General features: G+C 35.9%; 7 protein-coding genes across 10 annotated transcripts; 4 read left to right on the forward strand and 3 right to left on the reverse strand.

The window, feature by feature from the left end:
• Nucleotides 1–15,236: 15,236 nt before the first annotated feature.
• Nucleotides 15,237–160,121, forward strand: LOC121379797. Its single transcript, XM_041508449.1, has 106 exons — nucleotides 15,237–15,358; nucleotides 24,867–24,960; nucleotides 26,385–26,511; nucleotides 28,255–28,397; nucleotides 29,317–29,447; nucleotides 30,575–30,772; nucleotides 32,415–32,629; nucleotides 33,531–33,827; nucleotides 35,302–35,435; nucleotides 36,109–36,242; nucleotides 37,405–37,584; nucleotides 38,407–38,651; nucleotides 39,246–39,376; nucleotides 40,042–40,151; nucleotides 41,439–41,627; nucleotides 43,503–43,732; nucleotides 45,298–45,443; nucleotides 45,917–46,044; nucleotides 47,787–47,978; nucleotides 48,619–48,833; nucleotides 49,895–50,064; nucleotides 51,748–51,884; nucleotides 53,184–53,390; nucleotides 53,461–53,553; nucleotides 54,193–54,425; nucleotides 54,853–54,989; nucleotides 55,381–55,499; nucleotides 57,984–58,175; nucleotides 59,466–59,665; nucleotides 60,407–60,543; nucleotides 60,961–61,079; nucleotides 61,760–61,969; nucleotides 62,735–62,928; nucleotides 64,390–64,992; nucleotides 65,301–65,437; nucleotides 66,080–66,198; nucleotides 67,465–67,671; nucleotides 68,924–69,117; nucleotides 69,718–70,582; nucleotides 71,759–71,959; nucleotides 72,793–73,013; nucleotides 74,001–74,119; nucleotides 74,509–74,630; nucleotides 75,489–75,683; nucleotides 77,701–77,921; nucleotides 78,550–78,680; nucleotides 79,411–79,538; nucleotides 80,607–80,798; nucleotides 82,048–82,241; nucleotides 83,202–83,335; nucleotides 84,007–84,128; nucleotides 86,361–86,555; nucleotides 87,870–88,144; nucleotides 89,725–89,861; nucleotides 90,742–90,869; nucleotides 92,243–92,437; nucleotides 94,332–94,528; nucleotides 95,069–95,199; nucleotides 96,653–96,750; nucleotides 97,418–97,596; nucleotides 98,616–98,746; nucleotides 99,252–99,382; nucleotides 99,824–100,021; nucleotides 100,721–100,926; nucleotides 101,713–101,846; nucleotides 104,137–104,255; nucleotides 104,740–104,934; nucleotides 106,322–106,523; nucleotides 107,134–107,310; nucleotides 110,247–110,386; nucleotides 111,697–111,813; nucleotides 112,157–112,415; nucleotides 112,890–113,022; nucleotides 113,523–113,699; nucleotides 115,990–116,107; nucleotides 116,893–117,098; nucleotides 117,402–117,540; nucleotides 118,684–118,888; nucleotides 119,084–119,206; nucleotides 119,987–120,155; nucleotides 121,082–121,201; nucleotides 122,467–122,550; nucleotides 123,458–123,654; nucleotides 127,640–127,809; nucleotides 128,725–128,755; nucleotides 129,744–129,955; nucleotides 133,937–134,078; nucleotides 135,425–135,689; nucleotides 136,818–136,919; nucleotides 138,328–138,558; nucleotides 140,343–140,512; nucleotides 141,453–141,513; nucleotides 141,932–142,109; nucleotides 142,825–142,940; nucleotides 143,837–143,990; nucleotides 145,812–146,065; nucleotides 146,359–146,476; nucleotides 147,378–147,446; nucleotides 148,789–148,895; nucleotides 149,313–149,454; nucleotides 150,209–150,343; nucleotides 151,218–151,321; nucleotides 152,240–152,332; nucleotides 154,003–154,132; nucleotides 155,996–156,133; nucleotides 156,941–160,121. Exons 1-106 carry the CDS (start codon nucleotides 15,293–15,295, stop codon nucleotides 157,205–157,207), a joined length of 18,162 nt encoding a protein of 6,053 aa, XP_041364383.1. The 5' UTR covers nucleotides 15,237–15,292; the 3' UTR covers nucleotides 157,208–160,121.
• A 5,165-nt stretch (nucleotides 160,122–165,286) lies between these two features.
• LOC121379028 (tRNA wybutosine-synthesizing protein 3 homolog) lies at nucleotides 165,287–170,725 on the reverse strand. Of its 2 annotated transcripts, XM_041507469.1 has the most exons (7): nucleotides 170,492–170,725; nucleotides 168,651–168,728; nucleotides 167,959–168,057; nucleotides 167,328–167,399; nucleotides 166,786–166,854; nucleotides 166,236–166,300; nucleotides 165,287–165,743 (listed from the first exon to the last, which is right to left on the reverse strand). In XM_041507469.1, exons 1-7 carry the CDS (start codon nucleotides 170,669–170,671, stop codon nucleotides 165,407–165,409), a joined length of 900 nt encoding a protein of 299 aa, XP_041363403.1. In that variant the 5' UTR covers nucleotides 170,672–170,725; the 3' UTR covers nucleotides 165,287–165,406. The 2 variants fall into 2 exon arrangements, with proteins under 2 accessions (XP_041363403.1, XP_041363404.1); XM_041507470.1 differs by lacking the exon at nucleotides 167,328–167,399.
• A 66-nt stretch (nucleotides 170,726–170,791) lies between these two features.
• LOC121379346 (palmitoyltransferase ZDHHC6-like) lies at nucleotides 170,792–185,002 on the forward strand. The gene is made up of 9 exons (XM_041507918.1): nucleotides 170,792–171,269; nucleotides 171,696–171,787; nucleotides 172,618–172,774; nucleotides 174,269–174,400; nucleotides 175,647–175,700; nucleotides 177,186–177,347; nucleotides 180,596–180,783; nucleotides 182,991–183,046; nucleotides 184,489–185,002. The coding sequence occupies exons 1-9, from the start codon at nucleotides 171,033–171,035 to the stop codon at nucleotides 184,572–184,574; spliced, it is 1,164 nt and encodes a 387-aa protein (XP_041363852.1). The 5' UTR covers nucleotides 170,792–171,032; the 3' UTR covers nucleotides 184,575–185,002.
• Nucleotides 185,003–192,734: 7,732 nt separating this feature from the next.
• LOC121378291 (40-kDa huntingtin-associated protein-like) lies at nucleotides 192,735–201,199 on the forward strand. The gene is made up of 11 exons (XM_041506393.1): nucleotides 192,735–192,843; nucleotides 193,515–193,561; nucleotides 194,151–194,223; nucleotides 195,803–195,962; nucleotides 196,836–196,904; nucleotides 197,340–197,460; nucleotides 198,422–198,484; nucleotides 199,030–199,121; nucleotides 199,615–199,696; nucleotides 200,076–200,122; nucleotides 200,311–201,199. Exons 1-11 carry the CDS (start codon nucleotides 192,785–192,787, stop codon nucleotides 200,446–200,448), a joined length of 951 nt encoding a protein of 316 aa, XP_041362327.1. The 5' UTR covers nucleotides 192,735–192,784; the 3' UTR covers nucleotides 200,449–201,199.
• LOC121378290 (lysophospholipid acyltransferase 7-like) lies at nucleotides 201,151–214,704 on the reverse strand. Its single transcript, XM_041506392.1, has 7 exons — nucleotides 214,490–214,704; nucleotides 210,491–210,617; nucleotides 209,902–210,064; nucleotides 209,306–209,457; nucleotides 206,644–206,852; nucleotides 205,450–205,632; nucleotides 201,151–204,924 (listed from the first exon to the last, which is right to left on the reverse strand). The coding sequence occupies exons 1-7, from the start codon at nucleotides 214,702–214,704 to the stop codon at nucleotides 204,570–204,572; spliced, it is 1,404 nt and encodes a 467-aa protein (XP_041362326.1). The 3' UTR covers nucleotides 201,151–204,569.
• A 204-nt stretch (nucleotides 214,705–214,908) lies between these two features.
• Nucleotides 214,909–234,809, forward strand: LOC121379087. 2 transcript variants are annotated; one of them, XM_041507549.1, is made up of 11 exons: nucleotides 214,909–215,077; nucleotides 216,696–216,790; nucleotides 219,363–219,472; nucleotides 221,407–221,529; nucleotides 222,321–222,612; nucleotides 224,855–225,008; nucleotides 226,563–226,750; nucleotides 228,421–228,606; nucleotides 229,906–229,984; nucleotides 230,298–230,347; nucleotides 233,339–234,809. In XM_041507549.1, the coding sequence occupies exons 1-11, from the start codon at nucleotides 215,029–215,031 to the stop codon at nucleotides 233,441–233,443; spliced, it is 1,431 nt and encodes a 476-aa protein (XP_041363483.1). In that variant the 5' UTR covers nucleotides 214,909–215,028; the 3' UTR covers nucleotides 233,444–234,809. The 2 variants fall into 2 exon arrangements, with proteins under 2 accessions (XP_041363483.1, XP_041363485.1); XM_041507551.1 differs by having other exon boundaries at nucleotides 214,974–215,077; nucleotides 216,700–216,790.
• A 7,788-nt stretch (nucleotides 234,810–242,597) lies between these two features.
• On the reverse strand, nucleotides 242,598–278,846 carry LOC121379451 (ras-related protein Rab-37-like). Of its 2 annotated transcripts, none has more exons than XM_041508095.1 (8): nucleotides 278,513–278,846; nucleotides 275,817–275,927; nucleotides 257,594–257,635; nucleotides 253,100–253,166; nucleotides 249,560–249,612; nucleotides 247,925–248,044; nucleotides 246,172–246,248; nucleotides 242,598–243,459 (listed from the first exon to the last, which is right to left on the reverse strand). In XM_041508095.1, exons 1-8 carry the CDS (start codon nucleotides 278,639–278,641, stop codon nucleotides 243,360–243,362), a joined length of 699 nt encoding a protein of 232 aa, XP_041364029.1. In that variant the 5' UTR covers nucleotides 278,642–278,846; the 3' UTR covers nucleotides 242,598–243,359. The 2 variants fall into 2 exon arrangements, with proteins under 2 accessions (XP_041364029.1, XP_041364030.1); XM_041508096.1 differs by lacking the exon at nucleotides 253,100–253,166 and adding an exon at nucleotides 253,263–253,329.
• Nucleotides 278,847–288,358: the final 9,512 nt, after the last annotated feature.

Consider the following 288,358-nt stretch of genomic DNA (forward strand, 5'->3'; position numbering starts at 1 on the left):
TAGGAATCCACTTACAATACAAAATTTAAAATAATTAAATGCAGCACTACAATAGGAATTGCAACTTTTTCTACAACGAAAGGTTTAATACATACATGCACGGACGCGCGCGCACGCACACACACACACACACACACACACACACACACACACACACACACACACACACACAGAGCGAGAGAGAGCGAGAGAGAGAGAGAGAGAGAGAGAAACTGCTACTACTACTACTACTAATAATAATAATCAGGGCTCACGCGACCAGGCGAAGTGAGCCCAAACTTCGCCTTGATCTCGCCGACCTCGCCCTGACTGTGTGTCTGGAGCGATATCAAAGTCGCCTTGTCAAAACAGAGGCTACATGCTTGGCAACATGCGTTCACGGGTGACTGACCAGGAATTTGGAGAAGGCGACATGCATAAACATCTATATATATATATATATATATATATATATATATATTTTTTTTTTTTTTTTTTTTTTTTTTTTTTTTTTTTTTTTTTTGGTGTGCATTATTTAATGTATTAAGACAGCGTTTAGAAATGTGGTACTATTGCACTGTACTTTAAAATATAAGTTGTTTTTATAATACTAAATGCATATGATATTAATGTCGATTTTAAACATAAATGTTTAACGTGGTACATTGCTTTCTTGTTGTTTATTACTGTAAAAAATTTAAATAAATTCAAGTCTCCCTCTGGTTAAAAACTTCTCCCTCTCAAGGTCTGGAGGGAGAAGTCACTTCTCCCTAAAATTTAGACCTAGCTTGAGCCCTGAATAATAATAATAATAATAATAATAATAATAATAATAAAGTTCACAGCAGTCCTATGGACAAGCATCTTTGCAAGCCAAGTTACTATTCTGTATAACTCCTGTATTTCGTAGTACATGTACGTTATACGGAATGGTACACTGGCTTGTAAAGATCAGGGCCAAGTTCATGGTAGAAAGTTAAAGTTCTGTTCTGTTCTGTTTTGTTTTGTTTTGTTTTATTAATCATCGGCTATTGGATGTCAAACATTTGGTATTTCTGACATATAGTCTTAGAGAGGAAATCCGCTTGGTCTCTGACTGTAATAAGAGCGTATTTATGTCCAAGTGTCCGTCTAGCTCTCTTACAGTCGGAGTACTCGGGCTACAACACCTCTTGTAAAACTATGCGAGTGTATTTAATCATGTAAGAAAAGCTTATAGGTTTTGGTAAACACAAAAACAAATGGTGGGCCAGTTGACCTTCGTTAATATAGCACAGCATTTTCGACATAACTTTTGTATCATGCACCACTTTAAAAATAAATTGTGCATGGCCACCAATAGATATTATTATAACCGGAATTGTGCAAAATTTCGTTGCAAACTTCAACCTGCTATTTAACTTTATAAAAATTGGCAGGTTTTTAATTATTATTAAACACGCGATATAAGATAACATTTTAAAATGCTAGGCTATACGAAAATAAAAGTTTTTGAGACTTGATAAATTGTAAAGTCCTTGAACCTTGCCCTAGCCGTCTCCTGGTGGTCCCTGTGAATACCCGTGAAGACGATCTTAAATTAAAAAGTCTTAAAAACGCATATTTACTTGTTAGCAAGATGGAAAAGAAAATTGAACCCAGACGGTAAAACACACTGTACTTAGATGGTAAAGTGTACTGTACCTGGATGGTAAAGCACACTGTACCTAAACGGTAAAGCACATTATGTGTAGATGGTGAAGCACACTGTACCCAGATGGTAAAGCACACTGTACATAGACGGTAAAACACACTACCTGCTTGGTAAAGCACACTGTACATAGACGGTAAAACACACTACCTGCTTGGTAAAGCACACTGTACATAGACGGTAAAACACTACCTGCTTGTTAAAGCACACTGCACATAGACGGTAAAACACACTACCTGCTTGGTAAAGCACATTATACATAGACGGTAAAACACATTACCTGCTTGGTAAAGCATATTGAACATAGACGGTAAAATGCACTACATGCTTGGTAAAGCACATTATACATAGACTGTAAAAAACACATTACCTGCTTGGTAAAGCACACTGTACATAGACGGAAAAAAACACACTACCTGCTTGGTAAAAACACACTGTACATAGACTGTAAAACACACTACCTGCTTGGGTAAAGCACACTGCCCATAGACGGTAAAACACACTACCTGCTTGGTAAAGCACACTGTACATAGACGGTAAAAACACACTACCTGCTTGGTAAAGCACACTGCACATAGACGGTAAAACACACTACCTGCTTGGTAAAGCACATTATACATAGACGGTAAAACAAATTACCTGTTTGGTAAAGCACATTGTACAAAATGTAACATAATGCACATTAGCCGATAATTAAAAACACTTTGTACCTAGAAGGTAATGCACATTGTACTTAGACGGTAAAGCACAATGTACCCATTTTAGATTGGAGAGGGACAACCCACTATTTAGGGGGGTGGGGGCAAACCACACACTATGTATGTATGTATGATTTTATAAATTTTAATACAGTAACAAACAAAAAATGATTGGGGGGGCATGACCCCTTGCCCCCCCCCCCCCCACAACCACACACACTACGGCACTGATTGTACCTAGATAGTAAAGCATCCATATTATTAATAATTTGGCTTGTTATCCAGACGATAGACGGCCGTTCTGAACTGCAAAGTGTTGTGCAATAAGCTACCTATTTTAATTTTGCAACATTCAGTTAGAAACGTGTTCAAGGCCATCAGAATACTGCGTTTGTTTGTTTGTGCCAAATCTGTGCCAAATCTGTACCAACGTCTTACTGAACCACAAGGCAACCGTGTCAAACGATACGCAAAGCTATGCGACATAGTTTAGTTTTGTAACATACCGTAGAATATAACACTCCCTACATCCGACAAACTACCAGCTCTATAAGTGCGCCGCCTTCTTGGCAAACAAGCTAATCCAAAGGCATTCGTGTTGACTGCTGCCCAGCTTGTTGATTCAAGAGTTAGGCGAAACAAACTCTTCATCCTACATCGAATGAATGGTCGCATCCGTACAGATTTTTGGTGCATTTTGGCTCTAATTTGATTAATTAATGGGGAAAAAAAAAAAAAAAACATTGGCTGACTGCGGTAAAAGTGTTTTCTTTAATGTCCGTGGGGTTTTTTAACGCTTTTATTCAGTGTTTTGTAAAAGGTTTAAGAGATGTAGTGTAGGCCATTTTTACGCTTCTGGATGAAAATAGAGAAAATGTTTGAAAATGCTAGGGCAGTTATGATGCGGTGTCATCGTTGTATTCAAACAAACCGGATAAAAACATTCTTGTCGTTGGGGAATGCAAAAATAATTCGTGTTCGGCTATCACAGCATTTCTTTAAATTTTCCAATAAGCATACGAGACGAGAGGGCTAACAAACACCTCACCCCCACCCCCGCAATGCTTTCAAGAGCAAATCTTCGCATTCGGGCGAAAACGATGGAGACCTTTAGACAAAATGAGCTGATCTGAAAACTTAATGATTCGTTTGGAAACCTATATAGCTGTTTGGTAATATATAATGAAATATGACTAAATGTTATTATCCAGATTCGTGCATTTTCGTTTAATTTGGGCAAAAATCAGAACGCCTTCTTACGAAAATGGGATCCCGTACGCCTATGGCAAAGCAAATGGCACATTTAGTTAACGGGGTTTTTTTTACGCAACACTAGAGCTCACTCTGTCACTGATTATTACGTTACACGCTACATTTTGTCACTACAAGCAAGGGATCTGTTATCTATATTCACTTTCCCACAGCACATACTACGGTCTTGGATATACCAACCGGCAACCGTAGTGTACTGGTAGAAACAGGGGGGTGGGGGGGGGGGTCAATCAGAGAATGTGTCCACTGAGGTGATTCGATCATTCGACGTAAGCATCTCTTGCGTGCATCTCAATTGCTTGCACCCCAGTTGATAGACAGGGCAGGTCAGGTCATAGGGCTTAACTTGCACATTCAGAGCAAGCTGTTGTAGCGCACGCCTGCCATGGGCACAGGTGCCGGCCGAGCGTACAGAACAGGAAAGGTATTTGGGGTCGGTGGGAGAAGCGACCCTCTGCACTGGCAGGTACAAGAGAGCACCAGCAACCCGACCGGGGTCGGCAACAAGCGGGGGGTTGGTTTTGGTGCTATGGAATTTGGAATGTCCCGTAGGATTAATGTCCAATGGATAAAGGTGCACAATTTGAATAAAGGAAATTTGGCACACTAGTTGATGGACAATGATGTCTAATTATATATAGCTAGTGCCACCTACTCCGAAATGTTCTTGTTTTTATACAAATACTTTTAACACGCTTATTGCAATTGGAGTGTGTCGAATCGTTCAGTGCACTTCCCCGCCCCATATAGCCATACAGGTTACAGACCCTTACACCCGAATGACCGCTTTGGATGGGTGTATTGCAAAACCTGGACAATTCTGCTCTGAATAAGTTAATTACACTATAGACAACACTACAGTTTTTAAGATAGAAAGTCGCCATCTTGTTTGCAAAACACGTGTGTCAAGGTTATAAAATACACATGGCCTTCATAGTTTAACGTCATACGTGAATTGCTCGTTTGTTCGCTTGTCTCCGTCTACTTTTCTATATTTTTTATATATTGTACCAGTAACCTCATTGGGACAAAAATTGTGCTTTTATTTAAATTTGTTTAGAGTCGATTCAAATGTCGCGCCGTAGAATGACAGGTATACCCGTAGAGATTGCATGGGGTTGGTGACGCGAGATCACCGGACCAGATTAAAAATGTGTTATTGAAACCAGTAAGTATAGAAAAGAGCTGAAGACGTGGAGACTAGAAAAATTAAGAATTTTTTTGCATAGCTATAACATGTAGTGTTACAGCGCTTACGTTTGACTTTCACGACGATTTGGCCATTTTTCACAGAGTTATGGCCCTTGAACTTAAGAGATATGAAAAACTGTTTTCGGGATGAAATATTGTATATTGCTTTATCATGTACTGTTACAGATCACGTTTAACTTGTTTAGCGATTTCATCACTTTTCAATAAATTATGGCTCTTGAAAAGTTGTTGGGCCGGTAGTGGACATATATTGCTTTAGCAGTACTCTCAGAATGTTGGGCCGGTAGTGGACATATATTGCTTTAGCAGTACTCTCAGAATGTTGGGCCGGTAGTGGACATATATTGCTTTAGCAGTACTCTCAGAATGTTGGGGCGGTAGTGGACATATATTGCTTTAGCAGTACTCTCAGAATGTTGGGCCGGTAGTGGACATATATTGCTTTAGCAGTACTCTCAGAATGTTGGGCCGGTAGTGGACATATATTGCTTTAGCAGTACTCTCAGAATGTTGGGGCGGTAGTGGACATATATTGCTTTAGCAGTACTCTCAGAATGTTCAGCGCTCGCTCGCTATGCGGTCGGTCTGGGATCGATCCCCGTCGGTGGGCCCATTGGGTTATCTCTCGTTCCAGCCAGTGCATCACGACTGGTATATCAAAGGCCGTGATATGTACTAACCTGTCTGTGGGATGGTGCATATAAAAGATCCCTTGCTGCTAATCGAAAAGAGTAGCCCATGAAGTGGCGACAGCGGGTTTCCTCTCTCATTATCTGTGTGGTCCTTAATCATATGTTTGACGCCATATAACCGTAAATAAAATGTGTTGAGTGCGTCGTTAAATAAAACATTTCTTTCTTTCTCAGAATGTTTGTTTGTTGATTTATTTGTGTTTGTTGTTGTTGTTTTTTTGTATCGCTAGATGTGGGTTATTTGCTGTTATATAAGTAGCTAATAATTTGGACCTTATGTGGAAAGCAATGCACACTGAAAATATATTGAAGAAAAACCCTTCTCCCATCTTCAATTAAGAGTCATCCCTATAATACATAACTGATTTAGTTAATCTGTAGTGTTAGACTCGTTACAACCAGTGCACCACAACTGGTCAAAGGCCGTGGTATGTGCTTTCCCGTCTATGTGAAAGTGCATATAAAAGATCCAAGCACACATTTTGACCTGGAAACGAGAAAAACATTAATGTATTCAAAATGGCAAAGGTGGAACTCAGCCCAGTGGTAAAGCGCGCGCTTGATGCACGGTCGGTCTGGGGTCGATCTCCGTCGTTGCGCTCATTAGGCTATTTCTCGTTCAGCCAGTACTCCACAACTGGTGTAGTAATGGCTGTGGTATGTACTATCTTGTTTGTGGGTTGGTACATATTAACGACCTCTTGCTGCTAATAGAAAAGAGTAGCCCATGATGCTACGGCAGCGGGTTTCCTTTGGGGCGGGACGTAGCCTAATGGTAAAGCGTTCGCTTGATCCGCGGTCTGTTTGGGATCGATTTCCGTTGGTGGGCCCATTGGGCCATTTCTCGTTCCAGCCAGTGCACCACGACTGGTATATTAAAGGCCATGGCATATTCTATTCTGTCTGTGGGATGATGGGGAAAATGTCAAAATTATTAAATGTTTGACATCCAATAGTCGATGATTAATAATTCAATGTGCTCTAGTAGTGTCGTTAAACAAAACAAACTTTATCTTTATCTGCGTGGTCCTTAACCATATATCTGACGCCATATAACAATAGTTAAAATGTGCTGAGTGCCTCGTTAAATAAAACATACCTTTCCATACCTTTTTGCAAAATTGCATGTCTGTACAATGTAGACTAAATGATATTTTGCAAAGGTCACGACTTTTAACATGCTTTGTTTAAGGGGACTGCCACTCCACAGGACTACACATTTGCCTTTAGGAGGACTGCCATAGCAACAATAAATAACAGGACAACTAAATTTGAGGAAAAATGGAATATTTGGACAAAATTAATTGTATAAAATATATATTATTGTATATGTTTTTAGTTTATAACTAATTACAAGTTGATCATCGGTATATACCTTTTTTCTTTTCCACAGGAAATATATTGATATATACTAGTATATATAAATGGGAGACCATTATTATAACATGTTTGTTTTTTTGTTTGTTTTTTTGTTTTTATTATTTATGTATGCTTCTCTTATATGTATGTTTATTATTTTCTTTATGTATGCTGTATATTTGGTAGTGAAATAAAAATATAATTTTTTTTTTTTTTTTTAATAATGTTAATAGCATTACAGTACTGTTAAATAAGGGACATAAACAAGCACACCATCGATGGTTAACATTTTGACATGGAAACGAGTCCAATTAATACAGGTTTCTGTGTAGGACAACCTACTACATGTACAAACATGCCTTTAATTTACCCACTACGAAATTATGTCGTGTTTGCGTGCGTTTATGTATACATGCGTTTATGTATGTATGCTCCAAGTGAAGTTACTTTTTTGAAATACATTTTTGAGGAAGCTTGACCCGACCCCCCTTTAAACTTAGCTCGACACATTTTTTGCACACGTGTGTGTGTGTGTGTGTGTATGTATGTGTTTGTGTGTGTGTGTGTGTGCCTTTGTGTTTGTGTGTGTCTGTCTGTATGTGTGTGTGTGTGTGTCTGTCTGTCTGTCTGTGTGTGTGTGTGTGTGTCTGTTTGTGTGTGTGTGTGTGTGTGTGTGTGTCTGTCTGTCTGTGTGTGTGTGTGTGTGTGTGTGTCTGTCTGTCTGTCTGTTTGTGTGTGTGTGTGTGTGCGCGCGCGCACGTCCACGTTTGAATACTGCAGAATATTTTTAGCTAACAAGTGGGCTTTATTATTTTTTCTTGGGGCGGGATTTAGCTCAGTCGGTTCAGTGCGTGCTTAAGGTGCTTGCGTCGCAGGATCGAACCACAGTGGATCCATACCATTGATTGTTTGGTTTTCTCATTCCAACCAGTGCACCACAATTGGTCAAAGGCCGTGGAATGTGCTATCCTGTCTGTGGGAAAGCACATATAAAATATCCCTGGCTGCTAATGGAAAAATGTAGCTCGTTTTTTCTGATGACTGCGACTCATAATTACCAAATGTTTGACATCCACTAGCCGATGATTAATTAATCAATGTACTCTAGTGGTGTCGTTAAACAAAAACAAACTTTAAAAACAAACTGATATGTAAATATGTTCGTGTGTGTGTTGCGAGTATTTATGTGTGTATGTGTGTAGTGTGTATATGTGTGTGTGTGTATATGTGGTGTGTGTGGTATGTGTGTGTGTGTGTGTGTGTGTGTGTGTGTGTGTGTGTATGAGCGCCTGCATGCGTCATACTTTGAATACTGCAGACTATGTTTTTGCTAACAAGTGCGATTTATTATGGTTCTAATCAACAAGCATGTTAGTCTACAATCGACGTGTTCTGTTATCATATGATTAATAAGCAGGCCCTGTCGTCTGTTGGTACATTGGTACATGATTGCGAAATACCCGCTACAGATACCCGCCATACAGCCCAGCGAGTAACCTGGATGCCTCGGTGTGTATGGCATTGGCCCACACTTACTCAGAAACATGTGATAGAGCTTTTCTAGATACGTATTGACTGTAGGCTGGGTCAACACGGTTCCCGTAAACATTATAGTTTACAACAAGGAGGTGGGGGTGGGGGTGGGGGTGAGACTACAGGGGGTGGAGGAAGAACTAGTTTTTCCAATATCTACCATTCATAAACTATAATTGCAATAATTTTCAATTTTTAAAAATTAAAAATTAAAAAATTCCGGGTTAAAGGGACAGTCCTGAGTTTGCTGCAATTTTTAAGATGTTATCGACCAAAAGAGCCTTTTCAACGATTGTAATTGCGTATCAAATATATTTGTAAAGTTTGTTTTATTTAACGACGCCGCTAGAGCACATTGATTTTTTATCTTATCATCGGCTATTGGACGTCAAACATATGGTCATTCTGACACTGTTTTTAGAGGAAACCCGCTGTCGCCACATAGGCTACTCTTTTTACGACAGGCAGCAAGGGATCTTTTATTTGCGCTTCCCACATGCAGGATAGCACAAACCATGGCCTTTGTTGAACCAGTTATGGATCACTGGTTGGTGCAAGTGGTTTACACCTACCCATTGAGCCTTGCGGAGCACTCACTCAGGGTTTGGAGTCGGTATCTCGATTAAAAATCCCATGCCTCGACTGGGATCCGAACCCAGTACCTACCAGCCTGTAGACCGATGGCCTGCCACGACGCCACCGAGGCCGGTCAAAATATATTTGTATGCATAAAATATTAGTAGCTGTATATTAAACAATGTTCTGTACTAGGTTAAATTTCATTTTACTTCCTAAAATATGTTTTTTCGTACGTACGAAATTATTTGAAGACAAACCTGTTTGGACTTATTACAAATATTAAGACGACAATAAACACATTGAATATACAGACACTGGTATTCTAAACCAGAAAATATATTTAATGTGTATTTGTAAAGGTTAAAAGATTTTATTAGTCGGAAACATCTTACAATGCAGGAAACTCAGGAATGTCCCTTTAAATTTTGCTGGGTTTTTTTGTTTACAGCCAGCCAGTACCCCCCCCCCCCCCCATCTCTTTCTGTCTGTATGTCTGTCTCTCTCTGTCTCTCTCTCTCTGTCTCTCTGTCTCTGTCTCTCTGTCTCTCTCTGTCTCTCTCTCTCTCTCTCTCTCTCTCTCTCTCTCTCTCTCTCTCTCTCTCTCTCTCTCTCTCTCTCTCCGACGCCATATAACAACAGCAACAATACAATGAATGAATGAATGAATGTTTAACGACACCCCAGCACGAAAAATACATCGGCTATTGGGTGTCAAACTATGTTAATGCAAACAAATAAAGTGATGATCAACATCAATATAAAAATTCAAGATTTAAATAAAAACAGTGTGAAAAAACCTGTGCAAAATACAAATATCACAGATAGATACTGACCTTTACTCAAAATTTCAATTGTATCTCGAAGGGGTGTGACGGAACACGCTCTTAATTTTGTTTTCGCCTGTGGCGATATTAATTGTTTTAATATGCACTTAAGCCCAGGTGGGACTTTGTTACGTAATAAAATTTAGTGGGAGGGGCGTGCTCTGGGGCCCCCTTAATTCCGCCACTGTATTCATGTCCCATGATAGTGATAACACGTTTTGTTCAGCCTGTTGCTCAATGTACTGTCGTGAAACTGTATAGTTATCTGAAATATTGCGAAATAACCACTAGACCAAACAGATCAAGGCCGGTTGTGTAATAAACAACCCATTGTATATTAATGTACTCATTTCGCAACAAATTTTGTTATAAAAATAGGTGGCCATTCTGTAATAAAATCGGACACATTTTGTAACTAAAACAATAGGTGCCCACTTTGTAATAATTAGAATCCCATTCCGTAATAAATACCTAAAACATTACACTATGACAAAGTTGTTAAATATAAATTACTAATTTAAATAATATGTTTAAATACGGGATTTAGGTTAAATTCTTCGTTTAGTCATTTATTAAGGTTTTATATAAAAGTTAATTTAATAATGGTTGAAATAGCTTGTACTATCACATATATAATAATATTAGGAATAGGTCAAAAATAATTACTTCGATATCCGCTTGCGTCTTTCAATAAACTTTAAAAATCATCCACTTTCCATAATTCGTAATACTGACATGGTTAAATGGAAAGTTTGAGTTAGCTGTGTTGTAACTAAGGATGACTTGTAATTTTTAGTTAGTACCTTATAATCACAATTTATTACTTGGAAAATATGCTGCCATGTATGATTATAATGTAACACATTTATTCAAAGTATTTTTCCATTAGTAGCAAGGGATTTTTTGTATGCACCATCCCACTGACAGGATAGCACGTATCACGATCTTTGATATACCAGTCATGGTGCACTGGCTGGAACGAGAAATAGTTCAATGGGCCCACCGACGGGGATCGATCCAAGATAGACTGCGCATCGGTGCATCAGGCGTGCGCTTTACCACTTGGCTATGCCCCCCCCCCCCCCCACACACACACACACACACTCGTATACTGGAGTTGAGAAAATTCTTTATCGGGGTTTTTGTACTTTTCAGTTTATCTGTTTTGTAATAGTGACAAACATATGATGTCAGAAAAGATTTTTTTTTAAATCTTGTTTTTTACAAAAAATACTTCATTTATTTAATTATTGGCTATTGTCTTTCAAAGATCGATCAATGTGTCCGTTATGGCATATTAATTGGTATGAAGCAGCGGAGCGGAACTCTTTTAACATGTTCAAATACCACTAAGGTTTCGAGCATGTCCGTTCCGGGTCCCGTCCCTGGATAGCCAGGGGCCTGATTCGGGTCAAATCAGGTGTGAAGCAAACACGTTTTGAACGACAGGCAAGAATAATCCAATCCAAATACGAGTATATCAACTGTCAGTTAACATCTGGTAATGATTCCTGGGAGTAATGACGATCTTTTTAACACATCATTTAGAAATATTATTTTGAAATTTTCGCAGCTATAAAGAAAGAAATGTTTTATTTAACGACGCACTAAACACATTTTATTTACGGTTATATGGCGTCAGACATATGGTTAAGGACCACACAGATTTTGAGAGGAAACCCGCTGTCGCCACTACATGGGCTACTCTTCCGATTAGCAGCAAGGGATCTTTTATTTGCGCTTCCCACAGGCAGGATAGCACAAACCATGGCCTTTGTTGAACCAGTTATGGATCACTGGTCGGTGCAAGTGGTTTACACGGGGCACTCACTCAGGGTTTGGAGTCGGTATCTGGATTAAAAATCCCATGCTTCGACTGGGATCCGAACCCAGTACCTACCAGCCTGTAGACCGATGGCCTGCCACGACGCCACCGAGGTCGGTCGCAGCTATAATTACTGGTTGCTTTGGCAAGTCGTCTGTCACCCGGGTAACGTTCATCTCGCTACGTTATAAACTCTTGCAAAATCGATGATTCGTCACTATATTTTATTATGCATCCTCCTCCCACACACACAAAGTAGACTAGTAAAACACATACATACACGCGCGCGCGCGTGCGCGCACACACACACACACACACACACACACACACACACACACAAGAACAAAAAAGGCCCCCCCCCCCAAAAAAAAAAAAAAAAAAAAAAAAATCCAACAACACAAAAGCAAAAACAAAAATAAAACCCCCCACAAATTGCATCAAACTACAGTTATATTACTAATACTTACATTATTGTAGTTATGTGCATATTTCATGCTTCACTAACAATTTCGCTGACAATAAAACCAGAATACTAATATAGCGATGTATTATTTTCATGTCCCGTGATAGTGACAACAGGTTTGGCTCACCCTTTTTGGAGGGCTCAGTATTTGTATACTATCGTAAAACCGTACTTCATAAAAAAAACGTAACATTGCGAAATACACTGAACCGATCAAGGGGCGGCTCCGCTTTGTAAATAAAGCTAGTCTTGTCAGCTGTACCTGTAATCTGTTTTCGGCTGTGATCCAGGTAAGGCGCTACCAACGCTCAACATTAATTACATCTTAGCACATCACGATATCGTTTCATTAGCGTACATCATGTTGATATTCATATGTGTATACCGTTATATAACTAGCGCTAGCCTGGTTTGCATTTATTATGTGTATGTAATTAAAATTAATATCTTATTTCATACTTAAATCATTTTTCTAATGATGTTTGTGTTTTACAACCTTCTTTATTATTATTATAAATTGTTAGGTTTAGACAGGATCACACTTACAGTGGTTTTCAAAACATAATAATTTTATACTTATAGAAGCAACTTCTTCTTCTTCTTCTTCTTTCCAGCCTCGCTATGACTTTCGTCAACGTAGCTTTTCTAATACTGATTTGTCCGGCGTCCGTCCGTCTGTCAAATTTTCTTCGACTAGAGTTTTGATTGGATAGTTCTGAAACTTGGTACTATGAGTTCCTGGGGAAGTCTTCACAAACATATAGAGAAATGTTCAGGAAATTTGAAATTTCTAAATTTTTATTCCATGTTTAAATTTTTTTTTTTTAAATTGAAAGTCTAAACTTCGCCCAGAGTTTTGATGGATAGTTATGAAATTTGGTACTATGATTTTCTGGGACAGCCTTCACAAACATTTAGAGATATATTTTGGAAATATAAATTTAACATTGAAACTTTAAAAGTCTGTCTTCTAGAGTTTTGATTGGATGTTGTGAAAGTTAGTATAAGTTTCCCAGGGGTAGTCTTCATAAATTAATAGCGATATATTCCGAAAAAAATTCAATTTTAAAATTTTAATTTTAATTTTAAAAACATATCTTCTTCTAGAATTTTAAGCAAATAGTTCTGAAACTTTGTACTTTGTATACATGCACACACGCTCGCGCGCACACACACACACACGCATGCACGTACGCACGCACGCACGCATACACACGCACACACACTCAGACCAACTGACACCTTTTTTTAAAAAGATATTGCTGTATTTGTTGTGCCAGTCAACTTATTTTTTTTTAATTATATATATATCTAGATATATATATATATATATATATATAAATATAAATATATCTAGATATATCTAGATATATATATATATATATATATATATATATATATATATATATATATATATATATATATATATATATATATATTATATATAAATTGAATAAATGTTTTTAAAATTCTCCATTGTTGTTATGTTCCTAAAAAAAGCATCAAAAATAATTATTAGCGTTGTTCTTTTGTTTTATGCTAATGGCATATGTCAAAAGATTTTTTCTCATACTGATTTATCGAAGACATAACTTTTTCTAGAATTTTGATTGGATAATTTTCAAACTCGGTACAAACATTCAGTACAGTACTGTCTATAAATGTACACATTTCTAAATGCATGAATTTCCCTTTAATTAAATAAAACTTTAAAATTAAACCCTAACGTTATTTTTATTATTATTTTTTTTTTTTATTCGATATTAATTTTCTGAAATGTAGAACAGTTACTCTGAGGCGGTTTCCACCAACTAATGAAATTTCTTTAAAACATGTATATAATTTTTCTTTCTTTCGCAAGCTACACCAATAGTTAAGTCTGTAAAATGAAATGAACCGTCTTTTCCAGTTCTCCCCTGTCACCACAGAGTGTATATATATTATATAAGTGAATAAAACTGTAGCTTAACACTGACATTTTCTCTTTTCTAGACTTTTCATTCATTCGTTCTGAAAGAAAGAAAGAAATGTTTTATTTAATGACCCACTCAACACATTTTCGTTCTGAAAGAAGTTATCGCCATCGGTTATCAATCTCCAAAAACTAAGATAGCTAATTTCATAAAATTTATTATAGTAAAAAGTTATTTTGCAAATCTCAAAATATGTTTCATACTGTTTTAATTCGATAATTCTTAAACTTAAAGCTGGTCTTTACAATTTAATGAATTATCTGTCAGGACATACGACGGCCTTTGATATACCAGCTGTAGGACAAGGATTGTGTTTGGAACCGGAACCCCCCCCCCCCCCCCCCCCCCCCCCCCCCCCCCGATTTTTAGTTTGTTTTGTTTAACAACACCACTAGAGCATATTAAGAAATATCAGAACATAATTTCAGAAATATCGCATTCATTTGATTATACCACACTGTATAAATTGATGTTAAAGTTTGTTTTGTTTATTGACACCACTAGAGCACATTGCTTTATTAATCATCAGCTATTGGATGTCAAACATTTGGTAATTGTGACGTACAGTCTTAGAGAGAAAACCGCTGCATTTGTTTCATTATTAGCAAGGGATCTTTTATATGCATCATCCCAGACAGGATATCACATACCACGGCATTTGATATACCAGTCGTGGTGAGTTACAGGATAAGTCCACTGAGACGGTTCGATCTTCCGACACCAAGTACCTCAGCCAAGCACTCTACCGACTGACCTAGATCCAGCCTACACAAACATTAGAATGCCGAGAAACACCAAGCGCATGTCCAGGATTTTATGCAGGGGGTGGGTGTGGGGTGGTTTTAGTTTCTAAGAGGTAGGGTCGAAACATACTGCCCCGGAAAATACATTTAAAAAAGAGAGAGAAATTTTGTGAGTTATAATTTTATTATATATTAATTTTAATTTGTTTTACGATCCCTCTCCAAACCTCCCCCAAATTGCCCTTGGCATTCCGCCTCATGTCATTGGGGCCCCCCTAAATGGATTTTCTGGATCCGGCACTGATAGCCGATGTATTTTTCGTGCTGGGGTGTCGTTAACCATTCATTCATTCATTCATTCATTCTTTTAAATTAATACTTATTTTTATATTTCAGGTGAAGCGAGTAACCCGTTAAGGAAATACAGTTCGGGTGAGGAGCAGCTAAAAAATGGGGTTGCTAGGGCAACTCGGTTTGCTGTTTAAGAAAAACTTTATACTCAGGAAACGACACCCGGTGAGTATATTCAGTACATGTACCCACTAATATATAAACTGATGACAACTACAATATTATACGTGCATAGACAAAATAAAATAAAACAACCCAAAAGAACAACACACACCCCAAAAAACAAACAAAAAACCCACCAAAACACCCCACCCAACCTAGAAGTAAAGAGTTAAAGTTTGTTCTGTTTAAAACCACAAAAGCACAATAGTCATCGGCTATAGGATGTCAAACATTTGGTAATTTCGATATATAGTCATAGAGAAGAAACCCGCTACATTTTATAATTACTAGAAAGGGATATTTTTTGTGCACCATCCCACAGACAGCACAGCACATGCCACGTACTTTGATATGCCAGTCGTGGTGCACTGGCTGGAAAGAGAAATAGACCAATGGGCCCACCGACGGGGATCGATCCCAAACCGACCGCGCATCGATCCCAAACCGACCGCGCATCAAGCGAGCGCTGTACCACTGGGCTACGAAATCTATTGTATAAGTGGCGGGACGTAGCCCCGTGGTAAATCGTTCGCTTGATGCGCGGTCGGTCTGGGATCGATCCGTCGGTGGGCCCATTAGACTATTTCTCGCTCCAGCCAGTGCACCACGACTGGCATATCAAAGGCCGTGGTATGTGTTATCCTGTCTGTGGGATGGTGCATATAAAAGATCCCTTGCTGCTAATCGAAAAGAGTAGCCCTTGAAGTGACGACAGCGGGTTTCCTCTCTCAATATCTGTGTTGTCCTTAACCATATATCTGACGCCATATAACCGTAAATAAAATGTGTTGAGTGCGTCTTTAAATAAAACATTTCCTTCCATCCTATTGTATAATTAGCATTTATTGTTTTAAAATTGACATCCAACAGCCGATTATTAATTAATCAATGCGCTCTAGTGGTGTCGTTAAACAAAACAAACTTTACCTCGTTTTCTTACACACCCGTTGGTGAGAACACCACGCGTTATTTTTGATAACACATGGTTGTTTACACATCTACGTGTGTTAACAGTTTCAAGACATACGACTTGCTGATCCTAGTTGATGACCAAGTCACCACTGCCATACATCCAATGAAAAACTACACGATGGAAATCAATTACATTGTGACATATAGTTAACCTGACAATCATGGGTCTGTGACGCGTATGTTAGCTACAAGTGCAACGGCTGTAAATAACTTTTAGTCGAAAAAGATGTTAAAATTTGCTTAAAACCTGGTTTTTGAGGATATGTAAGAAATAGAATAATACATTCGTGTCCGTTAGATACCATTTATCTCACATCTCGTTGTTTGAAAACGTATAAAACTCGCTTTCGCTCGTAACATACCTTTTAAAACAACTCGTTGTGACATAAATGGTATCTAATGGCCACTCATGTATTATTATCTATATACACAACTCGTTGTGAGATAAATGGTATCTAACGGCCATTCATGTAGTATTTTCTATATAAACAACTCGTTGTGAGATAAATGGTAACTAACGGCCACTCGTGTAGTATTCGCTATATAAACAACTCGTGAGATAAATGGTAACTAATGGCCACTCGTGTATTATTCGCTATATAAACAACTCGTTGTGAAAGAAATGGTATCTAACGGTCACTCGTGTATTATTCGCTATATAAACAACTCGTTGTGAGATAAATGGTATCTAACGGCCACTCGTGTATTATTCTCTATATAAACTCGTTGTGAGATCAATGGTATCTAACGGCCACTCGTGTATTATTCTCTATATAAACAACTCGTTGTGAGATCAATGGTATCTAACGGCCACTCGTGTATTATTCTCTATATAAACAACTCGTTGTGAGATCAATGGTATCTAACGGCCACTCGTGTATTATTCTCTATATAAACAACTCGTTGTGAGATAAATGGTATCTAACGGCCACTCGTGTATTATTCTCTATATAAACAGATTAAAAGAATCCTTCATATGTGTCCTACATGGATACATAATGGAGGATTATTTTTCTCCAATCCAGTAGATGAAAAACAAGCATTTTGGGAAAAAGTGAAAAACCTACATGTTGTATTGTTTATCTTACAATAAAATAATCATAACCATTGAAAGGACCGTACCCAGAAATGGTTTGTACTAAAAGTATAAACCGAAAATGATAATATAATTTCATTATGACAGCAGCTTTCCTTGTTTTTAAGAAATATAAAAAAAGCATTTCTCGCGTTATTTTGCCGTCACCCAAGATGGGAGAAAAATGGTATCTAACGGCCACTCCTGTATTATTCTCTATTTAAAGACTGGGCTTTTTTTTGTAGTTACCGTCTTGCTCATTCTTCCGCATTACGACAAATAAAAACTGATGTTGTGCAACACCGACCATTCTAGAATCTAACTGACGCGTTTGTTTGTGTCGGAGTTACGGAGTGCGAATCACAAAATACAAAACAAATGTACCATAAATAGAGGCGGATCTAGGGGGTGGGGCAGGGGCCCGCCCACCTAACTTTTGCGACAGTTATAATTTTATTATATATTAATTTTCATCCCCCACCAAATCTCCCCCAAAGTTCCCATGGCATTCCGCCTCATGTCATTGGGTTCCCACTCCTAAACGGATTGTCTGGATCCGCCACTGATAAACTGCCGTGAGAAACAATAATTCGCCAACTCTCGGCTTTGTCATATTCACCGTACCTAAAATAAACACGTGGCGGAGGGGGGGGGGGGGGGGGGGGGGTAGGTATGGGGCCCACCGAAGGTGATCGATCCCAGACCGACCGCGCATCAAGCAAGCGCTTTACTACTGGGCTAAATCCCAGTCCTGTCGTGCAACAACAGCTGTAGATGTAATGTAGGTTTCATTCCTTCGCATACCACAAATAAGTAAGATTGTGCAATACTGAGCATCCTGGTTTAAAAATAAAATATCAGGTTAATGACGTAAGTTAACGGCTTAATCCTGTTAAATACGATAGAAAAAAAAGAAAAGAAATAATGTAAAAACAAATGTTTATTTTACGACGTACTTTCACATTTTAATTAATTTTAATTTTAATGACATCGGGCATAGGGGGGTTAAGGACCACAAAGATAATCAGAGAGGAAACCCGTTGCCGCCACTCCATGAGCTACACTTCTGGGTCAGCAGCAAAGGATATTTTATATGCACCGTCTCACAGGCAAGATAGTACATACCACCGCCTTTGATATACCAGCTGTAAAGCACTGGCTGAAACGAGAAATATCCCAATGGGCCCACCGATGGGGATCGATCCTACGTTCTACTATGCTACGTTCTGCCGTGTCAAAGACGAATGAGGAATTCCGCGAGGCTTGTCCCCATTCTTTTATATTATTACTTTCACAGGATAACCAAGCCGATAGCCTACGTCTTATATATTTGTAAACCTGTTATTCTTTATTTATCCTGCAGTCTGTTTACGCAAAATAACTGTACTCTATAAACTCTGCGGTAAGATAAACAAAGCGCTTACTCGAGTATCCATTATGTTTATCTGTTTACGGCGATTCATATCACAATCAGACAGAATAATTCTTTGATACACCTGTTTACGTTTACTACGAGATACTCTATATTTGCCTTGTGAAAACTTAAAGGCATACAGTCAATCTCTTTTGCTATTTAGATGCAAATGTTGTGTACATACTTCATTTAGAAATCGTTAGTTGAAATATGAAAGGATTAAACCTAGAATTACGCTCAAATGAGCCTTATTATAAGGGGCGTGGCTCAGTGGTAAAGCGCTTGCCTGATCTAGGATCGATCCCCGTCAGTGGGCCAGTTGGGGTTTTTTTTTGTTCCAGCCAGTGCACCACTACTGGTATATCAAAGGTCAAAGGCCATGGTATGTGCTGTCTTGTCTGTGGGATCCCTTGCTACTAATGGAAACATGTAGCGGGTTTCCTCTCTAAAATTAGTCACTATATATGTCAGGATTACCAAATGTTTGACATCGAATAGCCAGTGATTTATAAGTCAGTGTGTTCTAGTGATGTCGTTAAACAAAACAAACTTTAACTCTGAAATAAAACTTGGTTTGCACTGAACGGTCAATAATTTCATGTCAGAGTATCTGTTACTTTTGTTTACAAATATATATATATATATATATATATATATAAAATATGTTTTATATATATATATATATATATATATATATATATATATATATATATATATATATATGTTTTACCTGAAAATAACTAGTGAAATAATTATTTATATATAGCTAGCTGACTGCATGTATTTATGTAAGTCACTCTCCACTATTGTTCCGCACTATTGTCTATTAATGTTGCCATAATCGTTATAATGCTGATAAGCTGCATTTCAAAATCATTTAGGGGCGAGGCGTAGCCCAGTGGTACAGTTGATGCGCGGTCGGTTTGGGATCGATTCCCGTCAGTGAGCCCATTGCGCTATTTCTCGCTCCAGCCAGTGCACCACGACTGGTACATCAAAGGCCGTGGTATGTGCTATATAAAAGATCCCTTGCTGCTAATCGAAAAGAGTAGCCCATGAAGTGGCGACAGCGGGTTTCTTCTCTCAATATATGTGTGGTCCTTAACCATATGTCTGACGCCATATAACCGTAAATAAAATGTGTTGAGTGCGTCGTTAAATAAAACATTTCCTTCCTTCCTTTAAAACCATTTGTTCAAACATATTTCAAGCAGAGATCAAAATAGAGATCAAAGGTGAACGTTTGTTTTTGTTTAACGACATCATTAGAGTTCATTGACTAATTAAAACAGCGCCTGCCTCTCTATCTCACTGTCTCTGTCTCTGTCTGTCTGTCTGTCTGTCTGTCTCTCTCTCTCTCTCTCTCTCTCTCTCTCTCTCTCTCTCTCTCTCTCTCTCTCTCTCTCTCTCTCTCTCTCTCTCTCTCTCTCTCTCTCTCTCTCTCTCTCTCTCTCTCTCTCTCTCTCTCTCTCTCTCTCTCTCTCTCTGGCACACACATGCACGAGCGCACGCACACAAAGACACAAGCACGCGCACACATATACACAGAGATAAAAGTAAATCCTTAAAGTGAAATACAAAAGTTAATTGATCCTTTCTCACAGAGAATTTGAACCGGCAATGAGACATGAGGTCAAGGGATTCATCCCCCCCACCCCACCCCCCCCCCCCCCCCCCCCCATAAATTAATGTCTTCACCGGATGATAGAAGTTTAGCTCATTCAGAAGCCGTCTTCAAAATGAACTAAATGCCACCAGGAGAGGACATTATGTTGACCTATATTTTGGTAAAGAATACAAAGGTAAGGTCTACGTAATGTCCTCGCTGGACGATGACGCTATGCAGCTCATTCTGAAGCCGGTATATATTACAAATATCTTTTTTAAATGCAGTTTATTATGTAGAAAAAACTAACAAGAATGGCTTTAGTTTATGCAAGGTCATGCAATATTCTCAGTATTATGATAAAAAAGAACAAGATTTTAATAAAAAGATTCTACCCACACGACATGTCACGTAGTAAGCGATTGGGAACACGAGTAATTGAATCACGTGGAATGGCGTTTACAGTTACTCTTAGAAATGTCAACACAGCCAACTTGAGAATAAGTCGATCCTTTCATAAATGTTTACTCTGGATCGTGAGATAGTAAGTTTTACATAAAATACGGTTCACGCACACCTATATAAGAAACGTACGTATATATAGAGGTGAGAGCGAAGAAGTGACATTTACATAGACATGAATGACATAGATAGCTGTACAGACAGACAGAAAGGAGACACCAGGCCCATAGGAACATGGTGAGGACGAGGGGGCACACTATCTAGTGGAGGAGGACACATTCTGTAGTGGGATGCATAAGCCAAATTTTAACATTTATTATATAGAGTAAGACAAGAAACGTACATGGCCTAACCACGACGCCACCGAGGCCGGTCACACTAGATTTAGAGTAGATAACAGGGGGAACATTTCAAATGGTGATACTTGCAGAAAACTTTGCACTGATCAATAATCTTACTGTGTCATTCGGGGCGGGATTTAGCTCAGTCGGTTGATCGCTCGCTTGAGGTGCTTGCATCACATGATCGAACCACCTCCGTCGATCCATTCAACTGATTGGGTTTTTTTCTCGTTCCAACCAGTGCACCACAACTGATCAAAGGCTGTGATGTGTGCTTTCCTGTCTGTGGGAAAGTGCATATAAAAGATCCCTTGCTGCATTAAGAAAATGTAGTTCCTAGGGGCCTGATTATAAATAATGTAAATTGATTGAAGTCCCACGGGGTTTCCTCTATTGACTATTTGTCAGAATTACCAAATGTTTGACATCCAATAGCCGATGATTAATATATCAATGTGCTCTAGTGGTGTCGTTAAACAAAACAAATTTTACTGGGTCGTTCTTCAAATCTAATCAACGAGCCATTTGAAATTCCAATATCTCGGCTAGTTTTCGAAATGGCCTCCATAGTGTGTCCCTCATATCTAGTGACATGAAAATTAATAGAATTATCTGATGTAAGTTATATTTAAGAACATGCTGAACCTAATTCTGATATAATTTTAAAGTACTATCAGAATTCATCTTTTTCAAAATGGCCGTCATGTTTTCAACTGAACAATTACCAGCTGGCAGAACTGTGAAGATAAAGGAAAGGAAAGAAGGAAGAAAATGTTTTGGGTTTTTTAACGACATACTCAACACATTTTATTTACGGTTATATGACATCAGACATATAGTTAAGGATCACACAGATATTGAGAGAGGAAACCTGCTGTCACCACTTCATGGGCTATCTCTTTTCGATTAGCAGCAAGCGATCTTTTATATGCATCATCCCACAGACAGGGTAGTACATACCACTGGGCTATGTCCTGCCCCCTTTGTGAAGATAAAGAGTAGGTGTAAGCAAATTACTCTTCCTTATCACAGACATCAATAAAGAGGGAGTCCTGCATATTATTATATTGTCGTTTCAAACGAAAAATTCACTTGAGCGTCGACCCCCGAACCCTTACCTGCTGTACAAGTATTTAATTTGAATGTATTTATTGACAAATAAAACACCTTAACGACCACCCCGGTTCTAAGACCAGGGCCAGGATTTTTTTTTGGGGGGGGGGGGGGGGCAACTGAGTAGTTAATAGTCTAAAAAAACCTTAAACGGTTAAGTAGAGGAGGAACGGGTTAGTTGAGCCAATGTTTACTCTAACAACTCCTGTGCTAAAAGATGTCTAGAAAATTAAACTTAGCCTTAATAGTTAAAAATAACTCCAATGTCAGAAAATTAAAAATTAGCCTAATAGTTAAAAAAACTTATAAGACACATACTGTTGGTGGTGGGTTTTTGGGTTTTTTTTGTGTTTTGGTTTTTTTTTTTTTTTGTAACCTAAAAGCCAGTAACGTTTGTTTTCTATATTTGGAAATATGGATTTTTCTTTTCTTCTTTTCTCTCTGTCTATCTGTTTAATTTCTCTTTTATTATATATTTAGTCTGTCATTAATTTGTGCTCCAAATTTGACTGTTTCAATTAACTAGTAATTTTATTGCATGCACTTTATATTTATGTATCTATTGTAAGATAATGATTTCAGGGCCCCAACCCTGACATTATCAATATATAAATATCTGGGGCAATAAATATATTAAAAAAACACACACAAAAAAACTAACAAAAAACACACAACAACAACAACAACAACAACAACTCCTGTGCTTGAATTAAGATATGCTAGGTGATGGTTTATAGTCTAATGTTTGCAGTATACAGGTGTGCACACATTCTAGTCAAGTTATCTTAAGTTAGTCGTGTCCCTGCATAACAGTGGCTTATCAAACATTTTATAAAAAATGGCTCAAATAACCCACCTTCTGGGGTAAGATGTGCCAGGTTACGGGGCAAGTTGATCAATATACTGTACTTTACTTGAAGATTGTTTTATTCGAATGCAAACAAATTAAAACATAATAAACATCGTAATTTGAAACTCCTAACATATTAAGCACATAGGAATGTCTGATAAACATATTGTAAGACTGAAAACATTCATTTTGAATATGTCTCTCTATAATAGCCTACTACGAGAGATTTCTCGAGAACATATCTCACAAATAATAATATACTTTCATGACTATATAACATACCATCAATCACATTAAATCATAGAATAAAGTCAATAAGAACGCATTAACATTTGAGAACTAACTTCAAATCCCGTCTCAAACACGAATTACTTGAAAGTTCTATCTTGACACGTTATTCAGTATCTCAAGATCACACATGAAGATTGTTTTATTCTAACGCAAACAAATTCAAACATAATAAACATCGTAATTTTAAAATCCAAACATATTAAGCATATAGGAATGTCTGATAAACATATTGTAAGACTGAAAACATTCATTTTGAATATGGAAAAATCATACTGGAAAAAAAGACAATAGGGGTAAGTTGATCATGTTTAGAAAACACAATGGGGTAAGTTGTTCCATGGATCAACATACCCCAATCAGACTGGCACAACTTGGCCCCTACTGGCTATTTTAATATTTTAATCCATGCTGTTAAAATGGTTGCACAAAGATAACCCAGACTGTTCATGGAAATACACAGTAAAACAATGTTTTAATCACAAGTTAGGGAACATGCAAAATATTTATGATTCTTCTGATATAAATCAATATATCTTGAGTGATGAATCTTACTTTCTCCTGTGTTAAAATGTGTTTTTCAAGGCAAAATGTACACAAGTGTGCCTGATGCCTGACCATTACATCTTGGAGGCACAGGGTCATGACCTCTCCAAATATGGTGCCAAATGCCACATGTCTCTATTCAGAAACCAATGGGAAGGGGTGGGTCAACTAACCCAGTGGCTCAACTAACCTATCCCTCCCCTAAGAAGAGAATTTTTTTTTAAGTTTCTATAATGCTTTCCTTGTAAATAACTTTTAGTCAGAAAAGATGTTAAAATTTGCTTAAAACCTGGGTTTTGAGGATATGTAAGAAATAGAATAATACATTCGTGTCCATTAGATACCATTTATCTCACAACTCGTTGTTTAAAAACGTATCAAACTTGCTTTCCCTCGTTAGATACATTTTGTAAAATAAATGGTATCTAACAGCCATTCATGTATTATTCTCTATATCCAAATGTTATGGTCAGAGTACATGGGCTGTGTTGCATTCTAAAAGACCTTGATCTTGCCAAGGTAATCACATATTCATAACTGGGGTTAGACCGAAGTTACATTTCATAATATTTTATTCTTTGTGATTTTTCCTGTATAAACCAGTGCTCCACGACTTATATATTAAAGGTACTTGTATGTGCTGTCCTGTCTTTGGGGAAGTGCTGCTAATGGAAAAAAAAAATTTCCTCAGAATTTCCAAATGTTTGACATTCAGTAGCCGATGATAATTAAATAAATGTGCTCTAGTGGTGTCATTAAAACAAACTTTTTAACTTTAAGTTTCAAATATTTTCTGAGATGTATTTATTCTATGTTTATTTTTATATACTATCTTTATTTTCAGGGAGTGATTGTTCTAGAAGTACTTTGGCCTGTATTGGTGGTAGCTTTGATAGCCATTGTACGTTTGGGGATTCTACCATCACTATACACCACATGTGAGTACACAATTGAAATGACTACATTTCATTTCAACTTATTTTCGTGCTTAGGTTCAAGCACACTGTCCTGGGCACACACTTCAGCTATCTGGGCTGTCTGTCCAGGACAGTGCATGGTTAGTAGTGGTTAGTGGTTAGTGAGAGAGAAGAGGGTGTAGTGGCCTTACACCTACCTACTGAGCCCTTAAGAACTCGCTCTGGGTTGGAGCTGGCTGTGGAGCCTGTAGTCTGATGGTTTAACCACTGAGCCACTGAGGCCAGTAATGACCACACATCAAAGAGAAAAGTATGTATAGCTGTGCCAGTATATGCCATCCAACCTGTTAAGCAGCCATCAAAGGGAGCTGCTGGGCATCAAAAGAAGTCATGTTAAGATAGATCGATGTCTGCTTAAAGAAACAGTCCTGAGTTTACAACCATTGTAAAATGTTTCCAACCAATAGAGCCTTTTCGATGATGTAACATACAAATTAAATACATTTTCTTATTTAAAATATCAGTGCCTGTATTTACAAGGTGTTTGTTGTTTGTTGCTTGTAGTAGCCCAAACCGAATTTTACATCCCAATAATTTTGTAGTACAGAAAAATAAATATCACAAATTAAAGTAAAAACTGACTGCTACATACATTAGTGTATGACTGCAAACACATTCGATATGCAGACACTGGTATTCTAAACAAGAAAATGTATTTAGTATGAAATGGTAGTCGCCAACAAGGCTCTGTTATCGCAAACATCTTACAATGGCTGCAAACTCAAGACAGTCCCTTTAATACAGGTTACAGGTTTACAGGATGGAACAGCCACCTGTAGAAAACAAACAGTTTTACCTTGTACTGCATTATCAATTACTGCTATAGCAATGCAGCTACAGTTGTTTTAGCATTTTGTCTTCACCCCGTATTTTAAAAATGAGATTAATCTATAATTTCATGGCAATTTGTTAAGAAAACCTTTTTACTTATATAGACATTTTTAGTAAAAAAAAATTTTTGTCTTGGTATGGGTTTAAAACTCAGTAGTATATGTTTTAATATAAGATTTATCATTATTAATTATATAGTTAATAATAATAATAAAAAAAAAAAAAAAAAAAAATAATAATAATAATAATAATAATAATAAAATTTGTTATTTTCAGAGGGTAAACACATTCAGTACAAGGTGACTGGTCTCCCATGAAGCCCTCTCTAATCTATACATGATATTATACATACATACATACATACATACATACATACATTCATACGAACAACATCGACATACATGTAATGCTATGCAATCGACTATCCTTTTACGAGGCACTTGTATCATGTAAAGTACCTTTTAGTCTGCTGGATGATTTAAGAAAAAGTTAACTGCACTCTCTGCCTAGAAAAATCCAGTGTCCACCCCTGCAAATACTGTTTGTTATTGCAGGTCACTACCAGGCCCGTGCTATGCCCAGCGCTGGCATTACACCATTTCTTCAGACATTCGTGTGTAACATGGACAACGAATGTCATGACGAGGAGTCTCTCAAACTAGCCCAGGAAACTACGTACAGGTCAGTGTAGTGAGCTGTTTCACTGTCTATAATCAGTGTTTCTGGGAAAATGTATAATCAATGTTTGTGTGGAAAATGTATAATCAGTGTTTCTGGGAAAATGTATAATCAGTGTTTCTGGGAAAATGTATAATCAGTGTTTCTGGGGGAAATGTATAATCAGTGTTTCTGGGAAAATGTATAATCAGTTTTTCTGGGAAAATGTATAATCAGTGTTTCTGGGAAAATGTATAATCAGTGTTTCTGAAAAATGTATAATCAGTGTTTCTGGGAAAATGTATAATCAATGTTTCTGGAAAAATGTATAATCAGTGTTTCTGGGAAAAAATATCTGTTTCTATAATCATGTTTCGGGAAATTTTTGTAATCAGTGTTTCTATAATCAGTGTTTCTGGGAAAATGTAACATCAGTGTTTCTATGATCAGTGCTTCTGGAAAAATGTATTACAAGTTTTTCTGGAAAAAAATTAGTGCTTCTGGAAAATTGTATAATGAGTGTTTCTGTAAACATTGTTTTTGGAAAAAATTATAATCAATGTTTCAATAATCTGTGTTTCTGGAAAACATTATAATTATATTTTTGTATTTTTAAAACCCGCCTGCATATGAATCCAGATACAGACTCAGTGGTTGTGAAAGCCAACATTATTTTGATGATGACCAATTTCCAAAAGTTGTATTTTTTTCTTTTCTCTTTTTTAAAAAGATTATTTTCTTGTCATCTACAGAAGCTCTATTTACATTTTTAAAATGTTGCAGTCACATGGAGGAATGGACAGTGTACTTACAAATCAATTATAAATGAAAGCCATTAATTAATTCACAGCTTTTTTTCTGCATTTTAGAGAATTTGTATGTGTGATTTTATGAGATCAAATGCCCAATAAATATTACATTGATGAAAACAAGAAAGTGCTCTAATACACTTAAGGTCAAACACACCAATCTTAACACACACCCCAGATATGTGGATTGTCTGTTTAAAACATGGGTTAGTTGTTTGTGGGTAGAGAGAGAGGGAGGGAGGGAGGGAGGGAGGGAGAGAGGGAGAGAGGGAGAGAGAGAGAGAGAGAGAGAGAGAGAGAGAGAGAGAGAGAGAGAGAGAGAGAGAGAGAGAGCTTGGTAATGGGATCTAAGGGCTGTTTTCCATATGTGGGTTTTTTTTCTTAGTATGGGTGCGGTTATTAAAACCCCACTGTGCATATTTAAACGTTGCTATTGATAATTATAGAATCCATACTTTAATGTGTTTATTGCTTTCCACACCATGCCTGTAGTCAGTTTTCTCTAAAACTAAATGTCAGAATTACCCAAAGTTTGACATGTAGTAACATGTGCTCATGAACCACCCCCACCCCCCACCCACCCAAAACAACTTTAACTCCAGTGACATGTGTTCTAGTGGTTTCATGAAAACACCTTTAACTCCAGTGACATGTGTTCTAGTCCAGTTTCATGAAAAGTGGTTTCATGAAAACACCTTTAACTCCAGTGACATGTGCTCTAGTGGTTTCATGAAAACACCTTTAACTCCAGTGACATGTGCTCTAGTGGTTTCATGAAAACACCTTTAACTCCAGTGACATGTGCTCTAGTGGTTTCATGAAAACACCTTTAACTCCAGTGACATGTGCTCTAGTGGTTTCATGAAACACCTTTAACTCCAGTGACATGTGCTCTAGTGGTTTCATGAAAACACCTTTAACTTTAGAAAAGACTGATTATGTTTGTTTTCTATTTCAGTGTATCGGCACTGGTTCAGGACCTATCCCCACATCTAGGAGCACCAGCTACAGTAGAAGCTCTCAAAGTCATGAGCACAGGGGTCAAAATCATGGACAAACTGAAAGAAATAGCAGATGATGAAGAACTTGTAACTGGTTTAGGTAAAAACTATTTTTTTTAAATTAGCAAATCTATGCCTTAGGTGAGCTGTTAAATATGCTATCATACTTTTTTTAAAGTTTTTATTACTTGAAATTCAAACTTAGATTTTTTGAAGTAGCATGGAATGTTTTAAAAACTAAAGAAAACTAATATCCCTATCTCTGCATATACATTCTCTGTGACCAGTGGGTTTCCACAATGATAGAGAACCTCAAACCACTAAATTTAATCATTTTTATTTTGTTGTGACGTGTTTGGATTTACCAGTTTGACACCCATGAATAGCCGAGGTGTTAGGGTGTCCAGGGATTCTAGAATTTTTATAAAATCCATTAGCCATGGATCAGTGGTTTTTAAAATTTACTAGCCACAATCAAAAATTCACTAGCCCTACTTTACTTTAAGTTAATACAATTTTACTAAATATTAGTAATAATATGATATGTCACCTAAAGAGGGAGATAGAGCTTAAACACACTAACATTGGGGAGTGGGGTGGGGGCAGGATATTCAAATTTACAAAATGGAGTTAACTGCAACATTTCACCAAAACATTTCACTAGCCGTCAAGCATGGCAATAGTAATTATTTACTAGCCCAACACTCAATATCACTAGCCATGGGATTGGGGCTACCATAATCTAGAAGCCCTGGTGTCATTAAACATCTATTCTATTTTGTTGCAATTTTTGTTGTTGTCTTCACTTCAGAAATGCATAGTCATTTGCTTTCTGCAAAAACTTAAATATTTTAATTTTAATTTTAATTTTTATATAAACTGTTTTGAAATACATTTAAATCAAAACATTAATTTTGTGCACAGATTGCATTTTTTACTGATTATATATAATTAATTTACTGATTTTCTGAAAATCTATTGTAAACAGAAATTATTATGTAGTAACCTTTTGTTTTCAGGTGATGCCTTGAAAGTGCGAACATTCTTCCATGATCCTAAGTTTGTGAAAAAAGTTTTAACTGAAGAGTTTAAATTGATGACAAGCGAACAAGCTGATGCATTTTTAGATGCGACATTCAACATTACATATGTAAGTTTATTTTAAATATAACTGTTAGTATATTTTGAAAATATCTCACATATTTTGTATCCTTTAATAAACATAAAATCCTCATGTGGCAACTCATCATATTGCAATGCGTAATTATATATTACAAGCATGGATTTAGTGTAGTCCATACAACACTGCCTGATGTACCAGATACGGATCCAGGATGTTTTAATAGAGGGGGCCCAAAAGCCGTTCTTGTTTTTGCAAATAGAATTTAAAGGTCCTTGACAAATGGTCAGGATAAGTTTGCATTTTTGGTTTATTCTGTAATATATATTGTTTGACCAAAAATAGGGGGGCCATGGACCCTTGGGCCCCACCTGAATCTGTGCCTGTGGGCTTGGGTCATAGGATCAAAACTCGTCTAACAAGTGTAGCATTATTGGTAAATCAAAGGCTGTGGTATGTGGTGTCCTATCTATGGGAAATGCATATAAAAGATCTGTTGTTACTAATGGTTTTCTCTGATGATAGTGTGTTAGAATTACCAAATGTTTGACATCCAATAGTGAAACAAAACAAATTTTAACTTTAATTTTGTCTAAGAATTGTTTCTCTTTTTTTTAAGTTAAATTTATTTATGTATAACAGTCACAAATTGTATAAACATGCATAGTATAGTGCATAGTATAGTAAAAATATTTTATACTAAATTTGTGATTGTGTAACCAGGGTATATAAATAAATTCAATTTGTTTTGAAACAATTCTTATAATTCTTATAATTACAAACAACACAACTTATTTAATTAAAAATACACATAAATCAGTTTCTATGTAATGATGTCCCATTTGTTATAATAACATAATTTTTATTTTATTTTAGGTTTATTGAATGTTAACTTAAAACATTTTGGTGATATTATCCAATCAGAATAGAATAAATTGTACCACAACAAAATATTTATAATTATATTGTGTTATATTTTGAAACAAGCTGTTTGCAAAGTAAGTCCTAATATTTATAAAGACAAAAACATATATGAATAGTGTTTTTATGACATTTTGTTTTATTTAAATCTTAGTCATCATATGAAAATCTTTGATTATTTGGAGTCACATTGGCAACCCTGACTTAATCAAATCTACTCATTATATTTGTTTTAGGTGTTCGACTTGATGAAGTATCCAAACTTCAAAGAGGTTGTTTGTGACCCCCAAAAGCTTGGTTCATTTCTGCTGTTTCCGGAGAATGTCAACATTACAGCAATTTCAGAAAATCTTTGCAACATTCATCCTGACACGATCCCACCGCTGACAACATTTCTGCAAAAACAGATCGACATTGCAGAGATCATTCGAATCGTAAGTGTCTTCTTTCACCGTGTTGGGTTTGGTGGACTGATCATCACAATATTAGGGATGGCTTCGATATTAGTGCTTTAAAAAGTTGCCAGAAAATTAAAAACTAAGTTTTGGTTAATCTACAAATGTGTAACATATTTGGATAAAGTTGCAGTAGAGTGAAACCAGTGCTTCTAGATTATGGTAGCCCCACTCCCATGGCTAGTGATATTTAATGTTGGGCTATAACTACAATTGTCATGCCCAATGACTAGTGAAACTTTTTTAATCTAATGTTGTAGTTAAGTCTATTTTGTAAATATGAATATACTGACCCCACTCCAACCCCCAATGTTAGTGTTTTTAAGCTCTGTCTCCCTCTTTAGGTGATATATTTGATTATTACTATTATTTAGTAAAATTGTATTAATTTAAAGTAAAGTAGGGCTAGTGAATTTTTAATCGTGGCTAGTACATTTTAAAAATTACTGATCTCGTGGCTAGTGGATTTAAAAATTTTTCTAGATGCCCTGGTGAAACAAGAGTCTATGACACTGAAACAGGGAAATACTCTTAAAAATAGACTACATCTCGTCTCCATAGCCACTACTTCTCAGAGGTATATGCATGTTTTAAAAAAAAAATGAAAAATGCATTTTGTGGTATTGGAAGCACCAGGATGACCAAAAGCCTGTCAGCTGTATGGAACTGGATAATCTGAACAATACAATCTAAGTAATGTCTGATTCCAATTATCAAACAAACAGCTCTAGTAGTCAAAAACAGCTCTAGTAGTCAAAAACAGCTCTAGTAGTCAAAAATAAGCAATAGTGTTTAAAAAGTAGGGCTTGTAACTGTAGAGAAGGCCAGTGCACCACAACTGGTATATCAAAGGTCGTGGTATGTGCTATCCTGTCTATGGGATGGTGCATATAAAAGATCCCTTGCTACTAATGGAAAAATGTAGTGGGTTTCCTTTCTTAGACTATATGTCAAAATTAACAAAATATTTGACATCCAATAGCAGATGATTAATACATCAGTATGCTCTACTGGTATCATTAAACAAAACAAACTTGGCCTTACTGTAACAGGGTATCTGTGAATAAAAAACAAAAAAACTAAAACATTTACTCTAAAGAAGCTCAACGACTGCTAGATGGTAAGTCAGACAACTGTTGAAATTTGTAGTGGAAGCCAGAAATATCGTTAAAAAAAAGATTTAGCAAATTTTATTTGCAATGACATTTTAATCATCACCTGGTAGTTACATTGAAATAACTTGCCATATTTATCATCTTACCTGATATCTGTAGATTAAACCAGTTGTTACAGTAGTATTAACTAATCATTATTTTCCTTGATGGTTTTTTTTTCCGTAAAACGATAAAGCATTAAACATATTCAGTCGAACCTGTAAATAATGGCCACCCAAAGGACCTGTCAAAAATGGCCATTATGAACAGGTGGCTGTTATGTACAGGTGCCCATTAGACCAGTCCTGACTGTAATTATATTTACCTTTTTTGTGGAATGTGTTAACTTCCAATTAATGTGGCTTCCTTTTTTCTGGATGTCCCAGTGGCTGAACAGTTGATGTCCTGGACTGTGAAATGCCATGCCAACTGACACTTCGTGTTTTTAAATTTTCTGCTAATTCCAGATTGGCACATTTGAAAAATTGAAATCCCGTGGAAAAGATTACTCCCTGTCCCGTGGGCTCATGGATACAGCCGATATGTTAGACCTGATCTTCAAACAGCCGAGCATCTTGGAGGCCATCAACGGATTTTCAGAAATCAAAACACTCCCAGACTTTATCAGAAGAATTCCAGAGATGATTAAGACATTCAATTCTTCTTCATTTGATGTTGGATCGTATGTATTCTTAATATTCGACTATTATATATTCTTAATATTAGACTTATGTATTCTTAATATTCAACTCTTATGTAATGTATTCTTAATATTCAACTCTTATGTAATGTATTCTTAATATTCAACTCTTATGTAATGTATTCTTAATATTCAACTCTTATGTATTCTTAATATTCAACTCTTATGTATTCTTAATATTCAACTTTATGTAATGTATTCTTAATATTCAACTCTTATGTAATGTATTCTTAATATTCAACTCTTATGTATTCTTAATATTCAACTCTTATGTATTCTTAATATTCAACTCTTATGTATTCTTGACATTGGATCATATGTATTGTTACTATTGGACCGAATCTACTCATTCAATTTAATGTATTCTTGATATTGGACAGTATGTATTCTTATTTTGGACCGTATGTATTGATATTGTATTGTATGTATCTGTTGTATTGTACTCTACAATGTATACATTATTGATATTGTACTACATTATTTCTTTATATTGGACAATTTATTTGTATTTTTAATATTGAACCACATGTATTCTTAATATTAGACCATAAAATGATATTCTTGATAATGGAGCATATCTTCTTTTTTGTTGCTAAACAAATATTCCTTTCCTTTCTTTAATACAGTGATACTCCTCAAACCAGGTAAAAAGTCAGGTTTTAAGAGGTATCCAGTTTACAGAGGTTCTTTTCTGCACAGATATTTAGAAAGAGACCATGAAAAACGTCCGGTTTTGAGGGAATTCCGGTTTTGAGAGGTTTCATCGTATTTACTTTTATGTTGTTGCCAAAGTCTGACTCAGATGTAGAAAAAATTGGTGAGTCGGCCTGGGACTAGCTGTTGCCGCTGTTTGATTTACATCGAATCCTATCACTATTTTCAGCATAATAGAACTGATGAACTTCCTCGACCCGATCATTGAACAGGCCAAACCAAACGATACTCTGTGGTCAAGTATTAAGCTCGGCATCACCATCACGGGCGACTTGTCTGACATGCTCAGCGGGAAGTGGAACGGGAGTCTGAGTGAAATGCTGGACAAGGTGCAGGACTTCCTGTTTAATGTCGACCAGTCTCTGGGCAGCGTCACGGGTGACATGAAGCTCATCATAGAGGCACTCACTAATCTCGACTGGACAAGTCTATTCGGGCAGGCTGTGAACAAGACAATCAATGAAGAGTAGGTTATATACTTTTTAGTTTAATGACACCACGGAGCACATTGATTTTAGTCCATGGACCAGGCTATGAAATTTAATGAATTGGTAACACCTAGGCAGGCAAAGTCTTGTGGTGGGTTTTTTTAATAGCCCTATGCCTGTAGTTAATAAATTAGTATGATAGACTTTTGTAAGGAGTAGCTTTTTGGTGGATATCACCCCATAAACATAGTGAGGCGAGGACAAATTCTTGTACAGTGTTTTGGGGTAGAGATAACAAAATGTATCATAACTTTGCAACCAATGAACATACAATGTAGCCACACAAATTAGCACTCTGGACCATGGACTATTTGTGTTAATCATCGGTTATGGGATTGTTAAACATTTGGTAATTTTGACATATAGTCTTAGAGAGGAAACCCGCTACATTTTTCCATCAGTAGCAAGGGATCTTGTATTTGCACCATCCCACAGACAGGATAGCACATACCACAGCCTTTGACGTGGAGCACTGGCTAGAACAAGACTGTTTTGTCAATGTAGACCTTGCCGTTTAAAGGGAGCTATCACTCTAGCTCCTCACGAAGAATGATTTTTAGCTCCCAGAAGCATGGGAATTTATACCGGCCTCAGTGGCACAGTGGTTAAGCCATCGGACTACAGGCTGGTAGGTACAGGGTTCGCATCCCAGTACCGGCTCCAACCAAGAGTGAATTTTTAAGAGCTCAATGGGTAGGTGTAAGACCACTAAACCCTCTTTTCTTCCACTAATGACTAACCCACTAACAAGTAACTGAGGTGTGTGCCCAGGACAGTGTGCTTGAACTTTAATTGGATATAAGCACGGAAATAAGTTGAAATGAAATTAATGTGAATTTATGTAGTATCAGGATGGTAATATCTTAAATGGGTCCCCATAATCTGGTTCGGGGAGCAAATTAATCACTCTTAATTTTATTGATGGCAGGGTCTTGTTTATGTAGAAGATAAAAGCTAACTCCACTGAAGGGATTCGAACCAGGGACTCTCTTTCAAAGTCTGGTGCTGTGCCAACTGAGTTAATAGGGAATATGATTCTCTTGGTCAAGGCCGTAGCCAGGATGTTTTATTTGGGGGGGGGGGGGGGGGGGGGGGGGGGGGGGCAACTGAGTAGTTAATAGTCTAAAATTCTTAAACAGTTAAGAAGAGAATTTTCTTTTAATTTCTATGCTTTCCAGATTTTTCTGTTTACAAACTAAATATACAAGTCATTATATTCTGTAATGGATAACGGTGCTCTGTCATAGCATACATTTAGCATTTTGTTTTATTGAAGAAAAAAAAATTTTTTTTTTTTTTTAATTCAGTGTGTTCATATTTTAGCATAATTAAACAGAAATTATTGCTTTATCAAAAAAGGTTTGTATTGTTTAAAAACACCACTAGAACTCTTGCTTTATCAAAGACACTGTATTGTTATATAGCTACAGCTATACATTTACTGATTTTCAGAGTTACACTATCGAGTCTGAACAGTCTGCAGGTAACGCTAGAGAAACTCAGCTTTTGGAACATGACTGCCAGTGTGACGAGCGTCATTAACAAATTCCTGCAAATAGGAATCATAATGTTGGAGGAAACAGAAGGTTTGTCTTTTATTTATTTATTCATCCAATAGTGGAAGGAAATACATTTTTGGAACTCAACAAAATCTTTTCTTACTGGAGTTTTTTAAATGGCGAAGGACATCCAAATAAAAAGACTGTTCATGCCACAGTTAGCCAGTATTTATGAAGTTTTGGCTTTCTTGATATTGATATTCCTGAGGAAGAATGTATTTTTGTCTTATGATTTTTTATGATGAATGAATGAACGAACAGATGAACAAATTGATGAATGAATGAACCAATCAAAAAAATTATTATATTAATAAATGAATGAATGAAAGATTCGTAGTATGAAATTATTTTTATATTGGTGGAGATCAAATATCTGTAATTCTTTTATGTTTTTTTCTCTATGAATATGGGTAGATGAAATACATGATTTGTTATTGTTTGTTCTGTACATTTTATCCTTCTTATAAATACCAAATGCAGATGCAGATCTAGGGGTGAGCAAGGGCATAGGCCTCCTAAATTTTGCAACAGTTATAATTTTATTATATATTAATTTTCTTCTTTTTTTACGATCCCCCTCCAAACCTCCCCCAAAGTTCCCTTGGCATTCCGCCTCATTTCATTGGGGCCCCTCCTAAATGGATTTTCTGGATCCATCACTGACATGTCTAACATATTCTGGTGTGTGTTTGTTTTTCAGATCTCGAACGAGGGCTGACTGTTCTTGTCGGTGACCGTGATGAGTTGAGGAAGAGTCTGACCAAGTTGTTTGAAAGAGGACCAGACATCACCCTGGCTGTCCTCCGAGAATTCACAGACCCTCAGACAATCTCAGTATGTGAATTGACTCATTTTAATTTATTTATGTAGCAACACAATGATATGAGGCAGGTTTTATAGATTTTCTGGACTATGATGTCCTCAAGGGTACTTATATCCATATCAGAAGTATTTCATCTGGTACTCTGTCATATTTAAGCATTTTACCAATTATTTGTATGTTTTAAATGATTTTTTTTTCCAGTTGATGCCAATTGTTAATATCTGTTTTAAAAAAACAACACTTCATGCAGTTTACTATAACCATTTTACACCCACAAGTATTTTTGGGTTTGCATTTTTGTTACTGTGAAAACGATGTGTCTGCTTTATCATTTATAGTTTAGAGTTTATGTATTACTATCATCAAGTGCACAATGTATAAAAGTTGGTTTTCCTGTTTATCAAATGCCTAATTTATGAGAAGCCTTTGTTTCCCCTACTTAACCTGACCTCTAACCAATGGTATTTTCCCAATTACATTAGACTGTGATTTTAACATGTCACAACCTTGTCACAGAGATAGAATTATAAAATTCCAGATTACTTGAAAACTATTGCTAGGCTTGTGCTTATAAAACTTTAGAGTAGCCACAAATCTTTAATGATGTCATTCACATGCAATTTGTATGGCATTGCCATGACATTAAATAGCGTCTTGAGTCGAGACTCTAAATGTTTTATAAGCATGGGGCCAGACCTTATTCTTTGATGAAAAGCTCACAGTAAGGCACTAATTTCTTTTCTCCTTAACCTGACCTTTAACCAATGGCATTTTCCCCTATGTCAATAGATTGGTCCAGACATCCCAACACAGGCTCATAGGAATGACTTTGGGAGTGGGGGTGGGGGCACTGACGGATCGGGTACAAATTCTATATCAGATTTTGGTTACAATGGCAAACATTAACATGTAAAAAAAAAAAAGGCTCACAAGGGGTGGGGGGGCACGTGCCCCCTACTCCTGCCCCACCCCCCACCCACCCAGTTCCTACGGGCCTGCCACAGCCAGTGAAATAGCTTAAAAATGCCAATGAGTCCTCCACTTCCTGTTCTGGTCACAGAATAGCATTGACCTTCTGAGCAGAAGGTTTGGATTCTTTTTGTTAGTTATTTTCATCTCTTCTCTTCTTTGTTAGTGGTTTCGTCATACAAAAGTTTTGTTTTCTCTTTTCAGAAACTGTTCCAGTCATCATTTACTTTCCAGACTTTCTGTTTTGATGTTCTCGACAAACTGAACGCTACCATCTCGCAGACTGAGCTGACCAATCTCAAGAAGAACTTGTGTCATGGAAATGTTTCCACCATCATGCACAACTTTTTGCAGGGACTACGCGTAGAAAATGTCACAACCTTGGTATGTCTGAGGTTTCTGTGGATGTCCATTTTGTCGGAAACTAAACCAAGAATTGGATGGATGGATGGGTGGGTGGGTAGATGGATCGGTGGGTAGATGGATGGATGGATGCATGGTTGGGTGGATGGATGGATGGATTGGGTGGGTGGGTGGATGGATGGAGGGAGGGAGGGAGGGAGGGAGGGAGGGAGGGAGGGAGGGATGGAGGGAGGGATGGGTGGGTGGGTGGGTTGGGTTCGGGTGGATGGATGAATGGATGGGTGGGTTTGGGTGGGTTGGTGGATGGATGAATGGATAGATGGATGAATGGATGGGTGGGTTTGGGTGGGTTGGTGGATGGATGGATGGATAGATTGATGAATGGATGGGTGGGTTTGGGTGGGTTGGTGGATGGATGGATGGATGGATGGATGGATGGATGGATGGATGGATGGATGGATGGAGGGATGGAGGGAGGGAGGGAGGGATAAATAGAAGGAAACAAGAAAGGGATGGATGGAAGGAAGGAAGGAATGGAAAGAAAGAAGGAAAATAGATTATTAGTAGAATACTCTCGTATAATTAATCTCCCTAGGTAGACATGTTTGGTTTTTATCCCATCTCCATATCTAGTTCATCAAAGACCTTGGTATGTGTGTTCCTGTTTATGGGAAATTATATATATAAAAAACCATTGATGTCATTTAATAGTAGTAGCTTACGTGGAAACAGTGGATTTACTCTTTTACTATCTAAAGCCAACAGAAAATAACCAGAGAGCAAATAGCTATAGTTTAAAATGTACTGAGGTGTCCTTAACCAAATTCTTCTTTCCTCTGTTAGATGAATGAAACCGTTCAACACATCCATGAACTGCTGACTGGCAACTTCCAGTCTTCTGAAGCCAACATCACTCTCCTGTACATGCGGTCCACAGAGTTCCAGAACAAACTCAAGTCCTTCATGAACATCACTGGCGCCACCTGGAAGAATCTCTTCACCAACTTGAACCTGAAGAACATTGACCTACACGAGAGGCAGTGGGAGCCAGTTCTAAAGATGCTGGACCAGAATTACGTGGCAGCTGGGTATGTTATTATTACAGTATTGTTACATCATCTATGTTAGTCAAAAAAAAAAAAATGTTGGTCTCTGATCAGACAAAAGTTCCAGGATTGATGCAGCTTTTTTTTCTAATTTTATTTTTTTAAAGCATGGATTTCACAAAAAAGGTGGGTATATTTGATAGCAAAATAAGGGGCATATTTAAATTGAAATTAGAATGCACGTCCTAGATCATACATGATGGAATTTAGGCTCCAAATGCCGTTTTACATCATAGCAAGTATAGCCCGGCAATTGTCGTTATACCGCGGCAAATAAACAAAATTGACGCACACGCTGACCAGAGACCAGAAATTTATTTTGTTTGGCCTTATAGCAGGGTGTGTTACTAAGCAGTAAAATTGCATCATATTTTAGTATCTATCTATAAATAAATAGCCCTGGGACCCATTTCTTAAAGTGATCTTAGTGCCAAGATCACTTTAAGTACATAACTACCTTATGCACGTAAGGTGATCTTAGCGCCAAGACCACTTCGTGGAACTGGGACCAGGTCATGGCTGTCTTTATATGGGTGTATTCATGTATTACATTATCTAAATTTTGATTATTTTCAGTTTCCTTGGCATAATGCGAGGTTGGGGATATGCCATGCAAAGCAGCAGTCTTCCATATCCCATCCCAATGTACGTGCATGTTGCTAAAACTGCCATCAAGTTCTCCTACGAATACCTCAAGGTGTTGACAGGTATGTTATCAAAACACACTGGGCTAAAATTACGAAAACTATTTTTCTTAAACGCAGGTTTGTAAGTATTGTAAATGTATGTAGACATAAACAGGCTTTGTAAATTCGGCCCATTAATATATTAATTAATTTTTAACCAACTCTTAATGCTGGATTTAATACTAACATTAAAATATTTACCCAGTCGTTGATAGTTATTTTTCATCTTTAAAACTCCCAAACAAACAATAATTGTTCTAGACCACACTGTAATTTTGTGATTGTTTTAGACTGTAGTGTCATAATATTATGAACATAGATAATGTCTGTGTTTACAGTTATTTTATGACCATGTCCTTGCTTTGTCAATGTTGCCTTTGAACACCATTGTATAGAGTTTTGATTTTGAATACAGTAATAATACTATTTCAGTTTAAACAAAAATATTTATTCATGTCATATTTTAGCAGTTTTTGGATTGGCCAGCAGGCCTCTTCTTACATTTTACAGAAACCTTTTTATAACCAATATGACAGAATATAATAAGTTAAACATTTTCTGATTACTGTTATTTTAATTCAATATATTGATCTCCGACGCCATATTATAAAATGTGTTGAGTGTGTCGTTAAGTAAAAAATGTCCTTTCTTTCCTTTGATATATTGATTGTTTCTTCCTTGTACAGATGTGTATTCCCCATCCTCGGTGCTGGGCCAGCTACTACACTACTGGTCAACATACGCACCTCAACTAGTGGAAGGATCCATACGCATTCTCACCAACCATACAGATATGGTAAGTATGTCAGTGTTAAACCAGCTCAATGGGTTTTCCCAGTTTATTTTGTTTAATGACACCACTAGAGCACATTGATTTATAAATCATTGTCTATTGGATGTCAAACATTTGGTAATTGTGGCAAGTAATCTTCAGAGAAAACCCGCTACATTTTTCTATTAGTAAAAAAAGATCTGTTATTTTGTTTCGTTAGCAGACAGGACAGCACATACCACAACATTTTACACCCCTGTCATGGAACACTGATTGGGATGGGAAAAACCCAATCAGAGAATTTGGTTTACCAAAGGTTTCAATCCTTAGTGACAATCAAAGACCTCAGGTCACTAAAAGTTACAAACCATTGTTAGCTAGGTCCCTAGGGGTGTTGGATCAGACACTCTGGCGAAGTCTGGGGTTATGTCTTCAACAGACGTCTTTGAACAATTGTCTATTTGTATTCTCCACTAGCCATACAATTGATTATTCAATCATGTATATTGTTTGTACCAATAAGCAAATGCTTACGGTAATAAAGAATTGAATTGAATTGAACAATTATTTGATAGAAGCATGCAAAAATTTAGGTAATTCTAATATTTCAACAACAATATAAGTTGAGACTTTCATTGCTTTTTAATATTTTAGATTGAATTTAAATGGGGTTTTTTTTTTTTTTAAAAGGGTTTGATTTATATGTTGTGAATTGTATTATTTTAAATCGGTAATACTTAAGAGTGAATCAAGCATTGCAGAACTCTTGGTCTGTACATACATGTAGAGGATATTTCATGTTTTTTTAAGTCAAATATGATTTATATCTCATCGAGTGAAGTTTGCAATCATATCTCACGACGAGTTTGATATGATTTATATCTCATCGAGTGAAGTTTGCAATCATATCTCACGACGAGTTTGATATGATTTATATCTCATCGAGTGAAGTTTGCAATCATATCTCACGACGAGTTTGATATGATTTATATCTCATCGAGTGAAGTTTGTAATCATATCTCACGACGAGTTTGATATGATTGCAAACTTCACGAAATGAGATATAAATCATTTTTGACAAAAAACATGAAATTTTCTATTTATTATATAACTTTTGTCAATTTACCTTATTTTTAAAATGCCAGCAGAAATAGTTCCTGCTTTCTTACAGTGAAGATAACACTTTCTACAGTGACAATAACACATTTTAGCATGAAATAGTGAAATGTTCACTCTAAAATGTGTTATCAGTCACTCAGTGATACTTTAAGATATTTCACAAAATGTTATATAATAAAATCTTTTATTTAGCTCAAAGCTGTGATTTTCTCAAAAGATCCGCTGCAGCAGATATGCCAGGACAGATGGTTTGATTTGATGCAGCTGCCTGCCTACGTGCCAGCGAACAAACTTGAATCCTTGCTGTGTGATACGAACTGGACGGCTGTGATTGCCGATGTCATCTCTACACAGACAGGATTCACCACACTGGTGGAAGATGTAAGTAGTTTTTAGTCACAAAACAGAGAATTATGTTGCCAAAGAAAAATGAACAACAGGCCTAACAGGGGCGTAGCGTGATCTGGACCTGGGGATGGGGGGTCGAATATGAACCAACTGGACCCTTTTTTTATTTTGTTTTTGCACCACCAGAAACTCCATATGTATAAACCTGTATGTTTTAGTTCTGAATGCAGACCATTTGCTTCATCAGGGGTTTGTCTCCCCCTCCCCAACCCCCCAGCCTACACCCCTGCCTAATTCGCTAAACTCTCGCAACTTTGTGATCTCGCAGTGCAATGCTAAAAGACTTGCAAAGAGTATGCTTTGTGAATTAGGCCCCAGGTCTTTTGGGTAAAAATAGAACTCTTGTCTGATTTTTATTATTTAGTTATTATAGTTGTAGAGTGTTTGTTTTGTTTAATCATACCATTAGAACACATTGATTTATTAATTATCAGCTTTTGGATGTCAAACATTTGATAATTCTGGCATTTATTCTTAGAAATGAAATCCTCTACATTTTCCCATTAAGTAGCAAGGGATCTTTTATATGCACCATCCCACAGACAGGATGGCACATAGCACAGTCATGGTGCACAAGCTGGAATGAGAAATAGTCCAATAAAATTGTTACCATGCAATCTGGTAAAACGATAAATTTATTTCATTCTTTAAAGTATCAACTTTAGTTTTAAGGTACATACCTTTTCCGTTTCACAAAATCTAACAACAGAATGCCCAAAAATCCATTGAATTTAGACCACATTATTTTAAACAAAGACTATGTAATGGTGTGTTATTTGTAATTCAATAGCAAAAAATGTGTAATAGCCAAAATTTTGATACACTTGCTAAAAGGGACAGATCCTAGTTTTTAAACACTACATCATATTTTTCACTATTAGAGCTGTTGAAGATCACTGAAGTCAAACAATACTTATATTGTATTCTTTAGATTATCCATTTCTATAGAACCAAAGTATTTCTGGTTATCATGGTGTTTCTAATACCAAACAATGCATTTTTCATATTTTTAAAAATGCACATTCATCTGTGAAGTCGCGGTTTATTAGTTCGAGTTAAGGATATTTCCCATTTTAACGTCACAGACTCTTCTTTTACTCTGTTGTAACTTTATTCAAATGAGTTACAGGTTTGTAAATTAACTAAACTTGGTGTCCATTTTTTTTATTGGTTAAAGCTAGTTTCTGCGGCTTTAAGTGTTATTAAGTCGAATGCAGAAGAAGCAAGTTGTAATTTGATAATGTATCTCAGGTAGAAATTGTAGTACATGTACAGTGAAACCTTCTCTAGCAGCCAGCTTTGTTAAAAGGCCACATTTTTATTCTCCTAAACCAACCTGTGTTAAAAGGCCACGTTTTTATTCTCCTAAATCAACCTGTGTTAAAAGGCCACGTTTTTATTCTTCTAAATCAACCTGTGTTAAAAGGCCACGTTTTTATTCTCCTAAATCAACCTGTGTTAAAAGGCCACATTTTTATTCTCATAAATCAACCTGTGTTAAAAGGCCACGTTTTTATTCTCCTAAATCAACCTGTGTTAAAAGGCCACGTTTTTATTCTCATAAATCAACCTGTGTTAAAAGGCCACGTTTTTATTCTTCTAAATCAACCTGTGTTAAAAGGCCACGTTTTTATTCTCATAAATCAACCTGTGTTAAAAGGCCACGTTTTTATTCTCATAAATTAACCTGTGTTAAAAGGCCACTGTTTGATACACCCTTTGGTGTCTGCTTAGCACAGAATTGACTGTATATTTGAATCACTGTTAGAGGCCAGATAAAAGAACCAACATCTTAGTTTAATTAAATTTCTATTTCAAACACTCTACATAAGCTTTATTTAATTTCAGATCCAAACTGCGATGAATGAAAACAGCACATATGACACTGAACTTGATTGGGCGGACATCTTGGATTACACTGAGCGATTGGTGGACATGGCGAAACAGCCTGGTCAGGCTGAGTCTCTGTTTGTCGGGCCATGGAATCTCTTCTCCCAGGTGAACTTCACTCAGATCACCAGAGCTGTTGAAAAAGCAACATCATCATTATCTAACTGGGCACTAAAGGATTTCACAAAGTAAGTTTTCAGTAATATAGTAATAATGTTGACATAGCAACGAGATCATTATCTAACTGGGTGCTAAAAGATTTCACAAAGTGAGTTTTCAGTGACATAATAATAATATTGACATAGCAACGAGATCATTATCCAACTGGGCGCTAAAGGATTTCACAAAGTGAGTTTTCAGTGATATAATAATAATGTTGACATAGCAACATCATCAGTATCTAACTGGGTGCTAAAGGATTTCACAAAGTGAGTTTTCAGTGACATAATAATAATGTTGACATAGCAACATCATCAATATCTAACTGGATGCTAAAGGATTTCACAAAGTGAGTTTTCAGTGACATAATAATAATGTTGACATAGCAACATCATCAATATCTAACTGGGTGCTAAAGGATTTCACAAAGTGAGTTTTCAGTGACATAATAATAATGTTGACATAGCAACATCATCAATATCTAACTGGGTGCTAAAGGATTTCACAAAGTGAGTTTTCAGTGACATAATAATAATGTTGACATAGCAACATCATCAATATCTAACTGGGTGCTAAAGGATTTCACAAAGTGAGTTTTTAATGGTACACATGTATAATAATAATTCTTAGATATCAGTACTTGATTTTCCTAAAATAATAATTATTTTGTGGTTTTCATAATCGTATTGCTAACTGTATTTAATATTAATATATTATTTGCTATGATAGGGTTATATGGTCACTGGGTGGTTTTGTTAAAAGATTTCTTGATTTTGAATATGAGACTGATTTTGTTTGACTAGCTATCCATGAGACTGAAAATAGAGGTTGGGCTAACTTTAAAATGGGTATTCAAACCCATGATTCATATGGCTCGAAGTAGTAGCCTGCAAAAGCAGTGCATTCTTTAGACCTAACATGACAAAATTCACCTGCTAAAACTTCCAAATATATCGCAAATCGCAAGTAATTTTTCAAGAGACAGAATTATGTACGATTATCCTATCTGCTTTTAACTCTTGATTGCCCTTTTCCATGGAGACTAAAAACCCATGTATCTGTAGCCCATAATGGGCTCACCCTGGATAAAAAATACTTGTAGCCAAAATATTAGCCAAATGGAATTGTTATTAGCCATATTGAAAATGCTTTAGCCAAAATTGTTTTGTGCAGTACTGTACAGAGTATTTACATATGAATATGAAAATGCATCTTTTTCAGCTAATTGTGTACAAACTGGAATAAATCTGAATAACAAAACTGTATTACCTCATTAAATGGGGCCCACTGGGAAAGCACTCGCTTGATGCACAGTTGGTCTATGATCCATCCCAGTCTGTGGGCCCATTGGGCTATTTCTCATTCCAGCCAGTGCACCATGACTGGTATATCAAAGGCTGTGGTATGTGCTATCCTGTCTGTGGGATGGTGCATGTAAAAGATCCCTTGCTGCTAATGGAAAAATGATGGGGCTTTCCACTCTAAGACTAAATGTCAAAATTACCAAATGTTTGACATTCAATAACCGATGTTTAATAAATCAATGTGCTCTAGTGGTGTCGTTAAACAAAACAAACTTTAACTTCAATTTCAGGATGTCCGAGGTCTCGATACAGGTGTTGGATGGCCTTGACACTCACCTCATCAATGTGACGTCTTGGAGAGCCTTGAAACACAGCTTCAAGGCTTTCAGTGCCTACATGAGATTCATGAATAGCTACTACAGAGTTATGCTCGCTAGTAAGTATCACTCAATGTTAAACTCTTGTTTTATACTTAATCTCGCTCTACTGCTCATAGCTGCTCATAGTTGCTCCAATCTTCACTTCAGTGGTGAATATGAGCAACCCATCTGTGACATGTTACATTATAGTCAGATTCTGGATAAAGATGCAATGCTTAAACATTTTCAGCTGAATTTGCCTCAGCATTGTTAATGGCAGTTATAGTAGTCAATAACTTTAGGGCCATTTGATAAAAGAATCTCCTTTTTGCCTCATCCGGAACACTGTTTATTTCAAATCAAACAACAATAATAATTCAAACCTGTGTACTTTAGCATTTAATCCTAGCTCCAGTACTGTATATATACAATCTTCAAACATTTCTTAAATTATTAGCAAAACACAGTGTTCTGGATGGGACAAAAAGGAAATCCTTATATGAAATGGCCTTTTACAGATGTTTGACATTCATCTGAACATATATTTCAGATTCATCCAGCATGATGGATTTGATAGATATGTACCCGAGTGACTTCAAGGATTATGTCATCAAGATGGCCAAGGTCACTCCAGACCTAATTGAAGCTCTGAAAAACACCATCATTAACCCAGACAAGGTAGGAACACTCGGTTTATTTAGATAGTTTATCTTTGTGAAGCTCATCTGTTAATAAGAGAATGGGTTACTGAATTTACTGCAGTTAGGTGATAGGTCAGGTTAATTGTTTCTGGAAAGCAAAAGTATTCAAAGTTTACAATGTTGTGCAAATTGTTTTAAATGGTCTGTCTTGCAATTATCTTTAATGGTAACCCAGATAAAGTTGACAGTTAAAAATTAGAATATGTCTAACTACTGTTTTGAAAGCAACAGTCAGGGCTCACACTGGATCAAAATACCTGTAGCCAAAAAATGAGCCAAATTGAATCTAAAAATGCATCTTTTTCATCTAATTATGTACAAACTGGAATAAATCTGAATGACAAAACCATATCCCCAGTTAATATATTATTTAAAAGTTGGAGGCCAGTGCCCCCTGCAATCACCCACCCCCACCTCTAAGGCATTAAATCAAGAAACAGACATATGGGGGTGGGTAGATATATATGGAGGGTTTTTTCTTTCCTTTCTTTTTTTTCAAATAATTGTTTTAGAGCTGATACATTTTTCATTATTTGTTTAAAATAGTATTCTTTATGTTAGTTTGAATTCAGATTTTTTAAAAGTAACCCATTAATTTCCTTCCCTCAACAATTTCGTAATTTTTGCCATGTTGATTTCAGCGTCATGTTAAATGCTTGTTGTTGATTTCAGCTATAGAGGCTATGACTGTTGTCTTCATGTTATTACAGCAATCCCATTTACATCAGTTGTTTTTGATAACACAATAATGGGAATTGATATTTACAATCTATTTAAAATCTAGCTAACTTTTATCTAACAAATGTCATCATCACTGTAAACTAATTTCATTCAGTGTACGTTTGACTGGAATTTGTATAATTACTGCATGTTCATTTCCCGCGATCACGATCTGTATGCATGCTTTCGACCATGGGTGCAAAATTATCAAAGACAAAAGAAATAAACGAAACTGCAGTTCAGTATTCATTTTTGCAAACAACTATTATTTTTTTTATAAATGTACATCAATATTTACTTGCATGTAATCATTTTGTTTAAAATCCACAACCATGTGTCTTGACACATGCAATCTCATCTGATTGTAGAATGTGACCTATTTTCGCACTGACAGCTTGGGATTGATTGCCCACTTGTCTTTCAACCCAGAACTAGCATGTGTATTGAAATTGACACACATTGTCAGTCTTTTATTTGGTTCAAAGACTTTATAAAGTTAGAATAACAAGCTACAGATCTTTGCTTTCATACATGCTGAATTAATAACAGTTATTATTAAACTGAGCAAACTTCATTATGCTGTATTCTGGATGACATCGTTTCTCATTATTGTTTGTTCACATCAGTAGATAGAAAATGACTTAGCCAAATTTTAACCACATGTAAATTTTATTATCCATTTTTGGGGTAAAAATTAGCCAATGGCTAATTTAGCTATTAACAGCACGAGCCCTGAAAAATTAAGTGATATATATTTTTTGGGGAAGACATTAAATCTTTTATTCCATTTCTCAGAAATAAAAACGAGGCAAAAGAAACATTTTCATACGTAATTAGTAGCTTTCTTTTAAATATTGGAACACCATAAAAGCATTAAGACCAGTGAAATGTTCTAAACATTAACCACTGTTCTAATGATTTATTTCCAAGCATTTGAGTGTTTCTACCCACTGAATACACTGTTTTTACCTCTGTTATAATGTTGATGTTTTATTCCAGCTTCTAGAAAAGCTTTTCACTAATGGTTTCAAGGTGGCACCTGACTGCTCTACAACCTGGCTAACAGATTTCTTGGTTGTATCTACACCTAACCTGAAGGAGTTCGAGAACTTAACCTGTTCCTTGAACTGGACCAAATTTGGGCTGGAAATGAGCAAGTTTAACCCAGACTTGGCCGAATACAATGATGAGGTTTGCTAACAGTTTTTGTTTTTGTTTTGTTTTTTAGTTTTATTAAATACTTTGATATATATCTATGTATAATATGTGCATAGATGGGTAGGTGTGTAAGATTTATACTGCATTATTCATAATTATGTATGTATTTTGAATTATACATACCGGTCTCGGTAATGTGGTAGTTAAGCCATTGGACATGGACATAAGGCAGGTAGGTACTGGGTTCGCAACCCGGTACCGGCTCCCACCCAGAGCGAGTTTTAACGACTCATTGGGTAGGTGTAAAGACCACTACACCGACTTCTCTCTCACTAACCACCAACAATGATCCACTAACCAACTGTACTGATCAGACAGCCCAGATAGCTGAGGTGTGTGCCCAGGACAGCGTGCTTGAACCTTAACTGGATATAAGTATGAATGAATGAATGAATGATACATGTATGTATGTATGTATGATTGTTCTGTAAACATCTTGTAAGAAATGAGATGGCAATACAAGAATCCTGACACACAAGCTCATATATTAATCTCTATGTAAGACACCAAAATAGCCTTAGTTTAAAATTGGCTGAGGTGTCGTTAAATAAATATTCCTGTTCTTTCTTTGTTTAAATAAACAAAATAAAATAACACCATTTTTTTTTTCCAGATTGCTTTGTTGATTGGAAACATGAAAAATCTGCCAGATGTGAAATTGAACTGGACTCGTGTTTTCGAGAGCATTGAAGAGTACAATAAGATCATGTCTAGATTATTTTACCCTCGTAGCTTTGACTTGTCTCCCTTTAATGTCACTGCCATTGACATGAAGTGGACTGACTTTGTAGCAGGAATGAAATCACTGGAGAAAATGGGAACAGATAAGTAAGTATTAAGAAAACTATAATGAATCTGTAGATAAAGATCATGTAAAATAAACATTGTTGCTAACTGATAGAAGTGGTCTTATGTTGGAAAAGTTTTATGGAACATGTCACCATCACTATGTGTTAGAAACCTATCAGCCACTGAATAAACAGTATACACTAGGATGCCATTACCCGTAAATGACTGTGAACCAGGTGAAAAAATGTATGCATATAAATTATGTGTTGTTTTACACCCAACCTCTCTGTCCTGGATGGAGGAGCTGGCCATGACTGGTGTGCACTACAACAGCTTGTTCTGAATGTGCACATGAACCTTATGACCTGACCTGACCTTCACCCAACATCATATTGCAAAATTTATACACATGAATTACTTTCCAGGTTAGGGGGTGCTTAAAATTCCAACAGTCATTTGTGAAACTTACATGTCACAAACATGCACTAAAGTGCATATGTATGCACACCCCCCACACACCCCCAACCCCCCACCCAATGATGCAATATTAATCCAGTTTATGAGCGAGATGCAGCTCCATGGTAGAGTGTTTGCTCTGACGTGTGATGGGTCATAGGATCGATCACTCTGGATGGACTCACCATTTTGTTCCACCTCAACTAGTGCCCAACTCTTGGTACATTAAACGCCATGGTATTGTACTGTCCTGTCTACAGGAATGTACATATAAAATGACCCTAATTATTCATTGCTGTCGCGAATTTTGAGGTGGTGTTATTAAACAGATAGCAGGGGTTCCAGATTTTGATTTTTTAATTCACTTGCAATGGGGCCATTGGATTTGAAAATCCCTTGCTACTAATTGTAAAATGTACCGTGTTTCCTCTCTAAGACTATATGTCAAAACTACCAAATGTTTGACATCCAATAGACAATGATTAATAAATCAATGTGCTCTAGTAGTGTTGTTAAACAAAACAAACTTTTTAAAACAGATATTACGATACTTTCCTGTTCCCTGCATAATCTCCTCATTTTTAACTACACTGTGCAAGTATCTGGATTGTCACAAACTACATTGCCAGACTATTGCTTTTCAGGTTACTGTCCTTGATGGATTCCATCCAAAAGAATATGGACAAACTCGACTGGGGTGCAATGTTTGGTACAAACACAAGCTCGGACCTCATCATTAAATCGGCATATGCAGGTTTATACATACAACACAAGTTCTACAAGTTCCTGATAACAGTATTGGAAGACTTCAATTGTAAGTTTACTAAACAGAGAATAACTAGTTAATGACATAGGATATCAGCTTTGTCCTGTGAAGGTTAGAATGAAAAATTCAACAAGGCTTGCCTAGCAGAATTTCTTGTTCGGCCTGAACAGGATAAAGCCAATATCCTACCTCATTAACTAGTTATTATCTTTATACTGCAGACCATAAAAATTAAGGGGGAAAGTAGCTACATTGTACCTAGAGGTCAAATGATCAATTTTGTAATGTAGTTATGCGTGTGACGTCATGAGTGACATCAAAAGTCATAATCTGCTAGTATACATTTATGACTTTGCTTTAATCGGTTATCATAATCGACCAGTAGAAACAGTAGTTGTAGGATAAAAGCACATAAATGTAACATATAACAAACTATATTGATATTGCATACAAACACAGTATAGAGACACATTGTTAAAGGGACAGAGCCTAGTTTTTAAACACTAAGGTATATTTCTCACTATTAGAGCCATTTATGATCACTGAAATCAAACATTACTTATATTTTATTGTTTAGATTATCCATTTCCGTACATCCGAAGAGTTTCTGGTCATCCTGGTGTTTCTAATACCACAAATGTATTTTTTATATTTTTAAACACGCATGTGTGTCTGAGAAGTGACTGTTATGGTGTCGCGTTTTAGTCTATTTTTAAGGGTATTTTAATGTCACAGACTCTTGTTTCACTCTGTTGTATCCAAATTTGTTACAGGTTTGTAAATTAACCAAACTCAGTGTCCATGTTTTCGGGTTGAAACTAGGCTCTAGGTGAAAAATATGCCTAGTGTTTAAAAACTAGGGTCTGTCCCTTTAAATAATAACAGTGAGTCCGACACCATATAACCGTAATTAAAATGTGTTGAGTGCGTTGTTAAATAAAACATTTCCTTCCATTTTTTATTAACAGTGAGATATATATTTGTTCATTCAGGTTATTTAATATTAATACAATTTCATTAAAAAAAAGTATTTACAGTATTTGTCAGAGTTTCTATTTGTTCATTATAAATATTAAATAAAGTTGATGATTAAAAACAAAACCCCACTTTCATCACGGCATAAAAGTTTATGTCCATTACGTTTCAATGTGTGTGCCAGTTACACAACTTCCAAATCATGAGAATAAACATTTGAGTATATGTTACCTTTGTTAAAAAACATGTACTCAAACTCTGTTTATGCTAGATTTTAAATTTCCACACCCTGTGGTACAAACCAGTAAAGCCAATTATACTACATGATAAACCAGTTATCTATAACTGTAGAGGGGGTGGGATGTAGCCCAGTGGTAAAACACTCACTTGATGCATGGTCATTTTAGGATTGATCCCCGTCGGTGGCCCCATTAGGCTATTTCTTGTTCCAGCCAGTGCTCCACAACTCGTGTAATGAAGGCCATGGTGTGTACTATCCTGTCTGTTTGATGGTGCATATAAAAGATCCCTTGCTGCTAATCAAAAAGAGTAGTCCATGAAGTGGTGACAGCGGGTTTCCTCTCTCAATATCTGTGTCGACCTTACTATATGTCTGACGCCTTTTAACCATAAATAAAATGCAATGAGTGTGTTGTTAAATAAAACATTTCCTTCCTTCTATAACTGTAGATGGTAGGTCTTGGACATCATAATTAAACATTCACCTATATACATATTGTGTAATGGTTTCTATAGCAACAACAGAAGTCAACATGTTGGACTACCTTGGATCTGATGAATTGCGAAGGGTTGTTCGTGCCATTGAGCTCATCCCAGAAGTCAACACAATGGGCCTGGACACTGTGATTCAGTTTATCATGGATCCGAACAAGGTATTTATTTCATTTTCATCAAACTATATTCTCTGTTTATATCTATGCCATTCATGCTTTTTGTTTTTGCCATGCATTATACCTGTTACTAGGGGTGGGACATAGCCCAGTGGTAAAGTGCCCACCTGATGCGCAGTCGGTCTAGGATCGATCCCCGTCGGTGGACCTATTGGGCTGTGTCTCGTTCCAGCCAGTGCACCACAACTGGTATATCAAAGGTCTGCTATATCTGCTATCCTGTCTGTGAGATGGTGCATGTAAAAGATCCCTTGCTACAAATGGAACTTTTTAAAAATAATAATGTTGCGGGTTTCCTCTCTAAGACTATATGTCAAAATTACCAAATATTTGACATCCAATACCAATGATTAACAAATCAATGTGCTCTAGAGGTGTCATTAAATAAAAAAACCTTTTTTATACCTGTTACTGTACATGTACAAGGTATTGTTTCATCTTTATCAAACTATATTCTGTTTACATTTATGCTATTCATGCTTTTTTGTTGTGCCAGCTGTGTGTGTGTTATTTGTTTTACTCTGCTGTGTCCTACATTTTGTAGACATCTAATGTGTTAGGTAGGTAGACATCTAATGTGTTGGGTAGACATCTAATGTGTTGGGTAGACATCTAATGTATTAGGTAGACATATAATGTGTTAGATAGACATCTAATGTGTTAGGTAGACATCTAATGTGTTAGATTGCCATGCCATACATTTTATTTGATACTCTCGGCTTGTGTTATTTTGAATTAGTCAAGTATTTTCACCAGCCAGTAAAGAAAATGTAGGATTAATTGTGGCAGCTATTAAAATGCAGCTAGATAGGAGATTTCATAAAAAGTACACGATGCATGGCCGTCATAAATTTGTTAGCTTTAAAAATAAATGTTGTGAAAGAATGGTTGTATTACATTTTGAGTCCCCTACTGGGAACTATAAATTTTGTATATATATCCATCTGTCTGTCTGTCTGTCTGTCTGTCTGTCTGTCTGTCCATCCATCAGTCCCATCTGTTCCATATACAATTTTCCAGACTTTTTTTTTTTATCACAATGGATTAATTCAAATTTTGTGCAATTGAACTGAAATGTTGTGTATAGCCTTATCATTTAGAGTTACAGATTAAATTTGACATTTATGGTGATTTGCCCATTTGTGACAGAGTTATGGCCCTTGATCTTAGAAGATATGAAAATTGATTGAACCAGGTACATGTAGCCAAGAGACATCAAGTGCTTTAGCAGTATTCTCTAGATTACTTGTTCAAATTATTGTTGTTGTATTTGTTTTTCAGGCAGCCGTTTTACTGAATTCAAGCCAACTATGCGGGGACCTGTCAGTGTTCAGGGATGTTTTTGACTTGGAGTTACTCACCACGTCTGGTAACAATGTCAGTGCTAAAGACCTGCAGACTGCAGTGTGTGGGCTGAACATCAATGTCACGGTGCTGCTACAGGAACTCAAGGACCACTGGAATGGATTTGAGGAATTTTTCATTGCTGTAAGTGGTGTCGTAAACTGATAGTGTTAGTTTCATTTTATTATTTTGTGGTGTAATGATATGAGACCAGAAAGCTGCAGTGTGTGGGCTGAACATCAATGTCACGGTGCTGCTACAGGAACTCAAGGACCACTGGAATGGATTTGAGGAATTTTTCATTGCTGTAAATTGATAATATTAGTTTCATGTTATTATTCTGTGGTGTGAGATCTAACCATGTTTTGGAAACGCTACACTTGTGTGCAATGATATGTGACCTGAAGTCAGTGTATAATAGGCACCAGCATTGTAAAGGCATTAAGTTGAATAAAACCTGACAACAGGTTGGACATGTTCATTACAGGTTGAACATTTGAAACCAAAACATCAGTGTTATATGTCGCTCAAATTAAACATGTTTGCTTGCCATGGCACTGATTACAAATGTGGGTTTTGTTTCTAATATCCAAACATTCATTGGCTGAAGGTTAACTAATTTATTCTTTCATTGTGATCATAAGTTTGTAATTATGATATTCAAGTTTTAGAAATATTTACTTCAAAAGTAGATTTTAAAAATCTCCATTTTCCTGGAAATAAGCCATAAATCTGTATGAGTCACCTAAACACTGCTTCTGTCTTTATTCCTTGATGAAATGCTCACACTAATCTCCTTATTTTTCAAGACCAACCAAAGATTCCTGGATTTATTGTTCCCTATAATTTTCAACTGTAGGCTCAGCCTTATTTATGCTTGGGGTTTGGTCTGCGAAGTGTGGTACAAATATATTAATTTTAAAGGATAACTTTGTATGTATTACAGATGGAGAACTTGTCCACAGACAAACTGACTGCTGATGAAGTGAAGGTGAATATTAGCACAATGGTGGATGATAACTCGAGATACCAAGCACTGCTTCAATCAATCATACAACATCCACCCACTGTTGTCATCTTCGCTGACATGAGTTGGATGAATCAAACTGTGTACGAAAAAGAATGGCAGCGGTTTGTCGACAAAATGAATACAACTTTGATGAAGTTTGAAGAACCGAGGTATTATTATATGTATGGATTCATATGGGTTGTAATTGGACAGTCAGAGAAATTGATAATTTATTTACATACATTAACCTGACCTTGCACCATGTACATTAATTAAAGCCATTTGATTGGCTGTTGGAATATTTGGACCAATCAGTCAGTATGAAGGTGAGTTGCACTTAATTGTGAGCGGCCAGGCTAAGTATTTATAAAAAGAGAAAATGATAAACATTTTCTTTAATTTGTCACACACTGACCTGTTTAAAAAATATTCTTTCCACTTAAAATATCAGTGGTTTTGTCTTATGTATTTGTCAGTCATTTCACTGAACATAAATAAATAATATGAGTAAATATTTTCGTTTGCATACATGTACTTTTCTCTGTGTTATTAAAATCAAACGTTATTAATTTTGAATTATTTTATTTTGTTTTACAGCTTCATGAGAAAATGGCAGATGGCCATGATTGACACCATGTTGGCATCGTTTGAGAAGATTCCAAACTTTGACATGATCCTGCAGTATCTTGATGCCATTCTGGATTTGGTCGAACAGAGGCTTAAACAGAGTCTTGGTAATAGCCTAGGCAATATACACAGAATTAAACAAAGATGCCTGTTTTATATTTTATATTTAAAAAATAGTTAAAAAATTCTTGGGTAATGATATACATGTAGTCATTATATAAATGATTTAAATAAAATGTCTTGTTTTATTGTTTTAAAATCAATATTGTTGGTAAAAATAGAATTTTTTTATCCTTTTCTTTTTATGTCAAGTCAAACTGGAATTACTGACAAAAATACTTAAATGTTTTATGAAATGTTAACTTCTTTAAATCAGCTTGTACACTATTATAATACCCTGACTTTGTTTTAACGAATTAGTGAAAAATATATATTACATGTGTACATGTAAGTTAATAGTTTATGTAATTATTTGTACATATAATTTATGTTTTTCAGTTTCATTGCCCGAAGCTTTCAAGGACTACCCTAACCTATCCAACTTGTTGTACTTAGTGGACCAATTTCCTGATGTTTTTGAAGTTTACATATATACCTCACTCAAAACACCAGAAAAGGTAGGTTTATTGTGAATAGACTGAGAATATAGCCAAAGTTGATCTTTTAAAGTTGAAATCGTATGCAGTGCTACATCATCAATATATATATATATATATATATATATATATATATATATATACACACACACACACACACACATACATATACATATACATATCCATATACATATACGTACATATACATATATAGTGTGGTAAAATCAAGTGAGTGTGATATATTTGAAATTAATTTCTGATAACTGTAATTATTCATGGTTAAAGCCATTCAAAATCATTGATTTACTCAGAACACTGAAACTTAGACCCTACCTGACACAGAGTAACTTTATTCTGCCTGTAAGAAAAAACATGAAAATGTTTGGGTTCTACTTCAAACATATTTGGAAACAGTAGTGATAGTTCATTCAACAGTTCCCCTCAAACATGTTTGGAAACAATAGTGATAGTTCATTCAACAGTTCCTCCAAACATGTTTGGAAACAGTAGTGATAGTTCATTCAACAGTTCCCCTCAAACATGTTTGGAAACAATAGTGATAGTTCATTCAACAGTTCCTCCAAACATGTTTGGAAACAATAGTGATAGTTCATTCAACAGTTCCTCTCAAACATGTTTGGAAACAATAGTGATAGTTCATTCAACAGTTCCTCCAAACATGTTTGGAAACAGTAGTGATAGTTCATTCAACAGTTCCTCTCAAACATGTTTGGAAACAGTAGTGATAGTTCATTCAACAGTTCCTCTCAAACATGTTTGGAAACAATAGTGATAGTTCATTCAACAGTTCCCCTCAAACATGTTTGGAAACAATAGTGATAGTTCATTCAACAGTTCCCCTCAAACATGTTTGGAAACAATAGTGATAGTTCATTCAACAGTTCCTCTCAAACATGTTTGGAAACAGTAGTGATAGTTCATTCAACAGTTCCCCTCAAACATGTTTGGAAACAGTAGTGATAGTTCATTCAACAGTTCCCCTCAAACATGTTTGGAAACAATAGTGATAGTTCATTCAACAGTTCCCCTCAAACATGTTTGGAAACAGTAGTGATAGTTCATTCAACAGTTCCCCTCAAACATGTTTGGAAATAATAGTGATAGTTCATTCAACAGTTCCTCAAAACATGTTTGGAACAATAGTGATAGTTCATTCAACAGTTCCCCTCAAACATGTTTGGAAACAATAGTGATAGTTCATTCAACAGTTCCTCTCAAACATGTTTGGAAACAATAGTGATAGTTCATTCAACAGTTCCTCCAAACATGTTTGGAAACAGTAGTGATAGTTCATTCAACAGTTCCCCTCAAACATGTTTGGAAACAATAGTGATAGTTCATTCAACAGTTCCTCTCAAACATGTTTGGAAACAATAGTGATAGTTCATTCAACAGTTCCTCCAAACATGTTTGGAAACAGTAGTGATAGTTCATTCAACAGTTCCCCTCAAACATGTTTGGAAACAGTAGTGATAGTTCATTCAACAGTTCCTCTAAAACATGTTTGGAAACAATAGTGATAGTTCATTCAACAGTTCCTCCAAACATGTTTGGAAACAGTAGTGATAGTTCATTCAACAGTTCCCCTCAAACATGTTTGGAAACAATAGTGATAGTTCATTCAACAGTTCCTCCAAACATGTTTGGAAACAGTAGTGATAGTTCATTCAACAGTTCCCCTCAAACATGTTTGGAAACAGTAGTGATAGTTCATTCAACAGTTCCTCTAAAACATGTTTGGAAACAATAGTGATAGTTCATTCAACAGTTCCTCCAAACATGTTTGGAAACAGTAGTGATAGTTCATTCAACAGTTCCCCTCAAACATGTTTGGAAACAATAGTGATAGTTCATTCAACAGTTCCTCTCAAACATGTTTGCTGATAAATTATAAATGATATAAGTATATTTCACAACTACTCTACTATTAGCATATTAGGTTTCAGTTAGCCACACAAAATAAATGGAAATTAAGTCTTTTTAAAAATAACTGTATTTAATTTCCAAATTAGCATTATGACAATTTAATAATGAATGTAACCAAATTCAAATTTAGATAAAATTTGGTAATTTTGTCAATGATAGATCCAGTCATGGTTATCAACTTAATCTTTCTTTTAAAACTTTTATAATTTGTTTTTATTTTTTTCCAAATTAGCTTTTTGATAATTTAATGATGAATGTATTCAACAAATTCAAATTTAGATCACTTTTGGTGATTTGATAAATGACAGATCCAGTCCTGGCTATCAACTTAATCTTTCTATTAAAACTTTGATAATTGTTTTGTAATGGTACTAGTACTAGTTATTGGTTCTCTCGTTAAGGCCAAGTCATGGTCAACTGCCATGGCAACATGGGATCATAGTGATTTGACAAATAACAGATCCAGTCCTGGCTATCAACTTAATCTTTCTTTTAAAACTTTGATACATTTTTTGTAATGGCACTAGTACTAATCATAATATTTGTTCTCTCGTTAAGGCCAAGTCATGGCCGACTACCATGGCAACGTGGGATCAGTTCTGTGCCACTGACTCGGACGTTCTGTTCACCGTCCCACCATCGTCCTCCTTCAACATGTCCAGCTTCCTACACCGAATGTGTCAACTCAACTTCACCAAGCTCGCCAACGAGCTGAATAACTACCAGGGAACAGAGAGGCTAAAGGAACTGGTAAAATATCTAATGACGATCTGTTCAGACACTAACCTTCCTTTCCTTTATTTTCATTTATTTAAGATATTAACATTCCTTTCCTTTATTTTATATATTAACCTTCCTTTTCTTTCCTTTATTTAATGTATTAACCTTCCTTTCCTTTTCTTTATTTAATGTATTAACCTTCCTTTCCTTTTCTTTATTTAATGTATTAATCTTCCTTTCCTTTTCTTTATTTAATGTATTAACCTTCCTTTCTTTTCTTTATTTAATGTATTAACCTTCCTTTCCTTTTCTATATTTAATGTATTAACCTTCCTTTCCTTTTCTTTATTTAATGTATTAACCTTCCTTTCTTTTCTTTATTTAATGTATTAACCTTCCTTTCCTTTTCTTTATTTAATGTATTAACCTTCCTTTCCTTTTCTTTATTTAATGTATTAACCTTCCTTTCTTTTCTTTATTTAATGTATTAACCTTCCTTTCCTTTTCCTTTATTTAATGTATTAACCTTCCTTTCTTTTCTTTATTTAATGTATTAACATTTCTTTCCTTTTCTTTATTTAATGTATTAACCTTCCTTTCCTTCTAATGTATTAACATTTCTTTCCTTTCCTTTATTTAATATGTTAAGTGATAAACTTTCTTCTGCTTTAATACAGTAACCTTCCATTCCTTTATTTAACATAGGGTATTAACCTTTCTTTTCTTCCCTTTATTTGATATATTAACATTCTTTTCCTTTCCTTTCTGACATACATTAACCTGACCTCACTATATGAATGAAATGAGAAAATAAGAAGACGTGATCATGTGACTGGAAATGGGTAGGCCTATCTTCAAAATGGAAGATTATAGCTACCGTAATTGATTTATCTGTTTGGATGTTCGGACCATTCATGAGTTTTTAAGGGGAATGCAGTTAGATGAGAGGTAAGATTAAATATTCATGAAGAGAGGAAGCAATCACAGAGCTTTCCATTATTATTATTATACATAAAGTTGCACTGCTGTTATTCTTTACTTCTCTCATTATAATGCACATTGAAGAATATTATCTCTATGCATTAGGATTTTGAATCACTAGGACCTAGTTTTGATTTAGGATGATTTTTTGGAAAGCACATTACAAACACTGCATGTTACCAGTTGTTAGGTTTAGGAAGCAGGAATAGTGAATAAGTGTTAGAGTATGTATTTGAGTTGTGAGAAGGTTACCAATTTCAATAGTTTGATTCACCATAAAGTAATGATCAATAGTCAAGAAATAATTGTTGTTTTTTGGCACTTTTGTTGCACTTTCAGATTACCAATGGAACAACGGCCTATTCTGTAAATGTCTCGACCATTGCCACGAAGCTGTCCTCTTTAGTGGAATCATTGACTAATACAACATCATCTTCAAAGAAAACTGGATTTGAACTTCAACTCTTCAACTCAACCATCTGGAAGGATGTAATGGAAAGAATCGGAAACTATTACAATACTTATTCATTCAATTCCTTGTAAGTTGTAAGAATCAGAAACTATTACAATACTTATTTATTCAATTCATTGAAAGTTGTAAGAATCGGAAACTATTACAATACTTATTCATTCAATTCATTGAAAGCTGTAAGAATCGGAAACTATTACAATACTTATTCATTCAATTCATTGTAAGTTGTAATGAAAGCAGCTCAAGTTTTAGGAAATACTCGACAGTGTGTTTGACATAATAAATATATAAGAGTTACATTATAGACCATGACCCATGCTTATAAAACTTTAAGTCTCGACTCAAATTACGAATAATGTTACACTCATACAATTTATATGGTATTATCGTGATGTTAAAGTCTCAAACTCTAATTATTACAGTCTTGAGTCTAGACTAAAAGTTTTATAAGCACAAAGCCTGCACTGTTGTTATCCTAGAATAATTGGAACTGTGTGTGGTAATAAAAAGAACGAAGTGTCCACTGGACAAATGAATACATTTCAGGGGCCTAGCTTCTATATATGTGCACACAGGTACACAGCTGCGTACCACCTGAGATTACAATATTTTTTTTTTTGTATGCTCATCCAATAGTGTTTTATTCCATTGCTGAAAAAGTCTGCGTACCACCTGAAAATGCCAAGCTAGGCCCGTGCATTTATGCTAAAATGACATGCCCACTAGTTATGGCTGTGTAGAGGAGAAGTAACAGGTATATCATAGAATGTATAATTAACACACACATATATTTTTATGATTTCTTTAGGACATCATCTTACATATTTAGCTACTACGAGTCAATCCTGAAGAATGTTCCGGCACTGAAGGATCAGATGGGCTGGGTATCGACAATAGCTGTAGTTGCTGAGTCACTGTTTGATCGTCTCCTCATAGTGGAAAATGGTATTTATGAGAGTTATAGGAATTTAGTTTTTAGTAATTTAATGAAATTTTGTTATTAACCATAAGTCAGTGATTGAATAATAATCAATTAAATATATGTTATGTTTTATGAAACTTGCATCCATCTGCTATTTTATGTCAAATATTTTGGAAGTATATTGGTTTTCTGTATTATGAAATTATGAACTAATACTAATAAGGGTTACATAAAGAGTTCTGGTGGACAAAATAATGAAAATGTTTATGTAGTTAAAAAACTGTTAGTGTCTCTTTGGTTTTTTTCATGTACGTAATAATTAAATATGAATCAAGTAGAAGGAAAGTAACACCATGTTGTGTTTGACTTTTACTTAATCATTGTTATTGTTATTTTGAAAAATAGTTTCTTAATTTAATAATATACCATTTGCATTTCAGCCACCTCATTCTCCCTGAGTACGTTCTTTGAAGGAGCCCCAGAAATGCAGAAGCTAGTGGAGTTGGTACAGGAACCGGGACTGGTTGAAGTCTTACTGGAATCCATTAATTCAAGAAAGGTAGAAACTGCTGTTATAAATACCAGATCAAGATCACTGAAATGCTATTTGGTTGAATGTTGTCTGAATTAAGGTATCCCTATTGTTTTGTTGAAATACGGCATTTGTGAAACTAGTGTATGTATTCATAAAAATGTGTTCTTTGAGCATCATCCCTAATATAGGTTATGTTGACCAGTATTTATAAGTTGGAATGGTGATTCTTTTCTTTTTTTTAATTTTTAATATGGTCTATAAAATTAAACAAAAATAAACCATTATTAAAAAGAAACATTTTACACATTTTTACAAGTATGCTAAGTAAAATATTTGTGTATTTTATATGCTAAGTAAATTATTTGTGTATTTTATTTTAAAGAAGAGAATTTATAAAAGAAATGCTGAAATTTGATTTCATTATAAAACAAATTGTATACTCAAATAATGTTCATAGGATCTGGTGAAATCTTCAAATTGGCCAAATGATCTTCCACAATTGATTTCAAATAACAGGTAATGATCCTGAAAAAATAACTATATCCATGATATTATTTAAAAGTAAAACACCTCAGTATAAAAAGTAAAACAGTATAGAATACTGAAGCCCAAAAATATGCTCAGTTTGCTCATGTAGTGTTGTGTCATGGAAAATAAAAGCTTCTTTCTATAAAAAACTGATCTATTTTTTATGAATTTTATAGTTCCTGCCACTGTTTGAATCTAAGAATGCCACAGCAACATTAATAAAGTTCTGTGACCCTGCTGAAAACATCTCGCAATACTTCACGATCCCCGAGGGCCTGTCGGTGAACCTGACGGAGTGGAGAATCAAGTTCTGTCGTGTCAACATCAGCATCATGGTGGACGAGGAGGCCAACACCATCTTCAACTTGGACAAGATTTCCAGTGTGGTGAGATTCATAGTTCTTAACTCGAAGACCTTGCATTTTATAATGGCACTCGGAAGTGGTTAGAGTGTACACCTGGTTGTAAGATCAATCACCCATAATGACCGGTCTGGGATCCATCCCTGTCGGTGGGCCAATTGGGCTATTTCTCGTTCCAGCCAGTGCACCATGACTGGTATATCAAAGGCCGTGGTATGTACTACCCTGTCTGTGGGATGGTGCATATAAAAGATCCCTTGCTGCTAATTGAAAAGAGTAGTCCATGAAATGGCAACAGCGGGTTTCCTCTCTCAATATCTGTGTGGTCCTTAACCATATGTCTGACACCATATAACCGTAAATTAAAATGTGTTGAGTGCGTCATTAAAAAAACTAAACATTTCCATAATGACCTACCAGTGGCGAGTGAATGGTACACATAAGGTTATGGTATGGACTGTCCTGTCAATGGGATGTTGCATGTGAAGATGGAGCTCAGTGGTGGAGCACTTACCTGCGGTTCGATTGTTCACAGGACTAATCATCCTCAGTACACGCAGTGTTTTCCCGTCCTTACCAGTATGATAACATTGGTACATCAAAAGTCATGGTATATACCGTCTTGTTTATGAAAAAGTACATATTATATATCTAGCTGTTTTTGTTTTTTTGTATCTGTATCTATGTTGTGTCAGCTAAGTGTCAAAATAGCAACATCTTAGAATTAGATACTAAAATAAAATTGCTAAGTTTTCATTCAACAATATTCTTTCCTTTTTATTCCTGAAGGCCAACGGCAGCTCCGATATTGACTGGATGACACTGGGCGACAAGTACAAGCGAGTTGTTGATTTGATAAACCGATGGGCTGAGAATCCACCCATGTTGAACACAACAGAGAACTGGCAGAATGGCTCCTTCTGGCTCAATATGTTACAACAGTATGGGAAGGCGAGACAGAACCCTGAGGAACTGAACCAACAGTAAGTCAATCACCTAAAAAATATAAACCCAACTAAATCGGTCTTAGTATAGGTTAGAAGGCATTAAGATGTTTCTTCAGAAATAAGAAGGGGCGGAGCCCGTTCTTATTTCTGAAGAAACGTCTCAAGCCTTATAACCGATTTAGACGGCATTTCATAGGTTCATTACTTGATATAGGCGGTCTTATTTCTGAAGAAATATCTTAAGCCTTTTAACCGATTTAGATGGCATTTCATAGGTTCGTTACATGATATGGCAAACGTCCTTGCGTGTTCGCGCCAGTTGTTTTGACATCATTCATACAGCTCTTGGCAATGATGTCTGGCCAATTGTGTCGAAGTAATTTTGGTCATGTGACTTGTTATTAAGGCAGTTTTTTGGTGTGTCTTCACGATTAAGGTGATCGAAATGCTGATATCCGATGCCATCTAAAATAAATCACTATTGTCACAAATTGCTGTCTGTGGTTTTGCAACATCCCACTGCTTTCATCAGGGGATTGCTGTTTTCTCAGTTCTTTATGTTATGTCCATCTTTATTAGTCTGTCTTGTTTCATTCATGTATTCTAGTTTTGGATTGATAAAAAAAAGACATTTTAAAACAAATTTAGTTACCTGACAAGTATGTGGAGTTTTACTATATAGGCATGGATCCATGGGGATAATGCTGAGTGTGTGTGGAGTTTTACTATATAGGCATGGATCCATGGGGATAATGCTGAGTGTGTGTGGAGTTTTACTATATAGGCATGGATCCATGGGGATAATGCTAAGTGTGTGTGGAGTTTTATTATATAGGCATGGATCCATGGGGATAATGCTGAGTGTGTGTGGAGTTTTACTATATAGGCATGGATCCATGAGGATAATGCTGAGTGTGTGTGGAGTTTTACTATATAGGCATGGATCCATGGGGATAATGCTGAGTGTGTGTGGAGTTTTATTATATAGGCATGGATCCATGGGGATAATGCTGAGTGTGTGTGGAGTTTTACTATATAGGCATGGATCCATGGGGATAATGCTGAGTGTGTGTGGAGTTTTATTATATAGGCATGGATCCATGGGGATAATGCTGAGAGTATGCACACTCCTGAACTTCATAGTGCCTTCAGAATCCAGTGTTTACTGGATGAATGAATTTCTTTCCTTTTTTGTTGGAGCAATGTAATATCTTCATTGGATAGATGTGTCTGTGGAAGATTGTTGGCATGTAGGTGGTTTAGTCCATATGATATTATCATAATTATTTTATCTTTATATTTATTTTTAAAATTCTGAAATAAATAACATTTGAAAAAGCTAATTTATTTTAATAGGATTCTTTTATCTTTCTTTTTAATTTGCCTTGGTCTTTGATATCTCACTGCCTTGATTAGTTTTCTTCATTTTATTACTTCTAAAAAAGCTTGCATTGTACACATGAAACAATTTTTTTTTCTTTAACAATGTTCTTTCAGAATTGAAAACATGTTTCTCAAACTTGGTCCTCTCCTGGAACAAGAGTCGTTCCGTCAGTTTGGTCTCGTCATGGAGACGGTGCTGAAACTCCTGAACAAAAACCTGGTTGCCATGGAAAACACCACCATGACCGTGAGTTCCTTGTTTGACAAGGTTCCAATTCTCAAGGATGTCATCACGGCCATTGGTCTGAGTCCCAGCATCCTCGACACCCTGTTGAAGGCACCAGTCAAAGACATAGAGCTCTTCATGAAGGCCATGACGTCTGCTACAACCAGCATTTGTACGAAGGATGACAGTGTGTGGAGAGATATGCTGCAGTTACCAGACACATTTAACATGTCTGCCCTGCACAGAGCCATCTGCAACCAAAACATCACTGAGCTGGAAGAAAATCTACTGAAGAACCTTGACCTCAAGGACCTGTTGTCATCTCTGTCGAATACATCTGCCAAGCCTGATTGGCTCATGATCTTCAACCTGTCGCAGCAGTTCAGTCAGAATATAAAGTTGTTTGTAGACAATCTGCCGAAGTTTGATGTCAATGGAAGTCGTGAGATGTTTCAGAATGCATACAATGTGACAAAGCTTCTTTCTCAGATGTAAGTTATGATACTGTTTTTCTTGGGGTTTTTTTTATCTGTGTATTCCTGATGATGAAATATTTGTTGTATTCAAAGTGATACATTCACAGGACTCATTGAGAAATTTTGTGAAACAAAAACTAAAATAACATGACATATGTAAAGAGTTAATTATTTTAACATCTCTTTGAAATATGTTTTTGTCTTCAGTTGGCATTTGGAGTATCACATTCCATTTTAAAATGTTTTCATGTATTCCTTTTACATCAGGTCTTCGAGTATCACATTCCATTATTAAATGTTTTTGTCTATTTCATTTACATTAGGTCTTCGAGAATGACATTCCAGTTGTATGGCAGTATGCTAGAGAGCATCCCTGGTTTACAGAAAGAGATGGGTTGGTTTGTAACCATGATAAAAATACAGAACTTTATCTTTGACAGACTTCTTGTGCTTGAAAATGGTGAGTTTCACATTCACTGGAACTGTTCGAATCATTATGTACCTTCTTAAAGAGCCACCTGTGTTATGAAGCCAGACTATTATGCTTGGCACAGCTACCGATTATTGCTGAAAGTCATGTTGGTATTAATCAGTAGGTGTACATGTGTGCAGGGCAAAGATGTGACAGTCTTGTCTAACCTCTAGGTTTGCCCCGATTAGACTGTCGCATTAGCTAGGTACACATTTTCAGACTACTGCTGACTCGACTATGTGCAAAGATACATTGTGTAATTAAAAGGAAAAGACAAGTCACTTCAAGTCAGATAGGCGAGGTGTGTGCCCAGGACAGCATGCTTTAAATGAAATTGTGTATATGCACAAGAATAAATTAATATAAAATTAGAGAGCTACATGTGTTTATAAGATTCCACTTATGAATTGTTTAGTGTGTATATGCCACGTACACAGATTTGAAGAATAATCTGCAAAATAAATTATATTATGTAGATGTATTATGCAGGACACCATTTTCAGTGTCTATGTACTGTTACAAAGACATCAAGAATATACTTTATTTATATTGGAACTAGTTATTTATGACTATGATGATGATGGTGATGATAATTATTATTATTATCATTATTATTATTGTGTTTTTCAGCGACATCTTTCCAACTACAGGACCTCTTCCCAGACAGCCCTGAGATAGAGAAACTCATTGAGTTCATACAGAAGCCTGGAGTTATTGAAGTCCTGTTAATATCAGTAAACACACCCAAGGTAGGAACTCATTGTGTTCATACAGAAGCCTGGAGTTCATGAAGTCCTGTTAATATCAGTAAACACACCCAAGGTAGGAACTCATTGTGTTCATACAGAAGCCTGGAATTAGTGAAGTCCTGTTAATATCAGTAAACAAACCCAAGGTAGGAACTCACTGAGTTCATACAGAAGCCTGGAGTTACTGAAGTCCTGTTAACATCAGTAAACACACCCAAGGTAGGAACTCAATGAGTTCATACAGAAGCCTGGAGTTACTGAAGTCCTGTTAATATCAGTAAACACACCCAAGGTAGGAACTCAATGAGTTCATACAGAAGCCTGGAGTTATTGAAGTCCTGTTAATATCAGTAAACACACCCAATGTAGGACACTCATTGAAAATAGCTGCATCATCTGGTGCACATCCCACCAGTTTATCAACTGAGGCGTGATTGATCATCTGGTGCACATCCCACCAGTTTATTAACTGAGGCGTGATTGATCATCTGATGCACAACCCACCAGTTTATCAACTGAGGTGTGATTGATCATCTGGTGCACATCCCACCAGTTTATCAACTGAGGCGTGATTGATCATCTGGTGCACATCCCACCAGTTTATCAACTGAGGCGTGATTGATCATAGAATCAATCAACGTTTGAGCATTTATTATTTTTTTCTTCACTGGCTTTGTTGATGTAGTGGATAAGCCATCAGACTTAAAGTGCGTAGGAACTGTGCCCTATTTTTGACATATTTTGTTTCTTTGTACCATATTTAAAAAAAAAAAAATTTCTTTGTATCATATGTTTGACATATTTTGTTTCTTTGTACCATATTTAAAAAAAAAAAATTGTACCATATTTCTTTTAAATTTTGTTTCTTTGTACCATATTTTTTAACATATTTTGTTTCTTTGTACCATATTTGTTTTTACATATTTTGTTTCTTTGTAATATAATTTTTACATATTTTTTTCTTTGTACCATATTTTTTACATATTTTGTTTTCTTGTACCATTTTTTGGACATATTTTGTTTCTTTGTACCATTTTTTTTGGACATATTTTGTTTCTTTGTACCATATTTTTTACATATTTTGTTTCTTTGTACCATATTTTTTACATATTTTGTTTCTTTGTACCATATTTTTCACATATTTTGTTTCTTTGTACCATATTTGTACCATATTTTGTTTCTTTGTACCATATTTTTCACATATTTTGTTTTCTTGTACCATATTTTTGACATAAATGTATTTTCAAAATGTTGTGTCTTGTACAGTTTCTGCCTCTGCTGTCATCAAGCAATGCCACAGCGACTTTGATGATGATATGTAACTCCAGCACAGACATGAGCCAGTACCTGACTGTTCCTGACAATCTGAAATCAACTGTCAACCCGAACACTCTACGAGATCTGTTCTGTGAGGTGAACTTCACCACACTGATGGAGGAAGCTACTTCCCTGTTTAACATCACGTTTAATACGGTGAGTTACCAGCAGGGTTATTATCATACAGTATATAATGTTTCTCCCCCATCCCAACCAGAAATAGCCATGTTTATAGGAATAACTGGTTACTGTCTTAAGATATCGGCTTTATCCTGCGAAGATTAGAATGGCGAATGCAGCAAGGCTCTGCCAAGCTGCATTTACCATTCGACCTGAGCAGGACAAAGCCGATATTTTAAGACAGTAACCAGTTATTTCTTTTATCCTGCAATTCTACAGGAATAGTCGGAAAATCATTATTTATTCCATTTTTGTGTACGCAAATCGAGTATCGTCAACCTACATGTAGCAAGGCTTTTGCCGTATGGCGTCATAAGAGATACATGACATCATTCTTTGTAAGACGCTAGCTACATTCTGATACATTCAAAAAGCATTTCTAAACTTCAATTCATAAACAAATATTATACAAGTTTTATATTGTTATCGAAAAAATTTATTTGTATTTACTGTACTAAAACAAATGATTTAAAGACTGTGTTTATTGAAACTCTAGCCTGAAATACCCAAGTCGAGTCGGGCTTATGTCATGTGACCTATATATAGAGATTTATCCAGTCATCATATCATGCCAATGAATACAGTGATTGCTTGATAAACATTTTTTATAAGGGTCTTTAAGCATTCTTTTCTTTCCGTTTAGTTATGTGGTCTGTTTAAATTCAGAAATTGTCCTCTCATGAACATTTTATTAGGTAGTGGCATAATATACTGAAAAACAAAAGAAATATGAAGATTTTATTTTAAATTAAATAGTTTTTATAATGTCATTAATTCAGTAAATAAACGGTTTTCAGGGCAATCAAGTGTTGTACATGTATATTGTAGATGATGAATTAAAAAAAAAAATTAAATCATTAAAACAGGCACTTCAGATAGAACCCCTGTGACACCCCCCCCCCCCCCCCCCCCCCCGGATCCATCAATGCATATACATGGTCTGCTTAAATCTAAGTTAAAGTTAAAAGTGGGTTTTTTAATGACACCACTAGAGCACATTGATTTATCAATCGTCGGCTAATGGATGTCAAACATTTAGTAATTTTTCCATTAGTAGCAAGGGATCTTTTATATGCACCATCCCAACACAGACAGAATAGCATATACAACAGCCTTTGATATACCAGTCGTGGTGCACTGGCTGGAACGATAGCACTTTACCACTTGACTACATCCTGCCCCTCACTTAAATCTAAGAGACAGTGATACAGTGATATAATAATTACAGGATTACTACAATTCGAGCATGGACTGGGCAGCAGTGGGTGACAAGTATGACCGAGTGATGACGATGATCACGGAGTGGGCGAGGAATCCACCACAGATCATCATACCGTCGAGATGGGAAAACGGATCATTCTGGCTGGACCTTCTTCAGACTTACACAGACAGCAGAAATAAACCAGAGGCAATCGTACAAGAGTAAGAATATTTTAGTTTGATACATTCTGTGCATGATGGTGTTGATAATAGTTGGTTTCTGCTGCATATACATTTATGTAACTCAGTCTGTGTAAGAAATATAAAAGTTAATATAAGTAGTTGTAGGTGTTTCTGGTATGGGTTGTTTTCATGTAGGAAACAAAAAAAGATTTCTATGTAAGACAACATATTTCTGTTCAATAATCTGAGGAGAAAGTAAAACAAAAAGTTAAATAAAAATCAAATTATGAGGTACTAGTACCAGTATATTCTATTCATCTCCCATTTGTTGTATATTTTCAGTGGGTTTTCAGTTGCTTTAATTATCATTAGGCATGTGTTTGATTTAACCTTTCTCTCATTTATTTTTAAATTCATTTGTTAAATTTACAGTTTTCTAGGTGCTTAATACTTTTGTTTTCAAAGTAGTAAAATATTTTCAATCAAATGATCATATACACTTTAAAAGAGGATATTGATTTTGAGAAACTTTGAAACTATTTAACACTGAATGTGTTATCTTGATATGGATCTACATAATAAAGGCGATTTCAGTTCAAATGACTTATTTTTCTTCCCCCCCTCTTATGTTTTTAACAGACTGGAAAGCTTTCTGGCAAAGTTATCTCCCCTTCTTGATCAAGAACAGTTCCGACAAGTGGGGCTGGTGTTGCAAACAGTTCTTCAACTCTTCAATGAGAACGTCATTAGCATGAACAACGGAAGTTACACCCTCAACTCCATGTTTCTCAAAATTCCAGTCCTACATGATATCGTTTCTGCTCTGAACCTGTCCCCCGATGTTTTGGATGCTCTGTTGAAGTCTCCTGTCAACAACCCACACCGACTTGCTGAAACACTGACTGTTGCCAGTACCAAGGATGCTGTATGTGCAAACAGTGAAATGTGGAGAGACATTCTCAGTCTGCCTGATTCATTCAACACCTCAGCTCTAAATGAAGCTTTTTGCAACCAAAATATAAGTAATATTGTAGAAAACTTGGTAAAAAATCTTGACTTGGAAAATCTGATTGACTTCCTTGGAAACTCTTCGGCAGAGCCTGACTGGACAACAATATTTACACAAATACAGGAGCTAGTGAAAAACCTCAACTCCCTGATCACAAATCCTCCCAGCTTTAATTTCAGTGAAAGCATGGCCGCAATGGAATCTGCGTATAATACCTCTGAGTTGTGGAACTTTATTTCTATATACTCAACTTTGTCTAAAATATTTGGAAACTCGTCAGAATTTGACGCTGTTGAGGGATATCTCAAAGGCGCAACTGTTGTGTTTGACTTCCTCAATGACATTCTAGACAAGGCCAAGGTCACTGGGGTGACACTTGACCTTGCATCACTGTTTAAGGACAGCCCAACCTTCATTAAACTGTTTAACGTGTTCCTCAACTTGAACCCAGACCCACTGACTGGCCTTTTGTCTATACAGCTGAAGACTTCCCAGGTAAATATGACATTAATATAGTCCTGCATCATGTTGCATTCTTATTGTGTAATGATCTAATTAATGGTTTAAACTATTTAATGTGTTCCTCAACTTGAACCCAGACCCACTGACTGGCTTTTTGTCTTTACAGTTGAAGACATTCCAAAAATGTCATATTAATATATTCAAGCATCATGATGTGTAATAATCTAATTAGTGTTTTAAATGATTTAACTCACATTCCATAATGAACAAATCTCTTTGTGTTGGAAGGTACCAGTAACAGGAGGGGCCATTAATACATTAATTTGCCTTTAAACTTAAGGATGGATAATCTTCAGAATTGGGGTGTGGGTGTGGGTGTGGGTGGGGGTTGGGGTTAGTGCCACTCTGACTCTCACGTATGTCTCTGATCCATTGCTGTCTTTGGACGGGACGTAGCTCAGTGGTAAAGCACTCGCTTCATGCGCAGTCGGTCTGAGATCGATCCCCGTCGGTGGGCCCATTGGGCTATTTCTCATTTCAGCCAGTGCTCCACAACTGGTGTAACAAAGACCGTGGTATGTACTATCATGTCTGTGGGATGGTGCATATAAAAGATCCCTTGCTGCTAATCGAAAAGAGTAGCCCATGAAGTGGCGACAGCAGGTTTCCTCTCTCATTATCTGTGTGGTTCTTAACCATATGTCCGACGCCATATAACTGTAAATAAAATGTGTTGAGTGCATCGTCAAATAAAACATTTAAATTTCCATTGCTGTCTTTCTCGCTTTGTAAACTCTGCATTGCCAAGGTTTCCCACAAACTACCTGTGTCCCCATAATATTTTCTTTTCCATTTAACCCATGTGTTCCTTTGAAATTTTCTTGCAACTCTCAGTCTAAGAATCATTGACCAAGTTGTAAAACAAAAGACTTGTGAATTGTTTCAGTTATTTGACCACTTTTTTATTGTGCAACTAAAATTGTTTCCAACATGCACAAATTAGATCATAAAAAAAATATCAGTATCTGACTGATAAGAATTTAGTTTTTAAAATTCAATACTAGGCATGCATTTATGAAAACAAACCCCCATATCCTCAATCATACTCCTTCAGACAAAACAGGATCATTCAAACCACTTCAGTTGTTATGGTGCTGTCTTTCTATTATTGGCATGTAGCATGGATTATACTTTCTTATTGTATTTCAGACCCAAGCTTTTGCTTCTGTAGCAGCAGATGAAGTTCAGTTGAAGGAGGTGTTCTGTAACAAAAACCGATTCTTGGAGTACTTCGATGTCATTGGTAGTTTGAACGTCACAGCCATGCTTGATGTGATGTGTACACTCAATTTCACAGCAATGGTGTCAGAACTAGAAACTAACTTCATGGTGGACGCCTTGAATCAGAAAGTGAGTTAACCATTGATGTTCCGAATGCCAAACATGTTTATGCATCTTCAGGAATATGCACAATTTTTCGGTAGGACCCCCATGTCTAATGGGATTGTGAAAATTAGTGCTATTTAATCATAACTGAGATAGTTTTATTACTTTTGGTGATGCCCTATGTTTGGTACTGCAGAATGCATGGATAAATCCTTGACTTACATTTACTTAGGCTTCAAGCACATCCTCTGACTTTGCTTATTAAAATCTATTATTAACTTTTCTGTGGGCTGGGGCCAACCCTCCTACCCTTCCTTCTAACCTCAGGGGTATTAACTCTTTTATTATTATTAATTTATAATTTATTTAGAACACCCCATCTAAAATTGCATCAAATTACTTTATTAATTAGTTGTAGATTAGGTTTAATTTTGAATTAAGGACGCAGTCAAAATTTATTAACCTCCCCTTTATATATACATTGTATGTATATATATATATATTTGTTTGGCTGTATGTTTCAAAATTTCTAAATTGGCCCCATAGTTAGGTGCTTCCTGTCCCGAGTCAGACCCCTGATCTTATCGGAAGCCGGACTCGGGATAGCGTATTTGAAACCATAGAGGTATATGGACACGTAAAATACCTAGTCAAGTCAAGTCAGTGGTGAACTTGAAGATTCCCTTGATATGACAAAACTATTAAAGGGCTTTTTTGGTCACTAAAATTACGTTAAAAGCTATTTTTAATTTGCTTTTCAGTTTTACAATGCATTTATTTTAAATTTAATATTAAGAAAAAAAGGTTTATCAATATTTTCATAATTAACATCTAAGAAATTTTATTATTACTTGTAGCTGAAAGAACTTGATGGGAGCAAATTTGATCTCATTGCTTACATTGAGACGTATAAAAACCTGACCAACAAACTGACCGAACTGGCGGGGATTCGCAACGTAACGTTCGGACGGTACAATCTGCAAGATCTGACTGAGTTCAACACTACTGTCCTGCTAGACAGGCTCACAAAACAGATGGACAACGTGAAGAAAGGCTACGAGGGATATTCGCTAAAATCGTGAGTTTCTAATATCAACAATTAATTTAAATTCACATGGGGGTTTTTAATAAATTTTTAAACATTTTTATTTTTGTCCTTTTTTTGTCATCAGTGAATCTTTTTTTTTAAATTTTAATGTTTAATTTATTGTAAACTGGAGAAAAAAAAGAAAAAAAGCATGCATTTAAAGTTTTCAACATTCACGCACAATTTCAAATCGTGAAAGATATATGCACATATTATTTCCATTGTAGATATGCAGATATTTGCTAGTTTGTGTTTCTGTGAGAAAAAAATGTGTTGCAATATTAATCCAGTTTACAGTATGTTCGTAACTTTAGTTACTTAAGGTTCAAGTATGCTAAAGAACTGACATATTTCCATTAGTTCATAACTAAGCAAAGATGAACTTTTTAAAGACATGTAGCTCTTGAATTTCATTTCAATACATTTTTATGCTAATAGCCACTTAAGGCCCAAACACACACTCCTGGGCACAAACCTGAGCTACATGTATATGCACTGTCCATCTATAGCACTGAGGCCAGTGAAGAACTTACTTATTTAATATAAGCCCTTTTATTAACTGTTGTAATCAGATAATGGACAATAACATGTAGTACTACTCAATATGGCCCATACAGATCTATGTCATGGAGAAGATAGTTACTTAAGCACACAAGTGCATAAAGAACATATAACCAGTTTAAATAAAAGGTCATCACATCAAAGTCTTTGTCATTAAAATCTCTAGTTGATTTGTTTATCATTGATACTTAATAAACATATATACAAGACACTGGCATAGGAAACGGGGAGGGGAGGGGGGGGCAAGGGGGGGCACCAATTTTCAGATATTTTGCTTTACATGTATATTTGCTTTATAATAGTGTAAAAGTGTGTAAATATAAAAGTGTGCCTGCCCCCCCCCCCCCCCCCCCCCCCTTTTTGGCACCTTCCTACACTCGTGCAAGAAAATTAAGTGGATTGTTTTGTTGGTTCCAGACTTGACAAGATGTTTGCCCAGTTTTCCAATGACTCGAGCTGGCAGTCGGTGTTAATTGCATTCAAGACATTCGATCTCTTCCTGAAACACTTCAACCAATACCTGACGGACATCAAAGGTAATTTACATCTTTTGTTTTCAGCTAACAGAAAGTGTTTTGTGTAATTCCTGGTAAACAGTCAAATAATCAACTTATACTGAAGGTGTAGCCCATTGGTAAAGTGCTCGCTTGATGCGCAGTCGGTTTGGGATCGATCCCCATCAGTGGGCCCATTGGGCTATTTCTCACTCCAGCCAGTGCACCATGACTTGTACATCAAAGGCCATGGTAAGTGCTATCCTGTCTATGGGATGGTGCATAAAAAAGATCCCTTGCTGTTAATCAAAAAGAGTAGCCCATGAAGTGGTGACGTCATATAACCGTAAATAAAATGTGTTGAGTGCGTCGGTAAATAAAACATTTCCTTCCTTCCTTCATTGTAGTTAGTAATTTTTGTTTGATTGTAGACAAGCCTCTGAGTCTGGAGTTGTTGCTGAAGGAGACCGAGTTGGGTAAGGTGTTGATTCCACTTCTCAAAGATCCAGCCTGGCTCGATCAGCTCCTGCAGACCAGTGTCAAACCAGACAAGGTAAGAAAGTTAATAGTTTATGTTGAGCTACTAATATATATGCTATGTATTGTAGTGATTTAGGGCCCCAACCCTAACACTACATATTCTTCTGGGACAATAAAACAATTAAAAAACAAAGTCAATAGAGTTATCCTTCTTTATGGTGAAGATGGAGTTGTACCAACCCACCTACAATGAAACCCCTCAGAACTGGAATTCCGTCAAAACTGGTTGTTTTGCACTGTCCCTTTTTATATATGAGAACAGAACAGAACCTCTCTGAACCAGATATCCCTTAAGATGAAACCTTTTACTTGGTCCCATGGCCATTCAGTATAGAGGGGTTTCACTGTATATAGGCATGAAAAATAGAATTATTGGTTAACATTGTCCCGTCATTCTATCTCTCTGTTTGCTTCTGTTTTATTTACTTTGTTTACTGTGAGACTTTGTTCTAAACATTCCACGTGTATGTGAAAATAAAATGTATGTAGCTAATTATGGTCATCTATTATTAGTGTCGTAGGATTCTTGTTTTGGTCTGGACAGGATATCACTTAGTGATAGAGTGATCGCTCGAGTTGCCATATATAAGATGTATAATTAGTCATCCTACATGTATGTTACTCACTGTACATTTTCTGTCTAAAATGTCTTCAATGAAGTAACATATTTCATGGCAGTGGGTTTCCTGTTATCAAAAGTTATTACTGGTGCCTTCTGTTTGATTTCTTTAACTAATGGTTTTTTCTGCATTTTAATAAACAATATTGAAATTAAGATATATTTCGTCAGAAAAATATTCCACAACTTCCCTCCTTTTAAAATATCAAATTACAGAACTATCCATAAATGCTTTAATTTTTTTTACTTTAGCTGACAGAGTTTGTCCAAAGTGAAAATGCAACAGACATATTGTGCAGTAGTGAATTATGGGATGCCTTTGTCCTGCCAGCCAATGGGAGTGCAGCTCTGAAACACCTGCAGGAACAAGCTTGTTCCATCAACTCCACTCTCCTCATGTGGCAGTCGTTTGTGGTGCAAATGAAAGGATACACACTCAAACAACAGGTTTGGATTAATTATTGTATTATAGGGCTGTTCCGGCAGTGGGGAGACTATGTGGAACTGTAAGCAATGGTCTGCCACATCTCTGTAGATGCTCATCTCATTATATGAATTAATAAACATAATTGACAGATTTTACAAAGCCTGTTTATGTCTTACACACATGTAACTACATACATTTACAATGCTTAAACATCAGTGTTTAAAAAATAAAACATGCTTCATAAATTTGGCCCAATCATTATTAAATTAAATTGTGTCTTATATATATATATATATATATATATATATATATATATATATATATATATACTACTCAAAAGAATTTAAGGGTCAGACGATATTTTCGACATTATTTTCTAAATGTCAATTATATTAGCTAGACCATAATGTCACGCATGGTATTGTTCCATTTTGACGAAAGTGGGTCTAAGCAACCCATAAATGAATTAAAATCCACTGACATTGACACTGTCGACTAGTTCTAATGGCGAAAACATGCTTACATTTGCACGTAAATTAGGGCGAAAGCGAAAGGTCTGCTAAGTGCCCATAACTTGCTTTTTCACAAAGCGCTTCATTTGCACGCTTTGCATGTGTATTCCATGTTCCCAATGCTGAATTTCCGTATAATTGGAGCTTGCGTTCGTGTACGGTGCACACTCCAAATTCGACAATGGTACGACTTCAACTGACTATCGAAGATCGAGGAAGGGCTATTGCTTGGCTTCAGGATGGCAATACGCAAAGAAATGTTGCTCTGAGACTTGGTGTCAGTCAGAGTGTCGCTGGCCGACTGTGGCAATGGTACCAAGCAATGAATTCTGTTCGAAATCGTCCACGTTCGGGAAGACCCCGAAGCACTACAAATAGAGAGGACCGCTACATCACCAATATGGCTCTACGTCAACGCACAACCACTGCACGCCGATTACGTGACAATCTGCAGACTGCGACTGGAACTCGAGTGTCTGATCAAACCATACGCAATCGTCTGAGAGCCAATAATCTACGCTGCCGTCGCCAGGCTGTTCGACCACCACTCCTACCACGTCACAGAACGGCCAGACGTCACTGGTGCACACTTCATCTGCAGTGGCAACGTGTTCAGTGGGGTCGAGTGATGTTCACTGATGAGTCCAGGTTTAGTCTCCAGTTCAACGACGGTCGGGTTCGTGTCTACAGACGTCCTGGGGAGCGCTTCGTTGACGTTAACGTTAGACAACGTCACCGGTTCGGTGGTGGCAGCGTCATGGTGTGGGGCGTCATCTCTATCCACCACAGGACCCCCCTCTATGTGGTGGATGGCAATCTGAATGGAATCCGCTATCTGAATGAGATTATCCGGCCGTTGGTTCTCCCAGGCCTTCAGCAGATTGGCGGCGGGGCAGTTCTGCAGGATGACAATACCAGACCCCACCGCGCCAGGGTGGTAACGGACTTTCTCAGACAACAAGGTATCGCCAGGATGGATTGGCCAGCATATTCGCCTGACTTGGCCCCAATAGAGCACGCCTGGGACGAATTAGGCAGGAGAGTTCGGGATAACCATGCCCCTCCGGCCAACCTTCATGATCTGGGTCAACTTCTTATGGCAGAGTGGCAGGCCATTCCCCAAGAGTTCTTCAGACGTCTGATCAACAGCATGAGGTAACGATGTGTCGAGTGTATTCGCACCAGGGATGGATTCACACACTATTAAACGAATGTTCTAATGTGTAAAATCCATGTTTGACAACCTTCAACTTTGACAGCATGTCATGTGACTTTCTTGTATACAGTGACGTTTATTTGTGTTTTTTTGTAAATATGGAACAATAAATTAAATTTTTGGTGTAGTTTACATGATCAATCTAATACACTCTGAAACTTATTTGGTTATAAATTTTTGACCCTTAAATTCTTTTGAGTAATATATAAAAATAGAACAAGATAAATAAAGAATTGTACACACCCAATTAATTTATGGCCACCAAAACATTTAAATCCTTGGAATTCTTGTATATGGTGTATCTTTCAGTCTGAATTTCTCCAACGTGAGGCTGATGCCGGCCGACTGACTCTGAATTCCACTGAGATGAGTTTGGACATGAGGACCACTGTCGACCTGCTGACAACTCTCATCTCCAACATGAAGAACAGCACAGCAAGCCAGTTCCTCAATGTCGAGGGGTTCAAGGCAGTGCTCGACAAGTTCAAAGAAAGTCTGATACAGAAACTACTTGATCTTTCTGCCCAGTGGTAATCCATTTGTCATTGGTCTAAAGCATTAATGTTTTTATTATTAATTTTTTTTTTTTTTCAAATATCATTTCCGAAGTAATAAAAAATAGTCATGTTATAAAACCTTTAGTCATGAGAATCATAGTGGTCTCTTGAAATAAAGTTTGCCAGAGATTTTCATCTGCTAAATTAACTTGCTTCTTGAAGTAATTATATTGTTAGTATATTGCTTTGAATGTTTTTTAAATGTTAATTTCCACTAGTTGTTATGGCAATTCATTAGTTCTGTGGTGTGTATGAATTAGTAACAAAAAAATGCAGTTAGTTTCAATTTGCATAAAGAATATTTTTGTATTTTTGTATTTTATTATTTTTATTTATTTTATATTTAAAAAGAAAATCAAATTTAAAAAATTAAAAGAAAAGATGATAATGTTTTGTTTATTTTATGTATTTTATGAAATTGACCATTACGGTATGAATATGTTTTAAACATATATTGTTGGCACTCACAATGGTGACATAGCCCACTTACATTATTGCCCCAAATTAATGAGTAATACAAAAATACATTCAACCAGTTTTCTTTGTCTGCTCTTTACAAATTATTACCAACGTCTACAGTTTGTTTTATAATTTCTTACAGGTCAACTGCAGCTGCTAATATTGTTTGGCCATCTCTACAGAACAGTGTTGCAGCAACACAGATGACAAAAGTCATCAACACTGCCAACATCTTCCTGGAAAGTGTCAATGACAAGTTGTCATCAATGCTGAGTATGTACCTTTAAGTCTTTATGTATCTAATATATAAAACTGCTATAGTTTATTATTCAGAATGTTAGTAGTTGGCAGGTTGCAATTTTTAATAACTACCGATGCTGACACATCTGCCAGGCATATGTGCAGAGGGGTTATGGGGGGTTGAACCCTATCTCCAAGAATTTTTTTTTTAATGTATGGGGAGCATAACCTGACCATCTAAAAAACTTCACTTGCCACGGTCTAGAACCCCCTGCATAATTTCCTCCACTCGTGCCTGGTTACAATTATATACCACCTACATTTCTCAAACAGCTTTCTACTTTCACAAGCCCATATAGGAACAATATCTGTAGTGGGGGGACACAATCTCTAGTCAGGGCGACAGTCTCTAATGTGAAGGCACAATTATGCCAATTTTTATCTATATTTATATAGAATAGGCAAACAAAGATACCTTTTTGTTCTCAAGTGGGGGAAACATGTCTCCCCTAGTTCCTTTGGGTCTATTTTATACATAATTAACACCTCAGCAGTACAATACATATTGGCTTAGTTGTTAACATTTAACTACTGGTTTTCTTCTGTCCCGGGTTGGGTTTATGGCTATCCAGATGCAGAACCCAGGACAGACATGCTCAAAACCTTGGTGGTATATGAGAATGGAAAAAGTCCCCCCCCCCCCCCCCCCCCCAACACACACACTGGTTTTCAGTATTGTGAAAATGTTATCTTTACATTTTAGATGACAATGTAACACTGAGTTCACTGCTGGGTCACACGGATGCACTAGTCAAGCTGATGGAGACGTACATCAATGTTAGTAAACATGGTCTGGACTCCTGGATACAAGGAAACTTCAACATTGAAAAGGTTTGCCATTCCATTTCATCAAGAATATTTCTACAGTTTTAGTATTTAAAACATCTGATTTCAGTTTGATTGCATGTGGTGCACCATTAAATTAAGTATGTTATGTACATGATGGTGAATTGTGAGCCACTATGTTCTTTTTTAGTATAACTTCACGAAAAGGCTCACTCCATGACATCTGTCAAAATGTGAATGTAAACTGACAGCGAGTTTGTTCTGTATTGTGATTGGTTAATTACATTCTTTTTCTGGGATCAAATTGACAATAACACCCGGAAAGCTAATGACATCATTAGAAAATGATGTCATTAGCAATTGGAAGAGGCGAAGTTGACGATTCAAGGGTCTACAGTTAGATTGTAGCCAGGTATTTTTTTCAAGAAATGCCAAATATACAGTTAGTTCCATAGAAAAATGATTCAGTTTACAATAGACATAACCATATGGAGTTTTTAGATTTGCAGCTGTTATTGTCTATTTGATGCCCGCAAATGTTTCATTTTTGACCTCAGGATAACACCTTTGATAAAAAATGACATTTGCAGGATCAAATAGACAATAACACCCGCAAATCTGAAAACTCCATATGGTTATCTTGTAAATGACAAAAACCATTACCGTTGATCAAGATTATATCTCTGAACAATGCAGAGTCGAATGGGTATTTGGCAAAATAGTGGTTGATTTCATGAATCTCTATCTAGTGCCTCAACCATAGGAAAACAGCCATTCCAGAGATCCTTTACTAAACAATACGTACATTTGACTGCTATAAAGAGGACTGCCACTCCCAGACTAGTTTACTAAGTGAAACCTAGTACAGGACAGAGCTGACTGGAATAAATACAGCTGTGATGACATGCACTCATGAATCACTGTCAAAACAGTGAGTCACAGAAATGAAAAAGTTAATGCTACAAGTAATTTTAAAGTAAAAAACCCAATTCAGTTGAGTATATTTTGAAACATGCCCACTTTATTCAGAATGTATTTTAGGTGTACCTGTCTGCATTTGACTGAGTTTATTTTCTGACTATGCCTCACGTGTATTTTACATCTCTGTTTCAGTTGATTGAACTGCTGAAGGACAAGTCCTTACTGAATACTAAGTGCAGGGACAACAGTGTGGCTAGTTTCATTTCTGATTCTGCATCTCCATCCATGGTCGTCAAGGATTTGGAGATTATTGTCTGCACCTACAGCTCCAAGTTGCCAGATGCCTTTAACAGCTACACAGATATTGAACAGATCAAGAACAAGGTAAGCACTGTAAAGATCTCCACCAAAACCCCCTTTTCAAAGTCATTGGAATGGATCCAGAATAGTTGATTACTAAATGGGAAGCAGTATGAGTGTTGATGGAAACACTTCTTGTCATCTTGACATCTCCAGACAGATAAAAAGTTTGTTTTGTTTAGCGACTCCACTAGAGCATATTGATTAATTAATCATTGGCTATTGAATATCAAACATTTAGTAATTATGACCTGTAGTCATCAGAGGAAACCTGCTACATTTTCCCCATTAGCAGCAAGGATCTTTTATATGCACTTTCCCCACATATAGGAAAGCACATACCACGGCCTATGACCAGTTGTGGTGCACTGGCTGGAACCAGAAAAAATCCCAATCAGTTGAATGGATCCATCAAGGTAGTTTGATCTTGAGATGTAAGTACCTCAAGCGAGCGATCAACCGAGTGAGCTAAATCCGACTGAGGTAAATCCCCCCACCCCCGAGAGATGAATGAATTAAAGTGTATACATATATTATATATATTGTGCTTGTAGACAGATATCCAGGGTAGAATGATATAATATTAGCAATGTCTAGTTACTTGTCATATCTTTACTGGTATTAAATCACACATCCTAGGTTCAACACAGGAAAATGGACACTAAATTTGTTTAATCTACAAATCTGTTCCACATTTGGATAAATGTACAGTAGAGTGAAACAAGAATCTGTGATGTTGAATTTGGGAAATACCCTTAAAAATAGACTAGAGCTCATCTCATAACTGTTACTTCTCAGAGGTATGTGCATTTTTAAAAATATGAAAAATTGCATTTTGAGGTACTAGAAACACCACAAAGAACCAAAAACACTTCAGATGTATGGAAATAGATATCTACAAAAATATAATCTAAGTCTGATTTCAATTGTAAAAAATAATAATAGTGACAAATATGCTATAGTCTTTAACTATAAACGTTTAAAAGTAACTTAACATTACTGCTGCTGCTGCTAAATTCATGGATTCATAATCCATCATCACATTGCTAAGACCCGACTAACAATTGTTTTTATTATAATTGATCGCCAGAACACCACTTTATCATCCATTAAAGACTTTTATAGGACATATCGCTGTCACTGTAATTTGTGTTATCGGCAAGCCTCGGATTTCATACTTTTATCAACTCGTGCTGATAAATTGTGATATCACAAGACACGTGGGGAGTATATCCTGTATATAGCTAATGACACCATGGTACTTTTCTTTCAGATTGTCCAAATCTGGATTTCCACCACACCAGGTGCCCCAGACTTCAGTGGCTACATAGCTAACGTAAAGCGATTCAGCAATCTCATGACTCGGCTGGCTACGTCTAAGCTTGCAGTGAGTAACAAACTGAAGAAGACGCTGAATTTCTCTACTCTCTTAACCTCACTGCAATCTCTTGGAGATCATCCTACATTGTAAGTTGTGATTTGAAAAAGTCAGATATCAGTGCGAAATATTGGAATTTATCCAGTAACTTACCCATGATATCCATGTAATAAACCCATGTGATAATTTGGTGTATTAACCCGTGTAATAATGATATACAAATTTAGAGGTGTATGCAAATTTGCAAGGTGTCTAGGTAATAATGTATTGCTGTCAGTGTGTTTACAAGCCAACAAGACCTGTAGACCAGAGCATAACGTTTTCATAAGATGTAGTTAAAATGCGTATCATAACTAATTTGTGCTAATCGTGATGATGTCATATTAATGATGGTGGTGACTGTGATTTACTAAACATTGAATGAAAATGTTATTTTAGAAGTGTTATAGGATAAACAGAATTTGCTACTAATTTTTTTTTAATATGTAAAATATCAACCTTATCTAGTTAATCAGTATTTGTCTCGGCAGAGCCTTGACAAATACCAATTAACATAGACTCGGTTGATATTTTCCATATTACCGGTAAGAAACACTGATGACGAATCCTCTATTTATGTTTCTAAAAACAGTTTATTGCCTCAAACATGTTATAATAATGTCAGAGTTAGGGTTTCTGAACAGTGTTTCTGCCAGAAAGAAATTATTGGGAATGGCGCTATGGAATTTAATGCAACCAGTCAACCTCCCCCAGATAGAAAATGTGTTAATTTTAGGGTTAGGGTTAAGAAAATCATACAGTAATGATAAAGAGTAGTTAATTTTGTCAAAAGGTTAACGTAAAAAAAAAATCTGCAAAAACATTTGGGTATGGTGCCATACCTGTTTTACCCTCTGGCAGAAACCCTGCTGAAAAGAATTGTTAATGTTAAAAATTAAAATGTCACCACATTTGGACACATAAAATATAGTCGAATATATCCGATTTATTGGTACTCTGTTTGACACTATGAAACAGTTATTGTATTATTTTTTGGTTTTTGTTTTCAGAATTATTCAGTTGCTGAAACCACTTGGCTTGTTGTTATCTGGCCCCCTAAGCAACATGAATGTTAAATATGCGATGTCTATGGCTGACAGATTCTGGATTCTTCCCATTGTAAGAGCACTGGAAGCATTCCATGGTAATACCTTGTTTGTCTTGAATTAAACAGACTAATAATAACTCTATTTACAAAAGAAGGGCTTGTCATGAATTAAACTGTTTAATAATAACTCTATTTACAAAAGAAGGGCATGTCTTGAATTAAACTGTTTAATAATAACTCTATTTACAAAAGAAGGGCATGTCTTGAATTAACTGTTTTATAATAAATCTATTTACAAAAGGGCTTTTCTTGAATTAAACTCTTTTATAATTTTAACTAGTTTTACAAAAGAAAGATTTATCTTAAATTACACTGTTTACTTACTATTTATGGAGAAGGGTTTGATTTGAATTACACTGTTTAATAATAACTATATTTACAGAGAAGAGTTTAACTTGAATTACACTGTTTAATAATAACTCTATTTACAAAGAAGAGTTTAACTTGAATTACACTGTTTAATAATAACTCTATTTACACTGTTTAATAATAACTCTATTTACAAAGAAGAGTTTAACTTGAATTACACTGTTTAATAATAACTCTATTTACAGAGAAGGGTTTAACTTGAATTACACTGTTTAGACCTAATAATAACTCTATTTACAGAGAAGGGTTTAACTTGAATTACACTGTTTAATAATAACTCTATTTACAGAGAAGGGTTTAACTTGAATTACACTGTTTAATAATAACTCTATTTACAGAGAAGGGCTTTTCTCTGAGTTCTGTACTGAAAGACCCCAGCAAGTTGGCGCAGATGGTTGAATATTTCACAAACTACAACAATCAGCTGTCCATCAGTCTGCCTACGATGGTGCAGCCCATTGTAAGTACAGACTTCTACTGTTTCTTGCCCACTGGACAGGGTTATCCAGCTTTTGCATGTTGCTAGAAAAATCTGTTTGACCCTAGGGCTAGATAAATCTGTCTGACCCTAGGGCTAGATAAATCTGTCTGACCTGAGGGCTAGACGATTTCTACATACGCGTGACGTCATAACTCATGTTTTACAACGATTGACATCATAACTCATGGTTTTCAGAATTCTGTTTGCCATTTCACATTGTATCATATTGTTTTAAAAATATTTAAACAAATTAATATTTTCAACTTTATATTTATTGTTAAGTTTTTACATTTTTATGTTGTTGCATGAGGTGGACTATTTTTCCTGCATATGATTAAATGTTTATGAATCGTCCTACAATAAACAAACTGTCACTTACAAAATTAATGTTTTGTTACTGAAATTAAATGGGCAAGAAAAAGAATCAATCACCGTTGTGAGGTATAGATAAGGCAATTCCAACCCTCGGGACAAGATGTTTTTGTAAGGGCCTCAGTAAACCTTGGTCCTCACAAAAAACATTTTGTCCCTAGGGTTGGAATTGCCTTATCTATACCTCACAACGGTGATAGATTCTATTAATCTTTTCGTTTACTTACCATCCATGCAAGTGTAGTGGTTTCAGGATGCTTTCAATTCTCAGAGATTTCAAAGATGTAGTTATATTTTTTGTTAATGACAATTTTATCTAAATGTTAGCTCAGGTCACCGGTCGACTTTTCTGCATCAGACTGTCAATGTACTGTGATAGTGTGGGACAGATTCATTTGATTAATTTCAACTTATTTTCATGCCATTATCCAGTTAAGGTTCATGCACGCTGTCCTGGGCACACACACCTTAGCTATCTGGGCTGTCTGTCCAGGACAGTGAGCTAATGGTTAGTAAGAGAGAAGAGAGTACCCATTGAGTCATTAAAACTTGCTCTAGGTGGGAGCCAGTACCAGGCTGCGAACCCAGTACCTACCAGCCTTATGCCCCGTGGCTTAACCACGACACCACCAAGGCTGGTGTGGTGGGACAGATTTGTTGTTGATCCAGTATGACATGAATGCTCTTGCAGTGATGTTTAAGAATACTCTGATTTTGTCACCTCACCCCTAAGCTTATAAAACATTTAGCATCCATAGACAAATAGAGTATGAGACTTTAACATCATGGCAACGCCATGTGTATCAGATGTCAATGAATTACTGATCTTGTGTACCTAATATATAAAACCACAAAGTGTATAGTGGCAGGATTCAAACATTCTAGTGCCATCAGCTATCTAGCCCATGTACTGAGATGGAACAGCACCCTTTCCATTGGTCATTTGGTTACGTATAGTAGACAGCAATTGCTAACCGTTGCTTATATTACATCACATGATACCCATGCTGTAGTATGTATCAGCTTAGAGAATGAGAGATGTTATATGTTCCAGCCAGTGCACCACAACTGACATATCAAAGGTTGTGGTATGTACTACCCTGTCTTTGGGATTGTACATATATAAAAGATCTCTTGCTACTAATCAAAAGGAGTAACCCATGAAGTGGCGACAGTGGGTTTTCTCTCTCTATATCTGTGTGGTCCTTAACCATATACTTGAAGCCATATAACCGTAAATAAAATGTGTCGAATGTGTCGTTAAATAAAACATTTCCTTGTTCCTTGAGAGATGTTATAGTACAAAAATCAGATCCAGTCAATTTCATATAATAATTATACAATAAAATGGATATGCAGTTTACAGAGATTCTCTTCTGTACTGATTTTTAAAATGGGACCACAAAAATCATCAGGTTTTGAGGGAATTCTAGTTTACTGAGAGTCTGGTTTTGAGAAATTTCATGGTATTAAAATTGTTCTCTTTTTTCCAGTTCAGTTCCATATCAAAGGAACCTAGCTTCAAATCTAAAATTACATCAGATTCTGTAACAAAGTTGACCATATTGCTCAAGCTGGAACCAATAAAACTAAACTGTTCTCCTTTTTTCCCAGTTCACTTCCATATCAAGAGAACCCAGCTTCCAGTCTTACATCTGTAACAAGACAGCCATCTTGTCCAAGCTTTCTCCGATAAAACTAAATTGTTCTCCTCTTTCTTTCCAGTTCAGTTCCATATCAAGAGAACCCAGCTTCCAGTCTGATTACATCTGTAACAAGACAGCCATCTTGTCCAAGCTTTCTCCGATAAAACTAAATTGTTCTCCTCTTTCTTTTCAGTTCAGTTCCATATCAAGAGAACCCAGCTTCAAGTCTGATTACATCTGTAACAAGACGGTCATCTTGCCCAAACTGTCTCCGATAAAACTGGAGTATGTGGCTGATGTCCTGTGTAACACGTCTGCTCTGAAGTGGCTGGAAACTCTCCAACAGCTAGGACTGGGGAATGCAGAAATTTATGGACTGTCAGTACAAGTAGGTTGCTTTAATTTAATTCTTGATTGTTTTGTAAAAAATATTTGTTAAAGATTCCACAAAGATATTAAAAGCTGAGACACTACATTTTCTTTTTATTAGGACATAACAAACATGGGAGGTCAAAATCACAGAGCAAAGTCACTTCTCTCTTATACTTTTGAGAGGGCAAAGTTTTTAACAGGAGGGAAACTTGAATTTTTAATCTGAAGAAATAAATATGCTAAAAAAAAGTTATATTAACCCAATACAAGCAAAACCTGTCTTAAGCAACCATTCAAAGGAGTAGTCAAAAAGGCCACTTAAGAATATGAATACAAGTGCACTTTTTACAATGTGTAATTTTTTAACTTGTTTACCATCTGTATTGCTAATTGATGGATGTGTGCTCTCGAATTTTCACCCTTGTACAATTTCCAGCACACACGCCTAACAATAGAATTAAAGTTATTCGCTTCAGCAGTCAGTAACACATGTAGGCTTACTTTTAGTGCCAGACATTGGTGTTGTCTGAGCTAGACCACCTATCTGTGAGCCTGTTGCATGATTTGTGGCGTCAGTGGCAGCATGAAACTCTCAGACACTTATTTACTGGTTATGAATAGGTGTTCCTCAAGTTCTTCACCATTCATCTGTGATTGTGTACAATGCAAATGGCCACTATTTTTAAAAGACGACACAGATTTCGCCTTACATTGACTGACAAGCTGTTCAAAGCAAAGTTTGGGCTCTCTTCACCCACCCGTGTGAGCCCTGACATATAGTTGATGATAATGAGATGAATGGTGAAGCCGCAGTATTTCCTTTTGGTATGGGACTACTTGACAGAACCATGCTCCATGCTTGCTGTCAATTCAGCTATCTTAATATCACATGAGCCAGCAGTGCCTGCTGGAGAATGAATTGGTTGGTTGGTTGATTCACCCATCCATCCATCCATCCATCCATCCATCCATCCATCCATCCATCCATCCATCCATCCATCCATCCATCCATCCATCCATCCATCCATCCATCCATCCATCCATCCATCCATCCACCCACCCAAGACCCACCCACCCATTCATTCATTTGTAATTTGGTTTTTTCTATTATTATTGTAGCCAGGAATGTACACTTGGGAGGAGCACCCACACTGTCTATGCATCATGTTGGGAGGAGGGAGAGGTGACAGGCAAATTTAAAATGTGGTGTAGAAAAAAACAGTATGTTTTGGGAGGAGGAGTGGTGGAGGCATGCCCCCCCCCCCCCCCCCCCCCCCCATAACTCACCTCTGGATACTTCTTGATTCTTTATCTCTTTCTATTTGTACAGCTCAGCTCTGCCTTGTGGTCATACAAGGATGACACAAAGTGTGTCACTATGTGTGACAATGTCACACACATATGTTCATATACGTGCAGTTCTTCTGTAAGGAATCCAATTCTGAGTAGTGATGTCAGCTGGTTTCAGCTGATGACCGACATAGAGAAACTCGTCAACTTTTTCCAGCAAGACTCCACCATGATGGTCACACAGAGTCCAGTGAAGGGGACAAAGGGCACATGGAACACCATCAAGAAGATATTGCTGAATGACACACTTAACAAGTACGTTCAGTAATAATAATAATAATAATAATAATATAATAATAATAATAATAATAATAATAATAATAATAATAATAATAATAATACATGTAGAACATCCTCAAGAAGATATTGCTGAATGACACACTTAAAAAGTATGCTCAATAATAATATTAATAATAATAATAATTATAGGATATTAAACGAGCTTCCATTTCGTATCATGTTTATGTCCCCAGTGAAATAATTTTCAATTATTACGAGCTTTAGCAAGTGACAATGAACATTATTTCACTCAGGACATAAACATGATTTGAAATGGTAGTGAGTTTAATATCCTATTTATTACCCATAATCGGTTTTAATTTATAACACTCAGTTTGTTTGGATTATGTTCCTGTATGGCTGTAGTGCGCCAGTCGATGACATCATCGTCTGACGTCGAAGTGTTATGTCCCACTTGGCGTTCTAGTGGGATGGTTCACTTTGATATGTACCAAGATAATAATAATAATAGTACATGTGGAACACCATCAAGAAGATTTTAATAATAATAATAGTACATATGGAACACCGTCAAGAAGATTTTAATAATAATAATAGTACATATGGAACACCGTCAAGAAGATTTTAATAATAATAATAGTAATAATCAGATTCGTGATCATGTTTATAATTATAATTATAATCATAATAAATAGTTGATGTTAATAATTATAATAATAATATAATAGCAATAAAAAAACTGATGATAATAATAATAATAATGTTATAATAGTACATATGGAACACCGTCAAGAAGATTTTAATAATAATAATAGTACATATGGAACACCGTCAAGAAGATTTTAATAATAATAATAGTACATATGGAACACCGTCAAGAAGATTTTAATAATAATAATAGTACATATGGAACACCGTCAAGAAGATTTTAATAATAATAATAGTAATAATCAGATTCGTGATCATGTTTATAATTATAATTATAATCATAATAAATAGTTGATGTTAATAATTATAATAATAATATAATAGCAATAAAAAAACTGATGATAATAATAATAATAATGTTATAATAGTAATAATAATATTATTAATAATAATCATAAATAATTGATGATAATGATGGTGATGGTGATGGTGATGGTAATAATGATGATGATCTAATGAAGCATACAAAAGATTTCTTAAAAAAACATAAAAATATTTCTCATCCCAGCCAGTGCAACACAACTGGTATATCAAAGGCTGTGATATGTGCTGTCCTGACTGTGTGATGGTGTATATATAAAAGATCCCTTGCTACTAATGGAAAAATATAACATGTTTTCTCACTAAGACTAAATGTCAAAATTACCAAACGTTTGACATCCAATAACCAATGATTAATAAATCAATGTATTAGATGACGTTGCTTGCCGAAATGTAAGATATGACTTCATCTCTTTGTCTCTTATTCAGTGCATGTTATTTATTTAAAAAGTCATGTATTACCTTTGGTCTCACATAAGAAATACAAAACCCAGCAGTTTTATGGTTAATGTGTATGAGAGGAGTTTAATTTGTCAGTATTAGAAAATTGATGGTTCCTTTTTCAGCATCCTTGGAGTTCTCAAAATGATGGATTACTCGGCAATGCCCTTGAATTCAAACATGATGGATTCCTTCAAGAAATATGTCAGATTCATTACAAGCATCAACTCCTTCCTGAGTGACTTTCTCCACAACTTTTCTGGTATTGTCTTATGATCTGTTTTAAAACATTTATTTTTCAGTCTTTTAGATGAGCTTTTTTTTAAAGTTCAGTACATTGTTTTTCAAGTCTTAGTGATTTAATTATAAATATAAAGGATTTATTTGAATTTTTAATGAAGCAGATTTTATATTTTGCTAAAAGACATACCCTAACCATTTGTAAGTAGCTCAATAGTAGATAGAAGGATCGATCACTCTTGGTTTTTACTGGTATATCAATGGCTGTGTTATCTTGTCTGTTGGAAAGTGCATGTAAAAGTCTCTTGCTGAATTTCAGAAAGAGTAGCCTGTATAAGAGCAGTGGCTCCCCCCCCCCTGCTCTCTCTCTCTCCCCCCCCCTCTCTCTCTCTCTCTCTCTCTCTCTCTGTGTCTCTCTCTCTGTCTCTCTCTCTCTCTCTCTCTCTCTCTCTCTCTCTCTCTCTCTCTCTCTGTGTCTCTCTCTCCTTGGCTCTTTCTCTCCCACTCTATCTCTCTCCTCTCTTTCTCTTTCTCTATGGCTCTGTCTCTTCCTCTTTGTCTGTCTGTATGTCTGTCTGTCTGTCTGTCTCTCTGTCTCTCTCTTTCACTAACTCACTAATTCTCTCTCTCTCTCTTCTCTCTCTCTCTCTCTCTCTCTCTCTCTCTCTCTCTCTCTCTCTCTCTCTCTCTCTCTCTCTCTCTCTCTCTCTCTCTCTCTCTGTGTCCCTCTCCCTCTCCCTTTTCCCCCCCTCTGTCAACCATATATTGAATTTACTAATATGTTGATCATCAAATCATCCATAGTTTAAAATCTGCTAAGGTGTTTTTAGGCAAATATTCTTTTCCATTCTGTAATATTATTTGTTTACACTGTTTCAAGTAACATTTATTTGTGTTTCCAGGACAGACTTCACCTATTTACCTACAAGACATTCTGCCAAACTCTCATATAGTAGCAGATGTTTTGAATGAAATCTTCGGACCAAACTTTGCTGCACAGTTTCTCACAGCATCTGTTAATCCTACAAAAGTAAAATACAAAATTTCAATTTTAGTAATAGGATGAAAATGTAAATGTAATAGGATGAAAATGTAAATGTCATAGAATCAAAATGTAAATGTAATAGGATCAAAATGTAAATGTAATAGGATCAAAATGTAAATGTAATAGAATCAAAATGTAAATGTAATAGGATCAAAATGTAAATGTAATAGGATCAAAATGTAAATAAACTTAGTTGCCAGACTTTCATGTCTTACTTCACTTCGCAAACTTTCTAGGGTTGTACCCTAGGAAAACCCTATAAAAATGTGATTTTATTCTGTTTTTTACTCCCCCTCCCCCTCCATGCCACTAGTTATTTTAGGCTAGGTATGATCCTGCATGCAGTACCTCATTTGGCTTCAATTCGTGTTATTTTAGGCTAGGTATGATCCTGCATGCAGTACCTCATTTGGCTTCAATTCGTTTTATTTTAGGCTAGGTGTGATCCTGCATGCAGTACCTCATTTGGCTTCAATTCGTGTTATTTTAGGCTAGGTATGATCCTGCATGCAGTACCTCATTTGGCTTCAATTCGTTTTATTTTAGGCTAGGTATGATCCTGCATGCAGTACCTCATTTGGCTTCAATTCGTTTTATTTTAGGCTAGGTATGATCCTGCATGCAGTACCTCATTTGGCTTCAATTCGTTTTATTTTAGGCTAGGTGTGATCCTGCATGCAGTACCTCATTTGGCTTCAATTCGTTTTATTTTAGGCTAGGTGTGATCCTGCATGCAGTACCTCATTTGGCTTCAATTCGTTTTATTTTAGGCTAGGTATGATCCTGCATGCAGTACCTCATTTGGCTTCAATTCGTGTTATTTTAGGCTAGGTATGATCCTGCATGCAGTACCTCATTTGGCTTCAATTCGTTTTATTTTAGGCTAGGTATGATCCTGCATGCAGTACCTCATTTGGCTTCAATTCGTTTTATTTTAGGCTAGGTGTGATCCTGCATGCAGTACCTTATTTGGCTTCAATTCGTGTTATTTTAGGCTAGGTATGATCCTGCATGCAGTACCTCATTTGGCTTCAATTCGTTTTCATTTCTTTTCCCACTGCGCTCTATTCTTTCTTTCATTTGAATTACATGACATTTTTGGCAGTTCCTTCTATCATTCAATGTCTTTTTTGTATATTCTGGCAACCAAACAATTACTTTTGTCATATCCAATGGAAAACTTTAAATATTTAGTTAGTACACAAAATTTTATTCAATCAAGTTAATTTTTAGCTCTTATTTTGAGAACATTTTAAAAACATTTTCTACTAATAAATAGACAGCAGTATTTTTGTAAAAAGTTTTTTTTTATAGATTTTTTAATTCATACTATTTATGCAAATTATTATATTTTTTAGTTCTACAGTTTGGCATTTACTGAAAAGTGGAAAGACCTTGCATGTAATCCGGTAGAATTTAACAATACATTCACGTTTGAGGCTGGAACCGATGTTACACGTCTTCAGACAGATCTGTGTACGGCTGCTACGACCCAGACTTCGGCCGTGAAGAGACTGGTGGATCTCTTTGATGCTGGGGCTATTTTAAGACAGGTACAACTGACTTATTTAAATTACTGTGCTAGCACAACCAAACCTGCTACACGACCAGAGTCATGTCCTTCACGACAGACAATTGTCTCCCTTGCTAGATATGTATATGAATATTCATGCATGTAAGAGACATGTGTTGCAGGGGAATGGTTTAGATGGTCAAAACCACTCCCAGCTCAAATTTTCTTTTTCCTTAATAAATTTTCCAGCAGACCAAGACTCGATGCCCAATAAACTTTGGTTACCACATAAGAATAAAGTCTCGAATGGTATTTCACCATCTGATTACAGAGGGGGCGGGACGTAGCCCAGTGGTAAAGCGCTCGCTCGATGCATGGTCGGTCTGGGATCGATCACTCTCAGTAGGCCCATTGGGCTATTTCTGGTTCCAGCCAGTGCACCACGACTGGTATATCAAAGGTCGTGTATGTACTATTCTGTCTGTGAGATGGTGCATATAAAAGATCCCTTGCTGCTAATCGAAAAGATTAGCCCATGAAGTGGCGACAGCGGGTTTCCTCTCTCAATATCTGTGTGGTCCTTAACCATATGTCTGACGTCATATAACCATAAATAAAATGTGTTGAGTGCATCATTAAATAAAACATTTCCTTCATTTCCTGATTAAAGAGCTTTAGTTTTCCCTTTAGTTTGACTCCCAATAGCCGATGTATTTACCATAGTTTGACACCCAATAGCCGATGTATTTACCATAGTTTGACACCCAATAGCCGATGTATTTACCATAGTTTGACTCCCAATAGCCGATGTATTTACCATAGTTTGACACCCAATAGCCGATGTATTTACCATAGTTTGACACCCAATAGCCGATGTATTTACTATAGTTTGACTCCCAATAGCCGATGTATTTACCATAGTTTGACACCCAATAGTCAATGTATTTACCATAGTTTGACACCCAATAGCCGATGTATTTACCATAGTTTGACTCCCAATAGCCGATGTATTTACCATAGTTTGACACCCAATAGCCGATGTATTTACCATAGTTTGACTCCCAATAGCCGATGTATTTACCATAGTTTGACTCCCAATAGCCGATGTATTTACCATAATTTGACTCCCATTAGCCGATGTATTTACCATAGTTTGACTCCCAATAGCCGATGTATTTACCATAGTTTGACTCCCAATAGCCGATGTATTTACCATAGTTTGACACCCAATAGCCGATGTATTTACCATAGTTTGACTCCCAATAGCCGATGTATTTACCATAGTTTGACACCCAATAGCCGATGTATTTACCATAGTTTGACACCCAACAGCCGATGTATTTACCATAGTTTGACTCCCAATAGCCGATGTATTTACCATAGTTTGACACCCAATAGCCGATGTATTTACCATAGTTTGACACCCAATAGCCGATGTATTTTGCGTGCTGGGGTGTCGTTAAACATTCATTCATTCAATTCTGATTAAAGAAAAACAACACCACATAGACTTTGATCAGTTGTGCTTTATTCAAATAATAAGAGATGTATAGAAATTATTATAATGAGAACAGTGATTTAAATAAATAACAAAGTACTAGTGTATCTATGAAGGGCTTTAATAATCATGCTAACTAATAGACTTCATAAATTTATCATTATCTGCTGGTTACTTATAGTCCTTCCCAGCATCCATGAACATTGTTTTTTTGTAAATAGTTGCAGTTTGATTTGACGTAAGAAGAAAATTAAAAGTATTTTGGAAATAACAAAACAAACTATACTAGTTTTGTGTACAGTTTAGAAAAACATTGGCTCAGGAAATAATAATTAATTAAGGAATAGTTAATACTATAATAAGATTTGTATTTTGTGGTAACTTGTATATAGTTTACGAGACAATAAGCTTATTTCAGTGCTTGACTTTATTTCAGTTGGAAAACCTAATGTCTGGTTCTACAAACACCACACGAGACGTCTCTGTGTGGGACTCGGTCTACAACGTAACACGCCAGCTGTTGACCAATCTGGAGAAACTGGGGAAGGTCAATGTCAACCAGACGTCTGTCAGTACATGGTTCAAACCAATCTTGTCCACTCTGCAGGCTCTCGGAAACCCCAGTATTAGCAGGTGGGTTATATTTGATTTTTAAGGTTATGTTCAAATATTATGTAACACTATGTTTGTCACATTAGACACCCTACCCTCCTCCCTGTAATGCTCCATAATGCTAGACCATACACCCCAAAATATTATGTAACACTTGGAGACACCTCCCCTCCCATTCGGAAACAAGTCATGGGATGGGTGTAATATAATTTTAACATACTGTTTTGTGATTTGAAAAAGCACAAATATACATTTTAACTAAATTTATAATCTTTATTGTATGTACATGTATATGTCTAGCTATAACTACCTACGTTAAACATTGTCAACGTGACAATCTTGGGTGCTCCTATCAGAAGCTGAAGTCCCTGGAATAGTTTTTTTGGTGACTGAGACATACAAGTACCTTTTCCACATTAAGAAATGGACTATAAAGGGATCATCTTATAATGTTGAATGAACTCTAGAAGTACTTAATATATTTTTTTTTTTTACACAGTGAAGTAAAATGTAGAAAATGAGTCTGTCATTATAAAAATATATATATTTTTTTTTTTGTAGCCTGAACCAAGCCTGTGACAGTTATTTGTCATACATCAATGGAACAGAAACTTATCGTCAGCTCACTCCTATGATGTCCACATTTTCAAAGCTTATAAAACTTTTCACAGCAAATTTGGCCATCTCTACATGTAAGTTACATTTTTTTCTATTAACCGTGACTGTTTCCCCAGTTACTGTGAAGCCGTGTTTGTTAGCCACCTGGATATGGTTCAGTACCAGTCTACACCAGCGCCTTATTCAGTAGACACAAGAACCCTTTAGTATTACAGACTGCTTGCTAGTTTGGTCCTTGTGCTTAATGTTAAATGAATGTGATATGGGCAAAACGATTCATTATTAGCAGGTGCTTGCCACAAAGCAGGTGGAATTTAACTCAATCAGTAGAACACTGGCTTGAGGTGCTTGGATCATAGTATCATACCTCGTCAGCAGATCCATTGGGCTTTTCCCTTTACCATGCAACATTGAACAGTTGTTTTACAATTAGTATCAATAATAAGAAAAATTTGATTTTTTTTTTCTAATTTGCATGGATTAGAAAATAGAATATAACTAAAATTTGGATAAGTAAAACTATTTATGTACTGTGATTATTTTTATTTCCAAAATGAAAAGAACAAAATTGGTTGTATAATAGATAAAAAAACTGATGCATGTAGTGTACAAGAATTTAAAATATTTCTTACACTTGTTAAACATACACCAATAAGTGTAACAATATTTGAAGCTACAGGCCTAACCCTGTGAAGACGTTTATGCAATAATGTGTATATTTATATGAAATAATTGAATAAATACAACCTGTAGTGAATCATTTTTTATCTATTATTGTTATTTTCTGTTATACTTAGCCTGACCTCATACAATATTCCCGCTATGTTAGTAGACTGGTCGGGACATCCCAACAGCCACTGCGAAGATTTTAAGCCATCCCATTGACTGTTAGGGGCGGAATGTAGCCCAGTGGTAAAGCATTCGCTTGATGTACGGTTGGTGTAGGATCAATCCCCGTCGGTGGGGCTATTTCTCGTCCCAGCCAGTGCACCACGACTGGTATATCAAAGGCCGTGGTATGTGCTATCTTGTCTGTGGGGTGGTGTATATAAAATATCCTTTGCTGCTAATTGAAAAAGAGTAGCTCATGAAGTGGCGACAGCGGGTTTCCTCCCTCAATATCTGTGTGGTCCTTAACCATATGTCTGACACCATATAACCTTAAATGAAATGTGTTGAGTGCATTGCTAAATAAACATTTCTTTCCTTCTTTCCAATTGGCTGTTGGGATGTTCAGACCAATCTTCTAACACTGGGGGAATATGCCATTCGTTGATGTGAGACTAAATATTTCAGAAAGAAAATAATGATCCAAGTTTTCTCCATATTACTGCTATCAGCTATATGAATGTTATCATTGTGTGTCATCTTGCTTTTCATAAATATATTTGTTTTTAAATTTGAGGGGGAAAGGTCCTATGACAGGTTTTAGCCTGTCAGTCAATCTCACCACCATAAAAAAGACAGAATAAATATTGTTGAAAACAACTGAATAATAAAAACATCTTTTCTTTGTTTAATTTTCAGCAATAGATGAGATAACATGTGACTTGTTATCTAACTGGAATTTAACAGCTGTTACAACAAGGCTGAAAAAAGATGGATTCTGGGATATTTTTAAAATAGTAAGACATTTTATAATTATATTAATATGTAGCAATAGTATTTACTCATTAGAGATATACTGATGCATACATTCTGTAATTCCATATTTCAAGTTTGTTGTCAGTCAGATTTCTCCATCTCTTTGATATGATAAAAGAAAAAGACCTAACGTTACTAAATAGGCTTTAGCATACTGAAGTGATCCATATGTTTGATGTTTTAAATAATACATTTCAATTTGCATCAAGTATTTTCTTTATTTGTGTTTTCTTTCTTATTGTTCATCTTTGTATTGACATCATTGCATTCTAGGGGATGGGATTCAGCCATTTGTAAGAGGTTCTTAGGTTGAAGGATCAAATCTCACTGGTGGATCTATTCTCTGATTCTTTGTTATCATTTTGTCCCAACTGGCATATTGTAGACCATGGTATGTGCTGCCTGTATGTAGAAAAGTGCATTCAAAAAGAAAATCTCATAATGAAAACATGTAGTGGGTTTCGTCTGAAGACTGTTCATGTCGCAGTGACCAAGTGTTTGACATCCATCAATTGATGTCTGATTAATCGTTGTGCTCTATTGGTATCAATAAACAAAACAAACTTCTTCATTGCATTGTAGTGCTGAGATTGTTGTGTTAATGTTTTATATATACTAAAAACATGAAGTAAACGTTTGATATTTCAGATGAACTCTTTTGCAACTGATGATTCCAGTTCTATCCGGTGTTCTGCTGTTACAAACTCAGCTTATAATCTTTTTGAAACACTCAATGCAACGATGGCCACTGGAGGAAATGTTGTGACTAATTGGGATAAATGCTTTGAGAAGTCAAAGTTTGACAACGTGTTGGATTCTATTGCGCAGTGAGTAGAGATAGGACATTTATTGGTTTTAACTCTTTTCCTGCACATTTGCTTGCCCCCTTCACTGCTAATGATTTTACTATGCTGTACTAGTCCAGTTTCAAAACATTTCCTAACATTTTGCAAATAGCAAGTAAATGACTTGAACTGAGGCATGTTCAGAAGAATGAGCGATCACAGTTGCATGCCAGACTGGTTTTTGTGCTAAACGTTGGATGAATATGATGTGATAGAAGACAATGGTACCAGTCAAATTATTTGTGAGTGCTGGGCTTCCTGAATATTCCTATGGTTTAAAAAAAAAAAAATTGTAAAGGAATGTAACTCTCTGGAACATTTCTGTCCCGAGTCAGACGCCTGATCTTATCGGAGGCTGGACTTGGGATAGGCGTGTTCAAAACCATAGATGTATATGGACACGTTGAACTCCTAGTCAAGTCAAGTCAAGTCTCTGGACTGTTATTCTGTTATAAATTGTGGAAACTAAATTAACTTGTGTGGAGATGTACAATTCACGTTCACACCACACTGCAAGCCACAGAGGACAATGAAGAGGTTAATATTACAGTGAGATGTAGCTTAGTACGAGTGTTTGCTTCAGATATGGGTGGTCTTAGGATTCAGCACCCTCGTTGGGCATGTTTTCATCCTGTCCCATCCAGTGTTCGAAAATTGGTATTTAAAAGCCATATCCTTTCTATGTAAAAGTGCCTGTAAAAGATACCTTGCTGTTTTTCATAAAGTGTAGCCTAACAAGCCCAACAAGGGTGCTGAATCCTAAGTCCACTCATCTGAAGCAAACATTTTGTATTCAGCAGCAAGTTTTATCTTATAACCTATACTAAGTGTCAAAAAAATATACATTTGATATAAAACATCCATAGTTTAAAATGTCTGCTGAAACTTTGATGATTAATTTCGCATGATATATTTGTGTTGACAAGAACAAGTTTATGTTGTGATATGGGTTTGTCGTTTGTATTTGAGACTCATGTGAACCATTTGTTTGTTTTCCTCAGAGTAATCCAGATCTCGAGTGACGTCGTAAGACTATTACAGGACTCCAGTCTCCGGCAGCTGCTTAATAAACAGAAGAACCTTGTTCCCATCCTTGAATTCATCTTCAATGTCATCTCACAGCAAAACACAGGTTCATTTGAAATTCATTTCTAAAATAAATATTTCTTTATTTCCTTTGTGACCATTCCTATGGAAAAATTATTTTAAAGGGGGTTCAGTATTTGTAAATATGAATCTTTGCAAATGATGCTCCTTATACTGTGCTTTAATTGCTATGAAGTAAATGTGTAGTCTGTTAAGTAATTGGTATTTTTGTGTTCATGCCATTCATTTATTAATTGCTTTTGTCATTACCTTTGTTTGATACCCAATGGCCATATTTTTTTTGGCATGCTGAGGTGTCGTTAAAGCAATCATTCATAGTTCATTCATTTGTTTGTTTGTTTGTTTATTCATTCTGTCATTCATTCTGTCACTCACTGACTCATCTATCTTATTGCAATAATTGGAATTTAAAAAATATATTATATCGATCATAATATTGCTTATTAATTAAAACAGTTTTAGGGCGTGAGTGTAAATTTCATCATTTGGTCAGTGATGTGATAAAAACAACTTATTTATTTTCTTTCTAGTTTTCTTCCGGGTGTCTGACATCCTGAAAAGCATAAACGGCACAGACCCCAAAGACTACCTGATTGAGACACTGAAACTGTCCCCGGATATAGCCAATTCTTTTCTCAAGAGTGCCCTTGACCTAAATCTTGTAAGTTAAAGCATTCTAATGTAAATACTGATGAACTTAGTAAAATAATAAATAAATATCTTCTACTTGATAGTTGGCTGACAAGATTTGCTAAATTATTCTGAATTATTTCAAATCAAATCCTTTATCTCAGTGAAAATGGGTGATGGTACAAGACTGAGCTTGCAGGAGTGATACAGTGATACCACAGTGATACCACACAATAGAAGTGCCTCAAACAAGAATAGCCACGAAAATAGCCATTAATATTGTGACAAGACAAACATTATGATTTCATCGGATGCTAATGCAGTCAGTTATTTTCATATGATGTACTCCTATTGTGTAGCATCACCTTGAGAAAAAAAGACCAAATGTGTGAGGTCTCCAGTGAAATATGTGTAACTTGGCAGGTCCTTATTGAATGATTATTTAAAAATGGTATTTTACCAAATATTTCAGACTGCTTTTGCCAGTAAGCCGTTAGAAGAGATTGAAAGAATTCTCTGCAACGAGAGTCTCCTGACGGACTTCATGACCATGCCAGATTTCTCTCCGGTCAACATGTCCAGTCTGGTCAGTCTAGTCTGTACTGACCAGATTAAAGAAACATCTGTCGCAATCAAGGCTACGGTTGACACTATGTCTGTTCTCCAGCAGGTGAATTTTTTTACTTTTTATTTAAAGTTTTCACTTTCTCAATTTTTTCTTTCTTTGCATATATAACCATTATTTATAGCAGTAAAATAAATAAAGAAGTAAAATATTATTTTATGTGTTTGTACTCCGTGTCAGTGGGTTTTTGGTTTTATGAGTAACTTGTAACATTAATTTGATAAACTTTACCATGAACTGTGAATATCTAATTGAAATACATATTAGATTTTATTTGGGTCATGTCTGTATTTGTGTAAAAGTAAGGCCATTGTAAAATAAATCCTTGATTTCCATCCCCACCCAGCTTACAGATAAAGACTTGCTTCCATTTGTTTTTTGGCTAACAAGAAAACAAGAATGATTCCTTAATGTGCAATATTTCCAATATCCTGAAAATACCAAATTTAACATGTTGCCCTCATTGAAAAAAAAAATTGTATTAAAAAATCTAGCATTTTATTACTTTTCCTTTTATTCTGACCTCTTGCTATTGAATTTCCTCCTACTCCATTAGACTTGTCTAAACATCTCAATAAGGAATGACATGGCTACAATTTTACAGTGTGTTCTGAGTGTTGTGATGAACTCAATTTATCTGCATTCTAATATCTGGACTCATAATTTTAAGCATTTACTGGGTGTGTATTATAGAAACCTTTTTGCAATGTCATGTAATAAACTGTATATGTTTTGATGATGCAGTTGGCCAAGTTGACAAACTCTGATGTTGACCAGCTGTGGTTCAGAAACTTCACGACTCACGTGGTAGACCTGATCAAGAACTTCCAGTCTATTGGTGATTTGGCCTCTCTCTTCAGTAACGGCTTTAATCTCGACTCGCTGGAGAAGAACCTCCCAATTATTGACAGGTTTCTACTCTCCTCAGGCCCTGATCGACTCGTTCAAAGGTAAGTTTGTTGTTTTAGTCAGACTAAAGAACCATACAAATAGTGGCCACAGAATATATGTTGCCCAGAATTGGTCACTGGCGAAGTCAGAGGCTAAGTCCGGGGTGGGCGTGCCTGAACCTTCATTGGATATGGGCACATTAAAAGAGTTCCCAGTTCCCAGAATATATGTTGTAAATATTCCAAATTAAACTACCATTTAAAAATGTAAATGGCAATATACAAAACATTGCACAGATGGTGGCCAGAGAATATGTTTCAAATATTCTAAATAAAATTACCCTAAAAAAGGTAAATAACCATATACAAAATGAGGCACAGATTATTGCCAAAATATTTTTTGCAAATATTCTAAACTAAACAACTCGTAAAACAATTTATGCAGACCTGCTAAGGACCTTCTACCTGTTCATTAGAAATTTAGTAAACTTTTGCAGAAATATTGTAGGAGGTACTGATTTTTAAAAAACAGTTTGATTAATAGTACATACGATTGTGTTATTTTGGAAAAATATAATGTGGGAAGATTTTTTTTTTAAAGCTTAATTTGTTGGGTTTGCGTGAGAATGCACAGAGCTGATCTTGCAGGAGGTGTATGAGTCTTGTACAGACTGAATGAGATTTGGTATCAGCAAACGGACAAAAAACACGAATAGTTAAAACTTACAATTATGACAGAGACATTGTTTATATTTGCATATACAATTCAAAACAGAGTTGCCCTGTGATTAAACAATATGCTGCTGTGTTGCCAATTAATAATATGATTCTTTTTCTAATGCACAGTTTACAAGTGATCCTAGAGGACATCAAGTTACTGATGAAAGACAACACAACCAACTATGTGCTGGACGAAATGAAGGTCTTCATCAGAGGGTTCATGGGACTGGATCTCATTCAGTCCTACCTCATCAAAGCCAGTCAGTAAATTTACCTTTATAGATATGTCAAGTTGGTTGAAACAATATTTATTCGCAGATCAAATCTGGGATTGGCCAACAAGCAAGTGCCTATATTAAGGCCTCTCCCTACATTTAACAAATATACCGTATATCTTCGCCTATAAGTCGAATTTTTTTCACCCAAAAATTATTTTATAACTTGGGGGGTCGACTTATAAGAGGGTAAAAAATTTATCCAAAAAATATTACTGTTTTGGGGATTATTTTACAAGTTTTATTGTTGAAGTATGCCATGTATTTATACTCAAATATGTTAATTTGACACATTTATTTTTTATAACCTTTTTTTTGGGCATTAGAACGGTTTTCGTTATGCGAAAAGGCGTACGATCTCACTCACATGCCAAGACAACAGTCCACTTAGTTAAATTAACAGTCATCACTAATAGTAAAAATGTAAACAATACTAACTACCTGTTGCCTGAGTTTATTTTGAAATCTGGTCACTGGCATTAATGGTTGTTCAAACAATGTTTTGGCGGTGATTAACTTCATGAATATTACTGAGATTTCCCTTAAAATAGACTGATCTCTGCAGTTCACTATCTAGAGCAATAGGGACACACATCATTTGGTACAAAAACCAGTGTACTTTCCAGAGTTATCCTCCTTACATGTATTAATATGGCGGCAAAACGTGATACTTTCAGTTTTATCGTAGTGATCTGTTGGCAGTGTTTATAAATAAAGTTGTTGTCTGTGCACAAAACCATCTGTACAGTACCATACAGTAACAGTCAAACAGCTTTCACTCTCTACTAAGGGAATATTTCGTTTTGATGCTATGTAATAATGATAGTTTGATTGGAATAGTCTGATTATATTGCGATGTACAAAACGTGAAAACCGAAGTTTGTAAAATAATTTTCTTTTGTTCAAATATTGTACATTATTGTTCTCATGTGCTGAAAATAAGAAATACTTCAATATTTATAAGTTGTTTTTCATGGGTCGACTTATAAACGGGTCAATAAAAAAAGACGTTTTCAGGGCTTGAAATTAGGGACTCGACTTATAGCCGAGATCGACTTACAGGCGAAGATATACGGTACATGTTATACATCAAGATGGACAGAACAATATTACAATAAAGATAACACGGATAGTTGGGGGGGGGGGGGGGAGGGGTATAGAAGAGAGGAAGGTGTAGAAGAAACAAAGAATAAATAGCAAACAGTTAGAATGGTTAAATGGTTAATTGATCTCGAAACGCTTACTATTAATAAGAAAATTCTGAACAGAGTTAAGTATAGAGACACTTAAATTAGAATCTCCAAATAGTAAAGTATGACAAGTGTGTCAAGTTACTTGGCCATAATTGACCTAAGATAAATTGGAAGGAGTGTGTGGACAGTAATAAAGTTTCATTTCATTTCAACTTATTTTCATGCTTATATCCAATTAAGGTTCAAGCATGCTGTCCTGGGCACACACCTTAGCTGCCTGGGCTGTCTGTCCAGGACAATGAGTTAGTTGTTAGTGGTTACTGAGAGAGAAGAGGGTGTTTTGGTCTTACACCTACCCATTGAGTCACTAAAACTTGCTCTGGGTGGGAGCCGGTACGGGGCTGCAAACCCTGTACCTACCAGCCTTATGTCTGATGGCTTAACCACGACACCACCAAGGCCAGTAGTAATAAAGTAATCAGATCTAAATTGGGGAGGGTGAGCAATACAAAACATTGCACAGTAATATAAGGTCTTCTCCAGCTAATTTAAAATAGCACTTTTAAAATAAAACCCCCCACTTTTTTGCTTTTTTCTTATAGTCGGGTAACTATTCTGAATTATTTCCTGATTAAAAATCAGTTTTCATTAATCATGAGATTTAAAATAAGCAAGTGAAAAGTAGACAGAATTTGCCATCATGATCAAGAATAAGACTATAATTCCCCCACATCACTATGTATGGTCCAGAATTATTTCCTGTCCAGTCCATTTTTATTAATATAATTCTAAAATGTCTAAGGGCTATTCCAGTTCCAAGAATGAGCTGTAACAGAGATTTGCAGTCTACATCTAATAAAGTATAAGTACAGCAATATCTTTTAGGGTCTTCCTACATTTAAATCAATAAATCTTATTATATTTTATTTACCTATTGTACAGTCATCGTTTCAACATTACATAGAAATTTATAACTTAAGTTTGTAACTATAATTACAAAAGGGTGGTGTATGACAAGAAAGAAAGAAGTGCCTGCATTTTTAGTTTCTCTTATTCAAAGTGCTTTCATTTGTCGATTTCAGTTCGTGTTGGTGACTTTGTGGAGAACCCCATTGAAGTGCAGAAATACCTCGTACAAGTTCTTGGCATTGATCCCAGTCTGGCCAAGGCAATCCTAGAAGGAAAATATTCAATCAGAATTGTATGCATCTCATTTTTCATTTAGTATATATGCTGACTGTCAAAAGCAAAATTATTTTTTGGAATCATTTTCCTCTCCCAATGTTTAATTTTTTATAATAAAACTATCCTGAGTATTAAAATACTGCCATTTTCAAGTCTCACGTAACTGCAAATACGGTAAACAACATTTATAAAAAGTAATAAAAGTGATAGGATGGAGGCAACTCGCCATCTTCCTTCCTGGTGGTAAGTACATTATCCATTTAATTTTGTATGAAATATCAAAGGTCCTGGCTATTATGTTGTAATAGGTATGCATCAAATGTTTGATTACTAAAAACATTTTTAATCTACAATAATTTTCCTCCTGGTTAGGAAATAACATGGGAGGTAACTCTCCATCTTTCCTTCCTTGTAATAGGTACATTATACATGTTATTTTTACTAAATATCAAAGGTTCCTGGCTATTATATTGTAATGGATACAAATGTATGCTTTTCAGTTTCTAAATGCCAGCCGACTTCTGGAAACAGGTCTTACATGCAACGAGCTGTTTGGTCATTTGATCTACCCCAACACATCCACAGTTCAGACCTCAGACTTGACTAATATCTTCTGTTCTCTGAACCAATCAACTGCTGTGAAGCTCGCCAAAAGACTTATTCCCAATCTCGATATTGGAGATCTACTCAAGAAGGTATTTGGAGATTCATTCATTTCATTTCTACTTATTCTTGTGATTATATCCGGTTAAGGTTGAAGCACGCTTTTCTGAGCATACACCTCGGCTATCTGGGCTGTCTGTCTAGAACAGTAGGTTAGTTGTTAATGGTTTGTTAGAGAGACATCGGTGTAGTGACCCACTGAGTCATTAAACTCTATCTGGGTGGGAGCTGGTACCAAGAGGCAAACCCGGTACCTTCCAGCCTTAGGTTTGGTGGTTTAACCACTATCACAGATGCCATTGTATTTAAAGAAATAATGATAAAAAGTCTAGCCAATAATTAGCTGTTGGGAGATTCAGATTAGTCTTTTGTATTGAAGAAAATGCACAGTTTAGAGATTTGGTTTAATATTTATGAAAGAGAAAACACACCAGTTTTCTTCATTATTTCCCCATTCATTTATTACACTAAGACTAAGTCATCTGTTTCATATTGTGAGATGTGCATATACATGTAGCTATTAAATATATTTAAGCCTGTCTAAAATTGTAATGCAAAAAGGTACTTTACTTTGGGAATTTAATACTTTCAGCATTATAATGATGCCAGATTCATGCAATATCTTGATATGCTGAGAGAAAGCAATAATGGAAAATACAAGGAGTAATATTAAATATTGACTACAACCAAAGCCCAGATCCACAATATCAAGACGTTAATCAAGTTACTGGCAGTCAACCCCATAGAACAGACATTCAGTCCCACATTACATGTCTGTGTTATATACATGTATAGGAGTGAATTAAATCTGGTACTAAATACCATGTATCCCCATTATTTCTTTCCATAAGTATGCCAAGGGACCTTAGATATTCTTTGATGTTTTTCCATTTTTGATGCAGGATTGATCTTCAAGGATGCAGGTGTCACATTACATCTCTGTATTTTATATAGGTGTAACTACTCTACAGGGCCGTAGCTTCCCCCCTTGCCCCCCCCCCCCCCCCCCCGAAAAAGATCCGGAAAGCATTATAGAAACTTAAAGAAATTCTCTTCTTAACTGTTTAAGAAATTTTAGACTATTAACCACTCATTTGCCCCCCCAAACAACAAATCCTAGCTACGGCCCTGCTTTAGTAGTGAATTAAATTTGGTATCAATTACCATGTGTTTCCTTATTTCTTTTCACAAGTATACCAATGAACTAAGACCTTAGGTAATATTTGATGATTTTTCCAATTTGGATGCAGGATCAATCTTCAAGAATGCAGGTGGCACATTACATCTCTGTATTTTTTATAAGAGTAACTACTTTAGTACTGAGGTAAATCTGGTACCAAATACCATGTGTTCCCTTATTACTTTCCATATAAATATCAAGAGACTATTACCTTAGGTATTCTGTGATGTTTTTTCCAGTACATCAGTCTGGATGCAGGATCGCTCTTCAAGGATTCAGGTGTTACAAAGGAAGATCTCAAAGACTTCACGGACAAGCTGTTTCGTGCTCAGGATAACCTGCTGAAAGCCACTGACTTCATGAAGTCAGCCAATAACAAGACAAGCAAGAAGTTACGGGAGATCATGGATGAGATCTTTAATCTACCACAAGCTCAGACAGGTACGTGACCAAATGTTTCTGACACAAGCTCAGACAGGTACATGACCAAATGTTTCTGACATAAGCTCAGACAGGTACGCGACCAAATGTTTCTGACACAAGCTCAGACAGGTACATGACCAAATGTTTCTGACATAAGCTCAGACAGGTACGTGACCAAATGTTCCTGACACAAGCTCAGCGATGTAGACGACTAAAGCTCTTACACAATCTCAAATAGGGACATGACCTAATCTTTGTATCAGGTTGACATCGGGACATGACCCCATCTTTATGGCCCATTAATGTGAATCAATCTTGCATCAGGTGAACACTTTATCACTGGGTTACATCCCCAGACATGTGAGCAGGGGTGGGTTTTGGGGGTCAAAACCTCTGGTCAAGAAATTTTCTCTTTTTTTTCAATATATTTTTCAGTGAAGCATGACTCTACCCCACTATAAACATTGCTTACCACAGTTTACAACCCACTCGGCACAATCTCAAAAAGGGACATGACCCCATCTTTATGGCCCATTGACATGAATCGATCTCGCATCGAGCGAGCAGTGGACTACATCTTGCCCTTGAATGTCAAAGAACTGTCTCCAGATTATTTTCTTTTTCACAGGTGCACAGTCTCTGCCAGCTATTGAGCCTCTACTTTGTGGAGTTAAGAAAAAATCTCTTGCTAAAGATGAGTTCAATGTCAAACCGTTCATTTCTGATTCCAAAAGTGATGCACAGAAGGAGAAAGATGAGAAGACCAGCTTGAAGAAAGTGGATGAACAGATTAATTCCACACAAGGTAAATAAATGTCACTTACTGGATAGAATGATGAGCAGATTAACTCCACATAAGGTAAATAAATGTCACTTACTGGATAGAATGATGAGCAGATTAACTCCAAACAAGGTAAATTAATGTCTCTTACTGGGTAAATAAATGTCACTTACTGGGTAAATAAATGTCTCTTCATGGGTAAATAAATGTCACTTACTGGGTAAATAAATGTCTCTTACTGGGTAAATAAATGTCTCTTACTGGGTAAATAAATGTCACTTACTGGGTAAATAAATGTCACTTACTGGTTAAATAAATGTCTCTTACTGGGTAAATAAATGTCACTTACTGGGTAAATAAATGTCTTTTACTGGGTAAATAAATGTCACTTACTGGGTAAATAAATGTCACTTACTGGGTAAATAAATGTCACTTACTAGATAGAATGATGAGCAGATTAACTCCAAACAAGGTAAATAAATGTCTCTTGCTGGGTAAATAAATGTCTCTTACTGAATAAATAAATGTCACTTACTGGGTAAATAAATGTCTCTTACAAGATAAATAAATGTCACTTACTGGGTAAATAAATGTCTCTTACTGAGTAAATAAATGTCACTTACAAGGTAAATAAATGTCACTTACTGGGTAAATAAATGTCTCTTACTGGGTAAATAAATGTCTCTTACAAGGTAAATAAATGTCTCTTATTGGGTAAATAAATGTCACTTACTGGGTAAATAAATCTTACTGGGTAAATAAATGTCTCTTATTGGGTAAATAAATGTCACTTACTGGGTAAATAAATGTCACTTACTGGATAGAATGATGATCAGATTAACTCCAAACAAGGTAAATAAATGTCACTTACTGGATAGAATGATGAGCAGATTAACTCCCCACTAGGTAAATAAATGTCACTTACTGGTAAATAGGATAGAATGATGAGCAGATTAACTCCCCACTAGGTAAATAAATGTCACTTACTGGATAGAATGATGAGCAGATTAACTCCACACAAGGTAAATAAATGTCACTTACTGGATAGAATGATGAGCAGATTAACTCCACACAAGGTAAATAAATGTCACTTACTGGATAGAATGATGAGCAGATTAACTCCACACTAGGTAAATAAATGTCTCTTAATGGGTAAATAAATGTCACTTAGTGGATAGAATGATGAGCAGATTAACTCCCCACTAGGTAAATAAATCTCTCTTACTGGATAGAATGATGAGCAGATTAACTCCCCACTAGGTAAATAAATGTCACTTACTGGATAGAATGATGAGCAGATTAACTCCACACAAGGTAAATAAATGTCAGTTACTGGATAGAATGATGAGCAGATTAACTCCCCACTAGGTAAATAAATGTCACTTACTGGATAGAATGATGAGCAGATTAACTCCACACAAGGTAAATAAATGTCATTTACTGGATAGAATGATGAGCAGATTAACTCCCCACTAGGTAAATAAATGTCACTTACTGGATAGAATGATGAGCAGATTAACTCCACACAAGGTAAATAAATGTCACTTACTGGATAGAATGATGAGCAGATTAACTCCACACTAGGTAACTAAATGTCTCTTAATGGGTAAATAAATGTCACTTACTGGATAGAATGATGAGCAGATTAACTCCACACTAGGTAAATGTCTCTTACTGGGTAAGAGGGCAATCACCGGAACATATCATACAGCTGTTTTATTGTACAAAAAACTACTACTAATAATTTCAAAGACATACATTCTGAGAGTACTGCTAAAGCAATAAATGTCCCCATAGGGTACCAAAAAGTTCATACCTCGTAAATTCAAGATCCATAACTGTCAAAAACTGGAAAATCCCAATGACCAGGACACCGTTTTACGAAGTAATCTTAGCGCTAAGATCATCTTAAGTGCATTAGATAGTTATGAATGTAAGGTGATCTTAGTGCTAAGGTCGCTTTGTAAAACAGGGCCCTCTACTATACATAATAAAACTATACATAGAGCTGTCCATCTGTCTGTCCATCTGTCCCACATATACTATCGCAGTACATTAAGATATCAAACTAAAACAATTTGTATAGCTTTATTATGTAGAGTCCAGGCTCCATATTCATAAACATACTTAAGTCGATGTATGATACTTATCTATGTACTTTAAGTATGTATTTAGGTATCATACATTGACTTAAGTATGTTTATGAATATGGAGCCAGGGGCCTAATTCACAAAAGTCTCTTGGGCTCTGTTAGGCAACAAAGCATCCTATTTGCAAGTCTTTTAGCACTGCACTGCGAGATTGCAAAGTTGCGAGAGTTTAGTGAATTAGGCCCCAGATCATTGTGATTTGCCTGTTTTTGACAGAGTTATGGCCCTTGAACTTTAGATATGAACATTTGCTGGACCCGGCAGTACTCTCAGAATGCTTGTTTTTAAATTATGATTCTCAGTGTTTTGTCCATTAGAAAGGCAGTCCTAAATTATCAGTCTTTATGTATCTTTACTTATTCACCAAAAATTTGAAAGATGTGTAATCCGAAGAGTGAGCTAACACACACCACATGATATCATAGATCTTAAATTCTTTAATTTTTACCAAACCCTGAAGTATAGATAATTAAACTTATGCATTAATGACACCCAAGCAAAAATGTATTTATCATCAACTGTTGCATATTAAACTTTTGGTAATTCTGACATATATTATAGTCATATCATAGTGTTAGAGAGGAAATCTGCTACAAGTAACAAAGGATTTGTTTTATATGCACTTTCCCATAGAGTACAAAAAATCTGGTTTTAAAGTGTATCCACTTTAGACAGGTTCTGTTCTGTACTGATATTTAAAAAGGGACTATGAGAAATGCCCCGTTTTGAAGGAATCCTGGTTTACTGAGGAGTTTCACTATATTATTGCTTTGTTTTTCAAAATTGAGATTTTTTGTTGTTTTAATTCAGCTGATTTCTGTGAGAAGATGTATACCCAGATCAAGAACGACACGTACGGCTCCATTATCTGGGCTTACTTGAAGCCAATCATCCGAGGAAAGATCCTCTTTACCCCCAACACAGAGCTCACACGACGAATCATGAAAAAGGTTTGCTCATCTTGGTTGTTCTTTAGTAAAGTCTTCAATAATTAGTCTTTCAGTTCAACGTCTTCATGAATTAATTAATTAATTTATCATGAAAAAGGTGTACTGGCCTCGGTGGTGTTGTGGTTAAGCCATCAGACATAAGGCTGGTAGCTAGGTACTGGGTTCGCAGCCTGGTACCAGCTCCCACCGAGAGCATTTTTCAACGACTCAATGGGTAAGTTGAAGACCATTACACTCTCTTCTTTCTCACTAACTACTAACAACTAACCCACTGTCCTAGACAGTCCAGATAGCTGAGGTGTGTGCCCAGGACAGGGTGCTTGAACCTTAATTGGATATATTTACAAAAATAATTTGAAATGAAAAAAAGTGAAAAATGAAATGAAAAAGATTTTTACTTATTTTGATTGTTCTTTAGTGAGATATTCATTAATTAGTCCTTTGTTTTAAGGACTTCAGGAATTAATTAATTTATCATGAAAAAAGGTTTGAATATCTTAATAAATTATTGTTCTTCTGTGAGATCTTCAATAATTAGTCCTACAGTTCACGGTCTTCAGGAATGAATTAATTAATTTATCATGAAAAAGGTTTGCTTATCTTGACTGTTCTTTAGTAAGATCTTCAATCATTATTTCGCTCCAGTCAGTGCACCATGACTGGTACATCAAAGGCTGTGGTATGTGCTATCCTGTCTATGGGATGATGCATATAAAAGATCCCTTGCTGCTAATCGAAAAGAGTAGCCCATGTAGTGGCGACAGAGGGTTTCCTCCCTCAATATCTGTGTGATCCTCTACCATGTGTCCGACACCATATAACCATAAATAAAATGTGTTGAGTGCATCGTTAAATAAACCATTTAATTTCATTTCAATCATTATTATTCCTTCAGTAGCTCTTTTAATTCAAGGTCTTCAAAAAACTGTTTTATAAAATGTTCTGATAGTGATCAATTTAGTCATATTACTTTTGATCTTCATTGTTTTGCTTCTCTCGACTGGTATTAGTCTTACATTTTATTACTTACAATTATTAGTCATTTTGGATGGCGATTTTTGGTTTTGTGAAGTATGAAATTTAGAACAATTTTTGTATTTGTTGTTTTTAAAGTGCAATAACTTGTCAATAAAGTGAGAGGTATATAATTTTCTAAGTAAGGTGTTCATGTTTTAATTTGTTTAAATTCTTATTCTTGGTTTTATACCCTACTAAACAGTGACTGTGGTTTTATAGAGATGCTACATGCATTTTGTTGACATTCACTGAGATACATATTACTAAATGAAACCGATATGTTGTTTTGTCAGGCGAATGGTGTGTTTGAGATCATTGAAGAGGTGAAGAATGTGGCAGACGCGTGGGCCGAGGGCGGACCAAGTCTTGCGACTATGATGGATCAAGGGAAGGAACTCAAATCTCTGAAGGTGAACTTAAGTTTCAGTGATATATTTTAATTGTGCGAGATGATTTTAGGGTGGGTAAGGTCATGCTACACAGGAAAATACATTTTGAAAAAAAAGAGAAGAAAACTCACTTTCAACAGGGGAGAGTTGACCCCTAAACACTGCCTGCAGATGCACCTGCTTAAAAAGTGTATATAAAAAGTGTATGTAAACAATATTTATATTAAAATACTTTTTTCTTTTAAAAGTAGATACACTGGCTTTAACCCCTTCCACTCTTGTGTATATCTTGTATGCTCGCGAAAATCTGGATAATTGTAAATTATCTCATAATCAATGCCTTAATTTGTACCTTTCATTTTAGAACCTTTTGAACAACAACTTTGTGAAGAGTCTCTTGAAGTCGTCGGCTGGGTTAGATTCTGAGAAACTCTTGGATGGGCTGGATGCCTTGGAGTCTGACAATGTCAACAAGACGAGTCTCGATGGGCTGACGAAGGTGGCTGAGCTAGTGAGCAACTACATCAGCTGTATGGAGCTGAAGCGCTTCACACCAGTCGAGTCGGAACAGGATCTGCTGGCTCAAGCGTTCAACTTGAGTAAAACAAACGACTTTCTGGCAGGTCAGTGACGTTAAAGTTTTACATTCCGATCTTTTTTCTAGTTGCATGTAGTCTTACTGTTTTCCGAACTGATGTACTGAAAGAAATAATGGAACACTTGTTAATGTTGAGTGATCTTTGAATATCCCTTTGGTGGCTGGCCCATTGGGTTATTTCTTGTTCCAGCCAGTGCTCCACAACTGGTGTAACAAAAGCCTTGGTATGTACTATCCTGTCTGTGGGAATGTGCATATAAAAGATCCGTTGCTGCTAATCGAAAAGAGTAGCGCATGAAGTGGCGACAGCGGGTTTCCTCTCTCAATATCTGTGTGGTCCTCGACCATAAGTCCAGTGCCTTATAACTGTAAATAAAATGTGTTGAGTGCATCGTTAAATAAAACATTTCCTTCTTTCCTTCCCTTAGGTGGCTTATTAACATAGATTTGACTATTATGCTTATTTTGTTTCCTCCTCTAACTATTTTTTTCATTGCAGGTGTTGTGTTCAATTTGCCACGTAAAAACCGTCGTAAGAGAGGAATATCTGATACCGACATACCAAAACACATCAGTTACAAGATCAGAATGGACACAGACAATGTTCGAATCACAAACCGTCTAAAGGCCAGGTACAGTAAGACACATAAGATCATCTTATGTAGGATTAATCCTTCTCTAAAATGAGTCATGTGTCTGGGAAAATGTGATTCACTTATTCATATATGTAGGGTAGTAAATGAGCTTCCATTTTGTATCATGTTTATATCCTGAGTGAACTAATTTTCAATTGTCACAAGCTTTAGCCAGTTACAATGAAAATTATTTGATAAGGACGAAAAAAACATGATACAAAATGGAAGCTTGTTTAATATCCTATTTATTACCCACAATCAATTTTAATTTCTATCACAACTTGTTTGACTGGTAAGGTTGTAGTGTGCCAATCATATGACGTCGAGGTGTTACATCCCACTTGATGTTCTAGTGGGATGTAACACTTTTGTATGAACCAAGATATTTTTAACCATTTGGGTAATAAATGAAAATTTGAAATATACTGCTTTTGCTAAATTTACACCAGATTTTTTATAAAAATTATTTAATACATGTATGTTGTTTTTGTGCACAGGTTTTGGTATCCCAACCCCGAATCGAACTTTGGCGAGTACATGCGTTACCTGCGTGGGTTTGTTCAGCTGCAGGACATGGTAGACCAGGCCATCATCAGTCTACAGACAGGAGAGAACGACACGCTACCTGCGGTCTACCTCAAACAGTTTCCATTCCCGTGTCACAACCAAGACAGGTACGTTCTCTGTCACACATGTTCTGTATCACACATTCTATATCACACATGTTCTGTATCACACATTCTATATCACACATGTTCTGTATCACACATGTTCTGTATCACACATGTTCTATATCACTCATGTTCTGTATTACACATTCTATATCACACATTTCTGTATCACACATTCTATTTCACACATGTTCTGTATCACACATGTTCTGTATCACACATGTTCCATTTCACACATTCTACATCACACATGTTTTGTATTACACATGTTTTATATCATGCACACATGTTCTAGATCACACACACACATGTTCTAAATCACACACACGTTCTGTATCACACATGTTTTGTATCACACATGTTCTGTATCACACATGTTCTGTATCACACATTCTATATCAAACATGTTCTGTATCACACATTCTATATCACACATTTCAATATCACACATGTTCTGTATCACACATTCTATATCACACATGTTCTGTATCACACATGTTCTGTATCACACATGTTCCATTTCACACATTCTACATCACACGTTTTGTATTATACATGTTTTATATCATGCACACATGTTCTAGATCACACACACACATGTTCTAAATCACACACACGTTCTGTATCACACATGTTTTGTATCACACATGTTCTGTATCACACATTCTGTATCACACATGTTCTGTATCACACATTCTATATCACACATTCTGTATCACACATGTTCTATATCACACATGTTCTGTTTCACACATTCTATATCACATGTTCTGTATCACACATTCTATATCACACATGTTCTGTATCACACATTCTATATCACACATGTTCTGTATCACACATGTTCTATATCACACATGATCTGTATCACATGTTCTATATCACACATGTTCTGTTTCATACATTCTATATCACACATATTCTGTATCACACATGTTCTGTATCACACATGTTCTGTATCACACATGTTCTGTATCACATGTTCTATATCACACATGGTCTGTTTCACACATGTTCTATATCACACATGTTCTGTATCACATGTTCTGTATCACACATGTTCTATACCATCCCACAAACAGGATGGCACATACCACGGCCTTTGATATTCCAGTCATGGTGCACTGGCTGGAATGCATGTTCTGTATTGTTTTGTGTCACACATGTTTTGTGTCACACATGTTCTGTATCACACATTCTATATCACATGTTCTGTATCACACATTCTATATTACACATGTTCCATTTCACACATTCTACATCACACATGTTTTGTATTACACACGTTCTGTATCACACATGTTTTATATCATGCACACATGTTCTAGATCACACACACATGTTCTAGATCACACACACATGTTCTGTATCACACATGTTTTGTATCACACATGTTCTGTATCACACTTTCTATATCACACATGTTCTGTATCACACATTCTATATCACACATTCTGTATCACACATTCTATATCACACATGTTCTATATCACACATGTTCTGTTTCACACATTCTATATCACACGTTCTGTATCACACATTCTATATCACACATGTTCTGTATCACACATTCTATATCACACATGTTCTGTATCACACATTCTATATCACACATTATGTATCACACATTCTGTATCACACATGTTCTGTTTCACACATTCTATATCACACGTTCTGTATCACACATTCTATATCACACATGTTCTGTATCACACATTCTATATCACACATGTTCTGTATTACACATGTTCTGTATCACACATGTTCTGTATCACACGTTCTATATCACACATGATCTGTATCACATGTTCTATATCACACATGTTCTGTTTCACACATTCTATATCACACATGTTCTGTATCACACATGTTCTGTATCACACATGGTCTGTTTCACACATGTTCTATATCACACATGTTCTGTATCACACGTTCTGTATCACACAGGTTCTATACCATCCCACAAACAGGATGGCACATACCACGGCCTTTGATATTCCAGTCATGGTGCACTGGCTGGAATGCATGTTCTGTATCACACATGTTCTGTATCACACATTCTATATCACACATGTTCTGTATCACACATTCTATATCACAAACAGGATGGCACATACCACAGCCTTTGATATTCCAGTTGTGTGCACTGGCTGGTACCAATGCAGCTGATAATTACATATATCTATTAAAAAGAAATTAAATTCAGTATAATAGTTTTAATAATATATAAAGAAATTAAATTCAATATAATGGTTTTAGTAATATATATTGTTTCTTCTTATTCACTTTGTAGCTTCATCTTCATCCTGGGTTCCTACCTGGTGCCTGTCCTCATGACATTCGCATGGCTTGCCACTCTGGGAATTACAACTCGGAATCTGGTATGGGACAGAGAAAATGGACAAGAAGTGGTAATTTATTTTTTAAGATTATATATATTAAGTCAATCATGTTAGATGCAATAAGCAAAAGCATTTAATTAATTATCTGTCATTATTATGAGATAGTTTATACTTTTTGCATTTGCAGTGCCATTGTTACTGTAATTTTTGTAGTATATTTCTGTAGGTAAAACAAATGTTGGATTATTTATGTACTCACATAATAGAGATATTGTGGGACATATAGTTCTAACATTCAAGAGAATTTTACAAGTTACTGTGTATAATAATAATACCTCCATTTGTTGATGTCATGAACTTCAGTCATCCATCCTGTATGATTTTGACACATTCAGGTTTTACTTAATAAAATAGTTTTTAAAATTCATAGTTATTTCCATGCTTATATCCAATTAAGGTTCAAGCACGCTGTCCTGGTTACACACACCTCAGCTATCTAGGCTGTCTGTCCAGAACAGTGGGTTAGTTGTTAGTGAGAGAGAAGAGGGTGTAGTGGCCCACTGAATCGTTAAAGTTGTTAAAATCACACTGGTACAGGGAGGCGAACCCAGTACCTCTCAGCCTTAAATCTGATGGCTTAACCACAGCACCACTGAGGCCAGACTAGTCAAGCCTGAATTTATTGATTTATCTTGATTCACTTGATTTATCTCAGGAATATCGTTCCAATATCTGGTTGTTTTATTCTTTGCTCCGTATTTCAGGTTTTCAGCATCATGGGAATGAAGTCAAGCCTGGATTCGTTTGCGTGGGTCATTTGTAACATGTTCTAATACCTCATTGTTTTATTTCAGATTTTCAGCATCATGGGAATGAAGTCGAGCCTGAACTGGTTTGCGTGGTTCATCTCCAGCATGCTGCTCATGTTATTTGTGTGTTTCATCCTCACTCTGCTGCTTGTGTTCAGTGTGAAGGAGAACGGAGAAATCTACCGATACTCCAATGGAGTTCTCATCTTCGTCTTTCTCGTCTGCTTCTGCTTTTCATCAACCATGATGTGGTAAGTCTCCAGCTATATGCTTTAAAGCAAAAAGTAAAGTATACACTTGTTATGGTATATTATACCCTGCTTAGTTACAAGTTTTAAATTTCAACCTTTGACTCCTGTTTGTGTCTTGTAGAAGGTTTTTTTACAGAATAGTCTCAATTATTTTATCTCTATTATATTATTGATATTTTGCTTCAAATATGAAGTAGATCTGCAAATCTTAAAAATGTTATTGTTTGTTATGTTGTTATATTTCAGCTACATGGTGAGTTCGTTCTTAAAAAGTTTATTGTTTGTTATGTTGTTATATTTCAGTTACATGGTGAGTTCATTCTTCACACGTACGACGCTGGCAGTTTTGACAGTTCTGATCGTCTACTTCTTCTCATATCTGCCTTATGTCATCCTCTTCTCGCTCGAAGTCGGCATGCAGTTCTGGCAAAAAATACTTGCTGTGAGTTCCTTTTATATAGAGAGATTATTATATGAGCTTGTGTGTCATATTGATTTTATGAAACGTTTGTCAGGATTATTGTATTACCCATGCAAGAGCGATGGTAATACATGAATCCTGACACGAGTTTTGTAAAATCAGTACAATTCACATGCGAGTGTAATAATTTCTTTATTATCCACATTATCCGAAATATTATTTTCATGAATATCAAGCTAGGACCATGTCAAAATGTTTCAAATGTAACTAAAAAGAGATGACAAAATGATTTTACACTGGGAAAGCCACATTAAGTTATGAACTCGCTTCACAAAATTATGTCATTTGTTGTGCACGTGAAATCATTATGACACACGTGGGTCATACTGGTTATATTTCCCTGAATATCTTGAACTATGTGAATAATAAAATTGTTTAAGAAATAAGCTACACATTTATTTCTCTGTCCAGTGATTTTACCTTACTTTTATAGTATTTGCGATGCCTATATCCAATTGCCATAGCTTCTTCAGGACATGAATATTGTTGATGTACTCTTTTACTTATAGTCAGGATATAGGTTATGGTATGTGTTGTCTATATACAGTCAAATACAGATAAACGATATCTTGCTGAGTTTGGCGGAAGTAGCTTAATAAAAATATAAACGTGGTGACAGTGGGTTTCAAAATAACCAAACAGCCATAGTTTATTAACCAAATATTCCTTTCCTTTCTTTTCGTTATGTTGTGGGGGTTTTTTAAATTTTTAAAAATTTCATTTATCATTGGAATATCTTATTACAAAACTGTTTGCATGACTATGTTTATGATTTTCTAAGGCATTGGCTTTGTATATATTAGGGGTCGGACGTAGCCCATTAGAAAAGAGCTTGCTTGATGCATGATCGGTTTAGTATTGATTCCCATCAGTGGGCCCATTGGGCGATTTCTTGTTCCAGCCAGTGCACCACGACTGGTATATCAAAGGCAGTCATACATGCTATCCTGTCTGTGGGATGATGCATATAAAAGATCCCTTGCCAAATGTTTGACATCAATAGCTGATGATAATAAATCAATGTGCTCTAGTGGTGTCATTAAACAAAGCAAACTGTAACTTTTGTATATGTTAATAATATAATTATATTAATATATTTTTCAGTGTCTTTCCTCAACAACTGCGTTTGGTTTTGGGGCTATGTACATAGCTCGTCTGGAACTCACAACGGATGGTCTCCAGTGGTCTAATGTGGACAAGAGTCCAATACTGGGTGACCCCATGACCTTTCAGTGGGCGTGTATAATGATGTTGATTGACAGTTTCATTTATTTGGTCATTGGCTGGTACATCAGAAATGTAAAACCAGGTAGGTTTAGTTTTTAAAATGTGTGTAAAATTAAAAACTGAAAAACATTTTGTTTTTGTAATTTCTTTGTCATATTTAACTGCGTTCTCTTCTGATAAGGAAAATACAGCTGACATTTGACATGTTTTGGTAAGTGAAGTATCAGATTGTTTAGATTTAATTTTTTAAATCAAGTTTTCCTAATAATTATTTCAGGAAAATATGGTATCTCCAAGCCCTGGTATTTCCCAGTAACAGCCACATACTGGTGTCTGAGAAAGCACAGATCAAGGTCAACGCAGTACGGAATTGATGGGCCTGCTGCACAGCCGGGTAAAGGTGAGACATCAGCACTTTCAGGGGTTCAGAGAGGATTAGACCATTATCATCTTTTGAGGCTCCTTGTCATCATAACTTAAAATATAAACTTTGTTTATATTTTATTATGTCTTTAATCTTTAGATCCAAGGTAAAATGGCCTGTATATGTCCTTCCTGATTGACCCAGACCAAATTGTCCTTACTTCTTTTCTGTAACTGGCCCAGGTCAATTGACCCTACTGACTCCCTTTTCCTGATTTAAAAAAGGACTATTGGTCCTTCTGACTCTCTCTCTCTCTCTCTCTCTCTCTCTCTCTCTCTCTCTCTCTCTCTCTCTCTCTCTCTCTCTCTCTCTCTCTCTCTCTCTCTCTCTCTCTCTCTCTCTCTCTCTCTCTCTCTCTCTCTCTCTCTCTCTCTCTCTCTCTCTCTCTCTCTCTCTCTCTCTCTCTCTCTCTCTCTCTCTCTCTCTCTCTCTCTCTCTCTCTCTCTCTCTCTCTCTCTCTCTCTCTCTCTCTCTCTCTCTCTCTCTGACTGGCCAAGTACAAATGGTGGTCCTGTATTTCTCTATGTATGGTCCTCCATTATTTCAAGAGCACCCTTTCTTGTCACATGACCTTGTTTCTATTTTATTTTAGTCTAGACACAATTTCTTTTGCTTCCATTTTAACCACGCTATCCTGTTCTTTGTGGATTGTGGTTATATACTCATGACCATCACTGGGATTTACAATTTTTATTAATTCATTTTAAATACTTTGTGAAGTTTTTATTTTGTATGTGTATTCCGATGTTGTTTCAGAGAGTATGTTTGAACCTGCCCCGGTTGGTCTTGATGTTGGTATGTCTGTGTATCACCTGACTAAGAAGTTTGGCAAGTCTCTGGTTGTCAATGATCTGACTGCTGAGTTCTACGAGGGACAGGTGACTGCACTGCTAGGCCACAATGGAGCTGCAAAAACCACAACTCTGTAAGCATTTGGGATATACTTTTGGATGTACAGTAGAAATATAATATATTACTTTTAGATGGGTTTAGGAATATCAAAATCATCATAGGCAATAGGGTGGGGTGGGTCACCAATTTTGAATATAATGCATTTTCTCCTGTCTGTTGAAAATCCAATTGATATATAGCTGGCTCACCCCAGTTGCTTTTATCTTGTAATGCCTGTTTATTGATTTGAAATTATTACAGTAGTTTCTGGGTAATAAATACAGTTTAATAAAAGTGTTTAATAATTTTATTAAATATGTTTCATATTCATTAATGACACAAAAAATCTCAACCACAAAACTGTTATTCGTGATCAAGACTAAATCAGCACAATGCAGAGTGGAATGGGTATTTGGCAGAATAGAGGTTGATTCCACGAATCTCTATCTAGTGCCTCAACCATAGGAGGACAGCCATTCCCGAGAAGATCCTTTACTGAACATAGATCCTTTCTACCACTGCAAACTGAATTGTACAAACTGTAGGTCTTTGAAACTGTGGAGGATATAATTCAGTGGTAGAGTGCTGACTGAAGTTGGTTTATTAGCTTCAGTTGATTCAGGATATATTCTGACTATAGTATATCAAAGGAAGTGGTATATGATGTCCTGTCTGTCGGAAAGAGCATAAATAAGATCTTTTGTTGCTGATTTAAAAAATATGTTTCCTCCAAGACTGTGTCAGAATTGTCAAATGTTTAACATATCCAATAGCGTGCTCTAGTAGTGTTGTTGAACAGTTAAGCTTTTAACTTTTTGCAAATCAAATATAATTCCTCTCCTTTTCCCTGACTCTAGACCAAGTGTTAAAATAATCTAAATGTAGATCAGACAGCAAATGGCTGTAATTTAAAATGTGCTGAGGTGCTGTTAAACAATCATTCCTTTCTTTTTTATTCAGAAATCTGCTCCTTGGTCTGCTGGAGCCGACGTCGGGAGACGTTCGTATTTATAACAAACACTCTGTTGACGGAGACAGCATGATCGGAGTTTGTCCACAGCACAACGCTCTGCTGCAATAGTGAGTAGAGATTGATACTTTGCTTGCATAGTACGAAGCATCAGTGATATTTAGTGTAGGAAGATTATGTGATTGATACAGTTTAATCAGTGAGTATTTCTATTGCTAAAAGCGGTGTTGTTATTATGCGATTAGTCATACTGACTTGTTGCATGCAATGGAATTGTACTGTGACTATCACTGGGATCGTACCGTGTGCGCCAGGCAGCTTAAGGGTGCAGCTGATTAAATTAGCAAGAGCAACATCTTTCATGTTCACTTCGGTTGCATTCTTTGCAAGTATTTTATTATCCCTGTCAACAAACTTGCATTCTGCTAACTCAACCATCAAATCATTCTCGTGTTCAGGTTAATTGACAACTTCATCTGAATCATCAATAACTGATTTGGGTTTCTTTTCTTTTTGTTGTTTGAATGCAAAGCGCTTCTTTGGAAGCAACTCGTCAAATGACTGCAGTTTTGTTAAACAGATACCTAAATCGGAACGACTTTAGTCTTACAAGACAAGTCGTGTTGTAATCGTACTGATTAGAACATGTTCTATTTCTCATGACAAATCATAAACTCTTAGCTAATCAAATCACATTAAAGTACAATCATTTAGTTTTGTCACTTCCGTGTTTTTTCATTTGCTTATAAGCATGTGAAAATGTCCGGATTTCATGGGTCCATAAAACCTATGACTGTCCATATGTGGTCAGTAATTGTTTTGTTGCATAATGCCATCAGTAAATTGTCTACATTTGTAGGCACTTACATTTCCCGAAAAATATTTTTAAACTGATGAGCTTTGTTTCATCATATCTTATGATGTAACGTCTTCCCACACACACTATTCGAGTCGCTACGACAAATCGCTTAATGAGAACACTGCTTAATGAATACATCAACTGTGTTCTTTTTAATACAGTATTCATGAAAATGATAATATTATTTATATACATGTGTATGTACAGTATCTATATTAAAAAATGGTATTTTTTGTATTAATACAAAAATGGTGTTTATGTTGCAGTATTATTACAAAAATGGTATTTGTGTTGCAGTATGGTATTCGTGATTCATTATATTTTACAAAAATAGTAATTTGTGTTTCAATATTGTAATAAAAATGTATTTGTGTTTCAACTATTGTATTATTAAAATGATATATGTATTGCATTTACTATATAATTGCAAAGATGGTATTTGTATTGCAGTGAAATTACGGAGTTATTAGAAAAATGTTTTTACAGTGTTATTATGTAATGCTATATTTGTTACAGTATGACCATTGAGGAACACATGTATCTCTATGCTGGCATCAAATGCAGTTGGTCATCAAAAAAGAAGAAACTTGAAATTCACAGGTAACTTGCAATCTCTATGGTGCAAAGTCCAATTTACCACCATTCCACTGATCATACATTAGATTACCAGTATTCCGAACACAGTACATTTAAGGTATTGTGTTAGATATTAGACTTCTAAACTAAACTGACGATCATCGAAAATGTAAATTTTAAAAATATAATTTTGTCATATACTTATTTCAAGCCTCTCCACTGAGTTGGGATGTAGCTCAGTGATAGAATGCTTGTCTGATGTGTAATGGATTGTAGGATCAATTCCCTATAGTGGACCTAGTAGATTTTCCCCCATCTCGATCAGTGCCCATGACTGGTATTTCAAAGGTTGTTGTATGTGCTGCCCTGTCTGTGGGAAAGCGCCTATAAAAGAATAGCTTAAGAGGTCCCCTAGTCCTATTCTGTTAATATGTGAGAACAGGGGCCTATTTCACTAAACATCATAAGTTTACGTCTGCTACTAGCAGTTATACTGGTCGTGCGTTTACACATTTGGCGTCTATTTCACGGAGAAAATTGCATCATTACAGAAGATGGAGCATTTTAAAGACAAAAGAAAATGAAATATGTGTATATCTAACTATATTTGTTGTACTATAATAGTAATAAGAATTGTGGTTTAGTTGTAGATTTACGTTTACGTGAAAAACTAGGCTTACGATGTTTTGTGAAACTAGGCCCAGGACTGGAGTACAGTTAGTGTTAAAAACGGTCATTCTATAAATTTCAGAAGTCTACACTTAGTTTCTTAAATCTGAGATCACAGACCTTTAGTTTAATTAAGCTCACTCAAAACATAGCAGCAGCAGCAGGTATCCTCATTAACACTCTATACTTATTTTAGACAGTCAATAGTCATAGATTAAATATACTGAGAATGTCATTAAACAGACATTCCTTTCCTTTCCAGCCTTCTCGAGGATGTTGATTTGTGGCACGTTCGACACGTGATGGTGTCAGAACTGTCTGGTGGGATGCAGCGACGACTGTGTGTGGCCTTGGCCTTCGTTGGAGGGTCACGTGCCATTGTCCTGGACGAGCCGACCAGTGGGGTGGACCCCAGCGCCAGGAAGTGCATCTGGAACCTCATCTTGAAGAACAAACCGGGTAATTTGTCTTTTTTTGTTGTCTTTTTAGTTTTTTAAATGACTAGTTTATTGTTACATGTATTTGTGTCACCAAAGTAAGTTTGGAATGTTTTGTTCTCGGTTTTTTTAGATATAAGTTTAAAAGATGTTTTTATATATTTCTTTATTTACCTTTTTTTCCCCCTGTTTGTTGTTGAGGCTGAACAGAAGTTTTGAAAGGAAAAGTTCTTAAGTAAACACTTTTAATATAGAACAGGGGCCTAATTCACAAAGGTCTCTTAGGCTTTGCTAGACAACAAAGTATCCTCTTTTATTTTATTTGTACAAATAGGTGATATAAAAGACATATTTATAAACTGGCTGTTAATAAACATTAAATATTATATATACAAGACAAAAATGGAAAAAAATGAAATAAATATAATAGCTGCTCAAAACTTTAAAAAAAAAAAATACGAAATAGAAAAAAATATTCTTTTTAAAAACTGTAAATATAAAGAGTATAATACAATCTGGGCACCATAGAAATGACTCTTCAGTCAAGAAAGTAATTTGATGGAAGATAATAGAAACAATTATCAAGCGAGCGCTTGACGTAAATTTTGACATTATTACTTATCACTATAATTACCTACTATAACTTTTCTTTTTAACATTCTTTCTTTCTAAACGTATATATTTATTTTATGTCCTCATTACATCAACCAGCCTATTTAAATATATTTCTATTAACTAGCCATTTATAATACTATTATCTACATGTACATATGCATTAATATTAAATATGTCACCATCTACATTATTTGTATAAGTATTACTATTATTATAATCAGCATACTACCACAAAGTGTATGTACTCCCAGTATTTAGCGTATATAATCTAATTCATATTCTGTGAGGCGATGAATCAGGGCACCCCAACCCTGGCATGAGTTGGGGACAATAAAAAAAAAAGAAAAAAAAAGTAGTAAGTGAACCTATTTAATTGCATTGGTTATAACTTACTTACCGTATATCTTCGCCTGTAAGTCGATCTCGGCTATAAGTCGAGTCCCTAATTTCAAGCCCTGAAAACGTATTTTTTTATTGACCCGTTTATAAGTCGACCCATGAAAAACTACTTATAAATATTGAAATATTTCTTATTTTCAGCATATGAGAACAATAATATTTGAACAAAAGAAAATTATTTTACAAACTTCGGTTTTCACGTTTTGTACATCACAATATAATCAGACTATTCCAATCAAACTATCATTATTACATAGCATCAAAACGAAATATTCCCTTAGTAGAGAGTGAAAGCTGTTTGACTGTTACTGTATAGTACTGTACAGATGGTTTTGTGCACAGACAACAACTTTATTTATAAACACTGACAACAGATCACTACGATAAAACTGAAAGTATCACGTTTTGCCGCCATATTAATACATGTAAGGAGGATAACTCTAGAAAGTACACTGGTTTTTGTACCAAATGATGTGTGTCCCTATTGCTCTAGATAGTGAACTGCAGAGATCAGTCTATTTTAAGGGAAAGCTCAGTAATATTCATGAAGTTAATCACCTCCAAAACATTGTTTGAACAACCATTAATGCCAGTGAGCAGATTTCAAAATAAACTCGGGCAACAGGTAGTTAGTATTGTTTACATTTTTACTATTAGTGATGACTGTTAATTTAACTAAGTGGACTGTTGTCTTGGCATGTAAGTGAGATCGTACGCCTTTTCGCATAACCAAAACCGTTCTAATGCCAAAAAAAATAGGTTATAAAAAATAAATGTCAAATTAACATATTCGAGTATAAATACATGGCATACTTCAACAATAAAACTTGTAAAATAATCCCCAAAACAGTAATATTTTTTGGTTAATTTTTTTTACCCTCTTATAAGTCGACCCCCCTAGTTATAAAATATTTTTTGGGTGAAAAAAATTCGACTTATAGGCGAAGATATACGGTATGTAAGTTAAATAAAATTAACATTTAAAATTAAAAAAAAAAAAAAGTATCCTCTTTGCAAGTCTTTTAGCTAGATCGCAAAGTTACGAGAGTTTAGTCTGTTCCTTTAGGGCCTCATATAGCATAAAATAACTTTGTGGGTGAAAGTGCCAAAGCACAATAATATATATGTGGAGTCATTAAAATTAAAAATGACAAATAGTTTATACTTTTTTTTTTCGAGGGGGAAGGGCAATGGACCCTCATGATCTCCCACTAGTTATGGTCTTGTCCTTGCTATGCTTTACCTTTTTCTAGTTGGGGGTGTGATTTTTTTACCTATTACAGTAACTATGTCTTTTTGACAAAATTTTATTTATTCTATACTAGGCGACAATAAAAACGCAATCTCGGAAATGATCATGGTTTATTTTATTATGCGAGATCCCACAAAAATGAAACTGATACCACCAGTGAGACCAACCACTGGCCCATCTGACTGGCACTGTCAGCCGCCAACAGTGAATCGCGCATAACGTCTCTGGCGATGTCAACGTCATGGGGGTCAGTATTTCGTGTGACCTCCATGTGCTGCGATGCATGCCTGCAGCCTCCTAGGCATGGACATGCACAGGCGCCTCACCACACGTCGTGGGATGGCTGCCCAGTGATGCTGCAATGCCTGCTGCAGCTCAGTGAAGTTCTGTGGTGGATTCGGTTGGTTTTGAACACGACGTCCCAGCTCGTCCCACATGTGCTCTATTGGGTTCATGTCCGGGGAAACTGCTGGCCAGTCCAACACAGTGACATGTTGGGCACGAAGAAACACCTGTGTACGCCTGGCAGTGTGCGGCCGAGCGTTGTCTTGCTGGAAGACGAGCCTGTTTCCGCCATGCCGTCTCATCAATGGGAGGAGGACCGGCCGCAGGATGTTGTCGACGTAGTGTTGCGCATTAAGGTTTCCCTGTACCACCACGAGTTCGGACCGGAAGTCAGCATTGATGGCGCCCCAAACCATGACTCCGCCGCCCCCGTAGCGGTCCCTCTCCAGAACACAGGCCTGCGCGACACGTTCTCCACGACGGCGGTAAATGCAACGACGTCTGTCCGTGACACTCACGTTAAATCTCGATTCATCCAAGAAGATGACATCTCGCCATCTCCTGGGTCGCAAATGCCCACCATTCCTGGCCATAAGAGTCTTGCTTGACGATGTCTGTGCAGGAGGATAAGGCCACGGTAGGGTCGGTGGCAATGCAGTCGTGCTGCGGCAAGACGTCTCCGGACAGTTCGGGCGCTGATGAGTCGTCCCCTGGTTCCCACTTCAGTCCTGGCAGTGCTTGCGGCTGTCAAAAACCGATTGCGCAGGTGCCGCAACCGTATGTTCCGGTCCTGTCTATTGGTCGTTATGCGTGGTGTGCCCGAACGACGGCGGTCATTGACGGTCCCTGTCGTCTGATATCGGTTGAGGAGCCGATTAATGGTTGACGGGTGCACGTGGAACCGTTGTGCTACCCGCAATTGCGAGTTTCCGGCATTCAACAAGCCAATGGCTTGATTCCGATCGGCGTTTTTCAACCGAGGCATCGTGTAGGAGTGAGATACTCATTGCCACCCGCGTGTTCTGAGTGTGCCCGGGTATCAGGAAATGCACGTGCAAAGTGTTATTTCGCCAAGTGGTTGCGTGTGCGCGATTTACCGGATAATGCGTTTTTAGCGTTGTTCCCCTTATGTTGGGAACAGGCCGGAAATCGACCTTTACATGCTGCTGAAATAATGTGTACCACTGTACCATGTACATTGACGAATAGCGTCAACGAAGTCCAACCGGAACGTATATTATTTTGACAAAAGGAAATTGCGTTATTAATGGCGGCTAGTATATGTGCATCATACGTTTGTGAGTTATTTCTGTCATTGGAGAAATATTAATTATTATTTTTCTGTGCTTAACTATTGAATTCACCATTTATGAAGTTTTGGTTTTTTGGCCATAGTTACGTTAAGTATTCATAAAAAGAGAAAACAATCCATGTTTTTTATATCTTGTATTTGCAGGCCGCACAATCCTGCTGTCGACACACCATCTTGATGAAGCCGACATGATTGGTGACCGAATTGCCATCATGCACATGGGGCAGTTGCTGTGTTCCGGGACCCCGATGTTTCTCAAGGAAAAAATTGGAGGCGGATACCACCTGACTATTGAACGTGCCTCTTATTATGATGTTAGTAAATTACACATTATACAGATTCAGCAGTTATCTCCCCTGCTATGGTAGCATTACCTTGATATTAGTAAAAATTACTGGCCTCATTGGCGTCGTGGTTAAGCCATTGTACATAAGGCTGGTAGGTACAGGGTCGGCAGCCCGGCACCAGCTCTCACCCAGAGCGAGTTTTAATGACTCGATGCCGGGTAGGTGTAAGACCACTACACCGTCTTCTCTCTCCACTAACCACTAAGAAACTAACCCCTAACTCACTGTCCTGGACAGACAGCCAAGATAGCTGAGGTGTGTGCCCAGGACAGCATGCTTGAACCTTAATTGGATATATGCACGAAAATAAGTTCAAAGGAAAGTAAAGTAAATATTAATAGTAACATTATTAGAAGAACTTAAAAGCTTGTTTTCATTTAATGAAAACGACTATTGGATAACCTACAGTCTTAGAGAGGAAACCTGCTACTTTTTTCCTTTAGTAGAAAAATTAACATATACAAAAGTTAAAGTTAAAAGGTGTTTTTTTTAATGACAACACTAGAGCACATTGATTTATTAATCATTGCCTATTGGATGTCAAACATTTGGCACAGAATCTTTTATATGCACCATCCCACAGACAAGATAACACATACCATGACATTTGATGTACCAATCGTAGTGCACTGGTTGGAATGAGATGTACAGTAGTGTTACATGCACTAGTATTACCTTGATGTCCGATGCCATATAACCGTAAATAAAATGTGTTGAGTGCATCGTTAAATAAAACATTTCCTTCCTTCCTTCCACTTTAAATATTTCACAATGTTTTATTTGATCAAGGAATAACTATTGTAAAGTACAGACTTTAAATTCTAGATACCTCTGACAGATTGTGTATGTAATTGGCCTATTTTCGGTTTTTTCTCTTTACAGACTTCACCAGAACCAAAGAGTAACATCAAAAGTAAGTCATATTTTTCAACATCAGTATGTTTAATATCCATATGGTTCAACATAACCAAGTTAATAATAATCATATGAAGCACACGTGTAATAACAAGCGTAACGACATAATTTTGGGAAGTGATGTCATAACATAATGTTGCTTCTCCAGTCCTAGCTCAGACTGTGCATTTGAAATATGATGTCATTTCGTCATCTTATTCTAGTTGTGACTGAAACATTTTGAGTTGGGTCTTGTTATCCATAAAGAAAACAACAATAATAATATGGATAATAAAGAAATTATTACACTCGCATGTGAGTCATACTGATTTTACGAAACTTGTGTCAGGATTCATGTATTACCCTTGCTCTCGCTCGGGCAATACAAAAATTCTGACACTCGTTTTGTAAAATCAGTACGACACACAAGCTCATATAATAATCTCTATGGAATACATTTTTGGTGAAAATTAATCTCATCACAAGTATAGTTAATGATGTCGGATATCTTCTTTATCCTGTGAAGGTAAGAATGGGAAATGTTTCATTTGGCCTGAACAGGATAAAACAGATATCCAACGTCATTAACTAGTTATTATCTTTATCCTGCAGACCATAACAAATAAGGGGAAAAGCTATTATTTCTGTTATTTCAGCCACATTGTACGATGACCTAGAGGTCAAATGAGTGACGTCAAAAGTCGTATCCTGCTATTAGCAGGATATGACTTTGTTTTATCCATCATCATATTTTGTCAATAGAAATGGTGGTTGCTGGATAAACACATTTAAAGTTATTGAGGTCATTTTGTAGATACTTCACCTGTCCTCAAAACAAATGCATATTGCCCTAAGGATAGTAGTCTGGTTCGAACATCCCAACAGCCAATGGGATGGCATAAAAATCTTCTACTGCATACTCCTTCGTGTTCCGGTCACGTGACTGTAACTTCCTTCCTTTTCCTTGGCTGTTGTGATTCGGACTAGCTCCATTGTTGTTATTTTAGGTCACTGCAGTTCCCAGGCAGTTCTGAACTTCATCCAGCACTACTTACCAAGTGCCCAGCTGGTGGAGGAAGTGGGTTCAGAGATTATCTTCCAGCTTCCTGTCAGGGACAGAAGTGTCACCCCATTCCATCGCTTCTTCCAGGAGCTCGACCTCAACCAAGATGGCTTGTGCATCTCCTCGTATGGAGTGTCTGACACAACACTGGAAGATGTAAGAATAAACTTCTTTATTGTTTTATCAATCTTAATTAACACTTTAACGTGCGCTTTTGTTTTATCAGTCTCAATTAACACTTTAGCGTGCGCTTTTGCCTTATCAGTCTCAATTAACACTTTAACGTGCGCTTTAGTTTTATCAGTCTCAATTAACACTTTAACGTGCCCTTTTGTTTTACAATCTCAATTAACACTTTAACGTGCCCTTTTGTTTTATCAGTCTCAATTAACGCTTTAGCGTGCGCTTTTGTCTTATCAGTCTCAATTAACGCTTTAGCGTGCGCTTTTGTCTTATCAGTCTCAATTAACGCTTTAGCGTGCGCTTTTGTCTTATCAGTCTCAATTAACGCTTTAGCGTGCGCTTTTGTCTTATCAGTCTCAATTAACGCTTTAGCGTGCGCTTTTGTCTTATCAGTCTCAATTAACGCTTTAGCGTGCGCTTTTGTCTTATCAGTCTCAATTAACGCTTTAGCGTGCGCTTTTGTCTTATCAGTCTCAATTAACACTTTAGCGTGCGCTTTTGTCTTATCAGTCTCAATTAACACTTTAGCGTGCGCTTTTGTCTTATCAGTCTCAATTAACACTTTAGCGTGCGCTTTTGTCTTATCAGTCTCAATTAACACTTTAGCGTGCGCTTTTGTCTTATCAGTCTCAATTAAGACTTTAACGTGCGCTTTTGTTTTACAATCTCAATTAACACTTTAGCGTGCACTTTTTTTTTATCAGTCTCAATTAACACTTTAACGTGCGCTTTTGTTTTATCAGTCTCAATTAACACTTTAACGTGCGCTTTTGTTTTATCAGTCTCAATTAACACTTTAACGTGCGCTTTTGTTTTATCAGTCTCAATTAACACTTTAACGTGCGCTTTTGTTTTATCAGTCTCAATTAACACTTTAACGTGCGCTTTTGTTTTATCAGTCTCAATTAACGCTTTAACTTGCGCTTTTGTTTTATCAGTCTCAATTAACGCTTTAACGTGCGCTTTTGATTTATCAGTCTCAATTAACGCTTTAACGTGCGCTTTTGTCTTATCAGTCTCAATTAACGCTTTAGCGTGCGCTTTTGTCTTATCAGTCTCAATTAACGCTTTAGCGTGCGCTTTTGTCTTATCAGTCTCAATTAACACTTTAGCGTGCGCTTTTGTCTTATCAGTCTCAATTAAGACTTTAGCGTGCGCTTTTGTCTTATCAGTCTCAATTAAGACTTTAACGTGCGCTTTTGTTTTACAATCTCAATTAACACTTTAGCGTGCGCTTTTTTTTTATCAGTCTCAATTAACACTTTAACGTGCGCTTTTGTTTTATCAGTCTCAATTAACACTTTAACGTGCGCTTTTGTTTTATCAGTCTCAATTAACACTTTAACGTGCGCTTTTGTTTTATCAGTCTCAATTAACGCTTTAACGTGCGCTTTTGTTTTATCAGTCTCAATTAACGCTTTAACTTGCGCTTTTGTTTTATCAGTCTCAATTAACGCTTTAACGTGCGCTTTTGTTTTATCAGTCTCAATTAACACTTTAACGTGCGCTTTTGTTTTATCAGTCTCAATTAACACTTTAACGTGCGCTTTTGTTTTATCAGTCTCAATTAACACTTTAACGAGTGCTTAGGTTTTATCAGTCTCAATTAACACTTTAACGTGCGCTTTTGTTTTATCAGTCTCAATTAACACTTTAACGTGCGCTTTTGTTTTATCAGTCTCAATTAACACTTTAACGTGCGCTTTTGTTTTATCAGTCTCAATTAACACTTTAACGTGCGCTTTTGTTTTATCAATCTCAATTAACACTTTAACGAGCGCTTAGGTTTTATCAGTCTCAATTAACACTTTAACGTGCGCTTTTGTTTTATCAGTCTCAATTAACACTTTAACGTGCGCTTTTGTTTTACAATCTCAATTAACACTTTAACGTGCGCTTTTGTTTTATCAGTCTCAATTAACACTTTAACGTGCGCTTTTGTTTTATCAGTCTCAATTAACACTTTAACGTGCGCTTTTGTTTTATCAGTCTCAATTAACACTTTAACGTGCGCTTTTGTTTTATCAGTCTCAATTAACACTTTAACGTGCGCTTTTGTTTTATCAGTCTCAATTAACACTTTAACGTGCACTTTTGTTTTATCAGTCTCAATTAACACTTTAACGTGCGCTTTTGTTTTACAATCTCAATTAACACTTTAACGTGCGCTTTTGTTTTATCAGTCTCAATTAATACTTTAACGTGCGCTTTTGTTTTATCAATCTCAATTAACACTTTAACGAGCGCTTTTGTTTTATCAGTCTCAATTAACACTTTAACGTGCGCTTTTGTTTTATCAGTCTCAATTAACACTTTAACGTGCGCTTTTGTTTTATCAGTCTCAATTAACACTTTAACGTGCGCTTTTGTTTTATCAGTCTCAATTAACACTTTAACGTGCACTTTTGTTTTATCAGTCTCAATTAACACTTTAACGTGCGCTTTTGTTTTACAATCTCAATTAACACTTTAACGTGCGCTTTTGTTTTATCAGTCTCAATTAATACTTTAACGTGCGCTTTTGTTTTATCAATCTCAATTAACACTTTAACGAGCGCTTTTGTTTTATCAGTCTCAATTAACACTTTAACGTGCGCTTTTGTTTTATCAGTCTCAATTAACACTTTAACGTGCGCTTTTGTTTTACAATCTCAATTAACACTTTAACGTGCGCTTTTGTTTTATCAGTCTCAATTAACACTTTAACGTGCGCTTTTGTTTTATCAATCTCAATTAACACTTTAACGTGCGCTTTTGTTTTATCAGTCTCAATTAACACTTTAACGTGCGCTTTTGTTTTATCAGTCTCAATTAACACTTTAACGTGCGCTTTTGTTTTATCAGTCTCAATTAACACTTTAACGTGCGTTTTTGTTTTATCAATCAGACTACATAGATTAAACGGGTGGGACGTAGCCCAGTGATAAAAGCGCTCACTTGATGCGCAGTCAGTGTGGGATCAATTCCCGTTGGTTTTACCCATTGGCTATCTCTCATTCCAGCCAGTGCACCATGAATGGCAATGGCGTAGCCAGCATGAGACAAATGAGGCGCTTGCCTTGTCTGGAATTTCATCAGATTTATTTAATTTTTTCCCATGACACTGATATTTATTTTACAGGTCTGGGTTTGCCTCGTCATTTTTTCCTCTGACTATGCTCCAGACTGGTATATCAAAGGACGTAGTATGTGCTATCCTGCCTGTGGGATGACGCATATAAATGATCCCTTGCTACTAATGAAAAAATGTAGCGGGTTTCCTCTCTAAGACTACAGGTCAAAATTACCAAATGTTTGACATCCAATAGCTGATGATTAATAAATCAATATGCTCTAGTGGTGTTGTTAAACAAAACAAACTTTAACTTTAGCATAGATTAAAGGCTTTAGTTTTTTTATGTGCTGTTATGCAAAAAAACCCAAATACTTAGATCTCAACTTTTGATTCCCATTTTCACCTTTTGTTATTTACAACAGCTCAAGTTACAAAATGCACAAAAATTCTGACATTATTATAAAAGTGTCTGAAGTGGGGAGTGGAGCAGTGGGTATCAACTCAACAAACTCTAAAGCTAGAGGGGCCCTTATATGTGTCCCCCCCCCCCCCCCCACCATTGAAAAAAGATGTAAATATGGATTTGAATGAATAAATATATATATTTGTTTTCACACTGACAGTTTGTAAACTGGTAGCTCATAATTCGTCATGTTATTAGAAACATTTTAATGCAACTAGCGTTGGATTATAAACATTCTAGATTGTTTTATAACGTAAATATATACATATATGATCTCACAATTTTAATAATTCAGCCCCCTCCATTTTGCCCCTGGCCTCATTATAGGTATCTTCCAACACCTGTCTTTGATAAAAATTAAGCCCTCTACTATTGAAAACTGTGTCCCTTTTTCCCCCCCAGATTTTTTTCTTGAATGTTGTTTGTGTGTCTGCAGGTGTTTCTGAAAGTGACAAGTCTTGCTGATGATGGTGTGGTACTAACGGACAAGGTTCTCGAGTCAGAAGAGATGAAGATGAGGAGGAGCCGAGCAGAGTCGGAGGCTGCAGCTAGTGAAGCAGCTTCTGATACCAGCCAAGGTATGTCCAGTCAAACAGTTGTTTCTCACCTGTGGCAGAGGTGGATCTAGGGAGGGCCCCAGGGGCCTGGGGCCCCCTAAATTTTGCTACAGTTAAAATTTTATTTTATATTAATTTTCATTCCCCTCCAAACCTCCCCGAAAGTTCTCTTGGAATTCTGCCTCATGTCACTGGGGTCCCCCCAAATGGATTTTCCAGATCCACCACTGTGTGGTACATGTATGTGCTGTTCTGAGAAAATGCATATAAAGAATCCCTTACTGCATGTTTCCAGATATGTAGTTCACGCCAGCACAAATGTTTTTAATGTAGTTGGTTCTGTCATGTTCAATTCAGTGCATACTTTTTTGACTTGTGTGTTTTGTGCCTTAGGTTAACATTATACCAATTAGTATTGGTTACTGTTTCCAAAAACCCGGGATTTATTAAATTGTTTTTACCAAGACAAACACCGAATGTGGATCTAGGTCTGGTGCTGTCAAAATATAGTGATGTTCTGTGATTTGTTTCCTGAACCCATATTCACAAAACATCGTAAGCCTAGTTTTACACATAAACGTAAATCTACGACTGAAGAGCTATACTGAAATTATGTGTAAAGTTGGACGTAAATATAAGAGTGCCTCAGGTTGCAACTAACGCTGCACGTAAGTTGTGTTCATATAATAAATCAAGCACGATCGCCGTTATTTACTATTATTTACGGAAACTAGCAGCATTTCCAATAAATCAAGCAGTTTGCGATGGCGGACACCCACGGATTGAACATATTTTTGTTGGTGATTGAATGGATGTTTTCGACTTGACCAATTTCTCCTGAGTTATCTTTTCCTTTTTAAGAAATGTCCTCAAGTTCGTACCAAAACGCGGATCCCCACCAATACCAAAATGCCATGGTTCACTGTTCGCGATGTTATTGTTAGCAGACGACAAACAAAATTGCATTTTGTGCATTTGTTATTTACCCGGTAGCCATCGTTTCTAATGTGTTTTTATTAATTACTCCAGTGAGAGTGTTAAATCGTAGATTTACGTCCAACTAATTTACGTTTACATTTACGACCGTCTTTGAGAATAAGGTGCTTCTTGCACGTAAACGTAAATCTATGGCAGACATAAGTGCTAGTCGTAGACGTAAATTTACACCTTATTGTGAATATGGGTCCAGATCTGTAATTCACACCAGCACAAATGTAGTTTATTTGTTATTTTATTTATTTTTTTGTTTGGTCCCATACTGACCAGATGCATCTTTGATGTATTTTGGGCTTTAGGATAGCACTATACCAATTACTATTTTATACTGTTTTCAAAAAACCAGTATTTGTTTGTTTATTTTTCTACAGAGACGACAGTAACAATGATTTCCTCATCAAGAGCTCGTAAGGCGTCTGGCTGTGGCCTGAAGATGCAGCAGTTTGGCGCTTTGTTCCTGAAGCGGTTCCACCATTACCGGCGCGACTGGCGCTCACTCGTCTCCATCCTCCTGCTGCCCTTCCTCCTGTTCCTCGCCGCCATGGGCTTCGCGCTCATTCGTCCGTCTGATTCCAACATGCCAAACCTGATCATGACACCTGCGCTGTATGGACCGGATAAATACATGTTCTTCAAGTAAGTGCTGTACAGTCTAAATTATACATGTTCTTCAAGTAAGTGCTGTACAGTCTAAAGTATACATGTTCTACAAGTAAGTGCTGTACAGTCTAAATTATACATGTTCTACAAGTAAGTGCTGTACAGTCTAAAGTATACACATACATGCTCTACAAGTAAGTGCTGTACAGTCTAAAGTATACATGTTCTACAAGTAAGTGCTGTACAGTCTAAATTATACATGTTCTGCAAGTAAGTGCTGTACAGTCTAAAGTATACATGTTCTACAAGTAAGTGCTGTACAGTCTAAATTATACATGTTCTTCAAGTAAGTGCTGTACAGTCTAAAGTATACATGTTCTACAAGTAAGTGCTGTACAGTCTAAATTATACATGTTCTACAAGTAAGTGCTGTACAGTCTAAAGTATACACATACATGCTCTACAAGTAAGTGCTGTACAGTCTAAAGTATACATGTTCTACAAGTAAGTGCTGTACAGTCTAAATTATACATGTTCTGCAAGTAAGTGCTGTACAGTCTAAAGTATACACATACATGCTCTACAAGTATATGTTGGTGGTGATAAATACATGTTCTTCAAGTAAGTGCTTGGGGTCTTGATAAATACTTGTCCTACAAGTTAGTACTGCACTGTCAATATAATACATGTTCTACAAATAAATGCTGTACAATTTCACAATTAACTACTGTACTCAGTCTAAATATGTTCTACAAGTAAATACTTATGGTAATTGATAAATACATGTTTTACAAGTTAGTACTGTACTGTCTAAATATGTTCTACAAGTAAGGGCTGTAGAGTTGTGATAAATACATGTTTTACAAGTTAGTACTGTACTGTCTAAATATGTTCTACAAGTGCTGTAGAGTTGTGATAAATACATGTTTTACAAGTAACTACTGTACTGTAAATATGTTCTACAAGTAAGTGCTGTAGAGTTGTGATAAATACATGTTTTACAAGTTAGTACTGTACTGTCTAAATATGTTCTACAAGTAAGTGCTGTAGAGTTGTAATAAATGCAGTGATGACTACATGCATGATAATTATAATGCAAATTAAGTATCAATTATTTTATTATATCCTATTGCCTGAACAAGTATTTGATCTATTTTTTTTCAGAGATGGCTACGAGGGTTCCAATCCAATCAGTAACAAATTGGTAAAGGCGTTCACTTCTGCACCAGGCATTGGAACAACTTGTATGGATGGATTCAATTCAGGGTAAATACACTTGACTATTCAAACAGGATATTTTCAAAGCAGTCTATTTTGATTCCAGAAAAGAAATTAAAGGGGCACATCTCTTAATGAAGGGTGGGAAAAGTTTGTTTTGTTTAACGATACCACTAGAGCACATTGATTAATTAATCATCGGCTATTGGATGTGAAACATTTGGTAATTCTGACACGTAGTCATCAGAGAAAACCCACTACATTTTTCCTATTGCAGCAAAGGATCTTTTATATGCACTTTCCCACAGACAATAGCACATACCATGACCTTTGATATGCCAGTCAAGATGCACTGGCTGGAGTGAGAAATAGCCCAATGGGCCTACCGAAGGGAAGGGGTGGGATGTAGCTCAGTGGTAGAATGCTAACTTTAGGTGCAGTGGGTCAAAGAGTTGGTTACCATTAGTGGAACCATTCATTTGCTTCCCATCTCGACTATAGTATGTTAAAGATGGATGGAGAATGTAGCCCATGCTGGCAGTGGTTTTCCTCTTATTATTTAAGTGTCGAATAACAATGTTAGACACCAAATAGACATAAATGTTTTTAATGTAACCAAGTTTGTTAGTTACATGTCCCTCATTGGCTACATAGCACTGGCATAGGAAGCGGGCAAGAGGGGCATGTGCCGCCCCACTTTGTAGTGGCAGCGATGGTTTTTATATAGTTTTACATGTATCTATATTTATGTATGTGTGTGTGCTCCCCTCCCACATTTTTTGGCATGTTCCTACACCCGTGCAATAGTGATGTGATCCCTTAAAGATCATCACTTGAGCGACATACTACTTGAAGATGGTTCCAAATCCTGATAACATTTAATTATTAACTGAATAGAGACATGTTGAGTATTGTTTATTCTTTCATAAAGAAATTGAATAGTGTTTTCACAAAATTGGGAAAAATGGAGAGAACCAGTGTGCATATTGCTCAAATTGACATCAGCCGGGCTATATGGGCCATATTTAGAAAGATAGATTTTGTCTTATTGTGGAACATCCAGGGCTATCTCTGGCACTTGCCAAATTCTCCAATAGCAAATTTTGAAAGCAGTAATAATTGACATTTTAAAAAAAATAACTGTTGATTTCTGCAATTTTTAATGTTTAATAGACAATTTGGTGAAATGTTTTGTTCACCCAGAGCTAGCCCTGAACCTTATTAGTGAACAGTGAACTTGTTATGGAAGTTTTCAAAAGGACTGTCTGCAGCTAAGTCAGACCAGATTTTATGCAAAATGTATGGAATAAATAACATTGATTTAAATGGTTATACCTCATGAAATGCTTGTAGTCTAAAGCAATGCTTTGAAAAAAATTCCAACTGGCTTTGTAAAATCAGCCTAACAAATTTTATAACAACACTCTTCATTTGTATGAATGGTTTATGTTTACAGACCTGAGTTTCAATGCACATCTCAAGGCTCCAACTTCACCCAACAGTCTTACACGATGAACCCAGAGGCCAAGTGTGTGTGCTGGAACTGGGAGCAGCAGTGTGACCCTGGGGCCGACTTCCCCCCGCCCCCGGAGCTGCAGGTGATGTCAGGAAACAATCTACAGAACCTAGATCGACGAGACATACCCGAGTATCTGCTGAAGAGCTTCAGCAAATTTATTGAACTCAGGTATGTGGATTGATCAAACTGTTGTTGCCGATAGTATTTTAAAGACGAATGTATTGTCAGTCATGTCAATCAAGCGAAGTGCGCCTGTCTCAGGTGGTCTTGGCCGTCGAGGATTAAGGTGATAATTACAGAATAATAGATCGCCAACCAAGCGGAACAAAATGATCCCGTGTTTGGTAGTCAGTGTACGTCTGTGGTGGAGATCCTCGCCACGTAAGACATAATTACAGACACAGTCTGGTCAACTTCAAAGAGCATTTGTAATAATTGTTAGCGCTGTTTGTTTTTACTCTCGAAGGCGTGAATCATGTCAAACTTTAGCTTTTCTATTTATGTATCAGTTAATGTCAATCAAATACCAGTCATTTAGTTATGTTAAAAATTGATACATCATAGATCGAGCAATCTGGGAAAGGACCCGATAACATGAGGTTTGCCAGATCGGTTTTAAAAAGTTCTGTTTTCTTGTCATCCAAGCAATCTTGCGTAGGGCCCAGAAATGGGGGGTGGATATGGCCAGATTGGAGAAAGAAAGTAGAGGTGCGAAGCGTAAATAATTTTGTGTAAAACAAATGTACTTATAGTGTTATTCGGCATTCAGTGTTTTATTTGTTAGTTACGTTCTGCCATGTTTTAACACCTGTAAAATACGTCAACGTTACTTTCTGTTATTTATATATGTATGTAAATGCCTTTTTTTTTTCTTTTCTTTTTTTCTTTTTTTGGTGTCAATAAATACATGTAGCCTATATCCTTAAGCATATATTTCAAATTCATATGGGTTATCGTTTTTATTTTATTTACTTACTTTTACAATATACGTAAAATGAATGTACCACAGGCGTTGAAGATGCCAACAGCTGGGACGGGGTGGGGTGAGATGGGGTGGTGTGGGGTGGTGTGGCATGGGGTGAGGTGACTGATATATTAATTTGCCTTTCAACTGGCGATGCATAGTTTTCAGAGTTCAGAGGTAGGCTGCGAAGTACACGCTTCTTACAATATTAAGCGAAATCAACCAGCTGCAATGCTGCAACCAGCTGCAATACAGTTTCAAATTTGAACTCTTATATATTAATTTCGAAAACTCGAACTCCTTGAAACTCGAACTATTTCCTCGTCCCCTTTAAGATCGAGTTATCAAAGTTTGACTGTGTGTGTGTGTGTATATATATATATACATTGTTTTTGCTTCCTATTTATTGCACAAGAATATATATACTACCAGACCGCGTAGTGGTCGCGTGGTATGTTCTTTCGCAAAATAAACTAGTGCAATAATTAGGAAGTGAAAATAACGTATGTGAAGTTCTGTATTTATTACATACCTTCTTTTAGGCTTTACAAAAACAGTTTTTAATTTAATGTCATAACAACACTTTGTTAAATCAATGATTAAACTCCTTTCATGGATTTACTTTCCGGTTACATTAAGAATCATACTCTGTGGCAGCTTTGTGTCATTTTTCAAATACGATGTGACGTAATTTGTAAATCATGTATGACGTCAGTAAATAAAAGGCGCTGACTGCAGTAAAAATAAAAAGGGAATTCTCCATTTAAAAGTTTGTCCAGATCACACATATCTGTGATACTAAATAAATTTATCACACAGTTTCAAAATGTCTTTATCACTATACTAAGACTGAATAGGTATTTAATAAAATGGTTTAAAAAACCCTGTAATTGCTGAATTCGAAACTACTTTAAGCTGTTTAATAACTAGAGTTAATGTCTGTAAGTGTAAATCATGACGACATACTTTTTGTTCTGTTTTTACACAGATATGGAGGATGGGCCATGGAACAACCAGAGGAAGCCTCGACCAATGCGACAGCTGTCCAGGTTTGGTTCAACAACAAGGGCTACCACTCCCTGCCTTCCTTCTTCAACGGCTACAGCAATGCACTGCTTAGAGCCAAAGTTGATCCTGCCAGTAATCCAGCTGAATATGGTATGGCATTGAATTAAGTATTGCATTTACCATAGTTAGACACCCAATGGCTGATGTATTTGTCATGCTGGGGTGTCGTTAAACATTCATTCATTCAATTAAGGATTGTCTGTTATTTCTTATACGTTCACTGGGGTATGAACAAACAAAAAATCATCCACAAATTGTGTGAATCAGTGAAGTCGTTCTCACATAAGTTTGCCGCTAATTTTTTTTGTTCATACCAAGATAAACGTAAAAGAAATAACATACAATACTTATAACTAAATTTTTAATCATACTTGCTAATAATAACACTAAACCTTCATACTTTATTTTGAATTATTTCTGGTCCATAAACAATAAAGCTCAATAAGACAACTTGCCCATATAAAATGACATCATCAGATATGACGTTCCCTGACGACATAATTTTTACGTTCATCGAGAAATGAACAAACAAACTCCTGTTGCTACGTCTGGACCAATGGGATGACATTATGTTATACTGAATGTAATGGAGATTTAATTACGTTATCATGTTTGCCAGTCTGAGAACACAATTTAGTGCTGTAACCGATCTCAATGGTGTTAATGGTTAAGCCATCAGATTTAAGACTGGTATGCTCAACAAGGGAGTGTAAAGCCACCACATGAACCTCTCTCTCACTAATCACTAACTACATGTATAACCAATAATCCTCTGTCCTGGATATACAGTGCAGATAATTGAATCCTGAGACAGCGTACTTGAACCTTAATTTGATTTATAAACATGAAAATGAAGTATTACAAATTAGTACAGTTATTCATTTTGTTTCAGAATTACTTAATTCATTGCCTTGATATTACAGTTATAGATTTATTAATGAAAAGAGAAACTAGCTACTAGACAATTTAAATAAATATGTTGTGATCTTCTGTATAATCATATCTAATAATGGTATTGATTTGTTTGTAGGAATCACAACTTACAATCATCCAATCACCTTGCATGGACTTCAGCTGTCATTTGAAAACTTGTGAGTATGAAATGTTTTTTAGTATTACTATAGGAAAGGTTAATAAAAAGAATTAATATTTTAAATATACTCGTTGCTATTATGGCAGATGAAAATATTGAGTAATACCTATGATAAATATAAAACTGGAAAGAAGACACTGGTTAAGAATGTTTCAAATTTGGATGGACTGGAACCTAATATTTTTACGATGTGCAATAAAAACAAAAATAGTTTTCATCACTAATTAGATGTTATGAAGGCTGATAGATTAGTCATTTTACATCGATGCCATTAGATTTTTTTTTCTATTCTAGGGCACATCTTCAGTTGGCCTTCACTTTAGTTTAATCTTATATTTTATTATTTATTGTAAAAAGTTATTAATAAAAATCATCATACTTGTGTCATCATACATGAATTTTTAATTTATTTACAGAGGGCAGCAGGCAGCAGATGCTGGTATTGCTATGGTAATTTTGCTGGCCTATTCCTTCATCCCAGCAGCATTGATGATTTACCTGATCAATGAGCGAATCAACAAGGAGAAGCAGATGCAATTCATCAGTGGAGTTCGACCTGCCATGTATTGGACGGCGTCTTTCCTCTGGGACCTGGTAATATACACTGTGGTTACTAGTCTGTCCTGTATTAGACCGCGTCTTTCCTCTGGGACCTGGTAATATACACTGTGGTTACTAGTCTGTCCTGTACTGGACAGCGTCTTTCCTCTGGCACCCGGTAATATACACTGTGGTTACTAGTCTGTTCTGTACTGGACGGCGTCTTTCCTCTGGGACCTGGTAATATACACTGTGGTTACTAGTCTATCCTGTACTGGACCGCGTCTTTCCTGTGGGACCTGGTAATATACACTGTGGTTACTAGTCTGTTCTGTATTGGACCACGTCTTTCCTCTGGGACCCGGTAATATACACTGTGGTTACTAGTCTATCCTGTATTGGACTGCATCTTTCTGTGGGACCTGGTAATGAACACTGAGCATGGTTACTTAATTATCCATCATGTGTTGGACTGCTCCTTAAATATTCAGCCTGGTATTGACCACTCTGGTTATTTATATATTCCATCCAATACTGGACTGAACCTAATTTGTCCTGGACTGGAATACCTATAATGTTAAGACTTGGTTCTATCTTTCATAACAAATACTGATAATGCTCTTGTATTAGCTCTAATTTCTATTGATAAAACTTCAAAAATCATTTTATTATTTGTCATTTTAATATTACAACATTAACATTATTATCTTGTCTGAAGTAGAATTTTTCATAATATGTTTTGTCATTGTTTCTTTTTCTTATTTTACAGATACTCTATGCTTGCACTGTCGTTCTGATGATTGTTGCCATAGCGATCTTCAGGAATGGAGCCTACTGGGAGTTCCAGAACCTACCTGCCACCATTTGTTTGATACTTCTCTTTGGGTAGGTTACATAACATGAAACTAGACTGGTGTAGGGGACCATTATATTGTACCCTTTCCATTAGATCGACCGTTCCAAATTGCACCTAATTTCCTTCATCAAAAACGCACACCCTTTCTCTTAATCCTATGGGACATTCCAAATTCCATAGAACCAAAACTACAACAGCTTGCTCTGAATGTGCACGTTAATCACTAGTCCAGTCCAGTATATTGTACAGTTATTTAATTTGCAGTTATTACGGGGAGATTGGTCCATGTATCATTCCAAGGATTGAACAAATTAATAATATCTTACCCAATCTACATGTATGTATATAGACTGACTTGTCTTAAGATATAAGTGTTACTTTTACTTTTGCATTTAGCTTAATGTTAAGGTTTGGCATTCAAACTATAATCGTAGATCTAGTTGGATTCTCACTTGATGCATATTAAAAAATTTGTTTTTTTATTTCTTTGTAAACATCAAATCAGGTTGTGATAGGCAAGATATTTAATTTTGTATAATTCTCAGATGCATGTGCAGGAATCGAGCACGGTTCAGATGTTGTTTTGTGGGGTGGTTTCGGGGGGGGGGGGGGGGGGGGTCCGCAACTCCCCTAAAAACTTTGCTCACCACAGTCAAACCGGTGAGTGAAATTTTTAGGGGAATTGCAACCCCCCCAAAAAAACCCAAAAAAAACCTCTGAACCCATGCCCGATTCTTGGATTCTTGTCCTAAGATGACTGCTTAATATAAATTTAACAACACAAAGATTATATATATATATATATATATATATATATATAATATATTTGTTTTTTGGGGTGTTTTTTTTTACATATTCATTTAAAATGTGTGAAATATGTAATGCAATATAATGGTGTTTTTTTCTTTTCTCTTTACCAATCCAGCTGGGCTGTGATTCCCATGATGTACTGCATGCTGCGTCTCTTCTCCAGTGCCTCGTCCGCATACATGGTTCTCTTCTGCGGCAACATGTTCTTCGGATTAGTAACAGTCATCTTAATTGTCGTGTTGTCTCTCTTTAAAGACGAATCCTTTGGAGTAAGTGCAGGGCAGCTCTCAGTTTTTCTCATTGTTGATTACAGCACACAGCCTCAAAACTGAATCCACTTTATTATCCACATGGTTCAACATATCAGAGTTAATAAAATGACGTAATTTGGGGATGCGATGTCGTAACATGATGTTGTTTCTCCAGTCCTAGCTCAGACTGTGCATTTGAAATATGATGTCTGATTTGTCATTTTGAAATTATTAAATGTGTGTGTGAGTCATACTGATTTTACGAAACTCTTGTCAGGATTCATGTATTGACCTCACTTTTCCTCGGGCAATACAAAAATCCTGACTCTCGTTTCGTAAAATCAGTATGACACACAAGCTTGTATAATAATCTCAATGTCTTCTCTGTACATTTGACAGGAAAGGAATAAATTGTTTCAGAGAACAGCACAAGTCACAACCTTTGACTATAAGTCATAGAAGACGACATTATTTATTTGTTCAATGCAGTCTTTTGTAAATGATAAACTCTGCCTAACCTAGGATTGTATCTAATCCAGACTGAATTTGTCAAAGGTAACCTAATACATGTATATGGGTCAGGATGTAGCTCAGTGGTACAGTGCTAGCCTGATGCACGATTGATCTAGGATCGATTTCTGCCAGTAGGCCTTTTCGGCTATTTCTCGTTCCAGCCAGTGCTCCTCAACTGGTGTAACAAAGGCTGTGGTATGTACTATCCTGTCTGTGGGATGGTGCATGTAAAAGATCACTTGCTGCTAATTGAAAAGAGTAGCCCATGAAGTGGCCACAACAGGTTTCCTCTCTCCATTACCTTAACCATATATCCAATGCCATATAACCGTAAATAAAATGTGGTGAGTGCATTTTTAAATAAATAAAAAATTTCCTTCCTAATACATATTTCTATAACACAATGAAGTATGCAATTATTTATAATTATTGCAATAATCCTTAGAAGCATCTTGGTATCAATTAAATACAAATGGACAGGTACATGTTTAGACACACAGAGATGTATGGACATACAGACATACATTCACACAAATAGACGTTCATACAAACAGACACACATATAAACAGACAAACAGTGACTCACAAAACTGGCAGCACAGGCAAGTAAGCAGAGTTAATGTTTTTGCTTGTTTGCTTGTAGCATTTATAATTTCAGGACTGGATTGAACAGACACATGTGCTGTGCTAGGTCACTGTATTGAACAGACACATGTGCTGTGCTAGGCCACTGTATTGAACAGACACATGTGCTGTGCTAGGTCACTGTATTGAACAGACACATGTGCTGTGCTAGGCCACTGTATTGAACAGACACATGTGCTGTGCTAGGCCACTGTATTGAACAGACACATGTGCTGTGCTAGGTCACTGTATTGAACAGACGCATGTGCTGTGCTAGGTCACTGTATTGAACAGACACATGTGCTGTGCTAGGTCACTGTATTGAACAAGGGGAGGGATGTAGCCCAGTGGTAAAGTGCTCGCTTGATGTGTGGTCAGTAAGGGATCAATGTCCATCACTGGCCCATTGGGCTGTTTCTTGTTCAAGCCAGTGCACCACGACTGGTATATCAAAGGCTGTGGTATGTGCTATCCTGTTTATGGGATGGTGCATTTAAAAGATCCCTTGCTACGAATGGAAAAATGTAGTGGGTTTCCTCTCTAAGACTATATGTCAGAATTACCAAATGTTTGACATCCAATAGCCGATGATTAATAAATCAATGTACTCTAGTGATGTTGTTAAACAAAACAAAAAAACCTTTTTGTATTGAACTATTATTATTTTGCTTTTATGTTTATTTTCAACATTTATCTTTCTAGGATTTGACTGCCGAGTTGAGAGTGTTGCGCTACGTGTTCCTCATCTTCCCGCAGTACTGCCTGGGACAGGGTCTCATCGACCTCAACACCAACTACTTCACCTACAAACTCTTCATTAGGTTTGGAGAAAATGTCTACAAAGACCCATTCACGTTCGACCTGATTGGTTGGAAACTGGTTGCCATGGCAATACAAGGTGTGGTTTTCTTCATCCTGAACCTCATCATTGAGAACAAGAGAAAGTCGTTAATCAGGTAAAACTTGTGTGCTTTTTTAATATCAGAATATTAAAAAATTCATTTTATTCCCCACCCCACCCCCACCCCAACTGACATTGTGTAAGGGAATACACCCATCCATCCATCCATCCATCCATCCATCCATCTATACACCCATCCATATATCTTAAACTATGAGCCATCTTCTAGTAAATTAAATGCAAACAATCTATAAATTTGAAAAGCGTTACTCTGCCTTATTCAGTTATTTTTGAAAAAATAAACATTTCTAGTTGTTGTCATGTTCAATAATTCCATGTATTACACAGAGTGCCACACCACTTGCTGGAAGACATGAAGGAGGAGGAGGATGTTGCTAGGGAACGGACTCGTATCCAACAGGGTCATACAAAGGAAGACATTCTCGTTGTCAACGATCTATCTAAGGTATTACTCATGTCTGCGTATTGTCCTAACAGGATAATCAGTATTTCTTTACACCTGGTTGTCATCGATCTACCTACAGTATTATTTGTGCGTATGTATAGTCCTTACAGGGTAATCAACTTATTTCCACACCTGGTTGTCATCGATCTACCTACAGTATTATTTGTGCGTATGTATAGTCCTTACAGGGTAATCAACTTATTTCCACACCTGGTTGTCATCGATCTACCTACAGTATTATTTGTGTGTATGTATAGTCCTTACAGGGTAATCAACTTATTTCCACACCTGGTTGTCATCGATCTACCTACAGTATTATTTGAGCGTATGTATAGTCCTTACAGGGTAATCAACTTATTTCCACACCTGGTTAATTAATGTCAAGTTCTTCAACTTATTTTTGTGATTATATCCAATTAAGGTTCAAGCACGCTGTCCTGGGCACACACCTCAGCTATCTGGGCTGTCTGTCCTGGACAGAGGGTTAGTTGTTAGTTGTTAGTGGTTAATGAGAGAGAAGAGGGCGTAGTCTTACACCTACCCATTGAGTCATTAAAACTCGCTCTGGGTGGGAGCCGGTACCGGACGGTAAAACCCAGTACCTACATGTACTAGCCTCATGTCCAATGGCTTAACCACAACACCACTGAGAAGAAATTGCAAGCAGAATCATTGGTTTTAAATCATTTAATCGGTTTGTTGCTGTTATTTAAAAACTAAACATTGGGATGTTTGGACTAGTCTATTGAAATAGAGGGAAGTGCCATTGGTTAGATGTCAGATTAAGTATTCACAAATAAAAAGAAAATGATTCAAGTTTTAAAAAATCCAATTTACTTAAAAGTGTTTCAAGACTGTATACAAGTTTACATATACATTGTAATCTATATAATGTTTACAGGTGTTCAAGAGAGGCAGTAACACGTTCCTGGCAGTGGACAGACTTTCATTTGGGGTGAACAAAGGCGAAGTAAGTCGGTTAATAAAACTAGATATTTGATTTCAGTCAAAAGATGATATATACAAATATTACTTTTTCGATGGTGATGACATCAATATTTGTGTTTAGCTGAACATATTTGTGTTTAGTCCATTTTTTGCAAACTATAAAATGTTGGTCTTTTATAAATCAATGTTTATTGTTGTATCTATGAATGTTCATCTCAATGTATGTTTAACAAAAATTAAACATTAAATTTTTTAAGATCTAGTTTGGTTTGGTTTTGTAATGGCGAGATATAAATATTACTTTTCTACTACTTTTAAAGTTTCAACATTAAAGTTTGATATTAAAATGTTGCGTTCAGATTAGTTTCTCACAAACTACCGGTATAAGTCCTAGGTCAGTGAAACTTGGTTTGTAGTTGCACCTACATGTATGAATGTGCACTGAAAAGGTTTATGGTAGGCGACACATTTAATTCCATAGAATTCTTAGTTTTTTGTGGGTTATTTAAGAACTACATTTATCCTATAACTTACTCATGATATCCATGTTATAAACCCATGTAATCATATCAGTGTATTAACCCGGTTAATAATGGTATGCAAATTTGCAAGGTCTCTAGGTAATATGTTGCATTGGATGGGTCATTTGCTTACGAGCCAACAAGACCTGTGTATCTAAGTGTAACATTTTCAAAGATTTAGTTAAAATGCGTGATGTCAAAATAATTTATGCTAATCGTGATGATGTCATATTACCGATGGTTTATTAAAAGTTGGATTAAAATGTTATTTTAGAAGTGTTATGGGATAAATAGAATTCGCTACTCATGTTTTTTAATATATAAAATATCAACCTTGAGCCTCGATAAATACCGATTAACATAGACTCGGTTAATATTTGTCATATTAAAAAATACTCGTGACAAATCCTCTATGTAGCTTAATCCTGGATGTTACATCACAAACTATTTCTATCTTGACCAACTCAGTTTATGGTAGGTGAATTAGTTCTGCAGAATTCTTGTAGCTTTATTTTCATGTTTATATGTTTGGCACACATCTCAGCTATTGGATGTCAAGCATTTGGTTATTCTGACATATACCTGTAGTTTCGAGAGGAAACCCGCTGCATTTTTCCAATGACAGCATGAGATATTTTATATTCACTTTCCCACAGACAGGATATCCTACATCAGTAAATGTTCTGTACATTCAGCATATTAATAATACCCAAGCTAGATCAGTATTTAACACAGTTATTATAAATGTGAAATTTTATGGAGGGAAAAAAACCTTTTAAAAAGTACAAGTACATGGATATTTTTTTCGTAAAGTTGGTGTCTTGAATACTTTGTATTTTACAGTGTTTTGGTTTGCTGGGTGTGAATGGAGCTGGAAAAACAACCACTTTCCAAATGATGACAGGAGACACAAGACAATCGGCTGGTAGCACCCTTCTCAATGGCAAAAAGTGGGTATTCCAGATTAAAAAAAAAAAAAAGATTAACTTGCCAATGATAATTTATCAGCATACTTATAACACATGCACCTACCATTTAAAAAAAGGATGGGATTACTTCATTAGTTACTTGAAACATTAAATGCTTTTTTTTTCTTTACATTTATTTTTTATTTCTATTTTGACCTGAAACATTAAAAACATTTTTTTGTCTTATTTATTGTTTGTTTTACAAGAACATTTACATATTATGATTGGTATGATTAACTAAAATACTATTATATGATATTTTCCAGTCAGAAACAAAAAAATATTTTGCCAGTTGACTCTCAGTTAAAATGTATTAATTTTGAATTTTACGTTAAATGATGTTTATAATTGTAGACATAATTCAAAAATTAATTTATTATTTAATTTTAAAACTTTCAGGATCAGTTACGGAGATTCGAGCCTGATTCAGTCGGTTGGCTACTGTCCCCAGGATGGAGGACTCGACAACTTCCTGACTGGCGCCGAACTTCTCCACTTCCACAGCAGACTTAAAGGGCTGTCGGCAGAACAACGAGACAGTGTAAGTACAGCAGACCAGGCCCTGTTCCACGAAGTGATCTTAGTGCATAAGGTAGCTATGCACTTAAGATGATCTTAGGGCTAAGATCGCTTTGTGGAACAGGGTCCAGGGACTGTGTAACAGGGACAATGCCCGACCCACCTCGCCACGTATCCCTGTTATTGTGCTCAGAATTCTGGAAATGCCTTATTTGAACATCTGAAATTCAAAATTTGAGATCCTCAAATGTCCACAATAGCATAGCCAGCATGAGGCAGACAAGGTGCTTGCCTCGTCTAGAATTTCCCCAGATTTATTTTATTTTTCCCTTGACACTGATATTTATTTTACAGGTCTGGGTTTGCCTTGGTCCATTCACGGGGCATTGCACTGACACAGCCCCCTCCCCCCCCAATTTTCCAAAGACAAATAGTCTCTAGTCAGGTTATAAAGAATACTACATGATTGGCCAGTAGATACCATTTATTTTACAACTCATTGTTTGAAAAATTCATCTAACTAACAAAGACAAATGTGTTTTAAAAGAAATATAATCATATTTTCCAACTACAACTTTCTTACAGCACATTTGCTTGCACAGTTAACATATTTAACAGAGCAATCATTTACATTTGTCTTCATTTCATTGGATGATCTAATTTTGGTGTCTATGCCATCACAGTGGAGCAAACAATCAAAATCCTCAGTGTATGGAAGAAAGTTACAATACCTTCTTTCTCTTCTGTTTACCTTGTGATATTTGTTTTGTTTTCAGTCGGTGACAGAGCTGATTTCAAGACTCCATTTGACACAGTATGCCAACAAGCCCATCAGTACGTACAGTGGAGGAACGAAGCGCAAACTCTCTCTAGCCATTGCCATGCTTGGGGAGCCACCTGTGCTGTTTCTGGTGAGAAATGCAGATTATATTACTGTTATATTGTTTGGCCCAATATGATTAAAAGCTGTAGTTGGTTGTTTTCTTTCATACCTGACCTCTCAACAATATTGTATCCCTCCGCCTTTCTTTTGATTCACTTTTTACATGACCAACTACTGGTCAGAATGTTCTTTTCTGTCATGGAGACAGTGTATCTTTCTTACAGCTTTTCTGTTCCTCTACTTTCATCCTTGTTTGTTTTTCAATTTTATCATTATTTAGGCTCTAAACTTGTAATCAAAATTGAACATGTTTTTGCTTATTACCAGGGCTTCTAGATTATGGTAGCCCATACTCCCATGGCTAGTGATATTTAATTTTGGGCTAGTAAATAATTACTATTGCCATTCCCAACGGCTAGTGAATTTGTTTTGGTCAAATGTTGCAGTTAAGTTTATTTTGTAATATGAATATCCTGCCCCCCACTCCAACCCCCAGTGTTAGTGTTTTTAAGCTATATCTCCCTCTTTAGTTGACATATTTTATTACTATTATTATTTAATAAAACTGTATTAACTTAAAGTAAAGTAGGGGTAGTGAATTTTTAATCGTGGCTAGTAAATGTTTTAAATCACTGATCCCATGGCTAGTGGATTTTTTTTTTTTATAGAAACCCTATTATTACATATGGTTAATGAAAATCCCTACAATGAGAAACTGAAAACTGTACTTGTGATGACCTTTCACCGTGTATACAAAAAAGGTTGCTTCACTGAATTCTTTATTTTGACCTTCACGGGATAAAGCCACTATCCTGCATCATTAGCCCGTTATTCATATATAATATTATATATTGATACAGTATATAAGCTCTGATGAAGTAGTATCACTGTTATTTGTCCAGGATGAACCAACTACAGGGATGGACCCAGGAACCAGGCGGTTGGCGTGGAAATGCATTACCCACACAGTGAGGGCTGGACAGTCAGTTGTGCTCACATCACACAGGTATGTGTTAAACAGATTAGATTACATTTCATTTCAACTTATTTTCGTCCCTTACATCCAATTAAGATTTAAGCATGCTGTCCTGGGCACACACCTCAGCTATCCATCCAGGACAGTGGGTTAGTTGTTAGTTGGTTAGTGGTTAGTGAGAGAGAAGGTGGTGCAAGACTGGTAGGTACAGGGTTCGCAGCCTGGTACCAGCTCCCACCCAGAACAAGTTTAATGACTCAGTGGGTAGGTGTAAGTCAACTACACCCTCTTCTCTCTCACTAATGACTAACAAACTAACCACTAACCACAAACTAACCACTAACCACAAACTAACCACTAACCCACTGTCTGTCCAGCACAACATTAAAAACCTACTCAAATACATTTTTGACTTTTTACTTTCAACTCTTTGGAAAAGCCTGATTGGAAAGATTTTTTTTCTAAGAGCATTTTATTCATTGTGATATTCTAAATTAATTATTTATTTTTATCATCCATTAAAGGCTTTTGTAGGTGATATCGCTGGCACTATAATTTGCAATATCTCCTGCGATATTCTTCTTTTGTTACGTCACTGTGTATGTTTCATTAGTGATGTCACGCCACTGTTGTTCTGCTAGTTAACAAGTATACCGCTGCCAAATATAGTGACATCCAACCCACATTATGACATTGTTTACAATTGTAGCAAATGAAAACAATGATAATGGATGATAAAAAGGATACCCCCTCATGTCTTGTGATATCATAATTTATCAGCACTCGATAAACGTACAAAATTATGATAAATTATGATATCACAAGGCACTCAAGAGTATCCTCTATATAGTGCCCATAGTGTTCTTCTATCTGTCTGTCTGTCTGTCTGTGTCTGTATGATCCCAAGTATGACTGTTTAAATGACAACTGTTTTTGTTTTATTTGCAGTATGAATGAGTGTGATGCCCTGTGTTCGAGACTGGCAATCATGGTCAACGGAAGACTGATGTGTATCGGCAGTGGACAACATCTGAAGAACAAGTATGTCGAAACTATTGAGTAGCTGCCACACTTGTCTGTATATACTGAACTTGATCCACTGAAAAATGCACGAGTCAGACTTGTTGAAAAACATTTATTTTACTGATTTTTGTTTAATTGGATGTATTCTATAGACTGTTAGGCAATAAATAACCAGGGCTATTGTGTGTTTCACAGCAACCTCACATATGCAATAGCAATAACAATTGAAATTTGAGTGGTCTGTTTTCAGTATAAAGTTAAATTTTGTTTTTGTTTAACAACACCACTAGAGCACATTGATTTACTAATCATCGGCTGTTGAATGTCAAACATTTGGTTATTAGTCTTGGACGGGTAGGGGACTATAGTTTCCATCTCCATCCTCCTGTCTGTCCATCCATCCACCCATCTGTCCTTCTGTCTGTCCGTCTGTCCCATAAATGTTTTCCGGATGTTTTTTTCAGAAGGCTTTTAGATATGGAGCTGAAATTATATGTATAGCTTTATCATGATGGATAAAGCAGAGTCATATCCTTCTACTAGCAGGATATGACTTTTAACATCGCTAATGTGACATCACATGCATAGCCTACATTACAGAATCGCTCATTTGACCTCTAGGTCATTGTACAATGTGGCTGAAATAACAGAAATAATAGCTTTTCCAATTAATGTTTATGGTCTGCAGGATAAAGATAATAACTAGTTAATGACATTGGATATCTGCTTTATCCTGTTCAGGCCGAATGGCAGAGACTCGCGGAATTTCCTATTCTTATCATCATAGGATAAAGCAATTATTCGATGTCATTAACTAATTATTCTCTATTTCACAGATATTTAGCCTTCCTATTTAAGAGATACAAAACATTGTTGGGTCAGGTTGCTTGTTTGTGACATTTTTTCATTAGTCGCAAGGGATCTTTTATATGCACCATCCCACAGACAGGATAGCACATACCAGTTATGGTGCACTGGCTGGGATGAGGTTTTCAGTGTAGTTAAATATATCAATGGCCGTGGTATGTACTACCCTGTCTGTGGGATGGTGCATATAAAAGATCCCTTGCTGTTAATTGAAAAGAGTAGCCCTTGAAGTGATGACAGCGAGTTTGTCTGATGCCATATAACTGTAAAATAAAATGTGTTGACTAAAACATTTCCTTCCTTCCTTTTAATGTGATTTAAGCAATTTGTGACACTAAATTATCAGTTATCTGATTAGTATTGTAAATACTTGTTTGGTATATGGATAAGTTATTACATAAGCAGATCTATTAAGAATGATGTTTTGACTGGAAATTCCACTTCTTCATGTATTTGATCAATATCTGATTTTCTTTAATTAGATACAATCATGATTCATTATGAATTATTATTGTTAATGTATAATTAACGTCATAGAAATATTTTTTCACTTATATAAAATGCAGTAAATGTACAAATCTAGCAAGTTCAACTAAAACTAAATTGTGTTTGACATCTAATAATCAATGATTAACAAATCAATGTGCTCTGGTGGTGTTATTAAATATTTTTTCACTTATATAAAATGCAATAAATGTACAAATGTAGCAAGTTTCCTCTAAGACTAAATTGTGTTTAACATCTAATAATCGATGATTAACAAATCAATGTGCTCTAGTGGTGTTATTAAACAAACTTTGACATTGACGTTCATGTTTAAGGTTTGGAGATGGATACACTGTCATCATGCACCTTCAAGGACTATCAAGCACACAGTTCAGCATCGAACATTTGTTTTTGTCCCGTTTTGCGGGAGCTGCAGTAAAGGTCAGTTCTGATGTCAAAATGGAGGTGAGTTATATAATTTACACACAGGTAGCAACTAGCTGACCAATAGTGCCTTCTGTGTCTGTCAACCGCACTGCTATTGTTTCACCTCAGGTGGGTTTTTCAAGATAGCATAGGTGTATGGGCTCCCATTTTTGTAGGGGGTAGGGGGGCAGGGTGAGTTTTGCCAGAATTAAACAAAAATGTCTGAATTTGGATGCCAGCATTTATTCATATTAGCATTACTGCCAAAGGCTTATATAGTGTTGCAAATGAATCACTACGCATTTTTACACGGATTACAAAAACAAAAAACATTCCTAAATCGCCAGGGTAGTACATGCATCCTAAATCGCCACCTGTCTAACTAAAAAGATGCCGAAATAATTATTCCACCTTTTAATATTTTGGTGCATTGAACCTGTCTTATAATAAATAGCTGGGATGTTTTGGGCATATATAATCGAGAGAATGATGGACTATTGGATATTGGCATCAGTCTTAAGACTAGTAGATACTGGGTTTGCTTCCCAGTTCCAGCTCTTGCCCTGAGTGCGTTTTAATGCGTCTGCAGGGCCGTGGGATGGAGGCATGTTCCCTTCACTATTTCCTGTTATTATGCTCAGAAGGCTGGAAATATTTTAACACTTGAAATTGAAAAGGGAGCATATACCTCTGAATCCCCCATTACAGATATCAAAGGCCGTGGTATGTACTACCCTGTCTGTGGAATGGTGCATATAAAAGATCCCTTGCTGCTAATTGAAAAGAGTAGCCCATGAAATGTCGACAGCTGGTTTCCTCTCAATATCTGTGTGGTCCATAACCATATGTTTGATGGCATATAACCGTAAATAAAATGTGTTGAGTGCGTCATTAAATAAAACATTTCCTTCCTTCCTTTCATGAATGCAGGCCTTTCACTCGCACTCCCCATCACTCACCTCAGACTACTGTAATTTCTGCTGCACCAGATAAAATATTAATTCAATAGCACATTTCCTTCCTTCCACCATTACAGGTTCAAGCCCTTTTATTTCGGCCATCACACTACAATGCCTCCCCCCCCCCCCCCCCCCCCCCACACTTTCAGAGACACTTCACAGGCCCTGGGTGGGGAACTGTAATTAAGGCAACTACATTGATTTCTTTTTTCCTTTTTTCACTAACCACTGTCTGTAGCAACTAATAACTAATCTCTGTTTTGGACATAGCTGAGGTATATGCCTATAGGACACTGTAGATGAACTTTAACTGGATATAAAAAAAAAAAAAAAATGAAGAAGCATTATAGGATTCGTAGAAAACCAGTCACTATCACTTTGGTACTGTTTTCAAATAAAAGACTTAGTGCATATATTGTTTTATTGTAGCTGATGCCAGGAATATCATACATTATTACGTAATGAAAATATATCTGTATTCTTATTGGTCAAAAACCAGCCACATGACCTTCCGTAAATAGCAATATTGCCCTGAGACGGTCCCACTGGTCCATCAAAAGTGATACACACACACACACACAAACATATATACTGATGGAAAGAAATAAAGGATCACACAGTTGGCAACAAGAAATAATGACTGCATCAAAAATCAATTCATATTGTCAGAAATTGACTGGGAACATATAGGCAGCACAGTCAACACTACAGACATTGAATCCCACATTACGACTTGGTATGAAATACAGACATTACTATGCTAGTAGAGCATTACATTTGGTCTACAGTTCGATGTGTTCCCTTATATCTTTCCATCAGTATATATACAGTGTGTGTGTGTGTGCGTGTGTGTGTGTGCATGCATGTGTGTGTGTGTTTATGTGTGACTTGTACTGTGAGGGTAACGTGATCTCTATATCAGTGTAATTGCTGGTTGTTTCAGACTGAACACCAGAAGGTGTTGGAGGTGAACATCCCACGCGGAGTCACGTGTGTAGCCGAGCTGTTTGGAATCCTCGAGCAGGCCCAGGAGGAAGGACACATCAGTTACTACTCTCTTTCCCAGACCACACTCGATACGGTGAGTATTCATTCTACTAGGGTAGGACGTAGCCATGTGGTAAAGCTCTCACTTTATACATGGTCGGTTTGGGATCGATCCCCGTTGGTGGGCCCATTAGGCTATTTCTTGTTCCAGCCAGTGAACCATGACTGGTATATGAAAGGCCGTGGTATGTGCTATCCTGTGTGGGATGATGCATATAAAAGATACCTTGATACTAATGGAAAAATGTAGCAGGTTTCCTCTGTGAGACTTTATTTCAAAATTACCTAATATTTGACATCCATTAGCCAATGATTAATAAATCAATGTGTTCTAGTGGTGTCGATTGAACAAAACATTTCAGCTTTATCCTGCAAGTTAGAATTACTAATTGGAGCAGCTACAATGTAGCTACATTTTGTCATATTCAAAAAGTGTTTCTAAACACTAATTCATAAATAAATCTATAATTATGTTTGGTATCAATATTGTGACATACTATAACTGGCCTCAGTGGTCTAGTGGTTAAGCTATTGGACTTAAGGGTGGTACGTACTGGGTTCGACTCCTGGTATCGGCTCCAGCCGAGAGTGACTCTAATGACTCATTGGGTAGGTGTAAGGCCACTTCACTGACTTCTCTCTCGCTATAACAACTAACCCCTAATCCTCTCTGTCCTGGACAGACAGTCCAGATAGCTGAGGTGTGTCCATGCAGAACAGTGTGCTTGAACCTTAACTGGAGAAAAGCTAGAAAATAAAGTTCTATAAATGAAATGAAATGAATATTACTATTATAAATTTAGTTCGAGTACCATTAGCATGACATTTTTCTGTGTTGTAGGTTTTCATCAACTTTGCCCGTCTGCAGACTGATGCAGATGATGAAGAAGATGATGAAGCCAGCTCAAACAGCCAATCACAGAACTTGCATGCCGGGGCATTCTCCAATCAATCGTATGCTTACATGAACCCCCAGTTCTCAGCTGACCCCAACGATATCAACATTGAACAGATGAAGTTTGCTAACAGTGACACAGACACTCGTGATTTTAACGCATCCCATGATGGTTATTACGATGCCAGAGGGAGATTTTCAGTGAAAATGTAACATTTGTGTGCTTCAAAAATGAAAAAGCCACAACACTGGCAGACATTGATGATGTATCAAGACAATCACAACACTGGCAGCTGTTCAAGACATACCTACAGTGTTACAACACTGGAAGCCATTTAAGAGACAATTTAGCAACAAAATTACTAGATCGGCAGCCATTATAAGTACATGGCAATGGCATCACAATCACAGTAAAGACATAGCAAAAAAATCACAATGGCCACCATTAAACTCACCCAGGTGGCTTGGACTGGTTATTTGATCACATGTAAAGTATGAATGAATATGGATTAGAGAAATGATGACATTGTTTTATTATTATTATTTTATGAGTTAAACAAGACAAATTCTTTAATGAAATCCATACTATCTTGTAGAAAATAGTTTAGTCTATATTTGTACAGCTAGCCTGCTAGAATTGGCAACAATAATCACCTGTATATAATGGGCATTTCATGAATGCCCCTTAATTAACAGAAAGCCATTTTGAATATAGAAACTGGCCTCATGGTGTTGTGGTTAAACCATCAGATATAAGGCTGGTAGGTACTGGGTTTGCAGCCCAGTACCGGCTCCCACCTAGAGCGTGTTTTAATGACTTAGTGGGTAGGGGTAAGACCACTATATCCTCTTCTCTCACTAACCACTAACAACTAACCCACTGTCCTGGACAGACAGCCCAGATAGCTGAGGTGTGTGTGCCCAGGACAGCGTGCTTGAACCTTAATTGTATAAAAGCATGAAAACGAGTTGAAAGGAATATAGAAGATTTCTTCATGGGATCTGAGCTTTGAATGACTTGGAATTTTTTTTTTTCAGCATTCTAGTCATGAATATACATGATTATATCTTATGGAGGTTTGCGATATGAAAGTAATATTATATAAAGGACGTCTGCATACAGAGTGCACATTGTGTCAGTTCGTTGGGTGATGTTTTTTACTGTTTCAAAATCAAATTTAAGTCATACATGGTCCACATATTTTGCTAAAATAGCTGTATGTTTGTGTTTTAAACTACCTATTTCTGTATCCTGTCATTGAAGTTAGTCTGCACTTTGTTTTGACAATAAGATCATTACTGTTGCTGGTCAACATCTTTTATCATATTGTACTAACTCTTGAATTTAGTATTGTCATGACTTTAGCATGAAGTCCAGTTATCAAGAGAAGTTACTTGGCTGGACCAGGTTATATATGTACAACAGAAAAGTTCCATTTCCAAAACACAATATACGCTAATTTTAAACTTTTGAACTTAACAGTCAAGGCAGAGGAGGATTGGGGGGGGGGGGGGGGGGGGGGGGGGGGCAGGGCCTGGCTTTCCTAAATTTTGTGAGTTATAATTTTATTATATATTAATATATATATTTTTTTATCTCTCTTCAAACCTCCCCCAAAGTTCCCTTGACATTCCACCTCATGTCATTGCCCCCCCCCCCCCTCCTCTAAATGGATTTTCTGGATCCACCACTGCAATGTACACTGATGTTAGTTCAAATCAGCAATATGACAATAGAGTTTTTGTCAAAATGTCATCTATGCCCTTTGAACAGGATCTCAAAATTGTTCTTTGTGTGATATATACAGCAAAATTAAGTTTTTTTCTCAAAATTCTGTAAATGGATATATTGCATTTTGGAAATGAACTCTTCAAGTGGATGTATTCATTATTGTTTCAATAAGAAAAAAAACTAGTGTTCTTGTCTGTGTTCTGGTATATGAGTAAATTTGTAAACACAGTCAAGCAGTGATACCTCGTCCTTTTTTAATGTAAAGTGCCTTGATGTCAAGAAATTCTATAATGACATAATTTTCACCATCATCTATTGTTTATATTACGAACAACTGATTATCTTAATGTTGATTCAGGCCCTTCAATGTCGAGATAACAAAATGTTACTGCACCTCTAATATTGTAGTTCTATATTATTATAAAAATGGGGTTACGGTTTACGTACCCGTGTCCCCGAGTAATAATGTTGTTTTTCCCTTTCTGTCATAATTCTCCAGAGTGTGTACTTCATAAAACTCCATTTCTGTCACTGTTTCTTGTAACACTGGCAAGTGATTAATATGAATACTCTTAGTTGTGACTCGGTTATTTAGGGTACATACGGTATGATACTTAAATACTCAGTGAGTTAATCTTATATGGTAACACTTGAATACATTGTTGTTCATTCTTTCAGCAATAGTATGGTACATGAAAAAACAAATTGCTCAAAAATTTTGTGACATTCCTTAGTCAACGGGTTTTATTATTATGTGATGATGTACTGTTGTTTTATTTTCAAAATGACCATTAAATGAGCTTTGAAATTTACAGTAGTCTACTTGCTTAACTTGAATATATTCTTGACTATAGCAGTGATGAAAACAATTTTAATTAGAAACTTTATTTGTATATATAATGAGTAATGACCCTAATTTCCGCCTGTGAAAATGGATACTAAGTTTAGTTAATCTACAAACCTGCAACACACATTTGGATAAGGTTATAACAGAGACAAGCTAAAGTTCTTGATGTTTAAAAGGGGAAATATTGTCTAAAAATAACTAAAGCTTGTCTCGATAACCATTACTTCTCAGACTATGATTTTTAGACATTTTGAGCTATTACAAAAACATGGATGACCAGAACCACGTCAGGTGTATGAAAATTAATATTCTAAATAATAAAATATACTTCTAATTTAAATTATCAAAAACAGCTTTAATAGTGGAAAATATATGTCGTAGTGCTTAAAAACTAGGGTCTATCACTTTAATTGAGAACAAAATAAAATTTATATCCGTTAGTTTTCCATGATCTGAATTCAGCTTAGTGTCATCCGAACACTAGATCAGTTGTCTGTAAATCCATTCACAAAATATTTTATAGAAGTATATTTGGATATTTTATTAAATAATATATGTATGTACCGGTAATATAAATACAAACAGTTATAGTCTTGAATTTTGTTGTTTCTTCTATTTTGTTTTGTTTTTGAAACACATTCTGCCAAAATAATGCAACATGTATTTTTGTCCCAAGACTTTCATCTACGATAATTTGTCTCATTGAGAATTGTTTTTATGTCCGTGTAAGAGTGATTTTGGTGTCTCACATATATGTGTAGACTTATTGAACATATACTGGATAACCACCCTATGAATATCCATGTTATATTTCAAATCAAGCCAAATTCTTTATAGTTAAATATAGTTATAGTTAAATACCAGAGTCCGTCACACAGAAAATGCCTTTTTTCATGCAATGGAATTTATTACAAATTATTTATTTCTAAGCTGATTGATTTGTACATTACACACAAAAATAGTAATTTTTTGTTATTTCCAAAACACTTACTTTTCGTCTTATATCAGACCAAACTGAAATTATTTACAAAAATCAGTTGTATAGAATGATGGGATGGACTATATGTCAAGTACCATGTACTTTTGAAAAAATTTTGTTTGATAATTGATTAACCAGTTTCAGAGTTTTGTTAAGTAAACATAATCAAATTAAAGTGAATTGATAATATGGTTGTAAATTATTCTTTGTATATTTGCCCAATTTATTATGAATTTTATATCTTTATTTGTCGAATTCAACTTGGTTTGTGTTTGGCAAACTAGCAAATGACTGTTTAAATCATGCATGGAGAAACAAAATATTATCCACTTTTTTTGAGACCTATTAACTACATGTACATAGTAATATTGTTACCCATTTTACATGTATTATATATATATATATTTACTATTTTAAATTGTGAAACACAAAACATTAATGAAAACCAAATTGATACTAAAATCAATTAGTTTTCAAACTTTGGCATTCAATTTTGATCATTATATTATCAATATATTTTTTATACAGGGCATTAAACTTTGATTTTAAAAAAATCAAAATATAAATGTTTTTGAATCCTGGGCATTAAATTATGATGATTTTTAATATCAATGTTTGAATTCAGGGTATTGTGTCTTGTTCATTTTATTATATATATATACAATGTATATACATAAACAAAATCAATTGTAATTATGTTGAAATGTTATACAGAGATAGATATTTTTTGTAATTATACAACATACAAATGTGAAAAATATGTACATGCATGTTTGATAGTTTAATATTTTTTACTATTTATATCAAAGGAAATATCCTTTCATTTTGCATAATAAAGATTTCTATGCTTTGTTACTGTAGTGAAAAATAAATTATATTACTTGATATTAATTGTTAATGGTAGTTTTTTTTTTGCTTGTTCTGTGTAATGCATTAATATAGTACAGTGGTTTTGAATGGCAACCAGAAAGCCTCATTGCAGGCTGTGTGTAATATGTGTTGATTAGAATATATCACTTATGTATCATTATTGGAGGGATGTTAACAAGAATGTTTTCAGAACCATTGTGACAGTTCTCACAAACCCCATATATACAAAAGTCTCTCATTGCATACAGTTTGTAATTAAGATCTTTTTTTAAATGGATTTTTTTCATTCAATTTAATATAAATTCTAAAATATTTCAACATTTTCTTCTCTCACACATTAAAAACTATTTTACTTTGTTTAACACCACCACTAGAGCACAATCATTTATTAATCATCGGCTATTGGATGTCAAATATTTGGTAATTTTAACATATAATCTTAGAGGAAACCCGCTACATTTTTCCATTGGTAGCAAGGGATCTTTTATATGCACCATCCCACAGACAGAATAGCACATACCACAGCCTTTGATATACAAGTCGTGGTGCACTTGCTGAAACAAGAAATAGCGCTATGGACCCACCGACAGTGATCGATCCAAGACCAACCGTGCAATCAAGAGCTTTATCACTAGGCTACACATTCAAGCAGACACACAGTAATATAACATGTTTAATTATTAATATACCAACATTAAAAGTACTATTTACCAGTTAAATTTATTTTAATTCACTTATACAAATAATCTTCATGTAGTCCAAACTTTGTTCCTTTTAAAAAAAAACTTTGTGCAAACATATTAATTTGTAGAGCTATTGATCAAATGTCTAATACATGTTTATTTTTATGTTTTAATTTGAAAACCCATTTAATGTTTATTTTTGTTTTAATTTGAAAACCCATTTAATGTTTATTTTTATGTTTTAATTTGAAAACCTATTTAATGTTTATTTTGGTAAAATAGCTGCTGTAATGCATAATAAAAGTTTGAGAGTATGAATTTGTCATTTCCTATTCAATACCAATTTTGTTAGATCACAGAATACAGTGCCTGTTTTTCACAACACTTAAGACCCAATTCCAAATAAAGTTAAATAATAGAAAACAGACAGGTGCTTCGGACCGACAAGAAAGTCAAAAGTGGGACTGCCAAACACACGTTTTTAAAATATAATTTTGGTCTCGGAGATTGAGAATTGGTCCCAGACCAAGGAAAAACGTTTTTTCCCCACCCGTTTGAAGACCCAATTACAAATAAAGTTATAAAGAAATAATGCTGTTTTTTCTTCCCATGATGCACCAATCTTCAATTTGTATTTCTGGTTACTTGGGCGACAAGCAAATGCAGTTTTTGCCATACTTCTGTCTCGAGTGGGAGACTTCCTGTAGATGGAGATTTGTATGTGGCACCAAATCAGAGTCCATTATTGAGGATGTGTTTTGCATTTACATGACACTTACCAACAACAGTCAAATTGAGTTCAGGGCTCAAACTTAATGATGGCAATTTCCGTAGTTTGTGATATGAATTCAGGGCTTGCTTTGGGTGAGCAAAACAATTTGCCAAATTGTCTATTAAACTTCAAAAATTGTCGGTTATTTTCCAAAAAATGTCAATTAAAGTTTGTTTTATTTAACGCCGCCACTAGAGCACATTGATTTTTTACCGTATCATCGGCTATTGGACGTCAGACACTGTTTTTTTTAGAGGAAACCCGCTGTCGCCACATAGGCTACTCTTTTACGACAGGCAGCAAGGGATCTTTTATTTGTGCTTCACACAGGCAGGATAGCACAAACCATGGCCTTTGTTGAACCAGTTATGGATCACTGGTCGGTGCAAGTGGTTTACACCTACCCATTGAGCCTTGCGGAGCAATCACTCAGGGTTTGGAGTCAGTATCTGGATTAAAAATCCCATGCCTCGACTGGGAACCCAGTACCTACCAGCCTGTAGACCGATGGCCTAACCACGAAGCCGGTAAATGTCAATTATTACATGTCATTATTTCACCAAACTAAAATAAAATTTGCCAACTGCTTTCAAAATTCGCAATTGGTGAATTTGGTGAGTGTCGGAGCTAGCCCTGGAAGTGCAGTTGGTCAGGGGATTGACTGATGGCTTTTTTTTTTTTGCCAATAAATAAATATCATTGCCGCCGGTTGAAGGGATTGTTCTTGATTTTCACATTTGTTGCCGAAGTTACTGGTTTGAAACTGCTGTAGCCGGGCCCAAAATTGCTGTCAGTAAGCATTGTGCCTATGGAAAAAACGGTCTTACGGTCAAGTCCTGGAGTTGCACAAACCAAGAAAGGAAGAAAGGGAACATTTATTTGACACGTCCGCACATTTAAATTACAGCTATTTGAAGGAAGAAAATGTCATCACTTCATGGGCTACTCTTTTCGACCAGCAGCAAGGTATCTTTTATATGCACCATCCCACAGACAGGGTAGTACATACTACAGCCTTTGATATACCAGTCGTGGTGCACTGGCTGGAACGAGAAATAGCCCAATGGGCCCACCGACGGGGATCGATCCCAGACCAACCATGCATTGAGCGAGCGCTTTACCACTGGGCTACGTTCCGCCCCGTACAGCTATTTGATGTCTATGATACAATTGTTTGAACACTTGATCAAGAAACAGACTAAATCTGACTATACCTACCAAAAAAAAAGAAAAAAAGTAGCTTTTATATGCAGTTTTCCTTTATACAAGACAGTACATGCTATAGCCTTTGATGTACCAGTCATGGGGCCTTATTTGGGTTCAGGGAAGAAAATCCTGAAGGTGGTCAACCATATGACCTATTGCACCTCAGACAAATGTTCTGAGCAGAAGACAAAACTGAAGCATATCAACATCTGACATCAAACACTCATACCAGCTTCTGTGGCAGAGTAGTCAAACTATCGGCCTTGAGGCTGGTAGGTACTAGGTTCACATCCCAGTACCAGCTTCAATTCCAAGTTTTATGGCCGTTTCCACTAATTGTGTCTTTAAAATGCTTTGATTGCTGTACTAAAGTTACAGTGAAAAGACTTCCATATTTTTTTTTTTTTTTCTTGATCCATGTTTGATGACTGAACAGTGTGTGTTATCTGCCCACGATTACCACCAAGATGGAAATGGCAGATGGGAGTGCTAAACGCTGCATGTTTGCTAGTCATTTTTTGAAACACTAAAGTGGAGAAAGGCCATTAAGGTCCATTACTCTTATCTCTGACCAACCATTAATCTCAGTCCTGAATCACGTTCAAGAAGGCAAGCACTCATAGTCTCTTGCTAGACTGGTTTTCAGACCTAACATTAAATGAATGTGATGTAATAGAACATGAATGGTAAAGGAAGGAAATATTTTATTTAACGATGCACTCAACACATTTTATTTACGGTTATATGGCGTCAGACATATGCTCAAGGACCACACAGATATTGAGAGAGGAAACCTGCTGTCGCCACTTCATGGGCTATTCTTTTCGATTAGCAGCAAAGGATCTTTTATATGCACCATCCCACAGACAGGGTAATACATACCACAGCCTTTGATATACCAGTCGTGGGGCACTAGCTAATGAGCCCACCGACGGGGATCGATCCCAGACCAACCACGCAGCAATTGGACGCTTTACCACTGGGCCACGTCCCGCCCATGAATGGTAAATATCAATAATTATTTGTACATAAGTGCTCGCCCCCTTGAATACACTGCTGAACAGATGGCCCTGAGAGAATCTTAAGCTCCTTCCAAAAGGTAATAATTTTGTCAGAAAGGAAAGATGAATATATGAAGAATACCACTCTGACTGCATGGAAAATGCAGAGAAATTGTAATAAAAAAAATTAATGGTTGTTTGATAAGATCTGTATATACTTTAATTTGGATTTACCCACTTTATAAAGAGAACATATCTTATACAACCTTTTTATAGAATTTATTACAAAGTTTCAACTTCAAATTAACGGAAAGAAATCTGTTTATGTATTGTCCGACAGAAAAAAGCACTGTGACACAGTATCTTCAATGGAGTCTACACTGTCACAAGACGACTGCTCAAGGTGATTATGTACAACATTGACAGACAGTTGACTCGTCTGTGCTACCAAAACAGCGGTTTCTTCTTCTTCTTCAGCATTGTCAACATTGTTACTTGAAGAAATATCAACATCTGTATTAAAGTCTCTGTTTGTCGACTGCATGTTGAAACGTTTCTGTCTTGTCTTGGAATATTTATCACCCGTGCTGGATGTGTTCAGTGTTGTTGCTTTATTAGACACAGGTGACTGAGTCATCTTGATGAAATTCTGAAAAAATCTGTTGAAACAATGTTTCAGTTAATGATAAATAACAAATTGGGTAGTGAAGTAAAGCTGTCTAAACCTGTTTACAAGTATGTCACTAGGTAGAAAACAAGACAACATACACATTTGGTTTGTCAGAAAGATGTATATATATCCATTATTTTAAAACTGAACACATGTAAAAGATAAAAAAAAAAAACCCAAAAAACCCCCCAAAAAAACACCATATGTCTAGTTGACAATAAAACTTAAAATTAATTAACACAAGCTTCCTCCTAAACAACATCTACATAACTAAACATGTTATCCAAATTCTAAAACAAATCATGCAAGTTGTTAAAGGGAAATTACTCTTCTGAATAGACATCCAATATCATTTAGTTTTCTGCTTTTGTGAGAAACAGACCAGAAACATTTCACTAGTGTAACCACAATTAAATATTTTTCACCAAAGATGACCAGAACAAATAATATAACATAATAAGCAATCCATTAAAAGACTTGCCTGTCTATTCTGTGACTATTTTCATTCATCTTGTTATTAGCACAGTCCACCAAGAAGTTGAGATACTGAAAGTGATAATAGCACAAACCCCAACCTATTTAATGCATTTATCAGCATGTCAGAGATATAAACGCATAGAGAAATAACAAATGGACAATAATTAAAAAAAAGCTTTTATTTTTCTTTAAATAGCAAAATGAAGATTTATGTATTTGTTTTGAAGTTGACATTTCTTCCTTGAAATGAAGGATAATTTGATATTCCAAATAAATGTACATAGATATTTGCAGTTAATTTACTTTAGTGCGTCGTTAAATCAAACATTTCCTTCTTGTTCATTTGGTCTGTACATAATGTATTCTATGGCATGTATTTGTGAGTTGTTATTGTACTTTTTTCCCTTAAAGTTTCACAAACTTTTTAACAGCACATATGCATTTTTTTTTAACCACAGGAAAAAATGAAATAAAACAATAAAATAATAAATGTATATCTCTAGGGAAAAAGTCTAACATAAGTTCTTAAGACATTAAAAAAGGTCCATAAATACCTTCTCACTAACAAGTATTTCTCCATTACACGACAGTGGAACTTCTAACATGTGTGTGCTTCTTATAGCCTGTAACAACAAACAAGTTTAAATGACTCCTAAATGACATCACTAATACTTATTGCAATCAAATTTACAATGAACAGCAAAAACTATTTTTTAAAAGCTTCGGTGATTATGGATTTATAGAACTGTCCAAAGAATTCTCAAATGGGGCCTTCCGAACATGAAACTGGTTGACAATTTGATCAGTTGAGATACATTTCTGAAACACCAGGACACTTTCTTTTTAGACATATATATCACCTGACAAATATTTGTGCGAGTATTTTTACAGTCAAACTAGGAATTTCGCTTCACATTTGTAAATTGTGTCGGAAAAAATGAAGAATCATAAAGGAATAGTTCTGAATGTCAAAGTCTAGCAACATCAATAGGTGTTAAAACGATGTGGGTTGTATAAAATCAAGTAAAACATTATAAAATATCATTCTCCAGAGATATGAGGCTAAAGAATATGTAAATATTTGTTAGTTCCTTACTGCTATAACCTTTCCCTTGCCACCGATACTGATTCCGGAGTTCCGTAGTCCAGATGCAATAGCAACAGAATGCTGAAGTATAACAACAAAACTGTAGCAAACTTGGATGGTTTTCTTTTGATGAATACTTAGCCTGACCTCAAACCAATGGCATCCCCCCCAACTATGTTAGTTAACCAGTCCGAATATCCCTACATCCAGTACAGACATATCTAAAGCATGCAGAAGCAATGAATGTAATGTTTGTTTAACAAAAACTCTACATCCCTAACATTACTATGAAATGTGATCTGGACAAATAAACATTAAAAAAACAAGCAACTGAGAATACTGCTAAAGCAATACATGTCCCCTACCTGGCCCAAAACATATGTGTATCTCCTAAATTCAAGGGCCATAACTCTGTGAAAAATTTGTAAATTGCCATGAAAGTTAAACTTGTTCTGTAACAGTACATGATATTTAAAACTATATTCAAAATGTCATCTCAATATCTTCAGCCATTACAAAAAAACAAATTTTCATATCTCCTAAGTTCAAATGCCAGTGTAAACACTTTGTATAATTTTTTTTAGCTAATTTGGCAATGAGCAGGATGAGCCAAGAATGATTAAAATTTGTTTCCTCTTACCAACTTCTGAGCATCTTCCAAAGTTCTGCACTGCACATGTAAGATGAAAGGCTCAAATTTGAAAACTGCTTTGCCTGTAATACCATCTAGACTTGCAACCTAAAACAAATATAAAGGAACTAAAGACATGCAAATGTTGGTTTGAGCCAATAAAGCCGGCTTTTCCGAATGCCTGTGTGGATGATGCGACATGAGTAAAAATAGCTGGAAGAACCAACAACTAAAGGATCTAGGAACTACAAGTTGTACTGTACACTTTAATAATTATCATGGTAATGCATTGGTGCATGTCTTGGACACATCCACCGGGGAATCTCAGAGGATGTGCCCAGGACAGTCATGCTTGAACCTTCAGTGAAGTAAACACGAGTCAAATGGTTGATTGATTGCATTGCTGCATTCATTGTGATGGAGTAATTACTGACTTTAAGAAAACTTCTACTGATTTCAAGTTGACTTTATTTTTACATGCATGTGAACTGAAATCTAAAGATGAAGTGGCCAGAAAGATCAGATTTCATATTTCAGTTAGACACTTAACCTCTACATGTACAGGTAGTATTAGAGAGAGAAAATTATTAAATACCATCAGATAGGTACCTCAATATGGACAAGGATACAAGAGAAAATATCTCCTGTCACTAACAAAAACAGAAAATTGCTACAGTGTTTGTAACAAAACATTAATTTACCAGTTCACTTGTTTTAATGCAGTCATGTGATGTAAACAACCAATGGCAACCTTTCTTTTTCACTGGATGACACTCATTCTAAAACAGAAAAGGTACACGTATTCATTTTATTGAAAATATGTTCACATCGTTTGACCTGGACAATGTTATGTAAATAACATACATGTATTTTATTACTATAGGTATATGCTGAAAGGAAATTCAGCCAACTACAATTCGATCAAATTGGTCGCATGCAACATTTTATTTTTCATTTGTTGACTAAAAATTTCATATTGTCTATTTTAATAATAGAAGAAGGCTCCAAATGACTCCTATCAAAACGTTAACGTAGAGGGCTGAAATTACAGTAGTTGAAAGAAACATATTTATTAGCACATTTTAATATAAGATTATTTAGTGTATAACATGATTATTTCAACACTTGTTCGACAGTGGAAACCACTGCCACAACATAGGCTTTTCGGTAACCAGTCAATTCGTACCATAGTCATTTCGTACCCAATTTTACCATTTCGTACCCAAGTCATTTCATACCCTGGTCATTTCGTACAATAGTTATTTGGTCAATTCGTACCATAGTCATTTCGTACCATGGTCATTTCATACCATGTCTGTTTGGTCATTTCGTACCTTGGTCATTTCGTACCTCAGTCATTTATTGTGCAGCTTAGTTGACTGATAGTAAAATATCGAATTACTGATTTAAAAAATAAACATTAGGCTAATGCAGCTATATTGAATCCCCACCCTTAAGAAAGAAAGAAACAAACAAATAACAAGAAAAAGATGATATATTACTTTTATCTTCAAACCTTTCCGTCCATCATTATATTAATTACCAACTAGCACTTTGTGTTAGAATAACATATACAGATCTTCTAAGACAAGCTGATCTCAGAAAAACCTTAATTACCCACGAAGAGGAAGGGTGCCAGAGTCACACAAAAGGTGCTCTTCGAAAATTGGGCACTTTATAGTGACGGGAAAATCAGTGTCGGCTGCCTGTTGAAAATCTGTCCCAGATTGGTGCATGTCGCTGATGACTGACACCGCAACGCTAGTGATTTCAAAAGTGTTTTAACTGTAGCTTGAGTATAGTTCTGTGTTTTGTTATGAAATTTGAAATAAAGTTATAATGATTTCAAGATCGTGTATATTTGCTATACTTAATCATAGACTAGACCACACAGTGATATTCTACATCGATACTGACATGACTGTTGATTATAACGATTGTTTATCCAACAGCAATAAGGCAGAGAATCTGTCAACAGTTGGCTAAGGACGTAAGCCTATATAAGATGGGGGGGGGGGGGGGGGGTGCGAGTCTCGTATCATATTAAATGATCATCAGTGGCAATATACATATGCTCATTTAAACCTTTGCTCACTTTACAAGGTATATTTACACGTCAACGTTTATTCATCAACAATAAAAATAAGAAGTGGCATACCATGACAAAAATAAGATACAGAGTACGAAACCACTATGGTACGAAATGACCAAACATTTACGAGATGGTAAATGGTAGGTACGAAATGGCTATGGTATGAAATGACTGTGGTACGAAATGACCAAAACATTATGGTACGAAACGACTATGGTACGAGAAATAACCATGGTACGAAATGGCCATAAACTATGGTACGAAATGACTTTGGTACGAAATGACTAATAACCGGCTTTTCTACCAAATAGCAGCAAACAATGTGTATGCCTTCTCTCAGGCAGAACAGCACATAGCACAAACTTTTGTTTTACATAAACTTTAGTTCCCTATTTTTTTTTTTTTTGTGGGAGATAGACTGATTAGTGGTGGCTAATTTAATGAACTCACATTTCCATGATTTTGAAATAAAAGAATCCTCCCAGAACATGAACTTGTTGTAAAATAATTCTTTTGTTCATTAATACATGCTACAAGCTCCCTAACTGGGCTATCCACTGAGCCCTTCCTACTTAAATCTATTCCAGATAAAGTTCTTTCCTTTTGTATGTCAAATTGAGGGAAATGCATAGTATGATAGTGAAATTTTGCTCGACACGCATGTAAACAAACTTCTAAACTGCAATCAGAGTTATCTCCCTATATTGCGTAAAAGGGATATAACTCGTCGTTCTTGGTTTTAATCTTTATTCTTCATGTTTTGACACATTTTGATGCTAGACGGGGGATAATAGACTTTATTTATAAATGGAGTGTACATTTTTGTACTATAGATGATGTTCGTTGATTTAAGTACGAATTCATCGTATTGTTTAAATGCATTTTCTGACTATTTAACTGACTGACTTTGCTGATAGTTCAGTTGTGCTGGTCATTAAATTTTTAACAAAAATTCATTTCCGTATTGGATTTCATCGACACCGGTGCAATCATGTCAAACGTTGGCACCTGGAGACAGTTGCTACATTGGGGCCCTATTGTGGCGTTGTCAGTTATTTTTTACATTTCTATAGCAACAATAAACTGCACTTTGATGTGGTGGCCTGTTACATCATTTGGTGGTGCTGTTAACTTTATTATTTTCTTAACATGGATCACTTTAACTTTATATAACTATTTCCAAGCAGCATGGAAAGGACCAGGATTTGTTCCATTAGGATGGATGCCAGTAAGCAGCTGTTTATGAACATGTTAATTTTAGAAAGATTTTAGTATTTTCACATCAGGTTTTTTGTGTGTGTGTGTGTTTTTTTTGTTGTAATATGTTTACAATGAATGAATTTGTATCACGTATGTCAGTAAAATATACAATATATTTTACACTTTTTAATGCAAAATATGTTGTATGTCAGTATGACATAACTAAAGTTAGTTTGTTTTACTCAGTGAGACCAATGGAGCACCTCGATAATAAGTTGATGAATATAATTAATCATTGGCTGTTGGATGTCAAACAATAATTCTGATGCAGTTTTTAGAAAAAATTGGCAAATTAATAAAATATTAAAGAAAAGTTGACTTAACTTTCAAATTAAAATAAAATGAAAAGTTTAAGTAGATAATGCAATGTAATGTCAAAGGTTATATGTTTCAGAATAAACCAGAAGCCAGGAAATGCCTGCAGTTTTGTGAAGCATGTGCCGGATTCAAATCACCTCGTTCTCATCACTGCCGCAAATGTGACAGGTAATGTTTTTGTTTATTAGTATTATTACTGTATCATCATTCAATCAGGGCTAACTCTGGGTGTGCAGAACATTTCGCCAAATTATCTATTTAACTTCAAAAATTGCAGAAACCCACCATTATTTTTTAAAATATATCGATCATTACATGTAATTATTTTGTCAAATTAAAATAAATTTTGCCAGTTGTGTTTAAAATTATAAATTGGTGAATTTGAAAAGTAGCAGAGCTAGCCCTGATTGTCTCACCTTTATAAAGTAAAAACCCGAGATAAAGATATCGCTGTTCTGATGGTGGCTGTGGTGATGGTGGCAAGGTTTGAATTAATGTTAACATTTTGCATGTAGTTCCATTTGTCACAATCTCTAAGTCTTACATCATTAAAACTTTATTATAGTTACATCTATTAATGTTAATCTCAATTTACATTAAAACAATTTTGAATTTTATTAAAATAAAAAAAATTATATATATTTTTAAAGTTTAATTTAATTATTATATTTTTTAACATGCACCGAGATAAACACCAGAGGATGCAACCAAATGTACATGTATTAGAAACACTGAATATGTTTATGGTGATGTAGGAGTCAATTAATTCTGTGGAATTCTTGTTTATTAAGCAAGCAATAATGTGCCATGGCATATCATTAAACCAGCATTAATATGCCCACAGCTAACATACTGTCCAAGACTGGTGTAAGGTTATAAAATTGAAGGGGAGACAACTACATTCAGTTAGTAATCATTTAGCGCAACAAATAAAATAATATGTTATTAATGTACTAATTGATTGTTAAAAGTAATTATTGTTTTTATCGTTGATTTAGATGTGTTATGAAGATGGATCATCACTGTCCTTGGATTAACACATGCTGCGGACATTTTAATCACGCCAACTTTGTTTGGTTTCTCCTCTTCGCACCATGTGGCTGTGTACATGCTGTGTTCATTCTCATTCCATCCATCTACAGAGCACTTAATTTTGTAAGTAACATTATTTAACTGAATGCAGAATTTTTTTTTTTAATGTTTTAACAATACCCTGACACATTGTGTAATCAGTGACTATTATGTCTGGTAGTACAATTGAAATGTTTTGTCTAGAAAATGAGTAAAGAAACTGACTACTGCCTCTTGACCATATTTATTATTGACAAGTTACAAGGAGCCATTTATAAATTGTTGACACTTTTTTTTTTACAGACAGGATAACACATACCATGTCCTTAAATTCAAATTTAGCCCAGTGGTAAAGCGTTCCCTGGATGCGGGGTAGGTTTGGAATCAATTGCCGTCGATGAGCCCCTTGGGCTATTTCTCATTCAAGCCAGTGCATTGCTACCCTGTCTGTGGGATGATGTATATAAAAAATCCCTGGCTGCTAATCGTAAACAGTAGCCCATTGCGTGGCGGCAGCATATTTCGTCTCATTATCTGAGTGGTCCTTAACCATATGGCTGACGCCATATAACCGTAATTAAAATATATTGAGTTCATCATTAAATATAACATTCTTTCCTTTCTTCTTTCAAATTTATATTATTGTTCAGAATTCAGCTATATAGAAATAAAGTCCTTGAATATATGTAATACAACTTACAAGTTCTGACAGAAATGTTTAATACATACAATAAAGAACTTGTTTAATCATGTTGGTGCTATATTTGAGTTTTCTAGATCAACACTCGGTTTTATTACATGACCAGTGTCATAACAGCCTATTCCTCCAGTCGCACTCTTCGATCTACACATATTTCTCTAGTCACACTATTTATAAGTGTAACTTAAGGTGACTGTCTTGATGTTTGTGAGAATTACTTATTTTCCAGTCATACTCTTCGTAAACTTGTGTACGTCTTTATTATATAATAAGTAATCTTCAGAGCAGCCTTGATGTCAGTTTGTATCCCATCGCTTAATTGCTTAATCAAATGGATAGGAAGTGCTCTACTAAGTCTTTTAATGTAGTTTAGCTGACATCTGTAATTATGGTTCAACAAATCCTCCAGCCCTTGTTTCCAGCTAATGAAATTTTAGTTTGGGCTAGTGGTAGTTATCAGTTATATTACTATAATACATAGGGCACTAGCCAAAGCTTCTTGGAGGACTAGTGACTTTCTCAAACATTTGTTGAACAATGTATTGCAAACTAATTGCATTAAAATTTTTATTCAGATTTTAAATTGTGGGTGTTACATATATACAATGTATGCGGATGTACCTTATGTCAGGCCCTCAGATTTAACAGAAATGATCGGTAGCATGTTGGTAAAAATCACAAAACCAAAATGTTGTTTCCTATGATTATTATATTGAGTACAAATATTCAAAAAAAAAAAAAAAAAAAAAAAATTATTGTTTCACAAGACACGGCACTGAAAAGGTGTTTCCCATGAAATTTGAAAATCTTATGATCTGTTAGGTTCCTTAATGTTTTGTTCTGTTATGTAACAAAGATCTGTTTTTTCCTAATTGCAGCATTATTACTATTTTTACCACCAAGATGAGCCCCTCGTGCAGCTGGATATCTTTGAGTTCATCCTCACAATGTTCGGGATCGGCCTCGCTATCGGCGTCGTCATCGCTGTCGGCATGTTGTTTTACTTACAGGTGACAAGTAGTTTTATTATACTTTCATCTAGGCACAAAGTAGGATTTTATTATTTGTCTTAACTTGTGTAAGTCTTTAAGTACCGGTAATCTTCAAAGCAGCCTTTATGTCAGTTTGTATCGCTTACTTTAAAATGATGCAGGAATCATATAATATTGTCCTTTCCATCTATTTGTTTATCCATCCTTCCTTCCATCCTTCTTTCTATTCATTCACCCATACTTCCCATCAACCATCCATCTATGCATCCATCCATTCACTCATACTTCCAATCAACCATCCATCCATCCATGCATCCATCCACCCATCCATCCATCTATCCATTCAGTTGTAATTCCAGTCATCCATCCATTCGTCCATCCATCCATCCATGCATTCATGCAATCCATACTTCTATTCATTCACCCATACTTCCAGCCGATCATCCACCTATCCACTCACCCATCCAACACCCATCCACTCTCCCATCCATTCACCCATCCACTCATCCATCCATCCATCCATCCATCCATCCATCCATCCATCCATGCATCCACCCACCCACCCACTCACGCATCCATCCACCCATCCATTTGCCCATCCATCCATCTATCCATTCAGTTGTAATTCCATCCATTCGTCCATCCATCCATCCATGCATCCATCCATCCATCCATTCACTCATCCACTCATCCATCCATCCATCCATCCATCCATCCATCCATCCATCCATCCATCCATCCATCCATCCATCCATCCACCCACCCACCCACTCACGCATCCATCCACCCATCCATTTGCCCATCCATCCATCTATCCATTCAGTTGTAATTCCAGTCATCCATCCATTCGTCCATCCATCCATCCATCCATCCATCCATCCATCCATGCATCCATCCACCCATCCATTTGCCCATCCATCCATCTATCCATTCAGTTGTAATTCCAGTCGTCCATCCATTCGTCCATCCATCCATCCATGCATTCATGCAATCCATCCTTCTATTCATTCACCCATACTTCCAGCCGATCATCCACCTATCCACTCACCCATTCACTCTCCCATCCACTCACCCATCCACTCATCCATCCATCCATCCGTCCGTCCATCCGTCCATCCATCTATTGTCCCTTATTGCTCAAGTCAGCCCTTGTTAATAATTTAATAAAATCACTAGTACTGTTGTTGCTTTAGACAATATAGTAAATGAGAATTGTGTTCTGTAAACAGCAAGTTTCATATTTGTACCTGTTTTTCCATTCCAGATGAAAAGTATATTGAAAAATGAAACCGGAATAGAATCATGGATAATAGATAAAGTAAGCTAATATTGAAAAAAAAAAACCTTTTAGTCATACCCATGGAAGGAGTTGCCCTATTCTCTAATTATCCCCCCCCCCCCCCCCCCCCCTTATCCTAACCTTTGTCCCATGACTGGTATATCAAAGGTTGTGGTATATGTTGTCCTGTGTGAGAAAGATCTGTTTGTTCCCTGTTGTAAACTATGTGTCACAATTACCAAATGGCTGATATCCAACAGCGGGTGATGAATAAATAGAGATTATTACACAAGCTTGTGTATCATACTGATTTTACGAAACGAGTGTCAGGATTTTTGTATTGCCTGAGCGAGAGCGAGGGTAAGACATGATTCCTGACATGAGTTTTGTAAAATCAGTACGACTCGCATGCGAGTGTAATAATTTCTTTATTATCCATATTATTACTGTTGTTTTCTTTATGAATAACAAGACCCAACTCAAAATGTTTCAGCCACAACTCGAAATGACGTCATATTTCAAATGCACAGTCTGAGCTAGGAATGGAGAAGCAACGTCATGTTATGACGTCGCTTCCCAAAATTACGTCATTACACTTGTTATTACACATTACACGTGTGTTTCATATGATTATTATTAACTCGGTTATGTTGAACCATATGGATAATAAATCGGTGTGCTCTAGTAGTGTTGTGAAATAAAACAAACAAATCTTTGGAAAGTGTTGCACTGGGTTACCACTGAGTTTCATTCATAAAATGTGGCCTTGAGGTTCTCAGTATAGGTCAGGTCAGGTCAGGTCAGAGTGTTTAATGTGCACATTCAGAACAAGCTGTTGTAGCACATGCCTATCCTGGGCACAGGTGTCGGTCTCGGCTGGCTCCTCCATCCAGGACAGGAAAGGGGTGGGGTGGGGTGGGGATGAGTGGGGACCACCTGCACTGGCAGGTGCAAGGGAGCACCAGCAGTCCGACTGGGGCCGGTAACAGGCGGAGGGTGGTTGGGTGCTATGGAATTTGGAATGTCCCGTAGGATTATAGCCAAAGAGAAATGGTGCACAGTTTTATGCAGTAAGTTAGGTGCAATTTTGAATGGTCCTTCAAAAGGTGAAAGGGAGCTACATAATTATAGTTTTGGAATTTAGTATGTCGAGAGTAGTCGCTCAGTATAGTAATTTGGGGTATTAAGTTAAGAACAGTGTCTGAATGAAGATCTCATGCATGAAATATTGCTGAAAACCAGGCTTGTGTAGGTTACTAAGACTAATATGGATATTTTGAAGGCTCATCCTGTCCATTGCCAAATTAGCCACTTGCTAATATTTATACAAAGTGGCTACAACATTTAGTCTTTGGCTAACAAAATAGTTATTAAATTAGCCACATTTTAATCATTTTCAAGAAATACTCTACTTAAAGGAAAATTGGCTAAACCAAAATTTATCCCAGTGTGAGCCCTGAGGTTATTAATCATTTTTATTTAATGTGTGATATTATCTTAATAACAAGGTACATTTTAATGCAGGCAGAGGACCGTCTTCGTGAGCCAGAGGAAGGTGACTTTGTCTACCCATACAACCTGGGATACAGGCGGAACTTCAAGGAGGTCTTCACGTGGACGGGCAAACCTCTCTCGGATGGGTTCACGTGGAACATTGTCAATGGTTGTGATCAATATACCTTAACTGTAGGTTTAGCATTCTTTACTTTCTTTTTTTATTTACTAATTGGGAGGGTTTTAAAGCTCACCTGAGATATAAAGATTCACAAGAACATTGATGCTCATCAACATCCCAACTACTAAATAAAACTTCCTGTGACCGCGGCCCAACCTTCTTGACCAACCTCCATTTCCCATCCAACTAAGGGCTTAGTTAAATGATTAAATATTACTATATGATTTAAATTTAGACAGCCCATTCTAAAATGCGAACAAAATATGAATCAGCACTTTTTTTTATTGATTATAAATTTTTAGAATGCGCACATAAATTATTAAAAGTCCATATATATTTTGGCTGTAATACTCTAAATTGTCCCCTTAAATTATTCTGTCCTGGATCGGGCCTCTGGCTATCCAGAGACGGAACCTGGGACAGACATTAGGGCTTCTAGATTATGGTAGCCCCACTCCCATGGCTAGTGGTATTCAACGTTGGGCTAGTAAATAACTACCATTGCCATGCCTGACGGCTAGTGAAATTGTCAAATGCTGCATTTAAGTCTAATATGAATGTCCAATCTTAGTGTTTTTAAGTTCTATATTCCTCTTTAGGTGACATCTCTGATTATTGCTATTAGTAAAAGTGTATTAACATAAAGTAGGGCTAGAGAATGTTTAATCGTGGATAGTAACTGTTTAAATCACTGATCCCATAGCTAGTAAATGTTTTAAATCACTGAACCCATGGCTAGTAAATGTTTTAAATCACTGATCCCATGGCTAGTAAATGTTTTAAATCACTGAACTCATGGCTAGTAAATGTTTTAAATCACTGATCCCATGGCTAGTAAATTTTTTAAATCACTGAACTCATGGCTAGTAAATGTTTTAAATCACTGATCCCATGGCTAGTAAATGTTTTAAATCACTGATCCCATGGCTAGTAAATGTTTTAAATCACTGATCCCATGGCTAGTAAATGTTTTAAATCACTGATCCCACGGCTAGTGGATTTTATCAAACTTCTAGAAGCCCTGCCACATGCTGGAAACCGTAGTGGTATATAAGCATGTTAAAATTCACCCACCCTTTGATGCACTTGGGTCCCCCCCCACTCCATCCCAACCACTGCCCTCCAATGGATACATCAAGAGTGGTTGTCATTAGTCCTGACTAGTGATGTTACAGTGATCAGTTGTAATAAAAATATTCATCGCTTAAGCTCTACTAATGTGGTGATCAATTATAATCTCTAATCGGTTGTTGTGGGAAATGTTGGCTGTAATTGTTTTTACACTTTAGGTGATGGAATTGCTATAAATATGTTAGGGTTTGTGGTTGTTTTTATAACATACGTACATACTAAAAAAACACAAAAAAAACCCCACACATACTGAATGATAAAAGGTAAAATGTAAAGGTAATTAAAGGTAAAATGAGTGATGTGAAGGGTTTACACAATAATACACACACAGGATATCATTGTAACCAACTGAAAGTTGATCAGTTGATTATAACTGATGATTGATGGTGAAGAAATCGGAACTCAGTGGTAAAGCATCTCCCTGATGCACGGGCAGTCTTGGATCAACCCCCATCAGTGGGTCTATTGGGTAATTTCTCGTTCCAGCCAGTGTCCTACAACTGGTATATCAAAGGCTGTCTGTGTGATGGTGCATATACAAGATCCTTTGCTACTAATGGGAAAATGTAGCGGGTTTCCTCTCTTAAGACTATGTAAAAATTACCAAATGTTCGACATCCAATATTCGATGATTTAGAAATCAATGTGCTCTAGTGGTGTCGTTAAACATTTAACAAACTTTAACTTTTTGATGGTGAAATTCCAGTCGATTTCCAACACTCACTGTGGTAAGATGCCTTGATACGTTTTCCTCACTCTCTTGACCAAGTGTCAGAATAACCAGTTATTAGATCCTAAATAGATGTAGTTTAAAGTCTGCTGACATGCTGGTAAACAAAATTAATATGCCTTTTTTCCCTTATGTTAGTAATGTAATTTTCAGTGGCTGCTTTGTCGTGTTAACAGGAAATAGTGATCAGCTTTTATTTTTTCACTACCAGTGTCATCAAATGGCTACTTCTTTGTTAGTACAAAATGTACAGTAAAAAAGTAAATATTAAAGCAATTTGTAGAACTCTTCTCAAGTAAATAGACTAAGTCATTATAATAATTACTGGGTGGAGGTGCATGGGGGGTGGTGGGAGTGGTTCGAAATTTTATATGTTTTGTTGGAGGGTGGGGGTAACAATAAAATGGAAGCAAAATGGACCATCATAATATTATATAGTAAACGTTGAACGTGGATAAACTCAAACTTCCAAACTACCCCTCATCATTGGTTTTTTAATATAATCTCAATATTGTTTTCCATTAGCCCTATATTATGACATTGATTTGTTACATAGAGTAGATAGGCATTTTATATTTCATTTGCAGAATAGTTTAAATGTATAATGTAGAATTGAGGTAGTTCTATGTATAGATAGGTAGATCAGTATTGATTGTATATAGATGGAACAAACTGAGAGGTATTCTTCTTACTTTGAGGTAATCATATTTTTAATGATTAAAATTAAAATTAAACTAAAGCTAAAACTATTGTGTTGAACACTGCCCATCTGAAGAAATCAACGTTCCTTTATAGCTAAAAAGTATAAGTAAGTATGTTTGGTGTGTGTCTGTTTGTGTGTGGTGTGCATGTGTGTGTGTTTTTAGTGAAGTGCATATAGCCGTACCTGTGTACACTATTGCCATATGTGTATTGTTTAGATTCAACAGATTAAACAGAAGGGAGAGTAACATAAATGTAAAGGGAAATTAACATAAATGTAAAAGTGAGGTACATATAGTTGTAACTGTGTACACTAACTACTAGTACCACCACCTGTGTATTGTTTAGATTGAACAGATTAAACAGAAGGGAGATAAATCAGAGTGTTTAGTGAGGTTTAGTGAAACCCCTCTAAACCGGACACCCTCGGGACCAAATAAATTGTCCAGTTTAATGAGGTATCCGATTTAGAAAGGTTAACTTCTGAATTTCTTTATTTTAAAATGACCGTGAAAAATGTCTGGTTTTGAGGGAATTCTGGTTTACAGAGGGTCCGGTTTTGAGAGGTTTTACTGTAGTTATAACTGTAAACTATCTATCACCATCAGTGTATTGTTTGAATTGAGCAGATTAAAAAGAAGGGAAGTAAATAAGCGTTTAGTGTGTACTAAGTACTACCAACTGTGTATTATCTAGATTGAGCAGATTAAACAAAAGGGAGAGAAGCGCGAGCGGACGGTGCAGTATGTGATAATGGAGGGCTACTCGGGATACTTGTTCCCGTTCACGAAGGGTCTCAAAGTCAGCTGCTGTATCCCATGTACAGACGAGCCTCGCATCTCCGTCAAACCAGGGAACAAAGTCTGGGTCACACGGTGGAAAAGGTAAGGCTTTCTTATATGTTTAAAAAATATAGACCGAATTTACAAAGCCTGTTTTTCTTAAACACAGGTGTTTAAGCATAGTAAATGTTTGTAGTTACATGTGTGTAAGACATAAACAGGCTTTGTAAATTCGGCCCAATATTTAAAATAATTATTCATTGATCACATTTTGGTAGTTATGGCCCATTTTGGTTCTTATTCCTAAATAGATGTCATCTTGTAATACAAAAATTTGCATTGTTTTATTAATTGATTTGATATTTGGTATCATGAGGGGTTTTTTAAGATCATATTATAAAATTGCTACATTTATTTTTGTCCAAGTTTTATCTCTTTGACCTTCCTATTCATGTATTTTGTGATGGTAATTTGTGTGAAATTTTTGATTGAAATTATTTAGTTTGTACAGTTATAAAGTGTCATCACTGGACGATAATGTTTTATTTTAGAGCTGTTCAGTAATATATCACATGATGGTGATCATTACTATCTTCATCGTTTCCTCTCTGCACACGTTTTAATAAAATGGTATTCAATGGGTTGTGGGTATATTACAAATATTTGCTTTCCCAAATCAGGATTTCTGTCCGAGGGTACGAAGCAGGGGTGTGGAAAAATAAAATTGTCAATCGGTCCCACTTGATGTCACTACCGGGGGTGGGGGGGGGGGATTAAAAAATCATGAACACGAAACGATAAAAATTTTTATAAAATTAATCACATATGATCAGTGAAAACCCCCACAAATTGTATACATTTTACATAATAGAATAAATAATATAAAAAAGGAATAAAAGTTATGAATTTTAATTCCCATATATGTATTAAAAGTACCGAGTATTCAGTACTGTATCTTGAAAATTAATAAAAGATGGCACCGTCGAAGCGTTTGACAGCCTGAGCTAGCACATGTTTAGACAAAGAGTAATAATGTCATCACTGATTGGATGAAATTTGACCTCTACTGGCTCTTGAAATAACAGTACATGTAGCTGTTCTGGTTACTCCCACTTGTTAAAAAAAAGGTGGAAACCTTTTGTTAATTTTAAAATCCTTTATAATTATTGGATACACTACATTGAACTGTCAACAATAAATACATTTACAGATTATTTCATTATATTTTATGCTATTTTAAGCAGTTTGTATTGCACAAAAGCCTCTTACTTCGGACTAGGACACTCGACCTGACAGAGCTCCGTACACAGGTGTTGACAGGTGTTGATTGTAACCAGTTGCAAATTCTGGGTCCTTTGTTTTAATTGGAGTGTAATACCTTGATGGCTCTCTAAACCAAGAATGATGCTATCATTAATGTCTGTGTATTCTCTTGACCGACTCAGCGACTTTGACAAATGTCTAGCCTAATGGCAGTCCTTTGACACTACTGTAGGTCCGACTTCAGTGACTGGCGATATACATGTACTTAGGCAGACTTTAAAATCACAAACGTCTGAAACACCAGCCATATTGACCACTATTTATTTATTATTTTAAATCATGCACGAGATACCGATGTCTGGGCTGGCCGGTCCACTTGACCGATAGGAATTTGTTCCAATAATAGAAATGGACAGGTGCTTCGGACCGACAAGAATGACAAAAGTGGGACTGGCAAACACGCGTTTTTTAAAAATAATTTCGTTCTCAGAGATCGAGAATCGGTCCCAGACCGAGAAAAAAGGGCTTTTCCCCACCCCTGGTACGAAGGGTAAAATTACGTGCCTTAAAATCTTAGAAATTAATGGATCAATTTTTAATATTTTTAAATAGATTATAGTAAGACAACTGCTGTTTAAAATTTGTCAAAGTACAAGAAATGTTGTGTTGAAGTTCAAAACATTTCAAAACCAATAGAGGCACTCATTGTCTGTTTTGTTTTTATGACATACCCTCAAATTAGTTTCTTACAGAAAGCCTGCAAATATGATCTGTTTTGGAACTTCCCTGATAAAGGATGAGTGTAACAGATGAATTCTAATTTGGAACCAATCATTAAATTTTAAGGATTTAATTTAGGTTTAAAAAATGGCCAGAATGTCTTGTGTTATGATGATACCTTTGTATTTCTATCAATTCTTTCAATTCTTTTAAGGTTGGTCACACAGTCAGTTTACAAATCAGCCTTTACCAATCAAATATTGAATTAAATTACATCTTTATTTGTCTGATTTAAACATTTATTGTTAATTTGTTTTACTTTGTAGACATTGGTTATATGGAACCCGATTGCTTACTGCTGAGGAAAAACTTGTTGGTACAAGTGAGTATTAAGGGGCATCAACCCAAACTGTTATCTCTGCAATTCTGTTGTACTGTAAATGTTGGCTGTTTCTTGAACTTATATTCCAGACTTTTTTTGACGCAGTTATGGCCCTTGAACTTAGGAGATGTGAAAAAAAAAAATCCTGACTTTTTTTTTTAGAAGACCTTTAGATATTGAGGTGAAAGTCTGTGTATAGCTTTTATCAAGTACTGTTACAGATCGAGTTTGACTTTCATGGCGATTTACTCATTTTTAATCTTAATGCTTAATCTGGTTTCATCGTACAACATTTATCAAATGACGGAATCGCAGATGTGTATCTGGCTTTACATTATGAAATTCTTTTGTGTTTGGTTATTTTAAAAATGATTTTAGCTAAGCATCCTAATTTTAGTACATATATGTTATTTCTTACACAAAAGTAATGCAAACAAGTTATTACGGTAATTGTCATATGCATTTGGTGATAAGTATAACATATTGTGAGGTGTGTGAATTGTTCCATATGTAATAGCTACAAGCACCATCCTTATAAAGAATTGGTTTGCGGTAACCCAAGCCTTTATTTTAACAGATATTGGACAATTCAGTTCACTTAATTATTTGTGTATATTTTTCTTATTTGTTAAAGACCAGCCTCGGTGGCGTCGTGGCAGGCCATCGGTCTACAGGCTGGTAGGTACTGGGTTCGGATCCCAGTCGAGGCATGGGATTTTTAATCCAGATACCGACTCCAAACCCTGAGTAAGTGCCCCGCAAGGCTCAATGGGTAGGTGTAAACCACTTGCACCGACCAGTGATCCATAACTGGTTCAACAAAGGCCATGGTTTGTGCTATTCTGCCTGTGGGAAGCGCAAATAAAAGATCCCTTGCTGCCAATCGGAAGAGTAGCCCATGTAGTGGCGACAGCGGGTTTCCTCTCAAAATCTGTGTGGTCCTTAACCATATGTCTGACGCCATATAACCGTAAATAAAATGTGTTGAGTGCGTCGTTAAATAAAACATTTCTTTCTTTGTTAAAGAAAGAACCAATAATTATGTCTGTAAATTATTTTTCAAATGTTGAGTTTAATTATTTTATGAGTCGATCAGTTACAGATAACCGCTTCTATCTTTCATTTCAACTTATTATCGTGCTTATATCCAGTTAAATTTCAAGCATGCTGTCCTGGGCACACACCTCAGCTACATGTATCTGGGCTGTCTGTCCAGGGCAGTGGGTTAGTGGTTAGTGAGAGAGAATAGGGTGTAGTGGTCTTATATCTACCCATTGAGTTGTTAAAACTTGCTCTGGGTAGGTGCCGGTACCGGGCTGCAAACCCTGTCCTTATGTCCGATGGCTTAACAATGACACCACCGAGGCTGGTCATTTCTATCTACTATTTTATGAACTATTTTCTATGTTTATAAACTTTAAATAATTTTCTTGTTTATTCAGGTAAGCCAAGAGCTAGAGGATGGTTTCCACGACGATGTGCTAAGGAAGTAATTGATGATAACATGAATGATAAGAAGGCTTCTTGAAATTCAAGAATATTTAGATATAATATACATATCTGTTTGTTTGTATTTTTGTTACTACTGAGTAAGTGAGGAAAGTGCTTTAAGTTAGAAGCAGTTGAACTTTGCTGCAGGAATTAGGACTTTTAAATAAAACAACTCAGGTGACATAAGTTAGGTGTTTGTTGAAAGGGCTGTTCCAGAACTTATCACATGTGGGGGTTAGTGGTGGGGGTTAGTGGTAGGGGTTAGGAGGAATATAAGACTCCATCATATGCTGTCATGTGGGATAGAAAAAGTACAGCTGAGGTGGTGGAAATTGCTCTATTCCATATGACCACATATGATGGAGTCCTTTTCTATCATCCATTCAGTAAATAAACTATTATTTTACACGAATGGACAAATTAAAGATGGCTGAAAAAGTAACTTTTTTATTTGATAATTTTATCATAAATAAACTACATTATCATATTTGCTGTGCTTGTTTTATGTGTTAAATATAATTGAACACTACAAATTAACAAGATAGCTTTTATAATGAAGGTTTTAGTAACACAATATTGATTCACAATTGTTTTCTGATGACCTCACATCACCATCTCGCATTAATATGACGTCATATAACCAATCTTGATATCCCATGTGTGATAGGAATTTCTTACATAGCTTTCTTTCATGGGATAGCTCGAACTGTCCTATATACCTGAGGATGAGAGAAAAAACTCTCATCTGGCAGATCTATCCCATGAAAGAAATTTCTATCTTTCATCGGATATCATGTGCTTGCACTTAACATGACTTCTTTGATTATATACGATAAATTATTAATGCAAGATGGTGATGTGAGGTCATCAGACAACAGTTTTAGATCAATATTTTGTTATTAAAACCTTCATTATAAAAGCCATCTTGTTAATTTGTAGTGTTAAATAATATTTAACACCTGAAACAAACAATGTAAATACGATAGTGTAGTTTATTTATGATAAAATTGTCGAAATAAAAAAGTTACTTTTTCTGTCATCTTTGTCTGTTTGTCAGTGGGGAAACTTTTGACACTGGAACACGGCAAGCCTCGTTCCAAATCGAAATGTCCACCACCTCCGGTGTACTTTATCTATCCCACATAACCACAAATGTCTTATATTGTATCCCACAATTACAAAATAAAATTTTATGTAATCATAAAGAAAAAACAATGTAGCGGAGCCTCGTCTCAAACTGAAATTTCCACCACTTTTCCCCACATAATTGCATATGATTGAGTCCCACAACCACAAAATAAAATTTAGTTTAAATATGAAGTAAAAAAAAAACTGTAGCAAAGCCACCATGCCACCTTTCCCACCAGATTAATTCTGGAACAGTTGTAAGCCCAAACTTATGAACTTTGAATAACAGCATATATACACTTGTATATTGTACCATTGTATGGTGAGATGGGATGGGCATGTGGGCTTTGTTGCCATATCGAAACAGACTGCTAACTAGAGAGTGGCTGTAGTATTACAAGAGAAGATGTTGGGAATATTACAACTACTACTGTACATAAATTATACTCATTTAATTTTCACTAGATTTCTGTACTTGTATCCAATAAATGTTAAAGTATGCTGCCATGGGCACACACACCTCAGCTGTCTATACTGTCTGACCCAAGACAGTGGTTTATTGTTACTGGTTAGTGAGGTTGAAGTCGATATAGTGGCCTTACACCTTCTGGTAAGCTGTTAATTCACTATGGATGGAAGCCGGTACTGGGATGTGAACCCAGTACCTACCAGCCTTAAGACTGATGGTTCAACCACTGTGCCACAGAGGATGGAAGTGAGATATTATTATTTTTCTAGGTTTATACAGCAACGTCTAATAACATGCAATCAAACTTGTTTATAAGAACCAATCACAGGGACCAGCAAAACAATGTGATAGAATAGGTGGCCTTTATATGCAGTATTCAGTTAAAATACATGCATGTGTTTAATATCCTTGGATGTGTGATCTTTTTACCAAGTTTGACTGTAATGTATTTTTATTTAAAAGTGCAATCTCAAGAATATTTATATGATACTGCACACCATAAAGAAACACACATAATTTTCACTTGTAACGTTATTATTATTGTTTTAAAGTGACGGACCCTAGTTTTTAAACACTGCCATGTATAGTTCACTATTAAAGCCATTTTTGATGATTGTAATCAGACATTACTTACATTTTATTGTTTAGATTATCCACATCCGAACAGCCAAAGTGTTTCTGGTCATCTTGGTGTTTGTAATACCACAAAATGCATTTTTCATCATTTTAAAAATGCACAAATAAAGAGATGAGCTCTATTCTATTTTTTAGAGGATATTTCACCCATTTCAAGGTCACAGACACATGTTTCACTCGATAGGAACTTTATCCAAATGTCTTACAGGTTTGTAAATAACGAAACTTAGTGTTCATTTTCACGAGTTGAAACTTGGGTCAGTGACTTTAACATATACTAACTTAAAGGGACATACCCTAGTTTTTAAACACTACAGCATATTTTTCACTATTAGAAACATTTATGATCACTGAAGTAAAATATTACTTATATTTTATTGTTTAGATTATCCATTTCCGTAAAATCGAAGTGTTTCTGGTCATCCCATTGTTAATAATATCACAAAATGAATTTTTCAAATTTTTAAAAACACACATGCTTCTGAGAAGTAGCGGTTATTGATTCGAGTTCGTCTATTTTTAAAAGATATTTTCCTGGCTTAACGACACAGACTCTTGTTTCACTCTGTTGTAACTTTATCCAAGTGTGTTACAGGTTTGTAGATTAACTGAACTTGGTGGTAATTTTCACGGGTTGAAACTAGGGTCTGTCCCTTTAAGATTCAGGAGAATTACAGGTTGATATACGGCTTATCACTTCACAGAATGGAGTGTTTGTAATCAAGTACATCTATTCTAATTAAAAAACAAACCAGGGCCCTGTTCCACGAAGCGATCTTAGCACTAAGATCACCTGAAAGGAACAGACCCTAGTTTCAGCCTGTGAAAATTAGCACTACGTTTAGTTAATCTACAAATCTGTAACACATTTAGATAAAGTTACAATTGAGTGAAACATGAGTCTGTGACTTTGAAATGGTGAAATACCCTCTAAAAATAGACTAAAACTCCATAACTGATACTTCTCGGATGCACATACGTTTTTAAAAATATGAGAAATGTCTTTTGTGGTATTAAAGGCATATTGTCACAGACCACTGACCTATTAAATGGCCTAACAAAGTATTACATGAAACATATGTATTTGATTTGTTCCTAAATGTACTTTATTCAACAATCTACGTAACCATCATATTCCACTTATTAATGATATTTTGTAAAACAAAAACAAAATTAAAATTGAATTATGGCAGTGGTCCATAATTTAAATCTGTGACAGTATGCCTTTAAAAACACCAGAATGACCAAAAACACTTCGAATGTACGGAAATTAATAATCTAAACCATAAAATCTAAGTAAAGTTTGATTTCAGTCACCAGAAATGGCTCGTAATAGTAAAAAATATGCCTTAGTGTTTAAAAACTAGGGTATGTTCCTTTAAGTGCATTAGGTAGTTATGCATTTAAGGTGATTTTAGCGCTACGATCCTTCGTGGAACGGGCCCCAGATCTCTGATTTGCATTTCTTTTTGTGTTCAGTATATTAAACCATGTAGAATAGATCACCCATGTTATGTTTTGGTGATGTTTCGATAATCTATGGTAATCAAAATTTGATCACGTATGTGATGGTCGATTATAAAAATCTATAATTGATTGTTGCACAAAATATTAATTGTAATTGTGATGGAATTGCTATAAATATGCTGGGATTGTGTTTGTTTGCATATGTATGTAAAGGTAGATATTACAGGTAACATGAGTAATGTGATGAACACAACAGTAGGTTAAAGTTTGTTTTGAACACCACTAGAGCACATTGATTTATTAGTCATCGGTTATTGGGTATCAAACATTTGGTAATTGTGACGTATAATCTTAGAGAAATAACCCACTATATTTTTCCATTAGTAGCATAGACAGGGTAGCACATACCACAGTCTTTGATATACATATATATTATAAGTCCCGCTAGCTGGAACGAGAAATAGCCCAATGGGTCCAACGACGGGGATCGATCCTAGACTGACCACACATCAAGTGAACACTTTACCACTAGGCTACATCCTGGCCCACAGCAGCAGGTACATAGTTCTAATGATTCAACATAGTTCTAATGATTCAACATAGTTCTAACGATTCAACACAGTTCTAACGATTCAACACAGTTCTAACGATTCAACATAGTTCTAATGATTCAGATCCTTGTTAAGTTCATATAATTCTAATAAATTATAAATTAGCTGAAAGATGATCAGTTGGTGCAGACTGGTTATATGTAACCAATGATTGATGAAGAAATTTGAATCAGTTCTCAACACTATAATGTTTTTTCTCATGACATGGAGAATACCTAAATGTATTTAATGAGTGAATGTGAGTTGATTATGTTTTTAAACATGAGTTGTGAGATAAATTATAGCAGATACAAAATTAATGTAGTGTTCTATTTCTTACATATCCTCAAAAAAACAGGTTTAAAATACCTGGTAAAGGCCTTAATAAGATGTGTGTTGTGTTATGATGCTATTTCTAAAGCTACCTTATACAACATTATTTACTGTAACTCAACCAATTTGTGAAAATCAACTCTACCTCTTACTTTTCTCAGCCATAATTAAAAAAAACAAAATTCTTCCTGTATTTCTTGTAATTGTTAATAAATGTAAAATTACACACAGTTATTTCAAATACTGACTGAGTGACCCACTACTAAAAAATTATGATCAACTGGATTACAGAAAGAAATATTTGCTTAAAGTTGCAGTCTGAAAAATGGCTTGCCGTAGAGCATTGTAGTAAGTGGTGCCTCTTAATAATGCCAGAAGTAACCATGATCACTCCATGAAGTGGTCAGATTAAGCCCACAGCAAACTCAAATGAAACATTATAACAGATAGGTGACCAGACCTGTCTTGGTTGGAGAGATAAGTATTAGAATGTGGAGGTGGACTGCTAAAGTGGTTGAAAGATGAATAGATGTCCAGATAGGGAAGAAATGAGATTGAAATCAAGTGAGGGAGAAGATTGTGGGTGTTAGTGAAAATGACTTGTTTTGGCTCATCACAAATTAAATTGAATAACCGGTACAGCAAATTTCCAATGTAAATATTTCCATGTCCACAATGCATGTAGAAAAGATTTTATATATATATATATTTTTTAACTTGCACGTTGAATAGTATGGGTCTAGCTGCTTAGGGAAATAAAAACAAAAATGTTCAGCAATATATGTAACATCAACAGTCAAATATGTGGCTGCTTAGTGTTAAAAATTGCAACATGATGTGTTTGTTGCATGTAGACCATTAATGATATTCATTGTTGACAAAAACACAAGAGTTGTAGTTTTATTTATGCATTAGTAAAAGATGTTATGGAATTCGAGGTGAGATTACAGCTTGAATACATCACACTGTTTGAGCTTCTTGTCTGTTCGTAAGACTGATTCCGTTACTAGTAGTTATTATTCATAATATGCTAAGAACAAAAGAAACATAAACATTTTAATACACACTTTTATATTTACACACTTTTACACTATTATAAAGCAAATATAAAGCAAAATATCCTATGCCAGTGTAATTTTAACAGACAAAAACTATGAGACTCAAAATGAATAACTTTAAGGAAAACTGAATTAATATTTATATTTCTTTTGTTGTTCAGTATATATACAGCTGCCTCTGATAGAATGTTGGTATTTTTTAACTGGTTGTGTCAAAGGTCATCTAGAATACTGTAACATAACATATCAACATATTTGTTCAGGAGTATTCGTTGATTGATAAACTAGGCCTTGAAATAAACTGCTATGGCAAATAAGAATGTTATATGGTTGAGGTTGGAAGCTTTTTTTACTTTTTTTATCGAAAATTTGGTATGTATATTTTAAGGAATTCCATTGATAATTTTTACTTTTTTTTTAAATCCAGTGGAACCTGTGAAAACTTAATTCACCTTCAGAGCATTGGCCTTAGTGGAGTAATGGTTAAGCTATTGGACTTAAGTCTGGTAGAAATTAAGTTTTCATTTTGTTACCAACTCCCACCCAGATAGAGTTTTAATAATTTAGTGGGTTGGTGTAAGATCTTTCTCACTAACTACTAATAGTTAACTAACACTACCACACTGCCTTGGTTGTGTCAACCTTAATTGGATAAAACAACAACAAATGAAATTAATAATCTTCAAACCTTGATCATTTGCAAGCTCTCTGATATGGCTATATTGTTGCATATTTTGTCTGTGCTGCCAGTTATCTGAGAATTACTGAACTAAAATATATCACATTGTCCATATTTGTGTTAATTGTTCCTGTACATTCATCTTAGAAAATCAGTCTATTCTTGTAAGAGTTTTGTACGTGGATACCAAATTATTCTGAGCATGTCCATGTGAACTTGTATTTCATGCTTATATTCAGTTTTGGTTTAAGATGATCTCATGGACGTAATTCTCAAAGCTCTGTTGGGCAACATCATATCATCCTAGCTTTCTTGCATTTAGCATGAGAAAGCAAAGCTATCTGGGCTGTGTATCCATGATAGAGGGTTCATATTTAATTTTTAGTGGTTAGTGAGAAGGAATTTAGTATAGTGGCATTCCACATTCCCACCGAGCTGTTTAAAAACTCATTCTTGGTGGGAGCTGCAATAAATAAGAGGAAAATTCAAGACCTGAAACGCGGCCAGTTTCAACAAGAATCTTGTTTATTGTAGGTCCAGTTTTGACAATTCCACTATTAGTACCTCAGTCCACAATCTCATTTCTGGAATAGCTCTGATAAATGTCTTTAATTGTGCAATGATACTGTCCATTTAACTCATCTCTCATTATTTATATTTGGTGGGAACATATTGTCATATTTTTTTAAAGAGTATAGTATTTTACATTGGTATAAGCCACAGTTTGTGATTATGTACAAAAAATTGATTTCTGTTGTTTGATATTATAATAAAATTATAATAAACGATATAAACTGTGTTATGTTTTAAATTTGTGATTTAATATGTTTGTATAACACAGGTAAAATTTTGGCAACATAGATACTCGTGTCAGTGGCACATTAATAGAGAATGACTGACGTGTTGCACGGTGATGTTTTCCACTCAATCTCTACTTGTAATTATTTTATTTGTGGTCAGTTCAGAAAGAAAACTGAAGACCAAAGTACAGGAATCTGAATATGGCCAGAGATTCAATAAGAAAACATGAAAGACATTTTTGTGTACTGTAATTTTTAAAAACATTTTGTACCTAGAATTCTTGGGAAAGGCACTATTTATGCCATGGGGACACACATTACAGTATGTGATAATGGACTTACTATTTTGAGATCAATCAACAAGTCTACAATAAACATTAATTACCGTATAGTATGTCATGACAGGAAGGAAGGAATGTTTTATTTATAACAACACATTTAATTACAGCTGTATGGCATCAGACATTTATATGGTTAAGGAACACCTAGGCAATGATAGAGGTAACCTAGCTGCTGTCACCATGCAATGGGACACTCTTTTTTTTTCTTTTTTTCCGATAAGCAGCAAGTGATCTTTTATATGCAGTATTCCACAGACGGTTGTGGAGCACTGGCTGGACAAATAGCCTAATGCCGTAATGGGCCCACTGGCAGAGTTCTGACCATTCAGCAGGCGAGCAGTTTACCACTTGGCTAAGTCCTGGCTAGTTATATATTAGCTCGAGTCACATTCAGCCCTACCCCTTATTGATATGGATATCAGTATCAATAAGGGGTAGGGCTGGAGTAGTCCGGAGGGATGTATTAAGTGTGGTGTTAAGAAAAATATTGCCTTAATGTGCCCCGTGCACTTGGGCTGGAGGTGATTTGAGCTAGTTAACATTAAATTATAGAATAATATGTTTCTTGGTTTATAGTTTATCAATTAATTTATTTTATTAAAAATTAATTTATTAATTAAAAAATAATTAAGGAATTTAGTATTTATTTATTTATTTTATTATTTTTTTTAATCAGTTGTTGAACGGCTTAACTTTTTTGGTAAGTATGCATCACAAAGAGTTGCTCCCCTTGGACGGACGGCAAAATGGAGAAAGATTATGACATTTTATCAAAATACAGAGCAGTAACAAACAAACTACGAAAGTAAGTTGTGTCAATTGCCACATAATTATAGTACACATATCCTAATCGACTGGTCTGTTCAGGTCAACTATTCCAAATCGACTTATCCAGCGAATTTTTGTGGTTATTCAGTAAACTTCTCCAATCTGTTAAACCTTTAGAAATTAAAGCATAAAGGTGCATTTTCGACAATCTTTTAATATATTGTTTAACTATTTAGAATAGATCATCCACACTCTTTTAGTAGCACTCACAAATCTAAATTGCTATTTAGTGATACATTAAAGTATAGTCCAGTAAACATTACTACCTACCCCCCCCCCCACCCAACCCCACCCCACCCAACCCCTAACAGTTTATACTGTTTTAATTCACCCACCTGTCTGATAATATCTGAAGATAGCAAGTGTTTCATGCCATCATCTCTTGCTGCTTCCCATTTCCAATGAGTGTCATTGATTAATTAATTTTCATTTCATTTAAATGACGTACATTGGAAACCAGTAGTCAACGACTGGTCTATCAGAATAATTGAATGTTTGACATTCAGTAGCTGATGATTAATAAATCATTGTGCTCTTATGGTGTAGTTGAACCAAGCAAACTTTATTTGACAAGTAAGCTGTACATACATATACATGTATATAGATTTTTATTTTCAAAATGTCTAAATGTTGACTTTTGTTTATTAGGCGATTTCTGAAGAAACCTAATGTATCAGAAGGCAGTGAACACTTTGGTAAGAATTTAGAGACATTGATGTTCTTGTGAATCATACGATCATATAGATATACACGTATGCTTACATATTGTTTTCTCCCCTGGGTCAAACCGCTGGGGGAGATATGCCTCAACCCTAGTGGATAGAGGCATGTAAAAATCAGTTTCTAGTTACCTATTGTCCAATGAAGAGTTATTATTAATTTTAGATTTAAGAGAAAAAACTTACAGCCACCTAATGAAATTTGTTTATTGCCAGTACCTTTTCAAGAAACGGCTATGATAATTTGAAATATTAATTTTATGTGGTGCCTGCAGGCTACTCATCTCCAGCTGGAGATATCTGTTTGCACCTGCCTTTCTGTATACATGTAATAACTGATTTAATATTAGCAGGTTATATATTAACAAACATTTGGTTCTTCCCTGAAGACAGTATATTAATTTGTTTAGTAGTTTAGTACCTGCAAGTTGTCATTGGTTATTCCATTACAAGTTAACAAGCCAATTAAGCTGTTAGCAACAAACTTTGGTACCATACAGTTGAATGTAAAATAATATGTGCTATTCTTTTTTAGAGTGTGTTATTTGTATTTTGTATATTTCAGCAAGTTTGGCAAAGTCTCTGCGTCAACAAGAATGTCCACAGTATGCTGGCTTTTGTTGTCTGGCCCAGGCACGGTAGGTAATAATGGTAAATTTAAATAGTGACAGTCTAGCCCAGGCACGGTAGGTAATAATGGTAAATTTAAATAGTGACCATGTAGCCCAGGCACAGTAGGTAATAATGGTAAATTTAAATAGTGACAGTCTAGCCCAGGCATGGTAGGTAATTGTAAATTTAAATAGTGACTGTCTAGCCCAGGCATGGTAGGTAATAATGGTAAATGTAAATAGTGACAGTCTAGCCCAGGCACGGTAGGTAATAATGGTAAATGTAAATAGTGACTGTCTAGCCCAGGCATGGTAGGTAATAATGGTAAATGTAAATAGTGACAGTCTAGCCCAGGCACGGTACATAATAATGGTAAATTTAAATAGTGACTGTCTAGCCCAGGCATGGTAGGTAATAATGGTAAATGTAAATAGTGACAGTCTAGCCCAGGCATGGTAGGTAATAATGGTAAATTTAAATAGTGACAGTCTAGCCCAGGCACGGTAGGTAATAATGGTAAATTTAAATAGTGACAGTCTAGCCCAGGCATGGTAGGTAATAATGGTAAATTTAAATAGTGACAGTCTAGCCCAGGCACGGTAGGTAATAATGGTAAATTTAAATAGTGACTGTCTAGCCCAGGCATGGTAGGTAATTGTAAATTTAAATAGTGACAGTCTAGCCCAGGCATGGTAGGTAATTGTAAATTTAAATAGTGACTGTCTAGCCCAGGCATGGTAGGTAATAATGGTAAATGTAAATAGTGACAGTCTAGCCCAGGCATGGTAGGTAATGGTAAATTTTAATAGTGACCATCTAGCCCAGGCACAGTAGGTAATAATGGTAAATTTAAATAGTGACAGTCTAGCCCAGGCATGGTAAGTAATGGTAAATTTAAATAGTGACTGTCTCATGTTTTGTTGTACATTTTAGTGTCAACTTGTGAATTTGTTTAGAAATGGAGGGAAAAAAGACTGATCAATGCTTGAAATTCATATGGTGGATTGGCAGGCAATTTTAGCTTCTCATATTTTAATGTGGCAATAAATGGGAACATTTTGAGAAATTAATATCAAAATTTAGACTTCGTATGAGACTCACAATGTCCTTTTTTCAGACATCGAAAAAGCATAGTGTCTGGTAACCCATGTACAAGTTGCCTCAAAATACATGGTTGATAATTAACCTATGGGTTACAACACATTTATCAAGTTTACAGTTCCCATTATTACTAGTTGGCAGATACACTAATAGTCTGTTATCACTCATACTGTTCATCATACTGATCAATGCTTGTATGTATACAATGGCAATAGCCCAATGTGCCCACTGAGGGGGGTCTATCCTAGACTAATCGCACATCAGGTGAGAACTTTGTACCCCTGGGATATGTCTTGACCCCTTGTTTCATATAAACTGCATTTTAACCTTAAATAACAGGGCCACCAAATGCAATTAGTTTTTTTCCAAAATCAGTTGTAAGAAATGTGTAACAATGGTCAAAAGGTTGCAATAAAATGTCTGTGTAATATTTTAATAATAGCGTATATTGTCTTTAAAACTGTGTCTAGATATTTTCAAACAAGTGTTGTTTTTCTCCATCAGATGTGAGCACACACTTGCCAATGGCCCAGGAGAAGCTCAGGCTCTCACTGATGCTGCACGGAACTTCATGGAAGCAGAGCTCGCAGATTGTTCCATCAAGTGTCCAGGGTTCGAGGAACACCTTACAGCATCCATCAACTGCTATAGCCATGCTATTCGGGTAAACTGACTTCTTTAAATACATGAATATTTAGAGAATAACTAACGACCTACGAGGAATTATGAATTATCTGTCCCGAGTGAATGAATGTTGTAAACCCAAGCCTTTGGTGAAAGTTTTGCAACATTCATTCACAAGGGACAGATAAATCGTAACTCCTCGTAGCGAGTTGGTTATTCTCTTTATTGCCCATTGTCAATTTTAACTGATTTTTAATGTAAAAATTCCTCTGCAGTCTACAACAAAACCATCAGCCATTACATCATATGATGTTATGCGCATTACATGACGTACTGTAAGTGACGTCATAGCATAACAGCGTTCTTTTTACAGCTAAATGTTTACACTACAAAATAATACAACTGTATTTGCATTTGAAAATAATTATTTTTATATATAACTAAAGCTGCTGCTTGTGAAAATATACCATTTCTTGTTTACGAAAGAAACGAGTCCATTTGTTTTTGTAAATCTTTGTAGATCGTATAACGTATGTGTAATCTGACTCACGAATGGAAACATTATATAAATGAAAGTGAAGTTCTGGCCATGGCAAGCAACCAACCAAATGTCGTGATTTTTAAGCCAGCCAATCAGTGGCTGTAGAAGCAATCTGCACACTGTGCAGAGATCGAAAAAATATTACCCGTATATTTGAGCCCATATGGGTAATAAATACAAATAGAGTTTCATACAGGTCAGGGAAATTTTTAGAAAAACATGCAATTTTGCAGATGTCATTTACAGGCTGGAAAGGTCATAACATATTAAGTCAGTTCATGGGGAATTATGTGATGTGTACCAAACCTTTTAATCGTGTGCTGATGTTTATGTAGATAATTTCTCTAAAATGTTTATTCTTGCTCTTTGAAGGTTCATGTTGAAAACAAGCAGGTGGCGATGGCTGCAAGTTTGAGTCTGGAGTTAGGGTATGCTCTCAAGGTAGGTACTGTTAATAGATTTAACTACTGCACATGGACATGTAAGTTAAACTTAGTTATTTTAAAAAAAAGAGAGATTTTTTTTTTTGGGGGGGGGGGGGGGGGCTGTTGTATGGGTGTTTTTTAAAAAATCTCTATTTGCTTCATGGTTTCCAGGCATCAAAATACTTTTATTTCATTTTACTGGGTCATCGTAATATTAGTGCCTCATTTTACATCATATAAAATGTATTAAAAATGTTGATCCAATCCCCAAATGAAAGTTTAAAAACTTAATTTGATATGAATGTTATAGTCTCTCTCTAAAATCATTAGTATCACAATATTGCTGAATCGGATTAATCTTCTTTCAGAGATAAACCCGAAATGGAACCAACAAAATTACAGGAAACATGTTTTCCCTTCAAATGAAGTATTGTTTTAAATATATTTTCAGAGTCTGAACAAGCCGGGAGAAGCTATTGGACATTTCCAGCGCGCCACAGAGTTACAGTCACAGAGCCCACTTGATTGTCTGGAGGCACTCGGCGTGGTCGCTCAGTGTAAAATAGAAACAAGTTTGTATCGTGTTCACGATTTTGATATGCCTTGGGGTTTAACCAGATCTGAAGGTCATACATGGACTAAAATAATTAAAGGAGTAGTAAATAAAGAGAATCGGGGTGTAAGTGCTGGGTGATTGTGTTTGCAATTCAGGAATAACAGAGGGCCTTCTCCAGTTACACAAAAAGGATACTGTTCAACTGATTCAGAAGTTTGGTTGTTGCTTTGTAATTGTATTTATTTATTTATATTTATATATTTATTTATTATAATTCCCCCTCCTCCGACTTTTCTAGTTCCAGCTAAAGGTGGTGTTAAACATATTGAGGTCTTGTGTACATTTGATAATCACTGCTATTTAAACATGACTGAGAATACTGTTATCAGGTTTACTTACAAGCATTAACATTTTATTACAAAGTTTTTATGGACTTAAAGAATATGAGGTAATTATAGAACTTAACAAAAAATACTTTAATGAAATTAAAATATAAGCATCCAATCATGATAATGTCATTTTGGCGATTGGTTTGGGTATACTAACAGAAACTATGATGGGTATACAACAGTAAAAATACACTCGTCAAATTAACCTCAAAGCAATAGAAAAGATATGGAAAAATATTTATATTATTTGATTTTTAAAAGTCGTATTTCTTTGAATTGTTACAGAAGAGTGGCAGAACAGTGGTAAAGCGTTCACTTGATGTGTGGTCAGTCTGGGATTGATCCCTATTTCTCGCTCCAGCCAGTCCACCACGACTGGTACATTAAAGGCCTTGGTATGTGCTATCCTGTCTATGGGATGGTCCATATAAAAGATTCCTTGCTACTAATGAAAAAATGTAACAGGTTTCCTTTCTAAGACTATATGTCAAATTACCAAGTGTTTGACATCCAATAACTGATGATTAATGAATCAGTGTGCTCTAGTGGTGTTGTTAAACAAAACAAACTCTTTTTTTTTTGTTACAGAAGACTATGAGGGAGCACTGACAGTGTTAACAGAAATGGCTTACTTAGCTCAGGAACGAGGAGGTTTGTATAGTCCTTATTACACAGTGCGGTTCTTCACAGATGCTATAATATACCCACCAATGACTGAATTCTATCAACTGAGCTGGACGATTATTTGATTGTGTTTGCATTTCTTCACAGATGCAATAATATATCCATCAACAATTTCAATTCTTTGATTCAAGTCTGCTAACTTCTACAACTCTTACAACTTGTGTTATATCCAATTCAAAAAATAAATCTGCCCTAAGAATTTATATTTGTTTCTGTGTGTATGCAATCTATGATTTTACTGAAATGGAGTTGATAGACGATGCCATGGTTTGTTGTATGTTAGATAATTTGTTCCACCCTCTGGTTATTATTTAAATTACCAATGGCACTTAGCAAGAAGTGTCTATAAACCAAAACAAATTGCTAAAAGTAAACAAATTAAATTTTGCTTAACCAAAGAAAACAAGAAAAGGAAGATTTGTTAAACATGGGGGAAAAAAACTAAAACTTTTAGCTAATTTATTATAAAATACATTGACTGCAGACCAGTTTAAAGCTGTTGTATTTTACAGGGTCCTCGGCTACAGGCAAGCCAATCGGAGCGTACTGTGATATCCTGGCACGGTGTGAGGTCACCAGGGTTTTGTTGCTCATGTTGTTACAAGTAAGTGCTGGGTGATTGTTCTGTATGGGTGTGCGAGGAAGATGGAGATTATATATTAAATTTGTTTCTGTCCTTGAAATGATTTGTAATGATTAATTGTTCCCAACATAAAACCAGAATACCTTATATCACACGAATATTTTAGATTTCTTTTATGGCTGTTAATTCTTAGGCAATGTTTTTTTCTTCTCTTCTTTATTCAGTTTTGACATGGAAAGGTTTGTAAAAACTGAATACACATATTAAATAGATGTTTCAGTAAAATGGTGCTTAGTTAATTACTAAATTATATTTGTGTATTATCTTCATCTTGGATTATTTTAATCGTCTATAATTTACCAGTGGGCTTGTTTTCAAGTCATTACATTCACATGGTCAATTTTAATTCATAAAACTGATACAAATGCTTGTATTATAAACAATGAGTAAATTTATATAACCCAAGTGACCCTAATGTATTTATTTATATTATATTATATTATATTTATTTCAGCCCACACCCCAGCGTATTCGCCCAGAGCATGCTCAGACACTGGAGACGTATGCCTGGGAAACCACGGAGGACAACTCAACAGGTGAATATACTTAACACGGGATCTGTAAGATGATACTAGGTCAAAATAGGGACATTTCCATTCTCAATAGGCAAACAAGTTAGAGTTTTGTTTAACATCACTAGAGCACATTGATTTATTTAATTGTCAGCTGTTGATAATGCACTGGTTTTCCAATTTAGCAACAAGTGATTTTTATATATACTTTTCCACAGACATGGCAGCACATACCACAGTGTTTGATATACCAATCATGGGGCACTGGTTGGTAATATTTAAAACTCGTGCACCAAAATTGTTAATGTCGGCTGAATTAGCTTGAATTTAATATGTCTAAAATGTTTTGTCCAGTATTATACAGTTTATGAAATAACTTGATCATTATTGTTGTCATTTTCAGTGCAGTACTTGGGAGAAGATCTGTTCCTGTTACTTCAGTCAGTTGTGGTAAGTTGACCAGTTAATTTATTGGTTGAATTTTATTTCTATTGCATTGTAGGTTTGTTTCATAATAATTGTGTCTGCATTATAGAAAGATTAATGTTCGTCAGGAAAGGTGAATGATCTCTCCTGCTCTTCTTCACACTAACCTGTAAAGTTTTTGAAGAGTTGTGATGATTATTTTTTTTTTTCAGATGGCTTGCCAGTCACGTGATGTTGAGAGTCTACAAAGTCTTCAGATTGACTTGTGGCCGAACCTAACTACGGAACAGAACGAGTTACTTCACCTTGTTATTCAGGAGTTATCTCACCCTTCTGGTGAGGGAGTCTGATTTAAAACTGTCGAAATTCTGAAAAAGTCTTTATTATTCTGGCTTGTGAATGGAAACAGGGACCAAAGATGCCAGAGTCCAGAGGTTAACCAGGCCCAGCTCAAGTGCAAGAACACCTAATGTAGCCATTTTCTAGATCATTTGTATTGCCTCTCAGTGCACAGAAATGAACTTGAGCATTAGAACCATCATTTGGCCTACTGGTTCCATTCCAGCTACACTGACAGTTTTCATTATGAAAGCAATCATCATGCTGAAGACTTTACATATTATTATATTAATCCCTGTTTAAAAAACATTGAACTGTAAACATCAAGAACACTGAACAGGAGTCAAATCATTGCTTTGTGCATGATTTCAAGCTACTGGGTTTATCGAGACTACATACCCCGGTACTATTATATACATGCAATAAGACTCATTTCCAGGAAACTAAAATTACCAGATTAATCATCCGATTTAAAAACAAACCTGAATATATCTTCGGACATCCTGTTAGGTATATTTATGCCAAAATAACATGCAATTCCCATATTTGATTATTGTCAAGGCCTGGGAAATGCTATACATGGGAAGCCGTTTCATCACACAAAATTGATATTGAGGACCTTGCTTGTAAAGAAACAAATGAACAAGATTGGAGTACTCTGAATCTGAAGACAAACATGCTTTTCCCTATTGATTAATCATGGAAAACATAAAAATGTTCAAACAATATTTATTAAAAAATAAAGTGATTCACAAGACTTGATTGACACCAATTCTTTCTCTGTTAACTTGTTCATATGATTTCTTTCAAAATTATTTTCATCATTTTATTCAGAAACCAGAAAGATGTTAATAACACAAAACAAGGTGATTAGAATGTATGCAACTATAACTGGTGGATTTGCAGGATGTGATTACATTAGTCCTTAATTATATATGGATTAAATGGGATATGATCATACTTCAAAGTCTTGACTAAAATACACATAATGCTAGGTTCATATAAACCTATAAAAATGCGTTGCATACTTCATTAACAAGTGCTGATGTGTAAGCAGGCTTGGGCCCATTTGAGTTGCTTCCCAAAAGCCATGATATGTACTATCCTGTCTGTGGTATGATGCATATGAAAGACCCCTTGCTGCTGATCGAAAAGTGTAGCCCATGAAATAGTGTAAGGATATGTGACGTTACCAGTGGTGTATTTTATAAATAATATCTGCATTATTGTTGACGTTCGTATTGGAAGATAATGCACCTTTAATAGAATCAAACAAGAACGTTTGTTTACACTTATTTCAGTGGCAAGTTGAATTATTCACAATTTATACGACATTTGTTTAGCATTAATGGAGGTATTTATTACCGTATGACAGAAGTTAGGAGTTTCTAAGTGGAAATAAGATCGAAGATTAGCAATAGTAGCTCGTAACATATATGTTATACTAAAATGGTGCCAGAGCCTTGTTCTGAAATACTTCCCGTTATAAACAGCTGTTTTGCAGACGACATTCACCGTGCAAAGGTAAAGTGCTATTTTTAGCTGATTATGTATTTATGTGTTTTTAAAGAACGAGAAATGTCTTCTAAAAGTTATAAAATATGTAAAATTAAGTATAGTTAGCTAAAATAATATATTTTATTATTTTAAAGAGTTAATTTTAGCGTTATTGGCAATTTATCCAATAAAGGGCAGAATAATTCTGTCGTTCCAACCATTGACGGGATCGGCGGAATTGTACAGTGTAAATTCTGCAAGCGGCTGGATAGTGTTAGTATATAGCTATTATTGATTATTTAATTAATAGTAGCAGTGGGTTTCCCCTCTCTCACTATGTGGTCTTTAACTATATGTCCAATGCCATATCTCCAATAAAAATGTGTCGAGTGTCATTATTAATTCTTTTATTAACACATTTACTACTGCAAACACCCTGCAAATTTGTCGGTGTGTTGAATATGAATAACTTTTACTGCATTCAATGCATAACATACAACACAAAGTTATAATATAATTATATAGCCAAGAAATACTTGCCTACATGTTGTCAAGATTATAAAATGCAGATGCCTAACAACATTATGAGGCCTTTGTTCTACATATATATTTCTATGCAGGGAGGAAAGTGGGGGGGGGGGGGGGGGGGGGGGAGGAGAAACCACAGGGAAAATGAATATTTGTTTAGTTTGTCACAATATTTAAAATAAGTAATAAGATATTATTACAAACTTGAACAATTTCAGTCATAAAAAGCTGTGTGCAGTGTTCAAATTTGGAACTTTATCACATTATGTCCTGTAAAACCTTTAATATGAAGCCCAGAAAATATCACTGATAGTAAACAACACTGGGCATCATTTACTATCTGAAGCAGGCAGTGTTTTAACAAATTGTTTAATATGCAACAGTTTTAGAAAACATCAAAAGTAAAATACAAAATATTTAAATACATGTAGTTGACAGCAAAAAATTTTTAATGTAAAGTTTGCTTTCAACAATTCCCAACAAAAATGGAATTAATTTTGATGAGGAATGCTCTGTGTTAGGTAAAAACTGTTTCTTTTGACCAGTGTGTTAAGATGCAAGACTCAATGTCATTCAGTTTAAGTTCTACATCATTGCATGATTACTGAGCCAAGTCTCAAACTAATTTTCATAACCACGGGCCTCTAAAGGAAAGGAATGTTTAATCAATAGCTACCAGCTGTCAAACAAAGTAAATTAATTTGTCATACCTGATCTAGATTGTTTCAGAAAATACTGACTTTGTTCACTGACATATATTAAGTAGCTTACTCCTTGCACAATGTCTTGTATATGCATGTTCACACAGGTACCACAGCTTTTGATATGCTGGATACATTTTGATATAATACATAATTCAGAAACTTTTGATATATTTTGTATAAATTTAAAAAATTACTTCACTGCAGTATGCTGGTTTTGAGATAAAATTAAGGTTGACGACTTCACTTTTCGCACCCTTGTTTTGGCTTCGTACACAATAAATATAACATACTTAGTGGTAAAAACATTTTATATGATATATTTGACAAATGGTGCTTTTTATATTTCATCTTTTAAAACTTTTAATATTTTGTCTAAAATTATGAAAAATAAAAACATACCGACAAGTAAATTGCTCTCGAAACCATTTTGACCGGTCATGGTAAGTAAACCTTTTTTTTTAAATTTAATGTGGTGAAGCATTGTAATATATAGCTAATTCTGAATATGAATGACGTCACTTTACATCTTACAATAACAATAAACTTGGTGCTTGACGTTTCCATTCAATAATGCTGAAAAAGTTCCAATGCAAAATTGCTATTAAAATGTTTTTGTTTGAACATATTAAATTAAATGCAATGGACCATTTGAAGAAAAACTTGCAATGAAAATATTCTATTTTTCCGAAATATGAATTTTAAGTGAAATTATGGTAAGATATGTTATATTTATTGTGTACAAAGCCAAAGCAAGAGTGCCAAAAGAGACGTTATCGTCGACCGTAGGTTTGTTTTACGTTTTAAATAAAATTTTAAGGCTTTATACATGGCTTCTGGATGTACTGTCCACATCAGACCTACTACAGGATAAGCTAACAAGCATACATGTAGAAAGACACATACAGTGAATTCTAAAACCAGATTCAAGAGTTACTGATGAAATGCACAGATATACAGTCAGGCACATGTCAAAACCTCCCCGGCTCAAAGCAAATTTTCTTTTTGTTCAATATATTTAGTGGGGAAACAAAACACACCTAGAAACTGCATGCTGCAGACTGCACACTCTACCTCTGCGCACAACAGTGCTGAATTTGGATGATTTTAGCCAAGCTATTTTCACTGAATGGACTTAATGTGGTGCTGCCAGTCTACATTGAAATCCAGATTACACCAAATTTGTTGAGACAGCTTCAAGGACTCTATCTTATTATCTTGGAGTGCGTAGTGTTGATGTATTCCATCACCAAAAACAGTCAAATATTCTCTAATTCAATGACATAAAACGTACATTAGCAGTTATAAACAATGCAACCACTATTGGCCAAGAAGTGCCTTTCTATTTACTACATAACAAAGATAATAGTTTTATTAAAAGCTATTTGACACTTCATATTACTGCACTAATCTTTCTTGTCCAATTTCGTTCTTTTTGGCCATAAATAGCGTGCAGCATTTCCAATGATAAGAAACATGACTATGACTATATGTCCTAGGAAATAGATTGACATCCAATATTTGATTGTCGATTTGTAACTTAGCAACAGAAAACCCATGCACATATAGTCAAATCCACGCATCTTGAAAAACCAACAGCCGAAGTCGAATAATTTCTGTTGCTTCTCAGATGCCCCCTTGCGGAATGCATTCGTCATGGCTTCCTCAGCCATCAGTATCGGAGGAACGGTGAGAAAACTGAGGTAGTAGCCAGGGTGGATGCCGTGCCAAAATGCACTGACGCTCATAGTGATCAACACTCTAGAAAAACAACGGAACTTAAAACGTTATAATTATTAAGACAACATTAACTAGACTAATTACAAATTTAATCACATGTACATGTATTTTCTTGGTGATTATTAAACCATTAATTATAAGCACTAATTGTAATTACAGTGTAGAACTCGCAATATTTTCAAATTGCAAAGTATTTATGTTAAAATGTCCACGTAAGCCTATATACTAATGATACAACCACATACAATATGTTACATTAGGCTATGTAATAAAGTTATTTAAAACAATCACTGGAACAGTGATACAAGGATGTCAACAGAATGGCTGAAAGTTAATGCCCATTTTGCTGAATCCATTGCCTATGGCAACCACTCTATTAGCAAACATATCTATTGCGTGACTTAAGTCTTATTGTAACCAAAAAATGTAAGGTTTAATAGGGTTATCTTAACAGAATGCTAAAAAATTAAATTTTAAAATGTTGATTGCAAAGTTACAGTAGACTAACTGATATGTGATACATGTTAAAAAATCATTTACACTAACCGGAATGCTTTGAGTGATTTTGGTATTCTGTGATGGACGTTCGCAGCTAACCAGTATTGTACTGTCATGTTCCAACTCCTGAGTCCCTCTCGTGTGGTGGGTGCCAGCTCACAGCCATAGATATTCAAGTTGTGAACCGTCTCAAAATCATACTCTACAGTCTTGTCTGAAGACTGGGTTTTTCTGTATTTGTATTAAAAATATGGCAATTTATGTGCTCGAACACACTTACCAATTCACATTTTAAGATTCAAAGCACATGATCATTTTCTAAAGAGAAAAATATGCAGAGTTAAGACTTGAGCTGCTTTCACAAGCACACAACATGCACCAGTGGCAAAACAATACAGCATTTAAAAAAATATATATTTCATTTTAATATGAAAGACCTTCTAAATATGTGAATGAAATTTGTTAATTATTAGCTGTTATAAGGCTTGGTTGTGCAGTTAGAAGGAAGGAAATGTTTTTATTTAACGACGCACTCAACACATTTTAGTGCAATTAGAAGGCTGCAACTATAACAAAGAAGATACTAGTATTGCAATGTCAAAATGGTTTAATTTTTAATAAACCTGCACTACAAAGTGAAGATGTGTATAAATCTGAATGAATTTATACCTTCAACATCATGATAATATACCACATAGAACATAATTTTGTTTGAAATGGCAGTTTTTGAGGAGCTATCTGCACAAATATAAATTTACACATTCTCCGACAATGGCCACTGCACTACAACAGCTTACCTGGTTCTACAATTTCACTTAAACTAACTATACCGACAATGGCTACTGCACTACAACAAAAGCTTATCTGGATCTACAATTTCACTTAGCTAACTACTGGCCTCGGTGGCACAGTGCTTAAGCCATCGGACTACAGACTGGTAGGTACAGGGTTCGCAGCTCCGTACTGGCTCCATCCCAGAGCGAGTTCTTAAAGCCACTGCACCCTCTTCTCTCTCACTAACCACTCACCAACTAACGACTAACCCACTGTACTGGATAGACAGCCCAGATAGTTGAGGTGTGTGCCCAGAACAGTGTGCTTAAAGCTTAATTGGATATAAGCATGAAAAAATAAGTTAAAATGAAATAAGCTAACTATATTGACAATGGCCACTGCACTACAACAACAGCATTCGTGGTTCTACAATTCTACCATTTCACAATCTGACTTAACTATACCCACATGTCATCAAGAGCTTGAAGATCTGTTGGACCAGTTCCACACTTTGGCTTTGATTTGATTGGGTAGGCTCCAAGTGCTGCAGTGATTGACATACATTCCGACAAAATCCATGCTGAGTAGAGGCGAGTGCGGAACATAATAAACATGGGAACCATGTAGAACAGACGGAACCAGAATGGTTCATGTGCAAAATCATTCGTGTCCACATACTGAAAACAAAAATCATCACAATTTTGTACATCAGTGAATATAGCAAGGACGGTGATACCAGTGTTAAGAAAGAAATATTCTATAACTACATTAGGCTCAGGGCACAATATTTCATGAAAACCATCGTTATGTTCGCGTGTCGGTTAAAATCACGAGAACCGTCAATCGGTTATGTGGTGAACAATTACATTCTAAAATTAAAAGTACCATATATATCAGTAATAAAAGTAAAAATCAGTTTGTTTTTGAACAACCCAAGTAGCACAGAACCATAGTTCAAGTAATTAAGGATTAAGTAGGTCAGTTACAAGAACTATATTCATGTAACCAAGTAATCGATTACCTACATGTAAGTAAAACTCATGTAAACTGACTTCCGGTGACCTAAGATTTTGAAATACTGTCAGTGTTAAATAATTTCCAGCAGTTATACATGTGAGGAAAACAGTCGCAGAACAACTACTAACATTCATGATGGGAACAAGTTTCATGAAACATGCATACACATACAAATTTTTCACAATATCAAATGTGAGAATCAATCTTGATTGGAACAATCTTACCCCAGGAAACTACAAGATTGCTGATTAAGAGTAACAAATGAAGAGTTTATTTTCAAAACACAATATATTAATTGATGTCATCTGAGAAAACATGATTTTGCTATTACATAATGTTGCATAATATATCACAAGAAACACAGAAACACATTGCACCACCAAAATATGGGAATTGATATATATTTATTATATACAGTCAAACCCGCTTATTTGCATACCCTCGGTGCTGCTCGATTTTGTGCAATTAACCGGGTTAGTCGATTAACCGATAGAGTACCGACTTTCACTTTGTAACAGCCATCCAACTACAAAGTGGCATGGGAGACAGTCTAGCATAATGCGGTACTTCATACCGGAACTATTACAGTTAACACATGTCACATGCAGTTGGATATATATAAATGTAAAAAAATATATCTATCGATATATATAATTAGCATGGCGTTTTTGTTTTAATCTGCCAGACCAGAAATCATTTTCTAAAAAACCAACAACGTCCGTCACTGGGCGTCGTTTTCTAAAAACACAAACTGGCGTCGTTTTCTATAAAACACAAACTTTGTGCATTAAAAAAAAACCCCACTGACCATCCACTAGTGTAAACAAAGTGTATTAGCCATGTAGTTAATGAGATAAACTTGAAACAACAGAACCATCAAAAAGTTCACGTTTCATCGGTGCACGTGTTTACAAAATGACGTCAGTTTCCGGAATTACCGGGCTGTTGATTGACCGAATAGAATTACGTGAACTTGTATGCATTTGCTGGTATGGTGTTCTTTCCATCCCAAAAGATACGGCAAGCTTTGATATTATTTGTGATCCCCAAATAATGACTTTTGCTATTGTTAAGCAATTAAAGTTAAGCTCGGCTAGTGAGTCGTTATCAGTTCCAGCAGTCTGCATTGCATGCATGACCGTTCTAACACAATTGACTGACCTTCATGGTGAGGTCCGACTGATTGGTGTCTAACAATATAGCAGAAACTTAGGGACGATCCATAAATAACGGTCTTTGTTATGTTTGTTTTTTTGACGACCTCCCCCACCAGTCTTTTTTTTTCCGCTACATTTTCCGGGAAGCAAGTGATAAATCGTTTCTTTTGCGTTTAACAGATATAGCGTACACTGCATCTAATGAATAAGTGAACAACAACCCTTTCTCGGTCACATTTATTAAAAACATAACCGCCTAGGACGATTGATCTGTAATCTTTTAATTATTAACAAGGCTTCTCAACATAACGTAATAATTGATACAGAACAATGATTGCCCTGAACACGTCAATCGAATAGGGCCTCAATAGTTGAGTGCGCATGCGTACAAGCGCACAGGCGGTACTTCTAAAAATAATAGTCGGAGAGTTACTTGTTATTGAGATAGCCTCTGATTAACAGCAATATATTGCAAACAAAACATTAGGTCTTAGGTTTATTCAACTTAATTATGCCATTCTTAAATCTTGTAGTCGGGTATTGTGATTCACCAGTAGTAACGTGCACACCATCTCATTTGCATGTCACACGTCGACTCTGTAAACAGCGATTACACTTACAGTCGGCTTACCACACAGTGAGCTCAAACAAAACAGATTAATCGGTGATTTATTTGAGTTTTTTTGCCAAAGTTTGATAGACATTCTCAGTCATTTGTGACATTAATTTAGCACCAAAAAAATATAAATCGTTATTTATATGTGCAAATAACCGATATATAGGCTGTAGTCTGTGCAATTAACCGGATGTTTTGTAGTGTTATAAGGGCAAATGGTTCCGTGTTGGGTGAAAATAGTCGATTAACCGAATTATGCTATAAACCGGTGTGCAAATAAGTGGAGTTGACTGTATATATATTATTTTGGAAATGAACTCTTCAAATAAAAAATATTTACTTGAATGCTGAAGAAACGTGTGACAAAGTAGAAACAAAATATGACGACAGGAACCGGCTTCACTTTGGACAGAAATGGCCGCCAAGTCGCTATCTGATCAGTTGCAGAGTTGTCCAGCCAGTCGTAATAGGTTCGATACTTGTAATATGGACCTACAGTAAAACATCAAAAATAGTTATTTTAAGCTAAAGAATTGTTTCATTAAATGACCCTTATTCTAGAGTCAGAAATGACAAATTTAGGCTAAAATCAGACAATATTGAAAAAGCTGTTTAAATGTTAGTACCATTGTAAATTAGTTGTACTGAAAATGTTTCAACAATTAAGTAGAACAAACTTGTAAATAGTTAGTTCTATCCAGATTCATAAGCATCAGTTTATTTGTTGATACTAACTGGCAAGAGTAGCCTACATGTATGTGTTGCTACCATATTTTTAACTCTGTTATATGTTGTCACTTACATTAAAATGTGCTTGTTTCACTCAAATGTTTTTGTTAAAAGGAACTGAGCAAGATTAATGTACTTACTTCATAGGCAGAAAAAAGTTGAAGAACATTGCTAATGTGGTCCATGTGAATATTATGGGATACAAACCTGTAAGTATTCCAATGTAACAATATGCGTAACACACAATGTCTGAATCAGAAGGCTTAATGTGGACATATTTCTGAATGAGCACTCGATCGGTCTTCTCACTGTTGTCATGATCTTGTTCCATCTTTCGACTGTCATGAATCTCAAATGCCAAACCTACCATCTAAAGTTAAACGATGAATAGAATAAAAGAAATGTATGTTTCCAAGTTACATAACTATGATTTTTTTTTATATATCTTTTTAAAATCTTAAATTATTGTAACAAAAAGAACTACATACATGGATGGCATATATTTTTCAATGTTAGAGATAGGCCCCTGTAAGTATTTTTATATTGTTTCAGTTTAAGTAATATACACTTTTCCTGTTAACCAATAATGTAAGGTTAGCCTTAAATAGTTAATTACTCTAAGACTTTCTTTCATTCATAACGAAAGATTGATGAGTGTGACATCAAAATAATAAAATACTATAGAGTATAAAAGTATACAAAAATTTAAACATTATCGATCTTTATTAAAAAAAAATTTTTTTTAATGTAAATGTATATATTGTACTTATTAAAAAAGCATGAGTAACATAATTACGCGAAGTGTGAGTAAAAGCTGGACTGCATTGGATAGAGGGTTGGGCATCGGCAGACCAAACCAATGCACCGTCCGGAAGAAGGCCAGATAACCAAAGCACCATACAAACATCACCACGTGACACCATCTGAAAGAAAAAACACAAATTATTAGTAAACAGTACACACCAAAAAATACCAAAACATTTTAATTGAACTACAATCGAGGGAATTCCAAGACATGCTTCATTCTTAAAATTTGGAAGTCTTCTTGTGAAAAGTTGTAAAAATACGGCAAAACAGACTCGTACATGTAGTGATGAGACTGTATATACGACAACCGTATAATGTATTTTTAGAATTTTATATTAACGACCGCCGTGTACAGAGACTTGGCAAATGAGGGCCGGCTATATCATAAAATAATAAAAAATATATATATTATTTCATGACGAAAATAACTGCGAATACTCTGAAATAAAATAATAAACAGTCGAAACATGAGCTCACCATTTATTATTATTATTATTATTAGGCACGTGTGCATGGAATTTAGCAGAGGAAACAAAAAACCCAGACAAACAAACAAAACAGTACAGGGACCCATTGTCGCATGTTTTATAATAATAATAAATAATAATAATACACTATTGTTCTTGTTGTAATTGTTGCAATTTTGTGCATTTGAAATATGACTAAATACAGCAAATAACCTTTTAGTCATATTTATTTGCGGTAAAATTTACTTTTAAAGTGCTGTGCCAGATGTATGATGTATTGAGCTATATCAATCAAGATATTATTTAATATGATTAGAAAAAAAGAAAAAAAATGTAAAAAAATTATATACCGGTATATTTTCCATTTAAAAATATTCCCCTGAAAAACAGAACCAGTTGAATTCGTTTCGGGAATTTCCGTAAGATTTGATCCGTGACGTCACGAAGGGAACTCCTTTCGATAGTCAGCGCCATTGTTCATTGCTTCTTTTGTGTTTATTATGGTTAAACGGCGTGTTGTTGGCGGCTGTAGCAATACAAAAGCCGATAAATTTAGTCTTCACGCATTTCCTAGTAATGTTGCTGTGAAAAAGCTGTGTGTGAATTTGATTAAAACAACGTGGAAATACTGGACAGGAAGAAAATGCCGGAGACCGTTGCGACAGCAGACACTTTAGTTTCGATTCGTCCGAACTGGCTTGTCGGCTTAAGCGAGATATGGGAATACCAGGTGTTATGGCTTTTAAAAAAAGATGCCGTACCAACAATTTTTGTGCGACACAAAACAAATGACAACAAGCCGACGCCATCCACACCGAAACGACCTTGGGGTGCATATCGTAATGTCCCAAATTGCGTTATGCTTTCAACTCCGGTCAGTTTGTTTTCTCATGCACGGTTCGTGCAATCACCGAGATCCGATTTGTTGTCGTTTGCATCTCGTTCATTTGTGAGATTTTTCTTTACAGTTCGAGAACATTAAAACAAAGTACAGGCAAGTAAACTTGTATCTATAGCCTAGTCCGTCCCATCCTACAAAAATGTAGTGTTTTTTTGTAAAAAGAAAAAAAAAGAAAAAAAGCTAATTTTGTATGCATCTCAGAAAACAATCGGCTCAGAAATAAATGACTTGTAAATTCCATAGTATGAAAAAAGGCGTTCCCTGTAAAACAGACTATAAATACATTAAATTAATTTTACTATACCTCCCACAGAGAAAACCTTTTTTCATACTATGGAATGTGCTATAAGTTATTTATTTCTGAGCAGACTGTTTTCACAACTGCACACAAAAAAAATAGTATTGTTTTGTTATTTCCAAAACACTTTTACTTCTTTCTTTTTTTTTTACGTCAAACTAAACTGAAATTATTCACACACAAAAAAAAAACATCTTCATAGAGGGATGGGACGGACTAAAAGTCGTTTTTGTTTATTTCTTAAAATTACCGATATCGGGTCCACTTGACTCGTAGAATTCAAGAGTTATTTATCGTTTTTTCTACTACATCACAAGTATTAGAACATACAGTGTAGCAAAATAATTCGCACAAAAAGCTAAAGAACATAACAAGAATGAAAGTTGTAAATTAGTGGTAAGCTGTCTCCACGACCATTTTCATCGTCATCTGTCAGGCCGGTGGTTCGTCGGAAGATGTTCCAGGTTCAAACTGATAAGGCATTATTTGTTGTGTTGCACAAATATTAGTCCAGTCGTCATTACTACACTATTCATCATCGAAAGAAGAATGGCATAATCAAGCTTGGCAGTCGCTGTCGGCCCCACTTTCGCTTGCGCTGGAAGTCATCTCGTGGTAGGTTTTTGTGAAGCGCGTTCCCTTCGTGACGTCACGGCTATTTACAGGCAAATGTTTTTACCGAGAATTTTACTCGGTCGTTTCCGGCAGTGTTCTACTGGAGTGATGTTTTAATACTTTTATGGGGCATTTTCGTAATTATTGATTTACATATCGGTGTAAAATATTATTGCAATGAATTAAGAAAGCATTTAATTGTGGAATTTGAAATTTTAGTGTATGGTCTGGCACAGCACTTTAAAAAACCTCAGAATTGCAATCAGAGAAAACTTATTAAGTTCAAGCCCTGTTGTTAGTTTGTATACTGTCCGCAATTACTTTCTTTCAGATAATCTACGTCAGCAGCTGATAATTTGTAATTTTTATTTATTTATTTATTATAAATTTTTTGTCAGTACTGTAGGGGCAATATTACGATTCATGTACCCCCCCCAACCCCCATCCCGTTCAGAAAATGCACTGTTTGTACAGTACTTAGTATGTATTCCTCCTGTTCCAGATGGTTCAGTAATATGGATCAATCAAATACTTATTTATCACCTATATACATTTTTGCTGTGAATATAGCCAGCTCTCGTTAGCGGAGGCTATATACATGGCCGTCGTATATATAGTCACATCGTATATAAACATTGTTATTTTTTTCTATTTACCCTATGTCACAGAGGACAGTAAAGTGTTGTCATTATACAAGCTTGGTAAATCGTTTTGACACTGCGGTTATTCGGGGGATGCCCATCACGTGACTCAAAATAATATGTCACACCTCTGCTCTCCAAATACACGTTATTTTTCTCTGAATTATGGACCGTTGACATAATTTAATTATTTTTATAAAATATCAATATTAAGTGGAATATACTGGTTATGTAGATGGTTCAATAAAGTACATTTAGGTACAACTCAAATGTATATATATTGTCATATAATACTGTGTTGGGTCAATAATTAGGTCAACCATCCATGACAGAGCGCCTTTAAAATAAATACTGGAATATATTATAGAATAATCAATAATTCTGCATGTCAATTTTTTTCTAAAACTAGTGAGCATGCGTAAACCAATGATGTCACATTTATCAACAAATGATAAAACACGTCCTGGTCAATTAACAGAATGTCTAAAATGAAAAACATTTTGTTAAGTGATTTACATCAAATGTTTTTTTCCATAAATGAAAACTCAAAAGTCAGTTTTATTTACTAAATATAAGGGTCCAAAGATAAAAATTGCCGAACATGTAACAAGAATGAAGTGCACGATTATTCATTACATTTTACATAGTCTGACAAAAGTGGGTTCTATTTTTTTTTTTAAATGCTCTGGCAAATGATTTTGGCAGTAGATATTAATCACAAATATTGGTTATATATGGCAAAGGACCAACTATTTAAGTAAATAATATTTGTTTTATTTCTTTTCGGTTACACGTTTACTTTACTGTTTGTTCTCAGGTGCATGACTATTATCAGTATTGATTACTCCAGGATACACGCAAGAGGTTTATTTCAATGAACAAGCAAGCGCCCCAAGTTACTAAAACCGATCATATAGATATTAGATCATGCCCATTATGATGATTATACAGGTTAGTAAACAAGCTAAATAAAAAGTATTCAATATGACACTGTTTTAATGTGTTTACGGAAACACTTTCCAGTAAAACATATTTGAAAATTATACAGACGAACTTTAGACCTTACCTGAATGACGTGAGTTTTAAAATGACACAACTTCCAACAACCGTCACAACTGAATGGATTGTGTGTATACGACATATTAATAAAATCGTTACAAGGCCCACTGAACTAGATAAGTATTTTTTTTGCTCTAACCCCTTTACAGATTTAATAAAAACACCAAAAATTATCGAAAATATTAAGATTGCCCCATAAATTGTATCATCTGACAGCTCCATTGCTGCATGTTTTTGTTAAACTGGTTTTGAATTATAGTCCGTGAGTTAAGTCTTAGTTATTACCGGTAGGTTGTTCGATTACCAGTCTTTGGTTCTTATTTTAGAGTTATTTCCCTTAGACACAATAAATATATTTCATATAGAGTTATTTCCCTGTTTACTTTTCTGTCAAACGTGAAATGTCATTTGTCATTATTTGTGCGATTATTAAAGTTACAACGGTGTTTGGGTTTTTTGGTAGTGAGTAAGCATGTTTAGAAGGAAAAAGAAACCAAACTAACAAGATGAGTGAAAGTAAATCGTACCCGGTTAAAGTTTATCTTTATGATATTTCAAAAGGGATGGCGAAAGCCCTGTCCCCCTTCCATTCTTGGTAAGCACCAATAATTATTTGACTGTTAATAGCTTTAATACCACACTGTTTTTTTTGTTGTTGTTTTTGTGTTGTTGTTTGTTTGTTTTTGGGTGTGTGTTTTTTTTTTTTTTTTGGGGGGGGGGGTGTGTTGAGGTTGAAACCCCCGCCTGCTTTAAGCAAATTTTCTCATTTTTATTTTTATTTACCCCCCCCCCCCAAAAAAAAATAAAAATCACAGTCTAAACCCACTTGCCCATTTTCTAGTTCGTTAAAATATCCCCTGGGTATAACGCCAAGGCCATACAATTTACACTTACGTGACTTAGCAACCCACCACCATTCTAAACAAAATTGCTTGAAATGAAATTGCAATAAAAATAATGAATCATCAAATGCCACCACATTTTCACACCCAAATTGAATATAATCGAATCAAATTGATTCGAATAAAAAAATAAAATAATGAGAAATATATACATAAATAAAACATATTTATAAATGCTATAAAATTAATTAATTTAATTAACTAAATACACTGATCATTTGCCAATAATTGAAATTTTACTCAGCACCATCTCTTCACCATCAATAATCGGAGTGGTTGATATGTAGCCCTGTGGTAAAGCTAGAAATAGAAATGAGAGATACATCATGATCATACACTCATTAGATTTTGCTAAGAAAAAAGGAAAATGTCCCAGCCAATTAGCTTAATCTAACAGTTCTCTAGATACATGGCAAAAGAAACTTTTGGAAACTAACAAAGCATAACAAAATTGTGATGTGTAAATGTAGAGCTTGAATTAACTCTTTCCCTCCTATTCTCGACTGCAGTCTAGACGCGACCAGTCTTTGTAAACACAGCTGTCAACATTCACAGGAGTTATCTATCTTGATTCTGTGAATGCTAGAATATAGTAGAATGACAATCGAATATTTTGAGCATATTTTGTTGACTGGTGTTCGTATTTAAGTTGTTATCGCAATATCACCCCCCCCCCCCCCCCCCCCCCCCCCCCAAAGGTCCAAATTTGTGTAAACGTTATTGATGATGTAACGTGCACATGAGTTCAATTTCTTGCTATTTGTATTATTATTTCTTTTTAAACATGTTGGGACATTATTATTTAATGAAAACTGAAGATTTGTAAAGGATGTATTCACCAAAAATAACTGATAATACAGACTTTGAAGTAGTCGATTAAAAGTGAAAATAAACTGTCATAAACAATCATGTCATGGATCGTGATTGTAGGGTTTTAAAAAAATAATTAATAGGTTCTTCTGTAAATTTTATTTTGGTAATTAGACTCACTAATATATTCTTTAAACTATGACACACATCAAAATAGTGTTAAATTAGTTTTACAACTTGAGGTTGAATAATGTAGGTTCAAAATTACATATATTTCATGTTGAAAAGCTGGGTGGACAAGAGCTAAACAAAAAATTGAATGTGATTTATTTTTAGTCAGTCAGGAAAAAAAGGGGGTCGTCTGTCAAACTGGTCAGACTGGTGGTTATATTTTTTAACTCGTCCATCATAATTTTCACTCAATTTGGTGAGCTAGTACTTTCTGCATCTAACGTTAATAATATTGTTTGGAAACTGAACATTGACACATTGTTCTTTCAGGGAGGCAGATAGATGGTGTTTGGCACACTGGAGTGGTGGTGTATGGAAAGGAATACTATTTTGGGGGCCTGGGCGGAATAGAGTCCTGTGATGTGGTAATTATGTGTGGAATTGCTGGAATAATTTGATAAATTTTGTATCATAAATCACAAGATACAAATGATACCAGGGCCCCGTTCCACAAAGCGATCCTAGCACAAAGATCACCTTATGTGCATGAGGTAGTTATGGATTTATGATAATCTTATGGCTAAGATGGTTTCGTGGAATGGGGCCTAGGACCTTTTAGATGTAACTTTTCTCCGTTCATTAGTACATACAATTTACCTTTGTGACAGGTATCTTAAAGCTGATATATATTTTTGTGCTGGGGTATTGTCATTTATTTGCTCATTCATTCATTGAATTTTTTTGTCAAACTTGTTGTTTTTATATTCATAATAAAAAAAGTTGGATATATATACTCTTCAAAAGAAGAAACGCAAAACCACATTGTCGTAACATTTGGAGAATTGATTTAATTATTGAATGGTGAGTCCGATAATTACCAAATGTTGCAGGATTGTTCACAATTCACTCTAGTCCATTGTGAGTAAGTGATAGGACACACCACCAAGTTCAAGGTCATCTGGAGTCAATACCGGGTGTGGCCTCCGCGTGTGTTGATAACTGCCTGGCACCGCCTGCCCATTGAAGCAACCAGAGTACGGATGACGTCCCGGGGGATGGTGGCCCACTCGGCCTGCAAGGCTGCTGCCAGCTCGGGCAGGGTCTGGGGCTGTGGTTGTCGCTGTCGGAGGCGTCGGTCCAACTCGTCCCATAGATGCTCAATTGGGTTCAAATCCGGTGATATCGATGGCCAAGGAAGGACATTAATGTTGTTGTTCTGTAGGAAAGCCATTGTGAGACGTGCTGTGTGAGGCCTGGCGTTGTCATGTTGGAACACTGCGTTGGCGTTGGCCATAACTGGAACGATGTGTGGCCGGAGGATCTGGTCAATGTAGCCCTGTGCATTCAGGTTGCCCTGCACGTGGACCAGGTCAGTTCTGCCAATGTGTGAGATGGCTGCCCACACCATGACACTACCCCCGCCGAATCTGTCCACTTCCTGCACGCAGTTTGCCGCATAACGTTCACCACGACGCCTATACACGCGACATCTTCCATCATGACGTCGGAGCAGAAATCGGGACTCGTCACTGAACCACACCTGTCTCCATCGCAGTTGAGGCCATTGTCGATGAATCTGGCACCACTGCAGTCGGAGTCGACGGTGTTGTGGTGTTAAGATGACACCTCGAACTGGACGTCTGGCACGAATTCCTACCTCACGTAGGCGGTTCCGTACGGTCTGGTCGGATATCCTGCGCAAACCTGGTATTGCTGCGGCTGTGGAGGTGGCAGTAGTCAATCGTTCCCGAAGGTGGCGTACCCGGATGTAGCGGTCCTGCCCGGGGGTAGTGACCCGTGGTCGACCGGATCTAGGGAGGTCACGTGTTGATCCATGTTGCTGGTAACGGTCCCACAGTCTGGAGATGGTGCTTGGGGACACATGGAATGCCCTGGCAACGGCCGTTCTGGATTCGCCTGCGTCTAGTCGGCCGATGGCATTGTTTCTCTGCGGTTCACTGAGACGTGGCATGTCCTGGATTGTCAACTGTCGGCCAGATACAGAGGCCAGGCAAGCGAACACCCTGCACTTTTATACTGTCGGTGTTCATGTTGCACGTGCAGACAACGCACGTGCAGTGGTTACATGGTTTGCACGTGGCTGCGTTTTTGCGAATATTCACATTTTGAAACTTTATTTTACAGTAGCTGCGTTTTATCGAATGTAACCGTGGGAATGTGTTTGGGACATGCAATGACCGTATATTCACAAAGCATGAACCGGTAGGAAACATAAAATCGGAGTTATAACCCATTTGTACCCTTTTGCGTTTCTTTTTTTGAAGAGTATATATTTATTTATCAATCATTGTGAAATTACATTACATGAAAAATATTTTGAATACATCTGTGGAGCACCAGATGGAATCAGAAATAGTTCAGTAGGCCCACCGATGGGTATTAATTCTAAACTAATCATGTCAGATGTGTGCATTACAACTGGGCCACAAGTGGATATTGAACCATCTGTTCTGAAAATGTCAGAGGAAAGTGCAGAATTTTATGTAAATAAATAATAGAAGGATATATATTATCTGGACATGGAGATGATGATTTCTAACAGCTGTTGCCTGAATTCTGGGTGTCAGACTAGTAGATTGATGTTACAGGAATGTAATTGGATTTGTACAATTTTTATTTATGATCGTATATTTGAAAATTGGATTCCTGGTGACTTTTGTTTGACACCCAGTAATTGATATGTTTTTCATTATGGGGTGTTGTTAAACATGAATGAATTCATTCACTCACTCACTCACTCACTCACTCACTCACTCACTCACTCACTCACTCACTCACTCACTCACTCACTCACTCACTTACTCACTCCCATTCATTAATTCATATGAATTTGTGGATTCCTGTTGGACCTCCCCAAAAATATTAGCCAAATAAATTATCAAATTTTATAGATTTGACACCTATCAGTCTTTAACATGAAGCTGTAACAATTAAATTTAATCAATTTGTTATCTGAATTTTTGTTCTAAATTACAGGGAGGAACAGTTCTTGGTGCACCAGACACTGTGTTGGATATGGGAAGCACTGAGATACCTAAGGAAGTATTCATGAACTACCTGGCCGACCTGTCTGCCAGCACGTACCGGTCCGACTCTTTCTACAATTTATAAAATATGGGCTGTACAATGAAACCCACTGTATTATTTAAAGGAACATATCCTAGTTTTTAAACACTTAAAACATATTTTTCACTATTAGAGCCGATTATGATCACTGAAATCAAACAATACTTATATTTAGATTATCCATTTCAGTACAACCAAAGTGTTTCTGGTCATCCAGGTGTTTCTAATACTACAAAATGCATTTTTCATATTTTTAGTCAATTTTTAGTGTATTTTTAAGGGTATTTCACCGTTTCAACGTTACAGACTCCTGTTTCACTCTGTTGTAACTTTATTCAAATGTGTTACAGGTTTGTAGATCAGCTTGAACTTAGTGGCCATTTTTACGGATTGAAACTAGGGTCTGTGACTTTAAGCAACCACCTTTAATGAGGAACTACCCTTTAATTCTGCTAAACCATGCAGTACAAACTGACCTGAATTAAGCAACTATCTGTCTTAAAAAATTCTCATTACTGGCCTCGGTGGTGATGTGGTTAAGCCATTGGACATAAGGTAGGTACTGGGTTCGCAGCCCGGTACCAGCTCACATACAGAGCAAGTTTTAATGACTCGAAGGGTACATGTAGGTGTAAGGCCACTATATCGACTTCTCTCTCACTAATAACTAACCCACTGTCGTGGACAGACAGCCCAGATAACTGAGGTGTGTGTCCAGGACAGACAGCCCAGATAACTGAGGTGTGTGTCCAGGACAGACAGCCCAGATAACTGAGGTGTGTGTCCAGGACAGCATGTTTGAACCTTAATTACCGGTAGATATAAGCACGAACATAAGTTGAAATGGATGAATGATTCTTACATTAGCATCTACTTAATATGTGTCTGACTGTACATGCAGCCTGTTGGGTGGTTGATAGACATTTTATAAGTTATATTTGAACATGCTTGCATAGCCTTACATTTTTCACTTAATTCACTAATTGGCATGAGTTTCCATCAGATGGTGGTCATATTTTACTTCCATGATGCTTATTTGCAATTCCTTCTTGAAAAGATTTGGGAATAATATGTACATGTAATCTCTACTGGGCATTCAGAGTTAACAACACATATGTATATCAGTTGCTTACTGTATTATTAGATTATGGTAGCCCCACTCCCATGGCTAGTGATATTCAGTGTTGGGCTAGTAAATAACTGCTGTTGCCATGCCCGATGGCTAGTGGAAATTGTTTTGGTCAAATGTTGCAGTGAAGTTTATTTTGTAAATATGAATATCCTCAAAACACCCCCCCCCCCCCCCCCCCCAATGTTAGTGTTTTTAAGCTCTATCTCCCTCTTTAGGTGACATATCTTATTATTACTATTATTTAGTAAAATTGTATTAAATTAAAGTAAAGTAGGGCTAGTGAATTTTTAATCGTGGCTAGTAAATTTTTAAAATCACTGATCCAGTAGCTAGTGGATTTTATAAAAAATTCTAGAAGCTCTGGATAAAGTTTGTTTTGTCAACATACATGTATTATTTTGCTTAAATTATGATTTGCAGATAGCCCCGAAAAAAAGACACATTATTTCAATAATTCACTGATTCATGGAAAATGGACAGGTAAAACATACATAAGCGTTAACGTTTCTATCACAAGCATTCAAATGCGCTTACTGAGGACATTGCCACTGATTAAAATCAGCAATTGTTCTCATGGCAAGAAGGGGAGTTTGTACATGTAGTTGAAAAATCTGTGGTTTTACTACTGTAAATGTTAGCTCACAACCAATCGGATTTAGTAGTGTATTGCACGTCTGTGGTGGTAGAATTATTAACTACAGGTTGCGCTAGAAAATTGGCCATCTGATGTTACCTTGTGTCAAAAAAGTATTTTTTTAAAACTTTGTTTTGAAGGTTTTTCAAATGTTTGAAGCATGAATGTTTCTTGTTGTGTTATTTCAGGCCAGAGAAGTACCACCTTCTCGAACACAACTGTAACAACTTCAGTGCAGATACTACACAGTTTTTGACGGGCAAGACCATTCCCTCTTACATCACTGGTCTACCCAGTGAGTTTCTAAGCACGTATGTACATAACAAAATACAATGTATATGTGTACAATTGGTATTCCATCCATCCATCCATCCATCCATCCATCCACTTCTTTTAATTCTGTGAAATTGTCATGATATATCATTAGGTTTCTGAAGGTTGCGTCATTGAAAATATTCAAAATATTCTCCCTTATTGCTCACATCGACTCTTTAATAAAATTATTTAGTACATGTTTGTACATTTGATATAAAATAATAGTTTCGAAAATTAACTCTTATTTTTTATCCATTGTTATTAATCAAAATGTTAATTTTGAGCCCTGATCCAACATTCTTCTGTCCATCCATCCGTCCATCCATCCATCCATTCACCCATACTTCCATCTGTCCATCCATCCATCCATCCATCCATCCATCCATCCATCCATCCATCCATCCATCCATCACATGTTCTGCTGTTTAGATGGATATGTGACATCAGTTTTTCATTTTACTGCCCATTTTTACCATGTATTATTTTGAAGCCACTGTTTATGACATGGATGTTAAAAAGACAATATGTAGGGCTCAAAATAAAAGCAGCACTGACGGCAATTGCTACATCTGGACCAATGAGATAACGTTATGTTGCAATGAATGCAACAGAATTTAATTATTAGCCAATGAATAATAAATCAATGTGCTCTAGTAGTGTCATTAAACAAAACTTTTATTTTAAAAATTGCTGAAAGTAACAAATTCTTAAATTTGAATCCTGATATGGAACTTCCGACTAAAAGAATGCACCTTTAATATTATTAATTTTATTTTTCTCTTCACAGCCCCCTTGGTCAAATGATAAAGCCTCTGATTGACCAGCTGTCCGTCCAGCCATCCGGCGGTCGCACTCTGTTTCCCGCCAGTTCGGGCCACTCCTCCAAACAGAACAAAAATGCCAGCTCGTGTTATTCAGCATCATCACCTGAAAACTTCACATCACACAGTGACCTGGGTCGCTCTGACCTGCGTCACTCCGACCTCAGTGAACCCGTCAGCCAGTCGGGTTTCAGGTCGGATCCTGTGAAGAAGAAGTGTCCTACTGATGTAGAACCAGTCATCTTCAAACCAGATGGGGTGAGTATCTGTTGAAACAAGGTAACTAGAGAGTAACAAGTTAATAACATATGTGTGATATCGGCTTTATTCTGTTGTCAGTGCAGGATTTACCTCAGTAATTTGAGCCCTTGCTTGAGGTGCGTGCATCGCAGGATCGAACCATCTCGGTGCATCCATTCAACTGATTGGGTTTTTTTCTCGTTTCAACCAGTGCACCACAACTGGTCAAAGGCCATGGTATGTGCTTTCTTGTCTGTGGGAAAGTGCATATAAAAGATCCCTTGCTGCATTAGGAAAAATGTAGCGGGTTTCCTCTGATGACTACATGTCCGAATTACCAAACGTGTTACATCCAATAGCTGATGATTAATTAATCAATGTGCTCTAGTGGTGTCATTAAACAAAACCAAACTTTATTTGTCCTGAACCAGATAAAATTGATAACCTTTGTTATTATCCTGTTATTGTTGTTCAATAATTCCAATCTGTAAATCTACTATGTTATAAATGTTTGGATTGGTTCAAACAATATGTGACTTAAAAAAAAAACCGACATGCATGACTGCATGAATATCTGTTTTACACTACTTCCGGCAATGCTTAGAAAATAAAATAGATTGTGTCAACTAAATTCTTAATTTGAGATAAATATACAGAACTTCATATACGTTGTTTTCGCTTCCTATTCATTGCACAAGTTTATTTTGCACAAGAATATATACCACAAAACTGCGTAGCGGTTGAGTGGTATGTTCTTTCGCAAAATAAACAAGTGCAATAAATAGGCAGCTAAAACAACGTATGTGAAGTTCTGTATTTACTACATATCTTCTTTTATGTTTTACAAAAATTGTTTTTAATTTAATGTCATAACAACACTTTGTTAAATCTATGATCAAAACTCCTTTCATGGATTTGCTTAACGTTAAGAATCATATTCTGCGACAGCCTTCAAATACGATGTGATGTAATTTGTAAATCATATATGATGTCAGTAAGTAAAATGCGCTAACTGCATTAAAAATAAAAGGGAATTCCCCATTTAAAAGTTCCGGTCCAGATTGCACATATGTGTAATACAAAATAAATTTATTACGCGGTTTCAAAATGTCTTTATTACTATAGTAAGATTGAATAGGTATGTAATAAATAAAATTACTGTTTAAATGTTAGTTTGAACTCAAAACTTTAATGACTCACGTGCATACAATTTGTATGGCATTTCCATGACAATAAAGTCTCAGACTCTATTATTAGGAGTTGAGATTTAACTTACTTGGTTGGGTGCTCACTTGAGGTGCTTGCGTTGCAGGATTGAAACACCTCTGTGGATCCATTCAAATCATTGGAGTTTTTTCCTTGTTCTAACCAGTGCACCACAACTGGTCAGAGGCTGTGGTATGTGCTTTCCTGTCTGTATGAAAGTGCATATAAAAGAACTCTTGCTCCATTAGAAAAAATGTAGCAGGTTTTCTCTGATGACTATGTGTCAGAATTACTAAACATTTTACATCCAATAGCTGATAATTAATTAATCAATGTGCTCTAGTGGTGTCGTTAAACAAAAGAAACAGACTATTAATTTGTACGTTAGTTTAGTCTCAAATCTCTAATGACTCACATGCAGACAATTTGTATTTGTTTTCCATGACAGTAAAATATCAGACTCTGTTAGTCTTGATTCTAGACTAAATGTTTTGGTTACATATCAGGCATATAGCGGCAATAAGATCTGGTTTCAGTCAGGCTGGACTGTTCTCTACATAACGTTCATAATATACTGTGTATTTCAGTTTGAGTTATAGTGTTGCCAAAAATATAATTAATATAAAGTTTAGGGTCTTAGTTCCCAAAACGTTTGCAACTTTGCAATATGACAGTGCAGTGCAAAAAGACTTACAAGGGCATTGTGATGTTGCATAAGAGAACTTTGTCAATTAGACCCCTGGGCCCAATTTCACAAAACGTAAATCTACGACAAAACCACAATTCTTATTACTATTATAGTACAACAAATATATTTTGAAGAACACATATTTCATTTTCTTTTGTCCTTAAAATACTCCAGCTTTCGTAATGATGTAATTTTCTACATGAAATTGATGCCAAAAACATGTAAACGCACGACCGGTATAACTGCTAGTAACAGACGTAAACTTACAATGTTTAGTAAAATGGGCCCCTGGTTCATGAATGAATATTTATTTTCTTACAAGTAGCTGGTTGTTTGTGTAAGTTTGTCATTTTGTTTTTATTTTAGGACTTTCTTGAACAGTGTATGAACAAAGAGACCAACCAAACGACAGACGGCGTCTTCCCACCTGGAGACACGGAGCTGTGGCAGGAAATAACAGAATATCTCTCGACAGAAGAGTGCTCCTTTTCCCTCGGAAGGATTCATCTTCAGATTATTGGTAATATATATTTGGGTGTTGTTTAGGAAACCCAATCCTTACATCTTTTCACATGCATCTCCTTGTGTTATAAAACTGCAGAAAAAAAAGTCCATCCTTTTGTGGCCATATCTGTTAGTTTGCAGTAAAAATGCTAGAGCTATGGCCTGTCCAAAGTAGAGTTCTTACTGGGTGCATTGTGATATGAGATTTGCAACCACCAGTCAAGCTTACTTCTAGCAGAGATTCACCCATTGCCATCCATCTCCAGATCTTCAAGCTAATCTACATGTAGGTTGGATTTTAATTGGCCATAACCAGCATTATTGTACCTTTTTCTTGCCCAGTGAACTGAATTAGCCAGCTTTTGCATGGTATTAGATTAATCTATCTAGTTCTCCGGGACTGGACGATTTGAAATATGCCTGACGTCATAATTCATGTTTTACAACGATTGATGTCATAACTCATGTTTTACAACAATTGATGTCATAATTCATGTTTTACAACGATTGATGTCATAATTTATGTTTTACAACAATTGATGTCATAATTCATGTTTTACAACAATTGATGTCATAATTCATGTTTTACAACGATTGATGTCATAACTCATGTTTTTCAGATTCTGTTGAATTACTTATTTCCCAAGTTGCCATTTTCACATTGAATCATTGTTTTAAAAATAATGAAATAAATTAATATTTTCAACTTATATTTATGGTTAAGTTGATACAGTTTTATGTTGTTGCATAATGTGGACTATATTTTTCCGCATATGATTAAATAAGCTTACAAAATTAATGTTTTGTTCTATAATAAAATGGGCATGAAATAAAATCAATCACCGTTGTGAGATATATATACGGCAATTCCAACCCGTGGGACAAAATGTTTTTATAAGTGCCCAGAGCTGTAAACCTCAGCCCTCACAAAAACATTTTGTTCATCAGGTAGGAATTTCCTTAGATATGAAGATTTTCATTGCAAAACACGATAAACGCCTCTATACACACTCAATCCTAAAAACGTTTTATTCCAAACCACTATAAACACTACTCCAGTTTCTCTACAATCTGCGATATATCCTCAGACAATCGTATCGCGTTTTGCTGAAAATTGAATTTGAACTTGGGTTTTGTCTTAGTGGTGTTTGCACAATGGTTTTTAATATAGCATTTATCGTGTTTTGCAATTTAACTTCATATATCTCACAGCAGTGATATATTCTTTTAGTCTGTCACTGCTCACCTCGGTCACCTCAGTTGTCCTATTCTTTGATTGTTTTTTTCTTCTTCTTTTTTTCCGTTTCAACCAGTTCACCACACCTGGTATATATCGACGGTTGTGGCTATGGGAAAATGCATATAAAAGATCTGTTACTGCTGATGGAAAATGTTGTTGTAGTTTTCTTCTGAAGACGGTATCAGAATTACCAAATGTTTGACATGCAATAACCGATGATCAATTAATCGGTGTACTCCAGTGGTGTCGTTAAACAAAACAAACTTTTAACCTTTGCTATAATACAGTAAACCAATAATATGCAAAATGATTTGTATTGTTTATTTGTAGGTAGAGCGATAAATAACCCTGAGATTTCCGTGGAGAAGAAGCTCTGCATGTGTCATCTTCTTCAACTGCTGGTGCTCAGAAACGACTTTCTGCACCTTCTGTCACATGACACGAGTCACATGGTCACCAGTCTGCTCACTCACTTTATGGAGCAGACGTTATCGTTTAAAATAGATCTTATCAAAATGGTACGTCGTTGTTAGTTATGTCATTGTTAACCTTTAGACTACTGGATTAATTTTTGACAAAAATCATGTTGAGTGGGTACAAGTTTATAGTTGAGTGGGTACAAGTTTATAATTTTTACTCACATATATTCACTTAAATGTTTTATAAATACATAAAATAAAGTTCATATTTGAATTAGTAAGTATTATTTTTGTGTATTTTTCTAATTTTTATGTTATTTTAGATCAGTTATTGTTGATTAAAATTAGGCAAAAAATAGAAAAAGTCACGTTTACTTACGGGCATTTGTGGCCAGATAGCCAGTATTTATGTCCATTATTCCCAATGACTGTTTTTCAGACCAGATTTTTTGTTTAGAACAAACTACAATTCATATCCCAATATTTAGTGATTTTCGTTGTTTGCAAAACAATCAAATTTATTGATAATATTATCAAATTAGCTGTCACAATCAGCTATTGATTCCTCAAAATAACTGCGACATTCCACCATTGGTGTCTAGCGAAAATACTTGCTGAAAACCACGTTTTGGACTAAATATTCCCATGTATTTTCAATTGAAAAACGAAAAACTGAAGCTGTCATACTCTGAATTAATCTGTTTCCCATGTTCTATTGTTATTTCTAAATATGAATTGAGAAATGCACTGTATACAGTGTACATTATGTCGACTGGTATGACGTCGGGCGAGGTAGTCCAAAGTTTAAATCATCTAAAATATGATATACATGTACCACTGTTGAGTCATTTGTAATTCTCACGGTCAGTCAAGCATTTTAACTGACTATTTGAAAATTGAAGTTTTTAAATTAAATATAATCATACACAGAAATAAAAGATGAAACATAATTTTAAAACGTTAATGTAATTTTTACACTGAATTTCACCTCTTTGTGTTTGTCCTTCTCACAGTGAATTTGTCAACAATATTACCTTATGAAGTAAAAAAGACATAGGCAGTACTCCACAACTGGTGTAACAAAGTCTGTGGTATGTACTATCCTGTATGTGGGATGGTGCATATAAAAGATCCCTTGCTGCTACTAAATAAAAAAGAGTATCCCATGGAGTAGCAGCAGCAGATTTCCTCTCTAATTATCTCTGTCATCCTTAACCATATGTCAGACGCCATATAACTGTAATTAAAATGTGTTGAGTGCATAATTAAATAAAACATGTCTTTCTTTCTTTCTTTAAAAAAGACATATAAACAGATGATCTGATAATTCCAACAATAACTGACTGACTTTGTTTCTGTCTGACCGGCCTCGGTGGTGTCGTGGTTAGGTCATCAGTCTACAGGCTGGTAGGTACTGGGCTCGGATCGCATGGGATTTTTAATCCAGATACCGACTCCAAACCCTGAGTGAGTGCTCCGCAAGACTCAGTGGGTAAGTGTAAACCACTTGCACCGACCAGTGATCCATAACTGGTTCAACAAAGGCCATGGTTTGTGCTATCCTGCCTGTGGGAAGCGCAAATAAAAGATCCCTTGCTGCCTGTTGTAAAAGAGTAGCCTATGTGGCGACAGCGGGTTTCCTCTAAAAAAACCTGTCAGAATGACCATATGTTTGACATCCAATAGCTGATGATAAGATAAAAAATCAATGTGCTCTAGTGGCGTCGTTAAATAAAACAAACTTTCTTTCTTTTTGTTTCTGTCTGCAGCTTGCCAACTGTTACTCTTCTGACTACAGTCGTGCAGTGATGTCTAAAGTGCAGGACTCTGATTCTGGTGAGTTCAAGATGGAGAAGCGGATCTCTCAGATTTGTACGTCGTGTCTGCTTGACGAGACGGTGCCCGATATGATGGAGGCTGCAGCAGGTCTGGTGCTCAACATCAGTCTCGGGAAGGTGGGTCGGCTCAGAAATACACGGAGGGTTGACGGCCAGAACTGGTTATGTCCCCTTGTTGCTAAATTGAGAGTAGTCCACTATATCATGTTTTTTTAGGCTTTTTTTTAATTGTAGGTTTTTCTGTGGGGTTTTCTTTTTTGTGGAAAGGACATACATGTAATACGAGGGATGTGTCATGTACTAATGGAAAGAAATAAGAGAACACCAGGCTACAGATTTTTTATATCGTAAAACCATTGTAGGCTACGATGGTTTATTGTAGTGCTAAGATAGCGTTGAAAATATGGCACAGGGCTTGAACTAAAGAATTTGTTACCTATGGCAATTTAGAAAGGTTTCTATTGTCATCTATGACAATTTTGAGCCAGCACACAACAATTTTAAACCAGCAACTTTTGTAACAGATGAACACAACATAAAAAAGAAAAGAAATCAACCTTTCAACCTATGACAATCATTTTTGTCTAGTGGCAAAATATCATTGGTAAAGTCCCTGACCTACAGCCATTCATATCCGTGATTCCTCTTATACTTCTTGACCATGTATCAAAATAACCATTATAGTTTACAATGTGCTGAGGTCTCACTACACAATTCACTTCCGGGTGAGAGTTCATTGATCACGGTTCACTATACATGTAGTTCCTAATTGTGACACGTTATGGTTCACATATTCACTTCTAGGAAATGGTGAAGAATTAAAACAATATGTATGTTTAATGGTAAGCCTTCTGGCTGTATTTTGCCCATGTTATTTGGTAATATTGTGCATTGACCTTTTGGAACATGGGTGTATTAATGCAAGAGACAGCTGGAATGAATCGGTTAATGAACCACCTGTTCGGACTGGTACTACAGCCAGATGCAGTCATATAGCAAAAAACGGAGACGGAAATGTTCTCAATTTTGGAGTGAAAATAAATGCTTATATAATGTATGTTCGCAATGGTGTATATTGTTAGTGCCAACGAGAACCCGTTCTATTGGCAATCTTCATCTGAAGTTGGGCAATTTAACATGGGTTTCAATGGCAAATGACATCTGTGTAGTGAGACCTGAGATGTCCTTACCCATTACTCCTTTCTTCTTCTCTCCTTGGGTTACATGGTAGATTAAAAAAACAATTTGGACTGCAGTAACTAGAGTTAAGTGTCACCTGTAAGAAGCACAATACCATTAGTGTCATGTCTGTTTTCATTAAATTGACAGTCAAGGTTTTTCTTTCTTTTTTCTGACTTGTCAAGTCACAGGACTTTAATTACAGTTATTTATTATTAAAGTTTACTCTATTCACAGGTCAGTTATGACACTGAACTAGAAATTGGCAGTGCGCTACTTCACTGCTTACGGCAGCCTCTTCCAACAGAGAAAGCTAGTAAGTATTGTCAGGCATTAAACTACAGTAAAAAAGTAAACAAAGATTGTAATAAAAAATATTTTTCTTTCTGAAGGACAGCAATTCATAGAAACCACCCGATTTGAGAAGTTTTCCTTTTATCTCCCAAATTCTGTAATAAAATAAATGTAACGAATCAATGAAATTCCCGCAGCAAACTAATTTTTTAAGGATGACCATGTGTTACTTTTATAAAATCATATTTTATTTAATCGAATGAAAGAAAGAAAAAAAAAAAGAGTTGTGAATGCTAATGATTCATTTAACATTGTGTTTCTTATGTTTTTTGCAGCTCTCTGTTGCCTGTCTAGTGTGTTACAGTTCACAGAATGCAATGCTGAGGTACGTATTGTCTGTTAACCCTGCTAAGTTTAGTGTAATAATTGCATTATTTACACGACAGTTCAGGGGACACACTTGTATGATCTGTGATCACCTAGTGATGGTTATAATAACGAAGTCAGAAGCTTTGTATAATGACACTTCAGCACTGATTAACAGACAGCTATTACTATTAGGTGTCTAACATACTTTATTATCCACATCTGACCCCATATAACCGTAAATAAAATGTGTTGAGTGCGTCGTTAAATAAAACATTTCCTTTATTATCCACATACATGTAGTTCAACATATTCAGGGAAATATAATCAGTATGACCCACATGTGTCATAATGATTTCACGTGCATAGTGAATGACAATTTGGTGAAGCGACATCATAAATTAATGCGGCTTCTCCAGTGTAAACACTTGTAAACATGTATCAAAATGACGTCATTTTGTGGTCTCTTTTTAGTTATGTTTGAAATGTTTTGACATGGACATTTGGAATAATGTGGATAATAAAGAAATTATTACACTCGTGTGTGAATCGTACTGATTTTATGAAACTCTTGTCAGGATTCATGTATTACCCTCGCTCTAGCTCATGTAATACAATAATCCTGACACTCGTTTCGTAAAATCAGTACGACACACAACCTCATATAATAATCTCTATGAATCATAACTGAACCATGTAATACACAGAACTGGAAAAGAAACCCGCTACATGGTTATTCCTATTGATTAGCAGCAAAGGGTCTTTCATATCACCTGCCTACAGGGGCATTGGAAGCAGAGGTCAGGGGCACTGAAGATTACACATTGCACCCCTCCCAACCCACCAGTTGAAAGACGAGTTAATATATAACTGGTCTGTCCTACTGCTGGCATCGTCCAACACCTCTGTTTTCCAATGCCAGATTAGAACATGCTAGTTGAAGCCAAAATGGAAACAATCTGTTCATTGAGGAGGATTGATCCTCGGACCCATTGCTTTACAGACGATTCGTCCACCGTACAATTCGTCCACATACAATTCGTCCACCCACCTCGGACAATTCGTTCACTCGATTATAACATTTAGACCAATAAATCTAAAATGTTATTTCTTAGCGATTGAAATGGTTAATTATTTTTGTTTTGTGGTAAACTACTAGTATATGAAACAATAAAACAAACTATATATATATATGTGTGTATATGTATATGTATGTATAATATGTATGTGTATATGTATATGTATATGTATGTATAATATGTATGTGTATATGTATATGTATATGTATATGTATATAATTATTATTATTATTATTATTATTATTAATTTTGAAATATACAATAATCATAAATTTACTTTATGTTGATATTCCACTAAAATAAAAAGTGTCCGTACATTTATTTAGTCTGTGGACGAAATATATGGTAAATAACTAATATTTTGTTTATAGTGAACGAATTGTCCAAGAAAATTTTTTGGTTGTGGACGAATCGTCTCAAGTTCAATAGTGTACGAATTGTCTGTGGACGAAACTTCCAGAGGACGAATCATCTGCATCCCGACCCATCACACCTCAGGCTCTATCAAGCCTCAGACCACAATTAATTACACTATGTTTCTCATATAGCCCCAGTGGCTGTAGCACTTTTATTAATTTCACCAGGCTATTGGCATTTCACAAGAAACCTTACCTGCCTGGGGCCAATGAACACTCAAAAGGACGACCCCTGTTGTCCAGCTCTTTTTCACATTATATCAGTGTAAACAAACACACGTGGGCTAAGGGACCGAATCACACCCATTTCTGTGCATTTTATAGAAATGTTGCATGACTTCAAGGTGCAGTATCCAAGTGCACATATTCACTAACTGCATCCTCTTCCCTGTCAAATCCAGAATAACAATTCAGCATACAAAGCAACTCCCCAGCCATTAATCACATAACAAGAAAACTATATTTTCTCGCATTCGTTTCCGTATTTTGGGCAACCAAATGGGTAGATATCTCTAGTCTGATGCCATCATTCAGCTGTATTCTACTCCTCAAAGAAGAGCATAAATAGTAATTATTGTAAAAAGGTCATGGAATTTGAAATCTTAAATAAGACTGTTTTGAGTTCGTAGTGTGTAACTAACAAGTATTTTTAACAAATAAAATTCCATATTACATACATTTTCTTGTTTACAGTATCAGTTATCTGTATGTGCAATGTGTTTCTCGTCATCCTAATAGTTACAGTGCTCAAACAGGATTTTACCGCCAAATAATTTTGTACATAATAAAAAATGTATTTGGAAAATTGCGCAGTCAGTCTGGGATCGGTCCCGTCCGTGGGCCCATTGGGCTATTTCTCATTTCAGCCAGTGCACCACAACTGGTATATCAAAGGCTGTACTACCCTGTCTGTGGGATGGTGCATATAAAAGATCTCTTGCTGCTAATCGAAAAGAGTTGGCAGCAGCAGGTTTTCTCTCTCAATATATGTGGTCCTTAACCATATGTCCGACACATATAACCGTAAAAAGAAATGTGTTAAGTGTGTCGTTAAATAAAACATTTCCTTCTTTTCCTTCCTTGGAAAATTAAAATAAAGTTTGAGCTGCGGTAAACATTAAACAACAAACAATCAAACAACAATAAACACTCTTTGTTATACAGACTGATCTTTTAATAAAAAAAACAATAATAAAAATTTCTTGGTTGATAAAAAACCCCAAAAAAAACCCCCATCTTACAATGGCAGCAAACTCTCGACAGTCCCTTTAACATTACCAGGATATAAAACTAACATGAATAGTTTTAAAACCCTTTTAACACTTGATTACCAGGTATATTAGTTTCGTTTTAAAAAGTTGATCTTTGAAGAAGTCCAAAAATGCTAAATATTGGTTCTTCTTCAATTATTGTAGATATATTGAACTGATTAAATTTTGAAAAAAATCTTTTCTATATATTACCTAGTTGCATTTTAAAAATTCATGCATATTTGATGTTTCACATATTTTTCAGGTTCGTTCCTTGGCTGGTATACTGGGGATTGACTGGTCACAACACACTGGAATTTCTTCTCGAGCAAAACAAATCTGTGATAAACTTTTGACCCAAATCAACTAGTAAAATATTAAGTGGGACATTCTTAATAGTATCAAGAATTACTGTGTAATACTTGAATGGAGAGTAAGATTTTGAAAACATTAATACACAAAGAGTTCGTTTCCAAATTTTGGAGTTTGCGATGAAAGGTATACTGATATTAGTATATGATAATAAAGTTTACGTCAAAACGCAATCTATACCCATTAACTTGGATGCTAAAACTATGCTATGTCATGTTGCAGCAAAATCACGCTTCATCTCAAAATCACATAAATGGATATATTCTTCAATATATTTATAGTCATAGTGCTTTAGTAACAAGTGTGTGCAACCTGCTAACCTTTAGTAGATGATGTTCAAGCTTAATCTTTATTAATTTATTCAAACTGTGTGTTAGAACATTTACTCAATGTGTCTGACATTTCCAGACAACGTTCTACGAAGCACGCAAGAAAAAAGAAGAAAGTTCTGTCTTGCATGGTTGCAGTTTTGCAAGATAAAGCCAAAGTGTCATGAGAAAAATCATGAAGAAACACGTTTATCATGTTATTACAGGGATCGAACGCAATGACAGCACCGACAGGAATTCCCGTCATTAAGATCTAAATTGTCATAAGTCGGGTGCATCTCCAACGACAGTTTTGTGCCGCTAGATAAAAATTTATGCTATACTAAAACTCCTCGATAATGGCAAAATTTATACACCTGGTGTACATTATCTGCCAGTATGTAACATTTTTACTTTTGCTGTCGGTGGGCCATTTCACCCACAATTTTTTTTTTTTTTTTACAAATTCTTAAGTTCTAGCCCCATTATTATTAAAAAAAAGTGGGGAAAACGAAACCTATCAAATTGAAAGTGTATGATATTAGTTGTTTATACTGGGCTGTTCACAGTGTTCAACAAATATTCGCTGGAAGGGAGAGGGAGCTAATATTAGTTTTTGTTTAACGACATCACTAGAGTACATCTGTTAGTAACTAATAGCAACTACTGGATGACAAACATTTGATAATTCTAACATATAGTCTTAGAGGAAACCTGCTACATTTTTTCAATAGTAATAACAGATCTTTATAAATAGTATGCACTTTCCAACAGACAGGACAGCACATATCACAGCCTTGGGGCACTGTATGGGAAGAAACAAATGAAAAAAAGAATTGATCCACCAAAGGGGTTCGATTTTATAAACAAAGCATCTCAGCTAATGCTGTACCAATGGAGCTAGAAAAAACCCCTGGAGATGGGGTTAATGCCAGTGGTATGCTTTTAAAAAAAAAAAATCTGTAAGAATATCATTTGCTAAAGGGGCGAGATGTAGCTCAGTCAGTTGAGTGCTCACTTGAGGTGCTTGTGTTGCAGGTTCGAACCACCTTGATGGATCCATTCAACTGATTGGTTTTTTTTTCTCATTCCAACCAGTGCACCACAATTGGTCAAGAGGCCATGGTGTGTGCTTTCCTTTGACATCCATTAACTGATGATTAATTAATTAATGTGCTCCAGTGGTGTCGCTAAACAATAAACAAACATTTGCAAAATCAACATTTTGATGTACTTTTGGTATGGGGTTGGATGCAAAAAAGAAGAAAATGGTTGTGAAAATGAGGATGTTTGTGAACAGCCTCTAAATGGCTGTAATAAGTGGGCGATCTTTCCAGTGTTGACAGTTGAAATTTATTTTTTAAATTAAAATTATTGCTTTGATAGCATATACATCTACTTTAAAGCAGTTTTATCCGTGTTCATGTTTTTCTTTTATGGTGAATCTTATACATATTGATATTAAATTATTTGTGTTTGTTACTGAAATTAAATTAAGAAATAAAAAGAAATCCTGTGTTTATATCTTTTTTTTTTAGATAGTAGTATAATAAAACTTTTGTTCAGTCAGATAATTATCTGTAATATGAATTCATTCAGGTGTGGGTTTTTTTCATCCAAAACAGTTGCCTAGAAAGCTTGTATGTTGTGTTCTGACTGAAAAAGATACCTTGCTGCTAAATTCTCTAAAGCACTGGTTAAATAATGTGCTGGGGTATCATACGAATAATTCCTTTTCTTTTTACAGTCAAAACTATACACAATATGAAGCATACAAAATAACCAAGCTTTTTGTAATGAAATAATCATTTATTTACAATTTTCCATTTACAATATACCTTAATTATAATAATATAATGTAAAACATTATCTTTCTATTAAGTAGTAATTTTTTTTACAACATAACAATTTTCTAACAACTTAACCTTTATACAGTGGACTATAAACAAATACTGTAGCTGTAAACAACTAAATATATATTATGTACTATATAATAAATACCCGGTCATGACTACACAATAAAATACAATAATGTCTGTAAAAAGTATACCCATTAGGTTCCTACGTAGACAAGACTAGACAAATTATTGTTGCACTGTTATTGGTTGAAATATATTCAAATATATTTAATGAACACATTTTTATTATTATTATTTTTTATTTATTTTTTTGCAATCATAATGTAACAGAATATGATAAGCAAATAAACAGGTGATATTCTGTGGGTGATGGAATACATCTTGACAAGTTATTTCCAACTTCACTACATTTGCACTACTGTTGTAGTTGTTTAATTGCATATTCTAATTTTAAAAGATTTAAAGGAACCGTCTCGAGTTGGGAGTCATTGTAAAATGTTTTCAAATTTCAGTGTCATTTTGGCAATTAAAATTGCATATTAAATACATGTTCTTGTTTAGAATACCTGTGTGTGTATATCCAATGTGTTTGTGGTTGTGTGTTAATGTTTGTAGCAGGCATTGTTCATTTTACTTAGCAGTATATATTTTTTTCTTACATATGAAATTATAATTGGAAGGTACAATCCAGTTTGAGCTACAACAAACATTAGAATGATAAAAAAAATACCTTGTTTATACAGACAGAAACAAGAAAATATTTTAGTCATCAAAAAGGCTTTGCATGTTGTAAACATGTTGCCATGGCAACAAAATTGGGATAGTCCCTTTAAATGGGACAAACTGATGTTGTTAACACAATTTGCATATTTATTTCATAACCAATGCTTGAAAAGCTCTTACTGGACATAATAAAGTTATCCCCTTATAGCAAACAACATGGTTATTAAAATGAATCTTCCATTGAACAACGGCTAATTGAATGTACAGAAGAGCTGAGGAAAAAACCCCAGGAATAAAATATCACTTCCTCCTCTAGTTATGTTGGATAAAGAACAACAATTAATAGCTGATTAATGATGTACAATATCTGCTTTCAAATTAGGTTTTGTTTTATTTTTGAAATGCTGAACTGCACTAGGTAAACCATTAATTGTTACCTTTACAACAAACCGGCATAATTAATTAAAATCTTGCAACTTTATGTTAAAAAAAACTTGCAAAGACAATTGGATGTTGCTTTGGAGAACTTAAACGAGTTTTATGAATTAAGACCCCTGGGTAATATAATTTTCGATGTACGGTATTAATATTCTGTGCCGAAATGTGCTAAATGCAACTTTGAAAGATTTTTTCCTGTATAATTCTTAAACCATAGGAGCCTTGAATTATATAGTTAACACTCTTATACCACTGTTGCAAATAAAACATATTTCATAACCAGATACTTTAGACCCATACTAATTTCATCCTAACAAAACGTTCACTTTGTTAAAGAGAAAATAAATTTACCCTGTTTACAGCAATATAAATATTGGCTTTTCGACTGAAAATAATTACATACTATTTATTATCTAAGACTGAAAGAAAATAATTGTTAGATGTATAATTTACAAATGAAGTAATCACCTAATATGCTACCTTTTTATGTGATACAAACACAGAATTTTACACAATTGATTTACGACTTCTTTTGGAAATAAAAATATTGACCAGCATCGATTCAAAGATCGGACAGTAAAGAATGTATCTAGGAAAACAAACTATATTCATGGAACACATCAGCATTATGAAATTCTAAAATCTCATTCTTCATCGCTAACTAAAAGTTTGTTTTATTTAACGACGCCACTAGAGCACATTGATTTTTTATCTTATCATCGGCTATTGGACGTCAAACATATGGTCATTCTGACACTGTTTTTAGAGGAAACCCGCTGTTGCCACATAGGCTACTCTTTTTACGACAGGCAGCAAGGGATCTTTTATTTGCGCTTCCCAAAGGCAGGATAGCACAAACCATGGCCTTTGTTGAACCAGTTATGGATCACTGGTCGGTGCAAGTGGTTTACACCTACCCATTGAGCCTTGCGGAGCACTCACTCAGGGTTTGGAGTCGGTATCTGGATTAAAAATCCCATGCCTCGACTGGGATCCGAACCCAGTACCTACCAGCCTGTAGACCGATGGCCTGCCACGACGCCACCGAGGCCGGTCATCGCTAACTAACACTGAGAAGAAAAGGAATGACGGTTAATACCTTGAAATCACTAACAATATATTAGTAATTTAATATTGCTGGATAACCAGATTATCTTTGTGTTGTATATAAATCATTTAAAAGTGATCTGAAAAAAAGAGAAGTTTTAAATCGTAATTTAGTGTAATTAAGGGGAAATAACTCTGTATTAGCTATCGAGATTTGCTTTATATAGGTGCAACCGACCTCGGTGGTGTCGTGGTTAAGCCATCAGGCATAAGGCTGGTAGGTACAGGGTTCGCAGCTCGGTACCGGCTCCCACCCAGAGCGAGTTTTAACAATTCAATGGGTAGGTGTAAGACCACTATACCCTCTTCTCTCTCACTAACAACTAATAACTAAACCACTGTCCTGGACAGACAGCCCAGATAGCAGAGGTGTGTGTTCCCAACCTTAATTGGATATAAGCACAAAAATAAGCTGAAATGAATGTATACATGTATATATACTTGAGACAAATTTTAAACATAAAAGGCATTATTTTTAAAACTTGAGATTCTGTGGTAAGACAATTTCTATAATACTATTAAGTAGCATTGAAAACAAAAGAGTACTACTTTCAATAATTGGATATTAAATAATTTGGACTTTACAACCAGATTTCTCGACGAGGGTTCAATCACGATCCATGGTTCAAATTCAGTTTAAGACAGGATCAGCTGAACTTTATATTTCAGGTTAACAATTTAGTTTTGATTTCGCTCAAAATCTGTTTGAAAATAAATGACTTTTGAAATCATTTATGAAGCCACTGACAATTCATTGTAAATTGAGTTTATCTGAGTAATATAATTCAAGTTTTAAAGGGACAGACCCTAGTTTCAACCCGTGAAAATTAACAATAAGTTTAGTTAATCTACAAACCTGGAACACATTTGGATAAAAGTTACAACTGAGTTAAACACGAATCTGTGACTTTGAAATGGTGAATTATCCTGTAAAAATAGACTAAAACTCAACTCCATAACTGTTACTTCTCCGATGCACGAGCGTTTTTAAAAATATGAGAAATGCAATTTGTTAAATTAAAAACATCAGGATGACCAAAAACACTTCAGATGTACGGAAATAGATAATTTAAACAATAAAATCTAAGTAAAGTATGATTTCAGTTATCAAAAACGGCTATAACAGTAAAAAAAATATGCCTTAATGTTTAAAAACTAGGGTATGTTCCTTTAAACTTGTTAACATTTGAACCAACAATGAGAAATCGGGTCTAAATTAATCAGATCTAGATTTAGCAAAAATCTTAAACATATAATGATGGACAGTCAATTCATATAAATGTCACAAATGACAAAATGCACTTCGAAAATTTCAGTCTTGAAATCTTGTTTAAAATATATCTTCAAAAATCCATTCACAGGAATCCTGACTCTATATATATATATATATATATATATATATATATATATATATATATATATATATATATATTATACACACAAACACCCACACAAAGATGATAATAAACACCATCAAAACATTTACTTGATTGCCAACAAGAAAATTATTTATACAAACTGCTGATTGTTAATGCATTTCTCGTGGATCATGTAATGTCTTGTTTCATCTCATGATCATCATAACACTCATATTATGTGCTTAAATAGTGACATGATACACAGACAGATTCGCCAGCAGTGTCATACATTTTAAAACTTGTTGAGAATAGCTTGGTTCAGTAAGCACCACAAGTAATCTTGAAAAAAAAACCCCACCGGCTAGGCTAGTCTGGTTCTCCCCATCTAATAGAAAATGGGGTAACACTAAATGAAATCACAGTGAAGTTTTCAGGTAAAGCCCATACTTAGTGGGGCCCATGCACCAAGTTATTTTCTCTTGGAATCTGTTTTCTAAAACTGCTATAGTAATATTAAAGGTCATGGTATATGCAGTCCTGGTTGATGAAAAGTACATACATGTATACAAGACCTTTAATATGCTTTTAATATACCGATGCATTTCTTAAAATATGTATGGAACTACTAACACCTATCTTTGTACTCGAGTGTGCATGAGTATAATGTACTTGAAACTTTGCTTTAATTAACAAACAGTGGATGGATGCACTACATGTAATTAATGTGAACATTGAAAGTCTAGATGGTGTCTTGTAAATGACAATGCTCAAACTTACAATTTACAGAATGCTTACCCTGCATGCCATTAACCAAGTTAGAAAAGTGTTAATTTTTTAAACAAACTAGCTACAGAATTTACATTTCACTTATGAACTTGGGCAAACAGTTGTTTTTCAATATTTCAAGAAAAATGCTAAACATTTCTGAATATATGCTAAAGTAAATTAAAATAAATGTCTAGGTGTTCCCAAGATAAGTGTTTTAACTGGGCATAGAAAGATAGCATCAGAACAGACCGACACACATACTTACGTACAATATGTTTTATTATGATAGGAACAAATACAGAGCCGCTTTAAGGTGTTCCCAAGATAAGTGTTTTAACTGGGCATAGAAAGATAGCATCAGAACAGACCGACACACATACTTACGTACAATATGTTTTATTATGATAGGAACAAATACAGAGCCGCTTTAAGGTGTTCCCAAGATAAGTGTTTTAACTGGGCATAGAAAGATGGCATCAGAACAGACCGACACACATACTTACGTACAATATGTTTATTATGATAGGAACAAATACAGAGCCGCTTTAAGGTGTTTTCCAAGATAAGTGTTTTAACTGGGCATAGAAAGATAGCATCAGAACAGACCGACACACATACTTACGTACAATATGTTTTATTATGATAGGAACAAATACAGAGCCGCTTTAAGGTGTTCCCAAGATAAGTGTTTTAACTGGGCATAGAAAGATAGCATCAGAACAGACAGACACACATACTTACGTACAATATGTTTTATTATGATAGGAACAAATACAGAGCCGCTTTAAGGATCCACGGGGCCTGTAGCATAAATAACAGTGGGTCCCCCATTCCCAGGATATATATTTTGCAACCCCCTCGGGGAGAGGGGAAAAATGACCTAGATAAAATAAATGTACACATCACCATGAGGCCCCCTGAAGTGCGGACCCGTAGCACGTGCTACTAGGATAAACCGGCTCTGTACATATATGGGAACACATGAAATTGTAGACCAAATTTAATTCACTACCAGTGTAATAATGAGGGACTGAATGTTAGGGGTGTTGAATTGGCACAGTCAGTTTCTGACCTTATAGATTGAGGTTCTGATTGTAGTCAATGTTTCCTGTTATTATTTGTGTGATATCCTTTTAAATTTGCCAAATTTCTTCAATTTGAATAAATTATTCTGCATTAAAGTGGTCCTTGAAAATTAAAAAAATGCACTGATATGGTTACATGTATTTGTATAAAAATAAATGAAGAAACTTTTTCAATATATAATATGCTTTTACTATGTAACTTAACGATTACCTGATGACAATATATGTTGCTACAATATAGAAAATGTAACAGTAAGCACTATATTTGTTTTAACAAGAAACTTTAAAAGAAGGCTTACTGTATGTAATCCCAAAATATAAAGAATTGAAAATACACCACAAATGACAAACATTGAAAATATATTTTAGATCGTTCCAATAGTTATCAAGTGGAAGAGTGGAGGTTAGGAGATACCAAATAACTGGTTTTGTCCAGTTTGACTGACTAGCAGTTTGTTTCAGTACACATAAAATAACTGGTTTTTGTCCAGTTTGATTGACTAGCAGTTTGTTTCAGTACACATAAAATAACTGGTTTTTGTCCAGTTTGATTGACTAGCAGTTTGTTTCAGTACACATAAAATCAGCCAATTTAACTTTATTGTGAAGGTGGTTTAGTACTAAAGTTAACTGACCTCTCACACACTCAACAGAATGTGACATTCATTTTCAGAACAGACTTCATGTAGAAATATATGTTATTTTCTATGCTAACTACCCTACCCAATCACAGAGGACTGACAAGTATTGTAGACATGTATATAATATGAAGGACTGACAATGATAATGTGGAGGACTGTATGTTAACTATGTTATATCCCACCTATTGTTCAATACAAGTTTGTATTAATATTCTTAGACTTCACAGTTATTCGGTAGATGTGTGATAACACACTACATGTAGGTTTCATCCATAATTCAATAGTCAACTATAATAAAATATATCCAACCCCTATTATTCAGTAAGACAAATAATGTTACATCCCACCCGTTATTCAACAGAAGACGTCTGATAACACACTACATGTAGGTCTCATCCATAATTCAATAGTCAACTATAATAAAATGTATCCTATAACTTACCCATGATATCCATGTCATAAACCCATATGATAATTTTAGTGTATTAACCTGGTTAATAATGGTATGCAAATTTGCAAGGTCTCTAGGTAATGTGTTGCTGTGGATGGGTCATTTGTTTACAAGCCAACAAGACCTATATACCTGAGCATAATGTTTTCAAAGATCTAGTTAAAATCCGTGACGTCAAACTAATTGTGATGATGTCATATTACCGATGACTAAAAATTTAATTAAATGCTATTTTAGAAGTGTTATAGGATAAATAGAATTCGCTACTCACAGTCATTCAAAAGTAAACATTTGTGAGAATCATGTTATCACTGTATAATATAGAAAACATAATCCTAAGTAAATGCTATAACACATATGTAGTATAATATTCTGTAATACATGCATCATTCTAAACAAAACAAAAAAAAATTGTTTAGTTTTGAGTATCCCATTTTTTATTTGTGCATTAAATTAATGACGACATATATTAAATGGTTTAATGGGTTTCAAAACTTTAAATTCTTGGAGGTTTGATTTGATGATGGAAACTGCGCACATTTATAGCAATAACTGCTTCAGTGAACAGATTTGCTAACAAAGCAAAAGATATAATTAAAAAGTATAGGCAGGCAAAGAGATGTTAAAATTTACTTACGTATCGTAATGTATATAAATGTGTCCTGGGTATTTGTTTTTAACATTTACATTTCTAATAACATTTTTGGTTAAGTTGACAACACCCTCACCAAAACAATAAAAGTACACTAATTTTGTATCACATGTATATATTATGCATAATGTTAAAATGCAGATAGAATTTTAAGACATATTATCAAGGTGTTTTGGTGTGCAGTTCTTAGCACTATATGGTGTAAATCTGTATCACATGACAGTACGGAGGCCATGCCTCTCTGTAGTTACCATAATTATCAGACAGTATTAGGTTTTGCAGGCATGTGTCAAGGGGAAGGGGTGGGGGGGTTTCAACCCCTTCTTTATGAACATTTCTTTTTTAATGTATTTTCTGGGGACTAAAACCATTGCTAGCAACATTCTAGACCCCTCCTGCACACATGCCTGTTTTTGTCTTTCCAGTCTTGTCTTGTTTTGGCAATACATTCCCCTGATGCTGTGTCCACCCACCCACCCATGTTATTCCCCCAGCACAAAAGAGTCCCAATCAAGCAGCAGGTGCTAACTACAGCAGCCGTTCGTCTTTTTTTCTTGCTCTACGTAATCGGCGACGTTAAACCGTGGCTCGTTTGGACGACGTATCTTCTTCATCTTTAAATCCCTGAAAACAGACAAAATTGTCACAATATATTAGCCATGGAGTAATTAGCTACCTCAAAATAAACTCCATACAAGTAGAGTTTCATTTCCGTTCAATTAAGAGTCTGTAGAGTCTAAATGAACAGACTTCAAACCATATACATTTTGTCATTAACTCTATTATAAATATTGGTAATAATACAAAATTAATGCATATTATACAAATTTAAAACGACTAAACTACATGTATACTCAGGGCTGTTTTTTTTTTAATGTGTACAAAATTACTGGAAGGTAAAATCCAGTTTGAGCCATAATAAAAACATTGGATATACAGATCGACACTAATATCTGGATTTATAGGGCTAGCTCTGGGTGTGCACAGAATTGAGCCAAATTATCTATTGAACTTAACAAATTGCAGGAACCCATCAGTTATTTTCGACAAAATATCAATAATCATATGAAATTATTTCGCCAAATTCAAACAAAATTTGCCGGTTGTATTTAAAATTCGCAAGTGGTGAATTTGGTGACTGGCAGAGCTAGTCGTGATTTAATGTAATTAATATGTAAGTTTAAACATTATAAAGGCCTTGTTAACTGGAATCATGTTATTATGGCTATAAATTGAGTCAGCAACGTCTTTAAATAAACATTCAAAGTTAACAAAATTATTATATGAATTATCTTGACATAATTTAACAAATACATACATGTAATCCAAATTATTGTCCTGTTTGTATACTGAGAGGCATAAATAACGCAATAGGTATATCGCTGATCTGTTCTTATAGAAATGTTATTTCATCTATGTTAATATTGCAAACAAATGACATATTGGTAACAACTGTAACTGAAAGAAGATATTGTTCCAACTGGGAATTTAAAAAAATAAAATGTGTTCTTAAACAAAAAACACAGCTTGGTTTTTTGGCAATAAAACAACAATTTTTTAACATTACTTACAGTGCAATATTATGTCATGTCATGTCATAGGGTTTTACGTGCACATTCAGAATAAGTTGTTGTAGCGCACGCCTGTCATGGGCACAAGAGCTGGCCTTGGCTGGCTCTTCCGTCCATGACAGGAAAGGGGGGGGCGGGATGAGGGACCACCTGTACTGGCAGGTGCAAGGGAGCAGCAGCAGCCCGACCAAGTCGGTAGCAGGCGGGGGGCGGGTGTGCTATGGAATTTTGAATGGAGCCATTATATGCCAAAGAGAAAAGGTGCGCAATTTTGATTGAGGAAATTTGGCACAATTTTGAACGGTCGGTCAAAAAAGTAATTGGCAGAGCTAGTATAGGTTTTGACATTAGTGAATCGAGAGTAGCTCAGTGCAATATTAAAAAAATTGTTGTTTTTATAATGAGACGAGAGCAGGCAGTGCACATGCAAAATGATTTTCATACATGTATATAATACTGTGTTTTTGCAATAAACACCCAAGTTATGCTTTTTACTGAAAATTCATTTTATTCAATTGTTTTCTGAGTTGAACAAAATCCTCTTTCACTTACAGTTGTTACCAATGTTATTTGTCCAGATACTTAATATATATGATTTGACAATTCTATAAGAAAATATTCAGTGAAATACTCATTGCGTTATTTATATTTCAAAATAACAATAAGTAACTGATTTCATTATCTTATAGTTTATTCCTTCTTTTCCCTCATTATCGAACAGGAAGGAAGGAAATGTTTTATTGAACAGAGTGGAACAAGTGCAGCAAACCATTAATGGACATACTTATATATAAAATTACATCTTGAGCTGACAAGCTTTATCTTGCCACCTTCAATACACCTCAATATAACTGTATCATAAATTAATCAACAGACTTGAAATTCAATCACAGATCCCAAAATAAAAAACCCATTATCATAATGGTACATTGATTTGTGACACGTATGAGAATCCTGGACATTAAAGTGCAGCCTGACAGTAGTGTTGGATTGCAACAAGTACACATGTAGGACCATCGAGAAAATATATCATGTGACTGTCTGTGTTAGACATATTTATTTTTAGTGAGTATTGGATAAGCAAGAACATGTTTAATGCAAATAATTCTGGAATATCTCCCAACCTTTCAGTGATTACACTGTCGTATATATATATATATATATATATAGTGAAACCCCTCTAAACCGGACCAAGACAAATGTCTGGTTTAAGAGGGATCCGATTTAGAGAGGTTAAGTTCTGTCCTAGTTTTTAAAAAGGGACTCTGTAAAATGTCCGGTTTTGAGGGAATTCCAGGGTGGGTTTTTTTTTTTTTTAATTAACTTAAAAATTCAAAACCTTTTTTTTAATATAATGTAATTTTTAAAACATTATTTTCATATGCACTATGATGAACATACATAGATGCACCTCTAAACCATATTTATTGATCTAGCACTTGTGAGAAAATGGAGTAAAATGCAGAATTTTAAACTTGAGTTAAAAGGAAAATGTTGATGCCATCACTGCCGTCATCACCATTGAAAACGTAATACCTACATCTCACCTTTTTACTTAGAGAGACAAAAATTAGTTTAAAAAATTAAAAATTCTGATTTATAGGTACAATGTACATACACTAAAATATTAACAAGTGGGATAGGACAGTAACTAAGTTAATGGTGAAATAAGTTGTTTTCAGGCAATATTTTGTGGGATTATTTAGTAGGTCAAATGACATGTAACCATGCCTTATAAGTTGTAAGATATTTGAAAGAAACATACTTAGCAACAGCCATGAAAGCCAGTTCCACATTCAGCCCTGTCTTGGCACTGGTCTCCATAAATGCAACATTATATTCCTGAAAACAGATATCAGTAAAACATCTATTAATATTATATAATAACGTCAGACTTCAATAAATCTATTAACCATTATATAGTTTGTTGAGCTTCATGTTTTATTAGTGTTGGAGATCATATGGAATTTCAGCCTCAATTAATTATTATCATTGGTTTGCACCAACAAATCAACTTTTGATAATGCAAGCAGTTAGAATACATGAACTTGGATTAATTGAATCTCTTCTGCTGATTTATTTCTTTTCTCATTCCACCCAGTTAACTACAACTGGACAAAGGCCGTGGTATGTATTTATCTGTTTGTGGGAATGTGTATATAAAAGATCTCTTGCTGCATTAAGAAAAATGTAGCTGGTTTCCTCATGACGAGTGAAAATTACCAAATGTTTGACATCCAATAGCCGATGATGATTAATTAATCAATGTGCTCTAGTGGTGTCATTAAACAAAACAAACTTTAAACCCTTCTGTTGAGCATTCTCCGATTGTGTTTTTTCCTGACCAAAACCAGTGCTCACAGACTTTGTGAAAAATTTGGAGAGTTTCATTCATCTTAATTATTTGTATGATAGTGAGCTTCCATTGGGCAGCAAATCCTGCTTGCAGTGGTATATGATGTCATCACACTGGGCAACATTTTTTGTTGGCAGACATGCCGAGTTAATAAACCTATTTAATATCGGTTTTTATTACACACACATAAAAAGAAACCAAACCTCAGCAGTTTCACATCATCTCCTGGGAAACGTCACAGTTAATATTTTCCATGACATTTGATTATTGAAGGAAGGAATGTTTCATTAATGACAACACCTTAAATAACTACAATTATATGGCGTCGGACTTAAGGTTAAGGACCACAAAAATAATTAGAGAGCAAGCCCACTGTCGCCACTCCATGGGCTACTCTTTTTTATATTAATTAGTAGCAAGGGATTGTTTATATGCATTATCCCATAGACAGGATAGTACATACCACAGCCTTTGTTACACCAGTCTTGGAGCACTGGCTGAATCGAAAAATGGTCCAACTGGCCCACTGACGGGGATGGATCCTAGACCGACTGTGTATCAGGTGAGCACTTTACCACTGGGCTACATATCACCCCTTCTGATTACTGAAGTCACATTATTAAAGCAAAGCTGATCAATCAATCATTGTAACATTGCCATGTCTGACAGTATCATTTATTTTATTCAAATTAGATTTTCACTTTTGTTTAGGAAGTATCTGTCAGTGTCATGAATCAAATGAAAAAACCCAAAACATTCTTTCAAAAAAACATATTAATTAAGATATACACATGTATTACATGTGCAATTAATAAGTTCAACCAATATTCATCAAAACCCATTCAAACTCCCTATTATACAAGCACAATGTTCTATTTTAATTTTTTAATTAAATATGCACTTGTGGTGATAAAAAAAGGTCTGTGATGTAATTTCCACTCTTTAAAGTAGAGCATTACAGATCATTTGATTTGCCATATCACAGGATACTAAGCATTCACACCAACATGAAAAGAAGCCAAGCTTTAATAATGTCAAGTCTGCAGTAATTTGAAACACCAAGGGCAGTCTGGATGCAAGATTTAGAAAAAAGAAACCTGATTCTTAATAGAAAAGTGACGGAATCAGAAACACTAAATAATGACAAGTGGAGATAACCAACCTTGGCTAATCTTTCACCATCTTCGGCTCGAATTACTCTGTCACCAAGATCAGCTTTGTTGCCTAGCAACATTATCACAACATCTTCTTGTGCATATTCATTAATTTCAGCAAGCCAGGCCTACAATGAAAATATCCACTTTTAACTAGCTGCTCAAGACAGTATCATATGGGACGGGTGCTATACGTTTGGAGTAAAGAAATGGGTTTTTTCAAAATGCAAATGGAGCCAAATTACATCATCTTCTTCTATGGGTAAAAATGGAAATAAGAGACTTCCATCTTTAAACCTATGGGATTATATTTTGAAACAGCCATAATAATTAATTCATAAAGCAATATGCAAAAACACATTACAAATAAATGTAATCCAATCTAGAAAACAAACAGAATTCAAATAGGATTAATACTAATAATAGTTTTGTTTATTATTTATGATTAATGTATAATTCACTACTGCTTAACATTGTATTATATGTACATGTAGTCAGACCTCGTTACAACGATCACGTTCATCCCTGGGTAACTGTGTCGTTCTATTGAAATTGTTGTTCTATCAAAATTGCTGTTATAAAAATTAATTTTGTTTAACACGAGAGTACATTGATTTATTAACCATCGGCTATTGGGTGTAAAACATTTTGGAATTTTGACATACATGTACAGTCTTAGAGAGGAAACCCGCAACATTTTTCCATTAGTAGCAAGGGATCTTTTATATGCACCATCCCAGACAGGAGAGCACATACCATGGCACTAGATATACCAGTCGTGGTGCACTGGCTGGAATGAGAAATAGCCCAATAGGCCCACTGATGGGGATTGACCACATACCATTATTAAATATATTATTATCAATCAAGGCACATTCACGGTCATTCTAATCTTTTCGTGGTTAAAGACATCTACGACTGGTACCTGCTTCATTTATAAAATGTCATAAAACTAGTAGACTTGATTATTTGTAGTTAATTCTTTAACTGAATGACTAAAGGCTTATATTATATTTACAAAAGCAATACTCCTCTACAGATTTATCATGTGACTGTCGGCTAGCAACGAGATCAGGGATGCCAAATGGCTGTGTGTATTGCCAATGTACTACGGCACCTGTGATTATGTAATGTCATTGTAAAGAAGTGTTTTTAGATGTCTGATGCACAATTGTTCCTGATTTGCTCTGTCGATGTCAGAAGGTGCAAATTCCGGTGTAATGAACAAAATAACATTGATGTACATTTATTTCTGACAATTTGTGGTTAGATCGTGTAAATGTTTCAATTTAATATGAATTAAATCAAGCTTTATGCGTTTCTTGTGGAGTGAAATATATTTTAGGAACAGATTCAGTATAGTAATTCTAATATAATCGGAGGTGGGGATGGAGGCGAGTTGACCATAACTGTCTCTGTCTGCCTCCTCCAGATCTCCCCATGCTTTACATAATGCCAGTGGTGTAGCGTGGGTGGGGCTACCGAGGCGGTTGCCCTGGGCGCACAATTCTGGACTGGTGGAAGGGACTCAGAGAGTGCTAATGGTCCACTGGTTAGGGGGTGCAATACTTGCCTTGCCCCGGGTGCTTGCAACCCACGCTATGCCACTGCATAATGCTATATTTACTGTAGCCTACACATACCCTGATGTTGTCAAAGCTAGCTTTACTGGTCACGTCATAGAGCAACAAGAGTGCTGAAAAGAAAAAAGAAAATTGGTGAAGTACATGCAGGTATGATAATTAGAAATGGCCGACAAAATTCAGAATTACACTGAATATGGTCTTCATCACTTGTATTTAAACTAGGATATAGTTTAATAATATTTACATGTTCGGGTAATTAAGATGAAGTCTGCTTAACATTTTTAACGACTACAAAATAAAATGAATTTAAGGCACAACCACATTTATTTCAACATAACTGTGTTCAATTGTTCATCTATAGAATTAATTTTAAGAAAAAAAAAGAAAGAATGTTAACGATAATTTTTTTTTTAATCATAAAGTTTCAAGAATGTTTATATTATATGCACCAGTTATATTATGTTTCAACTGATTTTTATTTTAAAATTGAACTTAAAAATGTATAACATTAATAATGATTAATTACCAACAAAAACATATGCATGATCACAATGCATTCAAGAAAGAAAGTAAGAAATACGTTCTATTACATGCAGTGCAGTGCCTGTAGGAAATTATTAATAAAACTGATTTAAACAACCAGTAAAAGGCAATCATCAAACACTTGAAGAAAACCAGAAAAAAACATCTTCAATCAGTAATTTAATTTTAGAACAAGACTCAAGTATAGAGAAGTACATGTATACCAAACACATGCAAAACATCAGACAATAATAAAACACATAAATAATACATCTAATTTATTTATATGTTTTTCACCCACACATTACTACTGAATGGTCTAAATAGAGAACACAGATTTCTTGACATCCAGTTCGCAGGACTTTTTAATAATTAATCAACCAAGAAAAACAAACATCTGAAACAACTGGGGTGGCAGCTAAAAATGAGGGTGTGGGGTAAAGGGTATTCTACAAAGTAGAATCATATATGATTCATACATAACCCCTCCAAAACAATTTTGGACCCCCCCCCACCCAAAAAAAAAAACACAAAACAAAACCCACCCCAAAAATAACCTTGACTAGATCTGGTCATCGATGTTTATAAAACTTTTAGATTCTAGACTCAAGACTAATAGAGTCTGACAGTAACGTCATGACAACACCATACAAATTGTATGCTTTTGCATGTGACGTCATTAGAGATTGAGTCTGGACTCAAACATGGGCCCAGATCTGAAAAACATAGGGCTAGCTAGTAGATTTGAAAAACATAAGATAGATGTCAAAAATAGAGCTCATAAATATAAAACAGCTAGCAGATATGGGAAAAACTCCTCCCATTAGGACTTTAGTAATCTGAAAAATATTCATGTAGGACAAGTACATGTAGGTCGAAAAACAGAGGTCTATACATAGTAGGTGTATAGACCTGAAAAAAATGCTAGTAATCAAAAGTAGATTTAAAACCAGAGCTATGTGTACATGTAGTAGATCTGAAAAACAGGAAAAAACCCCAATAGACTAGTTAGGAGATAAGGACCACAGTGTTAGAGGATTTTAAAAATACACATGACTGGTAGAACTAAAATAGGTAGTGCTAGAAGATCTAGAAATAAATCACAGGACTAACAGATCTGAAAATAATATATAGCTACATCTATGTATGTGGTAAATTTGAAAAACAGAGAGCTAAATAATAGATGTAGTTCTGGAACACCCCACTCCTAGTAAAAAAAAGAGAACAAAAAAAAAGAACAAAAAAACAAAATAAAACCAGGCAAGTAGATCAACACTAAATATATATATATATATATATATATATATATATATATATATATATATATATATATATATATATATATATATATTACCCCAGTGAGCACTCATAACTGGGAAAATAAAAATCATAATTTCTCAGTGAGAAATTATTATGCATTGGTGTAACATACAATATTATTGGACAATTTTATGCTTACAAACCAATATGATGTCATCACGATTTGGTAAACATACCCAATGACGTCACATACTATAAAGAGTTTGCATTTACATCCCTCAGTTTTTATTGTTAAATAATTGTTTAATAAAATCATATTTTAATAGAATTCATTACAGTACGTATTTTTTCAGAATGAATAGAACTTTGTTTTTTAAAAATTATCTGTGATCATAAATAAAATACAAAGTCATAGCAATACTCATAATAGTGTGTAATGTTGTCCACAAATCATTTTTATATAAATGTTGTCATAATAAAAATAAATGGTTCTTAAAGAAAAAAATATGGCTGAGGTAATAAATAGAATAACAAACTCAGTACCAGTTATTATCAAATTTATGCCCCTCGTGAAACAATTTTCAGCTGTCACTCGCTAAAGCTCTATTGACAACTGAAAATTATTTCACTCGGTACATAAATTTTTATAATATCTGGTAATTTGTTTATTATCCTCTATTTGCATCATATCATGCTTCTGTCTGAACACATATAACACAAGGTGCACAATAAAAGATGAAACAAAATAATTCAATTTCATATCATAACATGTTCTCAGTTTTAGGTTCACCAACAGGCACAGCAGAACAACACACCGTAAAAACAAACTGGGGCAACACTGCCAAAAACATTCCAACCAGAAAAATGTTAAATGCAGTTAAAGCGAAAATATGTAATGATCAAGAAAATGTGAATGGAAGCAAAACATTCATGTCTTTGTCGGTCAAATAAGAGAAAACCTTACAATAATACTAGTATTAACCAAGCACTAACCAGTAATAAGTACTATTCCCCTAAAACAGTTAAGAATTTATGGAATTTTAAAATATTTAAGATGTTCACCCAAATAGTTGGTTTCATGTTCATTAATATGATCCCTGAAACATTAAAGAATTTATGAAATTTAAAAATATTCACGGTGTTCACCCAAACGGTTGGTTTCATATTCATGTATATAAACAGCCATATCTTAATGTCTACAGCAGTTAGGATAGTTGTTCTGTGTTATAATTCACTGGACGTTTTGGAAGTTAGGAATTACCGGTAATGTATTATTAACTATTAATAATGGATCTTGCTAAAGCTAGCCTACATGTTTCTGTAAGTATCAATCCTACATAGACAGGTTAACATTGTCATTAAGAGTATTATTTTATTAAGTAACAATTAATCCTATTATAGAGCACATTATAAAGAAGCCTGTTATTTGATTAAGACACTTATTTTAAAGCCTGTTATTTAACTAAAACACTTATTTTAAAGCCTGTTATTTGACTAAAACATATTATAATGAAGCCTGTTATTTGACTAAAACACTTATTTTAAAGCCTGTTATTTGACTAAAATATTTATTTTAAAGCCTGTTATTTGACTAAAGCATATTATAATGAAGCCTGTTATTTGACTAAAACATAGTATAACGAAGCCTGTTATTTGACTAAAACACTTATTTTAAAGCCTGTTATTTGACTAAAACACTTATTTTAAAGCCTGTTATTTGACTAAAACACTTATTTTAAAGCCTGTTATTTGACTAAAACATATTATAATGAAGCCTGTTATTTGACCGACTCGCACTATAGGAGCACGTGATACCATGAGCATCTCTGTAGTATGCGTGGGTTATACTCCGGAATCGCTCCTGGCCTGCCGTGTCCCAAATCTGCAATGACAAACTCTCGTTATGTAGCAAAAGACTGAGTCTGACTAAACAAAATAACACGTGTGTACTTAGTTAAGCTACTGGCAATGAACGTACCATTAGCATCACGATAGTATGCTCGTGTAATGCTGCGGAAACGCTCCTGGCCTGCTGTATCCCAGATCTGAAACAGAACGTAGCTCATCTAACATTCCATGACACACATAGCCTGCTCTACTTGTACATGTGACTGTAAGTTTAAGTTATGTTGTATACATACATACAGACATCACTCTGTAAGCATGTAGAAGTTAAAGGTGCAGTCACTCTTTAGCAATCATGATATCTTTTACAAAATTATGTAAAATACAAACAGAAAAATACACAAGTCTTCACACACTATTAAACACCAAAAGAGCTAAAATGTTTGGGGGGGGGGGGGGGGCGATTTATGGCATGTAATCATTTGTATATATATTATATATTATACATACATGTACCTGTATATATATATTTACATAATGCTAGGCTCAGACTATCAAATGTCATGAAGGAGTTGGCCAACTTGACAGCTGCATTGTAATTTGCCTCACTCCCAATTTATGTCAGAAAGAAAGAAAGAAATGTTTTATTTAACGACGCACTCAACACATTTTATTTACGGTTATATGGTGTCAGACATATGGTTAAGGACCCAACTTATGTCAGGTGCTCTCAGATTAACAAATGGAGTTGCAAGAGTACTCAGACTATCAACTGTAGAAGTCGAGAGATCAGTGAGTTGGTCAACTCCGTCATGACAGTTGGTAGTCTGAACCTAGAATCATATACATGTGTATATATATATTAATTCATGAATTAATAAAAGCATGTGCAAGTAATCTTACCCAGTTACATAGCAATTTAGCAGTGATATTTGAATTGTCTGGCATGCTGCCAAGAGATTTCTATCTTGCTAAAAGGGTAAATATGATCTAAAGAAGATAAAGAACGATATGTCACTCGATGAAAATGAAAAAAAGAGTTAAAGTTTGTTTTATTTAACAACAGCACTAGAGTACATCCATTGTATTAATCATTAGCTATTGGTCCACTGCGGGGATTCAATCCTACGATGTTAGCACCTCAGGTGAGTACTCTACCGACAGAGCTAGATCCCGCCACTGAAGGAAAAGATCACTGATGATCAATTTTAAATGCTTAAATTTTAAAAGAAATATATCAGAGACTGCAGCTTTAATACTGGGTTAATTCTGACTTTCTTTGACAAAAATGTGTGCATATTACCGTAATCATATGAATACACCCTATTTAGGACTTACACCCTAACATCTACTTTGGTAATTTAAATCATTCCTTTCTTTATCACTGGGGAGGGGGGCCAAATGGTGGTGGGGGATGCAGGGGCCATGCCCCCCCCCCCCCCCACACACACTTTTCCCCAATACTGTGCTAAGAAGATTGAACATTTTGTATTTTAATACCTTAAATTTAATTAAAAGTCAAAATGTCTTTTTTTCTTTGAAGTTGAAATGTCAGTACCAAAATAAAAATGAACTATGAAAATGGTGAACTAAAATCTTGAGTGCATGGGGGCTGAACTTCCAAATGACCCCACTTAAATATTCCCCTGCTATGCTCTCGACATGAACTGCCATGGCATTTCTTTTAGGATTCAGTATACAGAGTTTATGATGACCAGAAATATATGCATCATCCGTGTGAAATTGTATTACATTTGCATGAACAAGTCCTTGCAATGAAAAACAGCCAACACTATTTAATCTCTAAGTGAATTAGCAAGTTAAATGTTTACGAGGTTCAAACGACAATATTTTCAATCAATATACTATCTCTGTGAAGAGCGCTGAGATTAATAAATTATTTAATAATATATGAGTTAATTTATTGTTATACAGCAGACAGACCAATTGGAAACACAATTCAGCCAGAAACTGAATAACACCAATCCACTCGATCTCACTTTACTTTTATAATGATATGGGAAAGCTTATTGACTATGCAACACCATACATTTAAGATTCCAATATGGTGTGCCCATGGACAGTTTAAGTAACTCACATCCTTCCATTAAAGGGCCTGTCCTCAATATGCAGCCAGTGTATATGTAAGATGTTATCTGAACTACAACAAGGTCTTTTTGGCAACTAAACTTATGTATTATCTGCATGGTTCAACATAACCGCGTTAATAAAAAAACATATGAAGCACATGTGTAATAACAAATGTAACATTTTGAGATGAATAATAAAGAAATTATTATACTCATGTGCGAGTTGTACTGATTTTCTGAAACTTGTGTCAGAATTCATGTTACCCATGCTCTTGCTCAATTTTTTTTACAAAAATCGTGACACTCGGTTTGAAAAATCAGTACAACACACAAGCTTGCATAATTATCTCTCTATATTGAATACATTTCTTGTTTTTCCATTAGAAGCAAGGGATGTTTTGTATGCACCCTCCCACAGACAGAATAGCACATACATATGTACCATGGCCTTTGATGTACCAGTCATGGTGCATTACCTAATGCAAAATACAAGTACAAGATCAACAGTTTTAATAATCTCATGGGTTTTTTTTTACCATTAACTCAGAATCAGCTGTAATGCACAACTCTAAATTGTTGCCACTTTTAACACAAAACAGCTAAGAATTTAAATTATTTCCATGGTAATTGGGTTTTATAATACACTATGTTTCTTGTTAGCCGTATATGTTCATTGTCAATTCAACCTTTGTTTATTGATATCTTATCTTATATGTTCATTGTCAATCCAACCTTTGTTTATTGATATCTTATCTTATATGTTCATTGTCAATCCAACCTTTGTTTATTGATATCTTATCTTATATGTTCATTGTCAATCCAACCTTTGTTTATTGATATCTTATCTTATATGTTCATTGTCAATCCAACCTTTGTTTATCGATATCTTATCTTATATGTTCATTGTCAATCCAACCTTTGTTTATTGATATCTTATCTTATATGTTCATTGTCAATCCAACCTTTGTTTATTGATATCTTATCTGACATTTCCATTAAAGGGACAGACCCTAGTTTCAGCCCATGAAAATGCACACTAACTTTAGTTAATCTACAAACATGTAACACATTTGGATAAGTTACAACTGAGTGAAACCTGAGTCTGTGACTTTGAAACGGTGAAATACACTCTAAAAATAGACTAAAACTTGACTCCATAACTGTTACTTCTTAGACGCATGTGTGTTTTTAAAAATATGACAAATGCATTTTGTGATATTAAAAACACCAGGATGACCAAAAACACTTCGAATTTATGAAAATGGATAATCTAAACAATAAAATCTAAGTAAAGTATGATTTCAGTTATCAAAAACAGCTCTAATAGTCAAAAATATTCCTTAGTGTTTAAAAACTACAGGATGTCCCTTTAATAATGTTTTTCACTTTTTCCATTAATAGCTAGTAATGTCTTTTACCTTTAATTAATGCATGATGACCCTTTCCTGTTATAGGGGCTTTTAATATAATTTGTTTTCCTATTAAGCATAAATGAGTAGATTATACCGTTTACCGTACATCTGGCTGTATATAATGAGAATCCCAAGCAGTTAAAATATACTTACTTAATTTTTGTTAGGGATATTTGGCAAAAACATATGCAGGGGTTGAAAACTATTTTAATACTCACTTGCCAAAGAACAAATGTAATTTGCATTCTTATTTTTTATACTTGCACATATACAATTTTTCTCTTGCCCATCTAAAAAATTTGCTTGTTTATGTGAATAAATGAATAATACTGGTATAATATGTCATATATATTAATTATAAAAATAATAAATTACACCAGTTAGATATAGAGGATATTTCATGTTTTTTGTTAAATATGATTTATATCTCATCGAGTGAAGGTTGCAATCATATCTCACGAGTCGTGCTGCTATTAAATTTCGAGTCCTGTATTCTAAGTGTACCTGTTCAAGTATCTTGCAAAAATCCTAAAAAAAATAAAATCTGCGAGTGCTGCAGAATACACAAATGTATGTAGAGATGAAAGGAATAGTATTTACTGGTAAATGAACTGTCCTGTATCTAACCACTACTCATTTTGTCACATGATGCACATCAACTGTAAGATGTGTACAGACTGTTTAACATGAGATGTATTTGGTATATCTCTAGCAAAAGTTGAGTAGTATATAGTTTTCTCTGCTTTAAAAAGGCATATTTTATCAAGATTACACGTAGATTGATGAATGAAGCTTTAGCGAAAAAGAAAAAAAATGAGGGAAAAATTAATAGACCAAACCATTGATCATTCTTAGACAAACTGATTATTATCCCTTTTCCCTGAAGTTTACAAAATTCAACATACAGCCATGCCACAAACACAAGCAAACCAGTCAACACTGCATGCCCAGTTTATAAATACCTGCAACTTGACTTTAGTTCCTTCAACATCAACCACTTTATTCTGTAAAAACAAAACAAACATTTTTCTTACACACATACATTGGTTAGAACATCGTGCATTATTAATTTAAAGACACATAGTTGGCTGCTCCTAGGTGATGACCTGGTCTCCACAACTATACTATCAAATGAATACAACTGAAATTGATTACTCTTTGATGTGCAAGTAAACCTGAAACAAATTGCTCTGTGATGCCTAAGTTAACTGCAAGCACAAGAACCATAAATAAGTTTTAGTTAGAAAAGATGTCTAATTTATTTTAAATTTGTTTCATTAAAGATATTTACGAAGTGAAATACTATATATTTGTGTCTGTGAGATACAATTTATTTTAAATTTGTTTCATTAAAGATATTTACGAAGTGAAATACTATATATTTGTGTCTGTGAGATACAATTTATTTTAAATTTGTTTCATTAAAGATATTTACGAAGTGAAATACTATATATTTGTGTCTGTGAGATACAATTTATTTTAAATTTGTTTCATTAAAGATATTTAAGAAGTGAAATACTATATATTTGTGTCTGTGAGATACAATTTATTTTAAATTTGTTTCATTAAAGATATTTACGAAGTGAAATACTATATATTTGTGTCTGTGAGATACAATTTATTTTACAACTCATTGTTTAAAAACAGCTTGCTTTTGCTCATTAGATACATTCTGAAACAATTTGTTTGAAGATAAATATACACTAACAGCCACTCATGTAGTATTAATCTTTAAATAACTGAATCAGTCTTAAAAATAGCATATTCAAACTTACTATGATCACTGAAATTAGTTAAAACCATGTGTTGATGACCAATACATTCTAAATAAATGCTCTTTTGTAACAAACAACAAAAATGTACTTAATATGAAATATTAATATTTAAAGTCCAGTTAATAGTAATAATGAAACATGTATTATGTTTTAACATCAGTCTAAATTAATTAGTCACTTAAATTAACACACTGTAAAAAAATGCATGAAAAACAGAAGATTCTTATGAATTCCTTTAACGTAAAATTGATGGATCCAAACAGAATATGTCAATATTTTAACAAAATATGAGGCCTGCCTCCACACATGCCACAGTTTTTTTCATTAGCAATAAAGTATTTTCATATATACATTATACTCCAATAGCCAGAGCAGCACAAGCCATATATGTCATCTAATGTATATACGGGGGCGAGTTTCCTCTGTTGACTAGAGTCAGACACCAAATATTTCACATCCAATAGTCGATGATTAATTAATCAATGTGCTCTAGTGGTGTCGTTAAACAAAACAAACTTCTAATATATATATACATACATACATGTACATGTATTATAGTCTTGGAAGTTCAGCCTGGAATGGCTAAAACAAACAGAGAGTTGACACACAATTGTAGACCTACATTTTGCATGCGTAATATAAAAATGACTTCGAAAACCAAACTGCACACACTGAAATAAGATGGAAGTCTCAGAAGCCAACTCATTAAGAAATGTATCCGGGCAATAAATGTGAACTCATTGTGACAGTATTACAACCCCTAGATCTCTCTCACCAAGCCTTTATTGATCAGCCTCTTGTTTCTTATTAAAAACTTGATTAATCACAGAGACTCGACAAATCCACACTGTGCCATATTTGTTTTGTCAGTTGTAATAATGAATCAATATTTATGTGGCTCTACTGACAAGGTCTTAGCCCTTGCAAATTATATGTCACCAAATATTTGACAAATACTGCAGATAGTTTGCGACCACTATTTAAGGCCAAATACGAAAGCCATGCTAAAAAAGAAACCATGAGTTAAAAACATTGTAAAATGTTTTAAAACCAATTATGTTCTAAATGACTCAAGCTGGTGTTTGCACAATTACCATACATTGTTAACTACAAAAGCCATCCATTAAAGGAGTCAAGTGTCAAAGGCAATGTTAACAGACCATGTCCTTGTTCTGGAGTCACATTAATGGAACTAGGTATATGTACTACTTTGTGAATGCAAAAGCCATTCGTTAAAGGGACATTCCTGAGTTTGCTGCATTGTAAGAATCTTACAGTAAGATGTTTCCGACTAATAAAATATTTCTACAATTAAACTTACATATTAAATATATTTTCTTGTTTAGAATATCCTTGTCTGTATATTCAATGTGTTTCTTGTCGTCTTAATATTTGTAAGAAGCCCAAAATATATTTTAGGAAATAAAATTAAATTTAACCTAGTACAAATATTAGAATGATCAGAAACATGTTTACTATACAGCCACTAATATATTATGCAGAAAAATATATTTAATATGTAATTACAATGTTAAAAATCACAGGGTTACAGGATATTAACTATTATGGGAACTTTAGCAGACTTTAATAAAGTTTACATAGTTTTAAAGAACAATGTATGTGAAGTTCTGTATTTATTACATACCTTCTTTTATGTTTTACAAAAACGGCTTTTAATTTAACGTCATAACAACACTGTTAAATCTATGATCAAAACTCCTTTCATGGATTTACTTAACATTAAGAATTATACTCTACAGCAGCCTTGTGTAATGTGTCAAATACGATGTGACGTCATTTGTAAATCATATATGACATCAATAAATAAAATGTGCTAACTGCAGTAAAAAGGAAAAAGGAATTCCCAATTTACAAGTTCCGGTCCATATCGCACATATGTGCAATACCTAATAAATTTATCACACAGTTTCAAAATGTCTTTATCACTATAGTAAGATTGAATAGGTATGTAATAAAAATACTTAATACAGATCATGTAAATTCCTATGTGTATAAAACATTGTGCTGACTAGACACAAAAAATAGTTAATTTTCAACCTTAAACTCAACTCGGACAATGTGTCTCATAAAGTTAACTTTGGGACTGAAAACATTTGACAAGTGGTAAAATTGCACCAGACAACATCAATAACTGACCAATTATTTCCAGACTTGTTCATAAAGATCAATAATATGAACAACAGAATTATTATCATGGCATGTGCTTTAGTTGTAAAACTGTATATATTTGTATTATTAATCCAGTAATTAATTGGAAGTTAATTTAGAAGTCAAAATCAGTGACCAACAAAACCATCAGTAATATACTACACAATAGGAACTGTTGCCACTAATCCAATCATTCCAACACAAAGCTTTCCTGGATTAAGCCACGGAATATTGATCTATATATCCATATATGAATCCCTCGGGTTGGACTTATAATAGATTCAGATTAGTGCTAGATTATTACCATCAATCCAAGCATGATGTACTACTAAGCTTGGGCATACATAACTCAAGAGTACAAAGCACACATACAAATGCTAACTAATATCAATATGTAACGGCGATTCAAACATTATGAATTTAAGGCTTTTTTTTGTCAGAATCAGAGGCGGATCTAGTGGGGCCCAGCTAGTGGCCCAGGCCCCCCTAAATTTTGTGATAGTTATAATTTTATTATATATTAATTTTCTCTTTTTTTTACGATCCCCCTCCAAACCTCCCCCAAAGTTCCCTTGGCATTCCACCACAGGTCACTGGGGCCCCCACTAAATGGATTTTCTGGATCCGCCACTGAGAATTGTGAAACAGTTTGCAATGCTGGATCAAATGTTCTCTCCCTAATTATACAACATTCATTTACTGGCCCAAATTACTATGGCCTGAAGTTACAAAGCCTGTTTTTTCACTTACACACATATAACTACTACAAACATTTTTTTAAAACTGCACAAAACACCTGCATTTAAAAAAACAAGTCTTTTTTATTTTGCATAAAATGCATGTTGCCTAACCCGAGATAAATGAGATATGATAAAAACAAAAACATGCAGTCAGAGAAACCCACTACATTTCATTTCAACTTATTTCCGTGCTTATATCCAATTAAGGTTCAAGCACGCTGTCCTGGGCACACACCTCAGCAATCTGGGTTGTCTGTCCAGGACAGTAGGTTAGTTGTTAGTTGGTTAGGGGTTAGTGAGAGAGAAGAGAGTGTAGTGGCCTTACACCTACCAACTGAGCCCTTAAGAACTCGCTCTGGGGTGGAGCCGGTACCGGGCTGTCTGTCCAGGACAGTGGTCTAGTTGTTAGTTGGTTAGTGGTTAGTGAGAGAGAAGTGGGTGTAGTGGTCTTACACCTACCCAGTGAGCCTTTAAGACCTTGCTCTGAGTTGGAGCTGGTACTGCATGGGCTGCGATCCCTGTACCTACCAGCCTGTAGTCTGATGGCTTAACATCGCCACCCAGGCTGGTGAAACCCACTACATTTTTCTATTAGCAACAAGGGATCTTTTATAAGCACTTTCCCACAGACAGTTCAGCATATATACCACAGCCTTTGATATACCAGTCATGGGGCACTGGTTACGGTTGAAAAAACCTCAATCAGTGAATGAATCAACCAAGGAGGTTTGATCCTTTAACTTGATCAACCACCTCAGACGAGTGCTCTACCCACTGCTCCTTAATATAGCAGTATAGCAATCCATGGCTCTCGTTAAATCAGGGGACAAGACGTAGCCCAGTGGTAAAGCGCTCGCTTGATGCATGGTCAGTTTGGGATCGATCCCCGTCAGTGGGCTCATTGGGCTATTTCTCGTTCCAGCCAATGCACCACGACTGGTACATCAAAGGCCATGGTATGTGCTATCCTGTCTATGGGATGGTGCATATAAAAGATCCCTTGCTGCCAATCGAAAAGAGTAGCCCATGAAGTGATGACAGCGAGTTTCCTCCTTCAATAGCTGTATGGTCCTTAACCATATGTCTGGCACCATATAACCGTAAATAAAATGTGTTGAGTGCGTCGTTAAATAAAAACATTTCCTTCCTTCCTTCGTTAAATCAGTGACCAGGCATTAAGCCAGCCTAGGAGAAAGATGTTTAATAAAAGTGACTTATTGTTTCAGAGAGTAGAGGGATTGTCTGCACCTTATTCTTGTCAGGTTCAGAAACTCATGCTTCAGGCAGCTAATAAAAACCGTTAGCTCCAATACAGAACACATTTCCGACTCATTTTCGTCCATCAAAAAAAAAAAAAAAAAAGTGATGAAGAAGAAGCTTGGAGCTTGTGAAGTAATTAAATTACCTCCACTTCAGTGGTATCAAGAAATAGTGAGGTAAAAAATCATGTTCACTTCATATCCTTCAAGGATGAACCCATACACCCACTTCAGCGTTACATGCCTATACTTACATTACCCATGGATGCCAGCCTCGATCAGTAGCATACTGATTAAGTCATTAACATTCAAGGATGAACCCATACACCCACTTCGGTGTTACATACATATACTTACATTGTACATTACCCATGGATGCCAGCCTCGATCAGTAGCATACTGATTAAATCATTAACCTTCAAGGATGAACCCATACACCCACTTCGGTGTTACATACATATACTTACATTACCCATGGATGCCAGCCTCGATCAGTAGCATACTGATTAAGTCATTAACCTTCAAGAATGAACCCATACACCCACTTCGGTGTTACATACATATACATGCACTTACATTACCCATGGATGTCAGCCTCAGTAGCATACTGATTAAGTCATTAACCTTTAAGGCTGGTACCTATAGGTGCAGGGTTCACGTCTCAGTACCCACTGTCACCCATAGTGAGAGTTTTAACAGCTTGTTAGGGAGGACTTTTCTCTCACTAACCATAATTATAACCTATTGAATAACCATAACTGAATAAGGTAAAAACACTAACAAACAAAAATAAAATGAAATGAAATTCCTGGGCATTTAAGCAAATTATTATTCCTACTCAGTATAGGCAAGTTTTCCATTCCAACTCAAAAACATATAGGTAATAATTCACCAATAGCTTTTAAGCAGTTTGCAATAAAATATTTGTTATTGGCAACAGTTTGGTTTTTTTTTTAGGAGGGTGGGGGTGGGGGTAATTTACTATAAAATAATATTAACTGTCCCTAGCTTTTTGGGAAACTCGTTTTAAATAATCATATTCACCAAATGTGATTATATATTTTGATGAATTGGTCAACAACAGCTTAACTCATGAGTGCACCTTTAACATCAAGAGTGTCATTTCATTCCCACTAACATCAAGAAACTGCTGCACCTACACTGTATCAGCATCTGTAATACATTCCTTTAATGACCCTCTCATATATATATGTGTGTGGCATCAACAAACTATACTGGAGCTACACTGTATCACTGAATCAGCATCTGTAATACATTCCTTTAATGACCCTCTCATATATATTTATATATATGTGTCACATCAACAAACTATACTGGAACTACACTGTATCACTGAATCAGCATCTGTAATACATTCCTTTAATGACCCTCTCATATATATATATATGTGTCAAATCAACAAACTATACTGGAACTACACTGTATCACTGAATCAGCATCTGTAATACATTCCTTTAATGACCCTCTCATATATATATATATATATATGTGTCGCATCAACAAACTATACTGGAGCTACACTGTATCACTGAATCAGCATCTGTAATACATTCCTTTAATGACCCTCTCATATATATATATATGTGTCACATCAACAAACTATACTTGAGCTACACTGTATCACTGAATCAGCATCTGTAATACATTCCTTTAATGACCCTCTCATATATATATATGTATGTGTGGCATCAACAAACTATACTGGAGCTACACTGTATCCTTGAATCAGCATCTGTAATACATTCCTTTAATGACCCTCTCATATATATATATGTGTGTCACATCAACAAACTATACTGGAGCTACACTGTATCACTGAATCAGCATCTGTAATACATTCCTTTAATGACCCTCTCATATATATATATATATATGTGTCACATCAACAAACTATACTGGAGCTACACTGTATCACTGAATCAGCATCTGTAATACATTCCTTTAATGACCCTCTCATATATATATATGTGTCACATCAACAAACTATACTGGAGCTACACTGTATCACTGAATCAGCATCTGTAATACATTCCTTTAATGACCCTCTCATATATATATATGTGTCACATCAACAAACTATACTGGAGCTACACTGTATCACTGAATCAGCATCTGTAATACATTCCTTTAATGACCCTCTCATATATATATATATATATGTGTGTGTCACATCAACAAACTATACTGGAGCTACACTGTATCACTGAATCAGCATCTGTAATACATTCCTTTAATGACCCTCTCATATATATATGTGTGTCACATCAACAAACTATACTGGAGCTACACTGTATCACTGAATCAGCATCTGTAATACATTCCTTTAATGACCCTCTCATATATATATATGTATGTGTGGCATCAACAAACTATACTGGAGCTACACTGTATCACTGAATCAGCATCTGTAATACATTCCTTTAATGACCCTCTCATATATATATATATGTATGTGTGGCATCAACAAACTATACTGGAGCTACACTGTGTCACTGAATCAGCATCTGTAATACATTCCTTTAATGACCCTCTCATATATATATATGTGTGTCACATCAACAAACTATACTGGAGCTACACTGTATCACTGAATCAGCATCTGTAATACATTCCTTTAATGACCCTCTCATATATATATATATATGTGTGTCACATCAACAAACTATACTGGAGCTACACTGTATCACTGAATCAGCATCTGTAATACATTCCTTTAATGACCCTCTCATATATATATGTGTGTCACATCAACAAACTATACTGGAGCTACACTGTATCACTGAATCAGCATCTGTAATACATTCCTTTAATGACCCTCTCATATATATATATGTATGTGTGGCATCAACAAACTATACTGGAGCTACACTGTATCACTGAATCAGCATCTGTAATACATTCCTTTAATGACCCTCTCATATATATATATATATATATGTGTCACATCAACAAACTATACTGGAGCTACACTGTATCACTGAATCAGCATCTGTAATACATTCCTTTAATGACCCTCTCATATATATATATATGTATGTGTGGCATCAACAAACTATACTGGAGCTACACTGTGTCACTGAATCAGCATCTGTAATACATTCCTTTAATGACCCTCTCATATATATATATATGTGTGTCACATCAACAAACTATACTGGAGCTACACTGTATCACTGAATCAGCATCTGTAATACATTCCTTTAATGACCCTCTCATATATATATATGTGTCACATCAACAAACTATACTGGAGCTACACTGTATCACTGAATCAGCATCTGTAATACATTAGGGGGCGGGAGTTAGCTCCGTCGTTTGAGTGCTCACCTGTAGTGCTTGCGTCACGGGGTTGAACCACCTCGGTGAACCCGTTAAACAGATTGTTTTTTTTCTCATTCCAACCAGCGCACCACAACTGGTCAAAAGCTGTGGTATGTGCTTTCCTGTCTGTGGGAAGTGCATATAAAAGATCTCTTGCTGCATTAGGAAAATGTAGTGGGTTTCCTCTGTTGACTATGAGTCAGAATTACCAAATGTTTGACATCCAATAGCCGATGATTAATTAATCAATGTGCTCTAGTGGTGTTGTTAAACACAACAAATAACTGTAATACATTCCTTTAATGACCCTCTCATATATACTACTCAAAAGAATTTAAGGGTCAAAAATTTATAACCAAATAAGTTTCAGAGTGTATTACATTGATGATGTAAACTACACCAAATTTTTTATTTATTGTTCCATATTTACAAAAAAACACAAATAAACGTCACTGTATACAAGAAAGTCACATGACATGCTGTCAAAGTTGAAGGTTGTCAAACATGGATTTTACACATTAGAACATTCGTTTAATAGTGTGTGAATCCACCCCTGGCACGAATACACTCGACACATCGTTGCCTCATGCCGTTGATCAGACGTCTGAAGAACTCTTGGGGAATGGCCTGCCACTCTGCCATAAGAAGTTGACCCAGATCATGAAGGTTGGCCGGAGGGGCATGGTTATCCCGAACTCTCCTGCCTAATTCATCCCAGGCATGCTCTATTGGGGCCAAGTCAGGCGAATATGCTGGCCAATCCATCCTGGTGATACCTTGTTGTCTGAGAAAGTCCGTTACCACCCTGGCGCGGTGGGGTCTGGCATTGTCATCCTGCAGAACTGCCCCGCCGCCAATCTGCTGAAGGCCTGGGAGAACCAACGGCCGGATAATCTCATTCAGATAGCGGATTCCATTCAGATTGCCATCCACCACATAGAGGGGGGTCCTGTGGTGGATAGAGATGCTGCCCCACACCATGACGCTGCCACCACAGAACCGGTGACGTTGTCTAACGTTAACGTCAGCGAAGCGCTCCCCAGGACGTCTGTAGACACGAACCCGACCACCGTTGAACTGGAGACTAAACCTGGACTCATCAGTGAACATCACTCGACCCCACTGAACACGTTGCCACCGCAGATGAAGCGTGCACCAGTGACGTCTGGCCGTTCTGTGACGTGGTAGGAGTGGTGGTCGAACAGCCTGGCGACAGCAGCATAGATTATTGGCTCTCAGACGATTGCGTATGGTTTGATCAGACACTCGAGTTCCAGTCGCAGTCCGCAGATTGTCACGTAATCGGCGTACAGTGGTTGTGCGTTGACGTAGAGCCATATTGGTGATGTAGCGGTCCTCTCTATTTGTAGTGCTTCGGGGTCTTCCCGAACGTGGACGATTTCGAACAGAATTCGTTGCTTGGTACCGTTACCACAGTCGGCCAACGACACTCTGACTGACACCAAGTCTCAGAGCAACATTTCTTTGCGTATTGCCATCCTGAAGCCAAGCAATAGCCCTTCCTCGATCTTCGATAGTCAGTTGAAGTCGTACCATTGTCGAATTTGGAGTGTGCACGTACACGAACGCAAGCTCCAATTATACGGAAATTCAGCATTGGGAACATGGAATACACGTGCAAAGCGTGCAAATGAAGCGCTTTGTGAAGAAGCAAGTTATGGGCACTTAGCAGACCTTTCGCTTTCGCCCTAATTTATGTGCAAATGTAAGCATGTTTTCGCCATTAGAACTAGTCGACAGTGTCAATGACAGTGGATTTTAATTCATTTATGGGTTGCTTAGACACACTTTCGTCAAAATGGAACAATACCATGCGGGACATTGTGGTCTAGCTAATATAATTGACATTCAGAAAATAATGTCGGAAATATCGTCTGACCCTTAAATTCTTTTGAGTAGTAGATATGTCACATCAACTAGCTCTTAATTGTTTTAGCACTTTACTATAAAATAATTATTAATGATAGTTATTACTGCCAATAGATCTTTGGCAATTTGCTCCAAACAATCATATTCACCATATTTTATTACACATTTTGATGAGTTGGCCAACCATGCAGATGGTGCAGCTTTTATGTGGTGATGGTTATTGTCCACTAACATCAACATACTTCTAGAGCTAGCAGTCTGTAATACATTCATTTTAACGACCATCTCATGTCAAATCAATTGGCACTAAATTTTCAGCAATTTGCAATAAAATAATTATAAAATCCAGCATTTTGGCAGTTTGCTACAAAATAATTATAAAACTGTCCATAACCTTTTTGCAATTTGTTATAAAAGAATCATATTGCTCAAATTTGATTACATATTTTGATGGATTTGCCAACAATGTTAGCAGCTTAACTTGAGAGAGCTATTATATTGCTCACTAACATCAACATACTGCTGGAGCTACATGTAGCAGCATCTGTTAAATCACTTTTAATGACCATCTCATGTCACATGAACTGGAACTAATTTGTCAGCTATTTGCTATGAAATAATTATATCTGTCCAAAGATCGTTGGCAACTTGCCACAAAATAATCATACTCACAACATTTTATAGTTTTTTTTCATGAAATGGACGATGGTAACTTAACCTGTGGGTTGCTGCTGCTTTTATATAACTGTGAGGGTTATTAACATCAACACACTGATGGATCTAGTATCTAGACTGTGATGATGATGATGATAACTAGTTTAACGTGCCCATATACCACTAGGGTTTCAAACACGCCCATCCCGAGTCCGACCTCCGATAAGATCGGTGGCCTGACTCGGGATGGGGTAGAGTTGAAAATGGGCAAAATTCTGAAATTGGCAATTAGTAAAAAAGTTAATAGAATAAAAAAAAAAAAAAAAAAAGTTACAAGCCAAAAATAAAAAGAATTGACTGCTCGGCCAAATATTTATATAATTTGGAGCATTTTAGAAGGCCATACCAAAATTAAATGAAAGAAAGACGAAAGGATTGGACTATTTAATAATATTTTAAAAAAGAAGTAATTTTGACATAAAATTTTGAACACAGATCTAAAAGTTTATAAGTCCGATCGATATGTCCACGTGAGTGGCCTCATTAAGGCTGTTTGGGTGCACAGCTTATAGGGACAAGATGGGTTGCATCCCATCAAGAAAACTCCTAGATTGACAGTCATTAGACATTGAAGGTGTAGTGCTGTGCTGAAATACAGATCTTGAGAAGCCAGATCTGTCTGAACAAGAGAGAGTATCAGACTAGGGTATATTCCAGCCGTCTTGGGTTGGTATAGTGGTGCCGATGGGCCCAACTCCGGAGGATACGAGATGGTATCACTATAAAGCAAAGTAAAGTCTAGAAAAGAGTAGTAGGGGCTGACCCTGCTTCCTATTTTTTCTTAGAGTGGGGCAGTCAATCTTCCAGTGCTCGGACATGTAGAGACTAAATGCGAACAACCGTGGCGTTCTGCAGAATGGCCGTCATACGAGTTACGAAAAAACAAGTCGACATACTCAGCCGGAGAAATGACGTGGAGGCAAGGAATCTCGCTAAAAAATAATCCAACCTGGTGGTGTTGGCTGTCGAAACGAGACACGTTCCAGCGTTCAATCAGTTCCAATGGCCGCATACATCCCAGTAGAAAACTTCATTTCGCTGACAAAAACAATGAAATGAAGGATCCCCAAGTTGAGCACACGAAAACATGTGCAGTGTGCACAAGTGAAACAAACACGTCTTACCGCGTTGAGCTCCAGACTGGGAATGCATTCATTTTAACTACCATCTCATGTCAAATTAATTGGCACTAAATTTTCAGCACTTTGCTATAAAATAATTATAAATAACTCCAACGTTTTGGCAATTTACTATAAAATAATCATAAAACTGTGCCTATCCTTTTCACAATTTCTTATGAAATACGGGCCTAATCATATTAACCAAATTTGATTATATATTTTGATGAATTGGCCAAAGACAGCTTAATTCCTATGCCCACCTTTTATACTGAGAGAGTTATATTGCTAGCTAACATCAACATACTGATGAAGGAAGCAAGCAGTCTGTAATACATTCCATTTAATGATCATTTCGTGTCACGTCAACTCTCCTCTTAGTACTCATACCAATGGGCACTCCGAGGAAACGGCTAATCAATGAAGCAGAACTAATTGCTATAAAACTCGGGGTAATGTCACCAGTGACAAACTCAGCCAATTCCCTCAGGAAACATTCGACACATAGGGATAAATATGATCCGAACCCGATCAATATTTTCAGCAACAACTTGTACGTCACACATACACCACAAGCAGAAACAAATTAGGCTGTCTAGTGAAGAAAGAAAGAAAGAAGGAGTTCAAGAAAATTAACCTAGGAGTCACCAACAAGTGACTAGTAATTACGGACTTCAAACGCTGCAAAAGTAATGTCATTATAGTTCTATAAATAGTGAAATCAATTTAATTGAACATCAGCACGGCTGCAGACTTTGGCCTTTAAAAACAGGTGCATGATCTTATGGAGAATAAAAACAATGTCATGCCTTATATGTGTCTGCAGCTTAAGTTTTAAATTTGCTTACTGAGAGATTAGACAAGTACTTGATGTGTTGATTGAGGTTACTATCATACTAGGTGCCCTTTACATCAGGCTTTCTGCCGTAAAACGGGTATGGTGATTGAGGTTACTATCATACTAGGTGCCCTTTACATCAGGGTTTTTGCCGTAAAACGGGTATGGTGATTGAGGTTACTATCATACTAGGTGCCCTTTACATCAGGCTTTCTGCCGTAAAACGGGTATGGTGATTGAGGTTACTATCATACTAGGTGCCCTTTACATCAGGCTTTCTGCCGTAAAACGGGTATGGTGATTGAGGTTACTATCATACTAGGTGCCCTTTACATCAGGCTTTCTGCCGTAAAATGGGTATGGTGATTGAGGTTACTATCATACTAGGTGCCCTTTACATCAAGCTTTCTGCCGTAAAACGGGTATGGTGCCATACCCAAATGTTTTGGCAGATTTTATTTGTTTAAGTCAACTTTTTGACCAAATTAATTACTCTTATCATTACTGTACTAAGCCTAAACTTAATTAACCCATTTTCTTTCTGGGGGCCTCCCGGGCCCCCATACCCCCTGTTTACTGTGGTTGCATTCAATTCCATAGCGCCATACCCAAAAATGTCTTTCTGGCAGAAACACTGTACATACATGTAAATATATTAATTTGTCTGATTTTTGGCATATATTTGACTAATTGGGTTAAGGGTCTACTGCACATTACATCACCGAAAACTTACTGGAGACTTTTATTTTTGTCCAGCTAACAAATGGAAACACAAATTAAAAAACTGTGCAGAGCTCAAACTTAAGAAGAAGAAGAAGTTTGTTTAATGACACCACTTAGCACATTGTTTAATTAATCATCGGCTACTGGATGTCAAACATGTCGAACTTAAGAATTTGTTGCCTATGTCAATACTTTAAAAACATTGCCACAGGTGAAACCTTCAACTGACAGCAATTTTGAGCCTGCCACCTGCATTTGTTTTTCAAAGCGACTTTTGCAGCAAATATAAATATGATTGAAAGGTTATTTTGCTGTATGTAGACATATTTCAAAAGCACAAATGTGAATGAAATACTAGCAAATAATATACATCAGGTATATATACAGTTTGCCATTAATGAGGATCTTTACCAATTAATGGCAGACATTTTTTACCCAGTGGCAGAAAAGTGCCGTCGATGATGCTCCTGACCCATGGTAATTTATATCTCAACAACAGCAATTGCCGTCGGTGCTGTTGTTAAGGTCAAGCCCTGCTCTTGTCATATAGTGACGTCACTGTCACAGTTCTTAATAATCTAGTGCAACACTCAACTCAAAATGTGCGATGAAACTGCTGTGTCAACAGCTGAGCAAATTAAAGTCTGAAATAACCTTTAGCTGAGGTGATCATTAAGCTCTCGATATGTGGTAAGCTCAAAGTAACATGGATTGGCCATCACCAGAAATCTCTCAAAGAGATTCACTTTCATAATGGTATAGTACCTTTTATATCCCCTATACTGAAAGGATATAAGGGAATGGATATTTCACTGAATACTTCTTATAGTGAAACCCCTCTAAACTGGACACCGAGTAAAATGTCTAGTATTAAAAGGTATCTGATTTAGAGAGGTTAATTTCTGTATATATATATACTCAACAACGAAAGTTTAGCTAATGTTAAAAGAAATGGCATAACATTTATAAATTAACCTATTTTTATTAATTAGTATTCATATCTGAACTGTTTACCATTTACAAACAACATAAACTCATCAACCTTTACCTGGTTTTCTTTTAAGTTTATTCAACCATAGCAAATTTAGAGGTCATAAAAGATATTTGCTAAACTTTCGTTGTCGAGTATATATATATATATATATATATATATATATATATGTATGTATATTAAGCATGCTTGATAACACCTGTTTCTGAAAGAGGATATTGTCCAAATCAAAAAACAAAATGGAAATAAAATGTGTTTGAAGTAAAAAAAAAAACACCTCACAACTTGGTATTGATTGCAACATATACTGTATGTGAAAATCTTTTTACACATGCTGTTTGCACTATAAAAAGCAAACATGTTTTTGTTTTTCATCTTTCTTCTATATGCAACAATTAAGTATAATGCTGAGAGAATGCTGTGTTGCATGTTGTTTAACCTTCAGGTTGCCTACTTTTTAAATATAGTTCCCTCCATACTGGTATGTTTAATGGGATGCTTGGTCAAAATAGTGAGACACAAAGAAAAGAAATGTTTCTTTAATAACACCCCAGCACATTGTTTAATCAGTGGCTATGTTTAATTAGATCGTAAGTCTATAAATTAGTTATTGTAAAAACTGTTTTTTTCCTATCCTCAAACCAGAGAGCTGTTCTCTAATCCACACCCACCAAAATGTTTGCATATTTTATGTTAGTATTTTCTCTACCTCCCTCCCACCATCCCTTAGTATGTCTCTTCCTCTGTCTTCATTCCTCCCCGCTTATTCCCTCCCTCGCCCACTCTCTCCCTCCCTCACACTCCCCTCCTTCACTCTCTCTCTCTGTCTGTCTGGCTATCTCTGAAATAACCATATGTTGAGACACCAAATACATGACATTGTAGACACAGTTTAATAAGTGTTGTGGTATTGTGAAACATGTATCCCTTTCCTTTCCTTAAAGAATGTATGACATACAATATTTTACAACACTGGATTCCATGAATAACAAGCATCTCAGTTCATACTGAAGATATTTCCGAGCCAGTTTTTCGATATAATGTGATTGCTTTTGTTCTATTTCTGCCATAATATGAATAAAAGAAGATGATGTATCAGAATCGATTTCATTCTCCGAATTTGGCCTTCATTCTTTTGAAATGCCACTTGTAATTTCAGAGCCGGTTTCTACTAATTGGTAATTTTTGCCTAAATTGCTTGCTACCTGTAAACAACTGAAGAAGCCATTTCCTATTTAAACTGCAGTGAGTTCAAATCAAACAGGAAAGATGCTCCTGCATGCAACTGTTGCATCTAATGAGGCAAGTCTGCGTGATAACTCATTAAGGGCTTTATTTGACGCTACGTGTTATCACACAAAGTGTAATAATGGTCACTGCAATTGGCTGCGGGACCTGACAGCACACCAAAACAAATTGGTTTTCAATTGCGAATTATAAAAGGAAAGAAATATAGGTGGGGTTTTTTAACACCTCAGCTCATTTTAAAGCTATGGCTATTTAGAAGGAAGGAAGAAATGTTTTATTTAACAATGTACTCAACATATTGTAATTACAGCTATATGGCATTGAACATATGGTTAAGGGCCACACAGATAATAACAGAGGAAACCGACTGCCACCACTCAATAGGCTACTCTTTCTGATTATCAGCAAGGAATCTTTTATATGCAGACAGGATAGTACATACCATAGCCTTTGTTACACCAGTTGAGGAGCACTAGATGCCATGAGAAATAGCCCAGTGGGCCTACCGACGGGGATCGATCCTAAACTGACCATGCATCAAGCGAGTGTTTTTTACAGATGGCTACATCCTGCCACCAATGGCTATTAGGAGGGCTATAGTGATCACTGAATGCTGCTTGCTATAGACTGGTTTTTGTGCCTATAAAGTTAGAAAGAAAGAATTGTTTTATTTAACGACACACTCAACACATTTTAATTACGGTTATATGGCGTCAGACATATGGTTAAGGACCACACAGATTTTGAGAGGAAACCTGCTGTCACCACTACATGGGCTACTCTTTCCGATTAGCAGCAAGGGATCCCACAGGCAGGATAGCACAAACCATGGCCTTTGTTGAACCAGTTATGGATCACTGGTCGGTGCAAGTGGTTTACACCTACCCATTGAGCCTTGCGGAGCACTCATTCAGGGTTTTGAGTCGGTATCTGGATTAAAAATCCCATGCCTCGACGGGGATCCAAACCCAGTACCTACCAGCATGTAGACCGATGGCCTAACCATGATGCCACCGAGGCTGGTCTATAAAGTTAGATGGATGTCATGTGATAGAAGATGATGGTACCAGTCAAAGTGTTCATGAGCGCTCAACCTCCTGAACATGCCTATGGTTATTGTGACACTTTGTCTAGAGAGTTAAACTTTGTTTTGTTTAACGACACTACTAGAGCACATTGATTAATTAATCATTGGCTATTGGATGTCAAACGTGCTAATTCTTACTCGTAGTCATCAGAGGACCCGCTACATTTTTCCATTAGCAGCAAGAGATCTTTTATATGCACTTTCCTACAGAATGGAAAGCACATACCACAGCCTTTGACTGCTTAGATGCAAAAAAAACCCAGTCAGGTGAATGGATCCACTGCAGTGGTTCGATCCTGCAATGCAAGCACCTCAAGTGAGCGCTAAACCAATTGAGCTAAATCCCGCACTATTGGGCTACAGAGATAGAGAAAGAAAACTGCTACTGCCACATATATGATCCTCCTACTGAATAACAGCTGGCCATCTTTTAAATGCAATTTTCAGTACCACATACCATGTATTAAATCACATAATAAAATCAGTAATACATTTATATGTATATGGTAATCCCACTCCCATGGCTAGTGATATTCAATGTCGGGTTAGTAAAAACTGCTATCGCCAAGCTTGATGGCTAGTGAAAAACAGTTGTCAAATGCTGCATTTAAGTCCATTTTATAAATATGAATATCCTGCCCACCCCCAACCCCCTGAAAAAGTAATTTAATTTCCTACAGTGAACATGCATCTGAAAATTCTTACCTGTTGGCTTATACCTTGAAAACTATATTTATTATGAACTTATAAACTGTTTCAATAATTGCTATTCCAAATTCTGTCCACATCCAACTTAACCACCACCCACTGTCCCAGACCACATTATTGGTGAAGATGTGCCTGAACCGTATAGGCACATTAATATGGTATCCTATCCTTTCCAAAATAATACAGTACCTGTAGCTGTAACACTGGTGTCTGCAATATCTTGTGATGTAATTATATAAATAAGACATCAAAATACACGTGTCACACTGACTCAGTGACTCATAAATGTCAATAGATGTAGACAACGCCTTTATGTGAGAAACCTGTTATACCATACTTATGGGGAAATTGTGTATGCTTGAGAAGAAATTGCTTACTACTTACAGAACTTCAGTTTGACCTAGAAGCATTTAAACCACCTACACATTAATTCTCTGAAGAGTGAAAATACATCTTAATTTCTGGTCTGTGACTTTTTTTTTTACCAGCACAACTCTCAATTTCCTTGGGACAACAAAGCAAACACACACTGTTTTAAGAGGGACAGCCACTCTTTATTGAACCGCTGCCATCCCACGCTTACCCGGAAGTCAATACCGACAGTGGATATGAAGCTTCCCGACAGAAAGGTTCCATCCTTGAAGCGGACGAGAAGACACGTCTTGCCGACGCCACTGTCGCCGATCAACATCACCTGAAACAAGCATAGAAAGTTAAAGCTATTGTTGTTTTAAATGGAGCCATTGTTCTGTCTCCCCATCACTCATCTGAGACCAGTTCAAGGAGAGTAATTTTAGCTACCCGTAGAATGTTAATGTGGTATCAATATGGTAATATCTTAAGACGAAGAAGTTAAGTTTTGTTTAACGACATCATTAATGGCAAGGGATCTTTTATATGCACCATCCCACAGACAGGATAGCACATACCAGGGCCTTTGATATACCAGTCGTGGTGCACTGGCTGGAATGAGAAATAGCCAAATGGGCACACTGGTGGGGATTGATCCCAAACTGACTGTGCATCAAGCGAGCACATTACATTGGGTTATAGTATGTCCTGCCCCTGGTAATATCTTAAATGGCAGCCCATAATTTAAGTTAGTGGACCAATTAATCACTACTAACTTGATTAAACAACACAATAATATGATATAACAGTTCTGTCTCAATTGATATCATACAGGAAAGAATATACCTAAAGGACTAGAATATTTATCAGAAGACTCTTCAAGGAGTGTGTGTGTGTGTGTGGGGGGTGGATACATGACCTGGCACTTGGTCCATTCTACCTCTCTCTTCAATTTATAAACTGAAATCACATATTACTTAGATTTTATTGTTTAGATTATCCATTTCCATACATTCAAAGTGTTTCATGTCATCTACAGTTATTCTTCTTACTGACACAACAGCATGACTTTGACATACCAACTATAGGATCAGAGAGTCATTACGAAGGATTGATCCTGTGATCCTGACTCTTCAGGCGAGTGCTCTAATCACCAAGTCAGTTGGTGGGCACAATGAAGCTGGGAAGTAGACCACTTCTCTGAAGTATGATGGATTCCATGATACTCTATTGTAGACTTAATGCATTTTCCCCCATCAGTTTTCCATAACTTGAATATATCAAAGGTTATGGTATGTGCTGTCCTGTCTGATTACATGTATGTGCATAAAAAGATCCCTGGCTGCAGTTTGTTAGAAGAAGCATTTGATAGCCAGATTGGTCTCTTACAATCTCAACAAAATGTCAAAATGACATCAGACCCCATGCATATACATGCATGTAATAGCAGGCCCTTAAGAAACGATATCTGGAGTGAACAAGGAGGGCACAATCTCTAGTGAGTGAGTCACAGCATCTAGTGTAGGGGAGTGTGTGCCACGCTGCCCCATTGCCAGTTCCCAGAAGCCTGAGTAGCCATAGTTCAAAATTTAATGAGATATTGTTAAACAAAATGTAGAGTTTTTAACTTTTTTAATTCCCTTTTAGAAAACATTTCTGAAATTAAGGTGTACATATGATCTTGTTCTGACCAGCTAAACACCAATCTAGTAAAACGATTTCACTTCATTCAACCAAAGCCCATTCATTGCACGTATATGAATCACTACCTGAAAAACTATCAGTAATCCATAAGTGACCAGCTGTCACCACTATCACTTGGCTTTCAACACGGTACTACTTTACACATGGGGAAATATGGTACACTAAACAACCTCTCTTAAGAAACTATTCCGGTCTTAAGTTCCTTTATTCCAATCATCTAATACAGCATATATTAACCTGTATTCAAACAGCCACCTGTGTTAAGAGGCTTCTTTATGATAGTTGTGTGGGTGGCTGTTATACATAGGTTTGACTTGATACCAATACATATAGGCTCTTGTAAACACACAGATGGTGAGATCTGAACTGCCACTCAGTCATGTGAACAAGAATTTTAGTGTGTGTGTGTTGGGGGGGGGGGGGGGGGGGTCTAGACTGGCAAGTGAAGTTTATATGGGGTCGAGTCTATGTATAGTGAAACCTCTCAAAACCAAACCCTCTGTAAACCAGAATTCTTTTAACACCAGACATTTTCAAGGTCCATTTTTAATAATCAGTACATAACTTAACCTCTCTAAATTGGATACCTCTTAAAACGAGACATTTTACTTGTCCAAAAGGGTGTCTGGTTCAGAGGGGGGTATAATATCCGCCCGGTCCCCTCCATTATTATTTTTAGTTAGGGTTGAGGGTTAGGGTTAGGGTTAGGGTTGGGGTTGGGGTTGGGGTTGGGGTTGGGGTTGGGGTTGGGGTTAGGGTTAGGGTTAGGGTTAGGGTTAGGGTTGGGGTTGGGATTATGGCTGGGGTTAGGGCTAGGGTTAGGGTTAGGGGAAGGGGGGACCGGGCGGATATTTTTCCCAGAGGGGTTTCACTGTATACTGAATATGGTCATAACTGTCACTACAATGCCCCCACCCACCATCAATACATTAATCCTGTGATTATACACACCGTATCACCACAATCCATTTATGATTCAAGTGTATGAGGGAGTTATGCAAAAATGTCTCTTGATTTTGTTGCCAATTAAATAATAATTATAATTATAATAATTTATTGCAGTCACATATGTTATATTGTTGGTATACACTTCAAAAACGAAGGAAAAATATTATATGATGCTAAACATATGTCACTTATATGTAAGCCGTTGTGTCGTGTCGCGAACTGTAATTATAGGCCTGCCTACCTGTCGTGTTCCGAGTTATCAACAGGTGAACCCACCTTACAACAAACGTCATACAGTCCATTTGACGTGGTCAGCTTCTGGGAGCCCTGTCTTTGAATTGAATAGCCGTTTGTACTTGTCCCAGTGGAATTACTCGGAGTTTGTGGTAATTTGTCCTTCCCCATACCCAATACCGTACGTTTTGTCAATGCGAACTTCGCAGGCTGTTGTGTTTATAGACTGGTCCCCGTCAATTGACTGGTGTGATACGACGAAATGTTTTACCTGTGACAAAATTCTCCCGGAACATGATTTACTAATTTAGTTTGTCGCGAAATCTCACAGTTTTATTATTGTTATTATTTTAATTTTGAAAGCCAAATAACAAAATTAAATAACATATTTATGATGAATAATTAAAGGTCTAAATCAATTAGTCCTACAGCTATCGAGTTGTCACTTAATCGGCGGATCCAGGACATATTTTATTTCTTTATTTTTTTATTTATTTATTTTTTATTTATTTATTTTTTTGGGGGGGATAAGAAAAAAGGGGGTACATTGGCTCGCTAAAGGGGCATCTTAATAAAAAAATTAATATTTGCAGTTAATATGAATGCGTTTGTATATATATCGCAATGTACGAACGGACGTGTACAATAAATGACTGGCTGTGGTTTTCTGTAGCGCTAGTTGCATGAGCTTTGAGGCCCGTCGGATCATTTTTTAAAAATGGGGTGGGCTAATGATCAGAGTCGTTGTTAAGCATGACACGAAATGTGTAGGTGGGTCCGGGGGCATGCTCCCACGGGGAAATTTTAAATACTGGATGGCTTTAAATGCACCAAAAAAAACCCACCCGATACAAAGGGGCACTTGTAAGCACTTGTAAATTAAAACTTTAAAAGGCACTATTCTAGGGACGGCTCGGTCTAGGTAGGGCAGTTATACATAAAAAACGATAGCCTACAAAGAAGCACTTGAAAATTATAATTTTAAAGGGCACTATTCTAGGGACGGCTTTGTCTAGGTAGAGCTGTTATACATTAAACAAATATTTTAAGGGGCATATGTAAATTATAACTTTAAATGGAACTATTCTAGGGACGGCTCTGTCTAGGTAGGGCAGTTATAATTTTTTTTTTTTTAAACGATACAAAGGGGCATTTGTAAATTATAGCTGTAAAGGGCACTATTCTAGAGAGCTGTCTAGGTAAGGCAGATATACAAAACAAATGACAGAGCCTATTGCTTATTAGTAATTTTGAAATTCGATACAATTTCAAAACAAAAACTATTAGGCTATCATTATGCAACTTTGATCACACAACTTTAAGGCGCTCATTACTCGCGTTAGACAATTTGGTGAACCCCATTGAAACTCAGTAACACAGACACACATCTGCAAGCTTGCGCATACACGCACAACTTAACTTCATGCAGAAACAAAAAGGGCACTTGAACATTTTGCCCCCTCCCCACCCCCTCTGGGTCCACCTCTGACTTAAATAATTAATTCAAGTGTTTGATTATGTCTACAATGTATGATATAATATGCGTGTGCATGTTTTTTTGCAAGGAAAGGGGCTGTGTGTCTAGACAATGGCGAGAGACGTTTTATAGACAGGTCGAGTAATGCTTCCCCGGAAAATACATTGAAAAAAAAAAATTGCTCGAGCAGGGAGGGATTTCAACCCGCTAAACCCCCCCCCCCCCCCCCACCCCGCACTCTCGCCTGGGTAAGCAGGCTACATGTCAAGTTCAAAGAGCAGTGGTTTTAAACGGAATAAGTAGGCCTACTAGGTATCATGCAGTAACAGAACAAACGACTGCCGTGTTTAGTTTAAGATAGTTTATTATTATTTTTAGCAACACCGGTAGAGAAAATTGATTGATTAATCATCGTCTACTGGATGTCAACAATTTGGGTAATGCTGGCATGCAGGTCTAGTCTTCGGGAAAGAAAAAAACACCGCTACATTTTTCTATTAGCAGAAATGAATATTTGATATACGCTCTCCCTAGACAGGACATTCATTCATTTCAACTTATTTTCGTGCTTATATCCAATTAAGGTTCAAGCACGCTGTCCTGGGCAAACACCTCGGCTATCTGGGTTGTCTGTTCAGAACAGTTGGTTAGTTGTTAGTTGATTAGTTGTTAGTGAGATAGAAGAGGATGTAGTGGCCTTACACCTACCCATTGAGCCCTTAAGAACTCGCTCTGAGTTGGAGCCGGTGCCGTGAGGAGAACCCTGTATCTACCAGCCTGTAGTCCGATGGCTTAACCACTGCGCCACCGAGACCGGTTGAGACATGACAGCACACACCACGGTCTTTGATATACAAGACACAGGGGCACTGGTTGGGACGGGAACAAACTAATTAGAGAAGGGCGGGGGGGGGGGGGGTAGGGGGTCGAGTCATTATCCCCTCTGAAAAATATATGATAATAAAGAAGAAAATTTGCTTGATCCCCCGAACATCCCCTCCATACACGCCTGAGGTACATGTGTGTTTTTCTTCATTAAAGATACTGTACTGAGTTAATTGCTGCCGTTAATTGTAAAACATTTTCCACTGAAGTTGCGTGAAAGAAATTAATTGTCTTGTTTATAATATCGCTGTCACAATATAATATGTAGTAAAGCTCAAACGTTCTTCCTTTACTATTCTCGTTCCAGACAGTGCACGATAACTAGTATATCAAAGGCCGTGGTATGTGCTATCCTGTCTGTGGGATGGTGCATACAAAAGATCCCTTGCTCCAAATTGAAAACTGTAACGGGTCTTCTCTCTAAGACTATAATATATCAAAATTACCACATGCTTGACATCCAATAGACAATGATTAATAAATCAATGTGCTCTAATGGTGTCGTTAAACAAAAACAAACTTCATATTTTAATGACATTAAGACCACCAGAAGCACATTGAATATAAAAGCACCGATGTTCTAACCAAGATAATGTATTTGATATTTAGTTTAATAATTAAAAAGACTATATTAAAGGGACATACCCTAGTTTTTAAACACTAGGGTATATTGTTTACTGTTAGAGCCCTTTTCGATAACTGAAATCCTACTTTACTTAGATTTTGTTGTTTACATTATCCATTTCCGTACATTCTAAGTGTTTTTGGTCACCCTGGTTTTTAATATCACAAAATGCATTTCTCATATTTTTAAAAACGCACGTGTGTCTGAGAGGTAACAGTTATGGAGTCGAGTTTTAGTCTATTTTTAGAGGGTATTTCACCATTTCAAAGTCACAGACTTATGTTTCACTCAGTTGTAACTCTATCCAAATGTGTTACAGGTTTATAGATTAACTAAACTTAGTGTTAATTTTCATGGGCTGAAACTAGGGTCTGTATCTTTAATTAGAAATATCTTTCAGTGAAAAAAACCCTAAGAATAATCGCTTTAAACCGTGGGCTAAACTAATTGTGGAGGATGATTCCAATAAAAGGACATTCACAGTCTGGAGCTCGTCGCGGTAAGACGTGTTTGTTTCGCTTGTGCACACTGCACGTACTTTCGCGGCCATTGGAACTGATTGAACGCTGGAACGCTTCTCGTTTCGACAGTCTGCACCACCAGGTTGAATTCTTTTTTTAGCGACATTCCTCGCCTCCACGTCATTTCTCCGTCTGACTATGTTAACTTGTTTTTTTCGTGACTCGTATGACGGCCATTCTGCAGAACGCCACGGTTGTTCGCGTTTAGTCTGTATATGTCCGAGCCTGTCCTAACAGCACTGGAAGATTGACCGCCCCACTCTAAGAAGAAATAGGAAGCGGGGTCGACCCCTACTACTCTTTTCTAGCCTTTACTTTGTTTTATTGTGATACCATCTCGTATCCTCCGGAGTCGGGCCCGTCCGCACCACTATACCAACCCATGACGACTGGACTATACCCTAGTCTGATTCTCTCTCTCGTTCAGACGTATCCGGCTTCTCAAGATCTGCATTTCAGCACAGCACTACACCTTCAACGTCTACTGACTGTCAATCTAGGGGTTTTCTTGACGGGATGCAACCCATCTCGTCCCTATAAGCTGTGCACTCTAACAGCCTTAACGAGGCCACTCACGTGGACATATAGATCGGACTTTAAAATTTTAGACCTTCGTTCAAAAGTTTATGTCGAAATTACTTTTTTCTCTTCTTTCTCTTATTTATTTTTGGACTGTCCTAAAATGCTCCAAATTATATAAATATTCGACCGAGGAGTCAATTCTTTTTATTTTTCGCTTGTAACTTTTTTTTTTTTTTTTAATTCTATTTAACTTTTTTACTAATTGCTATTTTCAAAATTCTGCCCATTTTCAACAATACCTCTCTCCCCCCCCCCCCCCCCTCCATCCCGAGTCAGGCCACCGATCTTATCTAATTTCTTTTTGACCCCCCCGATCTAATTTAGCGACCACATTTAATGAGTAGAATTTTCTTTATTAATTATATTAATTAGAGATGCGCATCAAAATTTTAAAGGCCCACTATTTAATTTTTGGATGTAAATTTCAAAATTGTCTGCTTAATTTTTTTCTGTCCCGGGACAAGCCCCTGGCTATCCAGAGACAGGCCACGGGACGGACATGCTCGAAACTATAGTGGTATATGAGCATGTAAAAATTATTCGCACTCGCACTCCAATAAAAGCAGGTGTAAATTATCGCTCGTTGGCGCCGTTTTACCTGCAATGGAATTGCATGCTTTTAAAGGCATATTGTCACAGACCACTGACCTGTTTAATGGTTTAACAAAGTATTGCCTAAACAATTATTTGATTTGTCCCTAAATGTACTTTATTCAACCATCTTCATAACCACCATACTCCATTTATTAATGATATTTTGTAAAAATAATTGAATTATGGCAATGGTCCATAATTCAAAAAGTAAAATTGCCGAGAGGGTTGACATGGATTTTACTACATCATGGTTCAGTTAAAGTGATGCGACAGCTAGATTTAGTTTCAGATTTACTAGATTAATGTAAGTTTTATTTATTATCCATTTTTAGAGAAATAACGTCCTTAAATCCGTGACAGTATGCCTTTAAACCGCGCTTGAATTCATCGGATGTCTAGCTTTGATTTAATTATATTTCTTAACTACCCACCCCGCAGGTTTTAAACTGTCTTCCGATATTCTCAAGTCAATACGTGCACGTATACCACTCCATCATTTAAAATAATGGACCTGTGCATAAACGATTTGAACGAGCTCTAAATTGAATTCTTGTCGTGCGTATGCTTCATCGAAGACCATCAATACGGGAAACCGAATTGATGGAATTGTGTGTGTGTGTGTGTGTTGGGGGGGGGGGGGGTATGGGGAGAAAAGCAATCGAAAACTGATTTATAGACACCCCCCCCCCCCCCCCCACGCACTCACTCCAATTCCGTCACCATCCTTTAGTGAACCAGAGATGCACATTCTTGAAATACATGTATTTCGTCAAAATACAGTTTTTAAAAAGTCAGAAACAAAAACGAGGACAATAATGCAAGTTATCTTCCAATTAGACAAAGTAAAGGGCACTAAGTGTTTTTCGTATTTTAGGAGCAAAATATCCGATCCTTAAGAACCGTACAGTCCACCTGTTCAGACAAGAATATTATAAAACTGATTATACAATGGCGGACCCAAGAAGGGTTTAAGGAGTTTGAAACCCCTTTAGCTGCCTGGGACGAGACGTAGCCCAGTGGTAAAGCGATCGCTTGATGCGCAGTCGTTTTGGGATCGATCCCCTTCAATGGACCCATTGGGCTATTTCTCGCTCCATCAAAAGCTGTGGTATGTGTTATCCTGTCTATGTGAAGTGGCGACAGCGGGTTTCCTCCCTCAGTATCTGTGTGGCCCTTAACCATATGTCCGACGCCATATAACCGTAAATAAAATGTGTTGAGTGCGTCTTTAAATAAACCATTTCCTTCCTTCCTTTAGCTTCCAAGTAAAAAAAATAATCGAGTCTACCCTTACTCAAACACATGACCCTTCCTTGCTGGATGCACACATTTCAGTATAACATTCTGAAGTGTGCTTGGTATTCTGTCTTTGTAGGTTTTGCTGATATCATACCTTGAAGGGACCTTAATGAGTTTGCTGCAATTTTAAAGATGTTATTGACTAACAGAGACTTTTTAAAGATTGTAATTACGTATCAAATATATTGTTTTGTATAAAATATTAGTGGTTGTATATTAAACGTGTTTCTGATCGTTCTAATATTTGTACTAGGTTAAATTCCATTTTTATTTCCTATTTACGAAATTATTTGAAAACAAAATCAAATTTGTGCTTCTTACAAATATTAAGACGACCAGAAACACACTGAATATACAGACACTGATATTCTAAACAAGAAAATATATTTAATATGTAAGTTTAATCGTAGTAATATTTTATTAGTCGGAAACATCTTACAATGTAGCAAACTCAGGAATGTCCCTCTAATACCACCCCCCCCCTCTCAAAATCCGGCCCTGGATTATAGCCAGCAACTACTAGTGCTGTCACACACAGGGCATACCAGACTAAGGTTGTATATTATGAAACACCACGCCGCGCCGTCTATCTTCAATTTATACATTATTTTCCATCTGTACCTTTTCACTTTGTAGATTCAGGGGCGGCTGCAAGAGTTTTTTTGACGGAGGTGGTGCAACATCAGAATAGCGGACTTAATGTATTTCGGGACTAGATCTAGTTTAGTCGGTAGAGCGCTCGCCAGAGGTGCTTTGAGTCGTTGGCAGTAAGATCGAATCTCCTCCGTGGACCCATTTTCTGTTGTTGTCCCTCCCCCCCCCGTCCTATACAATAGGCCTACCCCACGACTGGAATATCAAAGGTCGTGGTATGTACGAGAAAGTGTACATAAAAGAGCACATGGAACAACTCGTGAAAAGCCCCCCCCCCCACCCACCAAATAATAATAAATAATAATAATAATAAAAAGAGGGACTTGAATATATTTAGGGGGCGGGCCCCCTGATCTCCTTTAGATCCGCCTCTGGAAGATGAAGACAGTTATGCCGAGGACACGATTAAACGCACGCCAGGATTTTGATGATATTGGATTTTTGTCAGCACCGTTTAAAAAAGACCCAATCGTCACGAAGTGTGATAATTCTCAACACGTCTGGTTATCACGAACACGAGCATTTACCAGCCGTCTTCCGAACATAACAAGGGACGAGACATAGCCCAGTGTTAAAGCGCTTGGGATCGATCCCCGTCAGTGAGCCCCTTGGGCTATTTCTCATTCCAGCCAGTGCACCACGACTGGTACATCAAAGGCCGTGGTATGTGCTAGCCTGTCTGTGGGATGGTGCATATAAAAGATCCCTTGCTGCTTATCGAAAAGAGTAGCCCATGAAGTGGCGACAACGGGTTTCCTCTGACTATACCGCATGAGGTACATCTCACTGCGGATACCACTCTTAAAGACAGAATCTCTCCCCTTTACCTCGTAAGAACCCGAGGATCTCTTCTGCTTTACTATCGGACTCTAAACCTTTTAAGTCATGTCCAAAAATAGAGTAGGCCTATCTTCTTCCTTGTATTTTTGGATAGTCCGATACACTTTAGTTTGGTGACCTGACAGTCTAAATAGCTCAGAATCAACTGCATATGTTTTTGTAGGTCAGTTATTATTATTATTATTATTACATTGTATTATTATTATTATTATTATTATTTTTGTTTGTTTTTTTGTTTGGCGTTAACGTTTACCATCGGCCAATTATTATTAGGAAGTTACTAAATATTTATTCCAACTTCCTCCCTTGGTACTGTGACTGGCAATTTCACAGGACGAACACCCACGACGGAAGGATATGAAAATTAATGGATATTATCACGCAAATACTGTTTCGAAATTCAAAATTCACTGTAAGTTTATTATTAGCTTAAAATAAAAAATAAAAATCAGTAATCGTAATGATTTGGAGCTAAAGCAATAGCTGGCAATTTCAGAAGATGATGTGATCATCTTTAGACAATAAAGTATGTCAGAAATGAATACCTCGACTGCCACACAAAGGACGATACTTACTGAAAATGTCACCAGGTCCAAAGAGAACGTTGTCCCAGACACTCTTAATTGGCCAAGCTCAGTTAAGTTTGCAGAATGCAATTTCAGTGTCAGTTATACTTTATAGACTAAAGCCCACTTATATCGGATGAACAAGCTCAGATAAAAGGTTAAGCCTACGGCAGAACAGAACAAGACATACAAGAGATGTAGTTATTTTCATTTGGTCGGTTCATTGTTTCCAAAGAAATTAAATCACGATTTAAATGAAAGCAAGATGCTCGCAAACTGCATTTGAATTCACCATTGTAGACGCAAATCAATCTAATTAAAATTAGCTCCACTATTACATGTGGATCTAACACCAGCCAGTTGGAGCTCATGTCCACCAATCAAAACCTTACTTGCAGAATCCTGCCAGTGGTTTAAAAATAATTTGAAAACATTCCGAATTATCCTGAGGGTATACGACATGTTTCGTGTGAATTACGAATGCCTTAAAACATGTTTTATTTTATAAAATAAATAATTTGTAATGTAAAACTGAAGACTGATTTAGTTTTTTTTTTAAATAAATAAATAAATACTTTTTAATGTAAAATTGAAGACTGATAACCCACCCCGTACGTATTGGTATGGTTCGCTGTACTGCGGCCACTAAAATAGACTCGCCCGATATTTTTTGAATTTGTATGCTCCCAAATAACGTTATAAAAGGCGAAGTGTGATTGGTCAATATTTAAATTATTATTCATTCCAATTTTGTTTAAGATGAGATCAGACGTGAGTCCGTGCTCTCTTGATCTACCCCCCCACCTGGGGGGACTGATAGCAACTTATGGGATGTTGTTGGAGTACCGCGTCGCGTACACCGGGTCACGGGCAACCGTGACTTTGGTGTACGGCGACCCGGTCCCAACCAAGACTAGGAGGACGAGGAAGAAGAGGAGAAACCCGCCAGGAACGGTTCGGGGGGGGCCAACCCCGGTGGCTAAACCACCGGCAGCGGCTCCTTCCGCTTCGCCGCCGCCTGCTGTTTCCACCGGATCGAAGGAAGGGAAGCCAGTTTCGACCGGCCCAGCTCCCGCTCCGGAAGCGGTCCGAGACGAGGCTAGTTTGACTAAGACTCCGGCTCGTTCCAGCACTTCACCTCTCCATACTATGGATAGCATTGATGTGTCGCCGATTTTACCGGTCTCACCAATGGCTACCCCGGACCGACTAGGAGCTGTTGGGAAGCGCAAGGCGGAGGTGCCGACCCCGATACTAACATTCCGAACACCACCGAAACAACCACCGCCACCACCAGAAGGTGCAGAGTCCGGCGAATCCAAGGACTCCTGGACTCTGCACGGAAAACTGGACCGCCGTTTCTCCAAGTGCGCTGTCGTCGACGTCCTGGACACCAAGCACCTCTTAGCAGCGCCCCGATGCCGGAACTTTGAGGACATACCCAACACAGACGGCGAATACGAGATGCACCCGGTGACCTTTAAGGATGGGAGATCGGCTGTGAGTATTACTCATCACCTGGACAACCGCTACAGCCAGGCTCTACTGTTTGCCGAGATGGACAACATATCCATTCATCGCCTGATGAAGAAAGTGTTCCGCAAACAGTATCCTGTGATCACTAGACTGCTAGCGAAGCCGGATATTCACCAGCTGGTCCCCCATCTGGACACCAGGGTGTGGCTCTCCTCCCCCTAGTCAAACCTTTACCTCCGTGAGTACCAACCTCTTTTTTTGGGCTAGTTAGACTTTAAATGTTTTGGAATGCAGTTCAAAATTCTTATGTTTATTTTTTTTATAAATAGTCTAACGCATTTTATTTTGGCGCCCGTTCAATTGCTCAAA

This window comes from Gigantopelta aegis, chromosome 8 (genome assembly GCF_016097555.1).
Source record: "Gigantopelta aegis isolate Gae_Host chromosome 8, Gae_host_genome, whole genome shotgun sequence".
NCBI classification, from domain to species: Eukaryota; Metazoa; Mollusca; class Gastropoda; order Neomphalida; family Peltospiridae; genus Gigantopelta; species Gigantopelta aegis.

What these genes read in the sequence shown, in the direction of transcription:
- LOC121379087 (XM_041507551.1), top strand. Translation starts at nt 214,989, where the DNA reads ATGAGTGAAAGTAAATCGTACCCGGTTAAAGTTTATCTTTATGATATT. An exon ending in GAATAGAGTCCTGTGATGTG is followed by an intron (nt 216,791 to 219,362) that starts GTAATTATGTGT and finishes TCTAAATTACAG; the next exon opens with GGAGGAACAGTTCTTGGTGC. An exon ending in CCCAGTGAGTTTCTAAGCAC is followed by an intron (nt 221,530 to 222,320) that starts GTATGTACATAA and finishes TTCTCTTCACAG; the next exon opens with CCCCCTTGGTCAAATGATAA.
- LOC121379451 (XM_041508095.1), bottom strand. Translation starts at nt 278,641, where the DNA reads ATGGGGAAGGACAAATTACCACAAACTCCGAGTAATTCCACTGGGACA. An exon ending in CTGTCGGTATTGACTTCCGG is followed by an intron (nt 257,636 to 275,816) that starts GTAAGCGTGGGA and finishes TTGTTTTTACAG; the next exon opens with AATAAAGTGGTTGATGTTGA. An exon ending in CTAGCTTTGACAACATCAGG is followed by an intron (nt 248,045 to 249,559) that starts GTATGTGTAGGC and finishes TTTTCATTGTAG; the next exon opens with GCCTGGCTTGCTGAAATTAA.
- LOC121379797 (XM_041508449.1), top strand. Translation starts at nt 15,293, where the DNA reads ATGGGGTTGCTAGGGCAACTCGGTTTGCTGTTTAAGAAAAACTTTATA. An exon ending in CTGGGGCTATTTTAAGACAG is followed by an intron (nt 92,438 to 94,331) that starts GTACAACTGACT and finishes ACTTTATTTCAG; the next exon opens with TTGGAAAACCTAATGTCTGG. An exon ending in TCTGGCAAAAAATACTTGCT is followed by an intron (nt 117,541 to 118,683) that starts GTGAGTTCCTTT and finishes TATATTTTTCAG; the next exon opens with TGTCTTTCCTCAACAACTGC.
- LOC121379028 (XM_041507469.1), bottom strand. Translation starts at nt 170,671, where the DNA reads ATGCATTTCCCTCAATTTGACATACAAAAGGAAAGAACTTTATCTGGA. An exon ending in GCATTAAAACAAGTGAACTG is followed by an intron (nt 168,058 to 168,650) that starts GTAAATTAATGT and finishes TATTTGTTTTAG; the next exon opens with GTTGCAAGTCTAGATGGTAT. An exon ending in AAATACTTGTTAGTGAGAAG is followed by an intron (nt 166,301 to 166,785) that starts GTATTTATGGAC and finishes TATCACTTTCAG; the next exon opens with TATCTCAACTTCTTGGTGGA.
- LOC121378290 (XM_041506392.1), bottom strand. Translation starts at nt 214,704, where the DNA reads ATGGAGCTGTCAGATGATACAATTTATGGGGCAATCTTAATATTTTCG. An exon ending in CACGTTTCTTCAGCATTCAA is followed by an intron (nt 206,853 to 209,305) that starts GTAAATATTTTT and finishes TTTTGTTTTCAG; the next exon opens with TATGTGGACACGAATGATTT. An exon ending in AAATCACTCAAAGCATTCCG is followed by an intron (nt 204,925 to 205,449) that starts GTTAGTGTAAAT and finishes TTGTTTTTCTAG; the next exon opens with AGTGTTGATCACTATGAGCG.
- LOC121379346 (XM_041507918.1), top strand. Translation starts at nt 171,033, where the DNA reads ATGTCAAACGTTGGCACCTGGAGACAGTTGCTACATTGGGGCCCTATT. An exon ending in TCTACAGAGCACTTAATTTT is followed by an intron (nt 172,775 to 174,268) that starts GTAAGTAACATT and finishes TCCTAATTGCAG; the next exon opens with CATTATTACTATTTTTACCA. An exon ending in GGAAAAACTTGTTGGTACAA is followed by an intron (nt 183,047 to 184,488) that starts GTGAGTATTAAG and finishes TTGTTTATTCAG; the next exon opens with GTAAGCCAAGAGCTAGAGGA.
- LOC121378291 (XM_041506393.1), top strand. Translation starts at nt 192,785, where the DNA reads ATGGAGAAAGATTATGACATTTTATCAAAATACAGAGCAGTAACAAAC. An exon ending in AGAAGGCAGTGAACACTTTG is followed by an intron (nt 193,562 to 194,150) that starts GTAAGAATTTAG and finishes TGTATATTTCAG; the next exon opens with CAAGTTTGGCAAAGTCTCTG. An exon ending in GCTATAGCCATGCTATTCGG is followed by an intron (nt 195,963 to 196,835) that starts GTAAACTGACTT and finishes TGCTCTTTGAAG; the next exon opens with GTTCATGTTGAAAACAAGCA.